We start from the raw sequence: 288,358 nt of genomic DNA, 5'->3' as shown, positions 1-288,358 counted from the left end.
CTTACCACAAAAAATACATGTAATTTGGAAATCCCCAAACCGTGGTTGGATGCAAGGGATCGTCTCCCTTGTCTCTGGTCCCGATGGAGTGGGTTGCTTTCTTTTGGAGGTTGTGCTTGAAGATTGGGGAGGGTTACTGGCCAGTTCCCTCATCTCTGCAGCAGAATAGTTGTTTGGATGCTTGCGCTGCATGTGTCTAATCATGGTATTATTACCAAAAGAATATTTTTTGTTCAGGTTTCCCCTTGAAAGTTCCATGCCACAGATTAGGCAAGTCACCATGGCCGCATTGACTTTCTTCTTGCCCTCTGGGATAGAAAAAAACTCCCATACAATGTGTGGCCTTGGCTTGTATGGGGTATTGTCTTCTTGCAGCCATCTTCTCCCCTCCTCCTCCTCCTCTTCCTCCTCCTCCTCTTCTTGACCACCATTGTAATGTTGTGGTGGTCCTCTTGGTGGTGGTGGTGGTGGTGGTGGTGCAGATGCTCCAGCTGCTGCTGCTACTGTAGCCATTTTAAAGTACAAAATATTTCTCTAAGTTGTTCAAACAGGTCTTCCTCAGTCAAAGGACAAAGTCCGAATAAGGAAAAAAGGTGGGGTCTTTCATCATTTGGGAAAAAAAACTGTCCTGAACCAATGAAAAGTGTTATTTTCAGGTCACATGACCCGACGCGCTTATGCGACGCGCCCCGGGTCGCATCGCATAAGCGCGTCGGATGTTTACGTTGCGCGATCGTATTCGCTCGAGTGCTTCTGGGTGCGCTTACGCCGTGCGTATCACGCGGACGCGGCTACGCGCAACGTCACGATGATGTTTTCGTTCACGGCAATAGCGCTAACGGGACGCTAACCGGTGCGCGCCCCGGGGCGCGACAAAAAACTACGCTTTCCGGTGCGCACACCGGGGCGCGCACCGGGAGCGCTCCAGGGCAAAAAAATATATATATATTATATAAATATATAATATAGGATTCATTATAAAAAATATTACATTTCAGAGGTTTGAGGCCCTATATATGGTTAGGAATTAGCATTTAAAAAACCTATGAAATTCACTGAAAAAACCATAGGTTTCATACCAGTTATAGTTAGGAATTAGCATTTAAAAAACCTATGAAATTCACTGAAAAAACCATAGGTTTCACACCAGTTATAGTTAGGGATTAGCATTTAAAAAACCTATTAAATTCACTGAAAAAACTATAGGTTTGACACCAGTTATAGTTAGCTGGAAATTTTACTGACATAAAACCATTGAAATTCCCACGTTATAGTTAGTTGGACTCACTATAACAAGCGCGCCTGCAATGCACTGCTGATGACGTCACATATTAAATCACTCATGACATCGTCAGTGACATCACTCATGATGGTGCAGCTAGAAAAAACATTACTCATTTTTTAGATGCCAGATATGCCTCCCCCATTTATTTATTTTTATACCAAAACATTAAACACACCACACACATCACTAAAATTCGGAAACAGACGGCTGATCAATTTTTCCCTGAAATTTTCAGGTTGGGCATTTTGTTGGTGGCCATTTTTGAAAAGCCTCTCAGCAAGAGAACCTGTAAAGGACAGGAGAGGCTAGATCTATTGATGAATCTGAGTTTTGAAAAGAAATGAGTGGGCAACTGGAAATAAAATCTTGGTTAGCAAATGCAATTGGACGGTCCTCCACCTCATACTTCCATCCAGCACTATAATCAGTTCACCATCAGCTGCTGCTAAAAATACTAGGCCTAGATAAGAAGAAGACACAACTTTGGGGTGTCCAATGTGACCATGGCCACTCCTTTGTTTTACTGATTAAGCAATGACAAAAGAAAGTAAAAGAAAGCCTTCTCATCTAAACACACATACATAGAATATGTTGCTTGTGCATACAATCTGCACAGCAGCGTAGTAATACTAGTAGTTGTACATGACCATGACCAATGGGTTCTCTGAGTCTTACAGTACCACCAGGCAGTTCACAAAATATATAAGGGGAGAGGGAGAGGTTACTGAAAATCCAGAAGAAAGGAAGCTACAGACAGACTAGTACAGACAGAGACAGTTTGAGGTAAAATACAGAAACTAGAAATATAGAAAATAAATAAATAGGATAATGCAGGGATAACAAGAATTTAGAAAAAGATAGATCGAAGAGGATTTGGGAAAAAAAAACAAATTAGGAAATGGGTGGAAATAAATAATTCAAAAGAAGGAGCGGTAAAAGTTAGGTAAACATATATTAATATTAACAACAGGAGGACTTACTGGGGTCAGCAGAGCCATCGGTCGTGGTGCCTCCTGCACTCTGGGAGGCACCTCCAGCTCCTGCACCATCTTCGGACGACCTCTTGCCCCTAAAAGCTGATATGCAACATAATTAAAAAGACAAAAAAGGATTGGTGGAAAATAAATAATCCCTACAAAAAGATTTTTTGACAGGAAATGGCAATTGCAATAAAATTGAGCTTTCCTAAATCAGATCGACTAGTAGTACACTAGTATCTTGGTCCATTCTATCTTTTTATGCCATATTTCCTAAACCTACCTAGCCTGTATTCCAAAGACTTTGGAATTACTAATAAATTAAAATGGATGATATTTGCTTCTAAATTCCAATCTCATTCCAATCCCAATCCCAACCTGCCCCGATTAAATCTGTTCTCAACCTGGCGGCCAGGCTTATCTCTGACTGTAAGCGAAATGATCACATCTCCCCGGTCCTCAAAAAAATCAAGTGGCTTCCTATCGAAGGTAGATCCACCTTCAAGATTGCCTGTATCACTCACAAAGCCCTTCACCAAAACACCCCTTCGTACCTTTATGACAACCTTCAAAAAGCAGGGTACACTAGATCTTTGAGGAGCACTAACGCCCTTATCCTCATCCCCCCTCAGATCAAAATGAAAAAGACTCAATCACGTTCATTCTTAGGTATTGCCCCATCTATTTGGAATTCTCTTCCCAAAGATATTCGTTGCAACCCTTCCTACCCCCTCTTCAAAAAAAGCCTCAAGCTGCTTCTTCTCAACAAATATTGGGGTCCTTAATCATATTGACCTCCCTGTCCATTTACTCTCTCCTTCCTACTACCTTTCCTATATTCTCTCTCCTTCTTTCATCCTCAAACTTACTACTCAACCCTCTATCTACTTATTCAACAGTCCTCTTCTCCTTTACCTGATCTCTGAATTACTCTTTTTTCCTTTTACACTCGTAATGACTCTAACACCTTATCCTATGTTAACAAATTTGCCCATGCTAATCTGTTCTTGGTGTGTAAATTATCCTGTAAAGCGCTCTGAGACTCTTGGGTCCAGTAGCGCTATATAAAACCTTGTTAAATAAATAAAAAAATATATAAAATTCACAATCCTCCTCAACCCCCTTTGATGGGCCAATTCACTAAGGCTGCATGTTGTCTTTAAATGCATAGATGTACGCATTCATACACCAAATTAGTTGGTTTCTTGTCACTGTACGAGCTACAAAAAAAGTTCTAAGAACTGAAGTGAGAGGATATGCGCTGCTAAATACCAATACTAACTACCACTATCTTAGTGACAGGACAAAGAAAAGGACTCTCTCTCTAGTCTGCATTACTTAAGTTCTTACGTAATCACCCTAGACGAGCGCAAAGTCACCAAAAAATGTATGATTAGGTATCACCAAGGACCTATGTAGAATAACAATCATATAATATGAGATTTGTAAATGTAACTTAACTACACGTGAGCAGCATGATTGCTATTTGGGAAAGAAATATTAGCAATAACATAGCACACACAATTAATAATAATATGAATAATTAGCTTCTCACCAAGCCCCACAACCTCAACCCCTAGCAGGCCCAACAGGTCCTGCTCTCGGTCCATGATGTCAGACAACCAGTGCATCAGCTGATTGTGGGTGTGCCGGACCCCAGAGCAGTGCAACACAGCCCGGAGCACCCTCACCCAGTGCTGCTGGTGCTCCTGGAATCAGTATATGGACCCAGGCCTGCAGCCTTCTGCTAGGAAGAAGCAGAGTTGGCGCTGGAACAAAAAATACAAGCGCTGCCACCTCTGCCCCCACAAACAAGGCCTGGGACTGCACCCCTTCCGCAAGGAAGGCAGCTCCTGGTTGTGGCCTTTTTTGGGTCACCCTTCTCTGCCCTGATGCTGGGGGAAGGGGGCAGAAGAGAGAAAATGTAGAAAGCATTAAAAAAAAGATCAATAAGAAGGAAAGAAGTAAGAACAATTGGGAAGGAAGTAGAGCGAAAACATAAAGTGCAAAACTCACCAAAACACACAAAAAAGCAAAAAATACACAATTAGGAAGAAAGAGGTTAAAATAATAAATAAAGTTCAGAAAAAAGTTTAAGAAATCAAGGATTGAAAAGATTAAAGAAGTATCAAAAAAATAGGCCTCAGCACCATAAACAGAGTAAGAAACAATATGGCCGCGCCCATGCGCAACCGCATGGTGCAGTTCACACAATATTTCCGCCTCACAAGCAGGAATGTTTCGCGAAAAGGGGGGGACAAGCAACCCTGCCCACTTGCGGAACTCTGCGTAGCGCGGTTGAGTATGTTTGCGGCTTTGCAGAGTTTTACGCAAACTCAGACCACCCTTTTCCTACTCCAAAAATGCAGTAAAAAACTATGTAAAAAGAAACAATCACACATGTAGGTTAGACAAAACTTTATTAAAATAAGTTGTAAGTAATAATGATAAACATTGTATTGTGTGGAATATTGAAATATACATTTGACCAAAATAATTGTTAATTTTTGGAGAAAGATCATAGATCTGGTTTATACACAGGGTGTTGGTAGGGAGAAGGGGGGTAATATATAAACACAATATGAGTTTCACTTACCTAATGTCAGTTGCGGCTGATACTGATCAGGGGTGGCGGCGGGGGCTAAGGGCTGTACAAAAAGAAGAAAAAAATGCACTTTATCGTTGCATCTCTCTTCTCTCTCTCCTCTTGTGGTGGTGAGCCTCAGCAAGGCCTACCAGTGCAAGGGGTTCGCCCTTCTCTGCACAAGTTCTCAGACCAATAGGATAGAAGTTGGCTCAGAAACTGGAATAGAAAATACAAGGTTTATTAACCTCATGAGGTGGAACTACATTCACACAACACCCTTCGGCAATGTATGAAGTAGCACACTGAATGGAAGGAGCTTGGTCCTTTTATACCCACACAGGGGCTCAAAAGAAGACAGTACAAGACCAAGAAGTAGGTTTTAGGCACATATAAGGTCATACAGAAAATGCACAGTCAACAAGTGGGAGGAGCTAACAGTTGCTAATTCTGGTGAACACATCCTGACATTTACAGACTAACAGCAGCTGCATGGACAGCTGCAAGCTCAACTGAGCATATGCAAAGTGGAAGAGGCTAAATATGACCTGTCTCCAGGTAGATTTCAAGAGCAGACAACAGCAAGGTAGGACAGAGCACATGGCACGCACGTGGTAGCACATGGCAAACAAAATGGCTGCCAGAAATACAAAATGGATTCCACAAAACAGACAAGAGAGCCTCTAAATACAGGATGGCTTCTGCTAATGCTAACCCAATCACTGCCAAATACAACAGACAACCCTTTTATCATTATCTGAAGACATTCGTTCATCTGGGGTAATCTATATATTCATCCTGTACATCGATGCTCATCAGTTCAGTGACCTCTTTATTTAGCATTTGTTGTGCGTTCATTTCTGCAACATTTCTTTTAGCAGGTGTACAAGCAGTGATGCAAATAGAGCAAAGTATGGGACCACATTGTATACATATACAGCATGTAAATAGTATCACCAATAGTATACATAGCATAGTCAGTAGATTCCAGCCCCAAGTAATTAAGAGTGTCCACAACCAGTTCAAAAAAGTCCATGTAGCAGTTTTTGGGTGAATCTCCGCAGCAATCTTATGTAGTTTAGAGATTGCATCATATACTGAAGGCCAGTGATCCGGAATGAAAACACAGCAGCTGCTGCCGATGATACGACATGCACGACCTCGATCAGCCAAAATCACATCAAGTACCATGCGATTTTGGAGTGCTACAATCCTTGCCACTTGCAGCTCCTCTGTAATGTTACCAAGTGCCATGGCTGTCTGATTGGTAACAGCTTCCACAACACGAGTCAATCGCCTTATCTTTCTGCTGTTCAATGCAGCACCCACAAAAAGAATAATCCCCAAGTTAAAGTCGACATATTGTTGCAAAGCAGTGTCAGTTTGGTCAACTTCATCCATACTTATAGTCCTCTTATTTCTTTTCTTGGAAATGCCATTGTATAGCTTGAAGTTGAGATGATACGATGCAGGTGCCAGAAACACAGGGGGCAACAGAAAGAACACATAGCAGACCCCTGACCACCCCACAGGTAGTTGATAATATCCCTTATTTCTACACACGAAGTAAGTATTATGTGAAGACGTAAAACTGCTGTTATTGGTACCTTCAATTGTCAGAATTACAGTATATTCACTTCTCCCAAATGGAATTCTCCCAACACTACTAATACATAAGTCTGCTTTAGCTCTTGTCACAGAAATCACAAAAGGTCCATTGTTCTTCATAGTCCTTGTATTTGTGAAGACATGTGGCATAGAAATATTGTCAGGTTGGTACTCCTCCCATTCCCATTTAGTTCCTCTAGCTTGAGGGTAACCATTCTCATCAGGATAATATTCTTTATTAAGGTGATAATTGATCTGTCATACTGTCACTTCTGTAATTTTGGCCCTTTCAGAGGCAAACAAAAGCCCAAATCAGGCTTGACAAGAACCGTTATGAGAGAACGGAAGAAGAATAAGGTGTTTCTCCTTTCTTTTGGTGCGTCCCACACACCCAACAGACGGTAGTATTCGTGGCATTATGTGTAGGATGCAACATATGGATAAATGTATAGTTTAGGTAGGATTGTCGATGCTTCTGCTCATGGTAGGGGAGCATTAAATAGTGGTGTTCCACTGGTACTGGAGTAGTGGCAATAAAATGCTGTCGAACAGGAGCCACATTCTCAACATACCAGGTAATTGCTGCCATAACCACCATAGCACCAACAAACCCTACAGCACATTATTATTATTATTATTGCAGATCTTAGCAACTTTTGATCTTTCAGCAGACATGATTATTTCCTCGTCAAAGAACACAATCATTGGAGCTCTTATCCCTGGGCAGCCATTGATTTCTTCACCGAGGGTCAAGACGGGTGTCACTTCGCAGGACTGATCCCCCCCCTTGCCACATTAGAACTCCGTTTTACCAACCCAGGGCGGTAGCTCAACTAGTCCTTTTCGGCAATACAGGCTCTTTCCTTGGTCTCAGTTGGTATTGCGAGGTTCCAGAAATCGTGTGGTCCGGGAAGACTTCCTCAGATTTGTCAGGTGAGATGGCTTGGTTTTTCTCTGTATCCAGGATCTATCGATGGTCGGTCAGCACAGCAGGTTCCACCAAGGTAGGCGACACTCGCTTACAGTGAGTGCTATGGACACAGTTCTTCCTGTTCGTCACTCGAACTGCTGTCCTCGTCGCAAGGAGCACCTGCTCCGGTCCTCGCCACTTCGGTTCCAAGCTGTTCGACCTTTCGAAGACTTTGACCATTACATGGTATCCGGGTCGGAGTTCGTGGGCCTCACCTGCAGATCTGTCAGGGAGAGCTTCTCGAACCTGTTGATGAATACAGATCAAACTGTTGGTTAACTGTGCCAAATATTCATTCATCAGAACACATGGTACATTATGTACAGGGTGTGGTTTTGGAACTACCCAAATATTCATCCGTCTTCCAAATACCACCTCATATGGTGTAAGGCCAGATCGTGAATGTGGCACTGATCTTATGGACAACAATGCCAAGGGTAGTGCATCTATCCATTTCAGAGACGTGGAAGCCAGTATTTTAGCTAATTTCAGTTTCAAAGTAGCGTTGTACCTCTCCACTAATCCTGCTGATTGTGGGTAGAAGACTGCATGGAATTTCTGTTAGATCCCTAATCCTTTCAGGACATGCTCAACAACTTGCCAAATGAAATGAGGTCTGTTGTCACTCCACAAAAGTTTACAAACACCATATGTAGGGAAAAAACTCCTTTAGAAGCACCTTCGCTGTAGTGAGAGCTGTATTATCCTTTGTAGGGTATGCCTCTATCTATTTACTGAAGGCACATACCACCACTTGGACATACTTTAAGTTATTGCAGCGTTCAAGTTGGATGTAATCCATCTGCAAAACTTCAAAAGGTGCAGTCGGTGTAGCAAACCCTCCTGTAGGAGTATGTGTCCCTTTACCAGGATTATACTGCCAACAGATCAAACAGGACTGTACTATTGTTTTAGCTGTACTGGCAGTCTCTGGATGCTCCCAGACTTGTGTAAGCAATTTCGTTATTGCTTTAGCTCCAACATGTGCCGGCCCATGTGCCATTTGAACCATAGGCTGTAAATAAGCAGGAGGCAATTTCCACTTATCCATTTCTTTGTTACGCCAACAGCCCTCATCATCTAACATTCCTTCTTTAGACCATTGCTTCAGCTCTTTCACAGAGGCAGATTTCTGTACTTCTAATATTTCTTCTCTAGCAACATGCCAACGTTCAGCTTGTGATTTCCGTTTGTACATGGATGTAGTGCTTCGTTGCATCGCAGTCTCAGGAGCTATGCGATCTGCAAAGGCGTTGACTTGTCCTATCTTATCAATTATTTTCTTGCATGCGCTACACTTTGGATATGTAAGTGCAGTCAAAAGATTATGCACTAGTTCTCCGTGCATTATCTGCATCCCGTGGGATGTAAGAAAGCCTCTTTCCTTCCAGAGTAGGCCAAAATAATGGTCCACTCGAAAAGCATTGCGGCTGTCTGTATAGATGTTCACACGCAAGTCAGTGCTAAGTTCACACGCTCGTGTTAAAGCTATTAGCTCAGCTGCTTGAGCTGACTTCTGTGGTATGCGAGCTGTCTCCACTACTGTCTAAAGTGTAAAAATTGCATATGCAGCTGAGGTCGTGCCATCTGGTAACTTCAAACAGGACTCATCAACCCACAGTTCCCCATCTACATCTGAAAGGGGCGTATCTTGCAAATCGACGCGACCCTTTGTCTGTTCCTCAGTAAGGAATATACAATTGTGAGGTTCATGTGACTGAGCCTGAGTGGCTGGATATGGCAACAAAGTAGCTGGGTTTAGAGTCGCACATCTCTTTAGGGTAATGTGAGGGCCCAAAAGTGTCAATTCGTATCCTGTCAGGCGGGCACTAGTTAAGTGCTGCCTTTTCGTCTGATTCAAAAGGGCATCTACTGCATGGGGTAATAGCACCAGCAGTTTATATGTCGAAACTATCCCTTCACTCTGACGTATGGACACAGCTGTTGCTGCAACTGAACGGAAGCACCCAAGTAATGCACGAGCAACTGGATCAAGAACTGCTGAAAAATATGCACAGGGGCGCTGCTTGTCACAGTGTGCCTGCACTAAACTGACAATGCACACCCATCTTTCTCGTGTACATAAAGTGTAAAGGCCTTCGTGTAATCTGGAGTTCCTAACACTGGTGCAGAACAAGGAGCTTGACGTAACTGATGAAAAGCATTCTGACATTCATCTGTCCATGGAAGGGGCATTGAAGTGTCTTTAGTCAAAAGTGCTAGCAGGGGTTTAACAATGTATGAAAATCCTAATATCCATTGCCTGCAGAAGGAAGTCAAACCAATGAATGCACTGACATCTTTCTGAGTAGAGGTATTGGTGTGTCTAAAATTGCTTGTATGCGATCTGGTGTAAGTGCACAACCCTCCTTAGACAGAAGGTGACCTAAATAGGTTACCTTTGGCCTACAATATTGCGATTTCTTCAGTGACACTTTATGGTTGTGTGTAGCAAGAAAAGAAATTAGAGACAAAGTACATTTTTCACACTGCTCAGGCGTATCTGCTGCCAACAAGATGTCATCGACATACTGTATGAGAGCCACTTCTTCAGACAAAGTAAAGGAATCAAGTTGTCTTTTCAATGCTTGACTGTAAATGCTAGGACTCTCAGTGTACCCTTGAAGAATTCTACAAAATCTATACGATTTATTATTCAAAGTGAAACCAAACAAATATCGGCTATCAGGATGAATAGGAATCGAGAAGAAAGCATTCTTCAAGTCAATCACAGAAAATGTAGTTGCTGTTGGAGGAACTAGGGTAAGCAATGTTGTTATGTCAGAAACCACAGGGTACTGCAGTACTACAACCTTGTTGACTTCTCGCAAATCGATGATGAATCTGTAAATCCTAGTGTCAGTAGCTTTTTTCAAGATAGGAAGAATAGGACTGTTGCAAACATTGTAAGGAACTTCCTCCACAACCCCCACTTTAATCAAATCATGGACAATGCGTATAAGTGCTTCTCTCCCTTTTTGAGAAATTTTATATTGCGGCAATCGTGGCAATGAAGCGCCCTCCTTAACACTAATATGCACTGGTGGAATAACCATTTGCCCTACATCGGTGTCAGAAGTAGCCCACAAAGTACTTGGGAGTGAAGCTAATGCGATGTCCTCTCTATCACGGGGTAGTTGTCATTCAAAATAACCCGTACTCCTTCTGGAGAACATCGTATCGTAGCCCTGAAATATTTGAGCATATCAAGTCCCACAATATTGTCTGGTGTGTTTGGAGAAAGCAAAAATGGACATGGAGCAGTAAACTTATCAACATGAAATGCAAGTGGTTGTGATAACGGGCTAAGGGAAGGTGTTCCATCGAATCCTATTGATGTAATGGTTAAGCCAGACAGGGGAGCCCTTGGAACCAAGTGTTTAGATAAGGCTCTACGAGTAGCTCCTGTATCAACCAGAAACTGATCAGTAGAACCCAAAACATGTGCTGTAACATAGGGACCCTTCTGATCTAGTGGAACTTCAACTGATTCCTTACCCCATCCTAGGCAATCCTATGCTTAAGCAGAATCTTTCAAATCAGACGGCACATAATCAGACATTTGATATTGATTTTGTCTATCAAAAGTGTTAAACCCATCCTGTCCAGGTGTATTAGCATAAAACCTAGCATGATCGTCTGTGCTTCCTCTAGGCCCTGAATAGCCTAAGCGATTTCTCATTTGTCCCCGTCCATGTGGACACTGCTGAGCACGCAATGCTGGACAATCAGAAGCCCAATGTCCAAATTTCCAGCAGTACGCACACTGGTCAACAGAAACATTCGAACGAGTAAGAAGGAAAAGACGACCCATAAGATCCTCTTCCACCTCTATCATAACCTCTAGAAGGCGGACCATAAACCTATGCCATCATAACCTTCGTTTTTAATTATTTAGTCTTTTTATCCTCATTGCTTTTCACTTCTAATTCCTGCCGTTCGTAATAATGAGCCATAGTTAAAAGAGAAACCGGAGAAGAGGTAGTCCATGAGCTCTCACTGGCCTTTAGGCGACTAGCTATTCCTGGCAATAGGTTTGCGACATATTTAACAACGAACAGATGCCTGCCCGTGTCATCGGTCAATGACTGGCCACTAAAATCATGGAAAGCCTCTTCAAAGCGCGTGAAGAAGTCAGAAACCGATTCATATGTCTTTTGCTTACAAGACGCTAACACAGTCCAATCTATCTTTTTTGGGGGAATAATCGTTTTTAATTTTACTATAATAGCTGCTGGAAGATCTAATATTAACTGACATGGTTTCTGTGCGGGTTCTCTTTCTTCATTTAATTGTTCTAAATCTTTCCATAATGCCCCAAAAGTCACATGATCATCAACTTTAAGCACAGTTCTCCACATATCAGGGGATAATATCAAACCGAAAAACAAGTCAATATCAGGTAAAGTCATAGTACAAGAGCTAACAGCACCCTCAACTTCCTAATAAAAGGCTGCTGGATTTTTTCGTGGATCAGGTAATGCAGTTTTAAGAGCCATAACATCCGGTCTATTCCAAGGAGTGTAAACCCAATTATAAATAAAATAACCCTTTGCATCAGTAGAAGCCTTATCATCACTCGTACCCGCTCCTTTAGAAGGAACATACAAAGGTGTGGCTTCCCGCATAGGTTTCGCATGAACTATCATAGTCTTATCTTCTATTCCGAAGATAGAAGCTTGGGCCACGCTGGTCTGAGATGTTTGCGCAGCTGCGTCTGCTGCCTTTTTCTCTTCCCGCAAACGGACTGTCTCAACACGTAATTTAACCAAACGCCTGATTGAGTCAGCCACCTGAGAAAAGACTAAAAGACCATCACGCATTTGCTTACAATCATTTGCTATATCAACAGGCTCCACTTCCTCAGACTATTTCCTAAACCGTTCAACAACTTCTGAGGCAAACACCTCTGTAAAATATACTTGCTCCCTTTCCTGCCAATCCTTCATGTCATCTAAAAGTTCAGAAGCAGGAGCAATATTACGGGCGGCTTTTTAAGCAGAAGATCTAAGCTGAGACGCACACTCAGGGGACAGCATAGAACGAGTTTCCCGTGCTTTCTCCTGGTCTGCAGGAGAGTCCTCATCTGATTCATAAGGAAGAGAAGGAAGAGTATACGGAGGTGGAGAACGATCTAATAACAAGAAATCATCTTGAGGTTTATTAAGGACTAGCAGCCCATCCCGACGTTGTCCGGGTATGAATTGCTTCCGGCCAGTAGTATATTGTTTTGTAGGATTTCGTTTTGATAGCATTTCTTATCTGTGACAGGCCTGTGAAACGCTCCAATTTACAGTGCACTGCTGATGAACTAAAGAGTGCGCGTTCATTAGTGATTAAACTCGAGTTTCCCTACTTTATTTTTCCTAGCAATATTATATAGCGGATACTCGACAACATGGCATGAGCACAATTTACATTAGAGAAGAACACATTCATTTTTGGTACGCACGGGGAGACAAAGCGATTTGCCTGGAATCACAGGATGTTGAGCTGATGCCGAGATTCGAATGTAGCTCCCCAGCTCTAAAGTTCGCAATTCTAGAATTTGTGGCGGGAGGTGTGTCTAAAAGTGTATGTCGGTGCTGGCCATCAATGAGAGAGACCTGTGCATTTTTCAAATGGGTGGTGAAAAAATATGAGTATATTGCTGGAGATGTGGACCGCCGTGCCACCAATGTACTTACCGGGGGAGGGTAAACACCCATTATTCCGCAACTTTCTTTCCGCATACCATCACTCTGCATACTTTCATTAACAAAGTACCATGACTCCGCAATGCCATTATAACGCATGGCATTACATTTTATATGCTTTTACCACGCATACATTTACAGCAAAATTCGTTGTAAATGCATGAATGGTAAAAGCATCTTTTTTTTAATGTTTAGATAAGGTAAGTATGGGTATAGGGGTATATGTTTTGGGGTGTTTGGGTATTTTAAGGGTTCAGATTAAGGGTGGGCGGCCAGCTACGCTCCGTACACGGAGTGCGCGTAGTGCCGTCTCCTACGCTTTTTGCGTAGCGGGCATAGCCAGGCGGCACTACGCAAGCTACGCAGACGGTGCGTAGCCGGCCGCCACCCGTCTCCCTCCCGCCCTCCCTAACTACCTAAATAAAAGGATAGAAAGCTTTTAAAAACACTTACCTTGTCCGCCGCGTCCCCGGGGCTCCCTCTCGCCGTCCCTGGATTCGCGCCGCCATTTCGGATACTAATGCGCATGCGCGGGCGCCCGCGCATGCGCATTAGTATCTGAATCGGTGGCGGCGCGAATCGCGGGACGGCGAGAGGGAGCCCCGGGGACGCGGCGGACAAGGTAAGTGTTTTTAAAAGCTTTCTATTCTTTTATTTAAGTATTTAGGGAGGGCGGGAGGGAGGCGGGCGGCGCGTAGTGGGGCTACGCGGAGTGCGCGGGTGGGCGTAGTTTTGTGCCCACTTCGCGTAGCTCCGCGTTGCCCCACTCCACACACTACGCCCAGGGTTAGTTCAGATATAGTTTTGGGTTCTGGGCTGGGGTACAGGGGTAGTTTTAGGGTTTAGGGATAAGTATGGGTTTTGGGGTACAGGGGTATTTTTAGGGTTCAGGGCTAGGTTTGGGTTTTTGGATATAGCGGTATTTTTAGGGTTCAGGCGTAGGTTTGGGTTTTGGGGTACAGGGGTATTTTAAGGGTTCAGGGCTAGGTTTGAGTTTTGGGGTACAGGGGTATTTTTAGGGTTCAGGGGTAGGTTTGGGGTACAGGGGTATTTTTAGGGTTCAGGGCTAGGTGTGGGTTTTAGGGTACAGGGGTATTTTTAGGGTTCAGAGGTAGGTTTGGGTTTTGTGGTACAGGGGTATTTTAAGGATTCAGGGCTAGGTTTGGGCTTTGGGGTACAGGGGTATTTTAGGGTTTTGGGGTAGGTTTGGGTTTTGGAGTACAGTGGTATTTTCAGGGTTCAGGGCTAGGTTTGGGTTTTGCAGTACAGGGATATTTTTAGGGTTCAGGGGTAGGTTTGGGTTTTGAGGTACAGGGGTATTTATAGGGTTCAGGGCTAGGTTTGGGTTTTGGGGTACAGGGGTATTTTTAGGGTTTAGGGATAGGTTTGGGTTACAGGGTATATTTATAGGGTTAAGATGGGTTCGTGTTTAAGGGTGTTGGGGTATTTTAAGGAGTAAGGGTGGGTTATGATTATGGGGTGCAGGGGTATTTAAAGGGAGCAGGGTGGGATCAGCACACGATAAGAGACATGGCAATGAAGGGCAGAATGGACCACATGCCCCCAGCGTTTGCACGCCCACAGCACACGCCCAAAGCACAACCCAGACACGCCCACAAGGGACTACCTTGCTGGCGCAGTTCTTTTACCTTTTAAATGTATATGGTGGGCATCTGCATAGCCTATGTCCTTCTGCTGCAACTGCCCTTTCCAACGCTGTATTGGGTGTTGTGATTGGTGCTGTGGTTCCTGAGATTACCCGCCTCAAAGGTTTGGGCTCTCTCTTTATTATATTAGTGTGGATATGGATAGGATAGAGTGGTCGCCGAACAGCGTATTGGCCATTTACCTGTAAATGACGCTCCCTATCTTCTTTCTCTTTAAGTTCTTTCATTTCTTTTTTTTTCATTTCCAATGCTTTTGCATGAATGCTCTTACACTATTCTTTTTCAATCAAGGCTTGTTCACGCTTCATCCGCTCACGCACTTCTTTCTCCCACATTCGTACACAGTCAAACATGTCTTGCCTAGCCTTTCGCTTAACATTCGTTGCTCCACATACTGAATCTTTTGCAAATCAAATGACCCATGCATAGGCCAACGCAACTCAGGATCCTTACGAGAATATTTGTTCCATAACGTACTGTACATTATAGAAGAAATACCATATTTAACATACATGTCCCTATTAGGGGTCCCTACCGGGGGAGCCGGTTGTGCTTAATCAAGTCTCAAATTGGTACCACTACAAAAGCAACACATGCTACGAAGTGTGCTAGAAACAGGCATGCCAAAAATAGTGCAGAATATGCAGTATTATAACCAAAGTAGCACTTAAGGTACTTCTTAGTACGTTGTGCCGATCTAATCAATTCAAAACAGAGAAAATTCTACTCATTACCTGCCTATGTAAATTGCAATTCATGTATTAATCCCAAACAAATACAAGATGGCCAACACGATTCAAAAATTCCAAAGCCACAGTAAGCATTACTAAACTACCTTGCCAATCCCAGGCATCAAAACCAACAGCAAGTGTTTCATAACAACTCTTACCAATCACTTGGTGTCCAGGTTCCAAGTTCTCAAAATCGACCAAATGGTCACTGCACGGCGAATCAACAGAAGAGATCTCAGTCGAGGACTGGCACCACCTGGAGGATCAGATCAGAAAGAGAGGAAAAACACTGTGGTTGCGAAGACGCGGCTCTCCTTGGGCAGTGATCATCCATAGCGAGATTCCAATCCTCTGTTTCGACCACTCCTTTGGGCATCCGAGTCACCGATGAGCCCCACGAGGGGGCCAATTTGTGGTGGTGAGCCTCAGCAAGGCCTACCAGTACAAGGGGTTCACCCTTCTCTGCACAAGTCCTCAGACCAATAGGATAGAAGTTGGCCCAGAAACTGGAATAGAAAATACAAAGTTTATTAACCTCATGAGGTGGAACTACATTCACACAACACCCTACGGCTATGTATGAAGTAGCACACTGAATGGAAGGAGCTTGGTCCTTTTATACGCACACAGGGGCTCAAAAGAAGGCGGTACAAGTACAAGAAGTAGGTTTTAGGCACATATAAGGTCATACAGAAAATGCACAGTCAACAAGTGGGAAGGGCTAACAGTTGCTAATTCTGGTGAACACATCCTGACATTTGCAGACTAACAGCAGCTGCATGGACAGCTGCAAGCTCAACTGAGCATGTGCAAAGTGGAGGAGGCTAAATATAACCTGTCTCTAGGCAGATTTTAAGAGCAGACAACAGCAAGGTAGGACAGAGCACATGGCACGCACATGGTCGCACATGGCAAACAAAATGGCTGCCAGAAATACAAAATGGATTCCACAAAACGGACAAGATAGCTTCTAAATACAGGATGGCTTCTGCTAATGCTAACCCAATCGCTGCCAAATTACAACACTCTGGCCAGAACAGGAAGCACCCAGGCTCCCCTAAGCCAATCATAACTTTGCAGTGCAGAGTTGTGATTGGTCTGAGCACAGTGGTTCAGAGCTCAGGCTGGCAGTGGGAGCCTGGGCATGTATGACTGTTTGGCCAGCCCAAGATGGCCAGCTAAACAGTCATGGGCACTTACAGTGTGCCACTCCTCTCCCCCTGCTCTTCTGTCATCAGAGAAGCAACGTCCGCCAAGCTGTCGCCGTAGGAACTAATAAAATGATAACTTGTGTTATTATCATTTTATTTTTCCTTTATTTCACTGCTGCAAAGCAGTGGGACAGCGCTCCTCTGCCTTAGCAGAGGTGCTGCCTGTATACTTAACTTTTTGTTGTAAAGGCATGCGGGGTAAAGGCATATGTGTGGAAAGACTTGAAGGGTAAAGCCAATGTGTGGTAAAGGCTTTGCATGGTAAAGGATCCATGGTAAAGGCATTTGTTGTAAAGTCATACAACCATGTAAAATGTGTTAGCCTTCATGAAAGGTTACCACCCAATCACATCTGTGACTAACTGGCGCCTTTGTAGAAACCAGTGACAGTCTCCTAGCAGAAAGATGCTACCTTTACTTTATGACTGCTGGTCTTATAGGTGGTCTCTGGCTGCCTAGCACTGGTGTAATGGAGTTCCTGGAGCCCCTGCGGTGCGAGGGGCCTCTAGAGTGTCTTGTTTTGGAGGGGCCCCCTCATCCTCTAAGCCTTGCCATTGCATGCCTTGCAGAAAGCAGGCAATGGCATTAAATAAGAAATAGTTAAACGCTTGAGAAAGTGATTCTGCTTTACTGAGCAAGCCCCTGCAGTGTAGAGGGCCCCACCCGTTCACGGGACCCCCATTGAGCCCATTCTGCAGGGGGGAGGGGGGCTTAATTTTGCATTTCACCACTGCAGCGTAGACTGCAGCATGGAGTGTGTGGGTATCAGCTGGTTGTAGTTGGAGAAAGTGAACCTGCTGCTGTTGAGGATATTTTTGGTGAATGTATCCTTTTTATCAATGTTTATCTTCCTTACCCTTTGCACTAGGCGTGCGCTGTGTTTTTACTATACGTGAATAGTCGTATTAAGTCAGTAAACATTGCCTTTGGCACTGGCAATCAAAGATGTCACCCAAATCGCGGAGGCACAGTAGAAACTCCCAGCCCACCTCTCCTCTGATGATTTTCCACCCCAGGATATTCTGGTGGTAGGGGATCCTAGAGCAGGAGAGGGTTGCGTCCTGCAGCCCCCCAGCTGCGTCCAGGTCAGAAAGAGGTCCAGGGAGGGCAGCGGAGGACCGTGCAAGGTGGGCCCGAGGATTGTCCCTCTTTCATCCTCCTAAACAAACTGATATGGGTTCCACACACATTGTGCCCTCTTCCCCACATAACTCTCTTCTCTTAAAATGTATTAGTTTATGTGAAACAAGGAGGGATTGGGTTTTCAAACTGGAACCCTCTCCGAGTCAGAAGGCATTGCCCTTGAGCGATAATTTGTGTATAATTATGCAGCACGTGGCATTCACGCAGGCGCAGGTGCCCCATATGAAAAGAGGCGAATGCAAATATGAAACGAGGCTGGGACTTCAAATAACCCGAAGCTCACCCCAGTGGAGAAAGACAGGCAAAGACGCATGAAGAGAAATGCGAGCAGCAAAGACCAATTAAAGGTGAAATACGGAGATCGTTAGCTGATAAATTACTGCAGAACAAAAAACTAATAAAAACGCATGAAAACATATTTTGCTTAACATAATGAGGGAGGATTTTTACTGCATGCTGACTGAGTGCAGCAATTTGCACAGTGCGCTCGCCCCCGCCCTCTCGCGCTTTCTCTTTTTTTAGTCTTTTAATATTCAACACTTCTGGAAGGGTTGAGATTTTGATCAATACCTTATCACTATCGATCTAAAACCCCGGTCTGGCCGACTGAATCTTTATTGCCTGTCATTGAGGAAAGAAAGTGCATCTGTTACCAAGCTAGTTCCCCCATTAAAGGACTCTGCTTCAAAGGACCACAAACAACTTCTAGCTTTCAAAGATTTATTATAAGTTGCAAGTACAAGCATCTCAAGATGAGATTCACCAAATACACGGGCCCAACTACGTACACGTGTTCTCTGAAAGCTCTCAGACGAACAACGGAAACTATCAATACTAGTTCTAAAAACAATAGTGCCGTTAGCATAGACACATATTGAAATCTATCACTCATTACAGGCGGAAGGAAAATACAGGTTAGGCTTTCCCTACCCTGCTCTAGATGGTATCCCTACTTAACCAGGTCCCAATCTATCAAAGGTGTCAGCAGTGAATGACTCCCAAGGGAAGCCACTCACTCTCGTACTCTTGATGAAAACCTATAGTTCTCCAATCATGGCCCCTCTCTGCCTACCCATCCGCTCTCTAAAGGATCCTCAGGCGTCTGCTCTAACTCCACCCAGGGGTGCTATCCCTAATACAAAAATCCAACAACATTTAGGACGCCCCTCGTGAGACGCCCCTCACGTGATGTAGCTTCTGGCTGTTTCCATGATGAGGCCTTGTGGTTTAGAGTCGACCTTGCTTCTCAGACTCGTCTCCGGCCCGCTGATACCCCTTAAACATTCCGGAACCCTCCTCCATGTCTGGTCCATTTCTTGAACAAGCTTCTATTCATTATATTAATAATTGAATACCCCCTTTTCTCTTCCAGACAGACATCTGCAGCCTAATCCCAATTCTCATGGTTTTCCAACCGCATTGCAACATTCTTCGACCCAAACTAATACGTATAAATCAACATTTAAAGCTTTCCAGCTCTACTACATTTTATAGCATTCAACTTCTTTAATTATTAGCATGTTAGTACTCATATTCTACTGATTTCGGTAAACACGTCTATAAATCAAAAAGCCTACTCATTAATACTAAACATTAGTGCAATCCATATTGTGCATTTTAATCACCTTCCCCCTCCCGCCTTGCTCTGGCCCTGAGGCCTACCACATTTCAACGTTTCTGTATGCCATCTTACATTTTAGCAGCTACACAACATGGATTCGGGAATAATCACTCTTAATAAAATCGCATTACTTCACACAACTCTGTATTAGTTCCACTTCTATTTAAACTTCTATATTAACTACACATTTCAGAATATAACTTTGGATACTATCAGCACTCATGGCATTTCTCTTCATGATTTGTGCTTACTACGTGTAAGTGTGATGTATTTCTACATTTTGGTCAGTTTGCGCTCTCTCAGTTCCCCCCTTTGATGACCTCTCGGGGTCATCATTAACATTTAAACTGCAGTGATTGCTAGCATAACTCGTTTCTGCGTTTCTAGAGCCCTCAGACTCCGGTACTGATTATCTTGTATGGCAGCCAATCTCTGCAGCTGCTTTCTCTGAGCCCTCTCTGACCTTCTTGATCTGTACCATTTGAATACCCTCACCAATCCCCACAACACGATTCCACAGATCAATATTATGATGATAGGTTTCAGTATTTTCCACACAAAACTTTTGCCTAAAGTGGTGAGCCAACCTCCAGCGTCACTTATCCCTTGGCCCACCTTTTCCCAGACATTCTCTCTGCTCAGGTCTTCGATCTCCTTGTGAATATCAGTTATGTTCCTAATAACCTTTTCAAGGGGCTTCGAATTGTCTGGAATGTAAGTACAACATTCTTGGACCTTCAAAGCCTTACAGACTCCGCCCTCTTTTGCTAATAGGACATCTAAGGCAAGACGGTTCTGAAGAACCATAGCCCTTATCGATTGCATCTCTCCTTCTACCAGCATTAAGGACTGAGCAGTACTGGCAGACAACCTGTCTACGACTGTTGCTAGTCGTCTAATTTTCACATCATTAAGAATTAATCCTAGAAAAGGGAACACAGCTCCAAAGACATCTCCAACCATTTCTACACCTCCTACATCTCTCCTTCCCCTCGATGATGTCTTGCCCTCGATGATCTCTAAGTCTTGGGCATGGTATATTTTAGGGAAGATAATTGCCAAGTAACATGAGCCATACCAATTATCAGGTAGCTTCACGTAGGCATTTCTTCCACATACGAAATATACATTTGGAATCACTTGCATTCCCTTCAGGAAGTCCTTGGTGTAGTACTCTAAATTGAAAGCATGTTCACAGCTAACTTCTCCCACGTATACATTTTCATAATACGTTTTGGCTCTGTGAAGACATAACTTTCCTCTCTGCGTTCTATCTAAAGCTATTGGACCACTACTACCCTTTCTTTTGTGTACCTTTTCTTCATCGGTCCAATCTGTTTTTCCTTGTCCTGATTTTTTCAAAATCTTTTGTCTCCTATTCCGATCATCCACCTGCCCTATGAACTTTTTCTCGACCTCTGACACCTTACATGTCAGGTTATTTCTGCGGGCATGTGAAGTGTCTAATGTAATCCAAGGAATGAAGAACTTGGCCAATCTGTCTTCACTCTTCCAGTAGTCCCATTTGTTCATCTGCTTATAATTTGGGACTTCTGGTAGCACTGAGTCATAATTGGAAAAATAGTATTCAAAACTATCTCTCCCATAAAATATACTAAGCAATAAGCTACATGTAATGCCATATGTCAGCGGGAGGTGATGATAACGAATGCCTTCATCTACAGACGCCGGCAACTGCATGCAGACATAGCAGTCCTTGACCTCCATGGCATCCACATATTCATACAATAATTTTGCATAAGCATTTGACCTAAAGTCACCTTGGGACTCATCTACGTGTAACCTGCGAGCTTCTGCAGCTAATAACGCTTTCTCTTGTGTGTTCTCCCCTTTCACACCAGCAACGGCGGGTGTGAGCGCCTCTACAGATTTCACATCAGTTACCTTTGCCTCTTCCTCACGTCCCTTTACATAGGAGACAGTCACTACTAAAGCTATTAATATTATCACTCCTACTATTAGTGTACCTATTATACATTTTGCTCTGCGGTTCTGGGTACCAGCCTCCATTTCGTCAGATAGTGTGGCTCTCTCGTAACTCTGCACAAAGTTCCTTTCTTTCTTTCTTTCCTTTACAGTCTCTTTACTCCTTTTATCTTGAGAACCACGCAACTGGAAGCTGACAACCTTTTCCGCCAAAGTTCTTTTTAGTTCAATATAGACAACCCTAGCCCTTCTCCATCCACTCAGGGAAAGTCCCTAAGATTCTCTGCTTCCTAGGCGCTAGGTAATCTTCTTTTCTTCACGCTTATTTACAAAGTCTTTTAAGCATCCACTATCAGGCGCTCGCCTGCAGCTTCGACAGCAAAGTTCAATATTTCCAGACGAAGATTGTGCTCTTCTGCGGCTGATATCTTTGAACCAAAATCAGGGAATTGCAATTCTGTGAGAAACATGTCCTTTATCTTGCTGAGGCGGGGAGGACGGGGAAGCATGAATGTCAGTGACCCTTCTTGTTCGACACCGGGCACTAACAATCTTATCTCCACTGTCACGATGGGCTCAGAACTGGACACCACCACCGCTCTGATCCTCCCTGTCACTGGTTTCGAAGCCATCTGTCACCAGATATGTCCACTCAGGGGTGGAGTATCTTCTGTTAGGCACCCGCACTCTTCTTGACCTCCTCAACTCCGGTGCTTCAGCGCCCTGAGCACCGTCCTCTGGGTCTGAGTCTTCTGATATCGGAGGAAGGGTTCTCTCCAGAGTTGACCTTAAGCTAGAGCTCCTTCTCTGCGGCCAATCAGCTTCTCCGCGTACCCTTCTACTCCGTCTTCTTCTCGTTGGTTCACGCTCTCTGTCAGACCTGTCAGTGTCTGACTCGTACTCCCAGCTACTTTCCCCTTCAGTAGCGTCGTCTGTTTCGCTGTTGTACTGACCGTCCTCAGCTTGGTCAGACTCGTTCCCTGCTTCCGCTGGCACCTCTACAGCTTGGCTAGCCCCCTCTATGGCTTCTCGGTCCGCTGCTGGACGTCTATCCGAGAGAGGAGCTGTTTCTATCAGAGGTGCTGGAACCCTCCGCGTGTGCGACGCGTGGATCCAATTGGGCAGGCCTCCCACTTTCACGGCTGTGTTTGTGGTCAGGATGATCTGGAAGGGCCCACGCCAACGAACATCCAAGCAACTGCTTCTCACGTGCTTCTTCACCAGGACCCAGTCCCCAGGAAGCAAGTCATGACAAGGGTCCTGGCACGATGGTACCTCGGCAGCCTGCACCTGAAGGGACACAGAATGAATGGCGTCAGACAGCCCCTTACAATAGTCCAGGATCATATCATCTGTGATGCTAATCAATGCAGCAGTTGGGACAGAAGGTAACCTCATTGCTCTTCCCATCAGTACCTCATGAGGAGACAAACCAGTTCTCCTATCCGGGGTACTACGGAGGCTCATAAGGACCAATGGCAGCGCATCAGGCCAACTCAAGGATGTTGATGAACACACCTTCGCAATTCTGGCCTTGATGGTGCCATTTATTTGCTCCACAATTCCTGAAGCCTCTGGTCGATAACTGCAATGCAGTTTTTGGTCTATATTCAAAGCTGCACAAATCATTTTCACAAGCGAGCTGTTGAAATGCGTTCCCCTATCTGATTCCAAAGAGGCCGGCACCCCGAAGCGCGGGATAAGCTCCCTGAGCAATATCTTAGCTACTGTGAGGGTGTCGCACCTGCGTGTAGGATATGCCTCAACCCATCTGGAGAAAACGCAAACAACCACCAGGATATAACGGAGGCGGCTGCACCTTGGCATTTCAATAAAATCTATCTGCATTCGGTTGAATGGACCTCCTGACCTCCCTATGTGGCTCAGTGCAACTGGTGTCTTCTTCCCTACATTCAACTGCTGGCACGTCACACAACGCTGGCACACTGCTTCGGCTGCTACTCTGAACTTGGGGTTGTACCAGGTCTGTCTAAACACTCTCAGCATAGCATCTCTTCCTAGGTGGACAGGACCATGTATTTGTCGGGCCATTGGGCTCACCATCTCGTTGGGCAACACTGCTCTGCCATCTGCTGAAACCCAGAAATGGGCCTCCCCCACTACACATCCTGCCTTTTGCCATGTTTCCTTTTCACAGTCAGGAGCATTTTCCTGCATCTCCTTCAGTTCGTCCCAAGTATCAACAGTTTCCAATATCATAGCTAACTCAGTCCTTACAGTTATTCCACCCACTTCCACCTCGGTGAAAGAGTACCCTGTTTCCGCGCAATACCGTGCGACTTCGTCGGCATATCTATTGCCTTGTGACACGAAGTCCATATTTCTGGTATGTGCGGTGCATTTCACAACTGCGATACCTGCTGGACCTTGCAATGCCTCCAACAACAGGCGCACAAACTCTCCATTGCGAATGGGAGAGCCTGAAGAGGTCATGAAACCTCTTTGAGACCACAACTGCCCGTAATCATGAACTACCCCGTAACCATATTGACTGTCAGTGTATATGGTGACTCGGATTTGATTGCTTGCCAGGCAGGCACGCGTCAGGGCAATAATCTCGGCTACCTGAGCGGAGTGTACTCCTTCCAGGCATCCAGCTTCCACTACTCCAGTAATTGTACAAACAGCGTAAGCTGCTCTTAACTGCCCGACTTCGTCTCTTACACATGAGCCATCGACAAAGAAAATTTCATCTGGGTCGGTCAGTGGCTCATCTACGATGTCGGGTCTTGGTTTGGTGCATAGTTCAGTCACATCGAGGCAGTCATGGTCTGTACATTCTTCATCATCCTCAATATCATTTGGAAGTGGCATTAAGGTAGCAGGATTTAAAACAGAGCATCTCCTGAGGGTCACGTTCTCTGCAGCAAGAATGACTTGCTCATAGCGCGTGAGCCTGCTATTCGTCAGATGCTGAGTTTTAGTCCTGGTCATCAACAATTCGACAGAGTGGGGCACATGCACCTCTAATGGGTGCCCCATCACAATATTCTCACATCTCTCAATGCTGACACCTGTTGCAGCAACGGATTTGAGACATCCGGGCAACGCTGCGGCTACTGGGTCTAAAGTAGCCGAGAAATACGCGACTGGTCTACGGGCATTCCCATGGATTTGGACTAACACAGACAGCGCGCATCCCTCTCTCTCACAGCAATAGAGCAAGAATGGTTTATCGTAATCTGGCATTCCCAGAGCCGGAGCACGACACAAGTCCTCTCTCAGCTGTAGGAACGCCATCAAACAGTCTTTGTCCCATGGTACCGGATCACTCACCTCCTTGTGCGTCAGTTTTTGTAAGGGCTTTGCTTTCAGTGAAAAGTTTGCGATCCACTGTCTGCAATATCCCACCATTCCTAGAAACATCCTGACTTCTCTCTGCGTTTTAGGCGCATTCATCTTCATGATGGCCTCTATCCTGTCTGGTGACACCTTCCGTTTCCCCTTCTCAATTCTGTGTCCCAAGTACTGTACCTCCGTCAGGCAGTACTGCAATTTTCCCGGGGACACCTTATGCCCATTTTCGGCTAGATGGTTTAACAAAGCAATAGAGTCTTCCCTGCAAGCTTCCTCTGTCTCTGACGCCACAAGGAGGTCGTCTATGTACTGGACCAGAACTGACCTCTGGGGCAGTACTAGACTTTCAAGATTTCTCTTCAGGAGCTGATTAAAGATCGATGGGCTCTCTGTATACCCCTGAGGAATACGACACCATGTTAGGACGCGACCTTCCAGCTTAAATGCGAAAAGAAAATGGCTTTCTTCGTCCAAAGGGATCGAAAAGAAAGCCTGGCAAAGATCAATTACAGTGAACCACTCTGCTTGGAACGGTATCTGAAACAGTATCACTGATGGATTTGGTACCACTGGACAACACGAAACGACTATGTTATTAATCTTTCTGAGGTCCTGCACTATCCGGAATTTCCCATTTGGTTTCTGCAGACCCATAATCGGGGAGTTACATGGACTACCCACGATTTCCTTCAGTATTCCCTGCTTAATCATGGACTCAATCACGGGTTGTATACCTGCAATCGTTTCCGGTGTCAATTTATACTGAGGGGTTCTCGGGAACTCAGCATGTGGTTTCACTACGATTTTCACTGGGTCTACTCCTTTCACCAACCCAATCTCTTCCCCAGTGAAATCCCATACTTCCGGGGCAACGGTCTCTCTCAGATCCCAGGGGAGCTCGTCTACTGTCAAAGTGGGATACAGTTCCACACATATTCTGGAATTGGCGACTTTAAAGTCTGCATCATCATCATTAGTCAATACCTCCACGCCCTGTGGTGTGCAATATATGGTGCAATTTAAGTTGCACAAAAGGTCTCTTCCTAGCAGACATACAGGACTAGAATCGCAAACCACAAACTGGTGCTCATCACTGTACTTCCCTATTTTCACCTGTACGGGTTCCGTCAGAGGACTGGTCATTCTCCTGTTAGCGACCCCCACCACTTGTATGGTCTCTCCAGACATGGGCAGGCCTGGCACCGCGGCTGACCTGATCGTGGATCTGGTGGCTCCTGTGTCCACGAGAAAGGTCGTGGGGAACCCTGCCACTTCGGCCTCAACGTAGGGTCCCCTCTGATCTACCTCCAGAGCTGCCCCGAGGGTGCAGTCATCCCTTTCTACTCTCTGTCCAGTTAGTGGGTCCACATAATAACATTCCTCTCCCCCGACAAACAGTGGCATCTGTCTATAGGTCTTACCCATAGTCCCTAATCTGGGTGGCTGTGGGAACTGAGCTCGGGGAGGTGCCCCCCCCCCTTTGAGCACCTTTCCCTGGTACTGCGTTACCCCTCTTGCAGGCGCACTCTGGGTCGCTTCCTCTTCTACCTCTTCGTCCCCTATCTCAACATTATAGGGACACTCGCGTTTCCAATGTCCCACCTCGTTACACTGGTGGCACCTAGTTGTTTTCTTTAAGGCAGTTATATCTATCCTGGGCCTAAAGGTGGAGTTCTCCCCATTGTCCTTGTTCTGACTGTACTGTTTCTTTCCTCCAGTACCTGTTCCCGGTTGCTGTTGCTGCTGTCCCCCCTTCCCTGCTGCCTGCATCTGTACCACCATCAGTTTCTCCTTTAGTTTCTTAGCCTTGGAGTCTATCTCATCACAGCAATACCTGGCATATCTCAGTATTTCGTCTAGGGGTTTATTTTGCCAACAGATCAAGTGTTGCTGTATCATTAAACTAATATCCGGTCTCAGACCCAAGACGAATTTGGACACAAACTGCCCTATGTCCTTTGGATCCATTACATCCAGACCGCTATACTGTTTGAACGCCTTCAGCAATCTCTCGTAGTATTCGTGAACTGTCTCTTTGGGTTCCTGTCTGGTTCGGTCAATTTTTACCCAATCTATGTCTTGCATTGGCACTTTATCTTTCAGCCAAGTCATTACTCTCTCGAACTTTGCCATCACACTCTCGGACGGCCCATTAGTCTTAGCATCTCTCTCGGGCTCTATGGTGGGCCACTCAGCGCTAACCTTGCATGCGGTCCACAAATCTCCTGGCACTACTATGTCAAACAGTGTGTTCAAATCTATCCATAAGACCTTTGAGATTTTTACGAATCTCTCAACTTGCTTATACCACTCCACCGGGTTTTCCCGCAATTTGGGGAAAGAGGTGGTAAAAGCAGCTAAATCCCCCCTACTCCAAGGGACGTGGACATAGGTCCCATTTGCGACTTCCCTCAAAGGGTATGTCTCTACTCCCTGCTGTCCTCCTGGTGTCATCATAAGTGTGCTTCTCCTGACGGTCCCTCTCTTGGACCACCTCTCTTCCCACTTATCTAGGGCCCTCCATGTCCTTATTCCAGTGATCAGTTCCCTTATGTGTGTTTTCAATCCAATGGTTCGCCTCTCATCTAGGTCTCGATCTGTGTAATGTAGCCTGTGGTTGCCCTGTAAGGCTTTGGTTCTTGACAGGTCTACCATGTACTTGCCTGCTAGTTCCACTAATTTCTCATGGGTTGTTCTCGCCTTTCGAGTTGCGTCCTTTGCCATGAACAGAATTTCACCCTGCTCATACATGTCTATTCTTTCTAAGGGCAGGGTACCATCTACCATGTCATCCAGATCTGACTTTAAGCTGGAGACATCGAGCCTTTTGGCTTTTATTTCTGCTCGTAATATCTCCTTCGAGGGAGGTTCACAGGTGTCTCTCCCATCCCAACTCCGGGCCCTTCGTTTGGGTTCGGGAGTGTTGGGGAGTGCTCTCTCTTGTTCCCATCTCTCCAGATCCCATGCTCGGCCATCCGATCTTGGAAGGTGATGAAACACCGGCCTGTTACCCCCTACCTTACTCTGTCCGTTCTCTCCTCTTTTCTCACAGTAGGACTCTCTGTTATTCTCCCTTCGGTCTCCATTCTCCCTTGGCCTCGTATCACTCAGTATCTGATACGATCCTTCTTGGTTTCCCATATTCCCTGGGCTGCGCTCATGTCCGTCATCACAGGGACTATGGTGCGGCCTTTCGCAACTCCCACTCTGTTCTCTATTGTCTGGCACACAGTGGATACACTTAAAGCTGTCTCTGTACTCCCGAGCCCTTCTGTCTTCATCACTACGTATTGGGCGAGACACCCCTCCGTTTTCCAGGTCTGATCTACCTCCACTCCGGGCCCAATGGGTGCCTCTCCTACTGTCTTTCTCCCTCCCGTCCCACTCCGGACTGCTCTCTTCAGCCCCGCAGTGAGTCCGGGCTCTACTGTCCTGCCTTTCCCTCTCAGCTTCCGCAGTTATGATGTTCTTGTGAGCCTCTACTGCCTCATCCCACTTCTTCATGTACTCATTTAACTCCTGAAAGGATTTCCGTCCTGATCCCCTCATATCCTCTGGCCATCTAATGTCCCCCAGATCCCCTGCCGTGGGTACTGGGGTGCTCCAATCTCTTGGTATCGGCAACTGGCTTGAGGAGTTGATCGTATCATTCCTCCTTGCCAACTCTGCTCTTTCTCTGTCCCTCCGTACTCGTTCCTCCCCTCTAGCCCTGTCTGGATCATATACCGATACTATAGGACCTATGGTAACCGGTACTTGTAGGGCATCAGGTAACGCGTAGGATGTGGCACACTCCATTTCTGGCGCTCTTTGCACCACAAACCTCCCGACCACCTGTTGCACTTGGCTAGGCTGGGACAGTTCTTTCTTTGCAGCAGGATCCCATTCGGAACTGGGAAGCGGCTCATGCTCTCTTGCATTGCCCCCCCCTTTCTCGGCATCCCCTTCTGCTTTGTTATACGGAGGCGGCCTGTCTGTCAATAATCTGTTTATCAGGCTATCCTCCGTCTCGCTCTCGTCATCCTCTTCTAGGGGACTTTTATTTCCGGGCATCTCTAACACTGGATACAATTTGTTCACTTCCATGTTATGCGCCCTCCATCTTTTAGCATCCTCATCCCACTTGGCATCCTGCACTGCTCTTACCGAGCGTTTCACTCTCTCCTGCCGTCTGTTCATGTTCTTTTCATGCGCTGCCCTAATCCATGCATTGAGGGCTTCAAACTGTGTTGGTCTAGGCAAGGGTCTCGTAGAGGTCATAATTGCTTTTAATCTGTGTACCACCTCTAATCTATACGTCCCGTACTTCGGGAACGTGAGTTCCTCATTTCCATCTGTCATCTTACTCCACTCTGAGATCCACAGAATCGTGTGCAGCCCAACATTTACCCCCATGTAATGAGCTGGCGTACCCTCCGGCGGGGCTTCTTCCCCTTCATACGATCCCCTGCGCTCTCTTTTAAACAGCGCTTTTAACCATTTAAAACACTTCATAATTATGCGCAAGATTTCCAGCTTGAATACTTTGTTTACTTCCTGATGACAATCCACCAATCCTAGCGCGGCTTAGCTAGCTGGCCTATCGCAGCGCGGTCTTTCACCGGCCGGCCAATCCCAGCGCGGCACCTTCTGACGTCACTAGTCTCCGCTTCGCAGCAGCACCCCTCCTTTCTCAGCTCTCCTCGCGGTCATGCATGCGTCCCATTCATACTCCGAAAAATGACTACTTCCGACCAAGCGGTCACTTCCCTCGACTGTACGTCCACAGTCTATCTGTAATTATCAACACAACTGACGAGATGTCTGTCGTCACCCTGATAGGTTCTTTACGCACACAGTAACTTCCGACCAGCGTCTGTCACTCGCGCACTCACTCCCCCTATCTGGTCCTTCGGGTAGTCACTGGTACCTCATGACCCCCTTCACCTTGGTTAACAATTACTTCTGGGTGTCCGATACACCCGAACCACTTAAGCTCTCCTTGAGCCTAAGATTTCCACCGGTTGCGCGCGCTCACAACCTGTTCCACAGTCTCTCTACAGTCATTCAACTCCGCCAAACATTACAACATGGATACAATACAAAACACCGCAATCTTAACACGCATGACCCTTTATACTCACTCTCGACCGATACTGCTGCTTTTCTGTCTCACGTCATCCGGTCCTTTTTCCGCAGGCTGTTCTTCCGATCCTCGGTCTCTAGGGGGCTTGGGGTAATCTAACCTGGCCTAGATCACCTTCCTCAAGAAGGCAACCATTCTCTATAGCTACCAACTGGAAGGGTTGAGATTTTGATCAATACCTTATCACTATCGATCTAAAACCCCGGTCTGGCCGACTGAATCTTTATTGCCTGTCATTGAGGAAAGAAAGTGCATCTGTTACCAAGCTAGTTCCCCCATTAAAGGACTCTGCTTCAAAGGACCACAAACAACTTCTAGCTTTCAAAGATTTATTATAAGTTGCAAGTACAAGCATCTCAAGATGAGATTCACCAAATACACGGGCCCAACTACGTACACGTGTTCTCTGAAAGCTCTCAGACGAACAACGGAAACTATCAATACTAGTTCTAAAAACAATAGTGCCGTTAGCATAGACACATATTGAAATCTATCACTCATTACAGGCGGAAGGAAAATACAGGTTAGGCTTTCCCTACCCTGCTCTAGATGGTATCCCTACTTAACCAGGTCCCAATCTATCAAAGGTGTCAGCAGTGAATGACTCCCAAGGGAAGCCACTCACTCTCGTACTCTTGATGAAAACCTATAGTTCTCCAATCATGGCCCCTCTCTGCCTACCCATCCGCTCTCTAAAGGATCCTCAGGCGTCTGCTCTAACTCCACCCAGGGGTGCTATCCCTAATACAAAAATCCAACAACATTTAGGACGCCCCTCGTGAGACGCCCCTCACGTGATGTAGCTTCTGGCTGTTTCCATGATGAGGCCTTGTGGTTTAGAGTCGACCTTGCTTCTCAGACTCGTCTCCGGCCCGCTGATACCCCTTAAACATTCCGGAACCCTCCTCCATGTCTGGTCCATTTCTTGAACAAGCTTCTATTCATTATATTAATAATTGAATACCCCCTTTTCTCTTCCAGACAGACATCTGCAGCCTAATCCCAATTCTCATGGTTTTCCAACCGCATTGCAACATTCTTCGACCCAAACTAATACGTATAAATCAACATTTAAAGCTTTCCAGCTCTACTACATTTTATAGCATTCAACTTCTTCTTTAATTATTAGCATGTTAGTACTCATATTCTACTGATTTCGGTAAACACGTCTATAAATCAAAAAGCCTACTCATTAATACTAAACATTAGTGCAATCCATATTGTGCATTTTAATCACCTTCCCCCTCCCGCCTTGCTCTGGCCCTGAGGCCTACCACATTTCAACGTTTCTGTATGCCATCTTACATTTTAGCAGCTACACAACATGGATTCGGGAATAATCACTCTTAATAAAATCGCATTACTTCACACAACTCTGTATTAGTTCCACTTCTATTTAAACTTCTATATTAACTACACATTTCAGAATATAACTTTGGATACTATCAGCACTCATGGCATTTCTCTTCATGATTTGTGCTTACTACGTGTAAGTGTGATGTATTTCTACATTTTGGTCAGTTTGCGCTCTCTCACTTCCACTCTCTCGCCCCCTCACCACCCCTCCACCACCCGTGCCTTTGTCTCTGGTTTTAGTTTCTGTGTGCCTTTGGTTTCTTCCCTTATTCCACGTTCTGTCCACCTCTCCACAGGTTTCTCGATGACGTTATCGCACCCTACCTTATGTTTGCTTTCGTTGGTATGATGTATGTAGTACATAGGTGTAAACTCTTGTTCTCGTTTGAGTTCGTTGCCCATTCTCTGCCACCATTACTTTATTTTCTTACCCTCTTTTCAACTCACTCTGCGTATCTCCATTTCTTTCTCTTTCTTTCTACTAATTCCCGTTCCGTCCATTCGTTTCTCTTTGCAGCTCTATCTCTCTTTATCTCTCTCGCCAGTCACATCTTCTCCCTCCTGTCTTTCTCATTTTCTCTCTCTCTCTCTCTCTCTCTCGGTCCGTGTGCTCCTCTCCAGTCTCCCCATCTATCCACGCCCCCTCTTGCTTTTCTATCTCTGTCTTTCGTTATGCCTTTTTCCCTCCCTTCTCCCTTCCCCCTCTCGTGCTCTCTCCCCTGCTCCATTGCTTTCTTTCTCCACCTCCCTCTCTCTTTCTGCCCCATCTTTCATTTATCTATCGCCCTCTTTCTATCGCTCCTTTCTGTTCTCACTGATTCACTTTTTCTTCTCTCTTTTTCCCTGATTAAATTGCTTTTTATCTCCCTCCCTCCCTCATTCTCTTGTTTTGTCCCCTTTCTCTCAGTTAACCAGTAAATATAATAAATCAAATTCTAGGAGGAAACGGTGAAAGAAGGGTAGAAAGGGGTGCTAGGTATCTGAACCCCGAAAACACTTCCTACTACGTCCTGGTTCCATGTGATTGCATCCCCACTGCTTGCTGTAGCAGACTGTCCCCCTGTATATGATTTATGCAGGTGGGGTATGTGTGCAAACCTAGCTACGAAGCAAAGGCTCACTCTGCAAGAGTAGGGGTTACAATCATGAATAACAAAAAACACTACGGTGGGAGAGGACCTCGGGGAAATTTAGAGACCTAGCTCTGGATACAATTCCCAACGAGTCAAACAATTACAACAGGTACCACAGGGTCTTAAGTAAAGAAAAGAGTTCATAGGTATTAGACACCCACCCAACAGTCCACAGTCCCTTAGCTGACTAAAGAACAGCGTGGTGTACACAAAACATCTCAAGTGGATGAGGAAAAATACCCATCAGTCACCACTCGGATCCGCCCTTCATCATTTGGGATTTGTCCGGACCACCCGTCTGAGAATGCTTGTATTCCAGTCAAAAGGAGACCTGGTGGTTGAAGAGTCTCCTTTGCTGTACCAACTACAGTGTGGTCTGCCACTCAATTGTAATGAGTGGAGAGAGATCATGGGACTGGGGTGTGCAGTTCAAATAACTGTGAGTGAGAAACAAAGGAACCAAAAAGTGTGCTAACATTGATTTAGAGAGCACAGAACAGCCTTTATTCAATGGGTGCTCACTATATCAAGATTAAAACGTATTTCCTAAGGCAGTCATATTAGGTAGACCGTCTAAGGTGAAATCAGGTCGACATGTTTCAGCAATGTTGGACTGTTGCGTCCTTGCTTTCATCATATTTGTAAATAAATCTGCTCTTCAAATTGAAAGAAATTTTGTTTCATCGCCAATGTGGCGCAGGCCATTACAAACTGGACTGCTGTGATGCTGTTCAAATCCCTGGAGTCTAGCAGTTGGTGAATGACATCCAAAGTCTCGTCCTGAGGGATGGAGGTGTAAAGTGCCTCGACATCGAAAGAGACCAAAAGGTCGGTGTTTATGTTAAACTCAATGTCGGGTAGTAGTCTTAGAAGATCCGTCGTATCTTTAAAATACGTGGGCATTTCTTGCACCATCGGTCGTAAGAAGTGATCTACGAATGTGGACAAAGGTTCCAGGGCCGATCCTATGCCCGATATTATTGGACGTCCTGGGGGTGGCCATTGTACTTTGTGAACCTTGGGCAAGGTATAGAAATATGGCATTTTCGGATGTTCCGTACATAGGTAAGAAGCCTCAGCTTGTGTCACCCATCCTTCTGAGGATGCCTCTTCCACCATCATCTTGATGGTACGTTTTAATTCATCAGTGGGATAAATAGAGCGTGTGTCAACATCAGTTAGGTGTGACATAACTGTTGATCCATATATGATGGACTTATTAAAAGAGTTCAAAAGGTGTTGGTAGCCTCATCTGATACTCACTTCCTTTTTCTTTCTATACTCCACAGTGAACAACACTAGCTGTAATGGTATTTGGATTCTACAGGTGACATTTTGCCCTTGTTTTACTCACATTTCTTGTTGTCACTGTTTTATTTTCTCACTTTCGTGCAGTAGCACCAGTTTTGTTTACTTGGTCCTGATGAAAGCAAGGACGCAACAGTCCAACATTGCTGAAACATGTCGACCTGACTTCACCTTAGATGGTCTACCTAATATGACTGCCTTAGGAAATACGTTTTAATATTGGTATAGTGAGCACCCATTGAATAAAGGCTGTTCTGTGCTCTCTAAATCAATTTTAGCACACTTTTTGGTTCCTTTGTTTCTCACTCACAGTTATTTGCACTGCACACCCCAGTCCCATGATCTCTCTCCACTCATTACAATTGAGTGGCAGACCACACTGTAGTTGGTACAGCAAAGGAGACTCTTCAACCACCAGGTCTCCTTTTGACTGGAATACAAGCATTCTCAGACGGGTGGTCTGGACAAATCCCAAATGATGAAGGGCTGATCCGAGTGGTGACTGATGGGTATTTTTCCTCATCCACTTGAGATGTTTTGTGTACACCACGCTGTTCTTTAGTCAGCTAAGGGACTGTGGACTGTTGGGTGGGTGTCTAATACCTATGAACTCTTTTCTTTACTCAAGACCCTCTGGTACCTGTTGTAATTGTACAATCATGAATAGCCAATAGGCTACTTAGGGTAATGGGAAACAAGAAAGAGAGCAAAGAGGATTGCATTACAGTATCCTATGAGACAGCATTGATGGGGAGGCAGAAAAGAAGGTGGGGAATAGAGTAAGACAGAGTCAGTGAGCGTCAGAGAACCAATAGAAATGGGGTCTTTCTTTCAAATGGAATTAGGTCACCATGGACTTTATGCATCAAAGCAATTCCTAAATACATAGAGTGGGTAACACTCTTTGGTACATTGGGGCTCAGGTAACTACACCAACAGGAACACGTCCCGGCCTGATCTGACACTGCAACCCAGTCTCCACTACACAGAGTCTCTGTCGCCCCTCGAACAGTGAGGAAGTCGTACCCGACTCCACACCGGTGTTCCGATACCACTGATCCCTCAAGACCACCATCAATTACAATTCCTAGACGGAACATCCACACCAGATGTTCGCAGTTTAATTGGGACTTCTACACACTACTGCTTGATACTGTCTTGGAACCAGTCCTCCGATTTGCCTCTACTCGAAACCAACGGTCACGGGCCCAGCTGGGTCGGAATTATCACCAGCAGTGCGACCTTCTGGTTTTTATACAGCCATTAGAGCCCTGAGGATTCGCAATAAGCGATGAAATACGTGTCGGCTGGCTGTTTGACACAATAAAGGACTCCAACGGACCACTCTCCCTCTGGAGCTACTGAGTTATTTCTGTCATTTTGCTGTGTTGTACTATTTGCATACCTGCCTACATAATACATGTTTTACTGTTGTCTGAGTGCATTGGGTAAACCCACTAACTACACCACAAATCTACTGTTGCGTGATCCTTGTGTCCCTCTTCCCCATTCCAGTAATTATTTAAGTGAGGTAGAAAAAATGTCTGAGGCAAGAATCCTATGTTAAAAATTCTAAAGACTGGAGGATGTGCACACTCTTCTCAGTGTATAGTCTAGAGTGTGTATTTACATCATCCACATATATTCCGAAAGCATAGGGCTGCCAGTGGCCTCACTGCTCTGGCTGGACTGCAGTGTAATGCCACTGCAGTTGCATATGGCATGAAAAAAAGTGGTTTTGCCATGTAAGGAAACCTATTTTTATGTATTCATAAGTCACCCCAATTTGAGTCTCGGAAGCCCACAATGGAGGGTGCCTAATATATACAAAATTGGCACATTATTGATTTGAAAAGTGTTAATTCTGTGTAGGTTCAGTTACGTTTCCCATTAACCAGGTCTAGGTGCGATAAGAATATGTATTTACAATCTTCACTTAGGAAAATGTTAAAGAAAAATTGAACCATATTTTCCACTTAAGGTCTAAATCCGATTTAATGGCATAATTTGAGTGTAAAAGGGATGTCTGAACTAGAAGTATCTTAAAATCATTTCTGGCACTCATCACACCTCCAGAGCCTGGAAACGGATGCTTGGTTGAGAGAAGTAACTGCTCTGACTCAGCCTGCTCTGAGCCCAGGAAGAAATGGTGGCATTAATTGCAGGCCACTTAATAGGAATTAGCCTTCAAGGCAGAGTACAGTACAGCTAGCGGAACAAATGGCAGCCTTATCACTTCTTTTGATTTGCTGATTCCAAATGGGGATGACAGAATCTGCTCATATTAATTCCCGGAGCCTCCTTGAGCCTTTGGCTCTGCCCATGTCGAAGGAGAGCCAGTTCTCACAGTGTCATGTGGAAATCAGGCTCACCTAAATAGAAGAGTGGCTAGAGAGACAAAGAAAGGCACACCTAGTAGCAGATAGGATTGCCACCCCGGAACAGGGGTCCTTCCTAATATTAGTTAGGCAAATATGGACTGCTATAAAAGGAGATGGGCATAGGTCAGAAAGTAGCCAGGATTGGGTCAGAAAGGTATTTCAATCACTGGTAATTGCAGGGATATCACTGGCACCTCACCACCTCTTCATCAGTGCCATCTCATCTACCACCCTCAAGGAAATTCTCCTGCTTTCAGTGATCAAATCTCAGTGCTCCCTAGTAAACTCTGACAACCTCATCCTGGGTGACTTCAACTTCCCTTGGAACAATGAAAAGGACACTGTTATACAGTCCCTAAATGAACTTCTTCTCACAAATGAGGTCACCCGACACTGCAAGGGTCAAACCCACAACAAGGGCTCTATCTTAGATGCAATCATAGCCAAAAGCGAAACTATAACCATAAATAACATTCTCCCAATCAACTGGTCAGACCACCACATCATTATTTTCAGCATCAATCAAACAGTAGCACCACCAATCAAAACACCCACCAATGGACCAGAAACATCAAAGACATCCCACTCCCTGCCCTTCAAGAAACCATAACATCACTGCTCCCAACCTGTACAGACAACCTCAACATGGTTGAGATCACTACACTGTAAAACAGGACAATGACAACTGCCCTTGACCAACTAGCCCTCCTAAAACATAAAAGAGTCAGAGACATCCCATCCCGAGCCTGGATCAATAATGACCTCAACTCCGAACGAAGAAAAGTAAGAGCGGATGAGAGACTCTGGAGAGGAAACCCATCCACAATCAACCTCTCCCAACTCAGGAAAGAACACAGTAACTACAAAAAACACATAATGAAGGAGAAAGCCTCCTTCTTCCGGAACGCACTAGACAAAGCCAAAAACCGCCCCAAGAACTTTTCAACAGCATCCAGAAACAGACCTCTAAACCCACGAAAGCTAACCTCCCTGTCTCCAAACTTCAGAGTAACAACCTGGCCAAATTCTTCAATGTCAAAATCTCCAATATCGAGGTCTCCCTAGACCGCCACCCTCAATCCCAACACGGCAAGTCCATACCCCTAATGAAACCTCACCCATCCCCAGCTCACAACATGCTCCCGCATCCTCCCCCAAGCAGTGGAAAGACTTCAATCCTCTCTCTGAAGAGGACAGTTCAAATGTGATTGCCAACTCCAAACCCTCCAACCACTACGCAGACCCTCTACCTGCCTCCTTAGCTAAGAACCTCAACCTTACCCTAACCCCACTGTGGACAAAAATTATCAACTGCTCCCTAATCAACGGACTGATGCCCGACTGCCTCGAGCAAGGCCAAGTTAACCCCTTCTAAAAAAATGGATGCTTACCCAAATAACCTCAAAAACTTTAGGCCCATCACCAACCTTCCTTTCCTAAAGAAATGTGTTCTCTCCCAACTGAACCAACACCTGCAATCTAACAACCTACTTGACTCACACCAATCCGGGTTCAGGAAGGGATGCAGCACAGAGACCGCTATACTGAGCTTTACGGGCGACTCCAACAGATGCTGCCTACTTGTCCTCCTCGACCTATCAGCTGCTTTTGACACAGTTGATCATAACCTACTCTTAGACGCCGTACAAAAACGTGTCGGAGCAGATGGCAGATGGCAATGTCCCAAAATGGTTCTCCTCATTTCTACATAACCGCTCCCAACTCATAAAAATCAAAAACTCAATGTCCAACACCTCCCCCTCAAATCAAGGTGTCCCTCAAGGCTCAGTCCTCCCACCCACACTCTTCAACATTTACATGGAACCGCTCACTACCATCCTAAAACAAGCAAGCATCGCCTACCACCTCTATGCTGACGACACCCAGCTGTACCTCGAGATCTCCTCCCTCAATGACATCCTCCACCTCAACTCCACTCTTTCAAAAGTAGAAAATTGGCCAACTCTCAACCACCTCAAACTAAACCAAGAAAAAAACAAAATCCTTGTTTTCTCCAATCGAGAACATCCCCCTCATATCCAAATGTGGATTAACAACCTTGCCTCCCTAAACTACAAACTCACTCCAGCAAACTCAGTCAAATCACTAGGGATCTCTCTAGACCCAAGCCTCAACAGGAGCTCCCACATCAAATCCACAGCAAGAGGGGCCATCTACAACCTAAAACTCCTCAACAAAATTAAACCTTTCATACCCCCCAATGACCTAAAAATTGCAACCCAATTTCTAGTTCTGTCCAGACTTGACTATGGCCTTTTATCTTAACACCCGGTCAGCAGTCGCTCATGCACACGAACTATCGGTCCTGCTGGATCTTCATGCCCCTGATCTTCTTTTTTTAACGGAGACTTGGTTCGGCGACGACTCCCTCCCCGCCCTGCTAGCCTCCTTACCGGCCTCTTACTATGCCCTTCGGGCTGATCGCCCTTCTGGCAGAGCTGGGGGCGACGTGGCGGTCATCGCACGCACCGACCTTCCTTTTCAAACTCTCTCCCTGCCTAACATTGCGACCTCCGAATATCTGGTTATCCGCACTACCTCCACCACTCCTCCTTTGACCTGCTTTCTCACTTACCGTCCTCCTCAATCCCCTTTACAGTTTCTTTCTGACTTCTTGGAAGTCTTGGCTACCATCACAGTCAATAATTCTTCTATCCTACTCCTTGGCGACTTCAACTTCTGGCCCTCCGACCCAGCTGAATGTTCGTCCTCAAAGGAATTTTCTGAAACCCTCCAATCCCTTAACTTCACCCCCCATGTTCACTCCCCCACCCACATCAAAGGTCACACGCTAGACCAGATCTGGTCTCTGAACTGTCCTGTGGAATCCCTTTCTATTTCACCCTGCACATGGTCCGACCACCACCTGATATCTTTCTCCCTACCCATTCACCCCCCAGCGAAACCCCTCCGCCCCAAAATCACCTGGGTCCGAGCTTGGGGCCGTGTCATTCCGGAGGACTTTTCTTCCCTTCTTATCACCTCCCTCCCTTCCCTACAGGGCCTTTCCACCCTTTCCCAGGTTGAAGCCATACACCAGTGGCTCTCCGCTGGCAGTGACTCCGTTGCCCAACTCAAACGTATTACGTCCAAACGTGATAAAGATGCTAACCGGTGGTTCAACGTAGAGCTTAAGGCCACCAAACTTACAGTACGTCGCGCGGAGCGGGCTTGGAGGAGAAATTACTGCCCCACTCTAAGACTGGAGTACACCAACATCCTTACCCAGTATAAAAAAGACATCTTGGAGGCCAAAACCGCCTACTTCTCCTCCAAAATCCTTGCCGCAGAAAACCAGCCTAAGGAGATCTTTACGATTGTCCATAGCCTGGCGTTCTCGGACAGAACAACTCTCAAGCCCGCCCCCTCCGAGGAACTTTGCCATTCTATCAACAACTACTTCATTCACAAAATTGCGGCCATTAAAGCTAATATCCCGCCCCCTTCTCCTTCCTTTGTTGACCCCCAATGTCCCCCTCCCAAGGGACAACTCACTGCCCTCCCCCTCATATCTAAGGAAGCTCTGTCCTCCTTCGTACCCCTGGTTAAATCTGGCTCTCCACTTGACCCCTGTCCTGCTCACATTCTCCGCCATATCTTTGTTACCTGCCCGGACCCCCCCCCTTCATCTCCTCAACAGTTCTCTGGCTCAAGGTGTTGTACCACCTCCCCTGAAGTCCGCGGTTATTGTGCCGATTCTGAAAAAACCTGGGGCAGATCCTTCTGTCCCTGCCAATTTCCGCCCCATTTCCCTTCTACCTTTCCTGGCAAAGGTGCTCGAGCGCCATGTCACCTGCGCTCTGAGCTCCTTTGTAGAGACTCATGGAGCTCTCGCTCCCCGCCAGGCCGGTTTTTGCCCCGCACACTCCACGGAGTCCGTTGTCATCTCGGTCTTAGACAACCTCAGGGAGGGCATGGATACCAACCAGCGGCAGGCCTTAGTGCTCCTTGATCTCTCAGCCGCCTTTGACACGGTGGATCATTACATCTTGCTTTCCCGTGTCAGGGCGGCGGGGATCGTAGAGACTGCTCTGGTCTGGTTATCCTCCTTCCTGAGCGACCGCTCCCAGGCTGTCCGCCTGGGCGACTTTACAGCGGACGTCCGGAAAGTTCAGTGCGGGGTCCCCCAAGGCTCCTCTCTTTCCCCCCTCTTGTTTAATCTCTATGTCGCCCCTCTTATCTTTTCTCTTCAACAAATGGAGGTCGCCGTATTTAATTATGCGGATGACCTCCAGCTTGTCTTCAACCTTTCCTCTTCTCCTTCTTCTGTTCTTAATTTCCAAACTGTCATGCTCCATATCCGGGACTGGATGAACCACAACCATCTTAAACTCAACCCCGATAAAACCGAGCTGGTGTTGACGGGTGGTTCATCCAGCCCCTGGTCCTCTCTTTTCTGGCCCTCTTCCCTTGGCCCCTCTCCTGAACCCACTACCTCTGTCAAAACCCTCGGCATAAAACTCAATTCTCAACTCACCCTTCACTCCCAGGTTAGCTCCGTGGTATCTTCCTCTTTCCTCTCACTGCGCACTATACGTAGGGTGTCCCGTACTTCACTTTCTCTGCTCTTAAGCTCATCATCTTAGCCATGGTGGTTTCCCGCCTGGACTACGGCAACGCCCTTTATGCAGGTATCCCTGCATACAGCCTACGGCGTTTGCAGCAGATACAAAACCAGGCGGCCCGCCTGGTATTCAATCTTCCTAAATTCCACCGTTCCTCCCCCCTCTTGAAATCCCTACACTGGCTCCCTGTGCGAGCCCGGATCCAATTCAAGCTCGCCTCCATCACCTTCTTGGCCCGATTCGGCCTGGCACCAGCATTTATCTCCTCAGAGATCACCCCCTAAGTACCCACCAGGGAACTTCGCTCGTCCTCCCAGTCCCTCCTCACTATCCCACGCTATCGGACAAAGAAGTGGGGAGGCTCGAAATTTGCCACTCTTGCCCCGATACTCTGGAACTCCCTCCCCCTGGAACTCCAAACCACCACTTCGTACCCTCAATTTCGTAAACACCTCAAGACCCACTTGTTCACAAAGTCTTTTGACTAAATCCCCATCAGCTTCTCCCATCTTTTAGCCCTGGACCTTGTTAGTTCTAGCGCCAAGAAACCGCAGGTGTATGAGCGCTCTACAAGTATTTTAAAACTCAAACTCAAACTCAATGCCACACTAACCGGGAGAGCTAAAACACACACACACACACACCCCATGAGAGCCACTATAAACACAGCAGCACGAATGGTCTCAGGTACCAGGAAATACGACCACATCACCCCTGCATTACAGGTCCTAAAATAGCTACCCATCGAAGCACGCTGCGTCTTCAAAACTGCCTGTCTCATCCATAAAACCTTGCACACGGGCAAACCGGACTCCCTCGCTGCCAAACTCATAAAAGCTGGGCAATCAAGAAGCCTAAGAAGCTCCAACTCGCTTCTCTTAATCCCCACAAAAGACATAAACAAAAAACCCTCTGCAGCTCTTTGTCTGGGAATGCCCCAAAATCTGGAACTCTCTCCCTACCCACATCAGGACTAATCCCTCCTTCATGATCTTCAAGAGACAACTAAAAGAATTTCTCCTCAACTGTCATCTCTATGCATCTGACTAATCACCTCGATCTTTTTGGCCTCCAATATCCTAAAAGATACTCACTGTACTCTATTGCTTATGTTTTCTATTCATATATGTTGTAAAGCGCTATGATACACCCGGGTCTTGTAAGCGCTATATAAAACTCCAAAAATAAATAAACAAAAAATATATATACTCGAAGAAGGCAAGCGTCCTGGAAGAAAGAAGGTTCTTTACACCTGCTTGAAGAGGACTCAAGGACTCCTGCTGGAACTGCTCTCCACACCAAAGGTAAAGTGGTGGGCCTCCTATTTGCCTGGTCAGGGACAGAAAAAGCAGGACATCTGACTTCCAGAGTAGCCAGCTGAACCCAAAGGAAGGGACACAGCAGGAGACCTGGCTGAAGAAAGAAGTAATGATTAAAAGCAGGTCCTGAGGGAAGAACTGACCAGAAAGTAAGTAATTTATTGATCATATGTGATTAATTAAAACCATTACAAATCTCACAAGTCATATAGAAACAGATTACATTATACAAAATTTAATAAATATCAGTTCATTCTGGATCTGGCGCATACGTCATTTAAATACCTGGGGATTCATATCACCCGGAATGAGGCGGATTTCGCACGGCTCAACCTGCAACCTCCCTTGGCCCGGCTCCGCGGGGACGTGCGCCATTGGAAGGATCTCCCCCTAACGCTCCTTGGCCGTGCAGCGCTATTTAAAATGATGGCTCTGCCACGTTTCCTATATGCACTGGAGAACGCCCCGTACCTGGTGCCGGATAGCTTCCTCCAGAAAATAACGGCGCAGATTTCGGGCCTGTTATGGGGCAACCAGCCAGCCCGCATTTCTCACGCCAAATTAAACAGGGGATGGTACGACGGGGGAATCGCCCTCCCAAACGTGCAGCTGTACTACTGGGCGGCCCAGCTCAAAATCCTTAACCAGTGGATACATGCCCCGCAGGACGACCCCGCGTTCAAGGCTGACAGGGCGCAACTGGGTGCGAACAGTTTACTGGCCCCACTGTACCACCGTGGAGTGGCGGCAAAACTTAATGGGCCTACGAAACATACAGTCCGCATATGGTACAAGGCGCAGGCAAAGTTGAAGTGGGATGGCATCATTACGAAACTTACGCCCCTGTGGGACGCGAAGGCGTTGGGCCATTTGCGACGCTCTAAGGGCTTCACACAATGGGACAGCATCGGCATCTCCACGGTGGGGGACATGTGGACGAGGGAAGGAGTGATCTCCTTTGCCACTCTGCAAGAACAATATGAGTTGAGGAACACAGAGCTCTATAGATACATCCAGGTCCGACACGCACTGCAGGCAGCGATCCCACCCGACACATCCCTGCCCGAATCCTCCCCTCTGGAGGATCGTCTACTTACTGACTTCATGCAAGAGGGGGCGACATCGCTGACATACCGCAAACTGATTAACAATATGCCTGATCCACTGGGGAAACTGAAGGACAAATGGATGGTGGAAGTGGGTGACCTGGATGAAACTGACTGGAACACAGCCATGGCATCCCCACGTGAAGCAGGCATATCGTCTAAATTTCGCCTAGTGCAGCTGAAAATCTTACACAGAATCTACTACACCCGTACACTGCTTCATAAACTGCACAGGGCGGATCATCCATATTGCCTTAGGGGCTGCGGGGCAGAAGGGACCTTCATTCACACGGTATGGGAATGTCCACTGATTGTCGGTTACTGGCAACGGGTAGTGCGCACAATGGCTCAGACACTTCACACCACCCTCACTCTAGACTCACGGCTCTGCCTGCTAAACATATGGGAGCCGACTGACCTCACCTTTTATGCAAGGACCTGGGTCACAGTGGGGATGGTGACAGCGAAACGGGACATAGCACAGAAGTGGGGATCGGCTGATCTCCCCACGCTGCCCCAATGGCTCCGCAACATGGACATGCTTATGTTGACTGAAAGGGCGGTGTACAAATTGAGGGGTAACCCACGTAAATGGAACGGGGTGTGGAAACCCTGGAACTCCTATAGAGGGGATATCTGCGAACCACTGGAAGAGGATGACATCGAAGGATCTGAGAGTGACGAGGAGCATTAAGGGGGGGGTATAAATGTATACAGGGCGTGCGCAATGGAACTGGGTGGGACCTGCCTTGGGAGGTAGTAAGGGTGGGTGTGGGAATTAGGGGGCTTTGTTACAATGCACTGCTCTCTTTGCAGATGGACTGTGCTACGAGTGCCGAAAGCTACTACTTCAAGTACGTGCCGGACTAAGTGTGCTGTTTTTCCTGTTTTATGTTTGTTGTAAGATAAAAAAGGCAAGACTCAGACGAATAGTAGCCAACAAAACACAAAATCGCAAACTGTATTTCTACGACACAGGTAGATCCCTATTCATCACATCGCCGATGAGGCCTGAAATGCTTGCACTAATGTGGATGATATACGTTTTGTCATTACTGTATACTGTATTACTTCATTCACCCAGTGCTTAATGTGTGATAACGCGATGGATGAAGCTGTACATACTATCTTTATTTTGCACCAAAAATAAAATTTTTTAAAAAAAACAAAGTGCTCCAGGCAGGGAAGGAGCTACACGCCTGAAGAAGATGAGGGCGGGAGGTCTCGGCTCTGCCGAGTCCATCCGCCGGTCCCAACATCCTGCAGCCCATCCTGTCCCTCGAGCCCCGAAACTGTCACCGGAGGCCTTGTGGAGCATCTGGGGGTGACTCCGAAGTTCCGGCGAGATCGGGAGCCGGAGATAGGGCCGTTTTAATTCTGGGCCTGCGTGGAGCCGGAGCCGGGGGCTGGAGTTGACGCGTTGGCTGCTCCCGAGTTTAACAACACCGGAGACCCAAACCGGAAGACGCTGGTCAGGTCGTTTCGAGGAGGAGCTCTGAGTGCAGCGGCCGCCGCAAACAGCGTCAACGAAATCGCTGGACCCCCTCCCCCCTCTCCGCAAAGTGAATTGAGTCGCAGTGGGGGCCCTGTAACCAGTGAAACTCCAGAGATCTGCGGAGGCTGGCGCGAGACATCCTGATCTCAGCGGGGGGTGAGTGTGGGTCAGGGTTACGCTGTGGTCTGCCCCACCCCAATTTCTCCCCCAGTGAACTGGGGCCATCCGACTGCAGAAGGGGACCCGGCGTGGCTGAGGGATCGCCCCATTGAATTCCAGGGCACCTGTCCCCACACTCACCCCCCGCTGAGATCAGGATGTCTCCTTGCCCACGTGTGGTGGCAGACTTGACTGTGGCTAAGTTGCCGGGGGGAGAACATTACCTGCCCTGGGTGCGACAAGAGGAGCAGTGACACACCCTGCGCTGAGAAGTAAAGTGGCTCTGGAGGGTAACATTGGCAGTGAGGGGTGTCTCTGAGCCAGTGACAGCTGACTGAGACGGGGCAGTGGTCAACGTAGAGTACCCCCCCTGGTGAAGGGCCTGTCTGGGGACCCTGTTGGGGAGACGGTTGTGCCTGGGAACCTGGGGCATTATAGTTTCCAGGGCAGAGTAGTTGGACTGGAGACCGGACTGTGCAGTGAGCACCGCGCTGAGTGGCGTCCAAGCAAGATAGAGAGAGGCATTCCTCCAGGGGACCGAGGGCCCCGAAGCCAGTACAGTCTAATAAGTTGGACCGGTACACGATGCCAAGAGGTTCACCGTCCGGATTGGGGTCCTCCTCTGTCTCCGCTGGGGGGCCCCCGGATCTGGGGGTAGAAGTCACGTTGCACGACGTCATTGCAGCCATAGACAGTGTCAAATTCTCCCTGGGACAGCAAATGGTGACAATTGGACGCCAAACTCGACACATTGTCCACTGAAGTTAATCTAATAGGAGCGAACCTTACCAGGGATAACGAGAAGGTTAAGTCACTGGACGTCAAGACCGCCAGCCTAGTAGACAATGTGGACCAGCTTCAATAGGACATGCATTTGCTCAAATCCTCACACGAACTGGCGGAATGCAAGCTTGATGAATTTTGAAAACAGGGCTCGGCAAAACAACGTCCATATTTTGGGGGTGCCCGAGAGGTCGGAGGGCCCGCCCCGGATTTATTTGTGGAGGACCTTATCCTCAAGCATCTCCAACCTGAAGGCCTAAGCAATTTTTTCACCATTGAATGTGCTCACAGGGCCCCGGGGGGGAAGCCGAGACCTGGGGCCCACCGCGCCCCATGATCGCCAAAGTCCTTAACTTTAGGGACAGAGATATAATCCTGCAAGCAGCAACGTCCGGGGGCCCCATCCATTATGAGAATGCTGCCCTTTCCTTTTTCCCGGATTTTACGCAGGCGGTCCAGAAGCAGTGTCGCAACTTTTTGGCTGTTAAGAGGAAGCTGAGAGACAGTGGGTTGAAGTACGCCATGATGTTCCCAGCACGTTTGAGGGTGGAAGTCAATGGGAGTGCCTGGTTCTTTGACAACCCAGATACAGTGGCTGATTGGATAGACACTCTACCTCGTGACGGCTCAGGAACTCCGGACTGATCGGAGGAGCAGGCGTCGGTGGAACAGGAATAAGACTGACTTTTACCCCTCTGGTGGGTAAAGACCAACTTCCTCAGGCTTAGAGAGCAGGAGCGGGAATCTGTACAGTTGAGGAAGCCAACAGTAAGGGCTCACTATTTACTAATTACATGCCTAACCATTCAACTTTACCTTGTGGAGAAGTATGGCTCACTGGTTAGAGGAGGCCGACCCTGAAGCAGAGGTTAGACTAGGACCAGGGTTCGATTCCCGACGCGGCAGGGTCTTGAGCCCAAATGTCCATGGACTCGATAATTCTCGCTTCGGTGCCTACTCGAATCACAGGTTCACACTCTGCAACTCTGGGCATTAGCTTGCTTAATCTCTACTATGGCCCCCAGCGGCGGGATGCTTGGCTTTCACCTTGGGGATGCCCAGTACGAGATATCTCACAGGAAAAAAGCCAGGACGGGTTCCCAAAGCAAGCGCTGAGATGCCTCACGGGGATTCGAGCGCTATAAAAGAAGATATAACATAACCTTAGTGTAGTGACTAAACCATTGCACTGATGGGTATTAACAAAATTCCATTTTAACCAGATCCATCTCATCCTGAGTGAAACTGTTGGGTGGCGTAGGCCAGAGGATGCGGACCCTTGTAAGTGCGATGGATTTTCAATTCAGGACACTATGCATTTTACCTTTTTCTGTCCTTTCTATAAAGAAAGTAGGAAAAGGATTTTTGTATCACTCCTAAAAGGAAAGGGTTTTTTACAGGCAAGACCAGCTTTACTGTTCTTGCAATTACTGAACTCCCCACTGATCATGTTTAGTGTGGCACATTTCTTTGTTGTTGCCATCCGGCAAAGGAAACTTAGATTGAGCAACCGAATGACCATCCCCATTACTTGATGTAATCTATCCCATCGGAAATATGAAATAGTTTTAAAATTTTTAGCCTGTTTTTAAACTGTCTTGATTGATATTATATGTATTATTTTGAATTGATTCTGTATAGTATACTTTTATGATTTTCATCAATCGAATAAAGTGGATTTGATTTGATATGATACCCCTCTGGTTTGACCTGGTCTTGTTGGGTATTGGAGGCTGTGAAGTCTCTGGGCTGCTGCATGGCTCTCCGGAAGTTTCATTTGGTGGCAGGTCTGGGTGGCTCGGAGGGGATCCAGTTGTTGTTGGAGGGGGCAGGGGTGGTGAAGGCGAACCCTCTCCCTTTTTCTTTCTTTGACTTTCTCGGGTGACAGGCACTCTGCATTTTTCAGTGGGTAGTTTGGAGCCCAGTGGGTAGGGCAGCGGAGTGGAGGGGTTTGGGTGGGGGGGTTTGTTTCACTTGTTGGGTGGTTTGTTGGTTGCATCAGCACAGTACTTTGGTCCAATAGACAAAATGCAGGGGTTTGCTGGCTGTACCGGGTAGACGATGGGGGGTAGAGAAGTAAAGGTGTTGAGTTGGAAAGTTAAAGGGCTGGGGGACAAAATTAAGCGGAGTGTAGTCCTTCAGTTTCTCAAAAGGCAGGCGCCAGACATGCTCCTGCTTCAGGAGACGCATCTCGTTGGAAACTCATGCAAAGCACTACATAGAATGGGGTACAAATTAGTTGCACACTCAGGGTTCACATCGGGTCCCAGAGATCTGGGTATTTTGATTCGTAAGGCATTTCTATTGGCATTGACTTCCACATGGGAGGATGGGAGTGGCAGATATATTGGAGTTACGGGCACGTGGGAGGGTCAGCACATAACCTTGCTATCCATCTATGTTCCTCCAGGGCAACAGGGCCCAACATTAGCAGATTTGGGGACGGTCCTACTTTCACTCCCTGAGGGACTTTTACATTTAGGGGGCGACTTCAATGCAGTCGTCTCTGGTATGGTGGATTGGCATCTCCCACGGGAAACGGGGCGGGCGATGCGGTGGCTGCCAGACTTTATAGACGCAAAGGGCCTGGTTGACGGTTGAAGATTACTCCATCCAGATCAAAAGCAATATCAGTCAGTCATAAATCTTTTATTCAGTTGCCATAATTTTTTAGGAACCATAAAAAGATTACAAGAAATAGTTCAATAAAATGATCAGCTAAAAGATATTACCCAGCGAAGTAGTTACATTTAAATGAAATTAAAATTGTTAACATTTGTTAAAAAGACAGGGGAGGAGAAAAAGGGGAGGGAGAATAAAGTGCAGGTGCATTAAAAAGCCAGTTAATCATAGTTGCGTCGATATATTGTACACATTTTAAGAAAACAAGCTACACATTTAGCAATAAATACAGAGTCCAAATGTTGCAAAGCAAGAATAGCAGGACGACAAGATCTCAAGCCCATGAATGAGAGTAAAGGAATGATCCATCGCTTTCGAGGGTATTCATAAAACCTCCAAAATAATACAACGTGAAGGGTCGATTGATCCGAAAAATCGTCACATGGGCATTTAATGATAGATTTAGACCAATCCTGCTTCTTTGGGAAAGAAATCATACGAAAGAAAGTATTAAAACGAAACCTAGTAAGTAAATGTTTTTCATAGGCATTCAAATGATATTTTAAATAAGGTTGAATGCCTAGGATAGTTTGGACAGTTATGATCTGAATATTAGAGGGCTTGCTGATTTCTTGGGATAAACGCAACTCCCTTAAATGTGATAGACATAACATTTTCAGAGTTTTCCTTGAAATGTTTAACATGGTTAATGGCTCATGGAAGTACAGAGAGAGTTCTAAGTCCACCAAGAAGTTATTCACATAGGCCAACCAGGGAATTTTGGCCCAGTGTACCAAGCACAGGCAGTCGTTAATGAGTTTGCGTGTCAGATGACACTGCTCCGTAGTCCACACTCGGTGCCAAAGGAGAATGGGCTGGATTTTGATGTTATCCATAATATAATCCATACCCAACTCGATATTGCTACCGTAAATTGGAGCACTTTTAGGGACTGCCAGCACATACCTAATAAAATCGTTTTCTACAACCTGAAGTGCTTCTGCGGCAGCGTAACCCCAAACCCCAGCGCCATATACTGCCACACTTTGGCATTTGGCATAATACATTTTTAAGAATTCTTCGGGCGGGGGCTTATTATTATTATTATTATTATTATTATTATTATTATTATGTTTCTTATATAGCGCCAGAATCTTACCAAGCTGTCTTGAAAAAGCTATCAGGGCGGTGGTGGCCCGGAGAAACAGAAGTTTCCTAGAGCACATAGCCTGCTTCCAAAACATTTTGCTATCAAAAAGAATTCCTAAATAAGGATAGGTGAAAGTACAATCCAGCTTGGCGTTGGCGATAACAATTGGTTTGGGTTTCTTTAACCTTTTACCCAGATGCATAACAAAAGTCTTTTTAATATTGACCATCAGGTCCAGGGAAGACATGAACTTACAATAGTTATTGAGAAGGTGCTGCAGTTGGATGGGGGTTCTTGCCATTATCAGAGAATCGTCCGCATATATTAATGCAGGGATAGGGCGATGGGGAATTTTGGTGAGGTCCTGGCTCCCTTCCAACATAGCCAGCTCTAGGCTATTAGTATAGAGGTTAAAAAGGAAGGGAGCCAGTACACAGCACTGTCTGACTCCCCTGGTAATGGGAAATGGTGAAGCAAGATCGCCATGGACCCCGTATCTCACCCTGGCCAAGGCGTCGGAATACAGTTCACGCAGAAATGTGACCAAAGAGTGGTCAAGACCCAATTCAGTTAAAATTGACCACAATTTTGAGTGTGACACGCAGTCAAACGCAGCGGAAAGGTCTACATATACCAGATGAAGATTACCATTTTTGGCCCCCACGTATTTTCCAAGAATAAGGGAGAGATTTAATGCCTGCTCCACAGTGCCCAAACCCCGCCGAAACCCATACTGGAGGTCGGTCAGAATTTTGTTGGCTTTGGCCAAGTCGTGTAAAGGCTCGAGAACCAGTCGACCTGCCACTTTGCCAAGGGAATCAAGGAGGGATATGGGCCTGTAGCATGCAGGGTCATTACGATCACCCTTTTTAAAAATGGGGAGTAACGTGGACGTTGACCAGAGTCAACTAACCCAACCGCTGTAACAGCCTCGAAAACAAGAGTCAAAATCGGGGACCAAATCTCCTGGTGATGGGTAAAGATGTCCAAAGGCACCCCGTCCGGGCCGGGGGCTTTGCCAGACTTTGAGGCTAAGAGTGCGGCGATGATTTTGTTGTGACCGAAATGTAACTGAATAGGGTACGTTTGGGAGGAGGGGAGAGCAACCGCCCTCGCTTGCCCACCATCATTCTGTGAACATTTTCCTTCAGAGAAGATTTTCGAAAAATGCTTAACCCAGTCCTCAGCTGAGACTGCTACTTCTAACCTGGGTTCAGAACTTGGCTCTGAAAGAAAGGTGGATTTTATTACCCGCCAAAATGCAGAGCTATCTTTAGTGCGGCAGCTCTTATGAAGTTGTTCCCATAAGTCCTTTTTTATTTTGCGTCTACAGTTTTTAATGGCCAAGTTATTCTTCTTTCTAAGGCTTCTCACTGCGAGTACATCCCTAATGGGGTTGCGTAGGGCCTCCTTCAGAGAGGAAAGAGCCTTGCGACATTTGGTATTAAACCAGCCCATCCCTTGGGTGTGATTAGACTTCTGATTACGAAATAGTTCCTCTCTTAATATTTTAGTAATCTCTGCAAAACTGGTAAAAATGAGGACCAGCGGGGATTGTAAATCTAAACAAATTTCCAATAGGGGTAGTGCTCGTTTAATTATCTTGGCTGACAGAGCCAAGCAATATACTTTCCACTCTGGGGCACACAATAGTCTCTCGCGACTGGACTACTGTCTGGTCCCTGCTGCACAAGCATCCTACATAACAGAGGTTACACACTTAGCCAGAGGCATCTCAGACCACTCTCCACTGTGGGTCCATATAGTCGTAACTCTGTGCCCAGCGGAAAAGATGGCCCCAAGAAATCCGTGGTATCTGCGCAATCCCAAAACTCGCAAAGAGATCACTGCAAAGCTAAATGAATACTTTACCAATAATGTGGGATCTGTGTCCTCTTCTGGGTCCGTATGGGAGGCCTTTAAAACTGTCATCAGGGGTCAAGCCCTGTCTTTGATAGCGGGCTCTAAAAAGGAGAAGCAGAGAGAGGTGGTGGAGTTGGAGACTGAAATTTGCAGGCTGGAGGGGGAATTGGAGCTGGGAGTAACGCGGGCTAAACTTCATCAGTTGAGCCTGAAACAGCATGATTATAAAGCGTTGGCCACTGATAGGGCTTAGGCTCTTGGTAGGGAACAGGAGGACAGGCTTTATGACCAGGGGGACAAGGCAGGGAAGCTTATCGCATGGCTAGATAAGAGAGAATGGGCCTGTCGTCTAGTCCCAGAGCTCCTAACGGAGGGGGGGATAAGACTCATCGAACCACAGGATATAGTGGATAAATTCGCTGACCAATTCCAGGAGGTTTATACATCGGTCTCCCCTTCCTCGGAAGCTGACTCCTATCTGTTACTCCATGACATACAGCTCCCGTGCCTTTCCCCAGAGGATCGAAAGTTTATGGATAGCGTGCTGACAGCGGACGAGGTTGCCCCGGCCACCCGTTCATTAAATTCTGGTAAGGCACTAGGCCCCAACGGGCTTCCTATCGAACTCTATAAACTCAAACCGGATAAACTGGCACCTTACTTGAAAGAAATGTTTGTGGAATCCAGAGCCAAAGGGATTCTCCTTAGAGATCAGAGAGTTGCCATGATAGTCGTGATTCATAAGGAGGGCAAGATCAAAACGGGTTGTGCCTCGTACAGGCCTATCTCTCTTTTAAATGCCGAGCCGAAGATTTTGGCCAAACTCCTGGCAAATAGACTGGTAAAAGTCATCAGCGATCTGGTCCACCCCGACCAACTCGGCTTTATGCGCCTTAGGAATAGGGCCCTAAACCTGTGTAGATTGCATGGGGTGTTAGCCAGAGTTCATACTTTGCGGGAGCCAGCTATAATCGAGTCACTTGACGCAACAATGGCTTTTGACACGAATGAATGACCTTACCTATGGGCAGTCTTGGCCAAGTTTGGGTTTGGCACCGAGTTTATCGGATGGATACGTCTGCTGTACTCGGAACCGCGCGCTCAAGTAGTGGTAAACAACAGAGCTTCAGCTTCATTCTTGCTGGGACGGGGCACCCGTCAGGGTTGTCCGCTGTCCCCCTTTATTTTCTCATTGGCTTTGGAGCCTTTTGCAGTTTGGATACGCAGGGAGCCTTCGATTAGAGGCCTGAAATGGTCCCATGAATGGGAGGACTGCATATCTTTGTATGCAGATAATATACTGCTTTACTTGACCTCTTCCCGTAAGTCCCTTATTGTGGTCTTCGATGTCCTGGCCTCCTTCGGGAGAAACTCAGGAATTTAAATCAGCTGGGAGAAATCCTTGTTGTTTGTATTGAAGGGAGACCCCCCAGTCCCTCCGCGAAACTGTCCTATACAGCTTAACACAGAAGGGTTCAAATACTTGGAAATCTTTGTCTCTTTGTCCCTCGGTTAGGTATTCCCGAAATCTTCTTCCCCCTCTGCAGAGGCTTAAGAGTGATATTTCCAACTGGAGGAAGCATCCTCTTTCATTGTTGGGTAAGGCAGCCCTCTTTAAAATGATGGCTCTCCCTCGTTTTCTCTACGCTCTGAAAAATACTTTGGATGTGGTGCCACCAAGATACTTCCATGAGATCAAGAGCCTGCAGCGGAGTCTATTTTGGGAGGGCAGGCCCTGCATCACTTTACACAAACTAACACTTTCTTGGTATGACGGGGTGTTGCCCTCTCAGATATCAAAAGATACAACTGACGGCATATAACCACGGCACATATGGCCGGGTTGATGACCCTGGCAACGCTATGGATAAATGGCTTCTTCCATGGGGCAGGTATAATAAAGCCTTGTATTTTCGGCCGAATAGACTGGCATTAATGGGACCAACTAAACACTTGGTTCAGATCTGGCATGATGCCACAGGTTCACTGGGTTGGAAAAACAAACTGACCATGGCCACCACACTGTGGGACTTCGTAAACCTTGGCAAGATCTGGAAAACAAAAGGTTTCGATAAATGGGATTATATAGGAAACTCCACGGTCAAAGGTATTTGGGGGAAGGGGAGAATTAAATTGTTTGAGGAAATGCAGGTGGAGTATGAACTAGCAAATTCCAAATACTTACGTTATGGGCAGGTTCATCCCTCCCTTCTCTCAGCACTACCCAGGGAGACGGAGCCCCCAGAGGCCTCCCCTTTGGAAGATAGGATACTAGATGGACACCTTCCTGACAAAACGATCTCCTTGATTTATAAAAACTGATCAACCACAGATCTGACCCCTTTGAGGCGCTAAGGGACAAATGGATGCAGGACGGGATAGAACTAGATGAAGAGATTTGGCAAACAGCAGTGTCCTCCTGAAGAGAAGTCGCAATCCCAGCTTAAAGTTCTGCATAGGATCTACCTCACGGGACCCCGACTGGTACATATGGGACTCTCAGATATGGGGTTATGCAAATGACAATGTGGTCTCGTAGGTACCTTTATGCATATCATCTGGGAGTGTGAACACATTACCACATATTGGGGCAACAGACATGACACTATACATAAAGTCCTGGAGGTCTCCCTGACACCGTAAGCGAGGAGGCGCTTACTTAACATCTGGGAACCAACTGACTTGAATACCTCACAGATGCAATGGGCTACTCTGGGTTTCATGATTGCCAAACGAAATATAGCCCAATTGTGGGGAGTGGAGCAACCTCCCACTCTGGAAGTGTGGGAAAAAAATTTAGATCGGTGTATGTTTAGGGAGAAAACTACATACCTTGCGAGGGGACGCCCTCGAAAGTGGTCATTGGTTTGGGGGCCCTGAAATAGTTACAGAGGAGAAATTTGTACACCACCCATTAATGCTGCTCTTGAGGACCCCCCCTCCCCGTGAAGTTCCTTTACAGTCGTAAGTTTTGTTTATCCTGTGACCCCCTGGTGTATGCTCAGCGGCTTTGACTGACCCTCTGTAGTGTGATTTGTGCTGATGCTTTCTTTAATAAAAAGAACTATTCAAAATAAAAAGTGCTCCAGGGCTGTGCTTTCCCTCCACAATGCTGGCTCCACCTCCTTTGGGGCGTCAGATGTTTCTGCTCTGCACTGTGAAAGGAAAGAAGGAGTCATGTAAACAGAGTGCTCCAGAACTGGTTTGGACCGGGCTCAGAGCTCTCCTTCACAAAGGGAACAAAGACTTTTTGGGGTATAAGTACAGGACCCCAGACTACAGAAAATTAGATCATCCTGGAATCAAGAAGGAACCTCTGCCAAGGAGAAAGTTAGAAGACTGAAGAGGAAGGACTGTCCTGCTGTGTGTTTATGGGCTGACCTGTAGTTGCTTTGCTGCCAAGGAGAGGGTAAGGACTTTGCTTTGTGCTGTGTCCCCTTGCTTGAAGAGATCTCCAAGGACCTGAGTTGAGCTGGCTCCCTGTTAGGAAGTCCCAGGAACAAAAGGACTTCACCCCCAGCTTCCCTGAACTCTACTGAGAGAGTTCTATCCTTCCTAGAGTGCTTGGGCCAGTTGTGGTGCCTCTGGAAGTTGTACCTGTGTTTGGGAAGCTGGAAAAGAAGAGTCTAAAGGCTTTCTGCAAAGTTTCACGCATCGCTCACTTGCGGAGCGCGTCCCCGTCAGTGCAAGGAAATTCCCGCCTTCGCGAAGATCGAGATCGTCGCAGCGCCTGTTGCCGCTGCAAGAACCGACGCATCCTTCGCTTGCGGAACGCATCCCTCCGGTGCGGGAAGAGTATCATCGCTGCAAGTATTGTCGCAGAGCCTGTCGTCACTGGGTGAGATCGTCGCACTGCTTGCTTGCGGATCGCATCAAGTCGCTGCGAGAGTCATTGCAGAGCCATCGCATCAAGTGGCCGCGAGAGGAGAAGATCAACGCTGCGCCGCGCATCGCCACCGCACCTGAGATCGTCGCCGTCCCGAAGATCGTTGCATCGTACCTTTTGCGAGACGCTTCCTACGAAACCTGCGCACTGAAATCTATACAAGGTATCGCATCCCTCTCCATACAGACTGGAGTCATCGCAACACGCCCGCTACATTCAGCTGGGTTGTCGCATCGCCTCCCCAGGGTCTCAGGAGTGACGCATTGCTTGTTTTTCAACGCTGCAGCTTTCACTTGGAACTTTTGTCGCATCTAAAGGTACTGTTGATTATTTTAACGCAACCTTAAGAACTGTTTTGAAACCATATTCTTGAATTGTGTATGTTGGATTTTTGGTCGTTTTGGTCTTGTCTAGTTTAGATTAAATACTTCTATTTTTCTAAACTGTAGTGGAGTCCATTTGTGGTGTTTTCACTTTGTTACTGTGAGTGTTGGTACAAATACTTTACACATTGCCTTTGATAAGCCTGATTGACTAAGCTACTAAGGGGGTGGGCAGGGGTTATCTAAAGAGTGTATCCTCCTTACCCTGACTAGAAGCAAGGGTCCCTATTTGGACAGTGGTACCTACCTCTGCCAACTAGAGACCCCCAGATCTAACAGGAGAGATTCTCTAAAACTGTGATGTGGCCTAACCAAATAGTTGGCCTGGGCGGTGAACTCCACTCCGTTTGTGGAGTTTTTCACAATGTGCGCTCAGTGGAGCACGCAGAGTTCTGAAAAAGTTCCACTCCGTGAAGTGAAGCGGGGGTTTTTCCCACGTCCGTGCTCACTAAGTTAAGTTAGTGAGCATGGAAAGTCCAACACTAGACCACATTCAGCGAGATTTCTCAACGTGGGCATATGTGGATGGTTGCGACCGCTCGATTTGAAAAAACAATCCGTTCACATTTAGGAAGCTGCCGCTTGAGTAGAAAATCTACTCGAGTGGCAGGAAGAAGCAATACCCTCTTGCGCTGTGCACTGTGCCATTCGTGCTGATTTTCTGGTGCGGGACAAACACCGGTTGCTAAAAATCTATGCAAACGGCGTAACCTAACGCACTCCACCACTTATAGAACTTCACATAGCGTGGCTGAGTTTTTTGGTCACTTTGCAGAGTACCGCATGGTGGAACTCCGCTCCATCCAGGCCTAGTTGGTAGGGGTCACTTCCTCCCTCTCATATTAGTAACCCAGTTTCTGACACTAAATACCTCATTCCCCCCTAGGTTTCCACTTGTTTTGGGATTGAAACTCTGGAGTCAATATTTTCATAAATTGTCTGCCTTGCATTGGCTTTGGATTGGTAGGTGTATTTTCTGAAATGCCAAAGAGTGTTTTTTTCTTTGGTGTTGCTCATGAGTTTAGCACTGGTTTCCAGTATAGATGTTTGGTTGCAATTTAATAGTATGAACTATAACAAGGTTGTACAGAACATGCATTAATGAGGTTTATCAGTAAATCATCCGGGTATTCCACCTGCACATACATAATCCAAATTAAAGATATTGTAACCAATCCACTCTACTTCTAGAAATGACAAAGGAAATAAGAGGTAGCAATAGCTGGTCAGATTTTGCAATTAGGGAGCAGAAATCCACTAAGCGTGGGCACAAAGGGTGTTGTCTTTTAACAAGACTTAAGAAGGAGTAGATAAAATGATATATATTTAGGTAGAAGTAAAATGGAAGTTAAGATAAGTCTAAGTTAACATACATACGCCTAATCCTATTTTAATGCAGTGCTAAAGTTTTGGTAACGTATATAGTACATACAAATTACATTCCCTGCCTGTCCAAGCAGGACAAAAATGTAAATAGGTGGTCCCAGGGAAGCCCATGAGATGCGTGCACATGTGCTGGATGTGAGACAATTTTTACAATGCACTTTCAAGTTAGGACAGAGGTTTTACACCAGTTACAGAACCAAGGACAATTCTAAATTCCTGAATGTATCTCAACAAGCCAAATCTCTTTTAGTAGGTGGGCCCAAATAGAGCCTCAGACTTTGACCTAAACTTTTGACTAATTACAATGAGAGTCTAGTGATTAATATGCAGAATTACTGGCATTTATTAAGCATTTATTAAATATTGTGATCTACAGAAAATTGTCAATGTTTGCATTGTGGTTTTTGCAAGAGGTAAAATCGTTATAAGCTGAGGGGAGTGCTTGTGCGAAAAGGCTCTGGAATGTTTAGAAATCTCACTTCCGACTTTACTATGTTCAAAAAATGCAAACGAGATGTCACCGGCCATCGAAGGAATAACTTTAAAGTGCTCTACCGTGCTTCTGTTTTAATATTTCCCCAGCTTCTCAAAGAGCACCTTGATATATTCAGAAAAAGAATGGCCTCCCTGTGGACATGCCAGCTCAGTTTTTCCAGGTATTCCTTTCCAGGATCAAATGTTTGCAGAAGAACAATCCAGTAATTTGTTGACCAGATATTTCTGCAGTTCCTATTTTGTTTTGAAAAATATGGCAACAGCCTATTGATTCACATACATCTGATTAACACAAGCAAAGGACTGGTGGTAGGAAAGAGTGTAAAAAGCAGGTAAAACGTGTGGTAACAAGTGATTTATTCACTACTGCTGCACCACATATTGTGTCACATTTGTCTGTATTTAGCTATTCAATCTAAGTATCACAGAAGCTCTGTGAGGAATTCACACCCGGGGATACATCCGTTACCTCCCCTTGTGGTTTAAATTCGAGGGGTGTTACTGCACAATTCCAACCTTCTGAAGTCAGACTGGCGCATTAACTTTGAAGCACATGAAAACATACTTTTTTCCCATAAACCTCCTTGTCTATTTTCATTGTGCACATTCCTCCAGCTAGATCGTGGAGGAATTTATGCACGGAAAAACCAAAGAGTGCAGAACATTTTCACTCTTTGGAATCGAAATAGGCCCAAAAAAATACTGCATTGAACCTCTCACCCATCCCTGACTATAATGCCTGATTCCGGAATTCAGCATAAAGAATTACCTATACATTCTAAGAGGAACCCTGTAGAATGGGTTATTACCAGCAACATCTATGCTACCATACCAATTTCTAGCAATAATTCCTAAGTTGTGGGCCTTTTTCTGGGGAGTTCTCCTGGTTTGACAAGCCAGATGGGCAACCTTAAAACCAATGGTAATTCTGCTTGGGGTAATGTTTTTAATAAGTGAAATCTAAATTCAGACAGACTACTCCTGTTGCACCCAATCTGGAATTCTGAGAAATTCACAATAAGAGCCTGCAAGGGTGCCCCAGCTGGCAAGAGAAAGAAAAAAAGAGGGAAGGAGGGGCAGCAAGACAGTTGCGCTGTAGGTGCTACAGCACCCCCAGAAAACTTTCAATACGTTTATTTTGAAAACTGGCAATAAAAGGCTTCTGATGTACATTTTTTCTATGAGCATTTGATGGTTGTTCAATGACAGAAATGCTGCTATGTGTTTTTTTACCTTGCAGATTTCGGTTGACGTTCCAATCACTGACCGTAATACTGTATCTGAAATTCGTGACCCCAATGGTCTGGTACAGAACAGTGTGAATTGAGGCATTACAATCTGTTAACACACCTGTAGATTAAACCACTTGACTGTGTAAAAAAATACGCTTTACATATGCAAACGAGGCCTATTGCTCTTAACCATGTAGTAAGAGGATAGTAAATATTTTAGTAGGATCCAAACAAACCAAAACAAAACAGTTTTATTTTGTCTGATCAGAACCAATGGCTTATTGCCTCTCTCTTTTTCAAAAGTGTCCTACTTTTTATTAAAAAATTAATAGATGTGCACTCCTAAAACCATTTAACTTTTTAATAAAAGGAGCAAGCTCAATGTATTACTGCATACGGTGCTATTTATCTTCCTTCATACATATTTGTTCTTATTTAAGGGAATGTGAAAGCAGCGAATTAGACTATTTCCATAAAATAACTGGGTTTAGCTGAGAACCCGCCTCAAAGCATCATTCCCACCATGGTGTGATTGTCATGCCTCATTTTTACTGCTAACAATCCTCCAAATCAACAGCACATAATCTAAATAAGGCAGAAACTGCTGTGTTTCCACGGTATCTACTTGTCAGATCTGTGTGCTATGTCTTCTCTGCTGGGTCACCCAAAACATGTTGCCTTCTCTCCTCCTGTGTTAATAAATTCGTTGCTAGCCTCAGAACTCTGTGCACCATACCACTGCTGATCAATACTAAAGTGATTGTGCTCTCTCCCTTAAACATGGAAAACTTGTCCTACACCTGATTGGCATTTTTAATTTACTTGTGCATTTCTAATAAAGTGGCACAACCTGTACCCAGCACCTCTAAATAAAAGGTTACTAGTGGCCTGAGCACTTATTGTGCAATCCCCTAAAGTATATCCTTAAAACATGTCTTAGGCCTGTCATTACAGCCTGTGTGAGGTATTAAAATGCCAATTGGACCAGCCAGACTAGACCCATTGCCAGGCCCCCTGTTAAAACTAGTGGTCTCTAGTTGGCAGAGGTAGGTACCACTGTCCAAATAGGGACCCTTGCTTCTAGTCAGGGTAAGGAGGAAACACTCTTTAGATAACCTATGCTCACCCCCTTGGTAGCTTGGCACAAGCAGTCAGGCTTATCAAGGCAATGTGTAAAGTATTTGTACCTTTTAAATGCGGCAAAGTTCCAAAGCAGAAGCTGGTGCGGTAGAAAACAAGCTATGCGTTGCTTCTGAGACCCTGGGGAGGCGATGCGACAACCCCGCTGCAGCAGTGGGCGTGTTGCGACAATTCTGTTCTGTATGGGGAGGAAGGCTATGACTTGTATGGATTCCGGTGCGTAGGTTCCGTAGGGAGTTTAATCTCGCAAAGGCACAATGCGATGATCTGTAGGGGCTGTGACGATCTCTGGGGAGGATGATGCGCGGAACAGCGGTGATCTTCCTCTCGCAGCTCCTCAATGCGATGGCTCTGCGACGACACTCGCAGCGACGTGATGTGGTCCGCAAGCAGGTGGTGCGACGATCTCACCCAGTGACGACAGGCTCTGCGACAACACTCGGAACTATGGTAATCTTCCTGCACCGGTCTGGGGCGTCCCGCAAATGAAGGATGCGGTGACTCTGGCAGTAGCGACAGGCACTGCGACGATCTCAGCCTTCGTAGCAGTGGGAATTTCCTCACACTGACGGGGATGCGCTCCGCAAGCAAGCGATGCGACAAAACTTGCAGAAAGTCTTTAAAAGCTTGGTTTCCAGCTTCCCAAAACAGATACAACTTCCAGAGGCACCACAACTGGCCCAAGCACTCTAGGAAGGACAGAACTCTCTCAGCAGAGTTCATGGAAGCTGGGGGTGTAGTCCTTTTGTTCCTGGGACTTCTTAACAGGGAGCCATCTCTCCTTCAGGCCCTTGGAGATTCCTTCAACCAAGGGGACACAGCACAGAGCAAAGTCCTTCCCCTCTCCTTGGCAGCAAAGTAACTACAGGTCAGTCCAGCAAAGCAACAGCAGGAAAGTCTTCCTTCTTCAGTCTTCCAGCTTTCTCCTTGGCAGAGGTTCCTTCTTAATTCCAGGATGATCTAATTTTCTGTAGTCAGGGGTCCTGTACTTATACCCCTAAAAGTATTTGTTCCCTTTGTGCAGGAGGGCTCTGAACCCGGTCTGAACCAGTTCTGGTGTTCCTTGAGCACTTTATTTTCCTGGCCTCTCCTTTCCTTTTAGAGAGAGGGGCAGGGACGTCAGCCACCCAGCAGGAGGTAGAGCCAGCATTGTGGAGGGAAAGCACAGCCCTGGAGCACTTTGTTGACATGATTCCTTTTCTCCTTTCACTTTGCAGGGCAGAGACATCAGGCGCACCTTTGGGGGTGGAGCCAGCACTGTGGGGGGTGGGCACAGTCCTATTCAGGTCTCAGGTGCAACTCTTCCCTCCCATCTAGATTCAGATCTCTCTATTCAGCCCTGGGTGGACTCATTCTGTCTCCTGGAATACCCCAGCCCTGTTACTCACAAACCAGAGAGTCAATTCACAAACCAGCCAAGGCACACAGAAAGGTCAAACAAGAGAACAGCTACTTTCTAAAAGTGCTGTTCTCAAACACAGGATTTAAAAACAACCTTTCCTAAAAGATGTGTTATTAAATTTTGAGTTCAGGGATACCAGACTTTTATGTCCTATCTTGCTCCTAAAGGAAGATATGCTGGTAGTCACTGTAGCCAGCATTCCCCATCATAGCCTATGGGGCAAGACAGCCATACAGTTGTGAAAAACGAAAATGGCTGTAATTCACTACCAGAGCATGTCACCTGCACAAGTACATGCTCTACCTTTCACATACACTGCACCCTGCACAAGGTGGTACCTTGGGCCTTCCATAGGGGTGACCAATGTGTTACAGAAAGGGAAGGCTTAGGCTTGGCCAGTGGGGACACTGACCAGGAGGACATGGCAGTTCACAGACTGCACACAGTCTCTGCGGTGGCAGGCCTGAGACACCATTTTATGGCCACTCATGTGGGTGGCATAATCAGTGCTGCAGGCCCACTAGTAACATTTGATTCACCAGCCCTGTCACACTTGGTGCACTTTACTAGGGACTTCTTGGTAATACAAATATGCCAATCATGGATAACCAATCACAATAACAATTTACACAGAGAGCATATGCACTTTAGCACTGATCAGCAGTGGTAAAGTGCCCAGAGTCCTATTGCCATCAACCACAGGTCTGGAAAAATACGGGAGGAAGAAGCACAAAGTTTGGGGAGAACCCTGCAAAAAGGGCCATTTCCAACAACCCCTTTTCAGTACATATAGGTCACACCTAAGTTAGTCCCTAAACAGCCCATAAAGCAAGGTCTATTGTATTTAAAAAGTTGCCCATGTACCTTTAAGTTTTACACGTCCTTGTGAAAACGGATACATTTGTTTTCACTACTGTAATTCCAGCCTCTCCCATAGGATAACACTAGGGTGCCTTAGTACATTTATTAAGTAATAATGTTTGTTTTGGAGCAGGTAGACATTCATGTTTGGTGTCTAAGGAACTGTAATTTAAAATCCTATTTAATGGTAAAGTTGGATTTTAAGTCACAATTATAAAAATGCCACTCTTAGAAACTTTGCAATTGTTTGTCCGAACAATTTGGTGCTCAGCTCTGGAAAATAATAAAATATAGTATCCAATTCCTGTACACATTGATACCATTTGATAAGTTCAGTTTTGCCACACATTAATGCGAAAATATCAAAACTCAAGCCTCTCAGAGGAGTTTAAAGGTTTTGTTTTGTGAACTCCACATGTGAGATAGAAAAGCCCCTGCACACATCATGTGAATACATTGATGGTGATTGATGTATCACCTGTGTTTATTATTACCAGTTTATGTCTTTTAAATTATGTTATGACGTGTTGGGCTTTTACGCACAGTGTTCCCATTAGAGTTTTCTAGGACATACGGGCACATGCATCATTGTTGCCGTTTGCGATTTCTTAATTGCGAAAATTAAGGATTCGCAGTTAACAAATCGCAAAAGGCTATGCACCAAGAAATCGCAATTCTTTTTGCGATTTCTAAAAATTCCTTAATTGCGATTCACAATTTGCGAATCGCAATTAACCCCTTCACTGCTGGCCCATTTCCGCCCCTGTGCTGTAAACAAATGAACAGGGGCGGGCCATGACGAACCCCAGCCGTCATCAGCACACGAGCACTGTAGTGCATGACGGCTGGGGTTCGTCATCAGCATGCAAGGGGTTAAGGAATCACTTCCCATTGATTCCTATGTGCCAAGAGGCCCATAGGAATCAGTGGGAAATCATTCTCAATTTGCGATTAGTAATTTGCGAATCACAAATTGAGAATATAATTTCAAGGGTGCAGGGGGGGTCCAAAGGACCCCCCCTGCACCCCTGAAATATAACTTTAAGTGCATTTTTCACACACACATGCCGCAAGGGCATGTGTGTGTGTAAAATGAAACTTTCAAAAATGCACTTTTGTGCATTTTTTAAAGTTTCCGCAAATTACCATGAAGGGCAACTTCATGGTAATTTACCTCTCCCTATTTGGGATTTCGCAAATGTAAAATGTTCATGCATTGCATTTAAGAAATCTCAAATTGCGATTTCTTAAATGCAATCCCCATTTTAGAAATCGCAACATGATTGCGATTTCTAAAATTGCGAAAAACATGATGCATCCCAAATTTGTCACTTGCATTCGCAAACGGCCGAAAAATGCGATTTGCACCGTTTGCGAATGCAATTGACAATGATGCATGTGCCCGATAGTGTCCTTTGAACCTTAGCAATACAGACTAGGCATGCCAGAGGAGGGGTCTCTATAGGTTTAGTGACTACAACAGGTACCCATGGCATAGTTGTGGGTGAAGTGGTGGGCCTTGCTTCTAGGGGTGTAGGAGGTGATGGCAGAGTCCAAGTATTCTTGAGATTTCAAAGGGCAGAGCAGATTTCCAGTGAGTGAGTGCAGGCCATAAACCATTGAAAGGGTGGGACTGGTTGGTACCCAGAAGTAGTTAACCCCCCGGGTGTTCTCATGATCCCCCTATACTGTGATATGCTATATGGCATATGTGGGGGAGGGGTACGGTGATTTTTGAGGTCTCAACCTGTAGGGGTCAAGGGTGATTTCGAAGTGTCACCAAGGTATTCCTATGTGCCATATGTATGTACTTGTGAGTTAACCCATAGTGTTTAGTAGTGTGTGTGTAAACACATGCACTTTAACTTTTTTTTAAAGTAAAATGCACTGACTCGACAATCATTTATTGAGTCATGTGCTACAATGGCGTGCTTAGTTTCCTGTGAGGGGAAATTGTGGACCTATTACTTGCGCAGGCCTCAAAACCTGCACAACTAATCCTATTACTTACAAGAAACTATTTGGAACCATTGTTCTGTGCTCTAAATGAGCACCAGTGTACTTTTACTTTTGTAATCTCGTACATTCCACATATTTCCAGCCTTATTGCATGTTTTTGCCATATTTTGTCCCCAGTCATTTAAATTTCTCCTTTGTTTCAGGTAAAATAACGTTTGTGGGGTATATGCAACCCATGCATTAATGCATTGTGAAGGTTGCTAGCGCGTAATATCATGAACTAATATATAAGTGTACATTTGGTCAAAATATCAAAGTACTGAAGCAGACGAGCATGCTTCAAATACACCATTTGCTCTTTTACAATTATGATCTCAGATGGTGTACTTTTCATTGCTGAATATGTGTTATGGCATGGAGACTTGTTTTCTAAATATTTAATATCATTATCTTACTAAGCTCGCAAAATCATCGGCCTCGTTTGTATTAGCAAAATCTGTTTTAAAGAATTGTCTAATATGCATGAGGAACCACACCATGGGCTCGATTCACAGAATGAACTTAAGACTCAATCCTAAACTTACTACTATTTTGGTATTCACAGAATGAATTTACTACTTTTGGTATTCACAGAATGAACTTACTACTTTTGGTATTCACAGAAGTTAGGATTTTGTCTTAAGTTTGTCTTAAGACAGACTTAAGACAGACTTAAGACAAAATCCTAACTTCTGTGAATACCAAAAGTAGTAAGTTCATTCTGTGAATACCAAAATAGTAGTAAGTTTAGGATTGAGTCTTAAATTCATTCTGTGAATCGGGACCGGGATTTTTCATAATTTAGCAGTAGTAAAGTTAGGACTCCTAACTTTAGGACTGCTAAATGCCTTCTGTGAATACCAAAAGTCCTAAAATTAGGATTTTTCTCAATTTAGTACTAGTAAAGTTAGGACTCCTAACTTTAGGACTCCTAAATGCCTTCTGTGAATACCGAAAGTCCTAAAATTAGGATTTTTCTCAATTTAGTAGTAGTAAAGTTAGAACTCCTAACTTTAGGACTCCTAAATGCCTTCTGTGAATACCGAAAGTCCTAAAATTAGGATTTTTCTCCATTTAGTAGTAGTTTGTCAACATAAATGCTATTGTAATTATAAAAGCGGCTATTGTATCAGTGAGTTTAGTAAGTTAACATGTGGAAAAGGAACACCATCATGGTAACGTCACAGAATGAAGTGCACCAGTTCACATTCTGACACATTCTGACACCACAACTACAGAAGCACAAAAATTGTACTTGACCTGAGTCATCACTAAAGTTAGGTAAAACAGAGTGGGGGGGGGGGTGAGTCAGAGAGCGGGAGAGGTAGAACTAGGAAGAGGAAAGGAAGGAACAATTTAAGAGAAAGAGATCAACAACAAGGGATTGAGAGAAAGTCATGAAGAAAGAACGAGAGACAAAGAAGAAGAAAGGAGTTCCAAAGAAAGAATGAGAAAGAGAGTAAGTGGAAGAGAGAGAGAGAGAGAGAGAGAGAATGAGTGTCACTGTATGTACATGGTCCATGTCTGCGGTTTAAAATTGATAAACGGGGAAGGCTCGACTGCACTTTTAAAGCCCACTGAGTCACCATTATAAGCTTCCCAGCCAGTGGGATGCCAGTATTTATGACAGGAGCACAATCTGAATAAATGTAGGAAATAAAAAACATTAATAAGTAAATTCGAACTGAGCCAGAAACATGCTGTAAATATTTATTTGATAGCAAGGTTGTAAAATTGAAATATTTACTAGTTGCACTGTAGCCTCGGTACGTATAATTTAACCCTTTCTCCGGCCTACGCTTTCATCCTTAATGCTTTAGAAGGCCAAGAGGTTTTAGCATATTTTAAAGAGGAAACAGACAAGCAACCGCACAGATGTAAACACCATAGATAATGTAATCCTATCATATGCTACTGGGCATTTTATTTCAGGAGGCACAAATTAACATTCACACAGTTTGTAGAAAGTTTTTTCAACTGGCTCAGATGTACGCATTTACCAGACGCCAATGGGCTTCTATTCACTGTAATCTGCAGCCCTAATTAGTCACGCTGAAGTCGCCTAAGCTAGCTCTTGCGTTTGGTTGGTCCTGCATGTAAATAAATCTGTCTGGGGTGGAGATCACACATCTGAGCTAAACACATTGATTTCGTTTAAAAAACCTTTTTATTGTTTGTTAACAAGTAACAGAGACAGTTTTGTTGCATTATTGCACATCTTATACTCGTGACACATTGCAATATTCAAATTATTTCATCATACCTAAGGTTGAGGTCGAGAAAAGGCGGTGCAGTTCCTGTAGCAATGGACTAGATGGCAGAAGCATTTGCGAATTGCAAATCAGTTGTAAGAGGATTCGCTACTCAAAAAAACGGTGTTTTGCGATGTAAGAAAATCTCATTCAGTTTATTTGCGATGCAACCAGTTTACGAATCACTTTTTTGTCGCTAAATTTTGCGATTCGTAAGTATAGAATCTGTAATTGCGATTCTCAAACTGTATGTTGAGGGCTGTCCCGTTAAGTGACTAGTCCCAAAAAGGCCTATTTGCAGATGCAATTTACCACCAATTCAGTTCAGGTGATAACTGTGGCCCTTTTTGCAGGGTCATCCCCAAACGTTTTACCTTCCTCGTGTTGTTCTGACCTTTTTTTTTTGGCTTGAGGACTCTGGGCACTTTACCAGTGCTAACCAGTGCTAACGTGCATGTGCTCTCTCCTTTAAGCCTGACATTTTTGGTTTACACCTATTTGGTATATTTAATTTACTGGTAAGTCCCTTGTACAGTGGTATCCCATAAACCCAGGACCTGTAAATTAAATGCTACTAGTGGGCTTGCAGCACTGCCTGTGCCACCCGCAGATGTATCCTTTTAAACCTGTCTGAGGCATTCCACTACACAGCCTGTGTGCAGTGGTTTACTGCCAGATTGACTCTGCATTTAAAACTACTTGCCAAACCTTAAACTCCCTTTTTACTACATGTAGCTACTAAGGTGGGCACTAGGTAGCCCTATCAGCATTGTAAAGGAACTCTCCAACCCCAGCTACAACACCAACGACATCCCACCGTCACAAGATCTGTGCGACTCACTGGCCACCTTCTTACATCGCAAGATCGCAGACACCCACGACAGCTTCCATGCCGTCACCACCCCGTCCACCACCGACACCCCCGCTCCCACGACCACCACCCGCACCAACCGCCTGCTTACCGGGACCAACATCAATGACAACGACACCATCATGAACACCGTCAACTCCCGATCCCCGGCAGACCCCTGCCCACAACACATCTTCAACAAAGCCAGCAACACCATTGCACCCCACCTCCGGAAAACCATCAACATCACCTTCGAGACAGCGACCATCCAGGAGAGCTGGAAGCACGCAGAAATCAAGGCCCTACTAAAGAAACCCAATGCGGTCCCTAAGGACCCCAAGAACTTCCGACCCATCTCCCTGCTCCCGTTCCCGGCGAAGGTCATCAAAAAGGCCATCAACAAAAAACTGACAGCTTCCTCGTAGAGAACAACAACCTGGACCCGTCCCAATCTGGGTTCTGCAGCAACCACAGCACCGAAACTGCCCTCATCGCCGCTACCAACGACATCAGGATCCTGCTCGACAATTGAGAAACCGTGTCCCTCATCCTCCTGTACCTGTCAGCCACTTTCGCCACAGTCTACCACTGCACACTAAGAGCACGCCTCCACGATGCCGGAATCCAAGAGAAGGCCCTGGACTGGACCTCCTCCTTCCACTCCAGGAGAACCCAGAGCGTCTGCCTCTCCCCCTTCTTCTCCAAAGCCATTGAGATCATCTGCGGCGTACCCCAAGGCTCATCCCTCAGCCCAACTCTGTTCAACGTCTACATGGCACCGCTCGCCCACGTCGCCCGACGGCACGACCTAAACATCATCTCCTATGCTGACGACACCCAGCTGATCCTCTCTATCACCAAGGACCCCCACACCACCAAAACCAACCTCCATGAAAGCATAAAGGCTGTCGCCGACTGGATGAGGAGCAGCCGACTGAAGCTGAACTCAGACAAGACGGAGGTCCTCATCCTCAGTTCCACATCCTTGGCCTGGGAAGACTCCTGGTGCACGACGGTAGTAGGAGCACCCCCCATACCCACCGACCACGCACGAAACCTAGGGGTCATCCTCGACTCCACACTCTTCATGACAAAGTAGGTCAACGCTGTCTCCTCCTCCTGCTTCAACACTCCCCGCATGCTTTGCAGGATCTTCAAGTGGATCCCCACTGAAACCAGAAGGACGGTAACCCAGGCCCTCGTCAGCAGTAGACTGGACTACGGCAACGCACTTGACGCAGGAGCCCCAGCCAAACTCCTGAAATGGCTCCAACGCATCCAGAACACCTCTGCACGCCTGATCCTCGACATCCCCCGCAACAGCCACATCACACCCCACCTGAGAGACCAGTACTGGCTCCCCATTTAAAGAGAGGATAACCTTCAAGCTCCTCACCCACGCAAACAAGGCACTCCACGACACTGGACCAGCGTACCTTAACAGGCGACTCAGCCTCTACTCCCCTGCCAGACAGCTCTTCTCCACAGACCGTGCCCTCGCCAACGTCCCCTGCATCCCAAGAGTGACTGCCGGAGGTAGATCATTCTCCCACCTCGACGCCAAGACGTGGAACACCCTCCCCATCTGCCTACAGCAGACCGAAGACCTCCTTACCTTCAGAAGACTCCTCAAGACCTGGCTCTTTGACCAGTAGCTGCGTCCCTCCCCAGTGCCTTGAGACCCTCATGATTATTTAGTGCACTTTACAAATGCTTGATTAATTTATTGATTGATTGATGGGAAGGGTGAACATGTGCCTTTATTGTATGTAATGTAATGTAATGTAAGGCATCATTTGTACCGCGCTGCTGTCGCTCCAAGGAGCATCAAGGCGCCACTGAAAATAGAAAACCCGTCGATATATAGGACAGCCAGGCTGTTAATGGTAACTGGTCCTACTATCACACTAGCGCTCTAGCGCTTGTGTCCTGTAACTTAAAAATCCAGGTTTTCAGTTCCTTTCTGAAATCTTTTTCCCTCTCTATTGCCCGAAGGTGAGGGGGAAGCGTATTCCAGGCTTTAGCTCCCAGAACTGGTAATGATTTACCCCCTCTCGTGCTAAGTCTGAAAGCTGGAATAGACAGTAAATAAGCATTTGAGGAGTGTAGGGCACGTGTTGGGTTATACCTGGAAAACTTGTTTCGTAGGTATTTTGGACCCACGGAATGGACAGCTCTGAAAGTGATAATCAGTATCTTGAAAAGAACCTTTTAATTATTGGCAACCACTGTAAGGTGTTAAGCGTGGCCGATGCTGACGATCTCTTTGGCCATTTCAGCACCAGCCTGGCTGCTGCATGCTGCACCATCTGGAGTTTATGGGTAACTGCTTTAGTGGTCCGCGCATATAGAATATTACAATAGTCTATCCTTGAAGTTACAAGGGCAACAGTGACTGTTTTTCTTGCCTCCAGCGGCAACAAATCAAAAAACTTCCTTAGTCCTTTGATGATGCCAAAACATATCCCTGCTACTTCAATGCCTGTTGCTTAAATGACAAAGCATCATCAAACGTAATCCCCAATTCCTGGTAGTGACAAACAGCCTATTTTGCTTTTTCACTACTGCTAGACCTACTCCTCTCATAGGCTGGCATTGGTAATAGCCTTATATATGTTTGTGTGATAGTCCCTGATCTGAAAGGAGTACCGCTGCCAAATTTGGTATGATTAGAATGATAGTGTTTATGGCTCTTTGTGTTTGCAGCCTGACTCCAATCCAAACTGGGCCAGGGTAACAGATGCACTTGGGCATACTTTCCAAACAGCCATTACACAGGAATGATTGGGTGTGACAGGGTTCATCTGCATTCATCTGCATACTGATGGTCTTCCTAGGCTGGGAGTGAGGGGCAGTCACACTTTACATCTGTATAGGCTGTGTTCCGCCCTCACACAAAGGGCTGTTTCACCCCCAGCAGTGGCGGCTGGTGGATTTTTAAAGTGGTAGGGCGGAAAAAGTTGTACCCCAACGTAATAAGCGAGCGAGCGAAGCGAGCGAGCCCGAACAGCAACAGGAGGGTGCGGGGGGGTTCTCCCCCCGCAAGAAAATTTTGAAAAAAATTGATTAAAATGGTGGGTTTTACACCAGATATTTACTGCAAATTGTTGAAAAAAGGGGGGTCCAAAAATAGCATTTTGAAGCACAAGTGTGAAGAAAACTTTAGAATCAAATCAAAAATTTGCCCAATCCTCAAACTGATCTGCTTGCAAAATGACCCCCAAGCCAAGCACATACAACCAAAGTAAACAGGCCATCTAAGTGTTTCCCACCTGTAACACATCTGTGAACCACCTATGTTTTCATAATATATAATAATGAAAATGCTCCAGTTTGTTCTTATTTATCTTATGCAACTTACAACCATTGACAAAGCCTACTGGTTGTAGGTTTAGTGTCACTCGTATTATATATCTGGAGGCAATGACAGAAGAAGCACAATACCAGTGGGACAGCACACTACGTACAGATTTTTTGCTTAACAGTTTTAAGCCACGCTCATAATTACATTGGCTGCCCCTACGAGAGACCCCCCCAGTTTCTCATCCCACTTAAAGCGCTGCACACATACTTTGCTTACGCTTTTCGTGAGAGCCCTGGGAAACTGGGACGCACAGGTTACTCACACATAAATCATAAAAATAAAAAAAACACCAAGCTCCCTGGAAGACACAGCCTAACATTTGACCTCTGTCTTTGATTGCACAGCAAATGTGACAAGATAAGAACAATATTTAAAAGCTTGTTTACAGAAAGCGAGTTTGTGGAAAAACACAGTATACAAGATTTTGGTAATGGAAGGGCCGACCCAGACAGCTAAAACAAAGCCAGCAAACCGAAAATGTGAGTTACAAACCACACAGCTAATGGTAAGCAACGGGTGGAATGCATTCCTGGGTTAACTTTCTGAATGTCTCCAATGTCTTTAGCAAACCAGACAGCTACAGAGTTTGGTAGGCTGAGACGTAAAAAAAAGTCGTTATATGAGTGTGAGCAGTGGAAGGATAGATGTCATCCAGTCAAAGGGATTGTAAAGAAGGTATTTTCCAGGGGAATGACAAACACAAGAGGAAAAAAAGACATTAAGTAAGAAGCAAGCAAACAAGCGACTAGACAGGCAACCAATGATTAGCAATGGGCTGGCACAAAGTCCACTGGAGGTTTTTGATATGGTTCACAGAATGTCTTTTAAGCACATACACCTAAAAGGCATCTGTAGTAGGTAAGATCTAAAAATAGCAGATTAAATGCAAATGCCTTGGTCCTTGCATTGAGGAATGGGACTATTGGGCTACTAAGGGTTTGACCGGCTGAAAGGAGAGGGTGCAAACGCATGAGTGTGAGCGTGTGCATAGCTGGAAAGATGAAAGCATGTGTGCATGGATGAAAAGATGAATGTGTGAAAAGATGGCTGATTGCCGGTATCTCCCCATTTTGAAGGCAGAGAAAACAAATGCTTCCCCAGCTCCATGAAACAGAGAAATCTGGGGAGAGGTTGCATTGTCATGGCTATGCTGGGATCAGGGTAAGCCAAATTTCAAGTCCCATAACATTATGCAATTTTGTTTCGAGTGTAAGTCTGGTCCATTGAGGAAAGTATGGCCACAACACAATGGGGCCACAGACGGTGCAAGGACACACACTGCTGAATGTTTTAATGCACCAGTGTCTTAAACGATGCGTCAATGGATGCCTTAGAGTGGGATCGTACATGGATGGCTAAATAGGTATAAGTGCCTGGGTGTGACTGGATTAATAAAGGAAGGTGCAAATGTGGCAGAAGTCAAGAGCTGGACTCCATGGCGTGTGCATCAAAAGTGAATACCAGCAGAAGGCACATAGGTCCCAGGAACTCCACAAGAGACGCAAGCGGGACACCAGCAGCCATCATCCTGTTCCGTGGACCCTCCTTTTCTACGTACACATGACTTTTATCCTCAAAAATGACAGAACCTTGGCTAACTTGCAGTTACACAACCTCTGGCTTACCCGAAAGATGAGAAATCCCCTGAATCCACCCTGGTTTACTGAACTGCAAAATCGAAATCGGACACACCAAAGTGGTGGAGTCGTGGAGTGCTCGAGATTTGAGGTGGGTCTTGGTGAGGCCTTTGGGGTATTTTACAAATACATGCCTAGTGTTTTTTTGTGTTTTCAATATGTGACTATTTTTAATAGAGGTCGGTGAACCAACAAATTAACAGGAAGAGCCAACCTAGAGTCGAACCAGGGGTCAGTCTGGGCTCAAAGAGACAAAGCACAAGCAAAACCAGCAAAACATTTGTTAAGTAAACCGTGCAACAATCATCTTGTAAGCACAGAAAAAACAGTTTCACATTTCCAAAAAGTTGTCTTTGTAAGGTGGGAGTGTTTCAATCAAGTACGTTATTTTTTTTTATACAGATGAACTGATAGTCATTTGCTAGTAGTGGTAATTGCTTAAGATGAGCTTAGAAACATGAATGCTACCTCCTGCCTTGCCCTAACGATGATGTCAGTATAGAACCAAGTGGCCATTCAGAAGGCCATTGCCTCCTATATGTAGCTCACTTGCAAGCAAAGATTTTATACAGAGCATATCCTGAACGGATGTAGCTCAAGGTGCTGTTAAATGTGCTGATGAAAGAAAAATTGTCACAGTAAAATAAAATAATTATCTAGCATCACACAGTTTGTTCAACTGAGGTGAGGTAGCCGGTAATTCTAGGCCTCTCCGGATAGTTCACACCAAGTGTCCTGCCATGCGTGGGCAAGGTAGGTGGCACTGGAACCTGTTATCTACTGAGAAAATACTGTATTTATTTGCCCCAAAACGATTTCACTGCGAGCGGGCACATCATTGGCCCATAACAGTGGCAGACTATCAGAGGTTCTAGACAATAAAATACAAAAAAGCAAGAAGTGATACTCGATTATTAGATTTCATAATAATAATGAAAAACATACATCCATTTAAAAAGCAAACATGTGCGCCTTGAGACTGATGTCTGTTGTGTCCACTCTGTAAGTAATAAAAATAAACCCATAAGTACATTTCAACTCAGATGGACTTGTTTCTCTTGGGCTTGGTTCCACTTTATCTGCAGCTCTTCCTCTCGGCCCTGGATTACTTGGAGCCCTGTTGTTCCGTGCCTGTACTTCATCTGATCTCTTTTCCCCCAGACTTGGTGACTCACAGTAACTAAAAGGGTCGACGGGCCTGCTGGGCAATCAAGCTGTGCCCGAAGGGCTGGTCTGAAAGGTCAGCGTTTGATAACCCCACATCAATAGTTCTCTCTTCTGGGGGCTCTTCAACCACAACTGCCTTAACAGGAGAATCAGTTTGAACTTGAACAACACCTGCATACCTGTATCTCTGCTGGTACTCAACAATCCCAGTCATTGCAATCACAGATGGGGCACTTGCCATTTTACTCACAACCATCACAACGAAGGCAATTTGCATAGAAATGTGGCTTAATTCAAGCACATTAATAAAAACACTTTTATGCATCATAGAAAGTTCATTTAATTTGCGATTATGTTAATATCCCTCTATATTTGCAAATCCATATACATTTCATAGAAATCATTATTATTCAATGCACAAAATGCAAACCCTAAAAACTATCCAAGCAGTCCCTGCAGAAAGAACAGCTAGTCAATGTATGATTCCATGCTACACAACCTCTGCAGTCATTGAGTCACACAGAGGTCGTCATTGGTTGATGCATTGCTTCACTTTCTGTTTTGTTACACAGACTACACTTGTGAGGCTCATCAGACATTTCGTGTATTTGTAAAGCACACGTTTACAATGAAGGGTATTTTGGTGCTGAATAATAGATGCTTATTGTTATCCAACTCCTTGGTACTCATTTTATCGACCTCAGAAGGAGGTGGACCCATCGGGATATGAACCTGTGGTCAAACAGAGCACCTATAGTGGACACATTAGTCCTCTAAGCCACCAGGCTTGGCTGTGTCTCTCCTCTAATGTGATTAGTTCGACTTTCCTCTCTAATGAAAGTAATTTAACTGGGAGGAAGAACGTTATTGAATTTTTGATGCCGTTTCGCTATGTGGAAAGCCTAGCACAAGTCCAGGATTATGGAATGCTAAAAGTGAGATTGTGGTAAAAGGCAAGCTTACTGATGCTGTTATAAATGTGGTCTTTTTTTGTAATCAAAAGTCTACAGTCTGCCGTCTACTGCACTCCTGGCAATCAGCATTTTAAATGTGATCTATGCAACGTTCTTTTGTTCGCGTTTTTATGGAGGAACTTTAACACTAACTAAATAAGATTATGCAGCAATTCAGTGATTATTTACCAATATATTTTGGCCGCGCTGATAGAACTAGTTTTATTGCCAGTTTAGATGTGCGCACACATCCCCCTTGGCCTGGCCATGCAGCCGATAGTTCACGAGCTGTGACAGTATAAGTTTCACCTTCACCAATTTGACACCGGCAGCGTGATGACAAAAGTTTGTGGCCATCTCAGGTGAATTCTCGCCACTCTGAAAATAAATAATTTGAAAGTCTCCGCTGTCGATATTAAGAAGTCAGCTATATTGCGCTTTTGTGTTTACGTGCAAGCTGCATTAAACAGTCTGCTTTAAAGCCCTCTTAACTGCAGGTAGCCCAAAAACACACACAAGACACAACTTCGCTCAATTTATCATTTTCTGATTAAGAAAAGAAATGAACAGCAAACGCAGAAAGCAAAATGCATTTGAGCAGCCTGGACGTCCGGAAATCGCCAAGGTTTTGAAAAAAACCGAGAGCTTACTGACACAATGGTTAAAGCAGGAGGCGGGGGAGGGGTGAAGGGGGTGGGGTTATTGTGACAAGCACCAACGGGTGGGAGGTGGTAGTGTGGGGAGGGCACCGCAGGGGGAGATTAAGTGGAGATTAGCCAAAGCAAGACATGAGCAGGAAACCATTAAAAACAAGCTGAGGCAAACAAAAAAACAAGCTGCGAGGGGTTGCAGGAGAGTGTGTACTGCCTGCAACAGCAGGCAGGATGAAGTCATTTAAGAAAATAGTGCTCACAGATAAAACATACCTAGTAACAACACACGTAAGAGGGCAAGTCCTCATAGGAGATTACAAAAAGAGAAAAGGCGGTACTAAGGAGGGACTACTAAGCCTATTCACATATCGAAAGCAACCATTTAGAAAGGACAATCACAGGAGCCAATTGAAAAGCTAGGCAGAAATTGGGCGGAGCTTCAAGTCCATACTCGAATACAGCATGTCTCGAAGAAACAGCGCAAGCGCTGCCTAGGCTAGACCTAACAAGTACAAAGCCACAGAGACGAGAGATGAGCTGGTGAACTAATAACAGAGGATAAGTGAAGTGTTTCTCCCAGTACTTCACATGAACCCAGCAAGTCCTCACATTAACATAGGGCACTCCAGCCCTGAAACGTATCGCAGAATGAAGACACTTGGAGACATTCACAGGAAAGTTAGGGAAGGAAGGTGGTTTTGGTGGAATCTTGAGATGGGTGAGGGGTTGTACAGAGATCATGTGATGGCTGATAGTTTGTACAGGAGGTAGTCATGACACAGGTATACAAGGAGACAGGGACATCTTGGACACAGGTATTCTGTAGTGGCCCCGGATTTACAAAAGGGAGTTAATAATGGACCATGGGTTCATATCACATTAGGCGTTAAACTGGATGTCACTGACAGCCTGAAGGTTACACACAGAGCAAATGTTAGGCAGGAAGCAATTGAAGAAAAAGGTGATTGAAAGCTTAGTGAAGGGAGAGAAGTTAGATAAGTAACACAAATAGCAGAGGTGAGAGTTCAACTGACTGAAGGAGAAATCAATCACAGGGTCGGAAGTAGCTAGATATGTTTCAGGTGTTAACTATGGAACAAGAGAGAGGTGTTTGAGGTGATGAGTATGTGAAGCAGGCAGGGGCTGGTTTTGGTGACTTTGTGGTCTCTGACCCCAAGACTGGTGGGTACAGTAAAGGACTCAATATAAACGCCCTCATGTTGTTCACTGGCTACTATCCTGCTCAGTGGCTCTATTGACAGCATTGCCATGTTGGCTCCTCCTAACCTTAGGTGCTATTAACAGGTCTGTCTGCCTGGTTTCAGGTGCTTTGCACGCACTATGCATCCATCAGAATAAAACCTTCAGTGCTCTCTGCCCGGGGGCTAAAGCCAGCGCTCAGTGGTTGGTCATAGAATATTCATTGTTACCAGCACAGGAATAAACACAAGTGGCACCATGTGTTACTGCAATATTTAAAGACTAGGGCTTTAAATATTGCTGCAACTATTATTTAAAACATGAACACACAAAAGGCAATCACTGCAGGTCATTGCTGTGGTGCAAAAGCAACGTGCTTTTTCTGTTTGCTGTTTATTTCATGGATACATGTGTAGTTTAGGCAAGAACTGAAATTCTGAGGCACATCGGATGATCGCAGTCCGCAAGTGCGTGCATGAAAAATAAAATAATTGGTGGACATACACTGACGCACACGCTTGCGCCAATCTCGCAGTTAACATTCCACACAGTCTCTGGCTTTGTGAATATTTATGAAGGACAAAAGGGGCTTCATTTAACAGCAAGGTGTTACCAAGCTTGTATAAAGGCCTTGAAAATCGCTCCTGCCCACCCCTATTTACACACAGATAATCACCTGAAGCAAATCCCACCAGTATTCTAATGTCAGACAAAGCGGGCCTACCCGGGACAGCCTTTTTCAGACTTTACTTAATTCTTTAAAAGTGGAGTTAAAGAGATGGAAAGTGTCACACATTCAACACAGAAGAGTGCATGGTTTATGGATTAGGCACGCGCTAAGCTCAACAGTGTTTTGTTGACTCAATTTCTGACATGCAGACATGAAATACGAGAAAGGGGGTGCCTCTGCTTGTGAATAAAAAAGTTAAAGTATTTCATGCTCTGCTTCAAGATCCTGATGGCGCTGCAAGCAGTCAGTGTTACCAAACTACACTAAACTGTCACGAATTAACACGCAATCAAAGTGTGAACAAACACACCTGCAGACATGCTGATACAAACAGTTTACTGCATGCCAATACTAGAATATTCCATTGTACGATACAGTGAGTGCCCGGGCTGCTGCAAACAGACTTAACTATTAACTGACATATACGTGGCGCCAGTGTGTGCAGCTGATTTCGGAAAGGTTTACACAAACGTGCATAATTCCTTAAAGAACATTCTCACAATAAGGAGGGTATTTTACTGCGGAATGTGGTCATTCATGGCCTCTTTTTGTGTGACAATATATTCAATGTAATGGGAGAAAATCAGCTTTGCCTCACGTCCAAGCCTTTTGCAGTTAAATATGCTACTTGGGTTTTCCTCCAGCCGGAGCCGGTTCTAGAGATCTGCTGCCGGCCGGCCAGACGGGAGGGAGGGGGAGTTGTAATCTCGGACTGCCAGAGGAATAAGAGAATGTGGGAAGGTAGATGTGAGGCAAGGCCACAATATCTATCTTTTTTTTATAGGAGGCGAGCCGAAATGAAGAAAAGATCTGTAATAAAAAAAATAACACTAACCTACGGCCTGAAACAACATGTGAAAACTCTGGTGCTCGTGGCAGCCCATGATCGAGGCTGGGTCCACAAGTCGGTTTCTGGCTGATTTGGAACATGGGTGAAGTGCTGCAGTTTAGAAGCGTCACCCACAAAGTATAACGCGGGAAGCAGCCACCTCGAGTCTGCGCAGACTCGATTTCTCAGCCTCTACCCCGCCCTTTCTCAACTCGTCACAGTGACGAGTTGAGAAAGGGCGGGGTCATCATATTCTCAACTCCCTGATTGACATGAAGCCCTGGGATTACAGGGCTTCACTGCAAAACGCCCAGGGTTAATTTGATTCCAACGGCATCAGGGGGTGGAGACTGCTCTGCAACTCCATGTATTTGCCGAGCTGATGACCTCACAGACCTCAGGGCTGTGAGCTCGTCAGCCGGCAAATACTGAAGACTTTGCCCTCTGAGCGTCAGCGTCACTGCAGACTGCAGTGTCATCGCACAGTGAATGGGAGGCAGCCAGTGTGCAGCAGTCCCGGCCCCGAAAAAAAAACTGATTGATGTGTGTTATGATTGTGGATTTTCTTAAGACAAAACTCTTCGCCTTCATATTGGCAGTGCCAGTTAAAGTAAAGGGGGCGGAGCCCCGACGCCCTCAACGAGAAACCGCCACTGACCCCCAGTGATTTATGGAGCAAGAGCTAGGGTTGAAAGGGGATTGGTGCATACTTCAAGGTTCTTTTGAAGTTCCCCTTGAACAAAGACACTTTTGGAATATAAGTACAGGGGGTCTGACCCATTTTAGTTTTTAGACCTTGCGTGAATTTTGGAATCAGTGTGTATGTTGTAACCTCTCCAAATATTCTGCATTCCGTGGGTGCCGTGTCACAATCAGTGCGTGGTGAGCTCTGCAGTTAGCCCTGAAGGTGCCTGAGGATCAGCATACAACTGAAAGCCTCAAGGGATTTCCCCAACAGTCCTTTCATCGTCCACGCCACCTCCTCAACTGGAGAGAGAGTTGCCACGGAGGCACCTCATACCCTGCAGGAGTTGCCTGAAAGGAAAAGCAAGGAACTCCGCTGTCATCCTGCTGTGGGAGGGGCCCGGTGACGGAAGCGGTACCTGCCCTCTACTGCTGGAGTTCCGTCCTGCACGGACTGTTCTGCAGCAGGGGACGCAGCCCCCACCTTTCCCATGCGAACTGAGTAGGCAGGCCATGTCCCTAGGGATCATAACGCAGGTACTGTTGTTCCTGCAAGTGCCGCCTTGTGTTTCCCAGTCCTTAGATGCCGTAAGAATTGACTGTAGATGTTTGAGCTCTTAAAAGAATTGGCAATTACAATGTCATGTTCTCAGGTGTGGGTGTTGTAATAAAGAAAGTACATGTACCTAGCACCTGCCTTCTTTTTGCGAGAAGGGTGCGTCTGACCGACAGAATCTCTCATATCTCTAAGATGTGGGGGCTTAGCAGCTGCACCTTTTGTAAGCAGGCAGTTGCCTTTATCTTTCTTGTATGTGGGGGGAACTCAGCGAGGTATCCCCACTAATCCCTGCAGTTTGTGTCCCTTCTCCTGTTGGTCCATACCTGGGGGGCACTTATTCCTGGAATTAGTGGCATTATGGGGTGAGTTCTAAACAGAGGACCGCCGCTCCTACACTTACACATTCAGCGAACTTCCAGAAGGACCCTAATTCATGTAGTCGGTATGCCGGCTTTCCTGTAACCTACGGTTGTTGCTAATTACTGTACAATGTGTAATAGGAGCACAGGAGTGCTGTACCCTATACTTTTATGGTGATGAATGTGCTTTAATCATGTCCTTTGCATTTCGTGCACTGATGTGCTAATGGATACTGTTTTGATTATTGCACTGCTCAGTATAACAAGTTTACTTCGGGATTTGCATAAGATGCACATAATCCATAACTTATGTTGGTTTGGTCTATGATTTATGTATAATATATGCTATATTTTTATATAATCCTGTGTAGGGTCCCTTTTGTGGTGTATTTAGGGGGTCATTAGGATGGAGGATTTTCCGCATCCTCCGGGCCGGCGGAAGCCACCGCCGGCCCGGAGGATGCGGAAAATCCTCTGCGGACCCACCAGGACCCACCGCCACATTAGGATGGCTGGTGGGTCATGGTTTAGGTCCGCAGCTTTTCCGCCGCGGCTGGCTTACAACCGCGGCGGAAAAGCACTAAAATGGTGAAGGTGTCTCTTAGACACCTTCAGCCAGATTAGGATGTGCATGGAAACATGCTTTTCCGCGGCGGCTTTTCCGCCGTGGAAAAGCATGTGTAACTGCACTGCAGGGGCCCATTGCGGGCCCCCTAGGTGTAGTGGGGGGTGGGGGGTGCACATGGGGGGTACCTATGGTACCCCCCTGCATTTGCGTGCACAATGCAGCAGGCACCGCGCGGTGCCTGCCGCTTTGTGCACGCAAATGCTGTGCATGCATTTTTAACATTGCTGCGGGTGCAGCTTGAAGCTCCACCCGCAGCAATGTTAAAAATAGAGGATGTGACCGCCACCCTGGTGGTCACATCCTAATCTGCACAGAGGGAACACCGCAGCCCATGCGGACGTTCCCTCATGCTCTGGGGTCGCGGACGGACTCAAGTCCGTCCGCGATCCTAATGACCCCCTTAGTGTGTTACTGGTGTGAGTGTGTTGCGCAAATGCTTTACACATTGCCTCTGATAATAAGCCTGTCTGATCTGCACCAAGCTACCACAGGGTGAGAACAGGTTATCTTTGGTGTTTAACTGACTTTCCATAACTGTAGTGATGAGTTCTACCTGGCATAGATGCATACCCTAGCCAACAGAAACCCCATTTGTAACATGTGCAAACTATAAACACTTTCCCAGAAAGTATCAGGGGGTTTCCACAATGGCTGCATTGTATGTGAATGAGAGAAGGATGCAAATACTCTCTGCTCTGCAGAGGAGGAGGCGGAGACAGGTGAGGATTTTCAGGGTCCGGCTAACCATTTCCAACAAACTGAGGTAGAGAATTCTGACAAATACAGGCTAAGTAGCACTGTAATATTGGAGATAGTTGCACTTTTAAAGCCACACCTAAAAAGAAGTACTCTGTGCAACAATTCTATCTCCACCCATGTTCAGGTATTGTGCTCTTTACACCTTTTGGCCTCAGAGAGTTGCCAGGACTTGATTGCTGTTGCTGGTGGGATTTCTAAAAGTGCAAGTATGCATTTTTTGTGTGCATATGCCGTGCTTATGTATATTAACCGCTACATACATCTACCAAGAAATGCGCAGTATATTCAAACTACTAAATTTAAATATCACAGAGTTGCAAAATTCCATGTCATGGGGTGTGTAGATGGTACACATGTTCCTATTTGTCCTCTATCGCCAAGGGTGTCATTGCGAGGACAATTGGATTGCTAAAAACCTGCTTCCGGTACCTACATAAAAGTGGTGGTGCCATGCAATATGCTTCGGAAACTGCATGCAAGATAGTGGCAACGTGTGCCATTCTAGATAATATAGCAACTAGGAGAGGGCTCCATATTACCGTGTCAGACTCAGATTCAGAGGAAGAAAATCCTGAGACATCTGTTCTTCAATCAACAGATGAGTTTAAAGCAGTGGAGGGGAGATGGCGACAGGACCACATTGCCAACAATTACTTTTCAAGATAAGCCATATGTGATAGTACAATAAAGTAAAGTTTCTAAGTAAATTAACCTTTATTGTCGGATTTATCTAAAGTGTTCATTCTAACGATTAACATTAACATGCAAATGATACATAATGTCCACATCCAATGTCAGTTATATCAACAAAAACACAAAATATAAGACTATTAGTACTTCACATACTGTGCCCTTCAAGGCTTCGTCTTACAATCGCGTCCTAAAAGTGCTTTGCCAACATGTTGTGCAGCAGGAGCACAGCTGTTGCTGCATCGTAATGAGTGTGCATTTGTTGCAGAGATGCTGTTGACACTAGGGGTTTCCTCACCATCTTGTGATTTAGCGGCTAACTCAGAGCAATATGGGCAATTTATATTGCCTCAACTGCAGAGGCAATGTGCCCTAAGTCCCTTGAGACTTCACATCTAAAGTGCCACCTTTCCACTTGGAGATTTACTGTATGGCTCAATAAATTTCCAGTGGCATGTGGCAATCTCCTAATTTTATGGGTAAGCCCATCCATTCACACTCCAGTGTTCCTTTCTCTATGCCTTTCATTGGTATTACCCTCCCTAATTTGTAGGCATTATTTCTCATGGGCATCGGGGAGGTTGCCCATTTTGGTGTCCATCTTTTCTTGATTTTTAGCCAAGTGATTGGCAACATTATTGAAAGCAAATGAAAAACATTGCTACATGTGTTACAGTTTTTATTGTTAAGGATTTGTAATTGCTTATGTTGCAGATGCTGAATTTGCAGAGTGAAACCATCCAGCCCACTAAACAACTGTTGATTTTCTGTAGAAACTTACGACAACAATGTTTGCTTGCCATGAGACACCTTACTGTGCAGAGAGCAGGCATGCACTGAGACACGCTGCTGTTGTGGCCTCACAACTATCAGCAACATTGGACTGTGAGCTTGTAGGGCATCATCCTCATGGAATGATGGTGGCTATGGGAAGTATGAAGCACTACTACAGTGACATGAGATGTGGTTGGCTGACTGTCTATTTCAATGGGATCTTCCACCACTATCTGGGAGTCATTCTGTCTATTCACATTTGACCCATTGCTGATCTCCTCAAGTTGATCTGTTTAAAGAATACACTTGCAATTCATTTTGGTATGAGTGAAAGCGCTTCTTACAATATGCTATTATTTGTTTAATACATTTCATTTTTTTAAATTTAGCAACACAAAAAGAAGAGTTTGTACAAAAAATAAAAAGACATATTCATAAGCGGAGGTTATGTATGTATCAACATTAATAATTCTTACTGTTAATACAGATCATGTAATCATATAGGAAAATAAACATAACATACTGGTTACATCAAATAATAAATTGAAAAAAAGAGTTGTGATTATTTTATTGAAATTATCTGGTCCTATTATTCCAGCCCTCAATTGGCTCGCAAATTCTTTCCCCTCGCAACCTGGCTTTTTTCCCTCTGCATGCGTAATGCTTTTTCTTGATTATAAATCCTTAAGTATCGTGTCAGCCACATTTGAAAATTAAGGGGGTCTGTCTCCTTCCATCGTGCAGCTAGGATTATTCTATACACCGCCGTCCTCAGAAATAGGCATATTTCCTCCTCCTTGCTGTGCATAAGAGTATTATCATATTCTATTAAATATAGCGTCGGTGATTCCGCTACGGCATGGCCGAACACTTCCTGCCAAAATTCCGCTATCTTTTGTCTGACAGATGATAATTTGTCACATTCATAGAACATATGTATCAGATGTGCTGGACTAGTCCCACAGCGGGGACATTCAGAGTTTCCTCTTTTCCCCCAAGAATACAGTTTGGAGGGTGTGTAATATAGGTTATATATTGTCTTATACAACTGGGCCTTTAAGTTTGAAGACATAAATAATTCAGATATGAGCTGAAGTGACATGTCTATGTCAACGTTAGGATTGTTAAGTTTATTTGCCCATGTAGATTCAATATGTTCTACATCATCCTTCTTACTTTCCAACAACATGTCATAGAATTTACCTATCCTGGATGCTGATTTCCCTATACAATCCAATAAGGGGATATTTACCAAAGAGATATTAGGGATTTTTCTATTGAGGATAGTGTTGATTTGAATAAACTTTAAAAAATCTGTCTTCGGAATTAAAAATGTATCTTGTAGATACTGAAACCTGGTTTCAGAGACGCCCTGAAGGAAATCTCCTACAGTCTAGAGATATCATCGATAGCTTGTCTTGGTAGCACAGATGAGTTCCATAATGGTGTGTACTTATTAAATTTTGGGATTTCAAGTTGCTTCGCTGTTTTCTTCCAGATTTTCCAAGCACTCTTGATAATCTTGACTTTAACATTTTTATGATATATGAGGGTTCTAATTGTTTTAACAGCTAGCCTTTTGCCCTGTTTCCTAAGGCTAATTCATATATTGATGGTAAAGCACTTTCTTCAAGTGTTGGATCTGCTGTATAAATATTAAACAGGGGTGACATTTGTTGGAGCATACTGGCCCATAGGTAGAGCATTATATTGGGGATTGCTAGCCCACCTCTGTGTACCTGGAGGGGTAGGTAATTTAGGGCCCTTCTGATTTTGCCGTAATTCCAAATAAATTTGCTCATTTGATATTCTATCGCTTTGATAGTTTTATCCTCGATTATTAGAGGAATAGCGCAAAACAAATATAGCAGCCTAGGTAGAATGTTCATTTTTAGAAAATGTCCTAATTTAGAGGTGGAGACTGTCTACCCTCTTTAGATCTTTCTTAATGTTTTTTAGTAGGGGTTCATAATTTAGGTCATTAATGTTCTCTACGTTAGGTGGTATATTTATACCTAGATATACCGTGTTATCTACCTTCTTTGGGTCGTCAAACTGAATATTGTCAGTGCATATTACCATAGTTTTATCCTCATTGAGAGAATATCCTGAGATCTGCCCGTAGGCTTTGTGTAATAATCTCAATTTCAGCTATAGCCTCCGAGGGATAGGGTGTTATTACCGCCAATCATCAGAACCTTAGTCTCATAAGAGCCTATTGTGACAGGTGTAATTAAATTGCTTGCTATTAATTTGAGGATCAGTGGATTGATATAAATAGCGAATAAGATCGGAGAACACGGACATCCCTGCCTAGTTCCTCTCAATATTTCAAGTGGCCTAGATTCCTGTCCCATCACTAGAACCCTGGCTTTTGGTTCGTGGTACATTGCCCTAATTTATTTAGAGAGGCAGGGCCCAAAGTTGTTTTTCTCGAGCACCGCCCATAAGAAACCCCAGGAAACACGATTGAAACACGATTAAACGCCTTCTCGGCATCGAGTAGGATCATTGACATACGGCCCCCGTCGCATTCATATTATCGAATAGAGATATAGCCCTACAAGTGTGGTCTGTGGTGGACTTACCGGGTTTTCTATTACCCTCCTGAGTCGGTTAGCCAAGATTTTAGAGTATATATTTGAGACTGAATTTATTAAGGAGATTGGCCGATACGATGAAGGTAAGTGTTGGGGGATTTCCCTTTTTAGGGAAGATGATTATATTTGTTACCTTCCACGAGTGAGGAGGGATGCCGCTTACCTGAGTTCCTATAAATAGATCTAATAAATATGGTGTTATACATTCTCCAAGAATTTTGTAGAGTTCTAATGGGATTTTATCGGGCCCGCTGCTTTTCCCGAGGCTAGCGCTGCCAGGGCCAGCAACACATCTGTGTGTGTGATATCCTTTTCCCTACTATATTCGTCTAAAGTTGTATTTGATCCAATCTCGGCTAGCCATGTATTAAGAGTATTTCTTACTCCTTCTTGGTCTGCCTTGGTCTGCCTTGTCCTCATTCTGGTATGATTTCTGATAATATTGCCTGAAAATTTCTAATATGTCTTCTGGTGTTGTATATTCCTTTCCGTCTGCTTCAATACTAGCAATTGTGTTAAGTGATTGTTTCTGGCGGGCGCGTAAAGCTAACTGCTTCCCCACTCTCTCTCCATCTTCATAGATTTTGTTACGATTTGCCTGGAAGATCTCAGCTGCTTTCTGAGTAAGTCTACTATTTAGCATGGTTTTTTAGAATCAGCATTTTCCTCAGGGTGGGTCCCCGTCCTCTCCCCTACCTAATAAATTGGTATGTTCCTCCTCAATATTAGCTAGCTCTTGCATCTGTCGCTTGTTGTCATTGTCAGAATCCTTCCTACGTTTAGCTACAAAGCTAATTGTTTCTCCCCTTAGGGCTGCTTTGAAGCAATCCCAAACTGTGCCCCTAGAGGCACTATATCCGTTGCAATCAAAAAAGCCCCAAGTCCATGTTTTTATATAATCGACATAATCTTTATTTACCAATAGTTTTCTGTCAAAAGTCCAGCTTGAGCGTGGTCTATTGAGATTTGCGGTATCAAGTGTTAAGGTCAACGGGTTGTGATCCGAGATCGTTTAGGGAAATTTAATTATTTGTACCTCATCACAGCAGTCTCTGGTTATCCAAATATAATTAATCCGGACATACTTGGTGTGTCGGTGTGAAAAGTAAGTGTCGCTAGTATTAGCTTGTTGTTTTAATTCCCAAATATCAATTAGGTCTAAGCTTTCCATAAGTTGAGAGATGGCTTCAAACACTTTTGGTTTTCGTCCGATATAGGTATAAGAATCCTAGTTTGGTCGCAATGCATTATGTCCCAAAGAGATATTAAAATCTCCACAAAATATTAATCTTCCGGGCCAAGAAGCTAATTCCATTTCCAGGTCCTCAAATATAGAGGGATAATCTTGGTTAGATGCATATAGTGTACAGATCGTAATACCTACTTTTAACTCTATAATAGCCCATTTACCTAAAGAATCAACTAATTTGCGTTTTGCTTGCCCGAGAAAAGGTCTAGCTAGGATAACAACACCCCAGATTCTAGATGTCTGAGTTGTGGTTGGCAATATATTGTATCCAGGGATCCTAAGTGATTCTCTTTCGCCCCAAGGAATATGGGTCTCCTGGGGACATAGTACATCAAATGAATTTTGATTAATTATCCCACATAGACAGGCCCTTTTGTTCCTACCGTTAAGTCCCGCCACATTCCACGAACATATTTTCAGTTTATCCATAATCTATTTTTTTTGTTTTATTTTGGCTTTGATTATAACATGCTATTTGATATTTTTTCTGATTTTTACCTTTGTTGATCTTATGTCTAATGTTGAGATGCTTCTTTTTATTTGTTGTATCAATTTGGTTGCTTGTTTTAATGATTTTCCCCCACCCATTCCCCCCCTCGCCCCCTATTCCCGTCCCCCAAAGTGAGGCGCATAGACTCCTTTAGAGTCCGGTTTGTGATGTTGCCTGGTTCAAATGGAAGCAGGTTGTTGGCACCCGTGTAAACGGTCGCTCCAAGCGGTTGAGAGCCCCGACCCCTGTGCCTGCCCGTGGAAGTGAAGTTTTTGATTCATGCTGTGTAGGGTTGTCAAAAAGTTATCTTACTAATATACATCACATTAATCTCGCTATCACTTTACTTCCTGTGCTTTTCATAGACATAAATTACCAGTTGCATTTTATCACATTTTAAACATTTTCCTTATGATTCTTGTGATCGTTACAAATTAAATACACTATTTTTTATTCCTATTTTTGTCTGAGTTTATTAGTTCGTTTAAGTATGCTTCTGCTTGTATCTCGTTAGTGAAGCTTCTTGTGGTGCCATTGATGATGATCTTTAATCGTGCCGGATTCTGCAAGTAGACGTGGCACCGATTTTTTCAAAGGGTGTAAATAACTGTCTCATCCTCCACCTTCTTTCCACTGTTGCATGGGCAAAGTCTGGTCTACAGAAGAACGAGAAGCCTTTATATAAAAAAAAATGTTTAATACATTTCTAATGCTGATAACAGTAAGTCAATTGATGACTACATGTCCCATAATGCATTATGATAGTGGTTTTACAACTGCTTGCTAAAGTCCATGTATAATGATACCTCATTGATGCATGTAGAAGACATTTTTAGTTCAACAAATATGTAAATAAGAAATATTTTCTCTTTTTGATGTTGCAGATGCAGATGTACAAATGCCTGCAAAACCAACAAATGCCTCTGGCTCGAAGGTAGTCTCCATCATCACCTCCAGTATAGTGGGTGGGAGGACAGTAGAGGGGCCACCTTCTGTTGCCTGGGACTCACTCAGCTAAGTCAGAACCTTTTCCTTAGTGAGTGACCTGAGGTCATACCACCTCTTCGTTATTTCTTCTATGGAGAGCTGCATTTCTCCTACCTTATTTATTTTCTGCTGTATCCCCTGCCATATTCTCTTTTTCTGAGATTCTGGAACAGTCATTGAGGATTTTCCAAACAGGAGGCCATGGTTGTTGCATCTTTCCTCATATACAATCTGAAGTTCTTATCCTGAGAATGTAGGATTTCTTTTTCTGCTCCTAGACTCCTCTCCTGCTTCTTGGCTGGTCATTGCCATCATTGATATATGTGTCTTGCTGCTCCAAGTGGCTACTTGACCAGCGAATTGTGCACTACCTCCTCTCTGGCTGCTTGTAGGCTTGAAATGAGAAGTAAATCCTGGTTTTGAGCTCATTACCCAGAACCAGGAAGTGCTTTTCTGTATTTGCAGTTGCACTCTGTCTATTCATTGCCATCTATTGGACCTACGTCGAATTCCCATTTTTATTTCAGAGAAAGAAACAGGTCTGAGAGTTTACCAGTAATGAGAGATATATTCTTAAGATACCTCTATTTCCCAATTCCTCAATCACTATGCAGGCCTCTTATGATTTATATTCTGGGACCTCCTCGAGTCTATTGCAATATTGATCTAGGACATTCCTCAACTGTAACAAAGACTTGGGATTAAGCAGTACAAATTCCTCTACCATTCAGTGTATGATTTGATGTGGTCTTTGGACCAGAAATCTTCAAGATTTGAAATACCTATTAGGTTCCGTGTACGGAACCTAGCCAATCATGCCCGATGGGCAAGCCACGATCACTTCCGAAGTGGGGGTGACAGTAGTAAGGGTGCTATGCCATTTGATGTGTGCGAACACTTTGTGCTTGCAGAGAGCAAGGCGTGAGGTCCTGCTGTGCCATACAGCAGAACCATCGAATCATACTTCAACAGCGTATTTAGCTCCAGCCTTACCACTGAATCATGCCTATATCTGTGCAGCCGGTCACTTTCCGGTATTAGGTGTGAGGCCAAGGCATACATTTTAATAGCTGCCCAACCCAGGCCTGCTTCACACATACCATGCGTACACTTTGCAAAGTAGACCTGTGGAGTTTTGTTTCTCCATAGGAAAGCCGCAATCAAGGATTGGAGGTTCCCCACCTTGACCAATATTTTCAATCAATCAATACAGCACTGTGTTGTCCCCAATCACTGGAAGGAAGCAATAATCAGGCCCATTTTGAAAAAACCTACGGCTGACCCGGATCAATTTGTAAATTATGGACATGGACCTGCTTATCTTGAACAGAAACTCAAAACTCACGTCCCAAGCAGGACGCTACGCTCCTCCAGTAAAGCTTTTCTCTCAGTTCCCAGAGTCCGAACAGTAAGAAACGGAGAAAGAGCTTTCAGCAAAACCGCCCCAGAAGCATGGAACTCCCTCCCCATCCCACTGAGAGCAGAGCCAGATCATATGAAATTCCAAAAACAACTAAAAACCTGGCTCTTTTAATTTCTAGCTTACTGAGCCCCCCGACCTCCTGAATCTGTTGGTTTTAAGGATCCTTGTCAGCTGCCAGCGCTCTGAGACCTTCGGGTGATTTACGCACTATACAAGTGAAATAAAATGGAAAAATGGAAAAGAGAGAGGTAGTGAAACGGGGTAATTCTGCAATGTACATAAAAATCTCAGGAGGGAAATTTTGAACAAAGCCACCCTCACTATGACCAGCAGTTAGAAGGCTGCCCATGTTTTACATTTTTGTTCAGCTTTGTAAGCTGGGGAATGACAATCAAGTCCCAACACATGTGGCATGTGTGTAATCTCCATGCATAAGTAACACAAGTGGTCTCCCGCCTTCTTTATGCGGGTGCTAGTCAGATAATAAAGGCAGCCCCCAGTAAGCCCTAGCCAAAAAGGAAGATCATCCTGGAGTGATTCTGTTGTCATCTGATGACTTCAGCCAGGCTATTCCTGTAATTATCAGCGTCAATGAGGAGGAAACCCCATAAATCGGTAATAATTCTATGAGGCGAGGGATCGAGCTATTTAATTACTGCACACAGAAGACTATGTCACCTGTATACAGGGAGACGTTGTCCACCTTACTCTTGTCCTTAAGACACCCAGAGCTGCCTTCTCTGTCATGTATTTTCGGCTAACACTCTTTCCATACTGGTGAGTGTTTTCTTCCAGCATTATCCAAATATATGTAGAAAGTGCTGAGCTGCAGTCAAGAGACAGGTGTCATTAGAACATTTGTTTTCAAAACAATAGTTGCAAGCGTTTTTCCAAACCTCCCCATTTTTACAAAATCAGTATAACTGAGTTCCAGAGGCAGCTTTACCAGGGACGGACTGGGATGGGGTGTTATGACCTGCACTGGTCAGCCGCCTTGTCTGGTTTCAATATGACCTAAATTGTGGCCCCTCGGAGGTCAAGAGGTAACATTTTGTCTTGGAGGACTCCTTGGAATAGTTCTGTTATGTGAGCAGCTAACAACAGGGAGCATTGCTTGAAGAAGTTGATAGCAATGCCATTGGGGCGCGGGATCCTACCAGCGGGCATTTCCACAATGACTACTGGATCTGTTTTTCTGTTATCAGACAATCTCAAAATACATGGATCTATTTCCATTTCTATTTCCCTGACCTCTGTATTATGAGTTTTTTATTTTGCCATTTTGCAAATGAGTTACCTTATCAATGCGTCATGTTATGCTATGTTACGTTACAATATGTCACACTTGGTTTTCATGTTATATTCTGTTCTTGTATAATGCACAGTCCCCAAATAGATCTCATGGTATTAGGGTGAACCACCCTGTCAGACGGACATCTAAGCCGGACTCCCAGACTCACGTTGAGCAGCTGGGTTGGCGGATGTACCTTTGACTAATTAGCCCAGGACAGATGCAGCAAATTCTCTATCCTCTGTGGGTTTCTCATATGAATATACTGAACTACAAGACCACTGGTTCGATATAATACACTATTGTTTTTATTACGTTCCACACTTCTAGATTGGGACTGATTGCAGTAGCTACTTGTTGACCCTGATGACGGCCACAATACTCTGATAGGTTCAAAGGCCAAAACATGTTGATCATCCATTAATGCAGTTGTCTCTAATGTCGGCAGTTGCATTACCATTCTTTTTGTGTTTATTCATGTCACAAGGTAGCTGAATAAAGCTTGCCATATAGCTAACCTTGTAGCCAGTTTTAACCGCTTTTCCCTCCAGCACTGCACCTCACTCAACATACACCAAGCTCACATAGGGTTTTAGAATTACCCTCCTTATTAATCAAAAACATCCCTGTGCTCCTCCCTCGCAGTGAGGGGGTCATAGCCCACATTCAGACTAGGTTCTTGACACGAGGGGGCACCCCTATGATGAAGCATGACACCTCTGATGTGTGAGGGGAACCGTCCTTAAAAGGGATCCCCCTCCAGTACATGGTTGATACAGTCCCTTGTGCCTCAGACTCTTGTCTTTTTGCGATAGACATTACGAGTGGGGAGTTTACTCACCCAGGTCCGTAATCTTCTCCTAACCCCCCTGGTGTGTATTCTTGAACCATCTCACAGCCATCTGTAAATTACATTATGTCCAAGGCGTGACTTTCAATGCACAAAGAAATGTTCTTAGAGAAAGAAAAGTACATGTTCCATAAGGTAAATTATTCCAAGTTCAAGGGGCCAGAACCAAAAGGCTGCAGCCACCACTCTGGACTTTTTGTATTTTAGAGCTTTGAGCAAAATAGCAGCCATATGTCGAAGAATATGTTTTAGGAAGTATTAACATGTATTCTTAATGAAGACAGGAAAAGAGCCAAAAATGGGATGGTGTAAAATACAAAGATGTAAACAAGAAAGAACAGGGAAGGGATCTCAGATTTGGTGTAACATTCATACAATGAGGAGATTTGGTGATCAGGAGCAGAATGATTCTGCTCTGTCTGGAGTTTTGGAAATATATATGTAGACAATCCTGTGTACATGGTATTTCATAGGCTGGCCTGAAACATATGGCCACTGCCTTCATAAGACTTTTGCTCAGCTGTCATAACTGAGTAGAGCAAGCATGTTCTCAACCTACAAAATGATAAGAACAGTTGGACAAAGTTCTGGAAATTTGAGGAAATAAAGTTTGGTTGGCATCAATTTTACCCCTGAAATTTCACACTGAGGTAACAGGTTAGAGAGAGACCCATTTGTGAAGGCTAATAATTCCCCAGTGTAGGATTGTTATAATACAATCAGGATTTCGATCATTCCACATTTAGCTTCAGCACGTGGTCAAAGATCGACTCACAGATTATGTTCAAACTATGTTGGGAAGATGCTACAGGTGAAACACCATAGTGTACAATATATTAAAGGATTGTAATCTGCATGTTAGCAATGTTTATATATAAACTGAATCCACAGCTGTTTTATATGTTAGAAGGTGAGGAGAAAGAGCTAGACCCAGAGGAGTCCCCACACCCAACATGTCATAATGTACAGGAATAGGTAGTAAGGATGACCAATGACAGTAATCAATGAGAAATGAGCACATCCTGCCCAGTACAGATCCTATCAATATGCTTGCTCAAGATGGCCTGACAGAATGGAGTGAAAGCCTCGCAAGTCTGAAAGAATCCTGCACATACCGCACCAACATCTACTACTGTTTTCAGCTCACTGAGTGTTGCCAGAAAGACTGATTTGATGCTGTGACCTGAATGGAAGCCCCTAGCCATTTGCAGAAATGCCACACTGCTTGACTGGTTGCCAATCTCAGAGCTTAGCTCATAAAAGAAGTAATGAGATGAGTTCAAAATTAAACAGCTGCGGAGGGCTGGAATTCACTTTTTTAAACAGGGAGTTTCTGAGCAGCCTCAACTTGACCAGGGACACTATGAGCTAAAGAGAACCACTACAAGTATGTTAAGAGATGTCATGATTGCAGTCTCAAGATCCTTCCATATAAACATGAATAAGGGGAATGTGGGACGGTTTTCCAAAGCCATAGAGTAAGTCAGTGAGCTATGTCATCTCAATGACGCTGCCAATCATTGAACAACCCAGTAATGCCTCTTGTGTATCTAGTGAGCAATAACTGCCATATTCCCTCACCCCTGAAAGTATCTTTATTTGCAGAATCCTTGGATCCTCCTCAATATTTGAAAGTGGGTAAAGGGTTACCACCTTCATGGATGTACTTTGCCAGAAATTGCATACATGATGGATATGCAGTCCAATTTAACAAGCAGGTAATACCTGTTGGGTTTACAATATTTAGGACTGGTGGAATGCCTGACTCCCAAAACGGGCCTGGTTAAATACTCAGTGAAAAACATTACTGCGCACTTGACCATTCATGGCTGGCAATGTATAAAAACACATCTACAGAGATTTATGGTGCAAGAGTGCCTGCGTTGGCGCTAGACAGCACAATGTGCACCAGTGTTGGGAAAGGCAGGAACGTGATGTACAATGTTAAGTACGGAGCATTCCTGCCCTTTCCCTATCCCAGGTCTAAAGTGGGGTGGCATGGTCAGCAAAAGAATGATGGATTTAACCCAGATCTCTTGACTGGGGTTGAATGTTTTGATTTGTTCTGCATTCTGTCCATCAATTGTGTGTCTTTTGCTTTCTCGACCTAAGTGTGCCAGGTATGCCCAGTCGTGAGTCCTGGGCTCACTGTGCCACTGGAATCATGCTATCCTGCCTAAAAAGGAGGGGTGAAACCCCAAAACCGGTCCTTGGATGCTTGTTTCTGGTCCAGGGTGGACCTGGCTTGGCAGTTCGGGCTGAACTGTTCCCATGAGGCGCAGGGTCAAGACTGATTTGCATATGGCCAGGTCTAAGCTGGGGTGGCATGGTGATCAAAAGAATAATGGATTTAACCCAGATCTCTTGACTGGGGGTGAATGTTTTGGTTTGTTCTGCATTCCGTCCATCATTTGTGTGTCTTTTGCGTTCCCAATCACACCGCACAGCAAGGTGACTTGCTGCACTGCTGTTACATAATAATAAATATGCCCCTAAGTAGGGAGATAACACAATATAACTTTTGCCCTAAAGTTTAGTGAGCAATTGAAGGATACAATGGTTACATACCTATAGCACACTTATATGTATGTCGAGATTATTGAAATAGGAACGTATTATACCATGTTCTGAAGAGTGTGGATGTGTGCTCAATTCCATGTAAGAGGTCAGGAAGTGAACTCCAACGTTTGAACCCCTAGACCTCAAGTCTATGTCAATCCATAATTATTAAATTAGAACTGGCCAGCTGGTAAAGGTTCTGTCTAAATCTCAAATCTATCCTCGTATCGGCATATGTGGGATGATCTTGACTTGGGGATAAGTTGTTGCAATATACAGTTCAGACTTGTATCTAAGAGAGGAATATTGTATACATTAAGGCTCAGTTCCAGTCATAGACAGCTCTCTAGGTCTCCATAACATGATCAAAACATTCAGTGAATTACTTTGTGAAGTCCTGAGTAAGTCACTTAAGGTTATTGCTTTAATATGCCAGACCTCCAAAGACATTAGCTGAACAATATAGGGCTTTAGCTGTGCACTATTTGAGAGTGTTGACCACAAAGCTCTACATGTCAGTGTAGCTTAAAAACTTAGGGGCAGATTTACAAGCCCCTTGCGCCTCTTTTACGCTGCTGTGGCGTCACTTTTATTTACAACGTGACACATCTTGGAGATGCGTCACATTGTAATGCCATGAACCATATGTAGGCGTTCTGGCGCAGGGGGGAAGGGTGGGCGTTCCGGCGCAGGAACGCCTCCTAAAAGTGGTTGAGTGAAATCTACAAGATTTCACTCAGTCACTTTTAAGGCCATGCTGGGTCAAAACCATGCGCCTGCTTGAAGCAGGCGTAAGGATTGACGCAGCATGTTAGGGATAGGGCACCCCCGAGCCTTGCTGGAGCTGTGTCGCCCTTGCGACGCAACTCCAGCTATGCGCCACATTTCCGCCGGGGGATGCTTCACGCATCTGCCCATCCGTGCGCCACGGTGTGCCGCATTGTAAATGCGGCGCATCAGTGGTGGCACACGGGTGAGCAGATGCGTCGCAACTCTTCTGGCACATATCTGCTGATTAGCAGAGATGCACCAGAAGTCGTAAATTTGCCCCTTACTGCTCTAAAATCTGAGATCTAACTGTGATCTCTATGTTAAATCGCTTTTCCATGTTACCCTGCTTCACCTGAAAGCCAATCATAGAGTAGCAAACATGAATTGATAAGGAAGTGGCAGATTATTAACTAGCTCTCCTGAGTATTTCGAATTGTATGAGGCTCTGAAATAGGATAGGCAAATGAGATGTGGAGAATGGGGTTCGACCTTGGCTGAGGTTCAGTGCTGTGAATTCAAACTCAACTACCCTTTTGAGTCTGGCTAATAATGCCATGTGTGAGCAAAGCAATGTAAATGACTCTTCTCAAAGACTGGCTTCACTATAGCAGGGCTACCCATTAAAACCTTTGATTCCAGCCTGTCAGTTTCATTTTTGAGCTTCCAGTTTATCAGCATCCACCGAGGGGTTAGGAGTCAGGTCAGTGCTGCTCATCCTGAGGATATGATCACTGCAGTGCTAAAATATGGATGATTGTTTTGCTGCCTGCCTTCTGTGATGCATTTATTGGACTGCCCAGGAGAGCAGACAGAGAGGGACATTGTGCAGTGGGATATCTCATTTTATATAGAGCAGCATAATGAACTCGGAGCCAATAGAGAGCTTCAACCTTTGAGCAGCTGCTCATTCTGGAATATCAAATCCTGCTGGTATGTCTGCAATTTTGTAGAAAAATTGTCTGCTTTGTTTCACGCACAAGATATCAGAACATTGCAATAGAGTAAATGTAAGATCATAATCAACTCATATGATGGTGTGTGTATTTTCTGATAATAGCAAGCAGGTGAACTATATCAAAAATGTTAATGGCTTCCAGTCCTAAAGGTGCTCAGTGTATGTTTATCCTTCAGTAAATTCTGGGGTGATGCATCAAGCAGGAACCGAGAAAAAAGGGGGGTCCCAAAATGCATGTTCCCCATTCAATTTTCAATAGGAAAATTGAACAGCAATTCTGCAAAAACTGCTGGGTGCAATTACACCAAACATGGCTGCAAGCTAGATATTGGTCCAGAAAGCGTGCCTTTCGTTATTTGGTGTAATTCTGTTTAGTAGTTTAGAGAAATGAAGGTTAAAAAAAGATCGATGTTTCACACCACGGAGGATCTGAAGAGCCAACAGGTCTTGAGATAAGATCTGATTAGCTGCCAACCAGCAACAATGATGTGGGGGCAGCCATTTTAGGACTCAGGACTCAGTCCCTTGTCCTGGAAAAATTTAAATAAAAACATATAGCGGGGGCAGGGTAGGGAAATAATTCCACTCTAAGCCTGGAGGATGGGGTCCCAGGACACTCACCCGTGAACACAAATTTGCAGTAGACCCCCCCATCACCCCGGCTGAGCAAGGGCCAGTGGGAGTGTTGCAATTATTTTTATAGGAGAGGTGGGCAGGCCTCCCCAAGCTTCCCTGACACCCGTGACCAATGGTACATGAAAGTAGAGGGGGCACAGCTCCCCTCCACAAGCCTGCCAGAGGCCCCAGGAACCCAATCCCCCAGGCTGATTCTAAATTAAAGGGGAGTTGGGCGAGAAGCCCCTTCTCAAGCCTTGAAAGCCCTGAGTAACCCATTCCCTCGAGCTGCTATTTTAAAGGAGGAGGGAGAAATGCGGCCCCCCTCTCCGAGCCCCAAAAACCCAGAGTGAGTCCACCCCTTAGAGCTGCTATTATAAAAGGAAAGGGGTGTGTGTGACCCCCCTCCCGAGCCTCCGAAACTCGAGGCGACCCTATCACCCAGGGCCAGCTCAATGCCTGTGCCTAGGGGACTGTGTCCAGTGAAATTCACCACTAGGATGATGCTTCCCTGCCTGCGAGAGCACGGGCATGGAAGACTTGTAGGATCCCACCCGAAGAGAGCTGCAAAACTGCTCGTGCTGGGTGGGAGCACACATTTTCTTCCTGCCTGTGCTCTTGCACGCAAGGAAACTGAGATTGCTCCCGCCCAGCCGGAGCAGATATAAAAACCTTTTCCGGTCGGGCGGGGGCAAAACCGGCAGCCGCTGCACCCAGGATGGGTGCATGAAGGGGAGCCAGCAGGCTGCAGAGGCCATGGGCATCCCCCTGTGTTCTCCAAGGTTGTGTGCTCTAGGTTCCCCGGATAGGGTCCCCAGTGGCAGTATTAGCTCAGGGAGCGGGGCCGCCCGCCTCATCCCCTATTAAATTAATTTCAGACCTAGGGATGGGGTCCCTGGGGGCCAGTGTTGACTCAGTGAGGGGTGCCGCAGAACCCAACCCGTTAAATGAATGTCTGCCCATGGGGATGGGGTCCCGTGGCCAGTTTTGGCTCAGGGAGGGTGCCCCACACCACATCCCTTTTAAATTATTTGCCCCTGATGGTGGGGTCCATGGGGACAGTATTGTCTTAGGGATGTCCTCCTCCACAACAAAAAAAATGATTAATATTAATTGCTGGCTACCTCTGATATCCAGGATACATGATGAGAGGCGTCAGAAGCTTTCGAAGAGCGAGGGAACAGAAGACCTACCTGAACTCCTGTGCTAGTCGACTTCCCAATCGGGACCTGTAAAAGAAAAACAAGGATAAAAGGATAACAGAGAAGAAGGATTAACCACAACAGAAAAGGATACAAAAGAAGGACTCTTTTTTGGGGAAAGAGAAGACGGACAGGAATAGGAGGAGGAAGTACAAAGAGTGGAGCCAGAGTCCAACTAGGGAGAGAGGAAAATGTCAAACGAAGAGCATGAATCAGAGTTGCTGAGTGGGAGAGGAAGAGCCAATCCAGAAGCGAGTGGGATGCCAGAAACAGCAGCCGAGAGAGAGACTGAGGAAGATTGCCTATGAGTTATTAAAGAAAAAAGATTTATGTATATGTAGGTACGTGAATCCTCCACGGATCCCACAGAACTCACGGGGAGAGCTGATTGGCTGCAACCACTTCAATATAAAGTGTTGGCAGCCATCTTGGGACTCGGGCTCAGCTGAAGTCCTAAAAAATACACAAAGCAAAAACAGAAGGGGACCAGGTAGGAATACCCTGAGACCCAAGGCCTGGTGGTGGGGTCCCAATTATTTTAAATATATTTTACTGCAAATTCGCAGAGGATCCGTGAATCTGAGGTAAATAAAAAAAAGAAGAACTAAGCATTTATTTACGCCACCTGGGTTTGCCAGGTCCCAGGCATCTTTTATATATAATTGGGGGCATGGGGCATGCATGGTATCCCCTGGGAAGCTTTCAGCCCCAACCTTCCCATTCCACCCGGGCCTTGGTCTATGAAAATGAGTGGGAGAGGGCCATGCCCTTCTCCCAGGATGATTTTGGCACTTGGACTTGACTGATTATAAGTTGGGGAGGGGCCATGCAACTCCTCTCCCCTGGATGATTTTGGCCCCAGGGACCCCATTCCCCGGCCTTTAAAATGAATTCACCGACCAATTTCAGCCCTAGTGGCACCATCCCTGATGTCCCAGCTGTGGTTTTAAAAAGGCGAGGAAGGCACAGAGCCCCCTCCCTAGGTTAAATTCTGCCCCGGGTACCCCATCCCTTTGGGCCTGGCCATTTGAGTGATGGAAAGGATGGACCCTTGCCCCCCTCCCCAGGACATTTTTGGGGCTGGAGATCCCATCCCCCAAGGCCTGGCCATTAAAATGAATTGGGAGGGGGCATGAAGCCCCCTACCAGAATGATGTTGGGCCTGGCTGATTATAAATTGGGAAGGGGTGTGCGTCCTCTCAGACAGATTTCAGCCCTGAGCTCATATTCCCTGGGGCCCGGCCTTTAAAATTAATTAGGTGGGGTCCTGGGCTGATTGCCTCCCAGGGACACCATTTCCCAGGTCCCGGCTGTGGTTGTAAAAGAGGTAGGGGGGCATTCAGCACCCTTGTCATGACGATTTCTGTCCCAGGAACCTGGTCATATTAATAATGAAGAGGGGGCCACTTGCCTCCTCCCCAGGCTGATTTTTAGCACCAGTACCCCATCTCCGGGAGCCTGGCCACAATTTGAAAAGGGAGGGGACAGTGCAGCCCCCCTCCTGGAACCAATAATGGCCCTGTGTATCGCATCCACAAGGGCCAACTCCTGCTATGTCCAGGGATGCCCACCCCCAGGACATAGCAGTTTCCCAGCCTGCACTGTATTTGCTCTCACCGGGTGGAAGCAATTTCAAAGCTCTCACCAAGCAAGAGCAAACACGAAGTCCGCTGCCTGCCGGGAGCTGTCAAAATACTAACGCTAGTTGGAGTTCTCTCAAGTAACTATAACTTGTATCCCAAGGTAACGTGCGCCCCCCTCACCATGCACTGCAAATGACACCACATATCACGTCACTTATAACATCTTCTATGACATCATTGATATTATCACTGAAACATTTGCTGTAAATGTATTGATGGAAAAACTGTGCACGGTGGGGGTGCAAGTTATAGTTACCCTAGGGCATGAGTTAAAGTTACTTGAAATACTCTAATAAAACTGCTGAATTTCTAAGGGTTTGTGAGCGTAAAATCTGACTCTAACTATAATATCCCCGTAACCTTTTTTTTTTTCAGGGAATTTCACTTATTATTTTTTAACATAAACTGCACTATAATTTGACCCATAAGTTCAATTTGCTAATATACATTTTCACAAGTTTATAAATACATTTTATTCACCCATTCATTCTTATTATATATTTTAAAACTAAAAATGTAATAATTACCACCTAGCACCAAGCTTTTTTTTTAAAACTAATTTTATGGATCTGCGGATCCATTGTGAATCCTTGACCAAATAAGGGGTCTGTCACTTATATTGCACACAGTAAAAACTAAAATAACAACATATTTAATACAAAGATATGCTATTGAAAATTCTATGTGTATTACTGCCTGTGTGTGGGTGTGTGAGTGGTTGTGTGAGTGGCTCTGTGAGTGACTGTGCGGGTATATGAGTGGCTGTATGGGTGTGAGTAGCTGTGTGAGTGGATATGTGGGTGTGTGAGTGGGTGTGTCTGTGTGGGTGTGTGAGTAGCTGTGTGGTGTGTGTCATTTTGTGGGTCTGTGATTGGCTGTATGGGCATGAGATTGGGTGTGTGAGTGGCTATACCGGTCTGTGAGTAGGTGTGTGAGTGGATTTGTGAGTGGATTTGTGGGTCTGTGAGTGGGTGTGGGATTGGCTATATGGGTGTGAGAGTGTGTATGAGAGTGGTTGTGTGGGTGTGCAAGTGGGTGTGGGTATGTGAGCAGCTGTCTGGGTAAGTGAGTTAGTGTGTGAGTAGTTTTGTGGGTCTGTGAGTGGATGTGTGAGTGTTTGTGTAGGTCTGTGAGTGGGTATGGGAGTGGTTTTGTGGGTGTGTGAGTGTGTGCATGGGTATGTGAGTGTGTATGGTATTGGTTGTGTGTATGTGTAAGTGTGTGTGTGTGTGAGGGTGTGTTGGTGAGTGGCTGTGTATGTCTATGAGTGGGTATGTGAGTGAATTTGTGGGTGTGAGAGTGTCTATATGGGTGGGTGAGTGGGTATGTGAGTGGGTGTGTGAGTGGTTCTCTAGTTCTCTGAGTGGATGTGTGAGTGATGGTATGGGTGTGTGACTGGGTATATGACTCTTTGGGTATGTGACTAGTTCTCTGGGTCTCTGAGTGGGTATGTGAGTGACTGTATGGGAGTGTGAGTGGTTGTGTGGGTGTGTAAGAGGGTGTGTGAGTGTGCAAGTAGGTGTGTGAGTGACTGCGTGGGTCTGTGAGTAGGTGTGTGAGTGGCTCTCTGGGTCTGTGAGTAGATGTATGAGTTACTGTAAGGGTGTGTGAGTGGGTGTGTGAATGGCTCTAAGGATATATCACTAGGTGTGTGGCTGTCACTATGGGTGTATGAGCAGTTTTCTGGGTATGTGAGAGGCTATATTGGTGTGTGAGTAGGTGCATGATTGGCTGTGTGGGTCTGTAAGTTGGTATGTGAGTGGGTTTGTGGGTCCATGAGTGTGTGTGTGAGTGGCTGTATGGGTCTGTGAGTGGGTGCGTGAGTGGTTCTCTGGGTCTGTGAGTGGATGTATGAGTGACAGTAAGGGTGTGTGAGTGGGTATGTGAATGCCTCTATGGATGTGTAACTGGGTGTGTGAGTGTCTGTATGGGGGTGTGAGTAGGTGTATGAGTGGCTGTGTGGGTCTGTGAGTTGCGTTTGAGTGGGTTTGTGGGTCTGTGAGTATGTGTGTGTGAGTGGGTGTATGTGGTTATATTGTATGGTTGTGTGTGATGGTGTGTGCTTGGATGTATGAGTGCCTTTGTAGGTCTATGAGTGGGTGTGTGAGTAGTTCTTTGGGTCTGTTAGTGGATGTATGCGTGACTGTATGTGTGTGTGAAAGGGTTTGTATGTGGCTGTATAGATGTGTGACTGGGTGTGTGACTGTGTGTGATTGTTTTCAGGGCCTCTGAATGTGTATATGAGAGGCTGTACGGGTGTGTGAATGGGTGTATGAATGGTTGTCTGGGTATGTAAGTGGGTGTGTGAATGTGTAAGTGGGTATGTGAGTGCCTGTGTCTGGGTGAGTGAGTGGTTCTCTGGGTCTCTAAGTTGATGTGTGAGTGACAGTATGGGTGTGTGAGTAGGTGTGTGACTGTATGGGTCTGAGAGCGGTTTTCTGGGTGTCTGAGTGGGTGCGTGAGTGGCTGTGTGGGTGTGTGACTGGTTCTCTAGGTCTCAGAGTAGATGTGTGAGTTACTGTATGGGTGTGAGAGTGGCTGTATGGATGTGTGACTGGGTGTGTGAGTGGTTGTGTGGGTGTGTGAGAGTTTGTGAGTGGAACTATGAGTGGGCGCATGTGTTTGTTAAATTGATGTCTGGATCCGCAGATCAGCCATGGATTCACCTGGGGCCATGTTGAGTGCTTTTCCCACAATTTCTACCTCATTAGGGGTCCTTCACAAACCCCTCTATCAGTCCCATGGGGTCAGGCTATCTCTATTCTGAACCCTCATATCCTATTTCTTCTGTATTTCACCCAGCCGATCTGTGTCCCGATTCACAAAATGGCGGCCGCAACTTTCCTCTCAGGGTATGGTCAGCCAATCACAGCATCGCTTTTGGTGAGTGGATACACGGATACTCCGCGGTGGATCCACAGTGGATCTACATCTCTAGATATACATAAATCTTCTTTTTAATAACTCCAAAACTACTAAACAGCTTTACACCAAAGTACAAAAAGCACTCTTTCTGGAAAAAGACCTAGCTATCTGCCAAGTTTGGTTTAATTCTGTTCAGCGGTACTGGCTGTAGTCATGTCTAAAACCTTTATGGGAACTTGCATGGGGAAAACATGTTTTGGGACTCACCCTTTTTCTGAGCCCCCACTTGACGAATCATCCCGAAACTTTCCAGACTGTAGCCAAAGTGACTGGCATACTTCTGGGCCAATAGTTTTTGCTCTTAGCCATTTTTTCTTTTCCTTCTGGCTTATTCGCAACATTTGTTTACTATAGTTGTGTCACCACATTTTAATATTTAGCTTGGTGTATACGTTTTTTTATCCCACATGCTTGGCGGTTGTTTAACACTTCCTTTTAAATATGACTAGTCCAATTACAATCATGTATTTATGTACCTATGACTTTTTAAACTGATTTGAGATGTCATTTTGTACTTGTGTTTTCTATGGTTTAATACTATTTGTATTGTAAATATACCTTTTATTTTATTTCTGTATACTTGGATGGTTTTTGTACAAATGACCAAATAAAGTTATATATGATGCTGATGACTGGCACACTATTTTTGAAAATGTTATTAAGATTCGTCAAACGACACTAAAGTTATTAGCAAAACAAAAAAATGCGTTTCCTGTGAAAGTTAGGCCCTTACTACAACTAACTACTGGCAACTGTCAGTAGGTAATATACGTATAATATATATGTATATTACTTACTGGAGGGCGCCAGTAGGTAGTTATAGTAAGGACCAAAGTTTCATTAGGAAAAGCATTTTTCGTTTTGCCATGAACTTTAACACCACTTGATGAATCTTTACAAATTTGTACGATTGCCTGCTGCTGTGTTGAAAGTTTTGGGGTGATCCAAGTGGGGGTGGAGAACAAAGGGAGTCCCAAAATACGTTTTCTTCATGTTATGTCTATGGAGAAATCAGTTCAGTAGTTTGAAAGATATTTAATAAAAAAAAATATAGATATCTGGGAGCCCCAAATCCTACCAAAATCCTACTGAAATTTGATTGGCTGCCAGCACTTCAACCAGGAAGTGTTGGCAGCCATCTTGGGACTTGGCGTGAAGCCGAGTCTCACAAAAAAGTACAAAATAATTAAAAGGGAACCGGTTAGAAATACCCTGACACCCCAGATATGGTGGGGAAGTCACACGGGGAACCTGCAGGGACCCCGGAGGGGTTAAAAGCATTTTTTTTAAAGTTCAGAAGGAGGCATGCTGGATCTGCAAATCCCACCAAAAATAGAAAAAAAATTATGTTGCCGCCTCCTGTGCTTCATTATTAATTGGCCCCCGGGTGGGCTAGGTCCTTGAGACATTGTGTTGATAAAGGAGGGGGCGCATGAGCTCCTCTCCTGGGGCCTATTATTCCCTGGGGCTCATCACCTCCCTGGGGGTTGGCCCATATGGCCTCCCCTTCTGCCCCGGGGACTGGCACCTCCCCGGGCCTTCTTGCATTTTAAAAAGGGGTGAGCCTGTCAGAACCCACCCAGTCCTGTAGGCCACTGCCTCTGTGGGGATTTAATTTTGAAAAGAAAGCGGGGGCCATGTGGAACCCCCACAGCCCCAGGGATTGCCACCTCCCCAGGGCTTTTGCACATTTTTTATTTGGGGGGTGCTGCGTGGCGCCCTCCCGCAGCCCCGGGGACCATTTTTCTGGGACAAATGACAAAAATAGAGGGAGGACATGCGGCCCCCTTCCGAAGTCATACCCACCAAGCCATAGTAAACTCTGCTTCTCTACTAGCAAGCCAGAGCATAAAAAGTGCTCTCGCTTACCAAAAGCGGAGCAGAATTGCTTTTGGACTGAGGGAGCTGCATGTTCAGCAGCTCACTCTATCCCAAAGCAATAACGGCTTCCGCAGGATGTGGGGACCAGCAGGGGCTTTCGGGGCCTTGACCCTGACCTCCACGGTCCCCATCAGTGATACGTTGGTGCCCTGGGTGGGAACAGGGCATCAACACCAGAGGTTGGGCCCCAGGGGATGGGGTCCCTTGGGCAAAAATCGGCCAAAGAGGGTGACTGCACCCACCCCAATTGTAAGACCTGGCCCGTTTTGCAGGGTCATCCCTAAATTTTTCGCTTGCCTCTTGTATTTTTTCTGACCTGTTTTTGTTGGTTTTATGAGTCTGGGCACTTTACCACTGCTTATCAGTGTTAAAGTGCATATGCTTTCCCTATTGCAAATGACTGTGTGAATTGGTATTCCTATAATTGGCTCATTTGATTTACCTGTTAGTCCTTAGTATAGTGCACCATGTGTGCCCAGGGCTTGTAGACCAAATGCTGTTGGTGGACCTGCAGCGCTGATTACGCCACCCACAGAAGCAGCTTGTAAAGCGTGTCTCCGACCTGCCATTGCAGAGTCTGCGTGCAGTTCAGAACTGCCATGTTGACTGTGAAGTGATCCCACTTCCCAGTCCCTAAACCTTCCCTTGGCATCATGTAAGTCACCCCTATGGCAGTGCGCATTGTATCATGTAAAAGGTAAGACATGCCTTAGTATGTGTAGCATGTCCTGATAGTGAAATACACCCCATTTCGTTTTTAACTATTGCAAGGCTATCTGTTCCCATAGGCTAGAATGGGCAGCTTGATTATTACATTCTCTAATCCTAACTGACCCAAGGAACATGATAGGAAAGTTGAATTTAGTATGCCTGAGCACACAATATTGAAATACATATTTTAGTGTAGTTTATTTTTATATTCTTTGTTTGAAAATACCACTTTTAGAAAGTAGTTATTTTATTGCCTAAGCCTTCCAGGGTGCTCTGCTGTTATGTGTATTGGCTGTCTAGTTTTGAAGAGACAGGGCAGGATGAGTCAGACCTGGTTTGAATAGAGAGATCTGCATTTGGAGTATGGGAGGGGTGACCCTTTGATCTGAGCAGGTCTGTGCCTGGCAAGGTGAAAGCTGGCTCCACCTCCCACTGTGTGTCTGATAGCAGACCCCCTCTTTCTGAAAGGAATGATGCAGCCTTGTAAACAAAGTGCTCCAGGACCCAGCAGAACCAGTTGTGGCTGAGTTCAGTGACTAGAGACTTTTTAGAACAAAGACTTTTGGGGTATAAATATCTGTGCAGAAACCCCTACAATTTGTATCACTTCTGGATGTCAAGTCGAACCTCCATCCTTGTAACCAAGGAATCTGCAGGAGTTGGACTGCCTCTGTGCCAGTGTGCTGTTTCTGGGGTTGGCCTGCAGTTGTTACCAGTGGACTTGGGAGAAGAGGGGAAAGGACTTGGAGATAACTTTCACAGATCTTACTGAAGCAATCACCCAAGAGCTTGAATTGAGCCTTCCTCCTGCTGAAGTCTCAGGCACATTAGACTTCACCATCAGCCTTCTGAATCTTCCCAGTGAGGACTTCTAATTGCAGGTGAGGCTCCTGTTGAGAATTCCAGGGCCTCTAGTTCTACTGCAGAGAACGCGTGCTGAAATCACTGCTAACGCACGCCGCTGCGGACGAAAGCCCCATTTTGGTAATCGCGCTGCTGCCGCCTAGTGCTCGCAACCTGAAAATTATCGCACCGCATGTTTTTGGGCCGCTGCAGCTGAGAGCGCCATCGAGAATCATTGCACTACTGCCGCTGAGTGCTCGCAACCTCAAGATAATGGCATCGCATCAACAGGGTTGCATCCTAGCGATTGGCGCATCACGGCATCGCAGCGCTGACGCATCGCGGCGGCCATTTCCATTGCATCGCGCCAGGATTGACGCTCCCGAGCGGAGCGCCATTTCTTCGCATCGCAACCTGCTCGCAGCACGCATCAGCAGGCCGTCGCATCGTCTCATCCCTCGCGTCAAGGATTCATCGCATCAATGGTCTCGCGTGCAGAAGTTCATCGCCTCATCTTTCCTCCTATCAGCAGATCGGCGCATCACCTCCTCCCTCGCAGCAAGTAATCGACGCTTCACCGGCCTCGCGTGGAAAAAACGACGCTACAGCTTCATTGCGACATTTTGCTTATTTGCACTGCCAATCCAGGTACTTTGTGAGTAAAAGGGTCACAGAGACCACTGCTTTGAACTGAACTCTTTTTGCACACTTTGAACTATTTTTGCAGCATTCTAAGAGTATTTCCATTTTACCGTATTGTGGCTTTTTGTCGTTTTGGGCCTTGTGATAAGTCTATATAAAGATACTCATTTTTATAACTACTAGTGTGGTGTCCTTTTGTAGTGTTTTTCACTGTGTTACTGTGTATGGTCATACATGCTTCACAGACTGCCACTGAGATAAGCCTTTCTGCTTGTGCTATGTTACCACAGGGTTGAGCAGGGATTATCAAAGGGTGTAACCCCCTTACTCTGACTTAGGTAGTAGGGTCCCTACTTGGACAGTGTCCAGCCATTGTCACAAGGAGACCCCCATTTCTAACACCAATATTTAATTTTGTTTAAAAAAAATTCAAGAGGAGGCCAGGCCCAGGGAAACGGGCTCCCAGGGACCGAAATCAGCCCGGGAGAGGGACACTCTGCCCCCTCACTTTAAAACATTTTTTTAAAATGTCGGGGCCCCAAGGGATAGGGGCCATGGCCCCACATTGGCCAGGGAGGGTGCCCTATTCTAAATAGGCCTGGCCCTGGGGCACAAATTGGCCCAGGAAAGGGATTTGTATATCTTTTTTAAAAAAAAGATCATCAAGGCATTGGAGGCCCGCCCCCTTTCTCCACCACACTACAAACATGCCTCTTGGTGCAGTGCAGTTTGGTGGATGAAGTCCTCTTGGGTTCAGAAGGTCAGTAGGGGCTAACAACCCCTCCTGTTACCTCCTGTAACTCCCAAACAGCTAGATTGCTGAGAGATATTTGGAGCCCACACCCCCTTTTCTCTCCCACTCTGCTAACGTACCTCCTGGAATACTGCTGGTTGGGGGATGAATTCACCTTGGATGCTGAGGGTTCTTGTAGACCAACAAGCTCTCCTGTTGCCTCCTGTAACTCCCACAAATCTTGATTGCTGAGAGGACTTCAGAGGCCATGACCCCTTTCTCCACCACTCTGAAAGCGCTATTCCTGGTGCACTGCTGGTTGGGGAATGAAGTCCCCTTGGCTCCAGATGGTCTTTGGGGACCAACACACCCTCCTGTTACCTCCAGCTAGTCCCACACAGCCTGATTGCTGAGAGGACTTCAGAGCTCACACCCCCTGTCTCCACCACTCTGCAAACATGCCTCCTGGGGCACTTGTGTTGGGCCATACAATCTCCTTGGCTCCAGGGGGTAAATGGGGCCAACTTCCCCTCCTGTTACCACCATTAAGTCCCACACAGCGGGAATGCTGAGAGGTTATCGGAGGCTATGCCCCCTTTCTCCACCACTCTGCAAGCAACCCTCTTAGTGCACTGCTGGTTGGGGGATGAAGTATCCTTGGTTCAAAAGGGTCCTTGGGGGCCAACTACCCCTCATGTTACCTTCAGTAAGCACCAAAGAGCACAATTGCCGAAAGAACTTCGGAGGCCAGGATCCCTTTCTCCACCACTCTGCAAATGACCCTCCTGGTGGAACTACTGCTTGGGAAATGAACTCCCCTTGGCTGATGAGGACCTTGGGGGCCAAGAAGCCCACCTGTTACCTCCAGTAAGTCCCTTACAGCGGGATTCCTGAGAGCTGGTCAGAGGCCCCGCCCCTTTCTCTACCACTCTGCAAACACAACTAAGTTAAAAAAAACATAGAAATTGACTTAAAAAAATAAAAGGTTACAGGGACATTGTAGTTAGAAAATATAATTTGGAAGACCATAGAAATTCACTGAAAGAAACAAAGGTTACAGGGACATTAAAGTTAGGAAATAGAATTTTAAAAACCTTAGAAATTCAGTGAAAAAAACAAAGGTTACAGGGACATTATAGTTAGGCTGAGGTTTCCCTTGAGCAAAACCAGTGAAATGCAGCAGTTATAGTTGCCGGAGCTAACTATAACTTATGCCCCTGCAATGCACTGCTTATCACCTCACATCATACATCACTCATGACAACATCAGTAATGCTACTTACTGGGTCCCCAGGTCAGGAAAAATCCAATAAGTCATGTCTTCCGTCCCTGCAGCCCAAGAGGACAGAGTGCTGCTATCCATGGGCAGAGTCCGGGCCCTTGATAGATGAGGTGGATCCTAAGGGAATTCGGTGCCCCTGGACTCCTGCTTCCTCCAGAGCTGAGTCTGGATAGTATATATTATACTATAGTATACATTCTTGGCACTAGCTTAAACCTCAATCCTGCCTTATATACACTTGATCTGTTAAATATCTGGCAATACGATCCAGCAGAGGGTGCTTAATATCCATTGTTAAATTTGAGGATAACTCAATCCGTAACTCTGGGCCAATGAAAACATGATATCATATATTCCTATGATTTCCATATGATGATATACCCTTACACTTAAGTTAGAGTGATTGGTATCCTCTAAGATGATTAATAAATCAGAAGGCAATATTTCATAATAATATAATTAGCCAGGAACAAGGTATAAGAAACTTTGGAGGATTTTATTGATCACAGCTGTGTCATTATATTAAGGTAAGGTTTTACATTTTATTGACAAATCATTATGCACAAGGAGGGGAAGGGAAAAACATCTGCGCCTTAATGTCTGAAAAATACATTGTTTTGAAATTGGTATTTTATACTAACACAGGGATTTACTTTCGACTGACAAATTATTTTGTATAAATTGAAATAATAATATCTGCCCCTTAACATTTGAGAAATACATTGTACATTTGCACTTTATGTTTCACGTTTGACTCACATTGTGCACTACATATATAGGAATCCTACGGCAGGAATTAACAGGAAATTATGTTATCTTAATTGGTATTTAACAGCTGTCCGAATGAGTTTGCATCTACCCATGACCAAGGTCTTAGTAAGACCTAAACGCGTAGGGGATTCATTGGTCTCTGTAAAATGGAATAAAGTAAATGATTTACCTTTACACATGAGTGCGATCTGGTTTTTTTCTGAAGGTTTGTGGCTGATGTCAATATGGCGTGACTCTGCCATTGTAACAGACCTGCATCGCAATAGAAGCGCCATAGCTATCCAGTGAAAAAAGGAAACTGCTTTGCATTGTAAATATATATATATTCTCACGTTTTCCTGGCTGAACAGCACAGAATGAAGGGAGCGCACTGTCAGGCAAGTTTCTTCACTATTTTATTTCCATTTAGACATATGAGTTTAAATTAACAACCCAACGCGTTTCGGTCTGCCCTCAGACCGTGATCACGGAATCTCAGTATATTTATGTACATATAGTAGGTCTTGGCGGAGCTCGAGGAGTTTCACTCCACGGAATTGTGCAGAGTCATCGAAAACTCTAATTCTACAGAGTTCTGCAAAAGTTCCCCTCTATAACAGACATGTAGGATCATCCGAGTCATTTTCTGAAAGAGGGGAAATATTCAGGTCTCTATCTAAACACTTTGCCTGCAGTGAATGCATTGCATCTCCGGACCCGGCTGTGGAAGAAGCAGGAGTCTTGAGGCGCCCCATTCACTTAGCCCCATTCGCTTAGAGTCCACCTCTCATATATGTATATTCACCAAAAAAACATAGGTTTCAGGGACATTATAGTTTGTTGGGCATTTCACGCGTATAAAACCAGAGAAATTCGGCTTTATAGTTAGTAGAGCTAACTACAACTCGCGCCCGCAATGCACTGCTGATGATGTCACATATTACATCACTCATGACATGCTCAGTGACATCACTGATGACATCTCAAATGACATCACTGATGACATCACTGGTGTGGCCGCCCTTCTTTTAGCATTTTTGCAGCACTGGCGACCCTATCCCCCAGGGCCTGACCCCTTTTTTATAAAAATTCAAAAATAAAAACAGGAAGGTGCCTCGTGGCCCCCTCCCGAGGCCAATTTCGGCCCGGGGACCCAATTCCCCGGGGCATGGCCTCCTTTTTTATATTTATTGATTGGGAAGGGGGGGCTGCATGGACCCCTCCTATTGGCCCAGGGCACCCCACCCCCCTGGGGCTGGCCTGCCATTTTATTATTTATTTAGATGGGAGGGGGGCTGAGTGGCCCCCTTCCGGGACACTTCTAGCCTTGGGGACCCCATCCCTGGGGCCAGCCCTTAGCTTAGGGGCCCGTGGGGGAAGCCCCAATGCTCCCACAGTCCCTGCAGGCTCCCTGCCTCCTGCCGGAGCTGGCATTGCTTTTGAACAAGGAGAGCTGCTGACATGCAGCTCCCATTGCCCAAAAGCAAATCTGCTCTGCTTTTTTAGAAGCGAGAGCAGGTTTCCTGCTCTCTCTTCCAAAAAGCAAACGGCCATGTCCCAGGGGTGGGCACCCCGGGACATTGCAGGAGCCGGCCCTGGGGGGTGGCAGTCTTCAGGGCCATTATGGGCTCCTGGGGTGAGTTGCACCCCCCCCATCATTTGCAAAACCCAGGGGAGGTGGTGGTCCCCAGGGCCGGTGGTCTGTAACGGACCCCCGAATTTAAATAAACAGTGCCCCGGGAAGGTGGTGATCCCGAGGGCAGTGTGGGGGGCTCATGCCCCCTAGACACAATATTTATTTCAGCCCCAGGGAGGTGGCGTCTCTGAGGCTTGGGGGGGCCCGCAAGGCCCCCCACCATATTTTATTAAAGCCCCGGGGAGGTGGCGATACCCAGGGCTTGGAGGGATATGAGGCCCCCCCACCCTATTATTGTAAAGCCCTGGGGAGGTGGAGGTCCCCAGAGCTGCGGGGTCCCCCTCTACAGTAACAAGGATTGCCCCCAGGGCCTAGCCCACCCGGGGGCTTTAAAAACTAAGCGCTTTGATTTTTTTCATTTTCGACAGGGTTTGCGCACCTAGCGCGATCCGGCCGAAAATGTGAAGCGCCCATGAGCTGCTTTGCAGAGAGGTGTAAAAAAGGGCGTGGCCTTGGAACACCTCTCTCCAAAGCAGCTCTGTGCCTCTTCCTGGAGGTACCTGGTGGGCTAGGTGGCCCCCAGGGACCCTCAGGATTCAAGGGGACCTAATCCTCCAACTCATAACTTGCTAGGGGGCATGTTTGCACAGTGGTGCTGGGAGGAGGCGGGCCTGTTATAAGAAGTTAGCAATCCTGCTGTGTGGTACTTACTGGTGGTAATAAAAGGGATAGTTGGCCCCCAAGATTGACGTTGGGGCTAACTACTCCTCCAGTTAATCCCAAACATTGGGAAAGCTAAGAGGTGTTTCGGAGGTCAGGTACACCTGTCTCCACCGCTCTGGAAATGCGACTGGTATGTTATAGTTTACAAATCTTTAAAATTCACTGAAAAAACCATAGGTTTCAGGGACGTTATAGTAATAGTTAGAAATTAGCAATTAAAAAACCTTTAAAATTCACTGAAATTACCATAGGTTTCAGGCATGTTATAGTTAGAAATTAGCATTTAAAAAAACCTTAGAAATTCACTGAAAAACCATAGGTTTCTGGGACGTTATAGTTAGTTGGACATTTCTCTTGTAAAAAACCATAGAAATTCCCCTGTTATAGTTAGTTCAGCTAACTATAACTCGCGCACTGCTAATGACATCACATATTACATCAATCATGACATGGTCAGAACGGGCACGACTGCCCGGGTGCCTCACGAGCACCAACAACGAAAAAGAACGGCCTCAGCCCCACTCACCGGGGCTTGGTGCGGGCTCTTCCAGTCTCCTTCAGCACAGCTGTTTCCTCTGGACAGCTTTGCTGACTTCCTCGTGGCCAGGAGCAGGCACTGACAAAGCGCTTTGGCCACCCCCAGCAGGTTCGGTTCTCTGCAGCTCTTACTGGAGCGTTCCTTGCCTCCTCCAGCCTCCTCCAAATAACTTGTGGGGCTCCCTTTCCGCTTGAGAGCCCCACCCACAGTCAGGCGCGACCCTTCCTGAATTCCTGGTTACCGCGCGATCGCGGCGGCCGTGTTGCCTCTGTGTCATGGGTCGCGGCGGTGATTCTTGGTGGTGAAACACCGGATGAGCCCCCGCTTTCAAAGGCAGATGCGGTTTGGGCACCCGCTGGAGAGCGCAGACACTCGGGGTGGGCAACCGCTCCTTTTAAATCAATGCAGAAAACGCGGGGTGGGCTCCCACTTCCAGATAGAAGCTGAAAAATGCGTGGTGGGCTCCCACTGGCTTCAGGAGTGCATGGGGGACTCCCAGATGCAGGGATTCCCTCGGGTAATTAGAATATAGAGCAAACGAGGCACTAGAAGCTAGGAAAGCAGTCAGGCAATGTTGGGCAAGATCAGCAGATAGTAGGGCAGCACAGCAGACCAGGACAGCAGTTCCTGGGAACAGTCAAATCCAGAAGTGTGGCAATCCTCCCAGGGCCGGACTGGTAACTGAAAGCAGCCCTGGCACGTTTTGCCAGACCAGCCCCCGTCCGTCGCGTAGCGAGCGAGCGAACCCGACCACTACTAGAGGAGGTTTGGGGGAGGGTCCTCTCCCCAAGAAATTTTTTGGAAAAGACAGACCAAAATGGTGAGTTTTATAGCACAATTTTCATTACATATTGAATTGTACCAACTTCAAAGAACTGTAAATAGTAGATGATGACCTTAAAGAGCACCAGACATTCTTTGAAAGAGCACCAAAAATAGACAGGAGTAGTGAATCCAAGAGAGGGGGAGATAGTGAAAGAGGGATAGGGAGAGAGAGAGAGAGAGAGAGGGAGGGAGGGAGAGAGGGGGATAGAGAGAGAGAGGGGAGTGAGGGAGAGAGAGAGGAAGAGAAATACACGGATAGAAAAGAGGGAGGGAGGGATAGAGCGAGAGGGAGAGAGAGAGAAAAGGATGGAGTGAGAGAGGAAGCGAGAGAGATATGGGGATAGATAGAGAGAGGGAGAGAGGTGGGATCGAGAGAGGGAGAGATAGAGCGAGAGAGGGATAGGTATAGAGAGATTGAGAGCGAGAGAGGGATAAATAGAGAGCAGGTGAGAGGGAGCGAGAGAGAGAGGGATAGAGAAATAGAGAGGGAGAGGGATAGAGAGAGGGAGGGAGAGAAAAAGGGCGAGAGAAAGAAAGGGAGGGAGAGAGGGGGGAGAGAGAGAATGGGAGAGCGTGAGAGGGATAGAGAACGAGAGGGATAGGGAGAGAGAGAGATGGATACAGAGTGAGAGGGGGAGAGATGGAAGGAAAGAGGGAGAGAGAGATGGAGAGAGAGAGAGAGAAGGGGAGAGATGGAAGGAGAAAGACGGAGAGAGAGGAGAGAGGGGTATATACATATAGATGAGTGAGAGAAAGGGGAGAGATGGAAGGAGAGGGAGAGAGATAGAGGTAGAGAGAGAGAGGGAGAGAGAGAAAGAGGTATATATATATATATATATATATATAGAGAGAGAGAGAGAGAGAGAGAAATGAGAGAGAGGGAAGGAGAGAGAGGTAGAGAGAGAAGGAGCGAGAGAAGGAGAGAGAGGTATAGAGAGAGAGAGAAAGAGAGAGAGAGATTTCCATCATTTCTCTACAGAACATACCACTAATTTACTTATAATTTTACCATCACGACACCAAAGCGCCATCATTGTTCCACATAATGCAATATTGTTTCACTACAGAACAAGGGAATAGTTGAACTAGATAATGTAGATCTTATTGTATAACAAAACGGGTATCAACATACTGAATAACGTCATTACGGTACAGCAGTATATGCCCATTAATGTAGAACATAATGTCCCGTTCAGAATGTCCCCTTGACTGTACTTCCGAATGTAGCCATCTTTGTACCGAATATGACCATCTCTGTGCTTCTGTACTACAATATATGCACTGATTGTAGTATAGATTATGCAATAAGTGTATTATAGAATGTCATTGCTACCTTACCGAATGATGCTATTGTACTACAGAATAGGTCATAATTTCACTAAAGAATAAGCTATTATTGCACTGTAGAATGGGCATTAATGTAATGATGTTTCGTACTAAGGTATATGTTCATTATTGTACTACAGAATGGTCCCATGACTTTACTACAGAATATGCTATAATTGTATTACTAATGCAATCACTCTCCTACAGGAATGAGCCCACAACGGTACTAGAGACTATGTCATCATTTCACTACATAGAATGGCTATTATTGCCCTACAGAATAGGCATTAATGCACCGCAAAACATGCTGTTATCCTACTGTAGTAAATGTGCATTATTGTACCACAGAATTTATCCCATGGCTGTACTGAAGAATGTGGTTATACCTGTATAGAACATGAGTATCAACAAATACTATCAATTAAATATTCTTTATCTATACTCTCATCCCACTCAAAGGTCCTTAAACAATCAGAGACAGCAGCACCAGACAGATACACAAAAATAACCACACTCGCAGAAAGGCAAATAAGAGACAATCAGACATTTAATTACACATGGAAACACTGTTAGACAAGCATTTAGACACTGACACAAGGGCAGACACAGTCATAGTGGCATTTTAGCACACAATGTAGCTAGACACAAAGATCCAGATGGATGCAATCACACAGAGACAGACAGTGTAAACACTCCTAATTACTGATCTATTTTGAAATATGTATACAGCACATTTACAATTATTTAAATTGTGTGTATTTTTAGGGGTGCTGCAGGAACAGAACCCCTCTCCCCCATACTTCCAGTGCCTATGTGTACACTGTCACATGAATAATATGGTCTACAAAGACCTCGAATAGAGGAAAGAGGATGAAACGGACCAAACGATCATTGCATAAAGTCTCCACAGTTCACTCCGAGATAAGAAAGGATAGACAATAGAACATACACATAGATGTAATAAAAGGTACTATGCAGAGGATAACTTCACACGTGCGTGCCTGCGTGTGTGTACATATTGATTTCTGCACACGTTTAGATTCATTTAATTAAAGATTTTGTCCTTGCACGAGTACAGAGTGTACATATCAGCATCTGAAATATTTGAAATATTGGAGTGCAATAGAGGAGCCAATCCCTCTGCAAAAACGAGATTTGCAGAGCCTGCCCATAGCAACAAGGCCTTTGTAACAAGCGTGCACGCAAACTTTAACCATGTTTGCTGATAATCTTATTGGAGTGAAAGTTCTTGCTCCGTCGGTTTGGGGGTAACTATATCACAACTGCAAACAGAATTATGTTGCAGGAGATTTGCTGTGCACTATAGTTACCGTTGCCACATATTTACTAATATTGGTTTAGTCGCATGGTCCCATCCTTGTGCAGTGGATTCCAATTGGCCGGTGCTGCAGGCCCGGAGTTCGCACATTCGCCTTGGCTTAATCCCCTCGCTCAATCTGGACTGAAAAACGAACAATCGTCCAAGAGCAAAACTATATTTAGAGAAGAAAGCCAGCCCAGCCCCCCTTCAATGCCTGTGAAATGCAGAGGTCATGGAGATGATGCATTGTGCCCGCCTGCTGGACTCTTCTTCTCAGGCACTAATCTGATGTTGGCAGCGATGGCATATCCCTTTCCAGTGCCCAGGTCAACATTAAAGCTATCGGATGACGATTTATGACGGGGGCCCTGTCAAATCCTTAGTGGTGCTGTAACTTCATATAGAAATTCAATTTTGGTGATGGGTAAACAATCACATATCGTTTGCGGTGCCACACAATAAAATAAGATTGCAAAGATTCTTAAGACTAGTAGCTGAATTACTGTCGCATGAGCCGACCAGCTAGAATTCATACTACCATTTTTCCCAAGGCACGTTACTGCATTTTGAAATTCAAATTCGACAGAGCACCAAAACCAATGCAATTCCAAGTATCCCGCCACCTCGTGTGCATTCTACAACTGCACCTGTGTCTATCAGAGAGCTCTTTACCAGACAGAAAGGCCTTTTAAAGATTGACAGAGTGGGTGCTACGCCATAAATTGGGTGCGGCTCCTGCCCCATCAAACTCACAGGCCACCCACCATAGGGCCGGGGTTGCGATTTCCAGCAGTGGAGTCACAGCTGACTGCCAGTTGAAAACTGATGGGCGAGAGACAGGATGGAATGTTTGGATGAGTTCCCTCAGTGGCACGTTGGTGACTCACTTGCAACCACAATCAAATTAAATAGAATCCAATCCACCACTGCACACGGCGCCCACCCAGTGCCAACTGTGCCACCACTGCCCACTATGAATCATTAATTGCCAAAGAATGAAGTGGAGGGAAAAACTCACCTGCTGCTTTTTTAAATTATGACCGCCAGCACTGTCAAGCCTGCGCCCGGGCCTCTGTCTCAGTCGTCACTCTGGGATCATGATGCAGGCAGTCACACGCACTTCTAATTGTGTGAGGCCCAATGCGCATGCGGCATGACCCCATCTGCCACAACCAAGGGTGAATGCTGAAGAGTGCCGCGCAGGCGCGGCAGAGGAGGAGACAATGCATCTGCGCGCTGCGCACATGGACTTCCTCCTGATGATTGTACTGCACCGGGTCAATGCAGGTGCGCTGTTTCTGTTTTTCCTGCAGGCTGTGCCTGAGCCGTGAGAGACACGGCGGACGGAGAGAGAAGGAGTAGTAGTCGTAGTCTGTCAGACTAGACTTCTCTCTGAAGTGACTAACGTGACATTACTCACTGACCGAAAATCGGCACCAGCCACAAAACCGGCCCCCTGTCAGGAAACCGGCCCCCACCCCATCCAGCCGACCGGGGAATTGCCCGGTGCCCGGAAGTGCCAGTCCGGGCCTGAATCCTCCATCCGCAGCAGTCTTCACTCCAACAAAAGTCCCTTCCTGGTCCTGTAGAAGATAGAGGGGCAAAGTTTGGCACAGGGGCCAGCACGCAGGGACCTTCAGGGGTCAGCAGCTGGATCCTTCGGTGGTTTCTCCTGGCAGAGTGTCCCCTCCAAGTAAGCACAAAAAACACAACCTCATGGGGTCACAGCCCCTGTATTTATACACCCTCCTGCCCTGCTACTAGAAGGGGGTAGAAGCTTCTGGAAGGGTCTTTGGGAAACCAGTCTCAACTGGTTTTGGGGGAGTGTAGAGTACTTTGTTTACCAGGCTTCCCTCCTCCCTTTGAGATGGGGCTTGGTAATCAGACACACCACAGGGGGATGGAGCAGCATTGTATAAGGCAGGCACAGACCTATTCCGGGACAGGGGACTGCTCCTTCCACTACTCCAATTGCAGATCTCCTATTCAGCCTGACACTCACCCTGCCCTCCCTGGAGCCACCCACACCTCACCAGCCCCGGTCACTTCTAGAACCAGACATGCAATACACATCAGGCAGGCAGGTAGGCAGGCACATAGCACAACCTACTAGATGATTTCCAATCCGTGTTCAGGCCTGGGCACAGCACTGAAACCACAATTCTCCACATCATGGATGATGCCCTCCATACCCCTTGACCAAAGCAAAACCTATCTCCTAATCCTTTTAGATCTATCCTCAGCTTTCGATATGGTCAACCACAAAAAACTTCCCAAATGCCTCAAACTCAGGATGGGACTGGATGGCTCCGTGCTCGAATGGTTTAGGTCTGTCCCCCAGAACCGCTCCTAGAGATTCTTAATCAACGGTACCCTGCCGTTCCCTCTCTGATCACAGTTGAAGTCCCCTAAGGTTCAACCCTGTCCCCTACCCTCTTCAATGTTTACCTCGAACTGCTTGCAGAAGTACTACGCTCCGCCAATATCTCCTACCACATGTATGCCAATGACACTGAGATCTACATCAAAATCTCCTCTCCTGAGGAGATTTTTTCCCTCAATGAAGCCTTGAAGTTGACTGTCCAATGGATCGCCTCTAACCAGCTCAAACTAAATGCACAAAAAACAGAATTTCTGCTAATCTCCCCACCCAAAGCCAACCCTGACATTCTGGGATGGACTAAGTCGATCACAGCCCTAAACTGCCCACCGACCATAGTGGACTCTGCCAAATCCCATGGAATAACCCTGTACTGCAGCCTGAATATGCGTGACAACATCAACTCGATGGCCAAAGCCGCCAGGATTCACCTGAGCTATCTAAGACAGCTAAAAGCTTTCCTTGACACTCCTGACCTGAAAATGGCAGTCCAGGCACTAGTTATCTATACTTGAATATGGATGCTCTACCCTCTCTGGCCTACCCAAGATTTCCCTGGCCCCCTTAAAACCCTGCCTCAAGGCAGCAGCCAGACTCCAAGAGAAGTGTGGCTCACTGGTTAGAGGAGGCAGATCTGGAAGCAGAGGTCAGCCGGGGACCAGGGTTCAATTCCCGGCTCGGCGGGTCTTGAGTCCTAAAATGTCCACGGACTCGACAATTCTCGCTCCGGTGCCTACTCGATTCACGGGTTCACACTCTGTGACTCTGGGTAATAGCTTGCTTAATCTCCACAACGGCCCCTCGCGGTGGGATGCCTGGCTTTCACCTTGTGGATACCCTGCTGGGGTTATCTCACAGGGGAATACCAGGACGGGTTCCCTAAGCAAGCGCTTAGACACCGGGTCAGTGATTTGCGCTATATAAATACATGTACATTTACATTTACAAACAGGATCAAAAGAATTCGACCACATCTTACCACATCTGAAAGCTCTGAACTGGCTTCCTCTTGAGACCAGATTCCAACTTAAACTGGCATGTATCACTCACAAGGCTCTATACTCTAAATCCCCTGAATTTCTCGCACAGAAACTCATGGTATTCAGAGGAGCCAGAAACTCCTGGTCCGCCAGAGACCTCTTGCTCCAGCTTCCGTGCTTTTGAAAGGAAAAAACGTACAATTGTGCATTCTCTGGAGCCGCACCAAGAATATGGAACTCATTCGTGCCCGCCATTAGAAGAATTCTGTCCCTGGCACTCTTTAAAATGGAAGCCAAACCCTTCCTAATGGGCAAAATCCTCTCCTAATTCTGGCTTTGCATTGATCTCAGCGGACTTGTTTCTATTCTATTACTACCACACCTTGGACTTACTTGATGCTAACCACCGGCACATCCGTGAACCCTAACCTTAGACTCTTTGACCTGCGCTCTTGTTAAATGTATGTACCTGTTTTTTATCCCAAATGTTCCACTCTCCTACCCAAGTCTTTTGTATAAACCTCTTAACCCTGTAAAGCGCTTCGATACCCGAACGGGTCAAGTCTGCGCTCTATAAAAGACAAATAAATAAATAAAAATAATCTACATACATGGGTGAGCTGGCATTAAACACATGGAAGAATGATTCTGGTGTACTCCATTTGGATGAGTGAAGTATAATATATAGAGATGAGGGAAACATATAAGGCCTCATTATGATTGCGGTGAATCCGCATACTCCGGGCCGGCGGAAGCCACCGCCGTCCCGGAGTATGCGGATTCACCGCTGCAGCCACATAGAACACCCACCGCCAGATTAGGATGGCGGTGGGATTGCGGATGGACCAGCGGCGGACTGCAGGTCCGTCTGCCACTGATCCCCGGGGAGGGGAGGGCTATTTGGTGACGGTGTCTGCAAGACACCGTCAGCCAAATTAGGATTTGCACGGAGACATGCTTTTCCGCGGCGGCTTTTCCGCCGTGGAAAAGCATGTGGACTTTGGCTTTTGGGGGCCCGTTGCGGGCCCCCAGGGTGTCAGGGGGTGGGGGGTGCACATGAGGGGTACCTATGGTACCCCCCAACATTTACATGCACAAAGCGGCAGGCACCGCGCGGTGCCTGCCTCTTTGTGCATGTAAATGTAATACATGCATTTTTAACATTGCGGCGGGTGCAGCTTGAATCTGCACCCGCCGCAATGTTAAAAATAGAGGATGTGACCACCACCCTGGCGGTCACATCCTAATCTGCATAGAGGGACCGCCGCTGCCCCTGCGGACGGTCCCTCCTTCTCTATGGTGGCGGACGGGCTCAGGTCCGTCCGCCATCATAATCGGCCCCATAATGTGTAAATATGGGTGACCTATATGTGATTTGGAGTTATAAACGACCCTTGAGTGATCTGTATGAATGAGTTTTCTGCTTGTACTCTGTAGAGATGATGCATGTTTTATTGAAGAATATTTGGGAACCTTGTGCAAACTGTATGGATGAATGATTCTTGTTTAATCTGTAGGGGTGTACGGTCACTGCATAATCTGCACTAATGAACGATGCTTCTGTAATCTTCAGAGGTAAGTGATCCTTGTGTACACTGTAGGTGTGAGTGATCATTATGTCGTTCTTACGACTAAGGGACCCTTGTTTAACATGTAGGTTTCCTAATGCAAATTGCAAGGGGTTGCAAGGAATACTAACACATGAGGGTAAATGATCCAAATATTTATTGTAGCAATCCTTGATCCAGCCGTGCTCATAGCAATGCATAATGTTTGTGGGGGGACAGGTCCTAGATTCAGAGGCAGAGAGATCAGTGAGTAATCTATTATAATCTGTACATTACAGAGTGATCAAAATTGCTTTCGGTGGAAATAGTAAGGTCTGCTGTCATCTAAATCTACAAAATGAAATTTGTGCAGCAGAATAATATGTGAGTTGAAGTGTATACTTGTGTGTTTGTCCTAGTGTTTTGTGTGTGTGCAAATCAGGATATGTGTATGTGTGTGTTTCTGTGTGTGTGTCTGTGTCTTCTGAACATTTTGAAGGCGTATACCTTTTTCTAACGAGAAAATTCACAAGAACAATGATACATTCAAAACTGTTTTTATTGCCCAGCTTATAATTCCCTCTTTGATGAGGACCCCTGATAAGAATTAGACACTCTCCCTCAGCATCCGTTCCTTTTGGCCCCTCAAGATGATACACGTAAGGTAAAGATCCAGAAACAAGACTTCGGCAACTAGTCAAGTCAAAAGATACTTTATTCAGCTAATAAAAGCCATAAAAGCAGACAGTTAGAAAACATATTAAGAGACTTTAAAAAGCAATCAATATATTTGAGAAGAAGAAATTGCCCATAGCCCTTCATGCAAGTGTTGTGTATCCTAAGATAAATCACTTAACAGTTAAAATTAGAACTCATTACAGAGAGTCATTCTGCTCCAAAAATGTGGCACTGGGGCACAGCTTTAGGGCACCCGGCAATGAATATCCCTTAGGGAAGGCTAATATCCAGGGCACCTGGTTCAGCCGAAATCTAGTTAAAACAAAGCAATGTTGCACGTAAGAGACCAGTGACAGGTAGGGCTATAATTGTGGGGACAGACTTATAGTGACATGCCTTCTCACTGACGGCTTGGCTACTTCTGTGCCCTCCCTAATCGCCTACTGCCTTGCCTGAAATTTCAGGTTGAAGTCCCTGATGGCTGCCGGGCCTAGGAATCTTGGTTTAATATATATATCAAGGCAGACCAACCGCTTCATTTGGAGGTCTACAGCTGTCCTTATAAACAATACTGCATCATCTGCGTACAAATGTGTGTGGATCAATTTGGCCCCCACTCTTGGGATGCCTTTAGTACTGCTTGAGAGGAGATCCCCTAATTTATTTATATAATGTGTAAACAACAGAGGGGCCAAAATGCGCCACAAGTCCGTCATGCTGCCATCTTCCTTGAACCTTACCGCCGCAGTGGTGTTATTGTGGGCGGAATGTAAAAAAGACACCAGATAAAGGTCCATACCCAGCTCCCCCAAAATCTGCCGCAGTTTAGATCAATTAACAAGATCAAATGACAATATTAAGTCCATAAATCCCATGTGCAGGGTAACCCTCTTTGCAATAGTATACTTCCCGACCACCAAATTCAGATTAATACATTGGTCGAGCGTCCCTCTGCCTTGCCTAAAGTCATACTGTAGGTCACGAATAACATTAAAATCTTCTAACCACGATGATAGATGATTCAAAATCCCCTTCCCCATGATTTTGGCTGCTGAGTCCAAGAGCGAAATGGGTCTCTAACCGGCAGGATCACCCCTTGAGTCCTTTTAAAAAAAATAGGAATAATAACAGCCTTTGCCCACGAAGGAGGAAAGCCACATATGCTACCCGCATTAAAGACCCGTGCCAGTATTGTAGCCCAGACCTGAGAGTCCACCTTCTACAGGTCAGCTGGCACCCCATCTGGGCCCGGTGCCTTTCCCCCTGATGTACCAAGGATGGCTCTAGGAACCTCAGCTACATTAAAAATGGAGTGGTACTCGACCTAAACTAGGCTCCCAGAGACTCCGATCCTTTCAGTTCATCGCCACTGTACACATTCCCCAAAAACTCAATCCACCGTTCTGAGGCTACAATACAATCTGTGCTAGCATTTACAGTGTCAGACAAAAATGGGCTATTAAATATCGCCCAGAACTTACTACTTCGCTGAGAGTATGCTTGCTTGCCCAAGGTACTCCAAGTCCTTTTCCCTGATGGATTTCTTCTTCTCCTGGACTGCATGCTTACAGACCCTCCTACAAGCCCTAATCTCACTCTTGTCCGTCGGGGTAGTTTAAAAGCCAACATTAGCAACTTATGCGCAGTAGAGCAGGTGCCTTCGAACCACCTGCTCGCCTTAGGTCCCTCGTCCTTAGATGGAACAGTTAGGTTAATGGCTATCCGATTTGTTATTATTTCAAAAGCGTCTAGAACAGCTCTATCCTGCGCGTTGATGTCCATTCATGCTACACCTCAACTGCACACTCCGCATACAGATAATCTAAAAACCTTTACGGAACTACCTTCCCCACTTCAGTCTAAGTGATTGGTCCTTGGTGCTCATATCAGAATTTGGAATACCCCTACTCTCTACTTCAATAAAAGCACATGAATACAGTAGTTCAAGCATAAGGGGATTATGGTCACTGAAATTGATCCAGAGAACACTTAGGGGTCTAATATTATACATGGGGGATTGCCACTGCCCGCATAGCGGTGGCGATCCTCCGTACATCATCCCCTGCCCGCCTCCCATTCCCCCGGCCATATTATGATGGTGGGGGGCACCGCGGCGGACTGGAAGACCGCCGGTAGCTTTTCTCCTGGTCTACGGGTCGTCCGGGCGGAAAAGGGTTGCATATGGTGGTGGTGTCTACTAGACACTGCCAACCATATTAGGATGCCAGCCTGCGGATTCCTTCGTTGGGGGCCTGTAGCAGGGGAGTGAGGGAGGCACAGGGGGGGTACCTATGGCACCCCCCAGCATTTGCATGCACAACGTGGCAGGCACTGCGCGTTACCTGCCACGTTGTGCCTGCAAATGCGCATAGTACAGCCACAGCATTGTGGCAGGCGGGGCTGTGAGCACCGCCCACCACAATGTTGTGGATGGGGGTTGCCACCGTGGCAGTGGCATCCTAATTGCCGGTGCAGGACCGCCACACCACTGGCGGCCGGTCCTAGCACCGCTAGGATGGGGATATACGAAAGTCCCCCCACCATCTTAATTGGCCCCTTAATTTGTAGACTGCAGGAACTAAGGATGCAGAGATCATTACAAAATCAATAATATTATTGCATCCCCTCTTGGTGAAAGTGGGAATAGGAGTATTCTCTCCTGTGTGCTCTAAACAATGAAGATTTTTTACTGAAAGAAAGCCTTATAAAAGTGTACCTGATTCCGTAGGTTCAAAATGTGTAGATGGTTGTAGGAAATCCTCATAAGCCTTAGTAGAAATACAGTTGAGATAACATATATGGGTGTTAAAAGCACATAAGATTATGGTCTCAAAATAAGAGTGTTTAGTCATTCTGTAGGTATCAAGAAAATGCTCCAGGGCCGCTAGGTGTTCTATTGCAGAAGATATGGTAAAAGAATTGTAAAAGTTGACTGAGCAAATGTTAAAAAAAGAGTCCAGTGACCTCAAATCCTCTGTATCCCCTAATATTATACACAAAATCATTGTACCTCCCTCCCATAGCATGTTCTAAATGCATGCCACACTGTGCAGGAACAGGGGTGCAATTCCAGGGGGGCACAGCATGTTGCCTCTCCACCACCCTTTCCATTGTGGGCTCACCTCCATGGAAAGAGCGATGAGCAGGCAACTCAGAATATGTTCAGCGGTGCCGCAGTGGCTCCACCAGAGTATTCCTGCTCTTGACCACTATGCGACCACCGCAGGATCCTGGAACCCGGCAGATGCAGAGGGCCCGTGGCAGTCCGACTGCCACACTCGTAATACTCCGGGTGGGCCTGTAGTGTGGGGGTGGTCAGACTGCCATATCGAGTATGAGGGTCCTATAGACCTCTGCACTAGTAATAAAGCCCTTAATATTTGTCGAATTCCTTTTGACTCTCCCAGTTCCAGAGATTTCTCTGTTAGACGGCATACTGCAATTTGAAATGCGCCAACATGCTGAATGTGACCAGTTTATATTCATTCAAATTATCACCTTTATAAAACTTGGATGTCTTTTTAATTGAATACAAAAAGCAATATGCATGCTTAATAATGATGGATGATTCCCGCAGCATGTTTTTTATTGTTTCTCCAAGGAGTATTCTTCAAATGTGGATTTTCTTTTTATAAATTACATAGTTTGAGATTAAATAAATTCAGTCCTTAGAAACGCACATCAGGAGTGTGCTTCTTTTTCTCACCAACACCTACACATTCTGCTGCTTGTATCGAGGGACCTATAATAAACTTGAATTATATATTATGGGTAATTGTTCCAGCATACAAAGCTTGCATAATTTGATATTAGTTCATGAAGCTTCTTGTTCACTGAAACTGATACATTTGTTAGCTGGATACACATTGTGCCTGATTTAATGAAAACAGCTCTCAATATATACACACAAAGATAGGCATCTACATGCGGATGCAGATTCATTACTTTTTTGTTTTCTCCAATATTCCTACTAGTGCTCCTGGAATGCAACAACAGGCACAGGTTTCGGACATATTTTTAGGAACGAGACACTTTATTCCGACCACTACTCCTGCTATGAGGTGCCCTCCAGGGCAGAGAAGCCCGCTCAGGAGCAATGGATCCCCTTACGCAAACCCACATGTTTTTCCATTTTTCCTCATGGAGAAAACCCCTTTCCCTAAACCCCCAACAAATGTGGGTGTGATTAGTTTGGCTTCCAGACCTCAAAATAGAGTTACTTCACCCCTTGGCTGGAGTAAATAGCTGGCCATTTCAGTGGTGGGAAGGTGCTGAATTGCAGTTTGGAGTGTCCAGAAATGTAAATTTTTTTCAGACGTTACCAAACTACAAAGGCTAACCGCCTTTAAAATTCCCTCTTCCCAACAGTTAAGTGGGATTTACGAAAGCAAATTTCCCCACACACATCACGGAGCAGTGCACATTTGTTTTTCCATGTACGTCTGCCAGTAATGCCTTTTTGGAATCCTGTCAGACATAAGAAAAGTAAACTAGGTTGTAAACTTATTTTTATGCCCAGATTTACCAGAATTATAGTTGAGTGCACAAAATGATATATTGCAGAATTCATATATGTTTTCAATTAATAATACCACATATGAATGTTTACTTCTCTATGCATTTTCCCAATGAGATCTTCAGATATTGGACAATAGTCACTACACAAGACACGAGTTATGCTCATGGGTATACTAAACGTAATCATTCATCGGGTCATTTTGCTTGATTTGAAGCCACGGCAGGTTTGTGTACCACGGTTCAAATGGCGCCACTGCCACAAGTCTCCAATTCCATTATGGGCCATTCCAGTTATAAAATGACACAGGGCAGCAGCATACCCGACCTGAATGTGCACGCTGATACTAAGAGCCTTCAGGTCCTATCTCATCGCGAATATTTCATCGTATGGGCCCCTGCATGAGATGGCTATTGCTTTGCCAACTTGCCCTAGTTTAATTGAAGGTTCACATCTGTATCTCCTTCCTGGGTATTCAGGAATGAAGATCAACCATTAACTTTCCATTTGGAGCAAATATTTCCCTAAAGGATGTGAGATAATGAAGTTCCATTAAGGCCAATACTTCACCTTCTGTAGAATCCATAGGGATTTAGGAGTGCTAGGGAGGCAGAATTTGAGGCATGTTTTCCATGCGGAGGATGATGGCAATGAAGGGGCTGTGTATTTCCTAACATCACAGGACCTTCCCCAGAGTCATGGAGGGTTTAGGGATGATGAGAACATTGGAAACTCTGACATATGATAATGATATGATAAAAGTCATTTATAGAGCGCGCGTTCACCAACAGTTTCTTGGCGCTAGTTGGGAGATGCGTGGACATGTGCAGTGATCGGATATATTCAGTTAGAAAGCCAGGGAGAAAAGCCATGTCTTAAGAACCTTCCTAAACAGAGAGTAGGACTGGATTTGGGGTAGCTCGGAGGGAGGGTGTTCCAGAGCTGTTGTGCCAGGGAGGCAAACCATAGACCACCATGTTTTTTCCGCTTAAATGAGGGCGGGATCAGGAAGTTAGAGCTGGCAGAGTGTAGGGTACGGGAGGGGACGTACCGCTGGATTCTGTTGGCAATGAAGACGGGTCCATGGGAGGACAGGGCTCTGTGGACCAGGCAGCCAAGTTTAAAGAGGCATCGCTGGGCAACTGGAAGCCAGTGAAGGTTTTTGAGCAGGGGTTTTGCGTGATGTGATTTTGGCTGTCCATACACAAGTCATGCTGCTTGGTTCTGCACCCGTTGGATCCGATATAACTGATATGCAGGGATTCCGGCATAGAGAGAGTTAGCATAATCTATGCGTGACATGACCAAAGCCAGGGTGACTTGGAGGAGGACCTCAAATGAAAGAAATCTACAGATTTTTCGAATCCTGCGAAGATGGGAGAAGCAGACAGAGACCACTGAGTTGATCTGTGTCTTCATGGTGAGGTCACTGCTGATTATCACACCAAGACTTTTGGCCGAGCTGGCTGGAGAGGGTGGGAGACCCAAGGAAGGGGGCCAGAAGTTCGAATTCCAGGGGTTGGTAGGGGCTCTAGTGAGGACAAGCTCCGTCTTGTCCGGATTGAGTTTTAATTGATTTAGGTTCATCCAGTTCCTGATGAACGTCATGGTGGATTGGAAAGTCTCCATGGTACTGGGTGAAGAATCAATAGTAAAAACTAGCTGGAGGTCGTCGGCATAATTAAAAATGACAAGTCCTCTCTTCTAAAGATCTAAAATCAGTGGCAGGATGTACAGATTAAACAGGAGCGGGGAAAGAGAAGAGCCTTGGGGGACCCCACAGGTGAGTCGCTTTTTTTCGGAAGAGAAGTTAGACAGGCGGACAGCTTGATAGCGGGTACTAAGGAAGGAGGTAATCCATTTTAGGGGGTACCCCCGGATGCCGGCGCTCTCGACCCGCTTGACAAATAAATTGTGGTCAACCGTGTCGAAGGCAGACGACAAATCCCGGAGTATCAGTGCCTGTGAGATGTTCTGGTCCGCCCCCTTCCTGAGTTCATCGTGGACTGCTAAGACGATGGACTTGGTGGAGTGTTCGGGTCTAAAACCCGCTTGGTGCGGGTCAAGATAGTGGGAGTGCTCCACATGTGTGCTCAGACAGCTTGCTACGTGGGTCTCAAGGATTTTGCCCAGGAAAGGCAATAGAGAGATCAGGCGGTAGTTGCTCAGTTCCAGGGGGTCAGCACCGACTTTCTTTAAAATAGGTGTGACTTCTGCGATCTTGAAGAGGTTGGGAACAATACCCGTGGTGAGGGAATTGTTAAGGAGGGATAGTAGAAGTTCAGGTAGTTGGAGGAAAACTTCCCTGGCAATGTGAGTGGGACAGCTGTCTGTCGGGGAACCCAAACGGACCATTATGAGACGGAAGAAGAAGGTCTCCTGAGTGATGGGTGGAAAAAGTTCGAAAGAGAGGGGGTTTCTGAGCTGATGGGGGGGCAGGTAAGGGCGTGGTCTTGGGTATGCTAGCTTTAATACATGTGAGTTTGTCAATGAAATAGGAGTTAAGGGAGTCGCAGAGGGATTGAGAAGGGATGGGTTTAATACTGATACGATCAGGCTTAAAGGCATCTTCAAGCCCTACTGCTTTTTCTTCTGACATTAGAGGATGATGGGACACAGAAGGAAACATGGACACAAATTGTAGGCTGGCTTGCCATGGAAAACAAAAGAGATACCAAAGTGCATAGTTCAAGTATAATGCCACAGCTTAGTTTGATACAGGCAATATGTCCTGGATATGAGCTGGCAGGGTGTACAATACAGATACTGTGGACAGGGTTGCACAAGTCTTAGTGCCCTACTGATCAAGAAATGAGCTAGACATGCAAATCACTGATGGTTTCACATCCAGGTAGTGGACACAGTTGGCCTGTGACAAATCAGAACCAGTTTACAGTGCCACCCCACTTTTTGCCTCCATTTTGACCACTAGATGCTGTTTTTCTTACTCTAACTGTGCCCTTGGCTCTGTTAACCAGACCCAGGGCCTCTGCTCAGTGCGAGAAGTATATGGTAAGTTGTTACAACTCGGAATGACAGACCCCTGTAAGTCCCTAGTAGATATTAAGGCAAGGGGGGATTCAAACTACCTACATGTCACTAGTATATAACAGGGCAGGTAAGTTTAGAGTCCCAGGAGATGTCCTGCCCTGGGGTGTGCACTACTGAGGTGACTGCTGTCATTTTAAAAGCTAGTCCTGCATTACAGGCTGCTTTTAAATTTATATTATGCACAAATTCGACTTTGGATTTAATGGTACTTCCAATGTATCAATCTACCTTACTTTTACATATGTCACCCCTATGGTCTCCCCTAGGTGCCCTAGGGGTAAGGTGCCTTTTAACTAGAAGCAAGAACAGTAAAACAGTTTTTTTAGGGGAAAACTGCCAATTCCGTGTTTACTCCATTGTGGTGAATGGCTCCATAGGCTAACATTGAAATAGTTTATTGAAGTATAAATATTGTTAGGAGCCATGTGAAAAATACTTCAATATATCACATTCATGTTTTAGATAAACCCAACACCTGGCCACTGAATGATTTGTAATAACTACTACAGGAAAGAAGTGACTAAAATGTCTTTTCTGTTAGCCAAAATCCAGCTTTCCAGTGCCCTCTCCTGATTGGCCAGACTTTCCCAGGCTGAGCCAGAGTTACTGGATGAGGTATGGAGTGTCCTGTCAGAGTAGACAATGGATTTTCCGTGGGCCGCGAAGTACAAGCTGCAGAGTAGATGGCAGGAAGGGGGTGAGGGGTAGCCAAACTGGTCTTCAAAGGAAGAATATCAGTTTAGGACAGCACAGCCCCCCACCCTAAATGTAGATTTTTTTAGCCACATAGGAGCCCCAGTAATTAAATTATATAGAGGGTTGGAAAATGAAAATTAGCCACATAAGTAGGTTGGTTAGCCCGACACAGCTCCTCTTGAGAGACTTTCTCCATGTTGGATTTTGTGAGAAAGGGGATTTCTGGGACAAGAAAAGGCCGCATTTTGGAGGAAGTGGTCAAACACTTGGGTGGCACCTTGCATCCCATTGGTTGGGGTGCCCCCCTCTGCTTGACACCCAGTAACTGTGAATAAATATAAGTAAGCTGCATAGCTTTTCAGATATGCTGCCTGAAGAGACAAGAAGAAACAGCTGTCCTGGTGACTCCCTCGCCTACATCGAGAGGACTGCACTTGCCAGGACTGAACCAGCTGCACACTGTGGGACTCAGCACCAGAAGGACTTTGCCTGACTCTGAAAGTCTAAGGAGTGGACTCCCTGAAAGCTACAGGTTAAAAGAGTTCACCTGCATCAACTCCCCCAAGAGTCCCCATCCTGGAGTGTGCCTAGTCTACCTTTTAGGATTTGGACAGGTGCATTGTGGGAATTGTAGTCTAGACATTTCAAGGACCTTCTAGGAGATTGCAGACCCTTGGATGTGTTTTTTGGACACTTTGAACCCTCAAGAGGAGCTCCAGGAAGAAGTTCCAGAAGTTTGGAGCAACTTTTGAAAAAGCTCCATAAGGTGATCGACCCAACGTCAAGAGTCAAGTCGGTAACCTTCAACCGAGACTGGGCCTGTATTTCAAGTTCGGCCCGCTGAAAGCTCGGGAGCTCCAGACTTCCAGGATTTGACTGGAGCCTCGCATAAAGTGATGCTAGCAAACCTGCAATGAATCCAGCCTGATGAAGTGCTTTGCCTGACCTTGAGGGCAAAAACTCCAGAACAACGACTGCGTACGTAAACATTTGACCGAGGCCCGTCACTTAGTATATTTGACCTTGGCTCCATCACAGACAGTCTCAACTGTGACTTTGTCCCTGTCAAGCGCGACCAGTGTTTTAAAGCATTAGAAAGTGTTTAGTCTTTAAAAATTAAATTGGATTTTTCCCACTTTGGTGTATATTTGTTCATACAATTATAATCTATTTTTATAAATTGGATTTGGATTTTTATTGTGTGTTGTGTCTTACCTATTTAATGTATTGGTGTTTATAAAAATGCTTTACACACCTGTCTCCTACATTTACCCTGTCTGCTCACTGCTAGCTACCAAGGGTTGAGCAAGGGATTTGTTTATTGAGACCCTAACTGAACATGTTATTGTGTTTGTGGCCTTATTACTAGAACACTACTTATCACTACTAATAATCCACTTTCCAACATAGACAGGGTAGGATCCCATGTGTGAAAAGAAATGGAATGGAATCCAGGCTGGAGCAGCTGTGCTAAAGAAGCCAAGAGAAAGAGTGTGCCAATGATGGTGTGCAAAAGTGCAAATTTGTACAGGACCTACAACAGAAAGGAAAAGGTGAAGAGGACTAAATCTAGAATAGGGACAGAGTAAGTGGACTGTGTGGGCCGCCGCAAGACTGTGTGGCCTGGATCACCTGCACCACAGAAATATAGATGGAGGTGTGCTGAGGTGAGCTGCGGAGGGTCGCGGGTCTGCGCTGCGAGCTGGTGTTGTGGAGGTGGCACACCCAGCTCGAGAACTTGGTGAGGAGAGCGGATTCAGGAATTTAAGCGATAGTCTGAAGACCACAGGACCGTCTGTTCGGGGCCCGGAAGACCCGCAAAGATAAGTGCAGGAATTTAAGTGCCTTGCACCTACAGAGACCGAAGTATTTGTGGGGTGAGACACATTCTAAGCACGACGTACCAAAACTAATAATTGGGCAGTGTAGCCTCTCTTATACAGCTGTGTATTTTACCCTGCATTACCTCTGGGGCATGTACCTTGTAATACGGAGGATATTCTGACCGCACCCTATTTGTGAATATACCCGGGGATCGAAAGGGAAGCGCAGTTCGCCAGTTGGTCTTCACCGCAGCAGGGGCATATTGTGTGCGAAGCGCTCATACTCTCTCATTGTTTCCTCCACTAGAAGGCTCCAGGGCTGGGAAACCTGACATTTTAAACAAATTTATTTTTTGTGCATAATGGTCGTTTTGGTTCAGCGGATGGGCAGTGAAATGTCACCATTTAAGGCTTATTCTTAAACCTCACCAGGGCCTTTTCTGCAAAATGGCCAAACAGCTTAAACAGAAATAGGACTATCCCCTCATCACTTAAGTTGGGAAAGTGACAAGAGACTTCAAATCAAAGCATCTCTGCGAGGTGAGAATAGAAATAGAGACAGAGGACCACTCAACAGACAAGATTGGGACAGGGAAAGAGGTATAGGACTACTCCCTAGAATGGAGCTTCATGGCGGCCATCCTGGATGGGACAACGTTTTTCATGCACCTATATATATGGTTATATATATACACCAAAACTAGTCATCTAAATACCCATAGAAGCAAATTAGCGCCAAGACTCCTGTATCCCGGCCACCATCCTACAACAAGATTGACACACAGCAGAAGTTTCTAATAGCGCCTAGGACACCATTGCTACTAGTCTCTCCTGCCACACTGCCTGTGAATCGCAATACCACCATTTGGGTGCCTCGCACACCAGAAGGCTCAGTAAGGTTTTGCTTGTTTCCTTCCTCTGCCAGTATATTTAACTGAGGGACGCCTTACCATAAATATCAGGGCCATGTTTCAGTGCTGCATTCTGGGGTGTCACCTCAGGGGAGAGGTGGAGGAGCCAGGATCCAACTTGGCTGCTCAGAACCTCTGTTCCGCTGGAGCCCCGCTTTCATCAACTAAGTGAGGCGCTTAACTCCCCACCTAAACAACTGTTTCAACCATCTCCGGACATCAGATGGTCGGGAGTGTCTGACGCTGTGGCCGCCGTTCCAACCGGTCGTAGCAACACAAGGATACTGGCGAAAATCTCACCCGGCGTTTTAACCTCACGATGGCGCCTGAGAAGGAACAGACCTGCTTTTTGAATGATTGTGAAGCAGATCCATAGGAACTTTTACCGAACTACCTAACCCCTACCCCTCCCCGCTCTACTCCTCTCCCCTTTCCTGCTACTGACTTCTGCCCTCACCTGTCCTGGCCCTTAGTCCCCACGCTGTTTATTTGTGAATTTTCACTCGTCATTTGAGATCTAGCTATTCTGTCTGATGCTCGATGGAGCTACCTGGTTTAGATATAGGGGATACAGGTCGGGGATTCCCTCCTTGGACATCACCAACCCAGTCGGTCTTTAGCCAGACTTCCTTTCGTCTCTCATGTCGTCTCTTCCCACATCCTCCCTCTATTTATTTCTCTCCTTCTCTCCTCTCTCAATGTATTGAGACTGAACTATTTTGTCTGATGCCCGATGGACCTACCTGGTTTAGCTATAGGGGAGATGGGCCGTGGACTCCCTCCTTTGTCGTCACCTACCCAGTCGGCCGTTAGACAGACTTCATTTCGTCTCTCCTTGTTGTTTCTTCCCCGATCCTCCCTCTCTCACCTTCCCTGCCCCCTCGCCTCTACACTCCATTTATTTTGCCCTCCATGTTCTTTAAATGTTTTTCCCATTGAGACCTAGCTATTTGGCCAATGCTCGGTGGAGCTACCTGATAACTATAGAGGAGATGGGTTTTGGGACTTCCCCCTCGACCGTCACCTACCCAGCCAGACTTTGGGCAGACTTTCCTTTGTCTTTCTGACGTATCTCCCTCCTACCCCTTTACCCTTACCCCCTTCCCCTCTACACTTCAATTATCTCGTCTTCTCTGCTCTTGTAATTGTTTGTTTAGCAAATGATGTCAATTGGAATTGATGTAATCTTGTAATTTTGTGGAACCTCATGTAAAGCACTCTGACACCGCCGGGTCTAGCCAGCGCTTTATAAAACTCTTAAAATAAATAAATAAATGGGCTGTAAATCAACATCCTGAGTCAAATATGAGCATGGGGAGCAGATTACCACCATGAAATGAGGGCAGGAAAAAGTCACACAAAAAGAGTTTAACTCCCACACGTGACACTATGTCTTGGTCAACCGGCATCCTATACTTTTGCTTGCCAGTCACTGCCATTCTCTTCACAACCATATGTACTGTCTGGATCTGGACTATGTATCACTCACTACCAGAACAGATAGGTTCCTCCCTATGTTACTTGCCCTGATTATTTCAACATTGGAGTCTCTTTCTCATGCACCTTTAGGATGCTTTCCTTTGACTATCCTACGACCCTGTTATGATGACTAGCTTGGTAAAATAAAACTCTGGGGCCAAGGTGTTACATTTTCTTCAAGCCAATCCGTAACCGCACAGACATGGTCACCTCTGAAAGGGCAAGTAGAAATATTAAAATCCCCGATCCACAGAATGGCCCCCCTATCTGGGTGTCTCTCGCAATAAATAGTTAAAAATCGGTCCATTGCACTTATCAGATCAACAGGATAATTCGTGAAAACTTTTAAATAAAAGTTAATACTTAAAACATCCAAAAACCCAGGAAATAGCAAGCGCAAAACTTGACAACAGGAGTACACAGCTCCTTTTTTAACTTTCAAATTGCTTCTTCTAATAGAAATGAGTACCCCTAATCACCTCTTTGGCCTGCCTGAAGGATCGAAACCTGTTAACGTGGGAATCTGCAAGGGTCCAAGTCTCTTGGCAGCATACTATGTCATGCTTATTAATAATTAGTTCCAGCCAGTCCTCATTATCCAGCTTTTTTCTGATTTCCACTTCGTTCTAAGACAGGATGCAAAGACTATCCGGCCCAGCTGTGTCAACTATGATAGTGGATTTGGTCGAAGTCTCTCCCTTGCAAATCTTGAGGTCAGCATCAGAAGAAGGGGAAGAGAAAGAGTTAACTCCAGATGCAGCCAGTCATTCTACTTCCGACATGCATGAAAGGAGAGTGAAACAGGTTTCATGAACAAAGGAATTAAAGGGCTGAACAACTGGTTTGAGGCCTGACCCCAACATGCTGCGAGCCCTCGTTAGCATGGTCAAGGGCCGTTAAAAGAAGCCCAATGGGAGCGCATGAATCTTACATAGCCTGATCACACGATGATCCAATCTACATAGTAGTTCGCTTACCAGGTTGGGATTCCTGAAATTTCCCACCACACAATTGCCCCTTGAAGATTTAGAATAGCCCAGCCAGCTGACCCTCCTAATCATAAGAATGTCATCCACCAGGTCAAACGACCAGTCTGAGCTCGATTTACATAAATGGGTGACTTTATTCTTTAAGCTGTGCCAGTCTTTGTGCACACATGTGGTCACAAAAGTGACATCTTCGAGTATGATGGCATGTGGTGTGCACTCAGGTCTGGCCCCCCATCTGTGTTGCTCTTTAAACCAGCATGCTGTGAGAGTGTATGTTATTAACTACTGGGGTATGATTCGAGAGCTGTGGATGTGTTACCAGGTTTGTAATGGGTTAGTCAATGAGGATGAGCGGGGGATCGGCTGGTTATAAAGACAACTGGCCACTTCCAGGTTTGACTGATACAGCCTCAGGATGAAAATGAGTTGCATAAGTGTGATCAGCCTGGAGCAGACTTTTGGGCATTATCATCGGGTCATTTCCGCTTAGCCGGTGGGGAATTAAGTTAACGATAGAGGAGTATACTAATTATTCATGAATGATGCATGGATTTGGGATGATGACAGGCCCTGTGAGCCTTGCTGGTCAAGAGTCAGAGGAAAGTTCAAGATTGCTATTCAGGTTCTTAATCAGGGTGTCTGCCTGTGGAGGGTTAGCAAGCCCTGTCGAGTCATTGGTCTGAATTAGCTTTTGGACAGGGTCAACATGGCTCTCGACTACTCTAACTCCTTGGCCATTGCTCTCATAGCTGATGGCAAGTAGGAGGTAATTGGTGGGGTCTCCTTGTCTGCCAATCTCTTTTGGGTGTTAAGATTATTTTTCTCTATTGTTATTTTTGATGGATAGCCAACTGGAGAGTTATAGAAAGAAAGGGCCTTCCTTAAATGAATGCACACTTTAGGGGGTATCACGAATGTCCAAGGACCCAGGGTCAAGAGAGTGGGCCCGGCCCAGCCTCGTCCAAGCAGATGGGTGCAGATGGGCCCAGCCTTCGCTGCAGGAGAGTCTTTGCCCTTAAGAGGGCGCAGGTAGCCAATTGGCACTGTCAAGGCCACCTCCTGGCAGGTACAGTACTGTGATGCCTCCTAGGGTTAGAGTCCCCTCATGGTTGTGCAAAGATCCACTGTGTCCTTCTACATTTCAAATAGTTTGACAGTCTTGTTTCTGTTGATTCTTTGATATGCATTCTTCTTCATGTTTCTGATGTCCTGGAGGAAGGATCAGAACATAACTGTATCTTTGCAAGGCCACTTCCTCTGGATAGTGGAGGTTATTTATATCATTTAAATGCATCTCCGTTTTCTGTATAACGTATAACACAGTACCATTCATTAGTGTTGGAGTCAAATTCATTTTCCATGTTATGTGTTTTATGTTTCGCCACTGGACATTTTGATATAACATTGGTTTCACTCCATGCCCACAGTGCACTTTTTCCAATTTGAAAAGCGATATAACATGCTGTTTTTGGGATGTTTGCCAGTAGCTTCTCTCTTTACCTAGAAGATCAGTCTCCATATTGGTCTGTTTTTTGACAATTCAAATTCACAGTTTCCTCTTTGACGTCATACTTAGAATATTTTTGCATTATTTCTTCTTTTGTTAGACCGTATCTGGTTCTGGCTTTTTAATTAGAATAAAGACCGAACACTACTAATTCCAAGGGCTTTTCTTGCCTCCTGTAACGTGTTGGAATGTTAAATAAACAGTAATAGTTTTGACTTTCAACCTTGTCTGGTGAAAGGTTGATCAGTCTTGGTTAATTTCTATTCTGGAGTCATGTTCCGCAGGGACTCACAGAAGGCCCCTGCTTCTGAAAGTGAGTGCTCCTTAGTGTCAACTGTTTGGGGGAACAAATTAGCACAAACAATTGCAGGAAATCTATGTGTGTACAGTTAGGGTCTCTAAAACAATTTCCAATTGCATGTGCCTTCCCTAAACATGCAAAATAGTTTTACGATTATATTGGTATATCTGATATTTTTGTAAGAAGACACTGGGGTGCTCTTAAAATGCTCAGGTTCACTATAAATCAAATTATGTGTGTCTCTGGTCAAAGCTTTCTCTACTCCCATTTGAAGCAAAACTACAGTAAGAGGCTAGAAACAGGAATGCGACAATTCAGGACAGGCCTGGGTGTCGAAAGAAAGACAACCATTTTCATGTCTTAATAATGCCAGATTTTACACTGTGTAAGGCAGTTGCAATTGTTCTTTGAAAGTTAGGCCCAGTTACTTAGCGTTCTGATCACCAGGGCAAGATAAGCGGCGTCACCACTTACGAATAAAAAGCTATCATGAGCTTAGGTCCAGTTTGAGTGTCTACAGCAATCTACAAGTTTCAAAAGAGCACTTTTGCTCATCACTTCTTTGCTAACCCAGTTAAAAAAAACGTAGACATGTCATAGTCACAGTTAGTTAATAAACTAAAATGGAAAACATCATTCCCATGGGCTTTTTGTATATGATGATAGTGTGACTTTTTAAGAGTACCCCCATGTCTCCCTTCAAGCTAGTCTGTACTGGTAGGACAAACAATATGCCTTCTTACTGTGGTTGCCCCCTCGCCCCCAGGCCTACAGATAATTGCTCTTTTTACACCTTCTTCTAGATGGGAGTTGACAACTGATGCTTGTGGAGGGGCTCTGAGTACAAAAGCATTCCTAACACCTCTGCCTGTTAGTGGGCATCCATGAATATTTCTTCCTTTGAAGGAAGAGAACCGTAGAGACTTAGAGGAGCCCTTTACCAAAGGGGGTGAGTTGGACTTGGCCCTTCCTAAAGGGCCATCCCCAAACTTTTTGTCTACACCCTCCTGTGTATGGCACTTTTTTGTTGGGTTGTAGGACTCTGCACACTTTATCACTGCTCATCAGTGCTAAAGCTATTTTTCCTTTAATTATGGTAAAGTTATCTTAATCCAAATTGGCACATGTTATTTACTTCTAAGTCCCCAGTAAAGTGCTACTACATGTACCCAGGGCCAGTAAATTAAATGCTACTAGTAGGCCTGCAGCACATATTGTGCCACCCACTTAAGTAGCTTTTCTAAACAACTGCATTGCAGAATTAAAACTGGTATTTCGATCTGGCAAAATAAATAAATAAATACATATTTTTTCAGGCTGAAAGCTCCTAGGCTAGGCCCTACACAGCCCATAGGGCCGGGTGCAGTGTATTGAAAAAGTATTTTTAGCCTTTAAATGTTTTGGTAGGGAAAAACTCATAAATGTGTTTTTTACTACTGCATGGCCAGCTTCTCACGAAAGATACAATTGGGTTACCTATTATATTTAATAAATCATAACTTTATATTTGGAGCAGGTAGTAGCATCAAGTTTGATGTCTCGAGAACTGTGTTTACAAAACCTCTTCATTAGTGAAATCAGATTTCAATTCACTGGTCTGAAAAATGGGGTGGACGATAAACTCTGCTGTGCTGGTGGAGTTCATGGAGTTTTGCACACTCCGAGTTACGCTTGTAATGCGGAGTTCCGGCAAAAGTAAGCCAACTGCCGTGCAGGTGGATTTTTTTTCTCACACAGCTCGCCAACATTTAGTTGGCACACAAATTTTTTTATCCCCTAGCACAATTTTTGGGTGCTAAAATGGCACCCTGTGAAATTTTCTCAACACACGTTGAGAAAGTTGCTGCTCTAGTAGAAAATCTGCTCTAGCGGAGGAAAGAAACAGCCTCTCTAGCATGCAACGTGGTGCCATTCTGCCCGCTCGTAGAACTCCGCAGACTCTTGCTGAGTTTTTTTAAGCCTTGGTGGTGAACTCCACTCCGTTTGCGGAGTTTGCAGAGCTTTTCACACTCCACGAAGCTTGCAGAGTTTGTGGAGTTTCCAAGAACTCTGCTCCGCATTAGCAGAGCGGAGATTTTTCTTCGCTTGCGCTCGCCAATGGTAAGTTGGTGTGCATGAGTAAGGAAAATCTAATGCTAGACCACTTCCCAGCATTATTTCTCAACGCGGGCAGTTGCAGATGGTCGCTACGGCTCGCGTTGAGAAACCTTTTGTTCATGTTGAGGAAGCTGCTGCTCACACCCGGCACTAAAAATCAGTGCAAACAGAGCGACTTAACCCACCCCGGCGTTCACGGAACTCCACGTAGCTTCGCAGAACTCCGCTCATTAATAATTTTTATTTTACTCTGCGGAATTCCACAAAGTGAAACTCGCCAACTTCCACCCACCCCTACGGAAAATTACACTTTTAGAAAGTTGGCATTTTCGTGTCGCAACCTTTTGGTGCCTGCAGCCTATATCCTGGGTCACATGACTAGGTGTAGCAGGCAGTTGGCCTTTATGTATTGCTCCCGGACCGTGAGACATAAAAAGTAAAACCTAAATTAGTGTTTACCATAGAAGGACTCATCTGATTAAAAAAAATCATCTGATACTAAACCAACCAATAATATAAAACTATAAACAACTTTAACTAATAAAATCAAACAAACATTAAATCAACAATATAAAAGGCACACTAATTTAAACAATTAAATACTTCAAAAACAACAAATGTTGCACGACGAAGAAATTCTGATGGATTCTCTCAACAAACCATTAAAGAAATAAATACATCTGAACAACTACATAACCAAGTAATTCTTATATTTGAACTAAAACATAACTTTTATGAAAGTTACAAATGGAAAATAGTAAATAAATATTAATACACTATTCAAATTCTAACTTTTTACATAGACTTCCTAATAGAAAAAGTCTCCAACTTCAAAACAGATAAACAAAGTACTATTTAAAATGTAACTCTTGTTTTTTCATTCAACTTGGAAGAAAGCACATACTCACATTAAAGCATCTTCGACAGTAAAACTGGAAAACCGTGTGAAGCATCTCAACATAAAATACATGTAAGTATACAATAAGAAGTAAATGCATTTTTTAACATGTTAATAAGAAACATGCGAAAGTTAATGCATAATATATATTTATACTATTTCACTACTTACATATACAATGACAGAATCCACCAAAATGATCACTTCTGTCATGCTCATGCTTTAAATGCCTAACCCGTGGGCTACAGCAGCAAAGAAATTCCAAGCAGTGTTGTGACACATTCTGTGTAAAGAGACAATAAGGAAATACCAAGAAGTATTCAGACCTTATTTGTTTATTCAGCATGCTTGGAGTGTGAACACTATTTTATGTGGACATTATTGTGATTATACATTCTTTAGATACTACATGTGTTAATATAATGGGGCTAACGACGGAGGAATAAAGCACATCTAACATATGCCTAGCAGTAGCCTGTACGTTTGGAATGCAATTGTGTATGATTTTTTGATGTTTCTATTATTTTGCTATTGCAGTGCTTTGGTAAGAGCGAGATCTAGAGAGATCACACCATTGCGAGATCTTGTGAGACCACCAGATCATGCCTGCCACCTTGGAAAAAGCTATTCTCTGTAAATAGCGGTCACACCGTGAACCGGATGCTTGCAGTGAAGTGATCCTAAGCAGCACTAGACTGAGATTGGAGCAAAGCGGATACTGCCTTCTGACTCAGAGTAAGAGAGTAACGGTTCTGAATTTCTGTAGAGCTGCACTACAACCTTCCATTGTCGAGTAAGGCTCCCTGAGTAGCTGCAATTCGATGTTTGGGCCATTTTGTAAGATCGGACATCAATGTGTTGAGTCGCATACTTAAAGGTGGCAATATCTTCTATGCAAGATTTCGGGAGCAGGCTGCATGTTGTTGCGCCGCATTATTAAACAACCTGCAATTGTTGTTTGAGCATATTGCGAGAATGGACTCCATGTTATTAAGCCGCATTGTAGAAACCTACAATTCTTGTCTGTGTAGGAACGGACTACCTCCAGTTAAGCCACATTTATGAAAGCACAGTGACTGTTAAGTATACTGCTTTGTGAAACCATTGCACCTTGAAAACAGATTCTATATTTTGAGACATCATGCCATATCAAGGTGTATGGAATTGCTTGTACATTACTATGTTATAGAATGATGTAAACTCTATGTTCAGAATCAAAAGACTATCAACAAAAGAGAGGAACCTGAAACGGACTATATTTAGCGGGGTCCAGTGTACATGTCTGGGAGAACAGTAACACAAGGATGGTACAAAGTTCCCTGAGTAAGGTGAGGGTGTGAATGTAGCGTAGAGAAGGAAAAGGAAAAAAGGGGTGGGGAATTTCCCTTTTTGGAACTAAATCTGTCACACACCTAGCAAGCAAGGTGTCATGCTTCAACATATGGGTTTTGCTCCTCGTCAGACTGGCGCTGCAAGGTCAACATGTTTCTTGTATTCATTGCAATTCTTCAGGACCTAAGTGCTCAGTACTACACAGTGAATTTTTAAAATACAACCTTATGTCTTGAGGTCAGTGGAAAAGCAGGCCGAATGGTCCTGCCCTTAGGCGAGCCACCCTAAGACAATCCCAAAGTCTGGTCAGGACAAGGACACCAGTCGCTCCTTGTCCTGACCAGACTTTGCGTGGGGGTAGGTGCTGACGGCAGAGATCGCACGCCGCTTGGGTACCTTACTCAAAGGTGCAGGTCCCACGGGAGCAGACTGTGGGGCACCTTAGGGATTGTCTTAGGGTCGCTCGTCTAAGGGCAGGACCATTCGGCCTGCTTTTCCACTGACCTCAAGACATAAGGTTCTATTTTAAACATTCCCTGTGTAGTACTGAGCACTTAGGTCCTGAAGAATTGCAATGAATGCAAGAAACATGTTGACCTGACCAGAGGGTTGTAGATATCTCACTGTGAACCTTATCACAGCACCTATCTCCCCTCCCACCTTTTAACCAAGGGAGTCAACCACACTAATAAAGTTCCCTGTGGATTGCCTAACCTTTTTTAAATCACTCTCACTTCATGACTACACATTCACTTGCCCTCTCACATGCATGCACCATATGGCTGGAACAGCAGATCTCCGATAGAGAGCCGCTTTGCGGGTGCCCGTCAGACATTGCAGCGCCAGTCTGAAGAGTAGCAGAACCCATATGATGAAGCATGACACCTAGCTAGCTAGGTGTGTGAGGGTTTTAGTTCCAAAAAGGGAAATTACCCGCCCCTTTTTTCCTTTTCCTTCTCTACGCTACATTCACACCCTCACCTTACTCGGGGAACTTTGTACCCTCCTTGTGTTACAGAATCAAAAGACTACCTTGCTTTCTGCATGATACAGAATAAGGAACATTCTTACCACATAACAAAGCCTTTAATACATCAGTGCAGGAATCCATAAGGTATGAATTCTCTTTCTTTTTCAGGTAAGCCTTGATATAGGGCCTTATTAGGAATGCGGCAGTCCACAGGACCACTGTACTCGTAGTGGCTGACCGACCACGGTCACCACTGTGAATCCGCCTGCAGTAGTCAAAGTGTCGCGGTCAGACCATCACATGACAGCTGCGTCCACCAGGAATCCAGGATCTCGCAGTGATGGAGCAGTGGAAGGGGGTAGCAATATCCTGGTGATGCCGGTGTGGCACTGCCGTACATAATACAGATTGCCTTTCAACCACCCCTTTTATGGCAGTGAGCCCACCATGAAATGGGTGACGGAGAGGCAACTAAAGGGGCTGCAACATGTTGTGCCCCCCCTGGAATTTGCACTCCAGTTCCTACATGGTATGTCATGCATGCCATAACATGCAGGAACTTGCGGTAGGTGCTCTCATGGGTGTGTCTGCAGTTAAGGCTCACTTATGAGCCCTATACAGCCGCCATCACAAGACCACTGTATACACCGTGGATTACAGTTGTAATCCGTCAAGAGGGCTCTCGACGGGCTGGGCGATCCTCCTCTTGGCACAGTGGTGTCAGGCTGACAGGAGGGCTTTCAAACTCGTAATAAGGCCTTAGTATCTAATAATAATTGAGAGACAGAGAGTAGTATGTGCATACAGTCCAGGGGTGTTAACCTTACTAATTGCAGGTTTCATATTGTACCGGGTCCCTTAAACCCTTTTCCCCATCTAGCCACTCAGAACCTCTGGTTTATAAATCCATCAGAGTTAGTGCTGCTGGAAGGTGGGCATTTGAGGGTTCTACTCCTGAGGAACTGTGAGTCTCTCATTTCACAGAAGAAAAGCACTCACTAAATCCCATGGGATAGACATACAGCCAAGAGTGTGTACCATCAGAAGCTGTAAAATGGACATGTACTAAATATTATTCTAATGTATGCTATGGAAGGAAAACTACAAAAGATGATGTTGTAATACATATAAGAGAGCAGAACCACCCCAAATGTGACAGAAACACAAGTAAGAGAAATGTTGTAAGGTATACGAGAGGTAAGCACTAGCTCCCAGGAACCCAAAAGACTAATCCTGAAAGATATACTTGCTAGAGTCCTCGAACAAATAACAGGGCAACTGCCATCTATCCCCGCTTTAAAACATTTAATTGCACAAACTCAAAAAGCCACCAGTGGATGTATTTTTTTCATGCGCCTGTGATAGTATCAAACTTTGTATTCAAATTTGCGGAGAAGGTCAAACCAGGAAAAAAAAGTTGCCAAAAATGTAACTTCCTCAAGCAAACTTGAGACCTTGTACAAGTTGTATGGAAGTTCTATGTTTCTTCGTCGATGCTCCCAAGGCCCCAGACGTTTAGGAAAGTCCTTGGGACCCTGTGACATGGGTTTCCAGCCAGGTCCACTTATCACTGATTTGCTGGCTTTCATTCAGAGCATTTGGACAAAATATCGCAAAAAATAATATTGTGATCTAAAAATATTGTGTCAAGAGTATCTGATATCAAAATATCGTGGACAGGAAAATCGAAGGTAAAAATATAATATTTAATGTTGTTTTTAATATCATTGTAAAAAATATCAATGTAGAAAATAATCTAAGAAAGCTGTGAAAAGCCTTGGAATCCTCATCGATGAGGATGTATCTATCACATCTCAGATAGGTGGAGTGACTTCATCTTTCTTCCTGCAATTTCAGAAAATAAGAAGATACTTCACCTTCAATGCGATCATTCAAATTATGATCGCCTTAGTTATGTCCCTAATAGACTATGCAAATGCTCTTTACATGGTACTCCTCTTTGACCTAACTCACAGACTCTAAATAGTAAAGAACCAAGCAGCTAGGATGGTCTTTCGTCGCCCTAGACATTGCCACACCAAACCCATAAGGGAAAAACTACATTGGCTCCCGGTAGCTCGGAGATCCATCTTCAAAACTGGCTGTTTAGTCTTCAAATCCCTTCATGGTAAAAACCCAGCATTCATATCTTCCACAAATCAGCGTAATACCCCTAATCGTCTGCTTTGATCAGCATACCTAAATCTATTAACTGTTCCTATAAGTATAAGGAAAAGGCTGGGTGGGGGCAGGTTTTCTGTGACTGCTCCCACACTTGGAACACTTTTCCCCTTGAGATGAGATCCACAGTGAGATGTGTGGGCTTCAGGAAAAGCTTGAAAACTTGGCTGGTTAAACAAGCCTATGGCTAACTAATTTGATTGCAGATGCCTCTCTCTACCTCAGTGCCAAGAGACCTTTATGGTGTGTGTGCCCCTAACAACTACTTCATAACATGACATATAACATAGCATGACCGATCCGATGGGGTGTCTGCGGAGGTCACAGTGACAAAAATACTACAGTGACCTCAACTTTCTTTCACTCTCTTCCTAACGGACTCCTTTTCCCCTCCTATGTATATTATCTTCACTGTACATCAGTTGCAGGGATATGAACGGACAGAGGAGGAATTGAGGGATCCTCATTGTTCCCTCAAGACCAGGACGACCCTTGACCGAAGGTTAGTGTTTTACCTTCAGAAATTGAATTTAGTTTTTTGCCATTGACAATGACTCTTACTATCTAGAGCTTGTCCTTGATGGCATCAGTCCAGTTTTGATGAGGAAATTTTTTTCTGCAGTGGCGTTATGGCACACTCCCCCTTAGGGCTTTCACCAAACGCTGGGGTCAGCCCTCGCCCACAGAACAGTGCCCGGTATGCACACATCCTCAGGAAAATGATTTGCACATCATATTTTTTTGTAAAACCTACCATAGAGCTAGGAGGTACTGGCTCATCCCACTTTTAAAAAACCTAGGTTTTAGTGATCATCTTTCAGCGTACAGAATCTTAAAGACGAATTTATCACCCCCAATTGTGTTTGCGGTGGCAAAATTCCTAACAGCCATGTGGCACATTCGAACTCGTTTTATTAAGTCAGTTACTGATTCGTGAAAAATGAAATGCACTGTTGATTTTTTTTTTATTAGAATGCATTGTTATTCTTTTAAAATGTTTACCGTAAGGTTTTTATCATCTTTGTCTTATTCGCTACTGATTTTAAGCTGATTTGAAATTGTATGTATATCTTTTATGATCTAAGTAGATCGAAATAAAGATTGAAAATTGAAATTGACAATGAAAGTACCTGTGTCTTAGGCAAACAGCATATAACTGTTATATGCTCTTTTTAGCACCTCATTATGCATAGCTCCTGAAAATGCAGCAGAAAGTGATAAAATAATAGCTATGTCACAATATTTCCATGCTCTTCAACCATTCTCGCAATCTTGAGGAAGCAGTAGAGAGTTCATACATACCCCTGCACTTAGAAATAAAACACATTGTAGTTACATAGACAGCAGCTTAAAAGAAGAACATATGTGCCACTATTCTTGATCTGCGATATTGGGCTGCAATGTATACCGGTATCCCATTTTCTCAGGAGGATCTCACTAAGTGATGGCTCAGGAAGACATAGTTGACACCTAAAATGTATATGATCAAACTTCAGTGACAAATTATTGGACAAGTGCATTCTTCTTCAACCGCAAAAGAGGGTCAGTGGTGGAACAGGCAACACACTGCCACACAAGAGCTGTTGAATTAGCTGCCAGCACCTGTATAATATCACCTGAACTTTAAACCTATACAACTATTCAGGAACCTTAGTGATTACATTTAAATTCCATCAGTTTCCCCTCAAATCAAAGCATCATATCGGGGAATACATTTCAAAGTGTGTACTATTGGCAGTCTCATAATTTCAATAACCTGAACAGCAGTAGATCTCAATTAGCCTAAAGAAGAGGTAGTACAGGAGTGCATGAACACAAATATTCATTTTGTTCTGGATAAAGAACCATGGAAAAAAATGTTGGGAAGCAGAGCTAAAGATACTAGCAACCAGGGGGGACAGCGTTTACAACGGAACTTTTACCAGGCACTACCTTTACCAGGCAACTTTTACGACGCAAGTCGTTACAACGACTTGCACTGGGGGGCGCTGTAGGATAGGGAATGGTTTAATTTACTATCCCAAACCTTCCCTACTATCCACGGGGACTGGAGTTGGAATAGTAAATTAAACTATTCACTATCCAGCGCCCCCCAAAGCAAGTCGTTGTAACGACTTGCGTTGTAAAAGTTGCGTGGTAAAGGCATGCGTTGTAAAAGCATGCGTAGTAACGACATACATCCAGCAACCAGATATCTGCTGTGACCTTAAATAATGTATAGAGAAACAGAGCTGAACCAGACCTCAAGACACTAGCAACCAGATATCTGCTATGACCTGAAATATTGTCATGGGAAATAGAGCTGAGCCAGACCTAAAAGGACTAGCAATCAGACTTCTGCTGTGACCTGTATCCTTGAATTGTGTTTCGGTTTCATATTAAGCATTGGTGACAGAGGGACCTCTCTGTCAACTGGGCATATTGAGATACTCACATTCCATAAAATGAAGAGTCATTTGCAGCTAGAGGTCTCTGCTGAACCAGAACAAGCGCACAAAGGCCCCCTGCTTCCTTTCAAGTCAAGTCAAGTCAAGTCATAACATTTATATAGCGCACTACATACCCAGAGGGTTTCAAGGCGCTTAGGAAGGGGAGGTGGATTATTTGTCAAATATCCACGTTTTAAGCTGCTTTCTGAACGCTAGGTGATTCTGGGTGAGGCGAAGGTAAGCGGGGAGTGAGTTCCAAGTTTTGGCAGCCAGGTATGAGAAGGATCTGCCCCCCATGGTGGTCTTGTTGCACGCTATAGTTGCAGAAAATGAACTATCAAATACAATTGATGTCATAAGAGCGAAGCTGGATAAGTAACAAAACGGTAAATGCTGGAAAGGTAAAGTATCCATATCAATTCCTAAGGCATCCTATTCCAATTTCGATCTACATTCAACCCTTACCCTCATTTTCACAACGGCAGTTCTTACGATTTCGTAGTGTTCTTCCCTTTAAAGGAAGACTGGCCTTTTTCCTTGTAGAATGTCTACCACACATTCCTCAAACATGGCATCTTCCGGATCGATGTGTGATATTAATCATGACAGTGCCGTTTCCCTAAAAACGAAGGGCATCTCTGTATAGTTTTAAATCCCAACACTTTTCCATGAATGTCCTTTCCTCTTCACATTGCTAACAGCATCCATTCACATGCGTTACTAAAGGTGATTATTGCATTCCTACGTTAGTAAGAAAATCTGGGGGCATATTACCAAGGGTGGGGATATTGAATTATCGCCGGTTTAGCCACCGTTATTGGACGCTAAGCGGCGATAATTCTATCGCTTTATTACCAAGCTATCACTAACTGATGTTAGCAACAGTTTTAGGCGATAGCGAGCGGTTCGGGGCCCGCTTTGCATGTCAGCGATATTTATCGCTAATGGCATGCAAAGTGGGCGTTCCCAACCTGTTAGCGAATGAAACAGTCGCTAACCTCGCTATCTCCTATTATCAACACAGGCGGTGCGATGGATATATTCCCGCTATCGCCAAAAACTGCTCTGACCAGTTCTTAGCCATGTTATCCAATGGGAGGTGGATAACATGGCTAAGAGCATTTGGTCGCTAATGTATGAATATCGCTGATTTTTCAGCGATATTCATGCATTTCGCATGATTTTTATCGCTTTTGAGATAAACCTTGATAATAGCAAGGTATCTCAGCGATAAAAATCATCGAAGTGCGGCGATAAAATTATTGCCGCTAACCCTGCTTAGAGATAATTATCGCTATTTCTTGGTAATATGCCCCCAGAACTTTTAGCAAAATCAGCAGGGAATACCCTATAATAGTTTAAAACACTTATAAGTTGAGTAGCTACCATATATCATCATAGACCGTTTTTCGGTGATAATAATAACCATAATAGTAAACAAAACAAAAGTTACAATATATCATTTTTGCATATATTGTTTATGGGGCAACTCTGTTTTAAGGGCAAAGGATCATTTTACAACAGAACTAGAATATGACAAATTTGTTATATTTTGACAGCGGTAAGCCTGCTAATAGTGATGCAGGCCTGGATCTGGGAATCCCCTGTAGTTCATCAGTTTGTGAGTCAATATTTGCTTTGTGTGTACATCTAAAGAGTGCTACTTAGATTTTATTAAAATCTTAGGATATGGCAGTACAAGCACATTTTGCGATAACCTGCATAGTTTAGGGCATATTTGTAATGGGAAACAGCTTTAACAACGTGGCTCTTACCACACATGCCTTTACCATGCATGCATTAAAACGCATGCACCTTTACCACGCATAACCTTTACCATGCATTATTTTACAACAAATATGCCTTTACCACGCATGCCTTTACAAAAAATTAACGTTGTATAGATATGCATGTTAAGGGTATATGCGAGGTACTGGTGGTAAGGGCAAATGCGTGGTACACATGCCAGTGTGTGGTAAGGCCACATGCGTGGTAAAGATGCCAGCGTGGTTAAGGCGATCTGCGTCAATAGAAGACATGAAGAGACCCTTCCACTTCCTATTTACAACCTGCACCGCAGCTGAAGAGATGCCTGGTCGTCGTCGTGAGTGAGGTAAGGGGGATTGGACCTGGAGCAAAGGGAAGTCGGTTTAGGGCTTTTGGGGTGGGGGTGGGGGTGGGGTATGGTTTTATGGCTTTAGGGTAATATTAAAAAAGTACTGCGTGGTCGTGCAGGGTCCTGTTTTAGGGTTCAGGGCAGGGGACGGGTAGTTTTTTAAAACTGCCTGGGGGATGGGGGTTATGTAGGGGTACTGTTTTAGGGCTTAGGGAAGGAGACAGGTATTATTTAGAAGGGCTAAAGGCTAGGGGGGGGGTCGGGCTGAGATCCTCTTGTAGGCCCCAGGGCAGGAGTATTTGTCAAAAGGGCTGGGTGCCAAGAGAGGATCGTGACGGTGACCAGTTTTAGGGCTCAGGAAAAACCTTTCCTACGCATATACCTTTAACATTCATGCTTTTACAACAAAAAAGTTTTTAAAACATTCGTAGTTAATGCATATTCATTGTTAGAGAATGCATGGTAAAGGTTATGCGTGGTAAAGGCATTCGGTATGTAACTCACACGTGGTAAATGCTTGCAGTGCAACAGAATGCGTTCACCGTCATACCACCATCTGCAATTCAGTTAAACGTTAAAATATCTAGCAAATATACTCCACAACAAGTGGACAGTCTGTTAATGTGAACTTGGATTATTGCATGGTGGGCAAATAATACATGTACAACCAGGGTAGGAGTAAAAAGGTTCACAGGATGATAATCAGACCTCATGACGTCTGATGCCATGTCATCACAGCATGTATGAAAACACATGTATAATTTGTGCATTGTGTAGCTCTGTATGTAATATTTTACATCTTCACATCATACTTAACCAGTTTACTTACATAGACTAGACCACACTGACTATGTACACTACTATCCATTCAGGTCCGGCTTTTGAAAAGGGTTAGGTGTGAAACTAAATGTAATTATGCACTGTCAAGGCAGTGGATTCCTGCAAACTATCTTTAACCCAATAGAGCACAACAGGTCTCACATACCTGGGTCATCACTCTATTGGCATGATGTTAATTATATGTTATCGCAATATAAATCAAAAGGTAATTACCTAAGAAAAAAAGTAAGTTGACATACTTTCAACAGTTAACTCAGTAAAAGGACATGTAAGTTTACTTGAAGTTATGTTGGTTTCCAAAGCTCCTACAATATGCCTCTGAAACCACTACACTCTTCTTCAGTAAGAAGTGGGATCCAAGCTAGTTCAAACAGCAATAAAAGCTGAGGTATGGCAGCCTAAAAATCTCAGAGATATTCAAAGTCACAAAACCTGGAACATGTAAGAAACTACACACTCAATTGTTTCGAACTTCATCCACCCAGAAACTACTGGTACTCCACTGTTTCACATGCTTGGAAAAGGAGGGGCAGTGGGAAGTTGCTGGCTTCAGGTCGCTTTTTTCCACTTATGTAATTGTATTGTACAAGGACTATTTTAGTGCTTTATGTACTGGATAGAGTGCTTTTACTTCCTGTTCTATTTGAATTTGTAATATTGCTGACCCAGGCAGGTCGCAGTGGCTTCTCTAGAAAAGGTTTTAAGAGGTGCACAAAGGTGGGGAAGGTTAAAACTGAAGATAATGAGAAGAATGTGCCTCAGCACATGTCTATGTTTGTGTACTATAGGCATGCATATATACTGAAGGTTAGGACTGTAGAAGGTGTCTCAAATGTTAAGTGCAGATCTTTGCACAGAATAATAATATGTTCTTTTGCCGCACTGGTTATAGAACTACGGGTCAGATTTACTAAGCCCTAGTTTCACGCAAGGCAACACAAGCGCGTAAGTGAGATTTACTAAGCCATGCAAAGCCACCTTGCATGACTGGGTGGCTTGGTGGCTCAGAATTTATACTGCAGATATGAGGACTTGGGCCTTGTTCCTTGAACAATAAAGGTCATCCTGGCCCTAATGCTAGCATGGAAAATCTTCATGTAAACAGAGACCACAGTTGACCGGGTCTATGAGACTAAATGGCCACATTATTCAAATTTTTAAAACAGATCCCCATGCTTTTTGTTAAAATGCAAAGTTTGAGGCATCTCTGGTTGAAAGTGAAGAGAAGAAGGGGTAGGGTCTCTTGTGCAGTGAAGCCAAGTGCGGGACTAAGAGCTGTAGAAAAAATAGGCCTTCTCACTAGGGTAATTTCTACATGAAAAAAATGTAAATGTGTTAAATTTGTTAACCATCAAAGATAAAGACTGCTTAGGAGCCAGACTATGCTTTAATTGAGGCAGTCACTCTGAGTGCCATGGTGACAAAGATTTATTATGTTTGAGAGGTAAAGTAAGGTGTTATCAATCGAGTGCTGCAATTTGTCCTCTTAGGAGACACTTATAAAAATGTTGGCACTTGATACAATCTGACTAATTATAACTGAAATATATACTTTAAAACATTTGTTTTATCTTAAACAATTATTTTGCTGCAGCCTATCATATACAATTCTAAAGTAATGACTTGCATATTGACAGTGCTCTCTGTCACAAGCTGGGATCTTCAACAAGGCCGACGCTGTCATCGCACCCCACCTGCGAGACATCATCAACACATCCTTCGACACCACCATCTTCCCTGAGAGCTGGAAACACGCCGAACTCAGCGCTCTACTCAAGAAACCAACAGCGGACCCCACCGACCTCAAGAATTACCGCCCCATCTCGCTCCTCCCGTTTCCAGCCAAAGTCATCGAGAAGACCGTCAACAAGCAGATGGCCGCCTTCCTCGAGACGAACGGATCCCTCGACCTCACAGTCCGGCTTCCGAGCCAATCACAGCACCGAGACCGCCCTCATCGCCGCCACCGATGACATCCGAGCCCTGATGGACAATGGAGAAACAGCGGCCCTCATCCTCCTAGACCTCTCCGCTGCATTCGACACGGTCTGCCACCGCACCCTAGTACGGCGCCTCAGCAACATCGGAATCCAGGACAAGGCGCTGGAATGGATCATCTCCTTCCTCGACGGAAAAACGCAGAGAGTCCGCCTACCACCGTACAAGTCAGAGGCCTCCGAAGTCATCTGCGGCGTCCCCCAAGGATCATCTCTGAGCCCCACCCTCTTCAACGTCTACATGAGCCCCCTCGCGGCCATCGTACGCAAACACAACCTCAGCATAATCTCCTACGCCGACGACACCCAGCTGATCCTCCCCCTGACCAACGACCCCGCCGCCGCCAGAGCCAACCTGCACGAAGGGATGAAAGAGGTAGCCGAGTGGATGACGACCAGCCGCCTGAAACTGAACTCGGACAAGACGGAGGTCCTCATCCTGGGCTCCTCACCCTCCGCCTGGGACGACTCCTGGTGGCCTCCCGCCCTGGGCACCGCACCCAAACCGACAGACCATGCACGCAACCGGGGCTTCATCCTGTACTCCTCCCTCTCCATGACCAGGCAAGTCAACAACGTCTCCTCGGCGTGCTTCAACATCCTACGCATGCTACGGAAGATCTTCTGGTGGATCCCCACCGAGACCAGGAAGACCGTCACCCAGGCCCTCGTCACCAGCCGACTGGACTACGGCAACGCCCTCTACGCCGGTACCACCGCCAAGCTCCAGAAGAGACTCCAGCGGATCCAGAACGCCTCAGCCAGACTCATCCTCGACATCCCACGAACCAACCACATCTCCGGACATCTGAGAGACCTTCACTGGCTCCCCGTCAACAAAAGAATCACCTTCCGCCTCCTCACCCACGCACACAAAGCCATACACGACCAAGGCCCGAGCTACCTCAACAGCCGAGTCAACTTCTACGCTCCCAAACGCCACCTCCGTTCAGCCAACCACGCCCTCGCCGCCGTCCCCCGCATCCGAAGAGCGACTACAGGAGGAAGGTCCTTCTCCTACCTGGCTGCCAAGACCTGGAACTCCCTCCCGACCGACCTGCGCCTGACCCAAGACCACCTCGCCTTCAGGAAGAAGCTGAAGGCCTGGCTGTTCGAGCAGTAGCGGCACCCCCCCCCCCCCCCCCCCCCCAGCGCCTTGAGACCCTACGGGTATGTGGGGCGCTTTATAAGTGTCACTGATTGATTGATTGATTGTAGCGCTATAAAAGTACAACCAGATTCAATTCTGTGACTCTCTAGTGACATTGTGTACACATACTTGTGTATATTAAATAAATAAAGAACTGTTGTTCTGCTCATCTTCAAATTACACAAACAGAGAAACCATGTGGCAGCTCTCATAAGGGCTGGTGTTAACAATTAAGTGGCAGTGCCAAGCACCGGTAACCACCAGCTGAAATTAATCACTGTAGTGATCACATGAGCCAATTGAGATGTCATAACCTAAAATAGTGCATTTCCCACAAAATTAGTATTTTGTTTTCATTTAACGTCGGGCCATTATTTTATATGCACTTTCTTAATGTGAAAAAACAACAAAATAGTTACAGAATGCCTTTAAGCCTGCTACCACACTCAATCACCTTTGCCCCCACAGCACTTAGGGCCTAATTACGAGTTCTGCAGTCCATGGACCCGCCAAACCCATGGTGGCGGTCCCTGAACTGCCAGACTGGCTGTCCACCTGCTGTATTACAAGTACGGTGGTGGGACCGCCAAAGTACTGCCGCAACCATCAGGGATCGTTGATCCCACAGCGGTTGGCACTGTGAGGCTGGAATATTCTGATGGAGCTGATGCGGCACCACCAAGCATTTTATGAGTCTCCTCATTGTGACCCTTTTCATGGCAGTGAGCCCGCCATAAAAATGGTGGCAGTGGGGAAACTAGGGTGCTTCTGTGCACAGGTTGCATGCAGGGGTGCACATGTTGTGCCCCCCTGTATTTTTGCTTCCCCTGTTCCTGCATGGACAGAAATGCACAACATTGTGCATTTCTGTCCATGCATTAATGGGCTGCAGCACACCAATGGTGATGTCTTTTTAAGGCTCGCACCACCGTGGGACTGCGCCGCAGAACCGCCAGCCAGCATTACAACTTGTAATGCAGTCAGTGGATTGACTACGGGGTTGGCGGTCTTGGAGCGAGGTGCTGGTGTGGCGACCCACTTTAAGAGCGCCAAACTCATAATCAGGACCATAGTCTTAGAGTTTCCATGTTGTTTATACAGTTCAAATGCTGGTTGTAAATCAAGACAGCCTGGAAATGTGACATACAAACAAGGTTGAATTTCCAGGGTATATTCATCTACAAATCTTTGCAGAGGCATTTGCCCCCCTCTAAATACAGCCACAGACTCCCATGTGGGAGCGACCCCAAAGTTTGAAGACGTCTGTAATACACGCTCCCAGTCAGACACTGAGGTGTCAAGTGATGCTTTTACTGCGCATGTGTAGACGCACATGAGGTACAAGACATTACTTGTGCCTGACACTAACAGACATTTTAAATAATGTAGGAGCAGGTCCTGCTAAATTTGGAGTCTCATGAATCATCTTAGTTGCTTGTTGGTGATAGCCTACTAGGATGCTGAAAACGATCTCCTGATTCTATCACAGGGTTTGCTCAGTTTCTAGAATGCCCAATATGGACCTGATTTGTTTTATTGACAGTTTGGTGATGGGCCACAAGGAAGGTCTAGGAGGAATGCAAGAGATGCGCTATCACCACCTGGTCCCACCCTAGTGACGCTACTGCAGGCAGACATTGCAGTTCAATGTGCACATATTGCTTTCCTATACCTAGGCTGTCCGGCTTTAGGTTTAAACCTATAACAATTAACAAAACCCCACCTAAAGTGAAATAGCCCTCACCAGTGTAAACATATAAAAACTGAAAAAACACCTGCAGAACCACAAACCAAATGCCATTCAAAAAAAGGAGAGTCATTTTTGTTCTTCCTGAAGGGGCCAATACAATGTAAATTTGTTATACAAGCTAGCAGCAAGAAAGACTGAGCTAACAATATTCTGCTTGAGTTTTGTTGTTTAGGGATGTCACTAAAATACTATTATTTCTTCCTTTTGCTTTTTTCAGTTTTGTAGTCTTTGGTGTAAAGATGAAGGGTTTAGAAGCATGTTTTAGGTCTTATTTGATGATGTTATCAGCTGTAGAGAATCAGGAAACATCAAAATAAAATTTGTAATGTTTTGGCTGCTTTTCCATTCTTTCACTGATAGGTGAAATGGCTGGGTTCTAAAGAATATTTCCCAATATTTGCCATCACATTTACCTACAGAGAATGGGTACAATCCCATGATACATCAGTCCCCAGTTTCTAGTCAGTATTGATAGTAGGTGAATTGCCAACACCTCAGGCTTTAAACATTCAATACAGGGTATAGTGACAAGTATATGTGAAAAGAGTGATATCACCAAGCATCTGGGACAGTGGTAAAACATGACACCAGACTTTTGGAAAACATGGAACCCAATGTCATTTGGAATGTTGCTGCATGAAGGTTATTTCCAAGTTCAATAAAGATTGGAGTGATATTGGTTGTATTTGCAGTGATTCAGCTATGTATATGAAAAAGTTGAGTGATGACCTGTCAAAATCGATACCTGAGCTGAAGTACTTCCCTGTAATAGATCCTTGCTACTTGTTAGATGATATGCTAAAAGCATCTTTACAATCTTCAGAGTTAATGAAGAATGCTATTGACTTTTTAGTCCATTCTTGTGCACTGTTTTGTTATGTGCGGGAACAAAAATGCAAATATTTCTCGCTTTGTGTGGCATCAAAGAAAGAGTCATCCCAACTGTGTCACTTAGCTGATGGTTGTCTGTCCAAGGGGCTGTGAAGGCTGTATTATCCATGTGGCAACCGTTTACAGAATTGATGATGCCAAAGGCAAGAAATGTGAGGGTCTATTGTCGCAATATTGATAGTGATGTGAAAAAAAGTACACTCTACAGCATTCTTAGATTTTTACAGGGAAACATAACTGCTGTAGTGTACATAATAAAATAACTAGAGTCTGAAAATACCCTTGTCTGCCAAGTGTTCAGCATAATTGGTGTCAATGTGAAACATCTCCTTCAGAGTAGGCTGGGCGACATCATTAGTGACTTTGGAACTGCAACATGTTCCATGTTAGAGTGCCTGCCACTTGGTAAGCAAAGCAATGTTGACAAGCAATTCAGGAACTTTCATTTTACAATGTATGAGAAATGGCTTGCAATGATGCATAGAAGTGTCCCTTCACCAACCATGGCATTTGAAGTCAATGAAACCGCACTGTGGGGAGTTTTCTCTGTAGTTTCAAAAGTGTTGCTTCATTTTCTGGCCACTTCCATAACTCCGAGGGCTTAAGCACCCAGTTCAACACAAATGTTACCGAACCTGCCCAGAGAATCGCAATCTTCAAGTGCACCACTATTGGCATCGAAAGCTATGTCAGTGGCCAGAGTTAGCAAATTGTGTACTGACCATTTTTGGCGTTGCCCATTTCAAGTGCCAAAGTTATGAGGCCTTTTCACAGAAAAACGATTACATGGGAAGGCAAAAGTGAGCGCACATAACCAAAGACTCACTGAAGAAGTATTGTATGGTGTACTGCAATAACTTTGATTAGCAAAAATGTATTTGGACCTCATATACACTGTACGTACATTGTCTATATACCACCGACTATCAGTGCAGAAAGCAAGCAATAATAAAAGCAAAATGTTCCATAAACACCGAATAAACACTGTTTCTGTTATTTTTAATGGCGTGAAAATGTGTAACCACTGATAACGACAGTTTTTTAAGGTATTGAAATCACTTCAAAACACTGAAAAAACCCCAACAGAATATACCAAACAATAGAAACTGGAAACATGAAAGTCTACCTGGCCTGTAACTATACAGATAAAACTTAGCTTTGCAAGGAGTCAGTAAATGTTTTGTAACAGAATCGGGGAGCATTGTGGCCTGTGCACCGTTGATATTTTTAGACCTCAGTTACTGTCTGCTAGACATCTATTGTATTTACTACATGATACATATAGGTAAGGAGGGTTATTGGTAAGTCTCTTGCTAATATTTGGATGGCTTTTTGGCATAGTGCCTGCGTCTGATCTAATGGTTTTTCTCCCTATTCTGGAATTTGTAGTGCAGAGGAGTATTTCAACCTCGCAGTGTTTGATTGGGTCATGTATCCTCCCATTGGTGATGCCAGGCCTTACATAACAATGTATCGGAGGAACTATTTTCTTTCCCTCTCTCCCTGTTCTGCCTCCCCCTGGATACCCTTCTGATTATCCAGGTTTTCAACTCCCTACACAGAGTCCTCCTACCCTTTCAGCATCCCTGCTTATCCAGCACCCGCGGTATCCTCCAGGCTATTATTGGACAGCCACCTTAAATGGCTTTTTGATCATTCATCTCGAAATGGGTTTTGTTTTGCTTTAACAAACCCATTCAAAGATGGCAGGCACAGAAGCAAGTGCATCTATGATGGCCACCTCTAATGCATATTTATCTGCGGTATCTTTTAATGCATTTTGTAATATTTGAACCAATTCCATTAAAAACTGACTGCCGCTGATGAGTAAGCATCCAAGGTGGCCATCTTTGAATGGCAGTTGTTTAAACATACCATACATGCAAAGATGGCAGTAGTAGATGCTGGGACATCTGCAGCCGCCATCTTTAAATGGATTTTATAATATTTAAAGAAATTCCACAGCATGTTGGCTGCCCTGGCTAGTTGCTCATTCATGGCTGCTATAGACAGTATCAGAAAGAATTGTAAAGCTTTCTCAGCCAATACCTATTGGCTTTGCTAAATCCTGTTTATTTTGGATGTAGCTAATTAGCAATGAATGTTATTGAATTGCTGCAGATAATGGGAAATATTGCCTTCTTTAAATAAAAATAGCTTTTTTATGAAAAAATATATTTGTATATATTTAAACTGAGATTTATGGTAGTAAGTGTTTAAAACTTTTGATGATTTCATTTAAAATAAGAGGCCTAGGTGAAGATCAGTAGAGACGATAATGGGAAAAACTAAGGTGAAATATTAAGTGAAGGGGTACTGGGCTAATTTGTAACCAGACTGCGGGGAGTCAGACCAAGTTCTGAGCTTCACTAGGTATATTAAGGTCAAGGGAGGCAGAAGCAGCACATCCCGCTTTTATAGTGAACTTGCAAAGTATCAGAACTACGACTTTGGGGGCATTAAGGGGGTTTATGGAGGATCACAGAGCAGGCAGTGGTCTTCATTATTCTGCTGTGGCTTCACTCCATGCAATGGATATGCCGCTGCTGCCTAACCTCTGAGTATCTATTAGAATCCAGGTAAGTTCCACGCTGGGATTTGTGCCCTGTGCCTACATGTCTACAGTAAGGCTACGTTAAGATTCAGGGAACCAGGGAAGGGAAGCTGAGCTCATTAAACTTTAGCATGTCTTGATCCAATTCAAGAAAGAACACTCAAACCAGAGAGAGGCAGGCAGCTGGCTTCATGGACTGAATGACAATTCATTCTTGTACTTGTCTATTTCTTTTGTCTACAAAATACTTCAATAAAATCATTTTGAACATAAAAAAATAAGGAGAAAATGCAACACATGTAACATATGAAACCATAACCTTGTTTAACAGATATGATGCCATTTTACATAGATTTACGGATGGGGTGTGCACATGATTGAATATTAGATGGTAATTATCAGACTGAGTATTATGAACTTTTAAAGGAGTAATATGCGGTGTATACTGTGCAAACCCTGCTGGATGCTCAATTCCAAGGAAGAGAGGTAGTTTAAGTATTGCACCACTGTTGACGGTGTAGCACATGTTTCTGTTTTTGTTCTGAAGTAAAGACAGCTTCAGCCACCTTGCCTGCCTCATGTTTTCCAAAAGAAATCATACAAAAATACATACATATATAGATGCACCACATCAACACTATTTTGCCATTGGTTTCTTAAAATGTCACTCAGTTAATTCTCCCTCCCTCCTTAGTCCAAGATAGAGATCAATGAACATTCAGTTTGAGTGGCTGTATTTTTTCCATTGCACGTTTATACACACACAATAAAAAAAAACTTCTCTATGAGTGAAACATTTTGGAAACTTGTACTCACCACTGAATGCTAGTACTTATGTACAACAGTATAATCAACTAATATCACAACGTCCAAGACATTTATTGTAATTTACTATGCTGGCTCATGACTATCAATCAGCGCTGGTGTATTTCTTAAAATAGCAAGAATATATGAAAATGTTTGGTTGAAACCACACTCTGTCAACTTTGTGATTGACATATAGATCTGCACAAACTAATAATTTTAGATGCTTGTAGTTCCCACTGACTAGTAGTTTTATGTATAGTAGGGTGACATCAACTATGTTCATAACATTCAAGACATTTACTGCAAGTTGACTCATCCCTATCAAACAGTTTTGGTATGTTTATTTAGCCTTCAAAAATGAACACAAGGCATTAGAGTAGGAGGAGTGACAAAAATGTCCAGGCTGAAACCACAAACTCTCCGCAACATTAAGCACTGCAGCAGCTTGGCAGCCCTTACGCTTCTTTCTGATGCACTGGTGTTGCAAGTACATGCATTCATTGTGTGCAAACATGCCAATATATTGAAGTAATTCCGTAATAGTTGTGCAGTTGTCACCCTCCACTAGAGGACACATGGCAATTCCTAAAAAGAAAGGAAAAGTTTAATTGTTGGAAGCAAGTCCATGGCAAACATGATTTTGCAGATGTATTTATGTTTTATTGCTGAGTTTGATTGAAAACTTAGACCTAGGTGCAAATCAGAGCTGTATGTTTTTTCTCAAGATGTTAACATTATGTGCCTGTTGCATAACTCTTCCAAAGTTTAAGTAGACATGCGGGAAGGGCAATGGTGCCATTGTACGCTTCTGTGAGAACTGCTGTGGTAGTGTAGTGCACCAAGCTTTCCATCTTCACTGCACTATTCTGTGTAGATCTCTGTTGGTAATATAGCACAATTGCGCCATTTGCATTGGACTATTCTATGAGGATCTCTATTGGTAGAATAGTGCAGCTGTAGCTTTCCTTCTCCATAGTCCTTCATTTCCCTTGCCTGTGAGGGCCTCGATTGGTAGTACATTGCAAATACAGTTTTCCATCTCCATTGTGCTTTCTGTGAGGACCTCGCGTGCTAGTAAAGTTGTGGTCGAATAAACGTCCCACAAGTGATGTTTTTGAAGAGGCTTTATTGGAGCATCCACAACTGCAAATGAAAAGCAAAAGCAAGGAAGCACAACTGACAAGAACACTCCATAGAACTTAGAATGCATATGGAGCATAAACAAAATGGCAAAATATAACATTAAAAAGATAATAGCCACAAGTTAGACTGTCCACTACTATGCACCTAAACTGTAGTAGAACACTTGACAATTAACATTCTAGTTTTACAAACTAACTATATACAACTACTACATACCTTCCATCTTTAAAAATAAAAGTTACAAAGTAAGAATATTGATGTAAAAATATTGACTTGAACAAATATTGAGGTAAAAATATTGTGGGTCAGATATATCGTCAGACAAAATATCGTGGTCAGAAATATCGATTTCAGGTAAGTAATATCGATGTAAAAAATATCGAAGTGTTTATGTCGTTTCTAAAAGTATAGTTGTTAAAAATAGAATCGCAGCGTCAGGCGATGCCAAGCCCTCAGAGAGGTATTGAATAAGAAAGGACTCTTGGTGCATGTTTGGCAAATAGACATTAATCAGCATGAAAAGTGTTGAACCCCATTGGATCCTAAGTGCTAGAACCCTTTCCTTCATCTCGTAAAGAGTACAGAGGACCTTCCCTTCGAATTTTGCCCCTGGCAGAATGGCCACTCCATTTTTCTTAGCAGTGCTTGAGAACCAATGCATGCGGACCATGTCCCTGGACAACAGGTGGGTCTCCTGCAACATACCAATACCCCCTTCAGAGTGCTCCAGCAGGGAGAGAATGGTGGAGCTTTTTACCAGGTGATTGAGGCCCGTATGTTGAGGCTAGCAACTTTGATATCCCCATACATCTGGTGCAGACAGTGGTAAGGAAACCAGGGTGGTTGCCTCAAGGTAGAGGGGGTGTGACTGAGTGTATGAAGGAGTGACCATCGAATGCAGGTTTCCCTAAGACTGGTGCAGGGTACTCCACAATAAATAAACCCCAAATACATGAACAATGGAAACTCTTCCATCTAATAGGAGAGAACAAAAGCAAGAGTTCCTAATGACAAAAGTTCGTACAGTAGGTGGTAATGAAGGGGCAAGAGCCCAAGGCGGACCCTACAAGGATAGCAAGGGCGGTCTCCGACTCCGCCTCAAGGTCGTGCTCAGCATGCATTCATTTTGCATTCAGATGGGGGATGAGTGGACTGGGCTAGTGGTCAGTGATGAGATAACTGCTCCTCTTTCTTTTGCGATGATTGCTGTGCCCGGTTTGTGGGCGGAGGGAGGCCTTCCCACTTTCTGCCAGCGAGACTGTTTGCATTGAGTTCCCTCAGGGGATAGAATTCTCTTCTTTTAAACAAGGTGGTGGCTGCCAGGTCCTAGAAGACGTTGGAGAATGACCACGGAATTGCAAGGGGTGTGCGTCTCTCACCCTCTTGATGATAAGCCCCTTCAGCTGGAAGTTGTGCACACACCAAGATGTCCAGAGGCAGAGCCGCTCCCCACCGCAGCAACCCTACTCAGTGGGCCCTCTCGATCTGGGTCTCAGCTGTGTGGTCTGATCCCAGCACCTGACGGAAAAGGGCTGAAACAAACTCCCTGATGTCCTCTTTTTCAGCACCAGATTTCACTCTCGAGTGTGCACATTGTTGCGGCGAGAGCGGTTTTCCAGGTCCTCCGTGTGTCCCTGGAGCTCAATGTGCTGCTCCTTGAGCCTGAGAACCTCCTGCTGCATCATTTCTATCTCCTCATTGCGTCCATTTTCGTGTTCCTCCAGTGTTGCCATACGATCACCAATCTCTTCAACATCCCACTTGACTTCCTTAAGGTCCGCCGCAAGTTGTCCCTTAAGTTCCTGCAGATCTTCGCCCAAGGATGTGAAGAGCCTGGTCATGAAAGCCTTCACAGCTGGGGAAACAGCCTCTTCCTGACCCTCGGGGGTCCCTCTTCATCTTGGCCTACAGGGGCAGTGGCTCCCTACATGGGCTGATTCAGAAGCATTTCCTTGAAGGATTGTTCTTTTTTCAGCCTGGCGCTCAACATCGTGCTCGCTCTGTAGGTTTAGAGCCTTCCCAGGACCCTATATTTCAGATGCCGAAGACCCTCTGGCTCACGTCCAGACTGCAGGGGATAGGGACAGTATTCACCTTCTGATGCTAGGCAAGGCAACGCGACCCTCAGGGCCGTCTTCTTGAAAACCTGTGGCCCACTCCGGCAGCCCCCCCGACTAGCTTCACCCGATCCACATTGCTCTCATCATCCAGTCTAAACAAGGGCCCACTGCTGGTGAGGAGAATCCACCACCCGGCAGGGGGCAGAGGCCATGTGGACAGTCGTGCTATGTAGGGCTGGAGAGACCCACCAGATCGTATGTCAGGGCCGCCACAACTCACTCCAGTGACCAAGCCCTGGGGTTGCAGTCTTCTCCCATGCCTCTTTAAGCATTGACGGTGGGCTTCTGCACTGTGCGCTATAGGGGACCCAGGCTCGAGGGGCACTCTGTGATTTCCCCCGCATCTCGCACTCACAGGCAGGCCTTCGTGGACATCAGGCAGTTGTCATCAGCCGAGGAGCTGGCAGAGGAGCCACAGATCCTTCCACTGCTCGTTATTGCAGCCTGGGCTATTCTCACCGGAGCTCTGACTCACTGGTGCCAACAGGGCAATCTCCAGGCCCCAACGTTAGCAACACGGCATGGGCAGAGCCGCTCCTGGGCACCCACAGGGTGCTCCACCCTCTGCTCCTAAGGTCTCCAGTCTGTGGGCACCGGGGATCCTGTTGTGTATCGATTTAGATTCCGTATGAATTTCTCGATTCATACCCTTATATAGGTACATTTCACATTGCCCTTATATAGGCATAGAAATCCAGTCCTTGTTAGGCATTGTCCATGCTAACCAAATACAGGCATGGCTACTTACATCCGTTCATCTACGTCACAACGAGTACCTGGAAAACCAGACTTTTATTATTTATTTATTTGAGAAATTTATAGAGCGCACAGCGGCCCCAACGGGGCGTCCCGGCGCTGAAACAATGAAAAACAAAGGGAGGTCATAGGGGCAGATATCCAAATTTATGAGGAGAACAGATGTGTTTTCAGGGATTTACGGAAAACTAATTCAGTCTGACAGGTGCGTAAGGCTAATGGAAGTTTGTTCCAGCACTGAGAGGTACAGACCTCAAAGGTTTTGCCACCGGCCCGAGATCGTTTAAATCGGGGGGTTTCCAGGAAATGGAGGGTATTGGACCGTAGAGTCCTGGAGTTGGCATAAGGTCGAAGAATGTTTTTGAGGTGTGCCGATCCCTTGCCTTTTGAAGCTCGAAAGGCCAGAGTCATGGCCTTGAATACACATCTTTTTGCTATGGGCAGCCAATGTAACTTACGGAGATGAGGAGTAATATGGTGTCTGGCCGGGATTCTCTTAACCAGCCGTGCGGCGGCGTTTTGGACCGTCTGGAGCTTGTGGCAGAGGCCCGCTGTGATACCAAGGTAGAGAGCATTAGCATAATCAAGATGGGATATGATCAGGGCCTAGATCACAGTCTTACGGCAGTCTGCCGGCAGATAGTTGATGAGGCGTTTTATGATTCTAATCTTGGCGAAACAGGAGGTTGCTACTGTTTGCACCTGATTTTTGAAGCTAAGTTGAGTGTCCCAGCGGACTCCGAGATTTCTCACCGAGTCTTTAGGGATGGGAGCTAGGCTTAAGTCTTCTGGCCACCATATACTGGAATCCAAGGGGGATGATGTGTTGAAAAAAAGGATCTCTGTTTTTACGGCGTTGAGCCGGAGGGAATTGGTGTCCATCCAGCTCGAGATGTCCCTGAGACAGGATTTCAAAGGATCAAAAGCAGAGGCAGAGTGAGAATCGAAAGTGAAAAGAAGCTGGATGTCATCAGCGTAGGAGGTAGATTTGATCCCCGTCTGTGCAATCAGCTTGGCCAGAGGGGTGAAATACACGTTAAAAAGGAGAGGGCTCAGGGAAGAGCCCTGTGGGACTCCCCGTTTGAGTGGCCTGGCCAGAGAAGAAAAAGGGGGTGTGAAAACCTGCTGTGTGCGGTCCGAAAGGTAGGATGAAAACCATTTCAGGACAGCTCCACCCAGCCCAAGGTCCTCCAGTCTTTCCAGCAGGATTTTGTGAGAGACGGTGTCAAATGCTGGCGATAAATCCAGCAGCACCAACACCGCCCTCGATCCTTGGTCAAGCATCCACCTCACCGAGTCGGCCATTTCGATAAGGGCCGACTCGGTGCTGTGGCCCGACCTAAAGCCGTGCTGGGAGTCGTGGAGAAGACCATGGGTTTCAATGTATTTCGACAGCTGGGAATGTGCCAGTCTTTCCAAGATCTTAGCTGGGGCAGGCAGGAGAGAAATAGGCCTGTAATTACTGGGATTGTCTGGATCTAGGTTAGGTTTCTTTAGGATGGGAACTAAGGAGGCATGTTTCCATTTGGCAGGGAAACAGCCCGTTCTGAATGAATCATTCCAGATGAGATTGAGGTAGGGGTTGAGAAGGGGTGCATGTTTTTTATAGAGCTTGGCAGGCCAGGGGTCTTTGGGTGAGCCTGATTTGCATTTGGTTAGTTTGGCCAGAGAGTCTACTTCTGATATGGTGTCAAATTCGAATAGGGTAGGTAGCTGGGGCAAGGGGGTAGAAAGTTTCTTTTTTTGCCCTGCGGTTTTGGGGAGGGGGAAAGAGGAGTAGATGTCCTCAATCTTATCCTCAAAGAATTTAGAGAGTTTGTCGCAAAGCGACTGGGAGGCAGGCTGAGTACGAGTCAGCGCAATGGGGTTTGTGAAGGATCTCACTATGTTGAAAATTTCCCTAGGGCCATTACTGGCAAGTTGGATTCGGGATGCCAGAAAATCACGTTTGTGTCTTTCAATCATTCTCCGATATTCTTTAAGGGCTGATTTGTAGGTAATTTTGCTGTCAAGGGAGAAGTTGAGTCTCCAAAGGCGTTCGAGGGATTTACAAGAGGCCTTTTTCTGCCGCAGCTCATCAGAGTACCATGGTGCGGAGGGTGTCGCCCTGTAGGTTTTTATGGGTTTGCTGGGAGCTAAGGCATCCAAGGCCTGAGTAATCCATGAGTCCAGATTATCGATCAATATGTCCGGATCAGACGACAGACAAGGAGGAAAGTTTTTGAGGTGTCCCAGGAGTGATTCAGGAGTGATGCAACTCCAGTTTCTACCTGATGATTTAGGGGTGATGGCAGGTCTAGCGTGGCAGGTGATGTCAATCTCGAAAGGGATGAGGAAGTGATCCGACCATATAACCGGGATGGGAGATGTGACTCGGATAGATGGTAGATTGGAACAGATCAGATCCAAAGTATGACCGGCTTTATGGGTAGGTAGGGTAACTGTTTGGACAAGCTTACAAGCGGCTAGCGTCAAAATGAAATTACTGCTGTGGGGGCAGGAATCGTTATCGATGTGGAGATTAAAGTCTCCTAGAGCGGTGAAATTGGCGTATCGTGTGCTAAGCTGAGTGAGATAGTCCGCCAGAGCCAGTAAGTGAGAGACATTGGAATGCGGGGGCGGTAAATAAGAATTCCAGAACAAGAAGTGGATGGGGAGATTTGGACGTTGAAGGGGAGACCTTCAATGCTGTCAATTTGGTCAAATGGGGGAAGGGAGACCGCCCATTTGGATTTATGAATTAATGCAACACCACCCCCAGATTTACCGTTGGGTCTGTTTGCACAGATGATGTTATAGCCCTCCGGAAGTGCGAGGGTAATGGCGGGATTCGTGGTGTCATTTAGCCATGTTTCGGTCAAAAAAAGCAGATCCCAGTCGTTGTCCCGAACTTTTAAGCCTTTAGGACTTCCCCTTGCTTGAATATTGATTTCTCCAAGAACTCATTTATTATGCATGAACATCAATTCCTTAGGAGGTTCATTCATGACATTCATATGCCCGACTTCTACGTCAATACTGGTATTCCTAATCACATTCAAGGTATAAATATACCTTCACTTGCTATGACAAGGCACAGTGCGGTTCAGCTACCTACTTGCATGACGCAGCTCGCCATAGCAAGTCCCGAGGGAAGTCAACTCCTCAACTGGTCCACTGATCAGACGCTGTCATCCTCTTTACTGAGAATCCAGCTGCAGTGTTTCTGACTCCCTTGCAGGGTGTTAGAGATCGAGTCCCGGGAAAGAGATACCAACCTCCCTCATTCTAAGGTATGGAGCTGATTAGAACCTAGAGAAACTTTTGGCAATTCTTGGCACAACTTATCTAAACTAGACTACAGATATACCAGCACCTACTTCTTCCCTCATACTAGACTTAGGTTAGGTACACTGGGGTAGTATTATTTTACAAGCACCAGTTTAGTATTTTAGCCTGTGTTATTTAGGTATGTATTTTTATATATGTCATAGCAACAGACAATGCTATTACAGTATTATTTTATATTACTGTTAACAATGTATGCATTATATTTCGCATTCTGTCTTACGATTGTAGCACATCATATCTCTTGCATGAGAAAGGAGACTGTTCAATAAACCCTTTTTATTGAAACGCCCGTCTCTATTTCTGTACAACTCTGTAGAAATGAAGCATACACGATTGACTGAGTGAAACGGTTATCTATTGTTTCCACGGCTCTGAAGATATTGTTCCAACTCTAAGGGAAACAAAGTTGTCATGTTTATGCAGTTGTCAGAAACTAATCCCTTCTTGTTCATTCGACAAAGTTTCTGGTGACCTCTGAGTTACCTGGCACACACAAGTAATTAGGTTTAATGTCCTCGATAGAGACATACTGACCTCAGCCCTATGTCAAATCTATAGTGTATATTATTCCAATGCAAAGAGCAATAGGATAGATATAGGAACTACACTACAGTCCCTGCCGCAGCTGCAGCACCTTCAAAGCTGCTTGTCACCTGGCTCCGGCAGAGAGGCCCAACGGGGCAGCAGCGCCTCCTCCTCAAGCTGAACGGCCACGATCGTCGAGCACCAGACCTCCGGCCACCGGCCGCAGCCGCTCCCAGGCTTTACTCGCTCCAGCCGACCTCCCTTTGCAGGGAGGGCTGCAACATGCTGGGGAGGGGGCTCGAGGTACAGTACCAATACCTGCAGTGGCCCTGGCTGGCACGCCGGCTGCCGTCCTTCACGCCTGACATTTTAGCAGGCCGAAGCTCTCCCGTCCCCTATGGGGTACGCAGCACAGGATCTCGTCCCTCCTGCCAGAGATGAGGCTTTAGAGCAGGCGATTGCAAGGCAATTAACGTGGTAGCCATTTAATTTATTCTAATTGCTTACATGTTAATAGTAATTTTTCTTTCTCTGCTATCCAATAGTTTCCCTACTGTTGCACTCGCTGGAGTGGGAATAGTAATTGTTCCCCTCCGCTATCCAATACTTTCCCTACTGTTGCACTCACTGCAGTGTGAACAGTAATTTTTACCCTTTCGCTATCCAGCACTTTCCCTACTGTAGCACCCACTGGAGTGGGATTAGTACATTTTACCCCTCCACTATCCAACACTTTCCCTACTGTTGCACTCTTTGGAGTTTAAATAGTAATTTTTACCCCTCAGCTATCCAACACTTTCCCTCCTATTGCACTCATTGCAGTTGGAATAGTAAATTTAATTATTTCACACTCCAACATTTTCCCTACTGTAGTATTTATTGTTTTGTGAAATGTACAGTTTAATGTTTTCATTAATTATAGAATGTTTTTTTAATTTTAAATTATTGATATATGTATATATTTTATTTTTATATCATTTAAAAGTTAGAAATTAAATAAAGACAATGGTTAATAAATTGTTTTATAGTAAATATATGTATATGTATAAACTATTATGTTTGTGTGTTTATATTTTTTAATTAAGTTTAACTTTTATATTTTGTTAAAATGTATATTGAATGTAATTCATTTTGTTAAAAATATTATTAATATTTTATATATTTAATATATATTGTTTTATTCTATTAATATTTTTAAATCAATGTTTTTGCATCTATATTTTTAACTTTAATATTTTTGTACTTACCTGTTGATAGGGAGTCGAAATTTTTACTATCTATATATTTTTTTCATTTGTTTTACCACCAATGTTTTTACCATCGATATTCTATCAGTGAACCAAAAAAAGATTTAAGCATAAAAAAAACACATTTGACTAGAATAACTAATACATTACAAAATTCTCAAATCTTTTAGGTAACACTCTACTCCTTTTTAAAATTTTCCACTAGGTAATGATCTATCTAAAGAATGTCCAAGTGTTTCAAAAATGTTTACCTTTACGGTATCACTGGAAAAATAAGGTTCATTGTTGCTATTGAAATCTCTGCAGGCAGAAACATTCACTTTGGCAACTGGAATATGCTCCACCGATACCCGTTGCTTGATAGCGCAGATGCTATTCATAGTTTCCCTACTTTAACAACTTTAAAAAATGTATCACAGCCCTTTTTCACATTCATAGGTAAATTAACTTTTACTTTGTTCCCCTTTTGTTTACAAACATTCACATTCGTTATATTTTCCTTTCTCATCAGAATTAACATTCAACATTTCATACATTTTCTTAAGATTAACTATTTCATCCTTTGTATTTAACCAACTGGGGTTCAACTCCTATCCTGCTTTACTACCCTTAAGCAACTGAAAAGTTGGAAACGTTATTGTACAATGCGGGTACAATATTATGACAAAATCAGGTCTACGTCAATAAATAAAGAGGGAGTATCCTCAGGACACAACGTCCTAGTGATCAGTGAAAGATGGAGAGAGATGCAGTAAAGAAAGATTTCTTTCTGTTTTTTTTATAAACCCCTGCCTCTCTCTTTGTCTTCCACTGATCACTAGGATGTTGTTGTGTCCTAGGAACACTCCCTCTTTGTTTATTGACATATGACCCTAGGGGACTGGGAGTAGATTCCCAATATATAGAGAAACCCTTACTCTCTTGTTGTTAAAACGCAAATCAGGTTTACTACATGATTCTTGACATCAATGCGTAGCTTAAGAGCCAATTGAATACCTTCTACCAGAGTTGTATTAAATCTTTCAACTAAACCGTTCATAGTTGGTGAATACAATGCTGTTCTTACATGTTGAACATTTGCGTTCTTAAGAAAGGATATAAACGCACTTGAAGTAAACTGTGTGCCATTGTCCTAAACTATATACTCAGGAAATCCTTCGCTCCTGAACAACTCCTGTAAGTAATCAATGGCTGTGTTAGAATCAACTTGTGAAACCCGTTTCACATCTATCCACTTTGAAAAGGAATCTATCACCACTAGGATGAAGATCTTTCCACTCAAAATGCCTTCATATGGACCTAATACATCAATAGCTAAATTCTTCCATAGCTTGTCAGGAACAAAAGAGTGTAAGATGGTAATATGCTGTGTCTTAAGCACCATGTCTGAATCCACACACAGGGAACAACTTTTCACAAAAAGAATAACATTGGTATCCATGTACGTCCTCCAAAATTGATCCCTCATGTTCTTATTGGTATGAGTTTGCCCAACGTGCCCCAATTTTAGAATCATTTCCAGGATATTGCAGGCATCCACCCGAAATTATCGCACGAGGCCTGGTTAGAATACGTGAAGGTCTTTGATATCATTTGTATTCAGGGAACTTGGCATAAAGATGACGTCAGCTTGCATGGTTATGACTCCCTTAATGTCCATGCAACCCCTTCACCAGCAGGAGGGCAAAAGGAGGGATGGTGACATTTATTTCCGTTAAATATGGGTCTATTCAAGCAGAAGTTATTATTGATTCTCCCTGCTACCAACTTATTTTGATCTCCAACCTGAATTAGGTTAAGCTATTACTGATCAACTGGTATTATAATATCTTTGATCAAAATAGTTGTGAGGTGATCGAACTCCGAACTCAACAAGATAGCAGGGAAGTGGCAGCCCCTGTGTATTCTTTGGGTGGGGGATTTTAATTACACCTTTTGTTTGCATAGTTCAAATCGAGTGTGCGGGATGCTGGACACAGACGGCCAACCGCTGTCGCATTTTATACATGCACTGCAGGGCGAGGCCTTAAATGCCATCATTGTTGTAAATGATCTGTGCCCAATTGATACTCTGGTTAGTAGCTCCTTAACACAGCGCCCCACCTACGCGGGAGGAGGTAGGGAAAGTGTCATTGATTTCATGTTTATATCAAGAAAGTATGCCTCCCTTGTTGGTAGTTATGAGGTAGAGTCGAATAGTGCAAGTGAACACAACCCCCTCACTGCCTCCCTATGTGTAATAGCCTAAGTGGGGAACGGTGATGGCTGCCCCATTTAGTACAGTACCAATCAAGGGGTGATATTGAATTGGGGTCAAATAAACTTAAGTCAATTTGAGGAGAAAATCGTTAAGGCTCTATCCAGAAATGTTTACAACCTGATTCACCCCCAGATAAGGTTATACAGGGGTTTCAATTAATTTGCATGGATGTAGCCAAATGTTTAACTAGATCAGTATGGAGAAGGGAAATCCAGGAGAGAAGATGATTTAGCGCTGAGTGTTCAAGCGCCTAAAAGGATCTCAAAAAGACACTGCACGCAATCCCTCATGACAAAATCCAAATAAAAAATGAAAGACAGGATTATAAAAAAAACAACAATCAAAGGAAAGATGAACTGTGGAGGTTAGCCTGGGAAGACCTCGAGAAAGCTAGTGCACTTAAAGACACCAAGAGCTTTTGGGAGGTAATTAATCGCCCCGCTATTCTCGGCGGAAGCCTGAGGCATGGATCCAACGATACCTGGGGAAGTTTGGGAATCTCATTTCTCAAACATATTTAACCCAAATGGTATTTCACCCCAGAAGGTAAGAGAAGAGGCACCAATAGATCCAATGTTGGCTCATCAACTTAGCTCTTTCCTTACAGTAAATGAAGTTGAGGACGCCCTGGTGAAGGGCATCTGTCTGAAAGCCCGAGGCCCGGATGGGGTTCCTTTAGACCTCTTTAAAAGCAATCCCCAGCTTTGGGCACCCCTGATGACAAGTGTCTTCAGGGCAGCGATAACTGGCCCCATCCCAACATCCAGGAAGGAGGCCATAGTGGTGCCAGTATACAAAAAGGGTAATAAGAACGACATCCGCATGCTACAGGCATATTTCCTTAATTGATGCCACCGTAAAGGTGTTGGGTAGGGTTATTGTTGCGCGTCTCGAGAGCTGGGCAGGTAATTCAGGGATTATATCCCAAACGCAACATGGTTTTAATAGGGGGATGGGGACAGATGAACAGTGTCTTAATTTGTCCTTGATTATGGGGCAGTACATGAAGGCCAGGAAGGGGTCTATCCACCTGGCCTTCGTGGATTTATCCAGCGCCTTAGATACGGTCAATGAAGAGAAATTGTGGGCTCAGATGGAGAAAATGGGTACTGAAGAAACTCTTTTCTCCCTCCTGCGTAGGTTGCGTGCGTCCACCAGTGTTGCCATATGATATGGCCTAAGGGGAGAGAAGACTAAACCCATTGCCTCCACAGAAGGTGTTCGGTAGGGGTGTATCCTGGCCCCATTCCTTTCTTTATTATACACAAATGCCCTAGAGGCATTCCTAACAGAGAAGGCACTTGACTTTCCCAGACTAGGAGGCAACCCAGTCCCTTTGCTGTCATATGCGGATTATACTGTGTTAATGGCTTTAACAGCCGATAGTCTTCAAAAATCATTGAGTGCTTTTGCTAAGTTTATGTCAGCACTGGACCTAAAAGTTAATATTAGCAAGTCTTACATCATGGTGTGTGGCCCTAATCAAACCAAAACAAGAACATTTACTGTAAAGGGTAAGACCATCGACAAGGTGTCTAATTTGATATATTTGGGGAATGTTTTTAATAACAAATTGAATTGGGTTCCCCTTGCTACAGCTAGGGCACAGCATACCAGCCGAGTGGGAGGGTCTATTCTGCTTTGCCTGTAAATTAGGTCATAAGCTGGCAACGGAATTGATTACCTTATATAAATCTAAATGCTTATCTGTTGCATCCTACGGGCAGGAGTGTGGGGACATCATAAAAGCACTCAGTTGCAAATTTTAGATAATACATTGATTAAAAGACTGTTGATGACCCCAAAAGTGCCCCCACAGATTTTCGTCATTCTGAGGTAGGGCTATATTATATAGAGGACCGTTTTAATAACACCCCATTGGTTCCTTGGTCTAAAATCTGGACATTTGAGGACCTAACGTTCGCAAGAGAAATCATCCGGGCCTGCATGAACCTTGATAATGCCCTGTCAATACCATGGTTTCATTTTGTTAAAGAAAAATTCAATGCGATTGGTCTGGGGCACTATTACTACAACCCTGCGAGCATTCATACAAATATGAAAATGATTATAAAAGAAGCTTATTATGCCGTGGCAGAAATGCGTCGCCGGCACTTGAGAACACAATGTCACTCAGTTCTGTCCCCCACACAATAGCAATTTTATTTATATTTTACTATTAATACACAGATTAGTTTCCTTATGACTAGATTTCGTCTTTGTACATTGCATTTTCTAGCGGCTTTCCCCAAACAGTCAGCCTGGAGTGATAAACTTGCTACCTGTCCATGCGACAATTTATCTGCACAGAACACTGTGCACTTTATGTTGTTTTGCACACTCTATAAAGAGACAAGTGCGCAATTTCTAAACCCAGTCTTGAGAGAAATCCGCCCTTGTACTTACCAGGAGGGTTTTTTAATTTCTTACACTCCTTGTCTACCGTTTCTATCTACACTGCTGTATCTAATTATATCAGAATTGCATTGACAATAAGAAAACGTTATGAACTGTAATAGATAAATCAGTCTTTTTAACACCTTGGGTGCTTGAGAGATTCCCCTCCTGTGCTGCATTCCCTGAATCCCCATTGTTCATGACGAGCTCAGCTCATCATGAGCACAGCTCAACCGTGCCTCATGACGAGCTCAGCTCGTCATGAGCAGCGAAGGGGTTAATTGGTTTTAAACTTTTATTAAGTACTGATATGATGGAATGTGGCAGTAGGAACTAAAGCCTGTAGTGTAGCTAGACATTGTGTTTTTTAAGAAAATCGTAAATCGAATCACATATTAGGGCTTTTAGTGATCCTAGTCATTTTATTATACAAATTGGATATGAAATTCATTAACAGTTCTATGTATGTATGTTAAACTTTTATAGTCCGATTTAACCAAATAAAGTTATTCTGACTGACCTGAATGACATAATTTTTATTAAATAATTCCCTATATTCAAATTTATTATAACTTAAGTTACATTCTACGCTGTATTTTAAGAAAGTATACATACTATTACGATTCAGGCAGTCAGACCGCCAGAGCCCATCACAGCCACAGTTCCCTGATGGTGTTGCGGTGGTCAGAAGGCTGAAATATGCTTGGTGAGACCACTGCGGTCCCGTCAAGCATAGTACAAGTTTTCTCCCCCCAGGTGGTGTCATGGAGGGTCTTTCTCCATGAACACCGTGGCGGAGAGAAAACACAGGGGTGCACAACTTCTGGCCCCCTGTGTGCATGCACACCAGTTCCCACACAGCAATTACTTTTTAGTCCATGCCGTACAGGAACAGTTTTTGGCGTTCCCATTGAGGTGCTCATTTTCTGAGGCAATGCAGTGGGAATGCCAAAAACCAGCCTGCCAGACTAGAGGAAACTTCTAATCTGGCAGGCATTCTGACCACATCTTTGGCGGTGCAGCAATGGGGTGGACCCGATGCCACACCACCAAAGTTGCAATCAAGCCCTATGTGCTTATTGAGTGTATTGACGTATAATGTGTTTGTGTTCATTTTAGCTATAAACTATCTTTAAAAAAACATAGATCAAGTATTTTCACAGCAATGCCATACAAATTTGTACAAGGAAATAGAAACCTACCTATTCGGAAAAGGCAAGTGACATATCCAATGTGATAATTTGTTCTGCTAAAAAAAAAGAAAAAGAAATATAACTCGTAATTAGGCCCTGAGTGTCCATGTTTGAGCACAGGCTCGCGGGTAGAATGCCGCTGAAGTAGGAAATCTACTCGAGTGGCAGAAAGAAGCAGTACCCTCTGGCGCACAATGTGGTGCCATTCACACTGATTTTACAGCACGAGCAGCGTGATGTGGCACAGCGTCCCCTGCTCGCAGAATTCTGCTGAGTCTCACTGAGTTTTTGGGTAACTCTGTGGAACTCCGCGTAGTAAAACTCTGCGAGTTCCACTCACCCCTAATCAGGACAAAATTTCCTGTCCATCCTCAAATCGGACTTTAACACAAAAGCATTGATCACTTCTTCGGAGGCAGACAGGTGGCTGCCCAAGGAGATGTGATATATAGAGGAAGTGAGAGAATCAATTTAGACTGAAAAAACTTGGAGATGGCACAACAGAAGATGGGGTCGATTGCAGAGGTAGGCAAGACTGCAATGCCTGCAGGTTTAAGAGTACACATATATTGTTCAGATATCTTCTCTCGGATCACTGACATAATATCGAGGGACATAATATCGAGTACCTAAAATATCGGCGACAAAATATCGACAGACTGAATATCGACTTTGTATCTACAAACAGGTAAGTACAAAAATATCGAGTAAAAAATATTGTTTACAAAAACATAGTTTGTAAAAATATCGACTTTATTAAAAACAATGTTAGATTAAATTAATATTAAAAATTATTTACTAAAATATACTTAAAAATACTTAAATTACCTTATAATAATTAAATAATTAATTAAAGTTATAAAAAAGAATTTACACTCATATTTGTTAAAACATATATATAGTAACATAATATAATTAAAATATAACCAATACTATTACCGTAGGATAGTGGAAGTATAAAATTACTATTCTCACTCCAGAGAGTGCAACAGTAGATAAAGGGTTGGATAGCGTAGAGGTAAAAATTACTATTCCCACTCCAGAGAGTTCAACAGTAGGAAAAGCGTTGGATAGCGTAGGGGTAAAAATTACTATTCCCACTCCAGAAAGTGCAACAGTAGGGAAAGCGCTGGATAGCGTAGGGGTAAAAATTACTATTCCCACTCCAAAGAGTGCAACAGTAGGGAAATCGTTGGATATCGTAGGGGTAAAAATTACTATTCCCACTCCGGAGAGTGCAACAGTAGGGAAAGCGTTAGATAGCGTAGGGGTAAACATTACTATTCCCACTCCAGTGAGTGCAACAGTAGAGAAAGTAGATTCTTCATATATTATTTAAAAAGATATATATATTAATATCTATAAAAAATGTAATTAAAAGTAATTACCACTTTAATATAATATAATAATCAATTAATTACAAATACTAATTTAATTTAATCATTACAATTAATTATCTATTAACACTAATTAATTACACATTAACAATTAATTAATTAGTAATTAAACAGTTACTTAACAATTAAAATCTAATAAATACACACAAAAAATTAACATATGTAATTAGGTATAATTAAATTACTTCGCACCCTATTCCCCTATGAACCCACAACCCGCTACAGAAATTAAATTAACATAATTATCAATTAATCAATTAAATAAAATTAATTGGCAATTAAAATGTAATTAATTACTAACTAAAAATTAATTAACAATTAATTATAAACAAATACCAATAAATACAGCTACATATTTAATTAATTATAATTAAATTACACTACATAAATTAACATATTTAATTTATTATAATTAAATTACTTCCCACCCTACTCCCCTATAAACCCACAACCCGCTATAGAAATTAAATTAGTTAAATTAACATAATTATCAATTAATCAATTAAATGAAATTAATTGGCAATTAAAATGTAATTAATTACTAAATAATAATTAATTAACAATTAATTATAAACAAATACCAATAAATAAATTTACATGTTTAATTAATTATACATTACTTCCCACCCTATTCCCCTATAAACCCTCAACCCGCTACAGAATTAAATTACGCAAAATTTAAATAACATTAAATTCATTAATTAAATTACATTATAACATAAATAAACACTTTTAACACATAAAATACACTATAAAAATGTGATAATATTAAAAGTTCGATATTTTTCTTAACCAATATTATGTACTTCGATATTTTGACTATCTATATTTTAAATTTCGATATTACATTACTTACCTTCAAAACGATATTTTTGATGTCTATATTCTGCCCATTCGGTATTCTGTCCAGCCTATATTTTGTACTCGATATTATGTCCATTCGATATTTTGTAGTCGATATTTTGTCTGTTTACCATCTTCTCTCATAGGGTCCTTATTTTCTTAGTAATTTTCCACACATCACAAGAGAGCATTATCAGAGCATCAACTATACCACTCTTGGCCGTCTGGCGAGGAGACATGGATACATATAGGGGACTGGGTGGTTGAACATAGGGTAGCTTAGGGTTGCAGAGGTGAATGACTCTTCTGGTTGCTGATGTTCTTGGTTGGCACTTTGTGGAGGAGGATGAGGTAGACTAGCGTATGCAGCAGGATGTACCATTTTTATGGGGGTGTATGGAGTAATGAAGTGGGTAGCAGCAGGCCTAGATGATGGTGAAACCTTTTTCTGGAGCACCACTTTTAATTATTCCTTTTAACCAGGCAGATCTACATTCTCCCTTCCTACTGGCATGTGGTGTCCTTTTCACCCCCAACACAAACACACACACAAACACATACAAGGGCCTCTACAGGCTCTGTCCGGACACTTTTACTTGCAGAGTGAATCCTTCTCCAGACAGGTGCACTTTCTGTGATGGCATAAGGTTGTCAGTAATTAGGCGTGCTCGGATTGGTGGGCGTTTTTTTAAATATCTTGTGCCCCGGGCTTGGAATGCCCTCCCACTGTCCTTAAGAAAGAGTGAGAACTTACTGTCGTTCAGAAAGGAACTCAAAACGTGGCTCTGTTGTAATGGGTCTAATAGCGCCGGGACACTCTGCTAGAGTAGCTGAGCGCTCAATAAAACACCAGCTAACATAACATAACATAACATAACATAACATAACATAACATATCAGATAATTCTGGTGTCTGCCTAACAATTGAGCATCTCATACTTCACACAGTGTCATGCCCAAAAAAAATTTAAGAAAAACAAATAAATGATCAGTGCATATACAAATCCACCATTAAACTCCATCCCCATATCTCCTACTTAGAGCCCTGGGACGAACTGGGCTTTGTCACCCTGACCCTCGGGAATAAAGAGGCATGGAAAGTGGCCCTTATTTACAGACCCCCAGGAGTTAAAACCCACTTTATAAATAAGCTGATTGAAGCTATTGCTCCCTACTCCCTGACCACAGGGAATTTCCTGCTATTAGGGGATTTTAACTATCACTTGGAGCTAACCTGTGACCCCCATACTGTAGATCTAGTTAACAACTTGGCCTCTCTTGGACTCTACCCAATACCGACCGGCCCAACACACAACGCTGGCCACACACTAGATCTTATCTGTACCAATTCGACCAAAGTAGAAATCAATCAGATCTCCCCTGTGCTCTGGACTGACCACTCTCTAATAACATTCTCTATCACAAGTCCCCACCCTGAACCTCACAAAATCACCCAAGAAAAATTGAGCAGATCACTGAACAAAATTACCCAGACTGCTTTTGCCACCCATTTTTCCCCGCCCCCTATCACAGATAATACCAACCCTAATACTGCAGCGATCGACCTGAATTCTGCCATCTCCCTGGCACTAGATTCTATAGCCCCGGCACGAGCCTCCAGGCCTCCTTCTAAGATCTCACCATGGGTCACTCCGGACCTGAAAATAACCAAACACTTGGTCAGGGTTGCAGAAAGAAAATGGCGCCAAACCAAAGACATTAATGACAGGCTACACTATAAGGCAGCTCACAGGTCCTACATGAGTGAAATTGCTACGGCCAAAAAAGTGTATCTCGGAACCAGGATCTCCCAAGCAGCCAACTCTCAGAGAGAGCTATATAAAATTGTAAAAGAGTTCACCAATCCACCTGCCTGCCAGCAATCACCCAATGAATCTAAAGAGTGGGTTGACACCGTAGCCCTGTATTTTCATGAAAAAATCAATGACATACACAAACTCTTTCCTCAATACCCCCCCCCCTGCCTCAGACTACTCTGCCACCCACCAACTACTCCAGGGACCCAACAACCCACATCAACAGCCTAAGGGAATTCTCAACCTGTTCTGAAACAGAGGTGGAGGCAACCCTGCATAAAATTAAGCCAGGAGCCCCGGGAGACCCCGCCTCCCCTCAAATCTTAGCAAAAATCGCCCCTGTCCTGGTCCCCGCCTTAACCAAAGTCTTCAATCAGTCCCTCCTGCACTCCTCCGTCCCCACTCACTGGAAGGAGGCGATAATTAGGCCAATCCTAAAAAAAAACACAGCCGACCCTAAATTACTCTCAAACTATCGACCCATTTCCCTCTTGCCTTTATTTGGCAAAATCATGGAATCTCTAATAAATAGTCAGCTCATCACCCACCTTGAGTCTAACAGACTTCTGGACCCATCACCGTCGGGTTTCAGGGCATCCCACAGTACCGAAACTGCCCTGCTTGAGATCATTGACAATGTCAGAATGACCCTGGATTCTAAACAGTCGGCCATACTTGTCCTACTTGACCTGTCCGCAGCATTCAACACCATCTCGAATCACATTCTTTTAGAACGTCTTGCTGAGGCTGGTGTCAAGGGCTCTGCGCTATTATGGATAAAAAGCTACCTTACCAACAGATGGTCAAAGGTCCAAGTTGGCTCCGACTCCTCCTGCTATCATGCTAATGACAAGGGTGTCCCACAGGGGTCAATTTTGAGCCCCACCCTTTTTAACCTTTATGTCTCCCCCTTGGCAAAGGTTATTCGAGCACCCAGCTTTGAAACAGTGTCCTACGCAGATGACACCCAAATACTGATTACAATAAACCATGATCCAGATGAGACCAAACTGAGATTTAAAAAGTGCATGGTTGATGTTCAAAACTGGATGACAAAGAACTTCCTGATGCTGAACGCGAGCAAAACGGAGATTGTGCTATTTGGAAAGGACGATAAGACCTGGTCCGATGACTGGTGGCCAGTTTCCCTCGGCCCCTGCCCCGCTCCCAAATCTTCAGTCAGAAATCTTGGGGTGATCATTGATAATAAGTTATGAACACGTCAACAAAGTAGTTCAGACCAGTTTCGGCCTTATGCACAGCTTGAGGAAGATTTTCAAATGGATCCCTCTCCCATCTCGCATGCCCGTTGTCCAGGGACTCATTATCAATCGGATAGACTATGGGAACTCGCTACTGTCCTCAGTCAAACCAACCCTCTTGGCCCGCCTGCAGGTTCTCCAAAACACTGCGGCTAGACTGGTGTTAAATCTCCCCCCGCTCACCCCATCTCTGCCCTGCCTTAAAACCCTACACTGTCTCCCAATAAAAAAGCGCATAAAATTTAAGCTATGCTGCCTAGTCCACAAAATCATCAATGGACATGGACCAATGTATATTGAACAAAAGCTTAAACCCCACAACCCGTTAAGAACCCTCAGATCCACTGGCAAGTCACTGCTGACAATCCCCAGGGTACGCACAGTCAGAAATGGCGATAGGGCCTTCAGTAAAAACTGCCCTCGTAGCCTGGAATTCCCTTCCCCTCCAGATTAGGACGGAACCTAACCATCTATGGTTCCATAAACACTTAAAAACCTGGCTCTTTTTGGCTGCTAGCCCATAGACCTGCTCTGTCTATCTGCTCTGAGGTATCTGCCAGCGCTCTGAGACCTTCGGGTGATTTATGCGCTTTATAAATTTATTTTACATTACATTACATACGTATGCATATAATTCATTTTGATGATAATGGCACTTTGAAGTAAGATAAAGATTGACTTTGATAAGCATTCAACTATTCTTTGTCATTGTTTTGACTTTATAAAAACATGATTTTAATCATTCTTTTGATGTTGTCCAAAAGTAAAGGTTTCTGCTGTGATGTTTAAAAATATGAATTATAAGGGGGTCTATCAACACAAGTAACCTTATGCTTGAGTAAATCTACATATGTAAGTTTACTCATAAACTTTTGTGTCATGTTACTACGTTTGGCTATTTATTTGCAAATGTAAAATGACTAAAAAGTGGAGACTTACATGTACACATCCCCTGAAACAGGGGATGAAGTCAGTAGAAATTTCAGATGCGACAATAAAGTTAGCACTAGCAGTGACTTTATGACCATATTTGATGCTCCCCACTCTTGACAGAGATCTCCCTATGATAAAGTATAGAGGAATTCCTAAACATTAAAAGTTAAAAAAGATGATTTAAAATAATTTTAGGGTAAATTCATTTTATATATGGATTTGAAACGGAAATTAATATTTGAAAAATGATGCAAATCTGGTAACTAAATTTTCAATCACAAATTTCATTAATTTAAATATACTAAATTAAATTAAAATTAATTTGTTAAAGATTTGAAAATAACACCCACATAAAATAAAATTTGTAAAGTTACTTATTATATAGTAAACGTTATATATGGAATTCATTTAAATGATCTTATGCATTGTTTAAGGTTACATTTATTGTTAAATTGAAATGTTTTAAAAATATTTTTTAATAAAATTGTATTTATTTAAAATTGTATTTTTTAAACATTAAAATAATATAAATGTATATCTTTTATAAGAGGTTTAAATGCATTCATTTTAACAGTATTTTCTACAAGGTTTTATTTTACATATAGTTAGTTGATGGCAGCCATCTAACATCATATGTCAGTCCACTTAGCACTGCTGGCTACCATGATAATGTTACAGACTAAGCACTGGTGTGTAGGTTTATTTTTATCTGATAAAGGAACATGTCCCCTAAGGGAAAATTGTTGTATTCAAAATATATGGTGAGGTTCTGTAAATTACGAATTCGTTCGTGCTCAGCCTCCATTTTGTGATCGCCGCCATTTTATGTTACCCTCACTCAGGCAGCTTGGCAAACGCAATGTTTTTGTTGTTTCTGCTTTGCCTGTCAGGTGGCTTCCTCGCCTATGTTTACTAACGAGTGTCAGGGTCTGGCCGAGTACACAAATTCTTGTCTGAGCTGATTAATCCCTGTCCGGACTACATGTTGTTTCACACCATTGTTTCCTTTAAGTTATCTTATCTGCTGTCCTTCGCTACATGTCTCATGCATTCTCCTGTTTCACGAACTGTCCTTCTACAACATGCAGCTGTGTTTTCTCTGCTTGTAAATCGAATTGTGTGGATTAATTTGTGATTTACTTAAGGGGTCGAATGACAAACAAGAACCGGGAACTTGAGTTGCTTTGGTCTTAAAACATTGTCTATAACGTTTGCCTATAGCTCATGCTCGTGTGTGATTGCATTTTGCATTGCATTGTATGGTATATAAACCTGTGCGCCACGGAGTTAAGTGGCAGCCTCTTTTGAACCTCGTTGTACTGTCGACTTCTAAGACCACTGTACTAGCTGCAGCTAATAAATACCATCTTCTACGCCAGACGAAGAGTCTGTGTCTCTGTTTTTGACAAGGCAGGTGAACCCTGGGGATTTGGGCATACCCTGCGCCGCCGGGCCTTAAGGCTACGGTTCTCCAACTGGCACCCAACGTCGGGCGACTTCAGCGGTAGTGGTTGAGCCCGAGGGTCGTGAGGAGCCCCGCAAGAAAACTCCGGAGGAAGCGCACCACGTGATTGACCCCTGTATGTCAGAAGTGGACCGACGGTCTTTGACGGCGCGGCTACTCCTTTCAGATAGCTGCTGATGACTGCTGCCCTGACTGTCGCCCTGCCTTGGACCCTTCTGAAGAGTTTGGTAGGGCGAGACAATAGACTGACCTTCGCTGGTGTAGAACAATTCTTAGTTAAGTATTTGGTGGGTCGCTCCCACAGACCTTTGTTTTGTTTTGTTTCTATTCAGATATTACAATAGCTGAAGCCAAGGGGTATGTACGATTGTATTGTCTCACTGATCTATACCCCTTGTTGTTTGTGATCAGTCTAGAGAAGTGACGATGCCTGGGCTGAGTAAGTTCAAAAGATTTTGTTGTTTGGGTTGTACAAGGGATTCCCAGTTGGAGGAATCATGTCCGATCCCTCCAGTCGGAACTCCCACTTATGAGCTCTATTCAAAACATGGTATTGGTCCCATTCCCTTTAACGAGACATGGGTCCGATACACGAAAAATAGTGGTGTTTTGAGATGGCCCCAGAATGGTAGCTTTGATTCTGCTATATTAGATAATTTGGAAACGATTTTGTTTAGAAGAAAAGCCCGGCCGGCTATGTTTGACTCCTTTCGCCTTTGGCATAAAGAAGCCAAACAGAAAGAAATCAAACAAGCGAAAAAGGATAAGAAAGCACAAGATATGTCAGTTCTACAGGCTGCCCAGCAGTTTAAAGACAACGAAGTAGATGATGCAAAGGAGGTATTAGAGAGACAACATCATATGGCGATAGATAGATGCTATCCAATGTTGCCTACTTCCTCTTCAGATAAAAGTAAGGAATTAGAAGAAGATCCCTTAATGTCTTGTTTATTGAATTCACCTCCGCCCTATGTTCAGAATGCTAATGCACCTCCGTTGCCCTGTTGTCGCACAACCACTGGTTGCTCAATTACCGATTGCCCAGCAACCGGCTCAGCCCTTTAATGCTTCTTTGCCTGCTTCTGCGCCGCCTTCGCAGCTTGTACTTCAGCCCCCATCTTCTCCCGCTCCTACTCTTCGGTCTGCTACGTTTCAGTCTCCGTTGCCTTCTACATCTGTGATACCTCCTAAACTCTCGAGGGATTCTCCTATTTCACAGAGGAGGATAGCAGATGTTGTTTCAAATTTCTTTTCTCCCTTTGTTAGGTCTATACAAATGTCTCCAGCTTTCTCTAGACGACAATCTCGTGGTCAACTTCCCCTCGCGAACGAGAAAGTAGTTTTGGGTTCTCTCGCTCATAAATGGATTGAGCATGGACCAGAATATAGTACTGAAGATATCATGAGTTGCTTTCACCAATGGGGGGAGCCCACACAGAGATATGTTTTCAACCTTATGTGTCAAACTCTTATTAGAGGTTGGGAAGATATGGAGTTAGATACAGTTCCCTCTGAACTACTGAAATTACAAGCTGATTTTGATAAGGGTTTTATTGTAGGACATCGGGTTGAAGAGGCAGTGAGTGGACTCATTGCGTTTCTAACAATGTTTTTGTCCCTGTCTTTTTCCGAGGCTGACCCCGCTAATAAGCAAGGTAGCAAGAATTATCCGATGCATGAAGTTCCTCCCGTATGGAGAGAAGCGATGGTTGGTCCACCTCCTGCTCCTGTTCATTTCCGGCATATATGGGTTCACGAACCCTGGAAGAGTTCTGAAGTATTGGCGTTTAAGCAAACTCTTCCCGACCCCCGTAAAAATCCTGCTGAATATTACAAAGAATTGTCTCAAACAGTTGATGCTTGTATTATGAATCTGGCCGACATTGATATGTTATTTGGAAATGTTGTTCCACAAGGTATATGGGCACGGATTCGTAGGGAAAATCATTTAGCTGAATTGGGTGGTGATTGGGCTGCTATTAGAGCTGTGGATGTGAATCGGGTGGGTGGTGCAAAACCAGAGGATTTGATTACGGCTCTTCCAGGTGGAATAATTGAATTAATGAAAAAAATGATGCCTGCAGTCAGTAAATTGGGATAAGCTGGCCGCATGTAAGCAAAGGAAAGAGGAAAGTGTTTCGGATTTCTTCACTCGCTTTGAAGAAACGTTTATAGGCCACAGTGGTCAGGACTTGAGTGTAGAGGGTGGTCAGCAATTGTTTGTGGACAATTTCGTATATAATTTGCTTCCTGAGTGTAATGGCTGGATTTTCTGTTTAGATGGGATCAGCCCCCAGGGGCCCCTATGACCCAGCCAAAACGTACTCACCTTCCCTCCTCAGATCGTATTCACAATGGATAGATATACAGATATATACAGATCGCACCTAAGGATGGGGAATGACAATATACATGTATGGATTTTCTACAATATCTTATTCACATCAGTTGGTCTCGCGGCCACCCCGACCCAGACCGTTCTACCCTAGGGCAGATATGACGCACAATCCGGTGCGTCTACACACGGGCCTGCAGAACCCAATGCTCCCTTTTCCAAACTGTTTGCAATCCTGCAAAACTACACACTAGTTCGACCTCCTAGTGCTCTCACTTATTCAAGCCACAATCCAGTGGGAATACACACTGGTCATCCTCCCCAGTGTTCTCACTAACGCCGTATATCAACGACGACCACATTCCTATGAACAGTTATCGGGATAGTATCTCAGTTATCTACTCGGGATAAAACTACAATAATGACTTTGAATATAGTTCCAAATTATATAGTGTACTCCCTGCTCTTGGCATCAAAGGTCCACTCACTCCCTCTTTGTTTGATCACCATTTACCTGATCGGGATTTCCCATCCGTTCACATAAACAATTCCCAACTAGGATATAAGTTTACCAAGATTGAACATGAACACCAGGTACACGATAATTCTATAAGAATTAGGGTATTTATTAACAATAGACACGAATCACATTACTATGCAACATAACTTCTGCAAAGAAAAGGTAAAGATTAGAGTGCACATTCTATTAGAGTTGGTCGGACGTCACCTGATTAATAGGAAGTCTGGACTCGGCAGTCATCTAGGTTCCCTTCTCGTCTCTGTATCCTGGCTCGCCTTGCAGTCACCCTCAGCCGTCACAAGTACACGTCTGCACCGCTAGGCTCAACCTCGTCTGCTTCCCTTCAGGACACCGGAACCTTGCTGATTATTAGCTACCGTCTCTCTCTCTCTCTGTATCAGTGCGCTCCGCGCTACTTCTCGTTCAGTCTTTCTCAGAGAGTTTCGGTCTTAAATCTTTCTCGGACTTCAAAGATGGCGACTGTCCACCATAAGATGAATAATGGCAGAGATGCTAACGGCTAGATGCCGCCTACGGACTAACTGACAAACTGACTAACACCTTCACTAATATCAAAGCCCGTTCCTTCATGGAAATTCACGGCCAGTAACCTGCCGCCCACCAAATTCTTGTACCTCCCCGTACCAAGGACACTTTCCCAGCCGGCCGGCCTGAAGTTGTGTCTTCGGAGTGGAGAAAAATACATTCCTTCGATAAGGGCCAGCCTGAACCGGTTCTCTCCAAGCGAACAACAGCTTAAAACTATAACATCACACTTGACCTAGAAGGCCTTCTCGGCTACCGGGCAGAAAGCAAAATGGAGTCTGTCTCGTTTAAGGCCTACGGAGCCCACAATATGCATAGCTCCATGGAAAATAGCCCAGCATGTTAGCAAATGAGCAAATCATGACTAATACTTATATATCTATCCCCTAACTTAAATTCATAAGCCTTACTTTAAGGAAAGTGGCACGAAAATGCCCTAATATATGTAAGACAGGGGCCCTGTCTATAGTCCTAATCCCTATGCTATGGGGGTGATAGGCTGGAGTCACTCTCCATCATTCTCCTTCTCCAAAGAGCCAGCAAAAAGGCAGCCATTACATTACACCCCTTGACTCCAGTCTATTAACCACAAACTAAATGGAGCTAACATCGGTAGAAGAATAATATGAAACAAAATTAACTGATCTACGACCCTTACTAAGTCTAAAAAATTGAAGCAGGGAAGGGATGCACTGAATAAAGCAACAAATAGCTATCAGGACACAAATAGCGACAATAACCCCCCCTAAAATCTGTCGTATGGAATGCAAGTCAGGCAGCCAATTAAAAAGCCAGTCAAAGAAACCCTGATCTATATGTTGTCTAATTTCTGCAGTCAAGTCGTGGAGTTTGTCAATATGAGATTGGATAGCTTTAGAATGGTCAGACAAATTAAAACAGCACAGACCTTCAAAATCAGAACATTCATGTCCATGTTTCAACAAGAGATAATCAATGGCGGCCCTGTTTTGCAAAATAGCTCTACGTTCACCTTGGGCGTCTAATAAGAGATCAGATAAAACAGTGGACGTCTGGTTAATGGACTTAACCATCCAGCAGGCCATTTTGCCGATTGTTTTGGCATTATAAACGGCCAATGCAGGCACTCCAATATTAGAAAAAGCTAAACCAAGATATTCTGATTTGGAATAGAGATGAACAGAGGAATCGCAATCTTCATGCAATGACATTGAATCACGTACAATACGGGAATGTGAAGTAGGATGTGAGGAAAACATTAGCAAACTCAATCTAGTGATGGCACATGGGCCACCAGAAATATTCGCAGGAATATAGGGCCAAGATGAATTCCCGCAGGAAAAGAGCCATCCAGCTGACAATAACATTGAACGATAATGGCTAGTGGCTACTAATAAACGTTTACAAGTCATATTGTTTTTAACTGAAAGACATGAATTCGGAAGTCTCTTTGAACATAACAATCGTTGATGAGCTGAAAAGGAGGTAGCGGCCTGGAGCTTCAGCTTCAAGGACTCAGTAATAGCTTTAGGGTCACAAGTCATGATGAAACATAGGTCACCAGGGGTAATATTAAAAGTAGTAATACGGGAATGAATAGGGACATCAAGGTCTGGAAGAGCAGTACATGAGGGACAAAACTCGTGGGCCGCAAAGTCGCCCAGAATAACATTAGGTCGGGCATTAGATATATTAAAAATATGTCGCAAAGTCTCGGTAGATGCAGGGACAGCAACCAAACAGGTCGCTAAAATGTCAGTGACAGATTTCATTGGTGTAAGACAGAAATGCGGAGAGTTCGTCACCCGCTTTGCGAGTGTAATCCAGAAGTTGGCAGAAGTTTCCCACGCAGACTGCGGGGCTCGTATTATCCCATCAACCGGCGTCGGTGGATCCTCTCCTCTCCCGGCGTAGCAAGCCAAAAGGAGTCCAGCGCCGACACATCCTGCAGCAGCAATCCAAAGAATGATCTGAAAGAATACAAACACAGACCTTAATCATTCTCGTAAGTAACATTTATCAGCTGGGACAGCTTCCCAGCCATCTTTCCCTGGCTTCATCACCAAAACGGTGTTGTCATGACCGGTCGCAATAACATCAGCCTGTTCAGGAGGATTTTTAGGCGATTGCACCCATATCTTCGCTCCAGGAAGATCAGACGATCCGAAGCCTTTTTGTCCTCGCACAGTTAGCAACGTTGGGGCAGAGCCTTTTTTGATCTCACCACTGAAGACAGGCATAATCAGTAACTGAGCAACACGGTCAGACTTTTTAATGAACAAATCTGTCTCACTGCTATTAAGCAGGAGAACCTTAATCTCTCCCTGATAATCACTGTCAATTACTCCTCCGAGCACTTGTACACCTTTCAGGGCCAGGCCAGATCTAGGGGCAATTAATCCAAAGCTACCGGCAGGTATACAGACACCAATGCCAGTTTCAACAATGATTCGATCCTTTCCTGGAAATTTAGCATCATTTAAAGCATGCAGGTCGAGGCCTGCGGAACCTGGGGTTGCTCTACATGGAGCCAAAGCTCCAGGGGTAATTTCCCAATACATGACAGTGTTCGATACAGAATTAGGTTTCGCATCAACATTTGGAGGAAACAAACGCATTAAAGGAGATTCAGCATGTAACAAAGGGCGATTATTTAAAATCAATAAAGCTTGAAGTAGGACATCTCTCCACTGGCTGTAACAGTCATCAGTCAACTTGCGCAACTGTTCTTTCAACAAGCCATTCATTCTCTCAATCAGTCCTGAAGCCTGTGGGTAATATGGAATATGAAACACCCAATCAATATTATTTTCCGCACAGAATTCCTGCACCAATCTTCCACGAAAGTGGGATGCATTATCTGATTGAATCTGGAATGGGACACCATAGTACAAAATAATCAGCTCCAGGGTTTTAATGGTATTCACTTGGGTAGCGTTCTTACAAGGGAAAGCGACCAAAAGGCCACTATAAGTGTCAACCACTGTACAAATATATAGACAATTTCTGCTCATAGGGAGCGGACCAATATAGTCAATCTGCCAAATTTGGGCGGGCAATTTACCTCGATGTAAGTGACCTCGAACAATCTGAGGCACCTCTTTTTTCCTAGAATGCTGACAAACGGGACAATGTAGAATGACATCTTTTATTAAAGAAAAGGGAATATGAATTCCTCTATCGGCAGCCCACCTGCTAGTGGCTTTCTCTCCAAAATGTCCTGCTTTCTGATGGGCCCACTTCGCCAATCCCGCCAAATCAGAATCCTGCATGTCCACCACTGCCTCAGAAATTTTAGACTGTTCATCTGCAATGTTATGGAAAAATTTGTCAAGGGAGTCAATTGGAGTATGAGCATCCACGTGAAAGATTGTTACAGTACTCTGCGGGAGCAATTCCCAAATTTCTTGCCACAGTTCTTTGCCCCACAGTTCTTTTGAATGCAATTCCCAATTATGAGAATGCCATGTTGGTAACCATACCGCTAGTCCATTCGCAGTGGACCAGGAATCAGTGAAAATATGACATGTGCCAGATAGTTCCTGTTTCAAAACTTGGTAAACTGCATAGAGTTCAGAATATTGGCTACTCTTACCATCTCCAGTTGTGCTCAACAATTTCTGTGTAATCGGGTTAAATGAAACAGCTTTCCAATGTCTTTTGTCACCAATGAATTTCGCAGAACCATCCGTAAACCACACATGTTTTCTATCCTCCGCGGTCAGATCATCAAATGATTTACCCCACTTCACGGGAGACTCCTGCACTACGGGAACCGAACACTCACTTTCAATCTCATTGGAGGGCGCCTGCGCCACTCGCTCATTTAAAACCGCCACACCTTTCGGACCCACACGTGCCCTGTCCTGAATGTACCATTTCCATTTAATCACACTAGCCTCCTGAGCATGTCCAATTCGATGGGACTTCGGTGAACTCAAAACCCACTGCATAATGGGAATTTCCGGCCTTAAAATCACAGCATGGCCTAGGGTCAATTGCTCGGTATCCACCAGAGCCCAATAACAAGCAAGCAACTGTTTTTCAAAAGGTGAATAACGCTCACCAGCCTCGGGTAACTTTTTGGTCCAAAAACCTAATGGCACTTTTTGTCTGCCCTGCTTTTGCCACAAACTCCAATTGGCATACAGGCCTTCCACGGACACATTCAAATCCACATCACCTTCACTCACGGGCCACAAATCCAAAGCATACTGAATAGCTTCTTTAGCCAAATTAAAAGCAGTCTGTTGAGGTTCACCCCATTCAAACGCATTCTTTTTACGAGTGACTCGATACAGTGGAGCCAAGATTTGACTCAAATGGGGAATATGCTGACGCCAAAATCCAAACAAACCAATAAAGCATTGAGCCTCTTTCCTGTTTCTGGGAACAGCAAAATCAAGTATTTTTCGTTTAACCTGTGGAATCACCTCTCTGTGACCTTCATGCCAATTAATTCCTAAAAATTTCACAGCTTGGGATGGAGTTTGTAATTTGTCGGGATTAATTTCCCAGCCTTTCGCTCGCAAACAGTCAATGATCTGATCTAAATGGGGCTGTACCTGGTCTTGCGTTTCACCTTGAATCAAAATGTCGTCAATATAATGACAAACCTGAACTTGTGGATTCGTGGGCACTTCAGACAAATGCTCCGCCACCAGCCGGTGACAGATCGTAGGACTATGTACATAGCCTTGAGGAAGACTCCGGAACGTCATTTGACGTCCATTCCATGTAAAACTGAACTGTTCCTGACATTCGGGGGCAATCGGAATTGAAAAGAATGCATTAGCAATATCAATGGAAGCATACCATGTACCTGGATGCTTTTGAATTCTTTGAATCAGTGTGACAATGTCAGGCACTGCAACAGTCAATTTAGGTGTATTTTTGTTCAATTCTCGGTAATCAACAGTCATGCGCCAAGAATTATCACTTTTGCGCACGGGCCAAACGGGATTATTCCAAGCAGATGTGACCGGAGTTATAACTCCTGCGTCAACCAAATCCTGAATCGTAGCAGTAATCTCTTCATGACCACCTGGGATGCGATATTGCTTTTGAGAAATCACTTTCGTCGCTAAAGGTATTTTAATAGGTGGCATGCGTAAACGGCCAACCCGTACGGGTCTGGTCGAAATGTACTGTCGTGTACCAAATTGATAGCATCCATCATCCAAATGCAAAGTCATACCTTTCAAAATGTCAATTCCAATAATGTATTCCAAAAGTGGCACAACCAACACAGAGTATTCTCTACAAGGAATCCTACCAATTTTAATTTCGAGAGCAGTTTGAACTGCGGGTGTCTCTTTACCACCCAAACCAGTAATCGTAAAAGACTGTCCATGAAATTTTCTCGACTTACCATGAATTAAAGTGGCCTCCGCCCCAGTATCAACTAACGCTCGGGCCCTTTGGATATTACGATGTTTCCAAAAAATCTCAATATCTACATAGGGTCTGTAATCTCTGTGGGCCCACTTGCGTACCGGAGCTTGACCTATTTCCTAGTAATTTTTCCTGCGGTCTGTCAACCAGGACAAATCAGGGTAAATGCTCTCAGTTTTCTTTGGTATTAGAATGTCTTGTTCATATCCGTCTCCAGTACGAAACGGATTAGTGTCAGGTTCAAAAAGTTGTGAGTTACGGTCAGAGAGTCTGTTACGATCCTCTCTCTTTCTCATGTCAGGGGAATAACTCCTTTCATCTCTTCGTCTGTTAGAAACACGATCATCTCTTCCCCTTTCACGATCATCCTCTCTCCCCCTCCCATCATTACGACGAGGGGATCCATCACGTTCATAGCGCCGATCATCACGGCGATCAGAATTCACACGTCGCCTCTCATCACCACTGTCATCCGAACCACGGTCATACTCATTCTTTCGCACACGACGGGCACCCTCCTTTCGATCCAAACCACGCTTACGAAACATGTCCCATAAGCGATTATTAGGCTCACCATCAATGTCTTCCCTTTTGACACCATCAGCAATGAGGGCAAGAAACATGTCACGTCTAGAGAACTTATTGTCCCCACCAGTACGACCCTCAGGTCGAGATTGTCTCTCAGGTTTAAACCATTCACCCAGCTCACCAAGCTGACGAACAGACTCAAGCACAACAGACAAAGGATTGCCAGTTTGGTTAATCAATAATGTCATCATGACCTGCTTGTAAGCAACAGGAGAAGAACGGATAATGCGATTGAGCACAGAAGATGTTAAAAGACCATCCAATAACTTGTCAGCAGTACTAAGGAAGATAGCCGTTTTCATGACTTCCTCTTTTAAACGTTGCGACGCATCGCGCAAAGTGTACCACGGTTTCTCATCAACAGGCCAATCAGATTCAGTTGGATATTTATGATTACAGCCGTCAGACGCAAGCTGGAGCAAAGAAATTTGACCAGCACCATTATAATTCCGAAAATGATCCTGAATCGTAGAATCAGAACTCAAAGAGCAAAATCGTAAGCAATCAACAGCATCGAGCATAATACCGGCAGCGCCAAGTTCATAAAGACGCACCATCCAGGTAAGCAAGGCCTCACCAGGCCGTTGTCGAAATCGTTGTAAAATGTCACTAACCTCCTGCTGAGTAAAGTCTTCAATACAATCAAGAGCTATACCACCCGGGTTACCAGGAGCCTGTTGCAATTTTCGTCGAAAAATAGGGTGAGCAGAAACTGCAGGAAGAGCTTCCGAGGAAGCCCGCATCTTAGATTTAGCAGCACAATCAGGGCAAGCTACGTCATCCGCACGGGAAGAACGAGCACGGTCACAATCAGGACTTAAATCAATACATGAAGCAGATTTACAATCACGTCCGGAGCGAGAAGACTCGCGTTTGTCACCCTCCTCTGCCGAGGAGTCAGAAGTATGAGAATCCCAGATATTACCGTCCCACTCATCAGGGTTCCAATCCATTCCAGCTTTTGCTACAACCATACGCACTTTGCGTGAAGACACACGTCCACGACGATGTTTATACTTATATCGTGCAATACGGACCGCAGCCCTTTCGGCAATGGTCTGATATGTTTCAAGTTTGTCGGCAAGCAATTTATTTTGACAACGCAACAAAGTATGCGCATTTTGCAACTCGACACACTGTCCTTCCGTATCTTTAAACTGCTTCTGTAGCTGAACAAACCTCTCATGCAGTATTCTGTATGCATTAAGAACAATCCACCCTCTGCGTCCTAAAATAGGAAGCTCATCACCCTTCACTACTGGCGCTTTCTGTAAGCACGATACCACATCGGCAGGCTCCGCCTGCTCCAAGCATGAAGACCAATTTCACTCAAACCAGTAGAATCAGCCCACTCACGGGCCAAAGCCTCATAAGGCGTAGACTCCCAGCCGGGAATCTGAATCGGCAGTTTAAAAACCGACGATGATTTTTTCGCAAACATATTGACACAAAAAAAAAATTATATACACAAATTATAAACAAAATTCAATACTTATAAGCCGAGCGCAAATCAACAAGATAAAATCAACACAATGCACACAGGCTTCGTAAACAGTTCGTGACGCCAGATGTAATGGCTGGATTTTCTGTTTAGATGGGATCAGCCCCCAGGGGCCCCTATGACCCAGCCAAAACGTACTCACCTTCCCTCCTCAGATCGTATTCACAATGAATAGATATACAGATATATACAGATCGCACCTAAGGATGGGGAATGACAATATACATGTATGGATTTTCTACAATATCTTATTCACATCAGTTGGTCTCGCGGCCACCCCGACCCAGACCGTTCTACCCTAGGGCAGATATGACGCACAATCCGGTGTGTCTACACACGGGCCTGCAGAACCCAATGCTCCCTTTTCCAAACTGTTTGCAATCCTGCAAAACTACACACTAGTTCGACCTCCTAGTGCTCTCACTTATTCAAGCCACAATCCAGTGGGTATACACACTGGTCATCCTCCCCAGTGTTCTCACTAACGCCGTATATCAACGACGACCACATTCCTATGAACAGTTATCGGGATAGTATCTCAGTTATCTACTCGGGATAAAACTACAATAATGACTTTGAATATAGTTCCAAATTATATAGTGTACTCCCTGCTCTTGGCATCAAAGGTCCACTCACTCCCTCTTTGTTTGATCACCATTTACCTGATCGGGATTTCCCATCCGTTCACATAAACAATTCCCAACTAGGATATAAGTTCACCAAGATTGAACATGAACACCAGGTACACGATAATTCTATAAGAATTAGGGTATTTATTAACAATAGACACGAATCACATTACTATGCAACATAACTTCTGCAAAGAAAAGGTAAAGATTAGAGTGCACATTCTATTAGAGTTGGTCAGACGTCACCTGATTAATAGGAAGTCTGGACTCGGCAGTCATCTAGGTTCCCTTCTCGTCTCTGTATCCTGGCTCGCCTTGCAGTCACCCTCAGCCGTCACAAGTACACGTCTGCACCGCTAGGCTCAACCTCGTCTGCTTCCCTTCAGGACACCGGAACCTTGCTGATTATTAGCTACCGTCTCTCTCTCTCTCTCTCTGTATCAGTGCGCTCCGCGCTACTTCTCGTTCAGTCTTTCTCAGAGAGTTTCGGTCTTAAATCTTTCTCGGACTTCAAAGATGGCGACTGTCCACCATAAGATGAATAATGGCAGAGATGCTAACGGCTAGATGCCGCCTACGGACTAACTGACAAACTGACTAACACCTTCACTAATATCAAAGCCCGTTCCTTCATGGAAATTCACGGCCAGTAACCTGCCGCCCACCAAATTCTTGTACCTCCCCGTACCAAGGACACTTTCCCAGCCGGCCGGCCTGAAGTTGTGTCTTCGGAGTGGAGAAAAATACATTTCTTCGATAAGGGCCAGCCTGAACCGGTTCTCTCCAAGCGAACAACAGCTTAAAACTATAACATCACACTTGACCTAGAAGGCCTTCTCGGCTACCGGGCAGAAAGCAAAATGGAGTCTGTCTCGTTTAAGGCCTACGGAGCCCACAATATGCATAGCTCCATGGAAAATAGCCCAGCATGTTAGCAAATGAGCAAATCATGACTAATACTTATATATCTATCCCCTAACTTAAATTCATAAGCCTTACTTTAAGGAAAGTGGCACGAAAATGCCCTAATATATGTAAGACAGGGGCCCTGTCTATAGTCCTAATCCCTATGCTATGGGGGTGATAGGCTGGAGTCACTCTCCATCATTCTCCTTCTCCAAAGAGCCAGCAAAAAGGCAGCCATTACACTGAGTTATCGAATAAACTAAAGAGTTCTGAAAGTGCATGGGCTGCCTCTTCTCCCGCTAAGATATTGGCTACTGCACAGTATTACGAGAATAGGGATAAGGAGGAGAAGGAGAAGCGGGAGAAGAAAAATAATGATTTGAAAACAAAAGTTCTTTTGCAGCAGGCGTATCCGCCTCGCTCGAATCAGCATCAGCAAAACTCTCAGTTTCAGCAGCCTCCACAGTTTCAGAGAGTATTTCACGCCGCGACCCTCATTAGGTCCTAATCAATGCGCATATTGTAGGGAAGAAGGACATTTCAAGAATAGTTGTCCGGTCTTGTTACAGCATAATAATGGGATGTCTGCTCCCCGTGGTCGTGGATTATTACGCTGAGGAGGGGGCTGACAATTTTCAGACTGAATAGGACAGCCATGGACGAAGTGAGGGAGTTGTGTCGATTCCGCCGGATTAGTATTGGATAACACACTTATTGTTATGGTTCCACATGCAGTGGATACTTTGTTAAATAGAACCAAGACACAGCATCTCACGAGCGCTCGTCTGTCTGGTTACGAACTGACATTTCTAGCGAGCCATATACATATCAAAAGATGTAACACGTTGAATCCAGCTACACTATTGCCACTCCCGGATGAGAAAGACGATCAGGAAAACGATGATTGTTTTCTTCGAACAGAAGAAGAAACAAAGGGGAGGATTGATTTAAAGGACATTCCGCTCAAGGACCCAGACGGGATCCTTTGGGTGGACGGTTCTTGTTTTAAGCTTCTGAATTTAGAAACCACTTCTGCCTATGCTGTCACCACCTTATGCACTATTGTTGAGACGGCCCGTATTGGACATAATTCAGCCCAAGCAGCTGAATTGATAGCCCTGACTAGAGCGTGTGTGCTGTCGAAGGGAAAGAGAGTGAATGTGTATACGGATAGTCAGTATGCCTTCAGAGTTGCGCACAGTTTCGGAAAGCTGTGGAGGGAGAGAGGATTCTTTACCTCCCACGGGACAAAGATTCAACATGGTCAGTTAGTGCCTGATCTTCTTGAGTCACTTACCTTACCTGCACAGATAGCGATCATAAAGTGCAGTGCACATAAAAAAGTTACAGATGATGTGGGTCGTGGAAATGCGTTTGCAGATGAGGTAGCGAAAACTACAGCTAGAAACACCACTAGTCGAATGTATGTGGCAGGTCCTGCAAATTGGGTGAGGGAAATTGGAATGTGTGAAGACAGGATTGAGAGTGTGAAATTGATTCAGGGTGAGGCCACTGAGAAAGAATTGAGTACGTGGAAAGAAAGGACGGGAATGTTAGACTCAACGGGTTGTTGGACAGAATTGTCGGAACATCAGCGATGGTTGTTACCGGACGCTTATGTGTTGCCGGTCGTGACTATGGCTCATGGCCCAGCTCACATTAGTGCAAAAGGCATATGTAAGCTTTTGGCTCCGGTATGGCAGAATGAAGGAATCCCGAAATGTGCAGAAAATGTGTTTAAACGTTGCATTGTTTGTTTAATGCATAACCCAGGAAAGGGTACCCCAACCCCAGCAGGTCATTTTGCTCCCCCGTCATATCCCTTTGAGGTGTGCAAGATATTACATTCATATGGATCGCTGCAACAACCTCAAGTATGTCCTGGTGGTGGTATGTGCCTTTTCCCGCTGGATAGAGGCCTACCCCTTGAAAGATAACACTGCTTTGTCAACTGCAAAAGTGTTGATTAAGGAATTCTTTCCTAGATTTGGTTTGCAGCGCATTGTCTGGAGTGACAATGGAAGTGAATTTGTGGGCTGAATTATGCAGAAAGTATGTTCTGGTCTTGGAATTAGACAAAAATTCCATGCAGCAAACCATCCACAGTCAGCGGGTTTGGTTGAGTGTTACAATGGTACGCTCAAGCTTAAGCTGGCGAAGATTCAAGCCAGTACAGGTCTTGCTTGGCCTGATGCGCTGCCCCTAGCTCTTTTGTCAACCAGAACTACTGTGCACTCTCATATGGGACTTAGCCCATATGAAGTAGTATTCGGACGCCCAGCTAATGTTTGGGGCGTCCCCCGTCCCAAAAGATACTAAGACATACCATATCCTCTGTTAATTTACTATTTACATGATCTGACTACTAAATTAAGTGTTATTCGTCAACAGGTACAAAGTGTTCTGCCGGAGGCCTCCACAGACCCAGGTCACACCATCTTGCCCGGTGACTGGGTCTGCGAGAAATATTTTCAACGGACTAAGAATTTGGAGCCTCGTTGGTCTACGCCTACGCAAGTTCTGCTCGTTACTCGCATAGCTGTAAAAGTGGCTGGCAAGCGAAACTGGGTACATGGAGTGCACTGTAAAAAGGTGCCACTTCCATTACCCTTTGATCAGTCGATTCGCAGTGGTGTAAGAGAATCGGATACTGCTGCGGTCCCTTGTTTTGTTCCATTCAGTGACGCTCAGATTTATGGGACTCAGTCTGAAAAAGCAGATGACGATATTCTTCAAGCTGCTGTGCCTGTACATCGTCGAATAGACACTACAAATCCAGAAACATTGTTTAAGGATCAAACTGTGACGAGCAAAATACGCTACAACTTACGTCCAAGAGCCAACGAATAAGAACTGAATATTTTTTCTTGAACACTTCTTTTATTGATTAAAAGACATTTTTCTTTTTTGGTTCTTTTTGCTTTTTTAGTGTGACATTAGTATTAGATGCACCATCTGTCTCCGTCGCAGGGTCACGGTAGGAGACGCAGACTGTAACCTGATTTTGTTCTTTTATTAAGCGGCTAGTGCCTCAGGATATACAGAAGTGACTAGCTGAGTGATTAAGGAAGAGTGCCATGAGCGACATTTTTTTTTAGATAAAGATGGATGGTACAACAATTGTATGTGGGGAAAATAGGAAGCAGGAAATGAGATCAAAATATTGTAAATTATTACGTAGTCGATTTGGCGTAACTTTGTGTGTTCTTATGTTTTCGTGTATTTTATTCGCTTGCACAGGTTGGATTGTTCATGTCTTGCAATCAAGAAATGTTGCTAATTCTACGACTTCTTTGCCTTCTCGTCTTTCTGTCTTTTCACACAAAATGCATACTCTACCCCCTCATGAACAGATAAGGAGAGCCGAGTATATGAATAATACGTTTATTTAGTTGTTGCACCAACATCAGTTGGCCATTAATATTACTGATTGTTGGGTGTGCGGAGTCATGCCACACAATACACAAAAGGGAATGCCATATTTGGTTCTTTCTTTCTCATACGAAGATTCAGCTTGGGCCTATTTGACAATGTTTTCAGCCTCATACCACAACAGACTTAGAAGCCCGGTGAGAACTTCTGGGAACGGACTAGATTTTAGCCACAGTTCCTTGATCAAAGGTATAGTGGTAATGGCCAAGATTATAGAGAAGAGTAAGATTCCATTAGATGAGAAGAAGCCTTATGATGGATGTAATGTTACCCACTATGTCTCTATTCTTGGTGACAAAACTAAAAAAGGCGAGTCTTCCCCAATGTGGACTGTGCCCCATAAGGTAATTTTTGCCTCCAAATCAACAGCAAGAAAGCTGACGACAATCAGAAATGTACATACACATTTATCTTCTGGTCTCTTGATTTCCCTCCGTTAGTTCCGTCTCAAGGAACATATTTTGTTTGTAACGATCGAGCCTATACTTGGCTACCTTCCAGCTTTTTTGGAACGTGCTACATAGCTTTCCTCCTTCCCCCTACATATACGGCTTCGTCAGACCACCACAGAGTTAGACATAGCAGAGGTGTATTTGATGCCAAAGACACAGCAGAACAAGAGGGAGGAGATTTCCTTAAAGGATTCCTTCCCTTTTGGGGCCCAATGGTAAATAGTAGACATATCAGGCAACTGGTTCGAGTGGTTGAGACCACTATCAATGTTACTGAAGGTGCGATGGGTAACATTACAGCAGAACTTCAAGCTGACCGTCTTATGACGCTGCAAAATCGAATTGCGTTAGACGTGATCTTAGCAGACCGAGGTGGTGCCTGTAGATTGATCGGATCTAGTTGCTGCATTTATATTCCAGATGACGCTCCAGCAGTATACCAAGCCATTTCCAAATTGCACACAGTGTCTGAGTCGATTCATCAGAACGAATGAGATTGGTCTTTTATGGGATGGTTTTGGGGAATATTGTCAACCTGGAGATGGAAGATCTTAACGTTCCTTGGAGCAATTTTAGCCATCATATTCTCTTGCTGCCTATGCGTTCAGTGTGGTCCTGCAGTCTGTGGCCTGTTGGCTACTTTATGTGTTCCACGATCTGCTGCTCAGAAGACAGAGAATATTAGAATGATGGTGCAGCACCAGCTTGAAGATCTCATGAACATCAGTGTTGATTCTGACTCAGATTAGCATGAGTTGGTCTGTTTTTTGCCTGAGTAATGGCAAAAGGAGGGTCTGAGGTTCTGTAAATTACGAATTCGTTGGTGCTCAGCATCCATTTTGTGATCGCCGCCATTTTATGTTGCCCTCACTCACGCAGCTCGGCAAACGCGATGTTTTTGTCGTTTCTGCTTTGCGTGTCAGGTGGCTTCCTTGCCTATGTTTACTAACGAGTGTCAGCGTCTGGCGGAGTACACTAATTCTTGTCTGAGCTGATTAATCCCCGTCTGCACTACCTGTCGTTTCACACCATTGTCTCCTTTAAGTTATCTTATCTGCTGTCCTTCGCTACATGTCTCATGCATTCTCCTGTTTCACGAACTGTCCTTCTACAACACGCAGCTGTGTTTTCTCTGCTTGTAAATCGAATTGTGTGTATTCATTTCTGATTTACTTAAGGGGTCGAATGACAAACAAGAACCTGGAACTTGAGTTGCTTTGGTCTTAAAACATTGTCTATAACGTTTGCCTATAGCTCATGCTCGTGTGTGATTGCATTTTGCATTGTATTGTATCGTATATAAACCTGTGCGCCACGGAGTTAAGTTGCAGTCTCTTTTGAACCTCGTTGTACTGATGACTTCTAAGACCACTGTACTAGCTGCAGCTAATAAATACCATCTTCTACACCAGATGAAGAGTCAGTGTCTCTGTTTTTGACAAGGCAGGTGAACCCCGGGGATTTAGGCGTACCCTGCGCCTCCGGGCCTTAAGGCTGCGGTTCTCCAACCGACTTAAGGTATTTTATACATGGCAAAATTCCACCATTACCAATACCATTACATGTGTTATATGGTGAATATAGAAATATTGATTACTGATGGTATTTGTGAACATATTTAAGGTTTATATAATATAATGGTACTATAATATGTGACCTTATTAAATAATTTATAAAGACCAAATAGAGTGTCCCACTAGTTCAATAGTATAGAGAAATGGGTACTACAACATGTAAGATCTGCTTATACCATACCTTAAAGTACACAGACCTTAATTATAAATTACTTACTGCAATACATAGTAATACATTGCTAAGCAAAAATTAAATTTGCATGCACATTTTTTTATAAAGTAATAGTTTTTATGTCAACATTTCAATTCTGTCAGCATAAGAAAACCTTACATTCGTTTTAACATGACAAAGCGCAATGGACCAAATTTGTATGACAGAACAACGTATGAAACGTGCAATAAAAACATGATTTAAAAACATTAATCTTGAGACATAACTGGAAAACACTTTCAAAATATACATGCATTTTTATTATTACATACATATTAAACATATCCGCTTTCTGTTGGTCAATTGTGTCTAATTGGTGGTTCTAGCTAGGATGCAGAGTCAGCAAGGCTGTTCGAAAGGCCCTCCAGTGCAGCAGTTGCATTTGGGGGTACCACAAATGAGGCAGGGAGGATAACCCAGGGAAAACATCCTTTGCCCCGCAGGCGGATCCACAACCAGCCTTTACTCCCCCGACACTACCCCAACTGTGACATTACCACGTGTTCTTTTACGGCGCAAGTAGTTACAACGACTTACTAAAGTACGTTGTTGGATTAGTGTTGAATTTTAAATCCGCCACCTTCCATTCTGATGCACTAACTGGAGTTGGAAAAGTAATTTATACTATTCAAAAGTCCATCACCCCCTTAGGCAATGTGTGGTAAAGGAATGCGTGGTAATGTCGCAGTCGGGGTAGTGACTGTGGAGTAAAGGCATGTGTGAGAAATGCATTAAGGGCTCCCTCATACATCCATTACCCAGCACATCTTGTACCTTGAGACATGCTCAGTGCTAGAAGTCATTCAATTACAAGTGTCACGCCTTCTCCCTGCAGGTTTGGATACCCACAGCATTGCACAGTGTGGCACTGTGCTTTCATATTTGGCCCATGCTAAATTGCACAGCTAGATCTCTGGGTCCTCATAAGGGTTGAGGGTACTGCCAATGACCCATCCAAAATTATTTCATGTTCCTCTTTAGTGAAGCTGGGAGGCCCCTCTTTTTGTACCTCACCTACTTTTTGGTGAGCAGCATGATAGAGGAAGATGATTTTATGGTGAGAGGAAGTAAGAGACCAGTTTGGAAAATTCCTAATTTTAGTGGTTGGCAGAGATGTCTGCCTTGAGAACGATGGTTCCCACCCTTTACACAAAGTTGTCTGCCCCTCAGTATAGAGGGCTCCGCCATTCATGCAAAGGTCTCCATAAGAATAAGGAATGAGGTTACAAGTTAAATGGAGTATTTGTTAAATAATGGCAACATCATTGAAAGAGTAAACAGTACTTTCTCAGAATAGCATATGTGGACTGTGTAATCATTGATAGAGCACAGCCCAACCACAACAAGGCCACAACCAATTAGCACCTGAGGTGAAAAATGCAACCACTAATTGATTACACAACTGCATACTCTCACATCTCTTCTGTGCCTCACTAGAGGAACCTGATTCTGGCTACAGATAGTGGTCCCCCAGCGCTGTCTTCACTCCCTCTGTAGTGTATCTGGAGGCAGGTTAGGGAAAGGCAGGGTCTTGTGCACGAAAAAAGACTTTCCTTTTAAGTTATCCTACTTCAATGGCAGAAAGTGGTACATGTACTGGAGCTAGGACTCCATAACTTCTGAACATTTTTGTGGACTAAGAGGAGATTCAGCCAAGAAGAAGAAGCTGTAAGAAGAGAACTGCCACTCTGCTTGTTGCTGTTTTGTGCTGGCCTACTGCTTGCTGCTTCTGTCTTGGAGAGCGAAAGGACTGGACTTTGTTTACATCATCCTGCTTACCAAGGTTCTCCAATGTGCTTGCCTCTTGTTAAGAAGTCTAAGGGCCATCTAAAACTTCACCTGCAGCCTGTGAACTCCTCTGCTGGGAGTTCTGACCTGCCAAGTAGTGCCAATTCCAGGCCCTTGGAGGTGGCTTCTGCTGCAAGAAGAGAAAAAAATCCACGCACCGTTCTTCAGCGCCTGTTTTTCCCACTTCAAGCTTGCAGTACGGTTGAAAAACCAATGCATGACTTTGGCGCAGCCGGAAAATCGCCAGTCGTGGGACTCCAAGAATGCCGCAGCTCGAGTAATGTGCACTGTGCCTCCAACACCAATGACATCCGCTATGACTCCGATGCACTCCCTGGCGTGCGAGTGAAGACTCAACACATCGCCTGTTCCCGGCTGGGAAAATCGACGGAGCGCCTGTTTTCCTACCGCTGCATCAACCCCAGCATGTCTGGATTTTCCGCACATTGCACCTGTGCGCCATGTACTTCATTAACTTTGCCCATCATTAAGGAACCGAGGCCGCATGTCTGCATATCGACGCATTCCATCCCCTAACAGCAAGGAACCAATGGATCACCTCCCCTGACAGTAAGCAACAAATGCACATCACTTTCCCGGGCAGTAAGGAACCAACACATCACTGATTCATTGCTTTGCTTTCCCGTGCCTCACCTCCCCCGCACCTGCTTTTATCTTTGACTTTCTCGATGCATCCCAGGTACTTTGTGCTAAAAGTGATGCATCCATAGCTTTCTATGACTGAACTATTTTTAATCTTCTAAAAGTGATATCTTTGCTTCTGTATGTTGGATTTTTTGTCGTTTTGGTCATTTGTACTTAGATAAAGATTGGTTATTTTTCTAAATGGGTGTGGTGTCCATATGTATTGTTTTTACTGCGTTACTGTGTGTGTATGTACAAATGCTTTACACATTGCTTGCAGGTGGGGTTATCTTAGGTGTGTAATTCTCTTACCCTAACGACAGGGAAGGGTCCCTACTTGGACAGGGTGCAAGCATCTGCCAACCAGAGCCCTCCATTTTAAACATGGAACTATACTAAATGGCTTTTTTTTTTTATACAGAGGGGACCTCCGGTTTCTCTGCCGCCGATAACATTGCTTGGTTTCAACGTTTCATGGTTGGACCACCACGGGCGGGTTAGGTTGCTGGATTTAAAGCAACCAAGTACTTTATCTAGTAACTTGAGGTCGGCGTATTGTGTCAAGGAAGTACTATGTTTTTATTTTGTGAGGTCTCTACTCGTATAGGAGCGAGGACATGATGTTTTACTAATAAAGGGACTGCCCAGGACCAAATAGGATGCCGCAACTTAGTTAATACTGATACCTGCAGACACCTTGCATGATTTTATAGACGTCCATTGGCCAGTTGACAGAACATACCCTGTTGGTGCAACTCATTGACACTCTGATGTTCCCTATAAGAAATACCAGGATCTTGTAGGGGAGTCTTTTTGTGATATTGGGAACTGTTTTGGGAACGCGCAGCTACATTTTGGCGATTTCGGCTCTGTGCATACATAGCTCTGTTGATGATCTTGTTGGTCCATTGAACATCGGGGCACCTGAAACAAGTGCTCATGCCTTGAGACAGTCTTAGAAAAAGACGAAACACGTGTCGGCAAACCGTGTGCTAGGAGTTTTTTTACGTTTTCTATATGCAAATAAAGGATTGCTGAACAGCAAGAAGATTGACCTATCTGGATCTTTGTTCTTTAATTTGTGTTATTGATTTGTTTCTATTATCCATTAGAGGGTTTACCTATACCCCAAGGAGTGATCACTATAGTGAAGACTGAATAAGGATTAATGGTGTGCTGAAAAAAGCCCTAACTTTTTTATGTATGCTAAATGTATTATATAATCAACACAAGGATCATGCAAGAATTGAGTGATAGAAGCTGTAATTGTTATTTGCAGTGTCAGGAAATGTGGTATACACATCAGTGAAGCAGCCCCGAACATCACAAACAACTTGCATGTTGATGGAGTGTCAGAGGTGCCTCTTGTGGAAATGGGGTTCCCTGTGGCATGGTGGCTGAAGCACCGCTCTAGGTACAGGCAATGGCATATGATACCCAACAGAAGCGAGCAATGACGTAGAAATCTCTTTTCACTTCTTGCCTTTCTGCCAGCGACTGTGGCATTGCGATAAACTGTTGAACCCAGCTGGAGATGCATCTTAGCAGCGGTTACAAACAGCGATGTTGGCTTGCCTGAGAGATGTCGAGAATGTCTCTAGCAACTATCTGCTATGAGTTAGTGTCAATAAAATAGTGTGCAGCCAATATTTTAACCATGTAGCAGGCTACAGGTGGAACAAGCACCTCCTCCTAGTCTGCAGCTATGTCATGGATCACTTTAGGATAGATAGTGAAATCTGGCAATGGTTGATTTCCTGGACATTCCAAAGATGTTTTGCTATAAAGCCTGGCTCTCATCCTCAAATAAGTGTTGCTCAAATTGAGGGGCTCAAAACCGGTCCGGTCCTCGGATGCTTGATTCCGTTCTGGGAAGGACATAGCTTTTGTAGTTCGGACTGGACTGTTCCCATGGGGCACAGGGTCAGAGCTGATTTGCATATCGCCATTGTCTAACCCAGGGTGGTGTGGAGTGCAAAAAAACGATGGATTTGGGCCCAGATCTTTGGACTGGGGTGAATGTGTGACATTGATCCACATTCGGCCCATCACCTGTTTTGTTTGAAAATTCGCCATAAGTGCTCTGGGGATGCTCAGACGTGGGTCCCAGGCACTCCACACCACTGGAGTCAAGCTAGCCGGGCTGATGAGAGGTGTTACCTCGAAACCGGTCCGGTCCTCGGATGCTTGATTCTGTTCTGTGAAGGACATGGCTTTTGTAGTTCGGACTGGACTGTTCCCATGGGGCACAGGGTCAGAGCTGATTTGCATATCGCCATTGTCTAACCCAGGGTGGTGTGGAGTGCAAAAAAACGATGGATTTGGGCCCAGATCTTTGGACTGGGGTGAATGTGTGACATTGATCCACATTCGGTCCATCACCTGTTTTGTTTGCAAATTGGCCATAAGTGCTCTGGGGATGCTCAGACGTGGGTCCCAGGCACTCCACACCACTGGAGTCAAGCTAGCCGGGCTGATGAGAGGTGTTACCTCGAAACCGGTCCGGTCCTCGGATGCTTGATTCCGTTCTGGGAAGGACATGGCTTTTGTAGTTCGGACTGGACTGTTCCCATGGGGCACAGGGTCAGAGCTGATTTGCATTTCGCCATTGTCTAACCCAGGGTGGTGTGGAGTGCAAAAAAACGATGGATTTGGGCCCAGATCTTTGGACTGGGGTGAATGTGTGACATTGATCCACATTCGGTCCATCACCTGTTTTGTTTGCAAATTCGCCATAAGTGCTCTGGGGATGCTCAGACGTGGGTCCCAGGCACTCCACACCACTGGAGTCAAGCTAGCCGGGCTGATGAGAGGTGTTACCTCGAAACCGGTCCGGTCCTCGGATGCTTGATTCCGTTCTGGGAAGGACATGGCTTTTGTAGTTCGGACTGGACTGTTCCCATGGGGCATAGGGTCAGAGCTGATTTGCATATCGCCATTGTCTAACCCAGGGTGGTGTGGAATGCAAAAAAACGATGGATTTGGGCCCAGATCTTTGGACTGGGGTGAATGTGTGACATTGATCCACATTCGGTCCATCACCTATTTTGTTTGCAAATTCGCCATAAGTTCTCTGGGGATGCTCAGACGTGGGTCCCAGGCACTCCACACCACTGGAGTCAAGCTAGCCGGGCTGATGAGAGGTGTTACCTCGAAACCGGTCGGGTCCTCGGATGCTTGATTCCGTTCTGGGAAGGACATGGCTTTTGTAGTTCGGACTGGACTGTTCCCATGGGGCACAGGGTCAGAGCTGATTTGCATATCGCCATTCTCTAACCCAGGGTGGTGTGGAGTGCAAAAAAACGATGGATTTGGGCCCAGATCTTTGGACTGGAGTGAATGTGTGACATTGATCCACATTCGGTCCATCACCTGTTTTGTTTGCAAATTCGTCATAAGTGCGCTGGGGATGCTCAGACGTGGGTCCCAGGCACTCCACACCACTGGAGTCAAGCTAGCCGGGCTGATGAGAGGTGTTACCTCGAAACCGGTCCGGTCCTCGGATGCTTGATTCCGTTCTGGGAAGGACATGGCTTTTGTAGTTCGGACTGGACTGTTCCCATGGGGCACAGGGTCAGAGTTGATTTGCATATCGCCATTGTCTAACCCAGGGTGGTGCGGAGTGCAAAAAAACGATGGATTTGGGCCCAGATCTTTGGACTGGGGTGAATGTGTGACATTGATCCACATTCGGTCCATCACCTGTTTTGTTTGCAAATTCGCCATAAGTGCTCTGGGGATGCTCAGACGTGGGTCCCAGGCACTCCACACCACTGGAGTCAAGCTAGCCGGGCTGATGAGAGGTGTTACCTCGAAACCGGTCTGGTCCTTTAATGCTTGATTCCGTTCTGGGAAGGATATGGCTTTTGTAGTTCGGACTGGACTGTTCCCATGGGGCACAGGGTCAGAGCTGATTTGCATATCGCCATTGTCTAACCCAGGGTGGTGTGGAGTGCAAAAAAACGATGGATTTGGGCCCAGATCTTTGGACTGGGGTGAATGTGTGACATTGATCCACATTCGGTCCATCACCTGTTTTGTTTGCAAATTGAGGGGCAAAGCCATTCACCTACATAGTGAACCAATTCAGATTTTTTTATTTGAGTTCATTTTTTATGTTGGTAAGTCTGTATGTGATTCGTTGCTCTTTTGAAATGTTTCACTTGTAGATTGGTGGTGGACGTTTCACTCTCACACCCCCATTTATTAGCAGGTGTTATACATATCAAGTGAGCCTTATTGCAGCACTAAATATTTATATATAAAAGTTAGAAATTGAATCACAAATAAAATGTTAAATCCATTTAAAATATTCCCCCCTTATATTGTTATTTCCCCTATGAGTTGTTAGTATTATATCATGGCTCCATTTTCTACTATGAGAGAGTGTTGTAGTACCAGGGATGTGCTGTGTGTGATGCACCACTTACCCCAGAGTATGGCTGGCATGCATTTGACCTATTTTGCCCGTAGTAGAAATAGAAACCTTGCTTGTTAATAGCATTTATCTTACTGTGTTGATTGTGTGTTTTGGTATCAGCATGTTTTTCCATAACCCCCTTAAACCTCACTAAACCCACCCCATGTTGTAGTAATTATACCCAATTTCCCATCCACTCCCCTTTGTCCCTCCCATATTTAACACAAAGTTTATAAGTTGAGTGAATGTGAGATCATGTGATCTTCAATTTACAGTGCTTTGTGTGCTTTTGTGAGTGAAATTGTGAACTTGTACACCAGGGGCAGCTGATGCCAATCCGAGGTGGGGAGCAGGAAAAATAATAATAATAAAAACTATAAACTTACCTTTCCTGCCAACTGCCACGATCTACTGCTACTGTGACACCCTGCTCCTCTGCTGCCATCCTGCACTACAATTCCCATGGGCACAGGCTCCCAGACTCGACCCAATCCCAGCGCTTCTCCGAGCAATAGTGAAGCATTGGTATTGAGTGGAGAGGCCGGTTTTGCGCTCGGTAGCTTGTCTCCTTTCTGGTGAAGAATTGGCTTGGTAGTTTAGTCTGCCCTGTTCCCATGATGCACTGGGCCAGGGACAGACTGATTTGCATATAGCCAAGTTCTGAGCTGGGATGGTGCAGTGAGATAAATAACAGTGATGGATCAAGCCCTGATCTTTGGACTGGGTAAGAGTGGTCTGCTTAATTCAGACACTCTGTTCATCACCACCCCCTTTTCTGAAACGGTTTTGCGCTCCAGCAGTGTCTGGGAGCCTGTGCCCCTGAGCACTAGGATACCTCCAAGGAACATCCTGGAGATATCCAAGACCACATGTCGGTTTGGCCGGCTTTGGACGCTGGCCAAACCAACATGCGCACTTTTAGTGCCTACCACTCTTCCTCCCCCTGCTGCAGAAGCAGTGGCATAGCCTTGCTCTCGACTCAGCAAACTGCCAGTAAAAATAAAATGACAGTAAAATAGTTTTATTGTCATTTTATTTTCCTCCTGACTACTGCATTTCAGCAGTGGGGCGACGCTCTTGCGCCATAGCGGAGGGTCTGCCCCTGGTATTCACCCCTTAGGAAAACTTTATATCTACTGCAGTTTTCTATGCAGAGTTCAGCTTATTCCTGGTGAAAGGTCCCCTTAACTAAAAGGGCATTTCTGCAGAAATAAGTGGGGGTTAAAGGTGTGAAAAGAGGACAATAAGTTTCTGGGAAGTAAGCAGTGATCATGGAAACATTTTGCAGCACTGACAATGGTGTAAGTCTGTGAGTATTCACAGTAATATTCCATGTTTCTTTCCAGCCTAAATGTTGTACAAAAGATTGGTTTCCCCAGCACACGCTAATGTCAACATGTATTACATAAATAACAGATATCAACAATTATTGTCTTTCTTTGTATTTATTTGTTAAGTAAATCCTACTAGCATAGTATATTGTTCTGTCTGTGCAGGCCAAGCTCCTACCTTTTAACCGATTGTAATTCCGTCCCGGTTTCCCCATATAGTTTCTTGTCTTAGTTTTTTCTCTCCCAATCGTGTTAGTGTTGTCCCTAATTATTATAGACAAGGAACTATTTGCGGAGACCAGGATGGAATTACAAGTGGTTAAAAGGTAGGAACATGGCCTGCACAGACTGAACAATAGAGTATGCTACTAGGATTTACTTAACAAATGATGGCCCTTTGACTGACAAAAACTTTGCCTGCACTTAATATATTTCAGATAGCACTAACCATACTGATGAAGCAGGTGTACTATATGATTTTGGGGAGTCACAAGTCAACAAATATTAGGTTGCACGAAAAGTTTCTCATCAAAGGAACATGTTTCCAAGAAAAATGTAAAATACAAAACATAAGAAGATAAATGAAAACTAATGTATGAAACGAATAGAAATTAATTCAAAGATGTTAATAAAAATGTCTAAATTAAGCCAGCTGTTCAATAAATATGACATAGATAAAAAACAATCGAAGATAACATCAACCAAATAACAACATTTTTTGCAATAATTGGGATGCAAATTCTTTCTAGGGAATATCACTTTTTTTGCTTTGTATATCCACTACTGTATGATATAACCAATGTGCAGGGGTTGCCACACACAAAAAGTCACCTGAATTAAAAGGAAGATTGATATAGACACATGCGTCACCTATACTTCAAATTGTTAGAAAAAAGCTATCATGTTTTAGTAGAAAATACATATGCTTGTATCTTTTAGCCCTGATGAAGTCGCGGCCATCTGCCATGGGTGATGAAACACGTATTGGCTAAAAAGAGGCTAAAAAAAGAACCAAACAAGAACATATGAGAATAAATACAAAGAAAGACAAGAATTGTTGATATCTGTGATTTATGTAATAGATGTTGACGTTAGCGTGTGCTGGGGAAACCATTTTTTTGTATAAACTGGGTGATTTTGGTCGATCAACTGTGGAGTGGATGATCTCTCCACTTCAAAGCACTGCACATCATTGAGTTCATGACAACTTTCAAGTATACTTCTGTAGAGAGCCGTAGAACTTTCTGCAAACCTCACCTGCGCTAGTTGTACAAAAGAAACCAGTGTTTTCAAGGATCTGATAAGTAATGGAATATCTCAATATTTAATGGTGCATGGGAAATTGTTTCTCCATATGAAATATTTTTTGCTACTTAAGAATATTTTTTTAAGTGCAGAAAGCACTGAAACCATAAACCCAAACCGCTGCATTTTCTAACTTCAGGCAATGCACTGGGCATAATGTTAAAGTTATTTGGGGCACAAATGCATTTAACTGAGTATGTTATTAACACAGTGCCCCCTATTACATCAAATATGCTGTTCCTAGTACAGGCGTGAATATGCATCCGCACTTGGCTCAGCATATTAGCAAAAGGGGACCAGATGTTTGACACCGTATGCTATTCATTAAAGGGAATGACCAAGCAACTGATGCAGGTGGGTGCAGGTCCTGAATGCACCCACCTGCAGGAGGGCACACAGGTGGTCCCTTGACCTGTGAGTCACCTGCACTTGGCCACCCCTGAGTTCCCTGGGACCCATGTTTCTCTCAGAGGCAACCCCTTGGAAGGAGTAATAGCTGTGTGCCACGTCTGTGTGCTGCATATTCAATGTATCTGGTGATAGCAAAGGATTCTCTTATTTGTAAGGGGCCACACTCCCATGGAAATAACAGTTTGTCCACTTGGCATCATGCCAGCACATAAATAGCAACAGCACACCCCATATTATAGAAGGGGATGCACAAGCATCTGCTTCTACTTCTGTAATAACATAGTGCCCAGTGCTTTAAATGAGCAGGTACTATCAGGAACTCTATTCACTTCTTTAATTTGGAAGGGATAGTAGAGGCATTAATCAGCACTCTCTAATGTTTGTAATGGCAGAGTACCATTTCTTCTCATCAGCAAATAAGTAACTGGGATAAGAAGTAGTACCTACATGTTCATATTTCCATTTCACGCACTGATCGTTCCTTGTGGTACACAAATATGGAGCAAACACCTTTTGCATCCCCAGGGAACTTTCTATAAGTGGCCCCAGGATCACTCCCATAAGTCTACCAAACTGAGAGATTTCTAGGACATACTAATGAGCGTTTGTGCATAAGAGCCAGTAGTCCAAATTCCCAGCAGTGACCTCTGATAGATTTGTGAATCAGTCCCGAACTAATAGGGCTGATTCACAAATATGTCTCTCCATTCAAGTCTTTTGTTGCATCCTTGCACATGCGGGGGCGGGATTTTGATCGCTATCTTATCACCTTTGATCTAAACCCCGTTCTGGTCGACTGAACCTTTGTTGCCTGTCTTTGAGGAAAGAAGGTGCATCCCTTACCAGGTTAGTTCAATCAATACTGGATTCCGCTCGGAAAAACCACAAACAACTTCTAGCTTTCAAGGATTTATTATAAAGTTAGGGTAAGTTGTAAGTACAAGCATCTCAGCATAATATTCACCAGGTACATGGGTACGATTACATACATGTGCTCTCTGAAAACCCTCAGACGAGCAAAGAAAACTACCAGGACCAGCTCCAAGATTAACAGAGCTGCCAGCATAGACACATATTGTGATCTCTCAATCATTTACAGGCGGGATAAAGGGTCAGGTTAGGCTGTCCCTACCCTGTTCTGGATGGTATCCCTACTTAACAGAATCCCAACCTACCCAAAAAGGTGTCAGCGGTGAATGACTCCCAAGGGAGATCACCCACTCTTAGTCTCTAGATGAAAACCTATGGTCGCCGGTCATGACCCCTCTCTGCCTACCCATCCGCTCTCTAAAGGGTCCTCAGGCATCTGCTCTAACTCCACCCAGGGGTGCTGTCCCTAATACAAAACATACAACAACATTTGAGACGCCCCTCGTGGGACGCCCCTCACGTGGTGTGCTTCTGGCTTTTTCCATGATGATCCTCGTTGGGGCCTCGTGCGTTAGAGTTGACCTTGCTTCTCAGACTCTTCTCCGGCCCGCCGATACCCCCCAACATTCCTAAACCCTCCTCCATGTCTGTTTCCTTCTCCTGAACAGAACCCTATTCATCCAACCTTTAATTGGATCCCTCCTCACACTCGCAGACAGACATTTGCAGTTAGGATCCCATTTCTCATAAACTTCTAACAGAAGTTGCAACATTAGGTCTCGGCGTCCTTGGCTCCTACCAATACGTGTAAATCAAGCATGGCTAAACAATTCAGGCCTATAATATGGCTCATAATGATTATATTCTTCGAATCCTCCATTAATTAATAGCATGTTAATACTCTACTTTATGATTAGGTAAACACATCTATAAAACATGACCCATTAAAAATGACTACTAAATGTCATTAGTGCAATCCATGTCATGCAAACGAGTACCTTTCCCGACCCCTTCAGCTCTGGCCCTGAGGCCTACTGCGTTCTGTGTTTGCAGCATGTCATTCTTACATTTTAGCAGCTACACGACATGGATTCAGGATTAATCACGTCTAATAAGGTTATACATTTTCACATATTTCTGCATTAGGTCCACTTCTACATAAATCTCTAGATTAACTACACATTTCAGAGTATAGATGCATATAATACCAGCACTCATGGCATTTCTCTTCATGACTTGTGCTTACTACGTGTAAATGTGATGTACTTATACAATTAGGTCAGTTTGCGCTCTCTCAGTTCCCCCCTTTGATGACCTCTCGGGGTCATCACTAACATTTAAACTGACGTAATTGCTAGTGTTCCTCGTTTCTGCGTTTCTAGAGCCCTCAGACTCCTGTACTGATTGTCTTGTATGGCAGCTAATCTCTGTAACTGTTCTCTCTGGGCCCTCTCCAATCTCCTTGCTCTATACCATTTGAATGCCCTCACCAATCCCCACAACATGATCCCACAGATCAATATTATGATAATAGGTTTCAGCACATACCACACGAAGCTTTTTCCTAAGGTGGTGAACCAACCTCCAGCTTCACTCATTCCATGGCCCACCTTTTCCCAGACATTTTCTCTACTCAGGTCTTCGATCTCTTTGTGAATATCAGTTATGTTCATAATAACTTTCTCAAGGGGCTTCGAATTGTCTGGAATGGAAGTACAACATTCCTGGACTTTCAAAGCCTTACAGACTCCGCCCTCTTTTGCTAGCAGGACGTCTAATGCAAGACGGTTTTGAAGAACCATGGCCCTTATCGATTGCATCTCTCCTTCCACCAGCATTAAGGACTGAGCAGTGCTGGCAGACAACCTGTCTACGACTGTTGCCAGTCGTCTAATTTTAACATCATTAAGGATCAGTCCTAAAAGAGGGAATACAGCTCCAAATACATCTCCAACCATTTCCGCATCTCCTAGGTCTCTTCTCCCCCTTGCTGAAGCCTTGCCCTCGATGATCTCTAAGTCTTGGGCATGATATATTTTGGGGAAGACAATTGCCAGGTAACATGATCCATACCAGTTATCAGGTAGTCTCACGTAGGCATTTCTTCCACATACAAAACATACATTTGGAATCACTTGCATTCCTTTCAGGAAATCCTTGGTATAATATTCTAGATTGAAAGCATGTTCACAGCTGACTTCTCCTACGTATACATTTTCATAATACGTTTTGGCTCGGTGAAGACATAGCTTTCCTCTCTGCGTTCTATCCAAAGCTATTGGACCACTACTACCCTTTCTTTTATGTGCCCTCTCTTCCTCGGTCCAATCTGTTTTCCATTGTCCTGATTTTTTCAAAATCTTTTGTCTCCTGTATCGATCATCCACTTGCCCTATAAACTTTTTCTCGACTTCTGACACCTTGCATGTCAGGTTATTTCTGCGGGCATGTGAAGTATCTAAGGTAATCCAAGGAATGAAGAACTTGGCCAATCTGTCTTCACTCTTCCAGTAGTCCCATTTGTTCATCTGCTTGTAATTTGGGACTTCTGGTAACACTGAGTCATAATTGGAGAAATAGTATTCAAAACTATCTCTCCCATAAAATATACTAAGCAATAAGCTACATGTAATGCCATATGTCAGCGGGAGGTGATGATACCTAATGCCTTCATCTACAGACGCCGGCAACTGCATGCAGACGTAACAGTCCTTAACCTCCATGGCATCCACGTATTCATACAAAAGTTTAGCATAAGCATTTGACCTAAAGTCGCCTTGGGACTCATCCACGTGTAACCTACGGGCTTCTGCTGCTAATAACGCTTTCTCCTGAATGTTTTCCCCTTTCTTACCAGCAACAGTGGGTTTAGGTGTCTCTACAGATTTCTCATCGGTTACCTTTGCCTCATCCTCATGTCCCTTTACATAGGAAACTGTGACTACTAAAACTATTAAAAATATCACTCCTACTATTAGTGTGCCTATTATACATTTGGCTCTACGATTCGGGGTGCCGGCTTCCATTTCGTCAGACAGTATGACTCTCTCTTTTTCTCAGCACAAAGTTCCTTTCTTCTCATTCCTTTACAGTCCTTTTTTGCTCCTTTTGTCCTTAGAACCACACAACTGGAAGCTGACAACCTCCTTTGCAAAAGTCTTTTTAAAGCTTTGACACAGACAACCCTAGCCCTTCTCCGTCAACTTATGGGAAGGTCCCTAAGAATTTCTGCTTCCTGGGCGCTAGGTAATCTTCTTCTTCTTGCTTATTTACAAAAGTCTTTAAGCATCCACAACTAATTTCGGACCTGCGGCTTAAGCTGCTCTCAACTGCCCAACTTCGTCTCTTACACATGAGCCATCGACAAAGAAAATTTCATCGGGGTCAGTCAGTGGCTCATCCACGATGTCGGGTCTCGGTTTGGTACATAGTTCAGTCACATCAAGGCAGTCATGGTCTGTACATTCATCGTCATCGATATCACTTGGGAGTGGCATCAAGGTAGCAGGGTTCAAAACAGAGCATCTCTTGAGGGTCACGTTCTCTGCAGCAAGGATGACTTGCTCATAGCGCGTGAGCCTGCTGTTGGTCAGATGCTGTGTTTTGGTCCTGGTCATCAACAGTTCAACCGAGTGGGGCACGTACACCTCTAACGGGTGCCCCATCAGGATGTTCTCACAACGCTCGATACTGACACCTGTTGCAGCAACGGATTTGAGACATCCGGGCAACGCTGCGGCTACTGGGTCTAACGTAGCCGAGAAATAGGCAACTGATCTACGGGCATTCCCATGAATTTGGACCAACACAGATAACGCACAACCTTCTCTCTCGCAACAGTAAAGCAAGAATGGTTTATCGTAATCAGGCATTCCCAGAGCAGGAGCACGACACAGGTCCTCTCTCAGCTGCAGGAACGCCATCAAACAGTCTTTGTCCCATGGTACCGGATCACTCACTTCCTTGTGCGTCAGTTTTTGCAAGGGTTTTGCTTTCAGTGAAAAGTTTGCGATCCACTGTCGGCAATAACCCACCATCCCTAGGAACATCCTGACTTCTCTCTGCGTTTTAGGCGCATTCATCTTCATGATCGCCTCTATTCGGTCTGGTGACACCTTTTGTTTGCCTTTCTCAATTGTGTGCCCCAAGTACTGCACTTCTGTCAGGCAGTACTGCAATTTTCCCGGGGACACCTTGTGCCCATTCACAGCTAGGTGATTTAGCAAAGCAATGGAATCCTCCCTGCAAGCTTCTTCTGTCTCTGACGCAACAAGGAGGTCGTCTATGTACTGGACCAGAACTGACTTCTGGGGCAGCACTAGACTTTCAAGATTTTTCTTCAATAGCTGGTTAAAGATCGATGGGCTCTCTGTATACCCCTGGGGGATACGACACCATGTTAATACGCGATTTTCCAGCTTAAAAGCGAAAAGGAAATGGCTATCCTCGTCCAATGGGATCGAAAAGAAAGCCTGACAAAGATCTATCACAGTGAACCATTCGGCTTGAAACGGAATCTGAAACAGTATCACTGATGGATTCGGTACCACTGGACAACATGAGACAACTATGTTATTAATCTTTCGGAGGTCCTGCACTATTCGGAATTTCCCATTTGGTTTCTGCAAACCCATAATCGGGGAGTTACATGGACTACCCACGATTTCTTTCAGTATTCCCTGCTTAATCATGGACTCGATCACGGGCTTTATACCTGCAATCGTTTCTGGAGTCAATTTATACTGGGGTGTTCTCGGAAACTCAGCATGCGTTTTCACTACAATTTTCACTGGGTCCACCCCTTTGACCAGTCCGATCTCTTCCCCAGTGAAATCCCACACTTCTGGTGCTACGGAGGCGGAGGCGCAGCGGACGAGCGCAGCGGGCGCGACGAATGCGCGCCGAAGGCGCGCATAAGGCAAGCTCGTCTGCGCTCGTCCGCGCCGAGTCCGGGCCTAGGGCCAGCCCCCTTCCTCCTTACCCCTCAGTACCCCGGCAGTATAGCCCTGAAACTTTGCATAGTTTCAGGACATCCACTAGCGAGGGATGCCTACACAGATTTCAAGCTGATGCCCTACCCCCTACCTGCCCCAATTGCAACCTCCACCTTAAGCCCAAAACTACACCTGAACTGCTATATGACCCAGTCCTGAGGCGGAAGCCGGGAGCTGGAGGTACTCGATCATTTTTAAAACTTGAAAAATTGCTATTTCCTTACTTTGTGTGGTGTCACTGTTTTTTGTGCTTTTAGAAAAACAACACTCACCTAAGCGCCTTCATTGCCTTCAGCGCACAGCTGCCCTTGAGCTGACGCGCCCACCTCGCGCTTTCTCAGCTGCCGCCATTCTCCCAGGCGTGCGCGCTGACTCCGCCCCCTTTCAGGCCACACCCCCTCCTTTCCTTGATATGTGCCTGTATAGGAAGCGCAGCGGACGAGCGCAGCGGGAGCGCCGTTTGCGCGCCGAAGGCGCGCCTAAGGCAAGCCCGTCTGCGCCCGTCATCGCCAAGTCATCGCCTCTCGCCAGACCCCCTGGCCTTATTCCGTCACCACCCCTTGCCTACGATAGTGAGACACTTCATAGCTGGAACCCCGGAAGAACTTGCACTAACATTACAGGTAAGCCCGGCTTCACCTGCCTACAATGCCAAACCTGCAATTTCTCCACTACTAAACCTCACGCCATTCGACAGCTTTTAGGTCCGGACAAAACCACCCCCATCACGATACTCCACCTCAATGTAAGATCACTAGCCAAACATCACCTTGAGGTTAATACCCTAATCCTGGATGAAAATCCAGATATCCTCTTCCTCTGTGAAACATGGCTTCGCGATGGCACCTCCACCATTCCCAACCTTATGCTACCAGACGACTATTTGATGTCGGCCATTAACAGAGAGGGAAGAGGAGGCGGTCTCGCTATAATCTACAAAAAAACGCTCTCCTGTTCTTTTGTCAAGGAAGATCTGTCAGACTCTGAAAGCGCCCACTTCAAAATCATCATAAATCCCAACTTCACCGTGTCGGGTCTCTACATCTACCGCCCACCTGGCCCCTCTTCAAAATTCATTGAGGCCCTCCTTGAGTCAGCAACCTCTCTAATAACCAAAAGCCCCAATTTTACCATTCTGGGAGACCTTAATCTCCACTTTGATCTACTTAACGACCCTACGATCAAAACACTCCTTGCAGACCTCTCTGCACTGCAACTCAACCCCCTCATCTCCACTTCAACTCACCTAGCTGGCCACATCCTAGACCCAGTTTTTTCAAACTTAGAAGAACTCACCTCAGAGCCACCCCTTCCTATGGGATGGACAGATCACTCCCTTATTAAACTGGCCATTCCGGTCAATAAAAGCAGGCACAATACGGCACCGACCAGCCGCCTAAAAAGACCATGGCATAAACTGTCTCAAGAGGACTTACACAAGACCCTAGGGGATTTCTACCTTGACACCAACTCTGACATCAACGCTAACTACAGCACGTTTCATGAGTGGATTACGGGCGGACTAGACAGTCTCATCCCAGCAAAATGGACAAAAGGCCGTAACTCTCCATCTAACCCCTGGTACAACGACACACTCAAAAATCTACGGAAAGAGTGCAAAAAGGCAGAACGCCTTTGGCGTAGGGAATACAACAAAGAAGACAAAGCTAGATACCTTCTGTTACAGAAAACGTATCACAAAGCCATCCGTGCTGCACGGACCGCCTTCTACGCCGAGAAAATCGAATCTAGTCCCACCCCCGCTAAAGAAATCTTCAAACTCGTACAAGAACTGCAGAGCAGCAAAACACCCCTCCCTACTATTTCCTCCGAGCAACAATGCGAAGAACTTGCCAGGTTCTTCGTTGACAAGGTACAGAAAATCTACACCTCCTTCCCCCAGCACGCCCCTAATACTATCAGCAATCCTTCTGTTTCTCATAGCTACTCGACCTTGACCTACATCCCAGAAATCTCCAAAGACATCCTCATCAGACTATGTAATAAAGTCAAATCTGGCTCCCCCGCAGACCCCATGCGCCCGGCTCAATTCTTAGAGTCACTCAACTTCTTCCTACCAGCGTTAACCGCCATCCTGAACCTCTCCTTTACTTCAGCGTGTGTACCATCTGCCTGGAAGCAAGCGTGGGTTTCGCCTATCATCAAGAAACCCACCCTAGATCCATCTAAACCGGAGAATTTTCGTCCAATCTCCCTGCTTCCATGGCTTTCCAAACTCGCTGAAGCGCATGTCAACAGCACTCTATCCCAGCATATGGTCAAAAACAACATTCTGGACCCATCACAAAATGGGTTCAGACCAGGCCATAGCACTGAGTCTGCTCTCTTAGCCACCACAGAGCACCTCCGAACGATCTTAGATGCCGGTCAAAGTGCTGCGCTGATCCTTCTGGATCTCAGCGCGGCATTTGACACGGTATCCCATGTCATCCTTCTTAAACGTCTAGAGACCTTTGGAGTAACTGGTCATGCCTTGGAGTGGTTCAGATCCTTCCTCGAGAACAGGTCCTTTCGAGTTTCTGCCCCCCCCTTTCTATCTAAACCCCACCCTATTGAACAGGGAGTCCCGCAGGGCTCTGCGTTAAGCCCCTCTCTTTTTAATCTCTATGTTCAGCCTCTGGCGGCAGTGGCCAAAGAATGGGGTTTGACATTAGTATCGTATGCTGACGATACACAACTGGCCATCGCCCTCTCAGATGGTCCTTCCAACTTTTCCTCTAATTTCAAAAACGGACTCTCTGCGGTCGCCCAATGGATGACAACGAACTGTTTACAACTTAATGGCGGAAAAACAGAGGTGCTTCTCCTTGGCAAAACACCAGCCTTTGGAATGAGCACTGGTGGCCGTCCTCCCTTGGTACCATCCCTCCCCCCAAAACCCTAGTGAAAAACTTGGGTGTCTGGATGGATGACTCACTCAACTTTCGAGCCCACACCAAAAAAGTTGCCGGCACCTGCATTGGCTTACTGAGAAGCCTCAGCCACATACTTGGCTTCTTCGACGCAAAGACCCGCCAACTCATCATCCAAGCCACCATCCTCTCGCGTCTAGACTATGCCAATGTGCTCCTTCTTGGTGCCAACAAATGTGAGTTAGCACGACTCCAACGCGTGCAGAACTCGGCCGCTAGAACTTTGGTCGGCCTGCCCCGCAGATGCTCAGCCAGAGCGACCATCAGAAAATTGCACTGGCTCCCTGTTGACTCCAGAATCAAGTTCAAGACCCTCATCATGACCTTCAAAATCCTCAAACTCAACACCCCCCCTCTGCTTCAACCCCTTCTCACTCCCTACGCGCCGTCACGGAACCTAAGATCTTCCAACCAAAACCTTCTATGCGTCCCACGCATAAAACTCTGCCGCATGGGCGGCCGCTCCTTTAGGTTCCTGGGAGCCAAGATGTGGAATGAACTACCACATCATATTCGCTCGATAGACAACTTATCAGCTTTCCGGAAAGCAGTGAAAACTTTTCTATTCCCTTGCCTGTAATCCTTCCTCTGTCCATGGACTCTCCACGCTTAGGATCTGATCTGGGTTCCAGCGCCGGGACGCCTCATTGCCGGGGCAGCTGTAGCGCTTTACCAAAACAATAAGATAAGATAAGATAAGATGTACCTGTTGAACTGCCGCTCCCTCCCAAAACATAGGGTTGAAATTTCTCTCTTAATAGAGGAACTTTCACCTGACATACTGTTTTTAACAGAAACCTGGCTAACTCCTGACGCTGAGCCAGCGATTCTGGAAGCCCTCCCCTCAGGCTTTCAAATCTCTCACCAAGACCGGCCTAAAGGGAGAGGAGGAGGTCTAGCGATAATTTCTAAAGATCAATTTCGCTGCCGTGTAGCAGCCGAATCCATCCCGGACTGCAAGAGTATCATTTTCCATGTGGAACTCTCACCTAACAATTGCCTTTCCGGCACGCTTATTTACCGCCCTCCCGGCCCCCCGAATCAGGTCCACGTCTGCTTACCCTCAAACATAGCCGAACGCCTTAATCCCTTATCTAACTTTACCGTTTTAGGTGATTTTAATTTCCATTTCGACTCGGATTTGGACCACATAGCCACTATTCTAACAGAAGACCTCGCAGCTCTACAATTGACCCAAAAAGTTACCTCCCCCACTCATGTTAAGGGTCATCTGCTGGACCCGGTTTTTAGCAACTGCATCGGCCTCACAACAGGATCACCCATCCACTTGCCTTGGACCGATCATTTTTTGATCCCTATCAATTGGTCTGCACTGAAACCCTCTAAATTGACACCGACCACAAGACTCACTAGAGCTTGGTCAAACCTCGCAATTGACAAATGGACTAATTTACTTGCTGAGAACCCCCCCCTAATCAAAGATAACCCTAACCTTGCTAATCTGGCTTATTCTAATTGGATCACTCAGTCTCTAGACGTAGCCCTCCCCATAAAAAAAATCACACTAAAACGACTTCAAAAAACGGCCCCATGGTATACTGAAGATCTCAGAGCCAAGAAACGCTGCTGTAGGCAGTCTGAAAGAAGCTGGTGAGCTGATTATTCCTTAGGAAAAAAAATCTCTATCATGAAGCCATCAGGGAATACAAAATGTTGATAAAATCGACCCAAGCCGCTTACTTTTCGGAGAAAATCTCCCTTGCTAAATCCAAACCTAAGGAAATTTTTAAGATCATAAAAAAACTGACCAAACAGTCCCCCTGTGATCAGGCAGATAAGTCCACTACCCATTGTAATGACGTCGCTGAATTCTTTCACCAGAAAATAAATACCATTTACTCTGCTTTCCCACCAAACAACCTCACCCTCTCAATTCCTACTTGTCCCCCCATGACTCCCACTCTTCACTCACCCACATTAACACATTTCCCCCCACTAGAGCTAGCTACTCTTGAGCCCCTAGCACGGAGTGTTAAATCTGGTTCCCCCAACGACCCAGCACCTCCAGACATAATAATGGCAGCATCTCAAACTACTCTGCCTATAATTAAGGACATCCTAAACGCCTCCATTTCATCTAGTGTGGTCCCGACTGCCTGGAAGCAGGCTATGGTCAGAGCTCTAGTGAAGAAGCCCAACTTGGACCCTAATGATCTGAGTAATTATCGCCTCATATCCCTGCTCCCATGGATCAGCAAGATTCTGGAAAAATATATCAATAAACAGCTAATCACTTTTCTGGAAGATCACCAACTACTGGACCCGACCCAGACGGGCTTCAGACCCAAGCATGGGACCGAGACCGCACTCCTTATGGTCACTGAGGAAGCGAGAAAGATCTTGGATCAAGGAGGATCAGTGGCAGTGATCCTCCTTGATCTCAGCGCGGCCTTTGACACGGTTAGCCATAACACTCTGCTATATCGCATGTCCCAGGTTGGGATTGAAGACAAAGCCTTGTCCTGGTTCAAATCTGTCCTCCAAGACAGATCTTTCTGTGTGTTTGAAGACGACTCTGTCTCTGCCAGCAGACCTTTGAATTGTGGAGTCCCTCAGGGATCATCTCTAAGCCCTGCACTTTTTAACTTGTACATGAGGCCACTGGCTGACGTCGTCCGTCCGTATGGGATTAAGATCATTTCCTACGCGGACGATACGCAGCTGGTGGTCTCCATGACTCAGGAAGCCACTCCATCGGCTCCAGGCGGGCTTAGAGAGTGCCTTGAGGAAGTGAAGACCTGGATGTCCCTTTCTTCGTTAAAACTGAATGGGGACAAAACGGAGCTGATGATCCTGGGCTCCCCAGACCCCAGCATTCCCCCCTCTTTATGGCCACCCAGTCTGGGCCCCCCACCTACTCCCAAAAACAGCATCAAAAGCCTTGGAGTGTGGCTGGACAGATCCCTGTCCTTTAACACGCAGTCCACAAAACTTTCGGCCACCTGTTTTGGCATCATGAAAATGCTGAAAAGAATCCTCCCCCTCCTTCCCTGGGATGCCAAACAAACTGCCATACAAGGCTTAATTCAATCGCGACTCGATTTCAACAACATACTTTATCTTGGTGCCCCCGAATCCACCCTCAGAAGGCTCCAGATAGTTCAAAACTGCGCAGCACGCATTCTATTAGACCTTCCCCGCAGACAGTCAGTGAGAGCAGGCCTGACTACCCTCCACTGGCTACCGGTGCGACAGAGGGTCCTGTTTAAAGCCATGTGCACTGCGCACCAGGCCTTCTGGAACACTGGCCCAAAAATTACCCAAGACTTAATTACCCATTATGTGCCCAACAGAAGCCTCCGCTCCAGTCAAATATTTCTTGCAAAAACCCCCAAAATAAAAAGATCTAGATCCGGAGGCAGGACCTTCTCCTTCAACGGTGCTAGAGCCTGGAACGCCCTCCCACTGCACCTTAGAGCTAATTCTAACCTCTCAACCTTCCGCAGACAATTAAAGACTCATTTATTTCACTCAATCTAGCTAATCTCATCCCTAATTCTCCTTCTAAGCCTGCTGTAGGTATTCGGTTCTCCTAGCGCTTGGACGCCTCCGGGCAGCAATTCGCGCTATACAAATGTACATGCTATCCTATCCTATCCTACGGTCTCTCTCAGATCCCATGGGAGCTCATCCACGGTCAAAGTGGGATACAACTCCACACATATTCTTGAATTTGCGACTTTGAAATCCGCATCGTCATCATTGGTCAATACCTCCACTCCTTGTGGTGTGCAGTATATTGTACAATTTAACTTGCACAAAAGGTCTCTTCCTAACAGACATACAGGACTAGAATCGCAAACCACAAACTGATGCTCATCACTGTATTTCCCTATTTTCACCTGCACTGGCTCTGTCAGTGGGCTAGTCATTCTCCGGTTTGCGACCCCCACCACTTGTATGGTCTCTCCTGACATGGGCAGTCCTGGAACTGCGGCTGATCTTATCGTGGATCGAGTGGCTCCTGTGTCCACTAGGAATGTCGTGGGGCACCCTGCCACTTCGGCCTCAACGTAGGGTCCCCTTTGGTCCACGTCTAAGGCTGCCCCGAGGGTACAGTCTTCTCTTTCTACTCTCTGTCCTGTTAGTGGATCGATATAATAGCATTCTTCCCCTCCTACAAACAGAGGCATCTGTCTATACGTCTTACCCATGGTCCCTACTCGGGGTGGCTGGGGGAACTGGGCTCGTGGAGGTGGGGTCCCCCCTTTGAGCACCTTTCCTTGGTATGGCGTTGCCCCTCTCGCAGGCCTACTCTGGACCTCTTCCTCCTCTACCTCCTGTTCCCCAATTTCAACGTTATAGGGACACTCGCGTTTCCAATGCCCCACCTCGTTACACTGGTGGCATCTAGTTGTTTTCTTCAATGCGGCTATATCCACCCTTGGTCTAAAGGTGGAGTTCTCCTCATTGCCCTTGCTCTGGCTATACTGTTTCTTACCCCCAGTTCCTGTTCCCTGCTGCTGTTGCTGCTGTCCAACCTTACCAGCTGCCTGCATCTGCACCACCATCAGTGTCTCTTTTAGCTTCTTTGCCTTGGAGTCTATCTCATCACAGCAGTACCTGGCATATCTCAGTATTTCATCTAAAGGTTTATTTTGCCAACAAATCAAGTGTTGCTGAATCATTAAACTAATATCCGGTCTTAAACCCAAAACGAATTTGGACACAAATTGCCCTATAGCCTTAGGATCCATTACATCCAGTCCGCTATACTGTTTAAACGCCTTCAGCAATCTCTCGTAATATTCGTGAACTGTCTCTTTGGGTTCCTGTCTAGTTCGATCTATTTTGACCCAATCTATGTCCTGCATTGGCACTTTTTCTTTCAGCCAAGTCATCACTCTCTCGTATTTTGCCATTACTGTCTCAGACGGCCCATTGGTCCGTGGATCCCTCTCTGGTTCTGCTGTGGGCCACTCGGCACTAACCTTACATGCGGTCCACAGGTCTCCTGGTACCACTATATCAAACAGTGTATTCAGATCTATCCACAGTACCTTGGAGATTTTCACAAACCTCTCCACTTGCTTATACCACTCGACGGGGTTCTCCCTCAATTTAGGGAAGGAGTTGGTAAAAGCTGCCAAGTCCCCCCTGCTCCATGGCACATGTACATAGTTCCCATTTGCAACCTCACGCAAAGGGTATGCCTCTATTCTCTGCAGTCCTCCTGGTGTCATACCAAGCATGCTTCTCCTGACGGTCCCTTTCTTGGACCACCTTTCTTCCCATTTATCTAGTGCCCTCCACGTCCTTATTCCAGTGATCAGTTCCCTTATGTGTGTTTTCAATCCTATTGTTCTTCTCTCATCTAAGTCTCGATCTGAATAATGTAGCCTGTGGTTACCCTGTAATGCTTTGGTCCTTGACAGGTCCACCATATATTTGCCTGCTAGTTCGACTAACTTCTCATGGATTGTTCTCGCCTTTCGAGTGATGTCCTTTGCCATGAACAGTATTTCATCCTGCTCATACATTTCCATTCTTTCTAAAGGCAGGGTACCATCTATCATATCATCCAGATCTGACTTTAAGCTGGCGACATCGAGTCTCTTGGCTTTTATCTCAGCCCGCAGTATGTCTTTCGAAGGGGGTTCACTGGCCTCTCTACCATCCCAACTCCGAGCCCTACGCTTGGGCTCAGGAGAGTTAAGGAGTGTTCTCCCTTGCTCCCATCTCTCCAGGTCCCATGCTCGGCCGTCCGATCTTGGAAGGTGATGGAACACGGGCCTGTTACCCCCAATCTTATTTTGTCCATTCTCTCTTTCTTCTCCCTCTCCACGGCAGGTTTCCCTGCTATTCTCCCTCCGGTCGCCATTCTCTCTCTGTCTAGTGTCACTCAGTATCTGGTATGATCCTTCTCGGTTCCCCATACCCCCTGGACTGCGTTCTTGTCCGGAATCACAGGGACTATGGCGCGGCCTCTCGCAACTCCCATTCTGTTCCCTGTTGCCAGGCACACAGTGGGTACACTTAAAGCTGTCTCTGTACTCCTGCGTTCTCCTGTCACCTTCACTGTGTATTGGGCGAGACACCCCCCCCCTCTCGGGCCCCCGTTTTCCAGGTCTGATCTACCTCCACTCTGGGCCCAATGGGTGACTCCCCTACTATCCTTCTCCCTCCCGTCCCACTCCGGACTGCTTTCTTCAGCCCCGCAGTGAGTCCGGGTCCTGCTATCCTGACTTTCCCTTCCAGCTTCCGCCGCTATGATGCTCTTGTGAGCCTCTACTGCCTCATCCCACTTCTTCATGTACTCGTTTAACTCCTGAAAGGATTTCCGTCCTGATCCCCTCATATCCACCGGCCATCTAAGGCCCCCCGGATCCCCTACTGGATCCTCTGCTATGTGTACCGGGGTGCTCCACCCTCTTGGTCTCGGCAACTGACTTGGGGAATTGATCGTATCGTTCCTCCTTGCCATCTCTGCTCTTTCTCTGTCCCTCCGTACCTGTTCCTCCCCTCTAGCTCTTTCTGGGTCATAAATCGATACTATAGGACCTATAGTAACAGGTACTTGCAGGGCATCTGGCAGTGCGTAAGATGTGGCACACTCCGTTTCCGGCACTCTTTGTACCACAAACCTCCCGACCACCTTCTGCACCTGGCTAGATTGGGACAGTTCTTTCTTTGCAGTGGGATCCCAATCGCAAATGGGAAGCGGTCCATGTTCCCCTATCCTGGCCCCCCCCTCTCCACTGGTCTCTACACTTCCTGGCTCTTTGTTATACGGGGTGGCCTATCTGTCAGTAACCTGTTTATCAGGCTGTCCTCCGTTTCGCTCTCATCATCTTCTTCTAGGGGGCTTTTGTTTCCGGGCGCTTCTAACACTGGGTACAATTTATTTACTTCCATGTTATGCACTCTCCATCTTTTAGCATCCGCATCCCATTTGTCATCCTGCACTGCTCTTACCGATCGTTTCACCCTTTCTTGTCGTCTATTCAGGTTCTTCTCGTGCGCTGCCCTAATCCAGGCATTGAGAGCTTCAAACTGGGTCGGTCTAGGCATAGGTCTCATTGAGGTCATAAGTGCTTTTAATCGGTGTAGCACCTCTAATCTGAACGTCCCGTACTTCGGAAACGTCAGTTCCTCATTTCCTTCTGTAATCTTGCTCCACTCTGAAATCCACAAAATTGTGTGCAGCCCAACATTTGCCGCCATATAGCGAGCCGGCGTACCCTCCGGTGGGGCTTCTTCCCCTTCAGAAGATCCCCGCCTCTCTTTTTTAAAAGCCGCTCTTAACCATTTAAAACACTTCATGATTATATGCACAATTTCCAGCCTCAATACTCTGTTTACTTCCTGATGACAATCCACCAATCCTAGCGCGGCTTTGCTAGCTGGCCTATCGCAGCGCGGTCTTGCTCCGGCCGGCCAATCCCAGCGCGGCACTTTTTGACGTCACTCGTCTCCGCTTCGCAGCAGCAACCCTCCTTTCTCAGCTCGTCTCGCGGTCATGCATGCGTCCCATTCATACTCCGAAAAATGACTACTTCCGACCAAGCCGTCACTTCTCTTGACTGTACGTCCACAGTCTATCTGTAATTGTCATACCAATTGTCGAAACGTCCTCCGTCTCTCTGATAGGTTGCTTACACACAGTAACTTCCGACCAGCGTCCGTTACTCACACACTCACTCTTTCGTTCCCCCTATCACGGTCCTGCAGGCGATCAATGGTACCTCATGACCCCCTTCACACGGGATGACAATTACTCTGGATGTCCGATACACCCGAACCACTTAAGCTCTCCTTGAACTTAAGATTTCCACCGGTTGCGCGCGCTCACAACCTGTTCCACAATCACTCTACAGGCATTCAACTCCGCCAGACATTACAACATAGATACAATACAAAAACACCGCAATCTAACACGCATGACCCTTTATACTCACTCTCGACCGATACTGCTGCTTTTCTGTCTCACGTCATCCGGACCTTCTTCGGCGGGCGGTTCTTCCGGTCATCGATCTCTAGGGGCCTTGGGGTAATCTAACCTGGCCTAGATCACCTTCCTCAAGAAGGCAACCATCCTCTGCTACCAACTGCGGGGGCGGGATTTTGATCGCTATCTTATCACCTTTGATCTAAACCCCGTTCTGGTCGACTGAACCTTTGTTGCCTGTCTTTGAGGAAAGAAGGTGCATCCCTTACCAGGTTAGTTCAATCAATACTGGATTCTGCTCGGAAAAAACACAAACAACTTCTAGCTTTCAAGGATTTATTATAAAGTTAGGGTAAGTTGTAAGTACAAGCATCTCAGCATAATATTCACCAGGTACATGGGTACGATTACATACATGTGCTCTCTGAAAACCCTCAGACAAGCAAAGAAAACTACCAGGACCAGCTCCAAGATTAACAGAGCTGCCAGCATAGACACATATTGTGATCTCTCAATCATTTACAGGCGGGATAAAGGGTCAGGTTAGGCTGTCCCTACCCTGTTCTGGATGGTATCCCTACTTAACAGAATCCCAACCTACCCAAAAAGGTGTCCGCGGTGAATGACTCCCAAGGGAGATCACCCACTCTTAGTCTCTAGATGAAAACCTATGATCGCCGGTCATGACCCCTCTCTGCCTACCCATCCGCTCTCTAAAGGGTCCTCAGGCATCTACTCTAACTCCACCCAGGGGTGCTGTCCCTAATACAAAACATACAACAACATTTGAGACGCCCCTCACATGGTGTGCTTCTGGCTTTTTCCATGATGATCCTCGTTGGGGCCTCGTGCGTTAGAGTTGACCTTGCTTCTCAGACTCTTCTCCGGCCCGCCGATACCCCCCAACATTCCTAAACCCTCCTCCATGTCTGTTTCCTTCTCCTGAACAGAACCCTATTCATCCAACCTTTAATTGGATCCCTCCTCACACTCGCAGACAGACATTTGCAGTTAGGATCCCATTTCTCATAAACTTCTAACAGAAGTTGCAACATTAGGTCTCGGCGTCCTTGGCTCCTACCAATACGTGTAAATCAAGCATGGCTAAACAATTCAGGCCTATAATATGGCTCATAATGATTATATTCTTCGAATCCTCCATTAATTAATAGCATGTTAATACTCTACTTTATGATTAGGTAAACACATCTATAAAACATGACCCATTAAATATGACTACTAAATGTCATTAGTGCAATCCATGTCATGCAAACGAGTACCTTTCCCGACCCCTTCAGCTCTGGCCCTGAGGCCTACTGCGTTCTGTGTTTGCAGCATGTCATTCTTACATTTTAGCAGCTACACGACATGGATTCAGGATTAATCACGTCTAATAAGGTTATACATTTTCACATATTTCTGCATTAGTTCCACTTCTACATAAATCTCTAGATTAACTACACATTTCAGAGTATAGATGCATATAATACCAGCACTCATGGCATTTCTCTTCATGACTTGTGCTTACTACGTGTAAATGTGATGTACTTATACAATTAGGTCAGTTTGCGCTCTCTCACACATACTTTATATTGTATGTACATTAATATCCACATGCATACAGTGTCCTGGAGGAAGAGGACTAAAGAGTGCATACATGCCAACATTCCCAATTCAGGCGGAGATTATCGATACAAGGCTAATCCCCCGCCTCCCGATTCCTGCATCCAAAAACCTGCATCCAAAAACCTGATTCCTCAGAGGGCTACCGATGGCAGGGACCAGTCTCATGTGGCTCAGATCATGCACTGCCAGTAACCTGCTCCTGCAAACAAGTGCACAACATTTTTGTCATGCGTTCTCTGACTGCCATAGCACTTTCCCTGTGCTCCTAACAGGTATGGAAAATCAATTACATTTGAATTTCCGGTCATAAAGCAGCCCACTTGCAAGTCCCATGGATGTTGTTGCTGGCCGTAATAGAAGTCAATGGGAGAAATACATTCTCTAGATTCTTTTTTTTTAATCCCTCACTTTCCTTTTCCAAATTGTTGGCATGTATGAGAGTGTACTTGGGTTCAGCAGGGTTTTAAAAATCATCTACCCTGGGTGCAATGCACTTCCGGCCAGAAGAGGTGCCCAAGTAGGGCGATTGTTAGCAGGGTATCGGTTTTGTATTTGGCGATGAAAATCAACTGTTGACATATGTACTAGCGCATGTATCATAAACTATTGTGATTAGGTGTATATTTATGTTTAGAATTTTTATGAATCATTGTAAAAAAAGTGTACAAACTGTTACTTAAAAAAAAGGATAAAAAGCCAAATAATAATTGTGGAAAAAAACTAATTAAAAAGAAGTTTTATAAATTCACATATCACGGTGTTAGTCAATCTATTAAGCAACAATGTGTGATAGAATATAGGAAACACACACATAACCCGGTCTACAGGCCAGCTTTCACAAAAGCATTTCCTGATTTACACATGTGTTGTCCCCATGCAATGTGTGTGTGTGATTTAAAGTGCTCTGACACCTTACAGTGGTATGAGTGGCGCTATAAAACTAAATTAATCTAGGAGACAGTGATTATGGAGACTGAGGAGCACTGTTAAATGGTGGTAGTGAGAGAATCTGTGGCAGAGGTGGTCATGGGGGTAGGTGCCAACAAACATTGTCGCACAGGGCATCACCAGCGCTAAAGCGGGCCCTGATTGTCATTATGGACCCAAGAGGCCATCCTCTGCCTGTTCTTATCAGAGCACCTCCATGTTCTGCACAGCTGTGAAGAGAAGGAAAGTACTACGGCAGGAATCCAACACAATTCAAAAGGAAATTTGAACTGGAACGAAGCACTGCTAGCGCCATGAGATTTCAGGATAGCTTAGAGGACCGGCCCGCCATTTTGTTATTTATGTCCGTTCGCTCGCCTGTTTGGAATGAGTTAACTTTTGGCAGGTGAGCAGACTGCAATAGAAAAAAAAGGTGCAGATTAGACCTGACACTGAAAGCAAAAGAAGGTTATTACATGGAGGAAAGAAAGTGGCCTGTGGCGCGGGGGTGCTTTTAAAGCTCCAAAAATAGGTCGACAGCAGGGGGCGGTACCAGCACTACATGCAAGCTGGGCCACTCTGCATGAGGTCTAGTTTTTCGAACAGTCTTTTTCTTTTAAATTCAGACTAGAAGAGGGAAATCAAAGAGGGGAACTGCAACGCGAGGAACAGAGAAATCTCCAAGGGGTGAATGGGCGGCGGGGAGCAGGAATAAGCGAACACGCGCGGCTCTGACTAGGAAATGCACTTTCTCAAGGAAAGGACGGAGTCGTGAGAGGCGCTCGTGTATTTCCCATTGATCAGGAACTTCAGAGGCTGATGAGTGGGCACATGAGGCGGGTACTTTCGCAGGCGCGCCATGCCTTGCAGCAGGTGTTCTGTGACGTCGCGCCCATTTATCAAACAGCCAATGGGGCAGCCGCCCTCCCCCCCTTCATTCGCTGCAGTTCTGGAATGCTCAATGTTTTACTCGTAGATGTGTATTTATAACAATTAAGGTCTTTGGCCTTTGTGTTATCACATTTACTCCCATTGCTGAATTGCACGTACGTCTGCCCTTGACTCTCGAAGTAGCATCTGACTGAGCCTTTGTATGAATGCCCCCTCACCTCTGCACTCACCTCTGTGTCTTTAGAACCATATTGTGCAATGGTGCATATTTCGTACGGCCATGTGAGGCATTCTTTTGACTTAGTAAGAGGCCTGTTCAAAAATATGTCCTTTATTATTTTTGGGAGGAAAGTATGTGGAAATGTAAGCAGTTTCAATAAAATATGTACTCGTGTTTAGGTCAGACTACACACACACACACAGCTTAAGCTTTCTGGAGGACGTCATGAATTCCTCCCAAAAGTGCAGTTAGAATTACAGAAAGTGAGAGTGTTTTGGGTTGGCTCCCTGCAGTCATTGACTTTAATATGTTTTTGATGGCTTGCCATTGCTTGAACGGGCTGTCTATTAAATCCATGCAATTTTGTGGATAATTACTTCGTCCCGTTTGTCCTCCATTAGGTTTTTTTGGTGATGGGGAATCAAACAGTCCTTTTGTCAGAATATTTATAAGATCTGTCTTGTAGCTTGTGATGGAGAGTCTGTGTGTGTGCTCCTTGGGGTATGTACTCTCCATGACATTATAATTGCTGATTTACACCATGTAGGTATTTAGAAGCCACTTGCAACACTTTTGCGCCTCAGTTGAGTCACTTTTGAGACGCAGCGGCAGCATAAACAATGCAGCCCATTTACAACCTGATGCATTTAGGGAGATGCGTCACATTATACCTGCTGCGTCAGGTATAATGTATGCAGGGTGGGTGTTCCCACGCAGGAAAGCCTTGTAAAAGTGACACAGTGAAATATACCAGATTTCACCGCGCCACTTCTAGGACGCCACTGCGTCGAAACCTTATGCTGGAGTGACACAGTACAATAAGTATAGGCCTCACCATGCATTGCTGGAGTTGCGTCGTGCTTGAGACACGACTTCAGCAATGCGTGAACTTTGGGCCAACAGATGCGTCAGAATATCCGACGCATCTGTCAATCCTTGCGCCATGCATCTTGTAAATACGGCGCATCCATGGTGGCGAAAGGGTATAGCCGGCTGGCGCAGGTAAACTGACGCATCTCTACAGTTGTTTGCAAATCTGCCCCTACATGTTTAGAAATGCTTCATGACCGAGTGTCTTATTTTGGCACAGTGATACTCACTTCTCACCTGTACGTGATTCTTTGTTTTACTTTGCTGCCATTATAACCTATTGTGGGATTTGCTGTTTTTTTCTTCACAAAGTAAAGATGCACCTGCACATGAGATTTCTTCAAGATATGACAAAAATAGGAGGAGGTGGTCGAGGAGGACCCCAGGCTCACACAATACCTGCTTCATAGCACAAGTGACAAGATGCAAGGGAAATTGGGAGATCAAATAAGTAAATGCTGCTTCTTCCCATCTAGGATTACAAATTAACAAATCCAAGACGTGAAGAACTACACCAGAGACCTCTGTGAGTCCATGGTGGCTGACTACGTCACAGAACCAGAAACGGATCTCAAATCATGGTAGGAAGAAGTCTTGCCATCCGAGCCAAACCTGTATAGGGTATAAGGAAGCTGGAGTAGGGGCAGGAGATGTGGGAGAGCCGGGCGAGTCTAGTAAATGCGTACTCTATCAGATTGATCAGACTAGGCCCTTAGAATGTACTGGGTGAATAATAATGTGCATATGGTGGTACCCAGCTGGTACGCAGAGATGTGGGAATGCCTCCTGGTGATCTGCTTTGACAATGCAGTGTGCAAGGATGGAATGCACTGCATTCATTGTCAAAGTTTCAACATGTAAATGATGGAAAAGCCAAGCACATGTGTTACTTAAGCCAGAAATGAAGTATATTATGAGGCCAATATAGTGGAAAACCAGGTTGTACAACAGACATAAATGTCAAAGAACACACTTTTCATTCAAACATGTGGCACACTTTTGCAGGGTAGAAGCAGGACTCATTCTTTCAGAATAGATTAGTGCCTCACCCTTCATTTAGTGGTGCCTCACATTAGTCACAATTTTCCAATCATTGATTATAGTCACCCCTGTAAGATTGGGACCTCTGTGGCGTGCGGAGCCTCCCCGTTGGAGCCGCGCAGACTGTAGGCTCTGTTTAAATTGGATTATGAATAAAATCCTGTGGGACCCACCTTTTTATATGAGGTCACGTTGCTCTGGGTAGGCTGCGCATGTATAGAGTGCACATGCGTCCTGTGCACGTGGCATGTGTGGGTTATTGCGAGCATTGAATATATCCAGAGTACTTTGGGACAGAAGCCCATCTTGCATATGCTGTGTGTACATGCTACACAAGATGGATGAAGATTCTGCCCTAGATTGTAGGAACCTTACAGAGGTTTATTGTACTGGACCGGTGTGCTCCAGTGCCTCTATGGGCTATGCAGAACTCACGCCTCTTGGTGAATGGTTCAATGTTTAATATAATTAAGAAAAGCGTGCTATACCTAATAGGTCCTGCTATGTTTATGATAAAGCCAGTAAGGTTATGTCTCACCTGTTGAATGTGTTGGCAAGTGCAGTGGGCTTTAGTTGTTCAGTGTGTGCTGACTTGAAAATGTTTGCAGTCTTAACTTTTGATTGCTTATCAGCAAGGCACATTTAATGTGGGATTTAAAAAAAGTATTGTTACCAATGTAGTTGTAATTACTGTTTGCTATACTATTTTGTCAATTGTAGATTGTGTATATATTTGTCATTCTATGTGTAGTGTTTAATTTTTTGTCTTTTAAACTACTTATCCATTTTAAACGTAAAATCACTGACTGGAGCTATTATGTGTGATACTGAGTTCTGAGATTCCAACACACATCCCGACTTCAGGGAGACTTCGACTGCTATGCCCTTACTACTTTGAGAAGGAAGTGCTTGAGGGGTGTGTTCTGTTTTCAGTTTGGAGTCACAACAGTTCAGGAACACAAGGACTTCAGTGGTGAATGACCTCAGTTGTCACAATAAAGGTTCAATAATCCCTGTATGCACTTGGGTCCATGAAAAAGTCTCCAAATGCTGCGAACAATTACATGTAACATTCTGTCAATACATCATCCATTTATCCCACTCATCATCACTGCCTCTCTCTTAGGACAATTCTTTACAGTATTCTCACCCCTGGGCACCTCTGCTTATCTTACAGACAAGGTCACTATCTCTGGTGGTCCTCAACACACCCACAGCCAGTATTCCATCAGACAGCAAACTAAGAAGTGTAATAAAGGAAACAAACAAGGCAACAGGTCTTTTTCATCTATTCAGCCATGATCTGGAACAACATTGTTCATCCATTTGGACCCCAATGCTGCTCCAATTTTGGAAAGACTTAACGACACATCTTAAAGAACATTACAGCACAATGAATTAACAGTCCATAAACAGTTACCTCCTGTACCATTTGTTGATTTTATGCTGGACTTTCACCAAGTATCTTCTACCTTTTGGCTCACTTTACGCTATAGAAATCCCACATGCAAACATACATTTGGGCACTTAAGTTTCATTTACACATGAAAATTAATTTCTTGTGAATTTGTGCTTGTAAGTTCCTGTTAGACTTGGCCCTTTTTGCAGTATTATCACTGAACTTTTTGCCTTCCTCCTGGTATTTTTTCTGACCTGGTGTTGGTGGTTTTAGGACTCTGAGCACTTTATCACTGCTGCTCTCTATGGTAAACTTGGTTAGATTGGTCTACACCTGTTTGGTGTATTTAATTTACCTATCAGTCCCTTGTAAAGTGGTATCTAATACACCCAGGGTCAGTAAATTAAATGCTACTGGTGGGCTTGCAGCGCTGCTTGCGCCACCCACTAAAGTAGCCTTTCAAACCTGTCTCAGGCTTTTGCCATTGCAGGGCCTGTGTGTGCAGTTTACTCCTGCTGTGACGTGGCACATAAAGTGGATGCCACGTCTGTGACTCCCCTTTTACTACATATCAGTCAACCCTAAGGCCCTGGCTAGCCCTATGGGCAGGGTGTGCTGTAGGTAAAAGGTAGGAAATGTGCCTCAACTGTGTGGCATGTCCTGGTAGTGTCCTGGTAGTGACAAACAGCCATTTTGGTTTCTCACTACTGTGAGGCTGCCCTCTCATAGGAATGCATTGGGGATTCCCTGATATGTGTTTCAGTAGTAATTCCTGACATGAGAGAAGTAGCGTGGTCAAGTTTGGTATGTTTGGAATAGTGGTAATGCTGCACAATGGTGTTCGCAGATTTATTATCACTATTTCAGAAATGCCACTTTTAGAAGTTGGCATTTCTATGTGCTATGTGTCTTTGTGCCTGCCTGTTGTGTATTGCATGTCTGGCTCTGGATGACAAGAGCTGGGGAGGCACTGTGGCTCCAGAGGGGCTGGGTGAGTCACTGCTAGGCTGAATCGGCCGATCTGTATTTGGAGTAGCGGGAGGAGTAGCAGCTGGGCCACAATGCTGGTTCCGCCCCCCTGTGGTGTGCCTGGGGCCAGGGCTAACACTAACAATGGGGACTGTCCTGCACTTGTTAAGTGCCCCCCAGAACTGGTTTGGACCAGGTCCAGTGCCCTGTGCTTGGGCAGAACAAAGGCTTCCACTGGTATAAGTATTGGGGCTGTGACCCCATATGTGTTTTGCTGTTGGTGCTTACTTGGAACTACTAGAGGACTGCTGGGTGCCAGGAGGAACCGCCACAAAGGACTTCCCCTTTGCAGGAGGGCCCTGTGAGCTGGCCTGCCAGGGCCCAGCTCTGCCGTGTGTGGCCTGACATCCAGCGCATGGTGAGAGCTTGATTTGTTATCCTCCTGAAAGTTTCCTGCCTCTGGACAGAAGATTGAGAGCACGAGGGGAGAGCTGTGCTGCTTCCTCCCCTCCCTGAGCACAGTGTAGTGGCCTGTTTCTTTTGCCTGGCCCAGGAACCAAGGGTGAGGAGGGGACTGCCATGTTACCCGCATTGTTGTGCCTCTACCCGAAGAGCGTAGCGGGCACTGCACCCGCTGCTGGTTGAGCCTAAGGAGAGGGTTCTGATGGTGAGAACAGCTGCACTGCAAATTGGAAGACAGGCGCAGGTTGCCTGGACTAGGCAGGGCTTTCGGAAGGAAGGGGAGAGCCCCAAATGCCGCCTAATCCTGCTGGTGGGAGGAACCTGCACCCACGAAACGGGAGTCCGGCGGCAACTGCCTGGTTGTGGGCAGAGTTGCCTTCCGCCGACAACGACGCCGTAGACCTCGCTCTGAGTCCTGCTACTGTCTGGCGGACAACGACGCCGTAGACCTCGCTCTGAGTCCTGCTACTGTCTGGCGGGAAGCAGGAGCTAAAAGGTCATCAATAGAGGCATGGTGCCTCCACTGGAGCCGTCCTCAGGGGCCCAGTGGAAAAACCCCAGAGTAAGCGGGTGAGTGCCTTGGAGGAAGGAGTGTCCCCTGTCCCAGGCCACGCTGTGGTTCTCTGGCCAGATGGGTCATTAGCGAGTCTCCCTTAGGTGCTGAGGTGGTACTGTCTTTTTCCCTGCATTCCTGTCATGATTACAGCTGCGCCACATGATAGCAGGCAGCTGCAGACTTAACGCCGCACCGAGGACAGTCTCTAGGGAAGGCGACAGAGGTGAGTTGCGACCCGCCACCATCGCCTTTTTTTGGCATTGCACGCCGAGCCCAGGACAGGGCCCCCGCTGGGGAACCATGACTTGGGCACAGTACCCCCATGGCAGGTGTACTATAGGTCCCTGCTGCTGATGAGGTGTAGGCCTAAGGTAGGCCTGATGTGCTGCACTTCTGCTGATTATGTTATGCATAATGTGCCATGCCAAGTACTGTTCTGATGTTCATGCCTCCTGAGGTGATATATGCACCTTTTTAGTGTTACTGTGGTGCACTGGTGATTTAGGATGTTTGCCTAAGCTGTTTATGCTAAGAGCACCTTTACCAGTAGTTACTGGTTGGTTTTCTAACTGTACAATTGTGAGTTGCGATGGTTCTGACAGTGGCCCTATTGGCTCTGTCATGTATATAATTCCTGTGAAGTCATGCTTAGTGCCAGATTGCACGGTGTACATATTTGATTAAATTCTAATGTGTTTTATGAGTAATACATAGGCTATTTTTGATAGAACCTTGTGTGGAGTTTCTTTTGTGGTGTGCCTAGTGTGTCACTGCTGTGTGTGTGTGTGTGTTGCGCCATCGCTTTACACATTGCCTCTAGGATAAGCCTGACTGCTCGTGCCAAGCTACCAAGGTGGTGAGCAGGGATTATCTTCAGTGTGTAACTCTCTTGCCCTAACTAGAGTGGTGGTTTCTGCCTGGTTTAGGCGCCTGCCCTAGCCAACCAGAAATCCCATTTCTAACAGTTCCTCTCACAGAAAATTATGGCAGTATTGTGAGACTTTGTATGTGAACTGTTAGACCTGTCAGCTTTTGGGTGGTCTTACCCTAAGCGTTTTGTCTCATCTCCTCTATTTTTGCTGACTTTATTTTTGTTGCCTTTATGATTCTTACCAACACCAAGAGTCGTTGCTCGGCCAAGCCGGCCATTAGAGCGCTGCACTGGCTGCCCGTCTTGGAAATAGTGCAGTTTAAGGCGTTCTGTCTAACGCACAAAATTCTCAATGGGAAAGCCCCCCCTATCCTTAAAGATCTGGTTACTCCATACACCACCTCCAGATCCTTTTCATCTTCTAACGCCTACCTAACTCTGCCACCTAGGATCAAGAGGGCACGATCGGGAGTTCAGCGTTTCTCTTACAACGCCTCCAAATTGTGGAACTCCCTCCCTCCTGATCTCCGCGCACAACCTAATCTTCTGGCATTCCGAAAATTTCTGAAGACCTGGCTGTTCCCGTAAGCTTCCCCTCTTGACTCCGCATGTACTTCTGTTCAGCGCTGGGACGCTTACGGGCAGCCATGCGCTCTAGAAATCTTCTAACATTCTGCGCTCTAGAAATCTTCTAACGTGACTCTAAGAACTTTACTACTGCTAACCAGTGCTAAAGTGCCTGTGCCCTCTTCTCTAAACAGGGTAAGATTAGCTTATACCCAATTGGCATATTTAATTTACTTGTAAATCTCCTGTAAAGTGGCCCAACATGTGCTGAGGGCCTGTAAATTAAATGTTGATAATGGGTCTGCATCACTGAATGTGTCACCCACTTAAGTAGTCCTTTAAATATGTCTCAGGCCTGCCATTGCAGAGCCTGTATGCACAGTTTAAAATGTCATTTTGAACTGGCAAAATTAACATTTGCAGGGCCCAAACCTTCCTTTTTAATACACATAAGTCACTCCTAATGTAGGTCCAGGAAAGCCCCAAGGGCAGGGTGCAATATATTTAAAACTTAGGACAGGAACTTTTGAGTTTTGCCTGCCCTGGCAGTGAAAAACTCTTAAATTCATTTTTCACTACTGCAAGGCCTATCTCTCCTAAAAGATACCACTGGAGATGCCTTATCACATTTTATAAGTGTAATTTTCAAATGAGAAGGGATGATTAGTTAATTTTGGCATCTTTGAAAATGGGATGAAAGCCCTATTTAGTGGTGCAGTCAGGTTTTTTTTATCACAATTTTAAAATTGCCACTTTTAGAAAGTTTGAATGTTTCTGTCCTTAGACCTTTTGTGCCTGTATCATGGTCTGGGTCAAATGACTAGGTATAACTAATAGACTTTGTGCATACCTCCCAATCTTACAATAGAGGGATTAGGTGTGCTTGAGTGGGCCATCTGCTGGCAGGATGAGGGCAAACCTGCCTTCACACAAAGGGCCTACCAATCCTGTATTGACACTTCATACAGCTTGAAGCCAGGTCAGGGGAGGCAGGAAATTCCATGCACTTCGAAGCCACTGTCTAGAAGCTTCTCTCGACTTCCAGAACGCAGGCACCAGTATATAAAAGAAAGACCTCAGACACCACCACTTCAATGCACTTCTGGACCTGTGGATACTCTGTCAGGAAGAAGGACTGCTGTCCTGTCACAAGAACTGACACTCTGCTGGACTGCTGTCCTGGTGTGCAGATCGGCTGCCTACTTCCCTCTTGACTAGGGAAAAAGAACTGAATCTGCCACCTCATCTTGAACCCAGGACCCCAAAGTGACTCATAGGGCTAGCCTGCTTTTGGAACTTTTGACTTTGACTCAGTCCAGCATGACCAGATAGCCACGGATGGCTCTTTATGCTTTATGGTGCTATATTACAGGTTATTCTTTAAAAATTCATAATGCTTGTTCTACTGATTGGATTATTCTTGTTTTGGTCTTGTTTAATGCATTAAATTATACTCTAGTTTTCCAGCCTGGTGTGGGAGATTTTAGTGTGGTGTTTTTACTGTTTGCAGTGTTGCACAAATACGTTGCCCATTGCCTCTAAGTTAAGCATGACTTTTTTGCGCCACGCTACCAGGGGGTTGAACGCAGGCTAATTTGGGGTTTGCTTGTGCCTTACCCTTACTAGGATTGTAGTTGCTGCTTGGCCAGGGCTCACACCCCTGTCAACCAATAACCCAAGTTCTAACATGAACTAATTGTGCACACTGGTGATTTCAAGGAGTTTTGAGGGTGAAGACACCTGCAAAAGTTGGCACATACGAACAACGCCAAATGTTTGTAGATATAAATAAACCTTTTGCAGTCAACATTCTTCCCACCTGAGATGGTCGCAGATTTCCAGAAACTCTCCTGGATTTCATGTAAATTGGGAAATATTCTTATATGGTGAGAATAAGCTCCGAGGAATGAATGTATGTATTGTTTTGTTAATCTGATATTGGCTCTTACTAACTATTCCATGGGCCAGTGCCTAATCTTCTGCCAAGTTACTGTATACAGCATTACTCAAAGAAGCACTTATTTAATCAAACATTTAAAAGAAACCTGGTACCAGATGACATTCCACCAGCAGAAAAGCTAAACCAACTTTTATGGGTGCCCCGATCGAAATAGGGATTGGGTACTGGCTGCTCTGTGCAGTTCACCAACTTTTATGGCATCACAATGGGCCAGCTGCGTAGAAAATGAAGAAGTCCTAAAACAAAAACTGATGGCTATCGATTCCCTCTTTAAGCCTGTGCTGTCCACATTGTGTCATTGTAATGCATGATCTTGCTGCACTATATTACTCCTTCATTTCATACTGTGCAGTGCTTTTGACGATTTTGAAATTGTTTGGTCTTTAAAGGGGTTTTGCAGGCTGGAGGTGGGTTCTGTAACAATTCTAGAATAAAAGAGAGGTATGATTTTTAGGTCGCACCTAAGACTATCGTGTGTACTATTGCGAGACAAATTACTATCTTTCAGTGGGCTTACAGCATCGCTTAAAAATGGCCAGCTTTATTGTCACTCTAATGTGCTTGCTTCTTATTTGTTAGCTGTGTTGACTTTCCTTCCTCTTCTTGGATGGGCGCATTACTATGTCCTTCCACTGCTTTCTTTTTCAGCTGCTACTTTTTTCTTTTTGTAAAAGTATTTTTTGAGTGATTTTCCACTGTCACTCTTGTTTCCTGCTCCCCCCACTGTGTTCCAACACCCTCTCTCGTGCACAAGTCCCACTTGCCCCACATTGCCTTCTCACCAGTGTGCTTTCTTCCCACCTCCTTGCTCACTTTCACCCTTTTGTTCCCCCACCTCACTCTCATGTTACTTTCCCTAACCACATACCCGTATTCCTTCCCCACGTCATCCCCCATGTTGCTTCCACCTCCTCGCTCATGCCCCCTCCTCGCTTCTTCCCATCCACGAGATTTGAACACAACAGTCTGAAGTCTTCCAAAATTTCCTAAGATTTACATAATAAAAAATGCACACATTTCGTGAGACTTTACAAGCATCAACATGAGTCCAGGCTTAACTGAAAGGTAGAAAGAAGCACTGGGTGAATCATACCATTCCTATTTCGGCATTTCTTGTTTAAAGTACCCTGATTGGTCAGAGTCCCAGGTTGCCTTCTGCTTGGCCAAGGAACTGGGTTATTTCAAGGCTTGAATGCACAGCCTTCCATGGAAGGACCTTTACAGAGCTGGATGTCAGGATTTTCACACATTTTGTTATTGGTTTTGTAGCCTTGGAAGTGAGGCTTGAAAAATAAGTTTTTAAATGAGCCCCCTGGATTAAAGTGTTGCTAGTCACAGAGTATTTAGTAGAACTGGAAATGAAAAAAGACAATTGGTGCATCATATAAGTTGGGGTACAAAACATGCTAAGCAGTGTATACTGGGAAACAACAACAGCGCATGCAGCAGAAGCGTAAATAAATTCTCTGCTGTATTTCCAACTGCAAAGACCAAACAATGTACAGTTTTGCACGTAGGTGATAATTGGACAAGTTCCACACATTAGTAGCGCATGGAAAGTGGTGTGAGCTGTGGTAGTCAGTTTTCATGTGCTAACAAAGACCTTAAATAGCACAGGCACAAAGAGCACTGCATGTCATTTCCAGAGGCACAGCACCAGAGAGCACAGAGCATCTCCATCAAGATGCCAAAGAACAGCAGGTGAGGTGACAGGTTGTGAAATATCTAATTTGGGAAAGAGGACTCGGTGTCCTTGTCAAGAAAATCACAAAGGAAGAGCAAGGGATCGCTTCGTACAAAGACCACAATCAGGAGAGACAACTTTTCATTGAGCTTTTGATTGCATTTTATGGCCTCGCCATTCATGCGGCATTTTTAAGAACTACAAAGGAAAACATTCTCAAAAGCAGATGATTTTCTGCTTGATCCCTGACAGAAAGGTTCTTTATTTTAAACTTCTGCAATTGTCACCCTTCAAGTAAACAAACAATGATATGTCCTTCCCGGGCTGCTCTCCAGACACAGCCTCTTTGTTGTGATGCCCCTCACAGCAGGGGTAGTCTCCAGCCAGGAGTACCCACATCACAGTCACAAAGAAGTAAATGGTTTCTGCATTGAAACTGTGATCAAGAAAGACAAAAATACTTGGTCTCACCTAAGGAGTCCCCTTCAACCTGCACAACATAATCTGCAGTTGCACCCTCATCCTTCCATTCATCAAAGTGTGGTGCTTCAGAAAGTCTATTAAGCAGCCCTTTACTCACACAGTCCTCATTGAACTTTTAACGAGAGCCCTATCACCATCATTCTCATATAGGTGTCTGCATCTCCATCCTCCAGCCACTGGAATGTGGTATTACACTTCGATTGTCTGGGAAGATGTCAGCACCCTCCATATTGTGTCAATGCACACCAGAGGCATTCAAATGGACCCCACTCTGCTTTGTAATAAATGGTGTGAGACAAACTTGAGGATGAATATCAGCATCTGCTGAATTTCTTTTTCAATGTGTACATCATTTGCCCATGTATTTCAGGACATTTCTACGATCTTGAGGTTACTGCTTCCTTTGAGCACAGTCTAGTGCTCAATATTTCCCTACTTATGCATCAAAACATTATTTTTTGCTTCTGCCCCTTCAGCTGATCAACTAATCTGGCTGGAGCGGTGGTATCGCAGTAGCCTAACAATGAACAGGCTGTTTACCTGATTCTAGTGCCTATCAGAAATACCTATATATTAACACAACACAATACCTCTAGGACCATAAATCCTTGGATTACTCATTACCAATGATCTCACTATTTTCCACAGCAGGTTCAATAGATGAACAGTATAATTTACAATTTTTTAACATTTAGGGTAGGCACACAACAACACAATTGCTTTTTTCTTTATCATTAATGAACAACACAAACGGCCTTTTCTCTTCAAGTATTCTATTTATCTTTTGTGTTTTTTCATAAATGAAGTGCCATTCAATTTCACAACAAAGCACAGTTTGACTACTTTTTGTATTCTATTTGTACATACAATCTTCCTGCGAAAGGAAATTTTTGATCGTTTGCGAAGGAATTATAAACAATATTCAAAAGCAGTGCATGTCAATATATACAGTGAATTCCACATTTAGCTTGTTTGGTCATAATCCTACGTTTTTTGTTTCTACCAGGGTACGCCAGAATAGTACTCCTTGGTAATACTTACTAAGTGGTCCTTAAGAAAGCTAGGCTCATAGAGTCATTGTAATAATGTTCCAAGTTTAGGCCATTCAGATTTTTAGCTAAACTTGTTGAGTCCTTAGTAATACTCCTATTTGCTACTGATACTCAAAAAAATACCTAACAGAACACTATCTTCACATACAAGTGATGAAGCGGGCTTCAGAAAATATTTTATTCTGACTCGTGGATTTAATTCCCCCTAACATGAACTAACCAATTAATGAGCTGTTGCATGATTTGTTTAATTAGCACAACCTAGATTAAGTTTGCACGGACAATGGCATGGTGACGCGTTTATTCTCTGGACTGGTAGCTGTGGTGGCCTGACAGCCATCAACCAATCACAGTGCTGAACTTTTCTAAATAATAACATTTAGTTAGATTTGAGAGCAAAAATGATATAAAATTGGTTCTCTTGAAGGGTTTGGGGCTGTCTTTTCCAGAGGGGCGAAGCGCTGTCGGATTGCCTTGGGATTGTTTGTAAGCATCCAACTGTTTATTATTTGTTTCTCTTTCAGGTTAGAAAACTAACTTAGAGAAAATGTTTATGTTTTCTTAAGTTCATTATTTTGATCAATTCTGATTTGACAGCTTACATTGTGCCAATGATTATGCAACTTGAATTAATAAAACTAAATGCTTGATTTTAATAAAGAGAGTTAATAAAGATTTTTCAATTATGAATTTCAAAAATAAACTTTTCAAAATGACAAGCTGGTCTTGTTTATTGTAGATAGTTTATTGCTTATGGTTAAACAACATATTGATCTATTCACCTCATACTCTATGTTTTTATGGGCCTGGTATTGATTGGTAAGTGTGATAGTGGATTGTGACATAATTTATAAAGAATTTTAGTTACTGCGCTGCACCACAAGCTAATGTTGTTTCTTTCTACAGTCTTGCATCCTTAAATCGCAAGTTATCTGAAAAATATGCTCTATAAAATTTGGCATGAAAATCTGACCTTTACTTAAAATTTTCGATTGATGCCTCTCCTTTTTTCTTTTACATGTAGCTCTCCTTCTCCTCCATCCTATTGATGCCTTCTCTCTCTATGCTGTTAAAGGCAGGGGAAACCCAATAAACCCTTGTAGGCTTGGGCACAGAGTAGTTTAGGTCAAAAGGGTACTACAAGGGACTTATTTGAAGCAGATTTGCATTCATTGGTGAGTCGTAACTATATAACGCACTCTTGTGTATCCGTAGGATAACTGGTTTGCATCAACTATAACAAATATTATTGTGGAAGGAAAAATGAACAAATAGAGCAAAGATCGTATTGCGTGTTCAAAAACTATTCTTTATAATGCAACAAAAGTAGGGAGACAGATACAAATGAAATAAAGCAAAAAAGTCATGAACAGAGATAAATTGAATTTTTCACTGCAGTTCATAACTAAAAGACATCAACTCCAAAAGTTTGAAGACACAACCAAAATTAATTAATAAAAAAGGGTTGTGAATTGGTAGCAGAGTAGCGTGATAGGAGATGATGGAGTGTCGACGTTTCGGTCTAGGTAGCAGTCGTCAGATAGACCATCATCAGGACGGTGTTTTTCTATGCAGAAAAAACTCCCTTGAATCTTCCAATAGGTCTCAAAATAGCATGGAAACAGCAGGACCACTGGGGAAACTGAACACAGCAAAAGCGTGTGCCAAAGAAGCCTCAACTTAAGTGTAGGCAGTATACGTTGAAATTGATAACCAGTTAGTGCATGAAGATTAACATCCGAAGTTCATTGAGAATCGGCATACGGGCGCATCGTTCCCAAACAACGGTTGACGATGCGCCCGTATGCCGATTCTCAATGAACTTCGGATGTTAATCTTCATGCACTAACTGGTTATCAATTTCAACGTATACTGCCTACACTTAAGTTGAGGCTTCTTTGGCACACGCTTTTGCTGTGTTCAGTTTCCCCAGTGGTCCTGCTGTTTCCATGCTATTTTGAGACCTATTGGAAGATTCAAGGGAGTTTTTTCTGCATAGAAAAACACCGTCCTGATGATGGTCTATCTGACGACTGCTACCTAGACCGAAACGTCGACACTCCATCATCTCCTATCACGCTACTCTGCTACCAATTCACAACCCTTTTTTATTAATTAATTTTGGTTGTGTCTTCAAACTTTTGGAGTTGATGTCTTTTAGTTATGAACTGCAGTGAAAAATTCAATTTATCTCTGTTCATGACTTTTTTGCTTTATTTCATTTGTATCTGTCTCCCTACTTTTGTTGCATTATAAAGAATAGTTTTTGAACACGCAATACGATCTTTGCTCTATTTGTTCATTTTTCCTTCCACAATAATATTTGTTATAGTTGATGCAAACCAGTTATCCTACGGATACACAAGAGTGCGTTATATAGTTACGACTCACCAATGAATGCAAATCTGCTTCAAATAAGTCCCTTGTAGCACCCTTTTGACCTAAACTTCTCTCTCTATGAGCACAACCTATTCTGTCACAAGCATGTTTGCCCTAATCTCTATTATTGTATTTCTGCAAATTGGCTGCAGCTCATATATGAGATAAAAACCTCTCCTCCTTACTCTGAAAATCAGATCTTTTCAATTTAACAATACCTAATCTCCTCTTGCTCATCTATTATTCCCATCAGCTGTGTGCATGAGCTCATATACCCCACGCTAACGACCACATATAATTCCTATTACTTGAATCCACCACAAAGAAATTGGAATGATTTCCTTGTGCCTCTTACAATACATGACTGACTGACTGACTGACTGACTGACTGACTGACTGACTGACTGACGGTATTTGTAGAGCGCACTACTGCCGAGACGTTTGGCGCTCGGCACATGTGAGACAGATGGCCAGGAAATGCCACTGACCATGAGAAATGATTGTATGATTGAACAACGTATCGTACATATAGCTGGAATTGAAAATATGTAGTGCTTACTGTGTGGACCAAAACTTAATTAGAAGTGTATTTATGTTCCTATTTTAATACAAAGCCCAGATCACCATCAGATTCTGCTAGATGAGCCAATATGGAAGTGCTTCCAGTTGGTAGTCCTGCTTCATTGGAAACGTGAATAAGATGAACATGTGTCCCATAGATCCCGCCTCCTCCTCTTTATTCTGTTCTATCATCCTTCATGAGGTTGTGCTGGCAGGTTCCTGCCAAATGGTACTCTTAGCAGTATTCACCCAACAGCATTCACAAAACCAACAGGATAAATAATGCACACTGTATGCTCCTGCTTCTGGCTAATGCTTCTCTGGGTTCACTTTGCAGCTTATCCTGCACTTCACACCTCACATGTGTTTGCACTATATGTTGCTTACATTTTTATCTGTTGGAGGATGGGCGCTTGCCAAGGCAGGATCTGGGTATTTGCGCATTTCTTTACAACCTGGTCATAATTAGGTGCTCCATGTGCCCTCCCATTGACATCAAACCCTGAGTGATGCCCTCCCTGTCATTACGTTATGCATAGGGAGGAGGTAACTCCAGCTCCATGCCACTAGGTGCACTATTTTTTAATTCCTGAGCATTTGTTTCACAATCAGTACCCAACCAAGGGCATTCTTGGAGCTGTCCTAATTAATTTCCCTTGAACTTATGTAAACGGAAAGTTCTGGAAAGGAGCAGGGCCAGCTTTTGGCATGGAGAAAAGAACGATCTGCATAAAGGTTCTGCTAACAGCAATGCCAATCTACTGTGACTCATTTATTCATTCATAAACTTTATTCGATTTTACATATAGTAATTCTGTTTAAAGTACCTTATAAGAATTTGGGTTACTGGTCGAGGGAGTGAAACGCGTCCAAACAGCAACCACAACTCTTTTCATGGTAAATTACAAGCAATCCTGAATTAACCTGAGCTCACCCATCTGGTAGCTTGGCACAGGGCAGTCAGTGAGAGGTCCTGCATCATCATCCAGGATCCTGTCGATGAGGGCTTCTGATGTGAAGTCCAGTGCCGAGGATGCTTCATGCAGTCAGGGCCATGCAAAGGTTCCGTGGAGCTTGAGGCTGCCATGCGGAGTCCATCATCGTAGTCGAGACTGCCGTCGATGGGGGATGGCGGGCCTGCATAAAGATGCATCATGCAACAGCAGTTAGGATGTGGTGAAAGGCTGAGATGCAGGTCTTTCCGATGGAACCAGTCTATGTAGTAGCTGTGATGCATCGGTTCTGCTAGGGGGTTTCACCGCACAGCAGAGGAGATTTGTTGGTTCTTCTGGATCCACAAAGGCTGGCAGAGCACCTTTGACCCCCTTCCAAGGGTTCAGGACTGAGGTGGCACCACCTGCAGAGTGGATTCATAGGTGGCAGAGTCCCGGTACTGGCAGATTCCAGGTGCTGGGTTGTATTGTATTGTATTGTATATAGTTCTTGTACAGCGCAACTGCCACCCTATGGGTATCCTGGCACTTTTTGAGAGAACCTAATCAGATGGAGCCAGCCGATGCGGGGCTGAATAGTGGGTACTGAAATCTCAGATTTTGGAAAATAGCCAGGTCTTTAGGCTCCTTCTAAAACCTATCTGGGAGTCGGCTTGCCTGATGTTCTGGGGCAGCTCATTCCACAGCTGGGACACTACTGTGCAAAAAGCCCTACCTCCCATCCTGGCTCTCTTGAATCTGGTAGTTGTTGCTAGACTCAGACTAGAGGAGCGAAGAGACCTAGTGGGCTTGTACCATGTAAATCTCTCCTGCATTGGTAGGGGGCCCGTACTGCGCAGTGCTCTATAGACAATACACAGTGATTTAAATGTGACTCTGTCCCTCACGGGCAGCCAATGGAGGTCTCTCAGAGCCTTTGTGGTAGAGGAGCTACATGGTCTATTAAGTGCCAGCTTGGCCGCAAAGGTCTGGACTCGCAGTCCCTGCATGATATATGAGAGGGCTCCCAAATATAGGGAATTGCAGTAATCCAATCTGCATAAGATTATACTCCTTACCACCAGGGGCCTGGTCTCGACGGGGAGAAGAGGGAGAGTCTGTTTAAGTGTTTTTAGCAGACCAAAACAGACGCTGATAGTTTTGTTAGTTTGCGATACCATTTAAAGATCTTCATCAAACAGTACTCCCAGGTTACGCACTGTCTTAACTGGGACACATAAATCAGCCCCCGGGGAGAGCCTATGCTGACACTGTGGCTGCTGATTCAATTTCGCAGTCGAGCAGTAGACTATCTCCGTTTTCCCCTCGTTAAATTGTAGGGAATTTGCATTGAGCCAACCAGAAACCCGACACATGCATTCCTGGAATGTGTCCATAGACACTGCATGTTTCCCTTCAAGGGAAAACACCAATTGGGTGTCGTCAGCGTAATTGATCAGGTCGATCCCATAAGATTTTATAATGGGGATCAAAGGCCGCAAATATATGTTAAAAAGGATAGGGCTGATCGCCGAGCCCTGTGGCACTCCATGGTGAACCAGGGATTTAGGAGAAGCATACGGAGTCATGGTCACTACCTGTTGTCTACCTGACAGGTATGATTGTAGCCATGTCAGAGCTTTGCCCTTCACCCCCAGTTTCTCCAGTCTGCCTAGCAGGACTGCGTGGCTTACCGTGTCGAATACGGCCGACATATCCAACGACACTAGTATTGATGAATTACCATTGTCGGCTCGCATTCGCAGTGTGTCCAGCATGGTAGCCAACGCAGTCTCTGTCCCATGGCCTGGGCGGAACCCAAACTGATCCTTATCCAGTAGGCGGTTATCTTCAAGATAGCTCGACAAAGATCTACTAGCCTTTTCCAGGATTTTTATAGGGTAGGGCAGGAGGGATATAGGCCTAAAATGAGCTGGGATAGTTGAGTCCAGTGAGGGTTTCTTAAGTAGGGGAGTTACCGTTGCCTGCTTCCATATCTCCGGCACTACTCCTTCCTCCAGTGACTGGCAACAGATCAGTCGCATCCAGGGAAATAGCTCTGGCCCATACTCCTTCCAGATCTTATGAGGAAGGGGGTCTAAGGGGTTCAAGGTTGTTGGAGCCTTCTGTTCCTGAGGCTGTGGTCAGGAAGCCCATTATGATTTAATGGGGTAACCCACAATTGTCCACCGACATGGGTAACGTTAGTATAGGAAACAATGGTCCTTGACTCCCTCAAAGCTACAATTCAGTTATGAAAAACATTCATTAGTCCAAAGGCATCCGGTACATATAGAATTAGCATTGTATCATTAATGTACCACAATTGTCTTTACAATGCAAACAAGTATATCCTCAAAAGACAAGACTCGAGGAGGCCAGCTGGAATACCACGGGCTGCGTGAAAACGACTTTATGAGATTCTGTGGGCGATTTTTCACCTGTGATTGATTTCTTCAACCCTGCAGCCTTTACTTTCCTGAATTAACCTTTACCACGCCTCAAATCCATTGCGGACTGCCATAAGAGAGGCGGTATCCTGACTGTACCTCACCCTCGGTTGCTTCCCCTCCCGCCGTTCTGAGGAAGACCCACCTGCACAGGATATGAATTACCTTCATTGCACCAGGGTCAAAACGTCAACACTCTCCCCCAATGGGCCTGTACCTGATATCATCCCAGCCTTGCCTTTTCACAGATGAATGTTCTCTGTGCATCATTAGAAAATCATGAAATGAATATTTGTAAATTCATAAGGGACAGGCCTATCTGTAAAACTGGTGCCACTATCAACCACGACCAGTTGTACTAAGGATACCAGAATGTGTAATTAATTGGGTATTGAATTTGCCTTTTGGATTCCCCTCCTTTATATCTGTCCTACCTCACGAGCCCTTTCCTTTTACACACTCCCCTTGGAGTAACCTTTTTCTCTATTTGGAGCATTGAATATGGTGATCTGTTATAAAAGTAACTAAATAATAAACAATCACTATTGGAGAAATATTTTGTGCCTTTGTGTCTTTTAAGGATATACTTGTTTGCATTGTAAAGAAAATGGTGGTAGTCAGGAAGTCAGCCAAGTAGCCCTTGGAGTCACTTTGGTGCCGTTTCAGTCCTTCTCACCCAAGCAAAAGGGCAGCAGGCAGCAGGTCAGCACAGCAGCTCAACAATCCTTCAGAGCAGCAGCCCAGAAGAGTAGCATTCTTTTCAGCAGCACTGCTGTCCTTCTTCCTGACAGAGTAGCCACATGTCTAGAAATGTACTGAAGATGTGGTGTCTGAACTCCAATATTTATACCTGGTGCCTTCCCTCTGGAAGGTGGGAGAAGCGTATAGAGGTTTCAGTTTGAAGTTCCGAGGCATACTCTCTTCCTTGTCCCTAGCTCCACCCTAGCTACTTGTAGTATGCAGCCCTTTGTATGGAGGCAGGCCACAGCCTATTTAAGTGTAAGTAGGCCAATGCCAACATCACCTACCAATCCTGCCAGTGATGGCACAACCGGGCACACCTCAGCTCTCTATTGTGTATGGCTATCTAGCAGGAATGCACAAAGCTCAACTGTCAGCTACACCCAATCATGTGACCCAGGGACAGTCTACAGGCACTAAATGGGTAAGGCAGTAAAATCCCAACTTTCTAGAAAAGCCATTTTCAAAATTGTAATTTAAAATCTGACTTTACTATGATAGAGGGGTTTCACTGCAGTTCCAAAGACACCAAACATTCACTGGTTACCTGTTTGTATTTGCAAATTACAGCTTATTAAATGTAATACAGTCTTGCAGTAGTGAAAAATGAATTTAAGGGTTTTACACTACCAGGACATATAAAACCTAAAACTACGTGTCTTACTTTTTTACCCTGCCCTTGGGCTGTCCAGGGCCTAACTTAGGGGTGACTTACATGTATTAAAAAGGAAGATTTGGGCCTGTCAAAAGGTTTATTTTTCACATATTTTCCATGGCTGTCCCTCTGATAGTTTGCACCCTGAATACGAGATTTGATAAACAGCTTAACATCATTGCAGAGGCTATCTGGGAACTCTGAGCTGTATAAAGCGCATCAGTGTGAGCCACTTTCATGTTATCTAAATAACGTACATTCAAAGAGAACTGTTTTCTTTCATATAAATGTCTTTGCAAATGTTTAAACTTTAAAAAGATTTTAAGTGTCAATTCTGTGCTGCACAATTGTGCATTATGTATATTATGCATATGTTTATCATCACGCTCTGGATGCGTTTTAATTACTGGGTTGTATGTCTGCCGGGCGGAGATGTGGAGAGGAGGAGGGGCAGGGTTGGGGGGTAGTAATCTATGGATTACGGAGGATTACAGTTAAGTAAACAAATAAATGAATAAAATGAATTTCGTTGTACGCACTGCATCCCCAAATGCGATGCAGTGCACACAACAAAATTCGTTTTATTTATTTAAATGTTTACTTACCTGTAATCCTCTGCAATCCATAGATTACTACCCCCCACCCTGCCTCTCCCCCTCTCCACGTCACCGCCCAGCAGCTACTCCCACCACCGACCGCTACTGTTTGTGCTGCCTGTAGCGGTCACTGTGTTTGCTGCCCGGTGGCCGCATGTACGTGGGGTGCTCGGAATTCCTGCAATGGCCGCAAGTAAGAGGACCGGGTGCCACCCCCATAACTGGAGCTGCACGGGGCAGACTGCTCCCCCCCAGTCCTCCTATGCCACGACACTGGTGGGATTGAGAGGTCATGCCGCCAGCCTCGGCATTGTTAATTTAGTTCTACATTTAGCAGAAACAGATTATACATCCGGACACATCGTATGGTTTGGATATAGTTTTAAGTTTGGGCTTTCCACATCTGGTGTTCTTTCAAGCATGTAACAGCAGCATATTTATTCATCATCAAACACTCCTCAGTATTTTAGTCTAAACACTTGTTTAAATTAAGCACAAAAGCAGTGGAGTTATTATTTATAGTAGGTTGTCATGGTGGTTTTTGCACACATATCATGAGCTATATTGTTTACCGATTAACTAATGTTCATAATATGAAATTATTGATCACTGCTGATGGGTCTTTCTTTATAATACAGTTACCCACAGTGGTTAATTTGGGCTCTCATCAGGCAGCTTCTTGCACCAGACTCCTGTTAACGCCGCCTAAAACAGAACCAACTTCTAAACATGAAAGTGGGGAGAGGATGTAGTGTAATGGCCGGAGCTGCTGACTTCGGAGGGGAGGAACCCGGTTTAAATTTCGGCATCAGCTCAACATCTTGTGATTCTGGGCTAATCACGTACTCTCCCAGTGGATGTGTCCTTAGCTGGTGCTGATGATTAAGTGCTGATGCTGAGCACTGGAAATAACTGGCTCAATTTAAGTATCAGCTACTCTTGATAAAGGGCATCTGGCCTAAAAAGCATTGGGTGACTGTTTATATGGGTACCTAGGATGGAAAGTATATTCTGACATGCTACAGAAATAAGCATGTTTGGGCATTTCTTTGGACTTGGAAAATTGGATTCATGTGGCCTCTGTTTGAACCTTGAAATGACTGAAGAAATTAGAATAAAAATGGATTTCTATGGATTAAGATGGATTCTGGTCTCTTGATTGCTTTGACTTACGTCCATATGGCTATGCATCTTGGGTTTGGTTCGCGATGGTGCATCAGTGTGTTTGGGAATTGCTTACATGCTACTGGGACAGAGCATAAGCTGAGTTTGCATGCCAATTATTTTGCCTAGACCATGTTTAAAATGTTGTTTAACAACATTATAGTAAAGTGTGTGTTCTGTCATACCTTCACAAAAGGTTTATTTTGCCGGTTTGTACTGGCAGTTTAAAAAACCTGTACACACAGGTTGCTAGTGCAGGACCGAGACATGTTTAAAGGGGCTACTTAAGTGGGTGGCATAATCAGTGTTGCAGGCCCACTATTAGCATTTAATTACAGACGATGAATACATTTAAGTGCCACTTTACTGATGACAAATAAGTAAATCCGATATGCTAATTAGGGATAAGCCAATGTTACCATGTTTTAAGGAGTGAGCTCATGCAGTTTAGCACTAGTTAGCAGTGGTAAAGTGTGCAGAGTCCTAAGGCCATCTAAAACAAGACCGGCAAAAATGGAGGAGGAAGGCTAAAGATTTAGGGGAAGGGCACCCCAAAGCTGACAGGTCTAACATGCTTCTAATTATTTTATTGTGCTGCACACACCGTTATTAACACCCTATCAGCCCACTACCTTGCTTTCCCACCTACCTCTCAACCCCTGATGCCACACATTACACCCCCCCTCAAACAAACAACTTGGAACTGGCCTGATAGAGCCAAGTTGCTGGTGATTTAGGTGTGCTGGGGGAGGTGTGGAAATGTATTTTCAGTGGTAAGTTGATGCCTTGATGTAGCCAGCCACGGAGTGGCCAGTGAAAACGGGTTGCTGTCTTATTTTATTAACCTGCAGGAATGAGGGCGGCAAATGTATTTCCCAGGGTGCTATCAGAGCAAGGGAGGCTCGGGAAAGGAGCAAGTTGTCGTTGGTGACAGAGAACATCCGACAACCCCGGCAGTGATATTTTCCCTACATTGTCTCGTTTACATTTTCCATATTGGAAGGAAATTGTATTTCTTGAACAATTCAACTTTACAGGACATATTGCCACTGGACATGTGATATGAGACCCGAAATTTTCCATCTCCATTTCAGGATTTGCCCAAGGTTTTGCCTTAGGGTCAAAAATCTGAAAAACAATGGGGCATATTTATGATGAAGTGGTGGAGCGCAGCGATAGCCTCCTTGTCTTAATGCAGCAATCCGCCACTTCAGAAACGCCGGGCTGCATCATATTTACAAGAATGTGGTACAGCCATCATTTCCCCCTGCACTGGCGCTACACTTAGCAGTCTGGAGCCAGTGCACCACAGGGTGCCTGTGTTGAGGGGAAGATTGTTTATGTGCAGCAAGGTGTCCCTTCCTGCACAAACAATATTTAAATGGCGTTTTGTAACTTGCAAAACATAATTTTTTGGGGGGATTGTTTATGTGCAGGAAGGCTTACCTTCGTGCACATAAACAATCAATGGCAATTTGCTGTTTCTATGTGTGCTGCATTACGCAGCACACATGGAAATAGCAAACATGAGGAGAAAGAAAGCATTTCTCCTTGTTTCGCCTGTTTAAAACCAGATTTTCCCTGGTATTAAGTTTGGCACTGCCTCCTATTTTACGCCACCCTTGTAAATAGGGGGCAACATCAAAATCAATGGGTATTGCGGTGGAAAGCCCACCGTAACACCCATTACCCTACTCTTTTATGCTAGGTACAGCATGAAAGGGTGCCTTATTTACAAGGCAGCATTAAGCATTAAGCCACGTTAAGTGGCTTAACGCTGCCTTGTATAACGTGGCTTAACGCTGCCTTGTAAATAGGGTGATGTGATAGGGACTTGTAAATATGCCCCAATGTCCGACTCAACCCATGATTTTAGCTTACAGCACTCGGAAGTACCTTGTGGAATTCGCTCTGCAACAGAGTTTGATGGAACTGCCCGTTCTCTTTCCTTTACTAACACCTCAGCCCCCCTTCCTACATCTTTTTTTTTCCTTCAATGTATTTCTACCCTTTGTTCGTGATTTTGGCGCCTGCTCAGCCCTGTTCTTTCTGCAAACAACCTATTTCGCTCAGTGTAGTTTTCTTGGTACACCTACAATGTACTTGCGGAAACACGATGAACTGTGCGATAATGTGAAAGTTAAAGCCCTCAGGGAGGTGAATGGGGCTGTGCCAGGAGATCGATGGATGCGAGTCGCAGTTTAAAGCTATTAGTGTCCAGCATGATGTACTGTTAGATATTGTATGTGCTGCATACAGAACCTTCGGATGAGTTAGGGATAAAGGTGCGAGCTGTGAAGGAGCATATGCGGAGATGCCACAGGCGAAATTCGTCATCTTTTCATCTCACTCCTCTGCCTCCCAAGTCATCTCCAGGCCTAGATAAAGAAAAACACATCAGAAATGGGAGAAAACAACATCTGGGAAGCATTAATATTAAATACATCAAAACAACGTATTCCTCGTTGCTTTGATGGAGCTAGCCCTTGTTTGACTTGAATTTAGGAAAACCCTACCAATAATCAAATGTTGCTATATTGCATACACCGATATGAAACATTATAGAAAAAGGCGAGTATGTGCTTCAGGTGTTCATGCTGCAGCCTATCACAGCAAATCTACCAGATCAGTAGGTATAGAGGGCCACAAGAGGCGTTTGTTGCTAAAGATAAGTAACAGAAATCTATACATGGAGAATAATGTCATTTTAGAGCATGTTCTAATGTAAACGCCATGAGTATCTTTGGGCGGGTTTGAACTCTAGGGAGGATATTCTAAGGAAAATGTGATAATTCTCGCAAAACTAGCTTAACGCAACTTTTCACATCGCAGTCTATCTTGGGAAAATAATGCTGTGTTAAAGTTGTATTCTCAACACTGCGGTACCATGCGATAGTCTCACCATAATGCGTCAAATGCCCGCATTAAAATTAACACAACTCCTAAAAAATGCGAAACACAAAAAAGCTGCGATGTCCCAAACTGCGATACAAAAATCAGTGATAACCAGCGAGAGGCCTGCAATTCCCACGCGTCACGCAGGAAACTGCACCATAAAAGCAGAGAACAAAAACTGTGAGATGACAATGTACGAGTACAACCTCACATCCGTGATGTAGTACAAATGGCCACTGTCCCACATCAAATAGGCATTCCTCACAAACAGTCACAATGTACATTGTCATGCACTCTGTATGTAAACTTCGCCAATGCATAAACATACAGAGAACACACTGTGAAACTACATCTCCCCTCTACATTGCAGAGGGACAATCAACATCTTCTGCAGAGCAGACCCTACATCATGTCAGTGATGATGGAGACGACCCACAGGACAGTGACTACGATGAACAACAGTTCATGGACAACCTCCAAACCCCACCTCCAGTAGCAGGTCAACCCAGCACCATCAAGGTAAGCCCACCCCCTGCACAGACCACACAGCAGGAAGCACCCACCACCACTTCTGGCTCCCAGCACCTCACTGAAGAGCACATTTCGTTCCAATGCCGTGTGTTAAACCCTCAGAAGGAGCTTACTGAACAGGTGCAGTGGGGTTCGAACTCATGGCAGCCAAACTAGATGCCATACGTGGGTGTATAAGTCCCATCAGGGACCACTTACACTCCCTAATGGACACCCACAGTCCGCCCAATGCCCTCCAACAATCCATGGCTGGTGTTGTTGGAGTCATGACTCTGACACAACAACAGCTGTCTGTGTCGCACAGTGCTGCAGTACAAAACACCACCACCCATAGGTAGGCCCATGAAATGTCAGAGGACGAAGATGAGGATGAATCTGCCATAGTGGTAAGAAGGAAGCAGTAGCACCCATCTCCACCACATGGCTTGTTTCTGCTTGGTTCTGCCCTCTGCATCATACCCTGGAATAACACCTTCCACCGTTCCCCGATACACTCTGCGACTCTAACTTTGGACCTCGACATGGAATGCCATATTATGTTTGCTTAACAATGACACAGAAATCAGCATGCAGACTGGACTCTTCCCCTTCCGAGTAATTTGTCAATCCCTAAAGGACTCTGCTGGCCCTCCATAAGGGCAACATTGTCACTGAACATGAATAATACATACTAATGCACACAGACATGTCATGTCTATGATTAATCAAGTATGAAAGCATGGACGAATGTAGGGGTGGTGATTCCCCCTTACGTCCATGTTGCTCATGTGGTAGGACTTCAGTCACACAGTGCATCCCTGAATCATGGTGGTACATATTTGAACCCAAAAGAAGGTCTTTTGCCCTTTGTAGGTCACAAATGACAGCCTATATGTAATGATTTGGGACACATATGAAACGCTGATGAGTTGGATTCCGTACTATCTTTGACACACAGAAATGGTATTTCGAATACTTGACACCCTAAACAGCCTCTCTGTACAGAGGTGACACACCCACCATCTATTTTCAAATCATGAGATTGTTTGCACTACATGTTGCACTTACACTTGTCAGAGTGATGTGCTTGGACAGATGAGTGTCATGCACTCAGGGAATGTGTGTTGTAAAGAATGTATTTGCACATGCTACGCATGTGGTCATTTTGTACTGTCTCATGATTGCTAAGGACTGTCACGATGTGACGTGCTCATGTGAAGAAATTGTCACTGATGGTGTTCCTACCGTCTTTTCCTGCTGTAGCTGCGGTTGGGGATGTTCCACCTGCCTCATCTTCCTCATCATCGTCGGTGCACTTGTGTCCATGGAGCAATGGTGCAACACACAACATGCAACGATGATCTTTCACACAATGTCTGGGCTGTACAGAAGCCTTCCACCTGTGATGTCCAGGCACCTGAAACGTGATTTCAACATGCCAAATGTGCGTTCCACGTGCCCCTGGCGCGTTTGTGTGCCGCATTGTACTGCCTCTGGGCCTGTGTGTTCGGGGCTCAGAGAGGTGTCATCATCCAAGGACAGAGTGCATATCCTTGATCATCTGTAACAGTGTAGAGAGACATGAGTCAACAGTTGGTTCTGCATGATGTGTTGGCGGGCTCACTGATTCATTGGTGTGTGATATGTGTGACTTAGTGATTCCTGTTTGACATGTACTGCTTGTAGCAAATGAGCAGCATAAATCTGTATTACGTAGCTCCTCCCCCCCCCAAGCCTTTTTACTGGTGTGCGCAGCGCGGTTGTATCACTTGCACTCTCACAGCACACCATTGTCATGCCTGTCTGTGCATGTTCACAAGTCTGACAATGACACTGCAATGTTGTGCATTGAAGGTGGGCAGCCACATGTGTGTAGGCCTATGTTAAGGATAGGGAGGACACAGATGTAAAGTTCATGGCTGGCTGAACTCGCGATGCGGCTGAGGGCAGACCTTAGGCTTATGCTTATGCTACGGTAAAAGTGACACACACAACGGTTGGCATGAATGGTCCCAGACCCCGAGCGGACTTGCGCTCCTTCATTTACTTCTTCGGCTGAGCCAGCACTCCGGGGGCATGCTACATTGCAACATTGTTCATTGTCCATTGCGGGACGGGTGGCGCCAATACTATAACAGAGACACACGCATTCGTTACTTCCTTGGAAAGGCCAAAACATAACCACCCCCAGAGCCATGGGTTGTGTAACCACACCCTTATGCTGGACTGTCCATCAGACATGTTACAGGAGATGCGATGTCTAATGGTATCATTAGCCAACATGAGTATAACTTCCTGAACACCACCAATCCCAGAATACCAGTGATCTATACTTTACCGAAGATCCACAAAAGACTGGACAAACCCCCAGGTAGACCAATAGTGTCAGGCTGTGGCTCAGTATTAGAACCACTGGGCCTTTACGTCAACCATTTTCTAAAGGACTTTGTACCAACAACCCAGTGTTATATTAGAGATAGTATGCACATGATAAACATCATAGAAAATCATGCATTTGACCCTGAAACTGAGACCCTCTGTACATTAGACGTAGAGTCTTTGTACACGAACATACCTCAGAGAGATTCTCTGTTGGTGATGGAGAGCATTCTCAACACCAGACCCAGCCCCCACAGAGTTCCTACCCGATTTATTATCCAACTCTTAGAAATCTGTCTTACCCAAAATTTCTTTATGTACGATTCACAGTACTACCAACAGGTGCGGGGCACTTCTATGGGGGCTGTTTTTGCCCCCACTCTAGCGATTCTGTACATGGACTGGCTGGAGACTAACACTATCCTGTCTCCTACAAACCCCTTTCCCCAGGGACGGAAAAAATGGACGAGATATATAGACGATATCTTTTTAATTTGGGGTGGAACTGTCTCTGAGCTCGATGGTCTCCTGCACTGGCTAAACCACAATTGTAATGGCCTTACCTTTACTATTACTCACAACCAAAATAGTATCTCCTTTCTTGATTTAAACATTCAACACCAAGAGGGCATCCTATACACTTCCCTTTTCCGTAAATCTACGGAGAGGAACACGTTGCTACGTTATGACAGCTGTCACCCCAGGGCTCTGAGGGACAGTTTGCCATACTCCCAGTTCCTGAGACTGAGAAGAAATTGCTATAAAAAGGAAGATTATTTCTGTGAGGCCAACACACTATCTGAGAAACTCCAGTTCAGAGGGTACCCACGGCGTCTAATTGAGAACTCTATGAAAAGAGCCTGGTACTGTCCACGTGAAACCCTCCTTGAACCAAAACCAAAACAACCAATTGAAAAATGCTATGTGTTACTACCTACTCCCCGGTTTCTAACCGGGTTAAACAATGTGTAAAAAAGAACTGGCACATTTTAAACTCAGGGGTGCTGAATTGGGACACTCCCCTTTTTGACTTCAAGAAGAATAAAAATCTTAAAGACCAATTGGTAAGGGCAGCATTACCGTCTACTAGAAATGTAACTCTTCACGATCACTGGCAATTACCCCCACTCCTTGGTCATTCCCGGTGTGGGTCGTGCATTGTTTGTGATTTCTCAATTGATGGCAAGGAATTTGTGTATAACAATGTAAGAAATGCACTAAAAACATTTACCAACTGTAATAGTCAGATCATTGTATATGCCATTTTCTGCCCCTGCAACATGATATACGTGAGCCAAACTAAGCAGAAGGTCAAGCTGAGGATCTCTCAACATCGTAGCCGCATCCGGTGTAAAACACCCAACGCACCGTTGGTAGAACATTTCTTGGAGAAAGGACACTCGGAGAATGATATCCGCTGGACTGTTATCTCACAAATCATCATCCCACCCAGGGGTGGTGATCTCACTCGCCTCTTGAACAGAGAGGAACTCAAATGGATTTTGAAGACTGATAGTCTTCACTCTGGGCTTAACCATCAAGAAGAATGGACTGCCCTTATTTAGAACTTGGTGCTGATTGGAGTCAGACTTGTATTCTGTTTTAAATATGTATTTTAACTGTACTATCTATATGCTTTCTCTTAAGCATGTCACTGTCCCTTCACGTCACCACTTGTACTATTTTCAATAGTCCTATCTCTATTCACACCCTTACTCACTCCCCCACTGACCTAAGATGGCGCTTATGGGAGTCCTTTAACTATTTTTATGCCCTCCCCTCTGACCAACCAGAAGCTATTATATTGCTTGCTGAGCTATGCTGTTGAGAGCACGCCAGGAAGTGAGATTCTCTACCGACTAACCCGGTAAGCAGATTCCCTTGACCCTCGATATCGGTGCATCCCGCCGTTATTGATACACCTTAGTAATTCCTTCCTCATTCCCAGGTCTCCTGGCAGCCGGAGGACACCACTTAATTCCGCGGCTCCCGCCACCCGATTGTGGTAAGTTAGACACTCCAGCATTCACCCCTGGGTCTCCCACACGCTGGCCGCGGTATTTATTTTCCCTTCGTTTGTTTAGCGTGGACGCGTGTACTTCCGCTACCCGAGGAATAAGCCTCTACACCATGAGGCATTCCGGTGAGCATTTTTTAGCCAATTGCGACTCCCTCCGCCTACCCCCTGTAAGCCACGACGGACATTATCACGTATTCTGCCTCACAGAGCACTTGTACTCTTGCTACCATCCGTTACTCCCTGATTGCGCTGAACCCCTTTGGAAGTCATTGCGGTATTGTTCTGAGCCACGACGGGCTCGATCACATAGTCCATTTCACTGGGCACTTTCACTACCGTATTGACAAAACATCCGCCCTCCCCCTAGCATCACGGTTTTTCACAAGGACCTGATCTCAAAGTATTATTGCACCGACCACCTTAGCTCACCTGATAGACTTGACTAGTGTTGCGCTGCTCACTGGTCACACATAAGTCACTGTTTTTTATCATGTTCTTTACCATGTAAACGCTGTTTGTGTACTTAATGTGAATATTTCCTCTTCCTCCCTTTAGGCATTTAGAGGCTTAATTACTTTAAAGCTTTTCATTGTATCTGTCCTGATGATGGACCCTGTGATTTATTAAGGGTCCGAAACGCCGTCGACTTTAAATGCACTGAAACTGAACTGTGATTACTACTGGATGTCAAGTGCACGGTTGTAATACTCTGTACAATTGTATTGTTGATAGAGTAACTTGCTTCGCCTTATAAAGCCCTTCTTTGCTGTTTATATCAACCCTATGTACCTGCTCTGTTAGTACTGGACACAGGCTTGTGGTCCACACTGGTTGATTGTTGGAAGGTATTTCGTGTGATTTGAATACATGAATTCTGAGTAAAATCTCTGAAAGACCACTGTCCGGCTGGACATGCCTTTCTAAAAATATAGATTGACTCTGTCTATATTTTATTTTGTGCTGAAATTTCTCAATGTTGGGGACCAATGTTGTTTGATAAAAATATGCTCCCCGAGGTCCCTGCTGGCTAATATTGGGGTCCCTTGTTGTTGTTGAATTAAAATGGCCCTCCATAAGGGCAACATTGTCACTTAACATGAATAATACATACTAATGCACACAGACATGTCATGTCTATGATTAATCAAGTATGAAAGCATGGACGAATGTAGGGGTGGTGATTCCCCCTTACGTCCATGTTGCTCATGTGGTAGGACTTCAGCCACACAGTGCATCCCTGAATCATGGTGGTACATATTTGAACCCAAAAGAAGGTCTGTTGCCCTTTGTAGGTCACAAATGACAGCCTATATGTAATGATTTGGGACACATATGAAACGCTGATGAGTGGGATTCCGTACTATCTTTGACACACAGAAAAGGTATTTCGAATACTTGACACCCTAAACAGCCTCTCTGTACAGAGGTGACACACCCACCATCTATTTTCAAATCATGAGATGGTTTGCACTACATGTTGCACTTACACTTGTCAGAGTGATGTGCTTGTACAGATGAGTGTCATGCACTCAGGGAATGTGTGTTGTAAAGAATGTATTTGCACATGCTACGCATGTGGTCATTTTGTACTGTCTCATGATTGCTAAGGACTGTCACGATGTGACGTGCTCATGTGAAGAAATTGTCACTGATGGTGTTCCTACTGTCTTTTCCTGCTGTAGCTGCGGTGGGGGATGTTCCACCTGCCTCATCTTCCTCATCATCGTCGGTGCACTTGTGTCCATGGAGCAATGGTGCAACACACAACATGCAACGATCATCTTTCACACAATGTCTGGGCTGTACAGAAGCCTTCCACCTGTGATGTCCAGGCACCTGAAACGTGATTTCAACATGCCAAATGTGCGTTCCACGTGCCCCTGGCGTGTTTGTGTGCGCATTGTACTGCCTCTGGGCCTGTGTGTTCGGGGCTCAGAGAGGTGCCATCATCCAAGGACAGAGTGCATATCCTTGATCATCTGTAACAGTGTAGAGAGACATGAGTCAACAGTTGGTTCTGCATGATGTGTTGGCAGGCTCACTGATTCATTGGTGTGTGATATGTGTGACTTAGTGATTCCTGTTTGACATGTACTGCTTGTAGAAAATGAGCAGCATAAATCTGTATTACGTAGCCTCACTGCTGCTCCTCCCTCCCCCAAGCCTATTTACTGGTGTGCGCAGCGCGGTTGTATCACTTGCACTCTCACAGCACACCATTGTCATGCCTGTCTGTGCATGTTCACAAGTCTGACAATGACACTGCGATGTTGTGCATTGAAGGTGGGCAGCCACATGTGTGTAGGCCTATGTTAAGGATAGGGCGGACACAGATGTAGAGTTCATGGCTGGCTGAACTCGCGATGCGGCTGAGGGTAGACCTTAGGCTTATGCTTATGCTACGGTTAAAGTGACACACACAACGGTTGGCATGAATGGTCCCAGACCCTGAGCGGACTTGCGCTCCTTCATTTACTTCTTCGGCTGAGCCAGCACTCCGGGGGCATGCTACATTGCAACATTGTTCATTGTCCATTGCGGGACGGGTGGCGCCAATACTATAACAGAGACACATGCATTCGTTACTTCCTTGGAAAGGCCAAAACATAACCACCCCCAGAGCCATGGGTTGTGTAACCACACCCTTATGCTGGACTGTCCTACGCCAGTCCTCTCCACTTACGCTTAAAGGGGGTTACGACAGAGCTACATGTCCCAGTTCTTCCCTACAGCACATTGTAATTTGTTAGGGCCCGGGGCCCTCATACATACATAAAGACCACACAGACACACTTAGATAGTTTGTGGAACTATCTACGGGCACATGAGTCAGGCCCCTTTTATTGCCAGGGTCCCATGTCCGGTGACGCCTGTGCTGGATGGCTGTGGGGTGAGTGTAAGCCAGCCCTCAGGGAATGGTTGGTGCTGGTAATAACTACAACAGTGATCAGACAACCAGAAGTTCAAATTTCAAACAGCAAGGGTCCATGACTTGAGCTGCACAGAGTTAGTGGCCCCGGTTGCGCTGCGGGCGTCACAGGCACACCGCCACGGAACAGTGACTTGCAGTGCACTGAGGTAGGGCCACGAAAGCTGAGCAGGTCCTCGTCGATGTCAAAGCTGAATGTCGCGGAGTGTTTAGGGGGACAGTGGAAAGTGTTCTTCCAGGGCATGATGCAGAGGGCAGAAGCAAAAAGAAACAGGCAATATGGAGAAGATGAATGCTACAGAATTATTTTTTGTACGCCAAGTCAGTATCAGCTACATAATGATGAAGACAACCCCCAGGCCATAGACTCAGACACCACCAAAGTTCAACCTGAGAGTGTCCATGAATTTCGGGGCACTGAGTTAGTGGCACCAGAGCTGAAAGGGGATGCAGTCTGTGATGAGGCCTGTACAATGGTATAAACTCTGCCATAAATAAATCAAGACTCAGTCCCAAATGTGTGAACTACTTGACTGCAGTGTAGGCCGGGGGCAGCGGACAGCAGGGACCCACAGCCACATGTCATTGGCCAGCGATGCACAGAGTTAGTGGCACCAGAGCAGTTGTTGGTAGTGTTCGATCATCTCCATCACGACGATCCTTTATTCCTCTGGACTGAACCGCATCTTCCTCTTACTCCTCTCCTTGCGTACAATGATATGAACTCGGCCAATGAAAAATCAAGACTCAGTTCAAATGTGTGACCTACTAGACTGCAGTGTAGGTCTGAGGGCAGTGGTGGAGTACGTCAACAAGAAAGGAGTACTGGTAGCCTGTGTCGCGGAGGCCAGCGATGGGCTGAGGAGGCTGCTAAGGTCATGGGTCTCTGGTTTGGAGCTTACACTGGCATAAGTTATGCTGTTGTGTCTGGTAGGTGGGCGTGTTGTTTGGCATGTTGCATGTGGGTTTGTAACGTGTGCATTCGCAGAGTTGTGAGTTGCATGATTGTGGAGTTGAGGTGTGTGGTGCGTTCATTTGGTACTTAGCAACAAGCAGTGCATTTTCGTAGGTGACAGCCTCAAAGCACAGGTTGATGATGGACTGTCAGAAGATGAAGGAATCATGCACACTGCCTGGGTAGTTGGCGAGGACATTGATGAAGAGTCCCTGGTGGTCCACTATTGCCTGTACATTGATGGAATGCGTGTGCTGTCTGTTGCAGTGAGTGTGTGCAGTGTCTACAGGGGGCACAAGTAGGACATGTGTGCAATCAATTGCCCCCAATACATGCAGGAAGCCAGCTATGTCATAGAAGCCTTGCCTGGTCTCCAGCTGTTCCTGTGCAGTGTGGGGGAAGTGAAGGTGCTGGGGTACCAAGCTGATGATGGCATCCAAGACGGTTGTTATGAACTTTGAAAGGGCTGGCTGTGAGACTCCTCCGACTCTGGTAGTTGTTGGTTGGAAGGTACCAGAGGCCAACAGGTACAGCACAGCCAGCAGCTTTCTCTGCGGAGGGATGTTGGTTGTCCGCTGTGTTGGTACCATCAGCCTGTGGGCAATGATGGTCAGGGTGCGGAGGATGGTTGTCCTTTTGAACCTGTAGTGGGCAATGACATCCTCTGGTGTTAAGTCTGTGAGGCTGGTGAGTTTTCTGAAGATCCACTGTCTTGGTCTGCGCTGTCTCTGTGGTAGTCCGGGGGAGTGGGGGAGGCCGGGGGGTTAGGGCTTGGGGGTGGTGGCGGTGGGTGTTGTGGCCCTCTTGGGGCTCCGAGCTGCATGATCAGTAGCTCCATGGCATCTGTTGCTCTTCAGGTGTGGCTCTGAGCTGGGCTCCCTTTTATGGTGAAGGCTGTCATCCGACTTAACACCAGGCAAAAGCAGGTGTTAAATCCCTGCTGCTAACGTGCCTTATCACCTGTTTTGGGATCCTATCGTCGATCTGGCTGGTCATTGAGAATGTTGCGAAGTGGTATTATTGCAGTTTTTTGTACAGGAACGCCTACTCAGCATATCATTAGCATTAGTTACCGGTGTCATCTGTGGGGATATTTCTTTCTGCTGCTTTCGCAGGAAAGCTGGTGATATGGGCTGCTAACACCAGCTTGTGAATGGGGCGATAACTTTATCGATAAAGTGCTGATAACTCGGCGATAAGTGCTTTAGAATATGTCCCGGTGAGTTTTGATTTTAGTACTCATTATTGAGGGGGGCAAATCAGTTGATAAGTGGTGAGTAAAACTCTCTGATTCGCAGATGCATGTCAATCAGATTCTTATTAGAAGTTGGTGGGTGCCTGGACTTCTGAACTCACAGTTCCCATGATCCCAGTGATTAATTTGAGCCGGTGGGGGAAGGCACTTATTTCATCTTGTTGAGAGCAAGAGAGAGAAAAACACACATACTAGTAAGAAGGTGAAATAAACATTATCAAGGTTGAAGGCAGGAAGAGATTAAGAGAGATTAAGAGGCAGGGAATATCTGGCTGTGGATTAAAGAGGCCTGAGGTGTATTTAGGACAATGCAGCCTTGGTTGACAATAAATGTCACCGGCCGCTGGCTTCTAAGTATCTCTTTGGGCACTGACACTGAGTATTTTACAAAATAAACACAGCCTGACCATCTGAGAGGTGGGGGAAAGCACAGGGTTTTAATGACGTACCTCAACTATCTCCACCGCTGGAAACAGTTCAACTAATGGTCTGTCCACCACTGGACCGCCTGGTCATAGTGACAGTCACCCTGCCCTCCTATGGCACTGCATTGTCACTCATTCTCCATGTCCAGGGACACCATGCAAGCAAGACCACATGGATCAGGGGAGGCAATACTTACAATTCTTCACAGACGCCGGGAGAAAACTCCATGCACTCCAGGGCCATTGCATTTTTATTTTACACTAGAAAATCCCACTGTATCAGTTTGTTTGTGTAAAGGAAATATGAATGCCAATTCAGCCCTGCCATGAGGACAATCACCACAGGGACAAATGCACTAATGGTGTAGAGATCCCAACGAGGCAGACAGAAATGTTCAAATATTGCCAGTGGTCTTCTGCCATGGAGGTATATGCCAGAGTCCCCTCTGAGTTAGTGGACCACCTACCAACGTATGAATGGGCAACTTAATCTGGATTTGAAAACCAGTTAGGAAATCAGTTTCATCAAAGGAGTTCTAAGCTAATTGAAAATTCTAAACACTGGTAAAATTTCAAGGTTTACAGGAAAGGATACATACAAAATAAGCACTGTTAACCCCAATAGTTTTACACTGAGTGGGAAAAGGTAAGCAACATGTCACCCTCTTTAAAGGAGAGGTGGAAAATATGCTTGCAGAGAGAGAAAGAGGATGAAGGGAATTTACTCGGTAAGTCTCAGAAGGAGCTGTTCAAAATCTTTATGAGAGTTGGGACTGAGGGCTTGACTTAGGGTTTGTCAGATGGGTTATTCCATCACAACGTGATGGATAACACATCTGTCTTATTACAAGTGGCTTAGAATATAAGGCACTTATAATATGGTGGATGGGATATCTATAAAGCTTGTGATGGAGTTACCTATCCACCACACTCTAAATAAGCCATTATGTAACAAAATTCCCCAAACAGAAGTACCCACGGAGGTAAACCGGATTCACTAATGGTAATGTTGGCTTACATTAGGGGCATATTTACAAGCCTCCATTTCCACAGTCATGTCATTTTTAGTGACGTTCCTGTGGCAATATGTGCTTTGCCTTATTTACAAGGTAATGTTAAGTCACTTAACATGACTTAATGCTGTCTTGTAAATGAGGCACCCTTTCTGCTGTACTTACGTGAAAGGGGCATGCAGTGGATGTTGCACCGCAACACCCATTGATTTTGGTTTTATACAAAACAATTGGGACAGTGGACCACTTGTGCGCCTTCAATGCACCAACCCATGTATCACCACAATATGAATGGGAATTATTTATAAGTAGCGTGCAATTTTTAAATACTCCCTGTCCCAGGAGTACATCCCAGATTCATCCTAGGAAAACGACAATTTGCAACCCAATTTTCAAAATGCACCACTCGGGTAGAATAGCTCGCCATTAGGCTAAGCCTAGTGGCGAGCTATTCTACCCGAGTGGTGCATTTTGAAAATTGGGTTGCAAATTACCCATTGATTTTGGTGCTGCCCCCTATTTACAAGTGTAGCATAAATAGGAGGCAGCCCCAAAATTAAGACCAGGGAAAACCTGGTCTTAAACAGGAAACAAAAGGAGAAATGCTTTAATTCTCATTATTTTTGTGGTTTCCATTTGTGCAGTGTTGTGCAGCACACACAGAAACAGCAATAGCCCATTGATTGTTCATGTGGCCCTTCCTGCACATAAACAATCTTTGAAAAAAAATGACATTTTGTAACTTGCATTAAGCAGAACACATAGAAATGACAAAAAGCCATTTAAAGATTGTTTATATTCAGGAAGAGAGTCCTTCCGGCACATAAACAATCATCCTCTCAACGCAGACACTCTTGCACAACAGTGCAAGGGTGTCTGCGTTGGCGCTATGCGGCTACATTTAGCACCAATGCAGAGGGAAATGCAGGGCTGCACCATATTGCTGTAAATATGGTGCAGCACTGCGATTCAGAAGTGGTGGAGCGTGGCTAATGCCACGCTCCACCACTTCATTGTAACTAAGCCACCAAGTATCTTCACATAAGCAGCAAAGTAATTATGAGAGAAAATGTGTGCGATTTATTCGAGTAGCAAATCTATCACACATCAATATAGTGAAATAAATACGAATGGCAAATGACCGCACCAAGCTTAAATAAAGAATTAAAAAATGTAACTGTCAATTGTCTCAAAAATGAAGTAAGCCGAGTTGAAAAGTTAAAAGAAAAGGAAACATATAACATGAAAATTCACTATAAAAAACGTGCATTAAAAATTAGCAACAAATGATGAATAGATGGGTGAGAGTGAGGTCAGATCATGGTGTGTGTCACCTGAGGAAGCTTCCCTCAACCTAGGTTTTTGTTTCAAAAGCTTTCTGTTTGCACTCCTGGGATAGTGCATTTTAGACTTTGCCTTCGAAACAATTGTGGTGCTTACCTTCCTGCTTTGACATGCATGTGGTGGCCTCCCCCTATTAAATAAGTGCTGGTGCTTAGCACCAGCTTGCACTGGCACAGATTAAGGTGCTGCATATCCACATACCATAACTCTCCAGATCATGAAGACAGCTAGTGATAATCCTGAAATTGTAGCACATATTCTATTCTGGGCCTATGTTGGCCAACCCTGCTGCAGGTGTTCCATCATGCAATGAGTGGGCCTCATAACCCCACAAGCAGGCATCATGCGCCCTTTGGAAGGTGACTAAGCACTCACCGCCCACAGACTTCACTCTCCACGCTTCACATCACTCACATGCTTATTTCGAGAGGTGTAGTGCTGTAACTGTGAATGAAGTGCTAACTGAAATATTTTCTGCAAACAACACGTCCATGCACTGAAAGATAAGTGTAAACACCCTCCGCCCTATTATCACAGGAACAATTGACAAATTTTCCAAAACAGAATGATTTAAGGAATCCGTAATAAGAAACCATGGGGCATATTACCAAGCAATAGCGATAATTATCGCTATTGCTTGGTTAGAGACAAAAATTTACTGCAGAGCTGCGGCGATTTTTATCGCAAATAAACCTTGGTATTACCAAGGTTTATCGCAATTGCGATAAAAATCGGCCGCAATGCATGAATATCGCTGAAAAGTCAGTGATATTCATGCATTACTGAGCTAATGCTCTTAGCCATGTTATCCACCTCCCATTGGATAACATGGCTACGAACTGCTCAGGGCAGGTGTTAGCTTTTGGAGATGTTCGCGCTTAGCACGAATATCTCCAAAAGTTGGTAATAGGAGATAGTGATGTTAGCGACTATTTCCAGTCGCTAACATTTTGGCACGCCCACTTTGCATGTCATTAGTGATAAATATCACTGACATGCAAAGTGGGGCCCAAGATGGTCGCTATCTCCTACTAGCTCCTACTAGCTCCTACTAGCTGTCGCTAACTGGTGTTAGCGACAGCTAGGTAATAGGGAGATAATTTTATCTCCGCTTTCTTGGCTTTTAAAGCCAAAAAAGCAGAGATAACCCCCCTTGATAATATGCCCCCATATTACCACCACTCAAATGCTGACGCTATTCACCTAGTAAGTCCTCATAATGCCAGCTGATGAATCATTCTGTAGATAAATCAACATGCGGGTGATAGCATCCCTTCTGCTAGACTGGCAGCAAATACCCTTCCTACTGCAGATGCCAAGCAGTGCAAGAAAACATTTTTAGAGGAGGGTGGTGAGGGCATTGGGTAGCTTGTACCAGATTCCTATCATTGAATCAGCTGGACCATCAGATACTTTCAATATACCACCTGGGCATCTAAAGGATAAACACCTAAATTGCTCAAAACAAATCATTAGCATTAATAGATTTACCAGAGCCCTAATGTAAATGTAAATGTTGTATTACTTGTATAGCGCCCGAATCACCCCACATAGGGTCTCTCCGGCACATATACGAATACCGCTGTGGAACCCTTCCTGGCTTTTTCCCTGTGAGGCGTCCACTCCTGGGCACCCCCAAGGTGCAGCCAGGCATCCTAGCGCTGTTGGGGCTGTTGTGGAGATTAAGCAAGCTATTGCCCAGAGTGGCAGAGTGGGACCCATGATTAGAATAGGCACCGAGGCGAGAATAATCAGGTCCGAGGAGATTGAGCCCAAGACCCCGCCGAGGCAGGAATTGACCTCAATATCAGGGACTGCCGCTCTAACCATTGAGCCACACTTCTCCAGCGCCCACACACACATCCTCAGTTACCTCTACAATTTGTGGGAGATCTTATGTGCTGCTTGATTGATTCACAGGATCAAAGGAAACATTCCAGTGCTAACTAGGCTAGGCTCTAACATCAGAAATATTTGAGTGAAGAAAGAGTGTGCTTGCATTATCCATTGGGGCTCAATACTTCACGTACCACCATGGGATCCAGAAATGATAGTCAGGTCCTGTCTGCTTTTCATTGACAACCTTGCAGCATGTTATTTTGCTCATACTGTAAGAGGCAAGTCGGTAAAACGTGATACTGTGCTCGGCCTTGGAGAGCATTAGAAGCCTGAGAGTTTTCATGACTGGCTGAATGTCTGAGGCCTTACTGACAGAATTACAGAACCATTAACCTCTAACTTAGAGCATTCCGATGATGATGTATAGAGGAAGTATCGTCCAGTAAACCCCCGAAGTGTGAAAATACCACACACTTAGAATATGTCAATGGCTGCCTTCAGCTGAGGGAGGAATCCGGGGGAGATGATAAGGGCAAACATTGTGCCACGTGCTATTCCCAAATAAATATGGCAGCATGTGCTGCCAGTGCTGAGAATGCCAGCAAGCCCATTTCCACCACATTTCATGGCTTGTTCAAAATATAGGCATATCATAAAGTTTTTGAACTTGGTACCTTTCATGCTATTATTATCACAGGAAGAATGGTTCAGTAGACCAGGTGATGTATTATGGAGATCCCTGTGCCATCCCCAATTGGCAGGTGCCATCTTGAAATGAAAAGAAGCACTGACAAAGACAAAAGGCTTTGTTTTTGTGTTGTAAAAACGTTTTTCTCAATCTTCTCTATAGCACACAGAAAAGTGTTTTATAGACAGTAGCAGTGAGCACGTCTTTTGCGCACAGATCTGGTACAGAATAGGCAGCAATGTTGCAAGCTTTTTTCACACCAGAGCAGTCTTCATTCTCATACAGAAAAGATACAAAATGTGCAGCAGCAGCGCCCGATTCTCTACACACTGAGACCACATGCAGCCAGCTTGCAGCATCACTGCATGCAGTAAAATAGGTATAGTATACCGGAGGACCACAGCTGTGTATTGTACAGCCACACACTCCGTAATGAATGTCTAATCCATGCACACTGTGATAGGGGTGTTGATTATGGGGCTGACCAAGGCAAATATAACTGCACTTTTAGGGCCATATTATCAAGAAAGGGCGATACATTATCGCCGCTTTTATCGGCAGGAAACTGCCGCTAAAGCAGCGATAATGGGCTTGATAATACGCCCTTGTGAATTCCCATAGAAGCCCAGGTTAACACCAGAACCTGGGCTTCTATGGGAATTCACAAGGGCATATTATCAAGCCCATTATTGACGATTTAGCGGCAGTTTCCTGTTGATAAAAACGGCGATAATGTATTGTCCTTTCTTGATAAAATGGCCCTTAGTTTTTTTTCAAACATTTGCTTGAAAGTACCTAAACATACTTTGGGGACCAGTCCTCATAACGCACCGGTCTTCACAAAGTGTTTGGGTCTATCAGCGTTTGCCCACGCTATGATCCGGTCATCACAGTAGGAGGTACATGCCAACACACACACAAACACATACCTCGCCACCCCACATGTACTGCATAAACAGTAGCTATGTAACCTTCCTGCATCCAATGGTACAAACCAGGAACAATGCAACACTCCCTTGCAAACACAGCATCACTCGAGTAAACACAGTCTGATTAAATGATTCAACGTTGCACTGCCACTTGCCCCTCTCCCATACCTGATGCCCAGAAGTTCAGATTGCTGCTGGCTTTTCATACCGCTGGGCACTACTAGTCGCCTGCAGCAAGAGAAATCAAGTGCATCCTTTTCGCTCATATTTATTTTGCAAAATCACTGGATGCGTGTAATGAATAAATGAACACACAGCGGTTAATAGAAGGCAGCTGCTCTACGTTGCAGTCTCTTAGTTTCATGTGCTCCACTGAGGCGTCAAACAATAACATTTTTCTTTATTGAGTTAGCTACCGCAGTGGCTCGGTGAATAATAGGTTTTAGTATTACAGAGATATTACTGCCGAGATGCAGACATGTCGTGCAGGTAACCACGGGTCTCAGCAGCAAATGCTTCTCTAATTGAGGTACCTTACTGGCTCACTCATTTTGATGTGAAATAGCCTTTTCATGCAAGCTGGCCCAGACAAAGAGATTCGGCTGGAGGAAAAAAACAATGAAGAGTCTCAAATGTGTTTCACTGATTTATTCTTGTAGGAAGAGACTACTGTACTACATGAAAGAGCCATATGAAAGGGTTGCCAGGAAACGGGCCAGGTGAGAAACGAGCTGTTTCCCGGTAGACCTCAACAAGGCTCTACTTGGAAGGAGATGTGATGTCCAGTGATGTGATGCCAACTGGAATAATTTGACCTCTCCCCGAGCCATAGCAGTTACACAACCAACCACATCACATGATTTTCACATTCCTGCACCACATGTCTATTACCAGCTACTATATTGAAGTGCTTACAAATGGGATAATCGTAGTTATGTAATTAAATAGGACCTGATGCACAATTAAAATTAAAGTAAAAAATTGCTGACCAACTTTTTTCGACATGTCTCTGATTTTGCAGCCTGACCTATGTACTGATATGTTGCGTCACAAAATTTCCTGTCACAGATGGTCACGACCAGCCTTATGAATATTAATTAGACAGATACCTATTTGCAACTCCCAAGATTTTCTGAGTTTCCAAACCCTCAGGCTCTCAGGGACTATCTCTGCAGGTTTCCAGCAAGGTATGCCAGATGGTTCTTCATAGAGAAATGACACGAGGCCACTCCGTCCTCTCAATACTCCTGAGCTCAAGGGCGACTCCTGCACCGGGTTGTGCGTCTCTATGATCACAAGCCATTCTGTTGTGGCTTTCAGTAGATTGGAGTAACAGAAGTATGTAAAGCAGCCTGCCTACAGTACACCTTTGTCCCTCTATCCTTTGAGATCAAATCAGTGGATTGTCTGGTAATAATGTAGTAGCAAGTAATTTCCAGAAAGTGAAGGGTAGGATTTTGAGAAATCCCACGGCGCTTCCTTCCGGGGAGCAGTACAACTATCTTCTTACCTTTACATCTTGAGCATTCTGAAAGTGAGATGAACACAGGTTCTTAAAGGAAAAGTTGAGTATGCCATTGTTGGGACATTTTATCTGGTCCTTTATTAATTCTAAAACTCTCTACACCCCTTTTTTCGGCCCTTTGATGACAAAGGGCATTTAGATTGGCCCGCTTTATGGTTAATCAAGTCTCAAATGGGCATTCTGGAGCCTTGCACTGTGGGGCCTTGCTACCCTCAGGGTCAAAGGTTAAAAAGTGCACTTGGTGCTCAGTTTGGGTCCAAATGTAAGTTGGCCCTAGAACACAAGAAGTGAAAGTGTCCAGTAACCTCTGAATGACTTGTGACCCCCCCCCCGCCCTCCCCCCAACAGTTCCTTTATGAACCTCAGTGGAGGGTTACAGTTCCTCTTGCTGCCAGAGTACAAACCAGCCCTATTGTGTTATGTGGATTTGTATAGGTGTATATGCATTGTCCTGAGGGTGTAGAGAGTCAGCCTCAGAGAGTTAATTGAAGAGCCAGGCCTTTGTCTTCTTGCAGAATTCAAGAAGTGGGGAGGAGGCCCTGATGTGTAGAGGCAGGCCATTCCAGGTTTGGAGTGCATGTGGGAGAATGCCAGAACTCCGGATGTGGGTGCATCATGCAAGGCTGAGGATGAGTCTTGCTGTGGGGTTCTGAATGGTCTGAAGCCAGTGGAGGAGGTGGTTGAAGATGCCTGAGTAGAGTTGTTGCTATAGTCTAGGGTTGTGACCTTGGGGACTCAGCAGGTCAGGTTCTTGGGTTCTGATGTTTAGGGTGGTAGTCTGACTCCCTGTGTTCTTACTATGATGTAGGAGCGTATCCAGTTGAGGGCCGGTCTTTGGATGCTTTTGTTATGCAGTATATTGATGAGGGTGAAATGTGATATTTTATTACTATATTGAAAGTCACAGAGACATCGAGTAGGATGAGGGAAGCATATTAATCACGGTTCAATATTGTGCAGATTTTGTCCATGGCTGCAATGAGTGCTGGTACTGGTCTGTGATGTGATTGCTCTGAAAACCTGATTGGATGTGGTAAAGAAGGTTGTGGAGTTCAAGGTGGGTGGTGAGTTGTTTGTTGATTGCCTTATCAATCACTTTGATGGGTATGGGAGCAGGAGAATGGGTCAGAAGTTGCTCAGCTCGCTGTGGTTGGTCAATGGGTTTTTGATGAGGGTGTTGACGGCTGCATTTTTCCTGTCTTCGGTGCAGGTGATTTATTTGATGGAAAAGTTGATGTGGGTGAGGAACTTGCTGATCTGTGATCCTCGTATGTTGTAAATGTGATGAGGGCAAGGATCTGTTGAGGCCCCTGTTAGAAATGGGGTTCTCCAGTTGGCAGAGGTAGGTACCTTTGTCTAAGAAGTGACTCTTCTTCCTAGTCAGGGTAAGGGAGTCACACTCCTAAAATAACCTTGCTCACCCCCTTGGTAGCTTGGCACGAGCAGTCAGGCTTATCTCAGAGGCAGTGTGTAAAGCATTTGCGCATAACCCACAGTAATACAACGAAACCACTAAAAAGGACAACACACCAGTTTAGAAAAATATCCAGTATTTTTATATATCCAAAACAAGACCAAAGCAATAAGAATCGAACATACAGTCTTAAAAATATATAGTTTGCAAGATATCCTTTAAAAGTGCAGAAATATTTCAAAAACACAGTTCTTCCGAGTTGGTAGCTCCCTTCAGTGCTACCGCGGCGCTGTAACCAACAGAATCCAACAGTTCTGTCTGACTGCGTCAGTCAGGGGCGTCAGCAGACTCGTAAGCAGTGCCTTTTGTGTTGCCTCCGGCACGTTGGTGCGGGCCGGTCGTGGCAACTTTCGCGGTTGTAGAGTGAGGTGGAGCGGTGCGCCATGCGGTGCCTACAAGTTGCGGTGTAGGCGGTGGCTCGATGAGAGTCGTCCAACGGCATCAATGAGGCCAGGGCTGCGGTGCAGAGTGAAGGCGGTGCTTGTTGCAGTGCTGACAGATCAGGGTGCCGGCGACAGAGCTGGTTGCGGGAAGCTGGCGTTGGTCACTCTGGACTGCGGTGTGGAACAAGGCGGTGCGTCGTGTGAATTACGAGCAGTGCCCCCAAGCCATGATGCGGTCACGGAAGTCACTGTCAGCGTACAGCGATGGTGTCAGTGAGACCAGGATGGTGAGGTGAAGCAAGGCTGTGTGGAGTGCGGTGCCCACAGGTCACAGTGCAAGCAGTGGCTAGGTGGCAGCGGTGGAGGTCTTCGGTGAGACCAGGGTTGCGTTGCAAGATGCAGCATGCCCTCTACAGTGGCTTCAGGACACAGAGCCTGTGAGGGAGTCGGTGACGTAGTTGGTTGCTTTTCCCTTCTCTGTGGCAAATGAAACAGCAGTTCCAGAGCAGTACATAGAGGTTGCTGAAGACTTTGTGTCCCTGAGACTTCAGAACAGGAGGCAAGCACTACTTCAAGCCCTTGGAGATACCCAGCACAAGTAAAGAAAGTTCAGTCCAGTCCTTTCACTGCCCAAGGCAGAAGCAGCAACAGCAGGCCAACCCAACAAAGCAACAACACATCAAAGGGAAGTACTCCTCCTGGCACCTCTTCCAGCTCTTCTTCTTGACAGCTTCCTTGATTCCAACGAGTTCTCTGAAATCTTTTATCTCCCTGAGAATTCCAACAGGAGGCAAGCTCTACTTCAAGCCCTTGGTGAAAACTCTAACAGCAGGATAATGAAAGTGCAATCCAGTCCTTTCCCTGTCCAGATAGAAACAGCAAGCAGCAGGCCAACACAGCAGAGCACACAGCAACGTGGCAGTTCCTCCTGACAGCTTTTCCAGATCTTCTTCTTGGCAGGTTCCTTAGTTCAGCAGTAATCTAAAGTTCTGGGTCTGGGCCCTACTTTTTATATCACAAATCGCTTTGTTCTCTGGTGGCAGAGAAGCTCTTTGCCTAGACAAAAACAAGCTCTGTCCCCACTGGTGCAGCTTCTTGGCACGAGGTAGAGACAGCATTGTCCAAGGCAGACATGGCCTATTCAGGCGCAAGGGAAATCTCCTCCCACCACTTTAAATGCAGCCCAGGTCTATTCAGCCCAGCCCTGAATCATTCAGGAAAGGCAGGACACACATCAAACCCTCCCGAACCCCCTCCCCCCCCCTCCACCGGTGGCCATCTGAGAGAATGCACATTCCCAGCCGCTGTCACTCCAAAGTCAGACAGTCAGTCCACAAACCAGCAGAGCCACACAGGAAGGCTAATCAAGAAAATACCCACTTTCTAAAAGTGGTATTTTCAAACAAACAATTTAAAACTCACCATTAATAAAAGATACATTTTTATATTCTGAGTTCAGACATACTAAGCTCCATTTTTCCATCTTGTCCCAAGGGGAAGTTATATTTATAAAATGTTATAAATAAACTCCCATTCTATCCTATGAGACAGATAGCCTTTCAATAGTGAAAAACAAAATACACTGTATTGCACTAGCAGGGCATGTCACACACCTCAGTACATTTCCTACCTGTCACATACACTGTACCCTGCCCATGATCCTACCATGGGCCTACCTTAGGGGTGTCTTACATGTAAGAAAAGGGAAGGTTAGGCCTTGCCAGGTCGACTTGGCAGTACTAAACTGCGAACAGACACTGCAGTGCGTGATGGACAGGGCTAATATGAGTAGGAACAAAACACGAGACTAAGCAAGAAAGAAGCGGGAGGCAGGTATGGAGCGTGGGGAAGTGTGGGAGCGAATGGGGGCTGAGGGGCCTGTAAGGGCAAGCAGGACAAGTGAATATGATAGAATCAGGACTAAGGAAAATGGAGGCTGAAAGCAGAAAATTAAAGAATGGCGCATGAAAGGGAAAAGGTCAAAAGAGAGGCACAAGAGTGGAGGGAGAGGGGTGGAGAAGAAAAGAGGAGAGGTTTGAAAGGCACTGGGAAGGTGAGAATAGAGAGGCACTAAATAAAAAAAGAGAGCAGAGAGCACAAAGAGTTGATAAGAAATGGAGAGGCAGTAAAGCATGACGGAAAGAAAGCAGAGAGCGAGAAAACGCATGAGGAAGAGGGCCAAAGTTTCATGCCAAATGTGCCACATAGGCTAGCATAATGTGACATGAAGTACTGTGCCTCTAATCCTTTTAGAAAGAAATTGCCTGCTCCCACATTAAAAAAATGATATGAAAAGGCTTGCAGGACACTGGTCCGCTGAGATACATCTGTGTCCCTGTAAACCTCAACAAGGAGGTGGTGTGAAGTGCTACAAGTCTTCTTGATTCAATTGTACCTTTCTTTGACACATGACTGCCCACTGGTACTGGTTCTCACTCATTCAAAGACTTGCAAAACTCAGGAGAAGTGATGATACTCCCACAATCAAAGAATTACACCTCTGCAGAGAAATGATGGTACTCTCACAAAGAATGAATTGTACACTGTTGTGGAGGAAAGATGCCACGATACACAAACAGAGTAATTTTCCACATGAGCTTTGTTGTAGACACAACCTGGCGTCAGTCCTCACCAAGGTGTCAGGATCAACTGACCCCAATGGAATTCCCTCTGCCTTACAATCTAAAGCAAAACCACACAAACAGAGCATATGCAAATGTACTAATGTAGCTATACAATAACATCACACCTGTAGAGACGTGGTGGCATTCTCACAATCAGGGGATTGCACACCTGAAGGCAATTGGTGATACTCTCACAATCAAATAAATAGGTGTAGGTAGTCAGATCTTAACATTACCTACAATGTAAAGCATTGCCATGTAACACAAGGACAAATCTAAGCAGCAGAAGTGTGCAGATCTGGCATTTAAATGCTTACCCTTAGAGCTGGCCACTGGAATTCTGTGACTATGGAGAACTAAATTGTGTGACACGGTGGACTAAATTGTGCAGTAAAAACAGTTAAACTATGCAGTACAATGTGGCACATACTGTAAATGTAAATTGATACTTGTATAGCGCACTACTCACCCGCAAGGGTGAGTAGTGCGCTATACAATGTAGTGTACGAATACTGCTGTGGAACCCATCCTGGCTTTCCCTGTGAGGCATCCACTCCTGGGCACCCCCAAGGTGGAGGCCAGGCATCCTTAGCGTTGTGGTGGCCGTTGTGGAGATGAAGCAAGCTATTGCCCAGGGTTGCAGAGTGGGACTCCATGATTGGAATAGGCACCGAGGCGAGAATTATCAGGCCCGTGGAATTTTTGAGCCCAAGACCCGCCAAGGCGTGGAATTGAACCCTGGTCCCGGGCTAGGCATCTGCATCAGGGTCTGCCGCTCTAATCATTGAGCCACACTTCTCCACACTTCTCTGTAGTGATATTATTATCATCATTTTAACACAGATTAATAATGTCTGAGCAAAGGTTCATTTCCTTTGTACCAATTTACTGAAAAGGAATAATTTGAAGTTTACAAAAGATCTACCATGTTGCTGCACCATGTGTATCACTTTTGTATGTAATCTTTCATCCGACTGAGCATCAATACATTTTGTACGAAGAATCCCATGCATAAAATGCAGCAGCTAAAGAACCAAGTAATTCCAGTATTGCTGCCTTTCAGAGAGAGGAACCATGTGTTAAAATAGCATTATGACTGGTGCATATCACGTTTTAGGCATGTATTTGTGACTGACTGTGCCCTATCTCCACCAGTCCTTCAGTGGTACATGATATGCTTCTCATGTGTTCTCCTTAATACCAGCCATCATTTGCTTCCTGCATGGAAGGCTGGGTTTAATGAAGAGGTGTGAGGCTGTGGCCTGATGTTATTTTAAATTCGGGCTACCTTACATACTCACCTCGAGTTATCATTGATAAATTACATAGGGCCATATGTAACAAAATACAGTTTTGCAATTCTCAAATTGCGATTTTCTGCTAATCCCAATTTGAGAATCGCAAAATTCAATGTATGTGGGATTTGCAAATAATTTTGCAAATCCCACATATTCCTTATTTTCGAATCGCAAATTCGGATTTGCAAATAAGGAATACCTTCCCATTCATTCCTATGGGCTGGGAGGCCCATAGGAATGAATCGGAAGACATTCTTAATTTGCGATTTTCAATTAGAGAATCCCAAATTGAGAATGCAATTTCAAGGGTGCCAGGGTGTCCAAAGGACACCCTGTTGCACCCTTGAAATGTGCATGTGTGCACATGTGGCACACATACATGGCCTAAGGGCATGTATGTGGGCCACATGGCACTTTAAAAAATGCAAACATTTACATTTTTAAGTGAAATCGCAATTTTCCACCAACTTGAAGTTGGTGGTAAATTGCGATTCCTTAATGCCATATCACACTTTCTATTGTGCTTCTTACATGGCTTTAAGGAATCGCAATTTCCGATTCCTTAAATCCAATCGCAAAATAGGGAATATTCCTTATTTTGCGAGGGGGGTTTGTGGGCTACATTGCACACTGCTAATTTGCGATCGTAAATGCTGAAATTCTACGAATTTTGGCGATTGCGATCGCAAATTGGCTTCATACATATGGCCTAGTGCCTCGGTTCTATGTGTCAAAGTTCCCAAACTGAACATATATAATTTGGACAAACACAATGTGTTTCTTGATTATCTCTGTAACATCAAAAGAAGCGTTTTTTGCTAGCCATAGAAACAAACAGAAATAAAGGTTTAAAAGACATGCAGTGATGATCCCCTTATGTCCCTACTCGCCCCCTCAGATCCCTAGGGCAATCCCTTGCGGTTACCCCGCGTTTCAGGCTTAGCCGGATGGGCGGCCGCTCCTTCCGTGTGAGAGCTGCGGCTCTCTGGAATTCGCTTCCTTTGGAAATCCGCCTGTTAGAGGATCTGCTAGCATTTCGCAGGGCCGTGAAAACCTATTTGTTTTAATCTTCTTATGTTGACTCTCACCTTTTTTCCGCGTTGTGTTATGTTCACCTTTTCCATGCGCCAGGACGCTCCTTCGCTGGAGCAGCTGTGCGCAAAATAAATGCAGTTAACATAACATAACATAACATGATACCTCAAACGTGGATACCTGGCACTTGTTGCACATTATAACCCCTACTACTAATAATAGCAATAATACAAATAACAGTTCAAATTAAACTATTTTTAATTTTCTAATAAAACTAAGAAAAGTGCATCCTGTTTTCCAAACAATTGTGATGTCCAGAAGTGGGTCCAGGGCTCACTGCCACACTTGATTTAATCTAACCTAGCTGATGATGTGTAATACCCTGAAACTGGTCCCAGGATGTTTGTTTACAGTCCAGGGAGAAGCTGGCGTGGCAATTCAGGCTGGACTGTTCCCATGAGAAGAAGTGTCAAGAATTATTTGCATATGTCTGGGTTCACACTGGGGTGGCATGGTGATTAAAAATAAAATGGATTAATCCAAGATCTTTTTGACTGGGGGGAATGTTTGCAATGTTCAGCGTTCCGTCCATCATTTGTTCTTGTAGCCTTTGTTGTCCTAAGTGGAAAGGGTATGCCCAGGCGTGGGTCCCATCTGTACTGCACCACTGGAGTGAAGCTAGCCTGGTTCATGAGGGGTGATACCCCGAAACTGGCCCCAGGATGCTTGTTTCTGGTCCAGGGTGGATCTGGCTTGGCATTTTGGGCTGGACTGTTCCCATAAGGAGTAGGGTCAAGACTGATTTGCATATGGCTGGGCCCAAACTGGGGTAGCGTCTTCAACAAAAACATAATACATTAAACCCAGATCTTTGTGACTTGGGGTGAGCATTTGCATTGTTCAGCATTCAGTCCATCATTTGTTCTTTTTACCTCTGCATACCAGCCATGAACAGAGATGCGCTACTCCAAGCCTCCTTAAGAAACATGACTCAGAAGCATAACAGAACTGTGGGGGAGTAGTGCACACCCTAGATAGAGGCTTCCCTTCTTTAATGAATGAGTGAACACAAGAAGGACTCTCACAAGCCTTGATGGACTGAATCACAAGGGCAAGAGTCCAAGTATGCCTCACGGCGTGCAGAACTAGGGTAAGAGACCAGTAAGTGGGCTATACCAATTCTAAATCTGGTCACATAGAATATTTGTGAATGAGAAAGTGGGAACATCAGGTATGGTTCCATGGTCATGGCGGTTATAAGGGGGTTAAAAGTATTTTACCTGCTTCTTCTTGGACTCAGGCTCAAGCCTTTGTTGGGAAAATATGGCAAACAGATCTTGTTTGAGCTGCTGTTTTGGGATGGATGCTGTTAAAGATGGATTAAAGTAACAGTTGTCTTTCCTCAACTAGGCTGAATGCTCCTTTACATAGGATAGCCACGGGGGTTCTTTGTCTAAGGTCTTACATTTATTATTTAGGGCCTGATTTAACAGGATTTCCTGCTTAGCCCATATCAATATCAATAATAATAAGGGTGCTGCTTTAACATAATCTACTAGTGGGACAAGTCCCAATTCTGCATGACAGAGGTATATGGGACGACTATTGAGGACAGTGAGCAATCTTCTTAAAAATGTATTTTCTGACACTGGGAGGGCATCCATATTGCAGTAGCACCAGACCCCTGCTCCATATGTCACCAAGGTAAGATATTACGCACTATATATGTTAATCATAGGAGTCAGGGGTGTGTTGCTTAACTTTCTTGCAAATCTAGAAACTGCTTCACTAGGTTGTTCGAATCTTTGTTCCCTGGTTTTAATCAGGTGAGATCACGTACATTTACTATCAAAAGTAACACACAAATATGAAAAAGAAGAAATGTAGGAAAGTTCCTCGCCATAATGTATTGGGGCTTTAGAGCAGAGGAACCATTCCATATAACCATGAGATGGGATTTTTCAGCATTTACCTTTGGACGCAGGCCATTCATAAAAAGAATAAATCTGTTGAGGAGTTGTTGTAGAGTTATTCCTGTTCATGCAATTAAAACATAATCATCAGCGGATGGGAGAGCAGGTTGCTTCTTAGAACCAATCTTTGGAGCATTGACCACTTCTGCATTAAGAAACTCCACAAGATCATATATATACCTACAGAAAAAAAGGGGGCCAATATGCACCCCTGCCTAACATCCTTTCATTCCAATTGGGTCGCTAAATTGACCATTCTTCCCATACCTCACCTGGCCCATCACTCCGTTATGCTTTGAAGCAAGATAATGGACCAAAGCAGAATCAAAACCCATAGTCAACATCTTGGCCAGAGTTTCCCTCTTTCCTCCCAGTCAAATGCAGACGCAAAGGCCATGAGAAACCAAGGTGAATCGTGCCTCTCTTGGCCATGGTATATTTAGAAATGACTACGTGGAGAGATTGAGACATTGCTCCGAGGTGCCCAAACCCTATCTTAACCCATAATGCATTTGAGAGAAATAACCCTTCTAAGTTACCCATGCCTCAAGATAATCAAGGAGGATTCTGCAATAGGTTTGCAGTTAGTATCTATTAAACAAATGGGGCAGTAAGTGTGGGGGTCACACCGATTAACTTTTTTAAAGATGGGAAATATACTAGTGACCCGTCAGTACTTGGGAAGATCATTTATTGCCAAAGTTTTGTATAGCGCGAACAAGATCATTGCAGATATCATACATATGAAAGGAGAGTGCAGTCAAGACAAATTAATAAGGCAAATCTACAAGGGGGAGGCAAACGGCAAACAGAAAATGCACAGTTAACGTTCAGGTGAATTTAGCCATGAGGATAGCTTTGACTTCTTTTTTGAAGGAGGCAGTGGATGAGATGAGGCTCATTTCTGGCGGGAGGGCGTTCCAGATCCTGGGGGCCATCCCTGAGAAGGAAGTTGGTTAGAAGCAGCAACCACAGGTAAGGGATATCTTTAAAAAGATCTGCTGGTATCACATCAGGGCTGGAGGCTTTATTTCTCCAAGTTCAATTTAAGGTATGGGCAACCTCAGTCTGGCTAGGTGGTGTGATCTCCAGAATATCAGCTGTCAATGCAGCATGACCTCATTCAAAATAGCTATCAACCCCTTCACTACAGCTTGGAGAAATGTTCAACCCTTTCATTGGGGGAGGGGGATGACAAAATCTAGCTGTTTATTATGAGCGTCTTTAAGGAAGGGCTCATTTATAGTCTTCCAAAAGAGACGATAATCCTTTTTATGAACTGACTTCATACAGTTTACCCCAAGCTTCACCTCTAAGCTCCATCTTCCTTTGTGCAATAGCTTATTTATACCTATTTCTCCACAGTCTCACCCAACCCTGATGTCTTGGGGCTTGTTTTAAAGCATGCAAAAGGATCCTATGTGCCTTGGAGTAGTTTCTATTGAACCATCTGTGCAGCCTGCTTTCTCCCTCCTTCCTACATTTTGCAATTGACTGGCAGATTTTCTTGAATGCATTTAACATAATCGTAGGCTTCCCCTCACCATCCAAACAAGATGACACTGGACCCTTGTTTACTTTTAGTGGTTCTTCCAAAATATGGTGAGAGTCCTTCATGGCCCATTTTCAGAAGACCCCCTCCTATTTGGATTATTTGCCAATGGGATGTTGAGTATAGCCAGAGGTTGATTAACCTTGCCAGTGTTCATGCACAGACATAAGGGATAGTGATCGCTTAGGCAATTTGGAGGGGTTGCAAAGGCAATATACTTTGGGCAAGTCTGAGACAGTGCTATGAAATCGATATGGCTGCCTTTGCCTCTTCCCGGAAAGGAAATTGGCTTGTTGCTGATATGGCTAACTCTTATCTTTATGAAACTTCTAGTGAGCGGGAGGGTACGTTACATCTCACACAGATGGCACAGGTCTCCGACCCATTATTAGTGTTGAATGATTGTACCCGGGCCAGCGGCCTGGATACAATCATTCATTGCCATTTATCGCCCAAATTGAACATTCCAACTCCTCTCCCGGCTCTTACTCCTAAAGGCAATGGGTAAATGTTGAGAATCATCTCTTGGAACATGGCAGGCATAAGGGGGAAGCTTGATTGCCAACATTGGCTGGAGCTCATCGCTCAAACCGAGATATGCATTCTCCAAGAAACCTGGAGTTTGACCCCCACGTTCATTCCAGGGTTTATGACCTTTCATAGACCTGCAACACCATCCAAACATGGCCAGTCCTCAGGAGGGCTGCTCATACTTGTAAGTCTCACATTAAACTGCGATGTAAAAGAGTTGATTACTAATAGCCCAGATATTCTTGGTATTAGGCAAACCAATGGCAAGGGTAAGACGGACGATATATTCAATGCATATGGTAGGAGCACCAGAGGTGGTAGTTCGCCAACTCTCCAGAACCTTGATAATTTATTGGAAGTCAGGCACAAAAGTCATCCACTAATAGTTGGTGGTGACTTCAATGTAACGGTTGAGCCATTCGATTGGGCAGAAGCCAATGACGTGAGCGAGAAGGACAAACTTTGGAGAGTTCCTCCTTTGGAGCTCACTCTGATCAAAAAATGGTCGCAAGCTGCACTTCAGCTGAACGCGATATCCCTAGAATACAGGTTAAGAGCTACCAACAGTAGAACCATTTCTGACAAAGGAGGAGGAACGACCTTCACTGGACCAAATGGATCAAGCAGGAATGACTATTTATTAGTGGATTTGAAACTTTGGCCCTTAGACATGGCTATAGTCCCGTCCTGAGACAGTGATCATAACCCCCTTATTGTTTCTATTGATACCTTTGGGGTGGCACTGGGAGGGAGCCCCCTACACCATTAAGTACAAAGATTCTAATCCCCTCAAACTATAAGCGCTGACTTAAATGGCCTATGGTTCTGGCAGATAAAACAAAAATCCAACCGATTAAGGACACCCTAACTAAGCATTTAGCCTCCCTAATACCAGTGACCACAGATTTGTCTATTCAGAGCAGTTGTAATACCCTCCATAGGTAATTCTTTGACCGCCTGGCCTGCTTTTTCGATGCCCCGATTAACAAGACCAGGTTATCTCAGGGAAGGCCTCTGGGAAGACATTCATGGTATAACAAAGAGTCTAGGGCCCTGAGAGGGAGACTGACTGTTGCTATCAAGAATAGAGAGCCATCCAGTATTCGCAAAGCTAGGAAAGAATATGAACAGGCGTAGGGCAAAGTCAAAAAAGAATGATATGAGAAGAGATGGAAAGAGCTAGGAGAGGCCAGCGGGCATCCTGACAATCGGATGTTTTGGTCCCTTGTGTCTAAAAGTAACTTTGAACGCACACAACCCTTGGCAAATAATATTACGGTCGTAGAGTGGCATAAACATTTTAGTGAGTTATACTCTAGTGTTTATACCAATGACAGTTTCCAAATGTTCCAAAATATTGGTGTTCCTACATGTTCCCTTACAATCACTAGAGAGGAGATAATGCGCTCCCTAGATGCCATTGTTCCTGCAAAAGCCCCTGGTCTCGATGGCATCACCGGTGACCTCTTTCATGCTGATAGGGACAGCTGGGCAACCTATTTCATGAAATTGGCCAATGATATTGATGGCGGGGGGAGCATTCCGGACACCTGAAAGGGGGCAGAAGTAGGACCCATTTTTAAGAAAGGGGATAGGTTAAAGCCCGCCAACTATTGTCCAATTAGCCTGATAGATTGTGCCCAGAAGGTGAGCTTACGCCCTCTGCTCTTTTGGCATAGAATGGTCAAACCCCTGACCTGGGCCCCTATGCCGCTGCTTTTACTGAAGTTTCTGCCTTGGATAGAAACCATAAAATTGGGTGGATTAAACACATAGACACCCTCCGGGCAGGCATAAGTGTGTCATAGGAGCTAGATGGTCTCCCGCCCACATACTCCAGGAATCAACTAAAATCTCAGTTTTGGCCATGGGTAGAACAGAAGAATTTCATGAAAATCCACCATGGCTGTTTAACTGATGTTTTTACTGACATAAAATCCATCAGCCAGCTAGAAAGCTATCTTGAGTTTATTAAAGTGCCGGCAGACAGGAAACTATACACCCAGTTCAGACATGGCTGTCTACCCATTATTGCTTTCACTAATTCCTGGCTGGCAAACAAAACTCAGCCCAAAGGATGTCCCTCCTGCCCATGCCTGTATTAAACAATAGACAAAAACAACAGGTGATGGACCGAATGTGGATCAATGTCACACACTCACCCCAGTCCAAAGATCTGGGCCCAAATCCATCGTTTTTTTGCACTCCACACCACCCTGGGTTAGACAATGGCGATATGCAAATCAGCTCTGACCCTGTGCCCCATGGGAACAGTCCAGTCCGAACTACAAAAGCCATGTCCTTCCCAGAACGGAATCAAGCATCCGAGGACCGGACCGGTTTCGAGGTAACACCTCTCATCAGCCCGGCTAGCTTGACTCCAGTGGTGTGGAGTGCCTGGGACCCACGTCTGGGCATCCCCAGCGCACTTAGGGCGGAATATGCAAAAACAACAGGTGATGGACCGAATGTGGATCAATGTCACACACTCACCCCAGTCCAAAGATCTGGGCCCAAATCCATCGTTTTTTTTGCACTCCACACCACCCTGGGTTAGACAATGGCGATATGCAAATCAGCTCTGACCCTGTGCCCCATGGGAACAGTCCAGTCCGAACTACAAAAGCCATGTCCTTCCCAGAACGGAATCAAGCATCCGAGGACCGGACCGGTTTCGAGGTAACACCTCTCATCAGCCCGGCTAGCTTGACTCCAGTGGTGTGGAGTGCCTGGGACCCACGTCTGGGCATCCCCAGCGCACTTAGGGCGGAATATGCAAAAACAACAGGTGATGGACCGAATGTGGATCAATGTCACACACTCACCCCAGTCCAAAGATCTGGGCCCAAATCCATCGTTTTTTTGCACTCCACACCACCCTGGGTTAGACAATGGCGATATGCAAATCAGCTCTGACCCTGTGCCCCATGGGAACAGTCCAGTCCGAACTACAAAAGCCATGTCCTTCCCAGAACGGAAAAAAGCATCCGAGGACCGGACAGGTTTCGAGGTAACACCTCTCATCAGCCCGGCTAGCTTGACTCCAGTGGTGTGGAGTGCCTGGGACCCACGTCTGGGCATCCCCAGCGCACTTAGGGCGGAATATGCAAAAACAACAGGTGATGGACCGAATGTGGATCAATGTCACACACTCACCCCAGTCCAAAGATCTGGGCCCAAATCCATCGTTTTTTTGCACTCCACACCACCCTGGGTTAGACAATGGCGATATGCAAATCAGCTCTGACCCTGTGCCCCATGGGAACAGTCCAGTCCGAACTACAAAAGCCTTGTCCTGTGTGACATTGATCCACATTCTGTCCATCACCTGTTTTGTTTGCAAATTCCGCCCTAAGTGCGCTGGGGATGCTCAGACGTGGGTCCCAGGCACTCCACGCCATTGGAGTCAAGCTAGCCGGGCTGATGAGAGGTGTTACCTCGAAAATGGTCCGGTCCTCGGATGCTTGATTCCGTTCTGGGAAGGACATGGCTTTTGTAGTTCGGACTGGACTGTTCCCATGGGGCACAGGGTCAGAGCTGATTTGCATATCGCCATTGTCTAACCCAGGGTGGTGTGGAGTGCAAAAGAACGATGGATTTGGGCCCAGATCTTTGGACTGGGGTGAATGTGTGACATTGATCCACATTCTGTCCATCACCTGTTTTGTTTGTATTAAACAATAGACCATGTCATTTTTGCTTGTGCTGCCTAGGCCAGACCTAGAGGGCACTGGCTAACTCCGGTATGTAGACAACTTGGGACACGCAGCCACAAAGACCCACTATGCATTTTAAAGTCAGATGCAAAACCACTCTATGCTTGTGCAACTGAAAAATTTCTGTGACAGTTCTGGGCCATTAGAAGGAAGGTTATATCTCCCTCCCCGAATGGTATGAATAAATCAAACTGAAATTATAACGATTAGTCCAGTCGGTGTGTACTTTGCACTTGTATTTGGCCAAGTAAATAACTGGTTTTATGTCATTATTTTAAACGCATTATTTTTGTTATTGGTCACTTGGGGCACAGGTTTTAAAATGGCTGTTGTTGCATAATCGGGCCACATTCATTAGCAAAATGAGATATAAACAATATCTATCAATGCACTAGCACTTTAGCTTTGTCCCAGTCGGCAGAATCATTTAAATGTTAAAATCTGTTTAGCTTTGTTCTCTTATTGTGTTTGTACATTTGTACCATGCATTTATCAATTTCTATTCTTCTCTTTTCACTTCTAAGAGTCTTTATAGAGAGCATTTCATAGTACCTTTTATCCTGAACACTGTCAACCAAGTTGCATGTGCTTGCCTCTTTTATGGTAACAAATGTAAATCCGTCTCTGTAAAGCGCCAACTAGTCAGCCATACGGTTCTCAAGGCACTGGGGGATATCGTAAAAATTAAGTGAGCTATTGCCCAGAGTCACATGGTGCTGAGTTGAGCTGCCGCCGGAGCCAGGGAGCGGACCGTGAACCCCATGCTCCAAAGTCAGCTGCCCTGGCCACTGCACCACACCTCTCCACTAGTCTGGTACTGTAAAACTGAAATATAGACGTTGATGATATGGCTATTAAGCTCTAACATCAGGTACAAAGACAGCTTACTCAATATCGAATTGAATGCTTTCCCACAAGTGTTATGTTCAAAGTGAAGTGATGCCTCAGAGTCCTATTCAGACTGACCACAAACTGCCGGATCTGTTACATGACACAATCTGCATTTAAAATTGCCTCCCGAAATTATAAACTAATCTGACACAGTCCAAGTTGTCGGATGGATAAGGAGCTCTGTCCAGGAGCTCCCGGGCGAGGGATCGCCTTTTGGCGATAACCCTGGAATATGCCCCTCAATTGATCCTCCTCCTCCCCTGGGATTGGAATACTACTATTTACTATATTTGCTATGACTCTCCACGCCAAAATTGAGGCAATACGACAACAACAAATAAAAAACAAACACTGCCATTGGATTCCAGCATTATAGCGGATTGCCCAGTTGAGCTGTTCAATGCAGCTGAGAGGAGTCAGGCTCGGGATTCATGCTTTTGGTTATAATCCCTTGGCTTTCACCTACCTTATGGTCTCGGCCACTGTTGCTCTGCATCCCACCATAATTGTTTTCCCAATTGCAAGTTTGCACTTGGATTTCCTTCCAGACGTCGGCCCTTCATGTTTTCCTGTTGCGGCTGCCATGGTCCCAGAGATCATTTCCCCCTGTCAGAGTGGGGAGAGAGCATTGGAGTCCAGTCTTCATCCCTCTCACCCCTCTCTTGCGATCCAGAAGTCGGGACAGCCTTTCCTCCATGAGTCATTTTGGGGTATGGTGTCTCATCTCTACTTTTGAATGGCTGAGGTATTGTGGGATGGCGATCTTGGATGGAGCCCTCCTTCATGGAGGCAGGAGGTTTTCAATGGGAGTCTCAACTTGCTGCCTGCCATGTTCATGATGTTGTTTTCGGCTGCTTTGCCTAGCACCAGACCACAAAAAATTACTCTGCCTCCCCCACCGCCTCTTCTATGCTTCCTGTTGATGAAGATGGCTGCCATCTTTACCTTTCTTGATGGCCTCTATGGTCTTTCTTTTCTTCCGCTAGGCCAGCGAAACCGTCCCGCTGTGTTACTGTGCCTTCTCCACAAACCCTCCTGTTAGTTTTTACACCCAATCCATTTTGGACTGCCTTTGCTTCTGATCCAGTGGTGATGGACTGGCTCTGGATGTGTGCTGCTTGTACAGGTCTGCTGTACTTGAACTTATTCACTCAGCCTTCTGCCTGGTTCGCGATCCCCTTCTGCTCCCTGCAGCATTTGCCTGTGTTTATCCCTTGCTCTACTTAACCCCTCTAATTGTTGGGCAGTGATGTGTGAATCTGTGTTGCATGCTCTCAAATTCTGTAAAGCGCTCTGATACCTCCGCGTCTAGCCAGCGCGATATAAAACTCCAAAAATAAATAAATAAATACATCTAAACTAAGATTATTAAGAAGGTGACTTAATGTTTGCTCAAGAGAGAGTGTAATATTGACTTGGGTTGGAATACATTTATTGTGATAAAAATTCACAACCACAAAGACCAACTTCGGTTCGAACATAGTAAGAATAATTTGGAAATGCGGTGACCCCATGTACTTTTCTGTCTCTAGGACTAATATGTTTTCAGTTAAGCATTTTTAAGTTATTGGTCCTTCTTCTCTTTCTATTGTCTACATTAGCCAGCACGCTGCCCTCTCACACTCCCCTCAGAGAACTCATTGTCCCAAAAGGACTCCATGCTGCCAGTCAGTGCTACCAATGCATCTAAATGTGTGGGCTGATTTGAGTCCAGTGAAGGAATCTTGCACTCAACCTTTATACCCAGACCACGTGTGTGCTTTCCACTGCTGGCTGATCGAAACCCCCTATGGGTATCTAGTATATTCTCAGGTCAGTGCCTCTCATATTACTGCGCACACTCTTCTTCACCAGTATTACCCATTTCGAGGATTTGAGGCAGTTCCTCTTAAAAATAAATTTTTATTTATGTCATTCCTGCACACCCTGTTCCTGAGGCTTATCACCAGGGACCCCCTCCTTTGGCAACTGTATTATCTTTCATAATATAAGTACTGTCTGAGGAGCATTGCCCAAGCTGTACACTGGCTCACCTTTCTTTTTTCTTAGCCTCACTCTGATCAGCCTTTCTCTATTATTGTTTCAGCTCTCTCTCTCAGGGT

The sequence above is a fragment of the Lissotriton vulgaris genome, chromosome 5 (genome assembly GCF_964263255.1).
Source record: "Lissotriton vulgaris chromosome 5, aLisVul1.2, whole genome shotgun sequence".
Lineage (NCBI taxonomy): Eukaryota > Metazoa > Chordata > Amphibia > Caudata > Salamandridae > Lissotriton > Lissotriton vulgaris.
Note: the sequence above shows the minus strand (reverse complement) of the source record.